At 46.0% G+C, this 288,358-nt stretch overlaps 1 long non-coding RNA gene across 1 annotated transcript; it reads left to right on the top strand.

Moving 5' to 3' along the window:
• Nucleotides 1-49,607: 49,607 nt before the first annotated feature.
• LOC138513404 (uncharacterized) lies at nucleotides 49,608-286,212 on the top strand. Its single transcript, XR_011281754.1, has 5 exons — nucleotides 49,608-49,794; nucleotides 109,419-109,514; nucleotides 110,324-110,487; nucleotides 195,862-196,006; nucleotides 285,888-286,212. It is a non-coding gene; the product is annotated as an uncharacterized lncRNA (long non-coding RNA).
• The last annotated feature ends 2,146 nt before the right edge of the window (nucleotides 286,213-288,358 follow it).

Below are 288,358 nucleotides of genomic sequence, written 5' to 3'. Positions count from 1 at the left end.
ACCAACCACCAGTGAGGGACGTGGTGTGGTGGTGGGTGAGAACCCACAAGTGCTGCAGGTCCTGCTCTCAAGGGGTGTCTCTGGCTGCACCTCCCCCGAGCTGTACTCAGGTGTTGATTCGGATGAGACCTACGTGCCGTCGCAGGTGAGTGTTCCTGGGAGGGATTCTGTTCTGTCTCACCCACCTGCACCAGGGTCAGAACCCTCAATGGGGATGTCAGTGTTGGCAGCTACGCCTTTGGTGGTTACGGATGCAGGGTCACACTCCGCGACATCTGATCCCGTTCCTGGGCCAGCAGATCAGAGGGGGAATGCAGTCCTGCAGCCTCAGGCAGTGCCGGCACAGCAAGGCGCAGTTCGCCTTGCCCCAGACAGGTGTGGTGCCCGCCGACGTGGTGGCCGTACACCACCTGGCAATACCGCATGGGAGCAATCCATTTACGGTATGGCAACCCAACAGGCAGCATCATCCGAGATGATGGCTCAGGCCATGGATAGGGTGGCCACTTCCATTGTCCCCCCTGAAAGGCTGATGGAGCGACTAGAGCAGGCAACCGACTCCATCTGCCAGTCACACAGGGAGGACATGTTGGGGTCCAACAGGGACAGGTGGGCGGCACTGGCGACTCTGCAGGAGGCCATCTCCATTGAGTCCCAGGGCCACAGGGAAGCCCTGAGGCAGGAGCTCCTTCACCTCAGGACGACTCTTGTTGAGCTTGAGGCTTCAACACACCAAAGGACAGAACAGCAGCTGGAGCGTCTCACCCGTACGCTCTCAGCTGAGATGCAGGCAACGAGGGCGGAGGTCGGGGCATCCCGTGAGTTGTTGCATGGGGACCTCCGCACACTCATCCTCCAGAACCAGACCTACCACACTCGCATGCTTGCAGCCATGGAGGAGCAGACTAGGGCCTTGCATGGGCTGCCTCCCATAGTGCAACCACCTCCGGATGCAGCTGCACAGAGTGATAATAGTGACAGCAGTGATACTCCCACAATAGGGTAGCCGTGTGGGCCATGAGCCCATGGAGGTGTTTTTTTTCCCAGGATCCACGCAGGTGGGTTCTGGTGTGCATCCTGTCCTCGGACCTCCTGGGTGGCCTCCCCAAACCCCCCGGGCCCTTCAATCGCCATTTTTGATTTCTTTTTATTTTCATTTTTATTTTTATTTATTTTATTCCCAATTTTTTTGGGACAATTTGTTGGCTTCCGTGGTTCCTGTGGGCATACGCTGCATTGTGGCTGGGCACATGCAGGCTTGTAATGTATTTGGTTCAGATGCTTGGGTTTGAGTCACACACACCCCTCCTGCTTCCCGTTTCCATGGGCTTGCAAAGGGTGTGCCCAAGTGACAGTGAATTACACAGTGACGTTGGACTCCCATGAGCTGTGTGGGCAGTCTGTAGTCAATACTGTGTATACATTCCTAGTGCATATTGCTGTTGTGTTGTACACTGCATGTTGCATTGATGTGTAACTCATCTTCTGTGTCTACCTCCCAATTTGCAGGTCCCTTCCTCATGTCTACACAAGGACCTCTAGTCTGGAGATGTGGCCCATGTTGGCAGCAGTGCACCTACAACTCTACATGGCGCCAACACTGCACAGTTGGTAGTGGTGGGAGTGCAGGCATTTCCAGGTGGTGAGACTACTAATATTTAACATTAGTGATGTCATGTTAATGGTAGTACGTGCTCAAGTTTGTTGTTGGTCCGGCATTACTGTGAGCATTTCAGGTGTTGCAAGTATCTCATAGGGACACTGTACATTGTGACACTAGTGTCATGTTGTGTGGATTACTTTGTTTACCTGCAAATAGCATGACATGGCACGGTGTGTGGTGCGGCGGTGCTGGGGTTGGGTTGGCTGACATGGCACTGTCCTCTTGTTGCATTTTGCAAGTGGGTATTCATTTTAGCTGCTTGAATGTGCAACTTCACAAAACTGCATTGGTGGTGTCTGTGTGGGTAGGGATGCACACATTGTGACACTTCCAGGTGAACAATCTCAGGCTGATATGGTTTTCACTGTTCTTTCTCCAGACATTCAGGCTCAGTATCAGGTTGAGTCATCATTGATTGCCAGATGGAATGTGGCAGGGCAGTGTGCACTCCACAGGGGTGTGATTTCTATGTGAAGTAATTAGCCACTAGCTGTGTACGGGCTGCCTCCCCCCGTGCCCTTTCCCCTCCCATGCGCAGCGGCTGTGCATGTGGTTGGGGATGGGGGGGCACCACCATGTCCACGGCCAGGCCCCGGCGTGTTGCAACGTTGTGCAGGACACATGCTGCCACTATGATCCTGCACACTACTGGGGGAGCGTACAACAGCTGCCCGCCAGAACGGTCAAGGGAGCAAAAGCGTGACTTCAGCACTCCGAATGTGCGCTCCACTATGCCCCGGGTTGTAATGTGGCCTGCGTTATATCTTACCTGGGGTGGCGTGGTGGGGTTCCGAATTGGCGTCATCATGTGGGGGCTGAGAGGGTAGGCACTGTCCCCTGTGGAGGTGGTGATTGGTATCATTGGTGGGGTTGTGACCTTGCTCAGTATCTGACATGCATGCATGTGCAGTGGCATTCATACTCACCAAGCAGCCATGTATCGCCATGCCGCCCAGCTTCTAGGTCCCGGCTTAGGGTGGACATTCGGTAAATGAAGCTGTCGTGGGTGGACCCGGGATAGTTGGCATATACTGAGGTGATGATTCCCTTGGCATTACATACTACCTGCACGTTGATGGAATGCCAGTGCTTGCGGTTCCTATAGATGTGCTCAGATGCCCTGGGGGGACGTAGAGCCACATGGGTGCAGTCGATGGCACCTAGCACTTTGGGGAATCGTGCCACAGCGTAGAAATCCAGGGCGGCAGCATGCCTTTCTGCAGGTGTTCTGGGCAGGTATATGTGCCTGCGGACTGATGGGCGTGCAGTGATGATGTTCAAGACCTGGTGTGGGCAGCGTGACTGGGTGGCCTGTGATACACCACCCACAATGGCACTTGTCCGCTGAAATGATCCAGTGGCTAAGAAGTGCAGTACATTGAGGACCTTCTCCAGGGGGCTGAGTGCTTGGGAGCACAGGGTGGGTGATGTGAGGTCATCCTCCCACTCACTCACCAGGTCCAGTATGATGTGTGGTGGAAACCTGTACCTCCCATGCACCTGGTCATCAGGCATCCCGAAAAGGCTGGTTCTGGGTGTGAATATTCTGGCCCTGACTATCCTCCTCCTCCTCCTCCTTTGGTAGGCCACGCCCACTGCTGCTAGGAACGGTATGTTCATCCTGGGTCTGAGCTTGTTATTTTTTTAGCGCGCAAATTAATGCGTCGCGCGTGTTGTAGGCGAGCGTGTGACCCGCGCACCCCTGAAATCCAGTACCCAGTCCAATAGCGTGTGGAAATTCCCGCGCACACCGGGATACAGGTGCGCTGACGTACTTGCGTGTGTAAGTGTCCGCGCACACCTGATATACACGTACATAGGACAATCGCGTGTACGCGCACTTTTGTCCAATTACACGCGATGACACCCTGACGTGCTGTCCAATTACACGCAATGAGACTCTGCCGTGCTGTCCAATTACACGCGATGACACTCTGACGTGGAGTCTTTCCACGTGTGCTCTGTCATCATGTGCTGTGTGGGAAACACCCGTGCGGGTCACGTCACAGACGCGCTTACGCGCTGAGGGCCTTTGGTCCAATAGATTCGCGTATGCGTGCTGACGCACTTACGCGCTGAGGGCCTTTCCTCGGTTTTCACGCTGACGTGCAGGATTTTCACGTGCCAAATCACTCCGTACCAAGATGGCCACGCGTAAGCACACGGAAGACCACGCTCCTGCCCAGAAGGTCGGACTACTGCCCCCCGCTCCCACCTGCCATCTGCTGCTGCCTGACTGCCTGCTGCCCACGTGCACTGCCATTTGCTGCCTGCACATCAGCCAGGGGTGCTGTTGCTGTGACCACCCCTGCTGGAACCGAAGACTCCCGACTGGAATTCCATCGCTCCACAGCCCAGCCCCAGGACCCAGTTGCCCACCCACTCCTGCCTCTGGGGTTGTCATGTCGGGGCAAACACCATCTGTGACCACTGACAACCCCCGGCCAGAGAGGCAGAGGGGCACCAGCTTCAGTGCCACCGAAGTTGGTGTCCTGGTGGAGCAAGTCCTGGGGCAGTATGATGCCCTCTTCGGAAGTTCCCGCGGCGACAAGGAAGGACGGACTCGGATCTGGATTAACATCGTGACTGCCATCAACACGGAGGGGGTGGCAGTCCGGGACTTACAACATGTCAGGAAGCGCTGGGTGGACTTCAGGTCCAGGACCCTGAACAAGGCCCGGCGCCTCTTGAAGGCAGCGGATGCCAAGGGGTGCCGGGGCTACTTGTCGGAAGAACAGATGGGGGTCCTGGTACGCATATCCCCAGCCCTCCACGTCCAGGTCCTAGAGAAGCAACCCGTCTGGAGTCAAGCGGTGAGTGTACATGCATCCTGATTGTGAGCAGTGCGTGTGGTGATTATTCGGCATTGTGCCGGTTGCACATCTGTTTGTATGGGGTCGAGTATGGGTGGGGGTGTACAGGGCCGTGACACATGCGAGGGCTGTAATGTGTGAGACATGGATGGTGCTTGTGTGTGTGGGCTTGCATGGCAAATGCAGTTGTCCATGCACACATGTTTGGATGAATGTGTATGTAAGTAGACATGTCCGTGATGTCAGGCATGTATGTTGTTTTCGGCTGCATGTATGAGCACTGTGTACATGGGCATGTGTGTGTATTTGTCAAGGGTGCAACAGTGATGCAACATGGATGCATGTGACAGCGGTATGTGGAAGCCTGATTGGCAGATGTGACATGGATGCCCGTCTGAACAGTGCAACACTTGGCAGAGGTGTAGACATGCATGCAAGTGCGGTGCTGTGTGTACATGTGTGGTGCACTTCCTGTGTTGCATGTGATGTCTGGCTCCCCTTTGGCTGTTGATGCTGTTGTATGTGTAGGGATGGTGGTGGCAGTTGCAATATGGCTGTGGTATGGCTCATGTGTGTGAGTTGCAATGACATGTGCGTTGGGGATTGTGATGACATGTCTGAGGTTTGCCAATGCCACTCATGTGCAACTGTCATGCGTGTATGTGTCCATTGTACAGTGCCCTGATGCCTGTGTTTTGTTTCTCATTGTCTGCAGCGTCAACTGATGAAGAGGGCGGAGAAGGTGCTGTGGAGCACAGCGCCGGGGATCCGACCGCCAGCCGGAGACGCAAGGCCCGGCTCCACTCCCGTGTTGTCATCTCGTCGGGGAGTGAGGAGTCCGGTGCCGCGTCCCAGGCCGCAGCTGCCGGGAGGAGGTCCAAGAGGCGGAGGTTGCAGTTGGACTCCTCGGCAGCAGAAGGGGCAGCTGGGACCCCATAGGGCCCAACAGGGGAAGATGGCACGGAGTCATCCAGGTTGGTGGGGGGCCTGGTGGAGGCTGCCCCTGGTGGCTGGGGGGTGGGGGTGGTGGGAGACATGGGTGGGGGCCTGGTGGAGGGTGCCCCTGCACTGCTGGGGGTGGGGGTGGTGGGAGACATATATGGGGGCCTGGTGGAGGGTGCCCCTGGCGGAGGGGGGGTGGGGGTGATAGGGGACATGAGTGGGGGCCTGGTGGAGGCTGCCCCTGTACTGCTGGGGGGTGGGGGTGGTGGTAGACATGAGTGGGGGCCTGGTGGAGGCTTCCCCTGGTGGCTTGGGGGTGGGGGTGGTGGGAGACATGGGTGGGGGCCTGGTGGAGGGTGCCCCTGGTGGCTGGGGGGTGGGGGTGGTGGGAGACATGAGTGGGGGCCTGGTGGAGGCTGCCCCTGGTGGCTGGGGGGTGGGGGTGGTGGGAGACATGGGTGGGGGCCTGGTGGAGGGTGCCCCTGCACTGCTGGGGGGTGGGGGTGGTGGGAGACATGGATGGGGGCCTGGTGGAGGGTGCCCCTGGTGGCGGGGGGGTGGGGGTGATAGGGGACATGAGTGGGGGCCTGGTGGAGGCTGCCCCTGCACTGCTGGGGGGTGGGGGTGGTGGGAGACATGGATGGGGGCCTGGTGGAGGCTGCCCCTGCACTGCTGGGGTGGGGTGGTGGTAGACATGAGTGGGGGCCTGGTGGAGGCTGCCCCTGGTGGCTGGGGGGTGGGGGTGGTGGGAGACATGGGTGGGGGCCTGGTGGAGGGTGCCCCTGGTGGCTGGGGGGTGGGGGTGGTGGGAGACATGAGTTGGGGCCTGGTGGAGGCTGCCCCTGGTGGCTGGGGGGTGGGAGTGGTGGGAGACATGAGTGGGGGCCTGGTGGAGGCTGCCCCTGGATGCTGGGGGGTGGGGGTGGTGGGAGACATGAATGGGGGCCTGGTGGAGGCTGCCCCTGCACTGCTGGGGGGTGGGGGTGGTGGGAGACATGGATGAGGTCCTGGTGGAGGGTGCCCCTGGTGGCTGGGGGGTGGGGGTGGTGGGAGACCTGAGTGGGGGCCTGGTGGAGGCTGTCCCTGGTGGCTGGGGGGTGGGGGTGGTGGGAGACATGAGTGGGGGCCTGGTGGAGGCTGCCCCTGGATGCTGGGGGGTGGGGGTGATGGGAGACATGAGTGGGGGCCTGGTGGAGGGTGCCCCTGGTGGCGGGGGGGTGGGGGTGATAGGGGACATGAGTGGGGCCTGGTGGAGGCTGCCCCTGCACTGCTGGGGGGTGGGGGTGGTGGTAGACATGAGTGGGGGCCTGGTGGAGGCTGCCCCTGCACTGCTGGGGGGTGGGGGTGGTGGGAGACATGGATGGGGGCCTGGTGGAGGGTGCCCCTGCACTGCTGGGGGGTGGGGGTGGTGGGAGACATGAATGGGGGCCTGGTGGAGGCTGCCCCTGCACTGCTGGGGGTGGGGGTGGTGGGAGACATGGATGGGGTCCTGGTGGAGGGTGGCCCTGGTGGCTGGGGGGTGGGGGTGGTGGGAGACATGAATGGGGGCCTGGTGGAGGCTGCCCCTGGTGGCTGGGGGGTGGGGGTGGTGGGAGACATGAGTGGGGCCTGGTGGAGGCTGCCCCTGGATGCTGGGGGGTGGGGGTGATGGGAGACATGAGTGGGGGCCTGATGGAGGGTGCCCCTGGCGGCGGGGGGGTGGGGGTGATAGGGGACATGAGTGGGGGCCTGGTGGAGGCTGCCCCTGCACTGCTGGGGGGTGGGGGTGGTGGTAGACATGAGTGGGGGCCTGGTGGAGGCTGCCCCTGCACTGCTGGGGGGTGGGGGTGGTGGGAGACATGGATGGGGGCCTGGTGGAGGGTGCCCCTGGTGGCGGGGGGGTGGGGGTGATAGGGGACATGAGTGGGGGCCTGGTGGAGGGTGCCCCTGCACTGCTGGGGGGTGGGGGTGGTGGTAGACATGAGTGGGGGCCTGGTGGAGGCTGCCCCTGGTGGCTGGGGGGTGGGGGTGGTGGGAGACATGGGTGGGGGCCTGGTGGAGGGTGCCCCTGGTGGCTGGGGGGTGGGGGTGGTGGGAGACATGAGTGGGGGCCTGGTGGATGCTGCCCCTGCACTGCTGGGGGGTGGGGGTGGTGGTAGACATGAGTGGGGCCTGGTGGAGGCTGCCCCTGGTGGCTGGGGGGTGGGGGTGGTGGGAGACATGGGTGGGGGCCTGGTGGAGGGTGCCCCTGGATGCTGGGGGGTGGGGGTGGTGGTAGACATGAGTGGGGGCCTGGTGGAGGCTGCCCCTGGTGGCTGGGGGGTGGGGGTGGTGGGAGACATGGGTGGGGGCCTGGTGGAGGGTGCCCCTGCACTGCTGGGCGGTGGGGGTGGTGGTAGACATGAGTGGGGGCCTGGTGGAGGCTGCCCCTGGTGGCTGGGGGGTGGGGTGATAGGGGACATGAGTGGGGGCCTGGTGGAGGCTGCCCCTGCACTGCTGGGGGGTGGGGGTGGTGGTAGACATGAGTGGGGGCCTGGTGGAGGCTGCCCCTGGTGGCTGGGGGGTGGGGGTGGTGGGAGACATGAGTGGGGGCCTGGTGGAGGCTGCCCCTGGTGGCTGGGGGGTGGGGGTGCAGGGGGACATGAGCAGGTGTGCAGGGTAGTCCCCTGTTTTGTGGGCTGCCTGCAGGGGCCGTCGAGGGTGTACAGGGTACACCTGTGAGGACCCACCCAGCCTAATACACCGCACACCGTGAGGACCGCACCCCTGAAATACACGCGCCCAGGCTATTCGCGTGTGGAACTTCCTGCGCACCCCTGAAATACACGCGCACAGGCTATTCGCGTGCAAAACTTCCCGCGCACCCCTGAAATACACGTACCCTGCTGAAATCGCGTGTAAAACTTCCCGCGCACCCCTGAAATACACGTACCCTGCTGAAATCGCGCGTAAAACTTCCCGCGCACCCCTGAAATACACGTACCCTGCTGAAATCGCGTGTAAAACTTCCCGCGCACCCCTGAAATACACGCGCCCAGGCTATTCGCGTGTGGAACTTCCCGCGCTCCCCTGAAATACACGCGCCCAGGCTATTCGCGTGTGGAACTTCCCGCGCACCCCTGAAATACACGCGCCCAGGCTATTCGCGTGTGGAACTTGCCGCGCACCCCTGAAATCCACGTACCCGGCCAAATCGCGTGTGAGACTTCCCGTGCACCCCGGTATACACGCACACGTATTTTTTGTCAGCGGGTGTCCGTGTTTGTGGGTACCCCTTTGCACGTCATTTGTCCTGGAGGGCCACAGTATAGGACATTCATCATGGCAGTATATAGGTGCTATTTGTTGGCGCACCTTTTGGCGCACATTTCTTACAGCCGCAGAGACGCTACCGCCTGCTTTCTTGTGGCGGTCGTGTTTGTGCCTGTGCGCTGGTTTGAGCGTGCGCTTTTTTGCCCTATTCTATTCCATGAATACGTGTTGTAGGCGAGCGTGTGGGCGTTCCGCGCACTTGTGCCCTGTACTTCCCCCGTGACGCCCATGTTTTTGCAAGTTGTTCCCCATTCCGAGTGTTACGCCCGTGTTCCGCCTACTTTTGTTGCGTGCGCCGCGCTATGTGCGAATTTCGCTGTGGCGTGTGCGATTTTCGCTGTGACCTGGCGCACGCTGTTAGATGGCCTGTGCGCCAACGTGCGCGGCGCACTTTTTTATCGCACATCCGCTGGTTTTCTCGCGCACGGACTTCCATGAATCGACGTGCGCTGCTTTTCGTGGGATTTTCGCACTTCCACTGCGATTTTCGCTATTCCACTGCGATTCGCACGTTTTTGCCCACTTGCGCCGCGCTAATTATTCCATGAATCGGCCTCACAGTCGTTAACCAAAGAAATAACAGCAAGATAATTCAGAGGTACCGCCAGTTTCATTGGTATCACACCTCTTTGTACAGTCAATCAACTGGAAGATGTTAAGTTGTACCTTGATCAAGTCATCACCCGAAGACAAGGCCTCCACCAGAAATACCCGGGGAACCTCAACTCGCTTCAGAGTTGGGACAATGTCTTCCCTTTTACCACTAAGAGCCAGTAGTAGGCGTACCCTATCAATTTAACGGATTTAAATGATTCAACTGTTTGTATAAGGTTTGGTGGGCATGCCATAAAACTAAATGTAAGCGTATACTTCGAAGCTTTGGATTAAAGCTTTAGAGTTGGGAGGCCCTTATTAAGACAAATCAGAACATATTCTAAAACAAGCTTTACTTGTTAAATCTATGGGTAATCTTCTTAGCAGCCTCCTGTGTTCATTTAATGCACGTGCAACATCGACCTTTGTAGACAGTAGGCCTCTATAACATAAATGTGCAATGGAAATCAGCAACAAAGACCTTGGACACATGCACAGCTCCCACATTCAGCCACACAGTGACCCGTTCACGCACAAACGTCGAAATAAAAAGCGCCATTCATACACAATCCAGGCAAAGCATGGCAGCACATCCCGTGCTCTGCACTGGTTGGCAGGAGGGTGGGGGAAGGGCCCACATGAAAGGCCTGGAGCGAATGGCACGCGCATCTACGGCCAACCGCAGAAAAGAATTATTACAGTATACAAAAATGTATTACATTGGGAGAGATGATCTAAAAAATAAATTTTAAAAATGTGACTGTGACGATGTGCTGCAGTTTCAAAGTGAAACTGTAAGCAGCGAGTCGCAAATACAAACATCAAGGCAAAGAGATAACATTCTAACATTTGGCCCCACAACGTTGGGATTTTCCTTAAAATACTTGATGGCGGGTAAGAGTTAGTGCCAGCATCAAATAAATCGGTTTTCAGCCAGTCAGGTATAGGTTTGATTCGCAGCAGATCCGACTCCTACTTACATGGTCAATACATTGTGCATAATCAAATGAGGCAATACCAATAATTATGGCACTTCGAGTACGGAAGAATTCATTCAACAAGAAGGGTTATATAATGTATTTTTTCACAACTTTGGATGGTAGCGGAAGCCGTGGTAATCAAAAGGATGTTAGACAGCATGCCAAGACAAGAAATAACAGGTCAGGCAAGTCGGATACAACATAAAAAAACAGTCTTTCAGGCGATTCATATATTGTGAACTAGTAATTAAGGCAGGAATCGAAACAAAGACTTGATTAGCAGGAGCTAAAAGCAGCTTCTGTGCATCGGGCCGCGCCCAGTGAAAGGTTGTTGGCAGGCAGAGGAGATGCATACATCAAAGCCTGTCACAGATTTAACGTCCACATCGGATGCAAACGCCACCTTTTAGTTCATTAATTATACACAGGACTCATTATGCATTAAATGTCTTAAAGATGTGTCCTAATGCTTCTTTATTAAACAAAAAAAGTCACCAACACACAGAGTTAATGTTGCATTGGTATATTCGTGGGGTCTCGGAAGGCAAACACAGCTCCTGGTAGCAGTTGATATCAAGCCACCTCCGGCGGCGTTCAATCCCCCAGCGCCCGACCAATCTTATCTGAGAGCCAGCCCTCCCACTGCCCAGTTGTTAGTTCCCCACTCCCCTGTAGCTCCACTTCCCTCACTCTGTCCTTCCCTCTATGATTTGTTAAGTTCTCTGTTCCTTCCCGAAGCCATGTCTGTGCTCAATAAATACCATGATATTAATGTTATCTATCAACAAACTCTATGCATCACTAGGTCTTTCAGAAAGGGTATTTCTCTAGTGCAAGCTGCTTTAGTGATGCTGGTTTAAAGGCAAATGCGACGTGTAATCCAGAGTCGTATTTGAGACGGGAGAGGGTGGGGGTGGTTGGGGTCTTTTTTTGGTCATGTCCGGTCTTCTAAATTAGAGAAACCCATTCTCTACACTATCTGGTCCATATATGCTGGGCCTGCGTAGGTTTTGTAGCCTACATGTCAGCTTTGAAATAATTATTTCCTCTTTCTTTTTTATTGTTTTTTATTTGTGTTTTAATCAAGTTAGATTTTTACAAAAAGCAAAAGTAACAGAAGACAAAAAAGGCTTTCAGTCTCATTAAATTGGATCTTAAAGTCGCAAGAAGAGGCTAGCCATTCAAACTTTTAGGCATAAGGTACTCTGTCTACAGGAATCAGACCTCGGTCATCAGTCGTTCTTTGGTTCTTTTGACGTAGTAAAGGAGTTTTGTATATGTTGTAAGATGTTATAAGTTGCCAATAACCAATATCTGTTGTATCCCATCATCATTTTTGACCAGCAAAGGTCTTCATCTCGTAAAACGAAGTCCGAGACTAAGTGCCTAAACTAATGTGCTCTTATCTTCGAAATGCCTTAACAGGAAAGGAGTAGATGCCGAACAGACTTCACCACTTCAGGTAGACCACAAAATCGACAGCCGTTAGTAATGGCCAACCCGCGAATGGTTAAAATGTCATTAGTATGAAGTAGGTTCAGTCTCACTCTTAGTAGCAGATTCCTTGCCTGTTTTGAGGGAAACTGTTTTATGAATGGTTGTAGGTCATTCAGTTTTCTGGGGATCAGAGGAAGGTGGCGCATCAATTTATTGGCAGCTGCTGTTTCGCCTGTCTTGATCCAATCCAGCTCTTTTATTTTGTTTAGAACTTTCACAGGGTTTGTTTTGAGTGTCTCTGCATCTAAGGCGACCTCGTGTAGAGTTTCCAGGTTCTGTTGAACCTTTGCAGCTTGAATCCAAACTTTCTTGAAAAATGAGGTTGCATAGTGAAGGTTGTTCTGCCAACTGACATTTACGAAAGAACATCAAGGAGTTGCATTTCACTGAGGCCACAAGAGTAAGTAGGCTTAGTTCTTTTCTGATACAAGCTATTGCAGTGCTGTTCGGTAATCCTAGTACTTTTCTCCAGAATCGGGCCTCTAGTATTGACCAAAGAGATGTTGGGATATTGGGCATGGCATCTGCGCCATAAATCAATGTCGGGACAACTTTCATTTTGTAAAAGTTTAATACAGGAATTAGAGAGAATCGACCAAATTTCCTGTCAATTGCACAGCCTTGGGCCGCAAGTTTTTTAGTTTTTTCTTTCAAAGATTTTTGCATGCCTGTTTCATTTTTGGAGTTATCTAGTGTCACTCCTAAGTATTTAAATTCAACAACGTTTTCTGTTCCTTTTTGTGCCTATAGACAAGTCATGAATTTGGTTTTATTTTCGTTGATCTCCAAGTTGTTTTCTTTCATGTATGACTGTAGGTTACTGAGTTGGCGTTGCAACCCTATCGGTGTGTAGTCTAGGAGTATCAGATTATCTGCATACATAAGTCTATTTATTGGGGTTTTGCCAATTTTTGGTGGAAACATACAAAGCTCAGTTTCAGAGTTTTTGATGTCACCTAGAAACGCAAGAAACAGTGCCGGCGCCAGTGGGCATCCCTGTTTTACTCCTCTTTGGGTCTGTATTTGTTCCGAGAGTGAGCCTTGTTGGTCTAATCGCACTCTCATGGTTGTGTCCGAGTAAAAAGCTTTGATGGGCGCCAGACATGAATTCGGGCAGTTCCAGCTCGATAGTTTCTCCCAAAGGAGTGACCTATCCACACGGTAAAAGGCTTGTGTGAGATCCACGAAGACAATAAATATCCGGGGACCCCCCCCCTAGGACCTTGTGCTTCAGGATGTTTACTGTCAGGATATTGGCTGTGGTTCCAAGGTTTTTCTTGAATCCTGTTTGTAAGAAGTCCTCGCATGGCGCTCTCTTTGCCAAGGCTTTGAATTCGTTTAGGAGCAGGGACCCGAACACCTTTCCGATACAATCCAACAAGGCGATTGGCCGATAGTTAGCTGGGTCGCTCTTTTTCCCTTTTTTGTAAATTGTCTCCACCGTTGCCGACTTCCACAATGGTAGGACTGATTTTAGTTCTGCACATCTACGAAATATTTAGCTCAAGAGAGCTGCCCATTCTTCTGGGTGTGCCTTTAGAATCATGTTCGTTATTCCATCGGGCCCAGGCGCTCTAGAGTTCTTGAGAGTCTTAATCAGCCGAGTTATCTCTTCACAGTCGTCCAAACAGATCCAATCTGCCTCATCCGAACTTTGATTGAAGATTTTGTTGGTTTTGGGCGGTAGAAACAAGGAGCTGAAGAAATTCACCCATGAGGTTTCACCAATGCTGTTTGATAGTGATGTTTCTTCTTTTGGGCTCGTTGAATTTAGAAGAGACCAAAATTCTCTACTTTTGTTTCCACGTATGGCTACTTGGATAACTTCTGTGTCTTGCTGGTAAAGCGCAATCCGGTGGTTTTTGAGCCATGATTTGTATCTCCGGGTAGACTCAATCACTGTTGGGTTTGTTTTTATAGGTCCTGAGAGTTTGGCTTTTCTCTTCACTTTTCTTAGATCTTTTCTATTTTCTACCAGGGTCGTGTCAAACGCGTGCCTTTTGGAGCCGGCGTTGTTTGGTTTGCCCCGTGTCGTTTTGTAGATCGCCAACAATGGAACATAGTCGATCTGTCTCACGGCTGCTTGGTGTTCTTGGGCTAAATATTTAGTCCTTAGATCAGTTATTGCTGCAGCTGACATTTTTAGCCCGGATTCTTGGTTGTTTGTCTCCAGGTGTGCGATAGATTTCGTAGTTGTAATTAATTTTGTTGGCCAAGTAATACACAATAGGTTATGATCACTTGCGGCAGTCCGGACCACCTCGAACAAGGTCATTGTTTGTGCAAGTTGGCTTGATGCATAGATGTAATCAATCGTTGCACTGGACGAGTCACGTTCCCATGTTGGCAAGGTGTTTTCAGTTTGTAGCACCTCGCCTATGTTGTACAACTCCCGTGATGTCATTAGTTTCACCCATGCTACTCCTCTTAGGTCTGCCGCCGATGTCTTGTTGACAGGGTAGTTGGCATCATTTTTCCAATTACAGGTTGCGTTAATGTCACTGCATATCAGGAGAGATGGAACCTGATGTACTGCAGTTGCTTCGTCAATTGCATTTTCAATCATCCCAAGGAAGTTGCCAGGGTCGCTTGTGGTTGGATTCCAGTATACGTTCATGATCATGATCGTTGACTTCGCTGTCTTTGTTATGTTGGTATCCAAGTTAGTCCAGTCTGCCTTGATCATTAACAATGATTGATTGCGTATTATTACTACTGCGGCTGATATTCCGCAGCCATAACGTATAGCTGTCAGGATTCCTGACGAGGGTCGTCCACCGGGGCCCTTTTTTGCTGGAGCTAGGAAGACTTCATAACCGTCAAGAGAAGGAGTCTGTCAACCAGGTCTCTTGTAGACAGATGACATCAAATTCCCATAAGTTTATATCACTTCGAGCTGTGAGATGGGCGTGACCCCTTGTGTTCCATCAGCATAGCTTCGTATCCCTTGTAGACTTCTTTAAAGTTGCAAGCCGTTCATTGCCATGCTCAGGAGTCAAGGGTTGCTATCTTTTATGATGTGTTGAGAGAACGTTCGCAACAAAGCCCACAGACTATGCATTGAAGAATTTTTAGATGGACTTTCTCTCATTACCTGTTTGCCTGGTCTTGTTGTGCTCTTGGGTCTATTAGCCACACACTGGGATGGAGGTGTCGCCCGTATGGGTCTTATTACTGTACTCCCTCCTCTTCTGTTTTCGACTGGAGAGGTCTGGCGGCTGCACCCAGTTGGGTTTCCCCTGTCTATGGCTAGGATCCACAATAAGTAAGTCATCTGATTTTATGCTACGCAGGTGGGGGAAGTAACTAAACAATGACAGTACCGAGCTCCGGTTGAGGATAACTTCATCTTCGTTGCTTTTTTTGTTGTCTCTATACGGTAGGGGGGGTTTGGGATGACTCTCCTGATGTTGCTCATTGCTGACCCCACTTCTTCTGCGGGGTTCAGACTCCTTTGGGTTCCCAGAAGATTCCTCACGTTTTCCATATGTAATGTAACCTTGCTGTCATGATCACTGTTTCCAAGGAGCCAGGACCAGCCCAACGTCCTTGGAAGCAGGCCCCTAACCCTAATTCTAGGCACCAGTCGGTCCCTACTGGGACCTTTTGGACCCTGTCCTGGCGCCGGTGGCACCAGGCTCATCAAAACCATCGGTCCCGGCACTGGAAGCGCCGGGCTCATAATTGGTGTGAAAGTGCTTGGGTGGACTTACCTGCGGCAGACCATGCTGCTTACTTACCAGCCACTTAGAAGCCCTCTGTGAACAGGAACTACTTTCTTACCTGGGTGGGGCAGCTCCACTCCCTGGATACAGCACTGGAACTCTTCTGGAAACTGGAACTCTTTTCTTACCTAGGCGGGGCCGTGGAAGAAGATGCCTCATCACTCCAAGGCTATTTAAACCACACCCGATAGATGAAACGTGCTTCGCGTTATTCTGCATCTGCAGCAGAACGCTCACCGAGTCTGTTCCAGCCTTTCCTCTTTCGATCCTGAACCTGCAAGAATTATACTTACCATTCCTGTATCCAGTCAACATCAGCACCTGCAAAAGACAAGAAACAACAGGTTAGCAAGACAAACTTTACACACAGTGCTTTCTCACTTGATCCATCAGCAGCGGCCGTGTCTTCACGCTGCACCTTCGCCTGCAAAGACAAAAGCATTGTTATACTTACCGGCACGCCGTGAATTCCGGATTTCTTCATTCTGCATCGCCGCCTGTGAAGACAAAGTTTAGTTAAAACTTACTAGCATTCCGCTGACTCCGGCGCTGCAAACCAACATCTGAAAGACAAAAGAAAAAGACATTAAGCAGGTATTTACTCACGCCCATCGCGCTCGTCGCAATAAAACGCCTGCAAATACTCCAGCGTCTCTTTAACACGAACTAAGCTGCAAGGAAACAGACAGTTAGAGCGCTTGCCATACTTACGAATTTCCAGGCGCTTCACTCCATCTTCCATCCCAAGAGTCCTGCAATACATAAGGGAAAAGCATTATACAGAGTCTTCAATATTAACGTGCCACGCATTTAAAGACTATAAAGACAAAAGGTGTCCAGAAACCCACCGCTCGTGCAGATAACGACGGTAACCATCCTCTGAATTCAAGAGGCCAATGTTTCACCAGTGAAGGAACTGGCAACGGCACCCTGCACCAGACGCAGATGGAGAGCCCAGCATTCACCTATCTAAGGTGAGCACGTTGACCTGGGGGGGGCTCTACAGAAAAGCTGGGAAGAGAGAGAGAGGGACATTCAACAACCCAGGCCATTAACCCCCATATTCTTTCACCTGCAGAAACCTCACTCTTCGAGTTCGACACACAGTGCGAAGAGGTTCGACCCCAGAAGCCAATCGAGTCCTGCACATCACTTTTCGAGTCACAGACACCCTCCTGCCAAGACCCGCGCCTCCGTGGGAATCAGGTGAGCGTTACAGAACGCGAAGCCCACCACAAAACTCGTACCAAGGCGCAATGGAAACCTCAGACACTGATCAACAAGCCCAGTTGCTCGGAGAATTAAGAGCAGAAGTACATGCAGCTCGTCAGGAAACGAACTCTCTAAGAAGAGAACTGATAATTTCCAAGGAGCGAACTGAGGACCTCGCTAGGCAGTTGCTACAAACGCAGGCAGGACAGACACCTTTGCCCGCTCCAGGAGGAAGTTATCCTTCTGCATCATTTTAAATCCTGTGCAAATCAATCTGCCCGGTAATGTGCCCTTGGCTCCGCCCGAACGCTTTTCTGGTGATCCAAAGAAATTTGCGGTGTTCATCAACCAGTGCCGCTTACACTTCTTATGTCGACCAGCTGCTTTCCCAACAGACCAGATCAAGGTGGCTTTCGTGCTTTCTTATCTCAGTGGCAGCGCCGCAGATTGGTCGATCCCTTTAGTCACCCAGGATGATCCGGTTTTACATGATTTCCAGGCCTTCCAGTCCAGCATGGAGAAACTGTTCGCAAGATATGCACAAGGGCAGGCCTTGGACAATGAACGTCTTTCATTACGACAGGGTAATCAAGACCTCTTGACTTATATAGCCTCATTCAACAGACTTATAGTGGAAACTCAATGGCCCGAGGATAAGAGAATAATGCTTTTCTACAGAGGCCTGCGTGGAGAGCTCAAGGATGTGTTAGCTCAAGTTGTGAATCTTCCACAAGAATGCTCAGACTATATTGACTTAGTTGTCCAATTGGACCACAGACTACAGAACAGGAAGGCAGATCGTTCCAAATTTGATACTCGAGTGTTTTCTAAACCACAAACCTCTACTAGGGGAGCTGACACGGTGGAACCCATGCAAATAGGGGGCATGAAAGGACCTTTAACCCAGAAAGAGCGGGAAAGAAGAAGGCAGCTGCAATTATGCCTCTATTGCGGAAACTCAGGACACTTTCTTCGGGACTGTCCAGTGAAACCTGCTAAGAAGGCTGTAGGAGCTGCGGATACCTGTACCACAAATTCTGAGCAGGGAAATGACCTAGCCCGACAAGAGTAGAGGTCCTCTTGCCGAGCGTTAAGATTTGTCCCGTGACCTTGCATTTCGTGGTACCCATGGTCCTCATTAGTCCTGAACGTCCGGATCGTTTGCATGCAATTGAAGCTTACATCGACAGTGGAGCAATCGGTAATTATGTGGACCGTGAAATGGTATCAAGGATGAATCTACCCCTTGTCCCTAAGGCTGTAAAAGACGTCATTACTACTGTGGATGGCACGGAGATAGCCTCCGGACCAGTAACGCATGCCACCCAAGAAGTGACGCTAGTGAGTCAAGATGGACACCGGGAGAGAATCGTGTTTGATGTGATCAAGGCTCCTCAGTTCCAGATCATTCTGGGAATCCCTTGGTTAGAGAAGCACAATCCTCAGATCGATTGGCGAGCAAAGACGGTTCAGTTTCCAGAATGTTTTACCACTTGTTATCCTAGGCCTGATGTTTCACTGGCGGCAATCTCTTCGGAGGAGGTTCCCAAATTACCTGCCGAATACCAGGAATTCCAAGACGTCTTCCGGAAGGATCAAGCTAACACCCTGCCTCCTCATAGGTCTTACAACTGTCAGATAGATTTGATACCCGGAACAACTCCTCCTTGCAGCAGGATTTATGCCCTCACCGAGCCTGAGAATCTTCACCTCAGACAATATTTGGACCAATACCTAGCTAACAGGTTTATCCGTCCTTTAAAATCTCCAGCTTCATCGGCTTTGTTCTTCGTTCCGAAAAAGGAAGGAGACCTTAGGACTTGCATAGATTATCGCGCCCTGAATCAAATCACCGTTAAAAACAGATACCCGTTACCTTTGATCCCTGAACTCCTGGACCAAGTCAAAGACGCATGTATATATACAAAATTGGATCTCAGAGGAGCCTACCACTTGGTACGGATAAAAGAGGGCGATGAATGGAAAACGGCCTTCCACACCAAGTACGGGCTATTCGAATATCAAGTGATGCCCTTTGGACTTTGTAACGCTCCTGCCGCTTTCCAATATTTTATGAACGATGTCCTTAGAGAACTCATAGACGTGTGTGTTGTTGTCTACATTGATGACATCCTTGTCTATTCATCATCCGAAGAGGAACACCAGAGACACGTTAAAAAGGTTCTCGAGAGATTGCGTCAACATAATCTTTTTGCTAAGCTTGAAAAATGCGTTTTCAACGTAACTGAAGTCGAGTTCCTGGGATTCATATTGTCACCTAACGGAGTCCATATGGATTCAAAGAAAGTCGATGCAATCATCAAGTGGCCATCACCAACCTCTGTAAAAGGAGTTCAAAGCATGTTAGGCTTCGCTAACTTTTACCGCAGATTTATTCCTGAATTTTCTCGGATAGTCCAGCCCATCACCGCTCTGTTAAAAAAGAACAAACGTTTTGAGTGGTCTTCTGAAGCAGAACAAGCTTTTCAGGACTTAAAAGCTAAATTCATTTCTGCACCTGTTCTAAAACATCCTCGCCCAGAACTCCCCTACAACATGGAAACGGATGCTTCTAGTCTTGCTCTGGGGGCAGTTTTATCACAAAGAGATCTGGTCACACACCATTTACACCCTGTAGACTTTTGGTCCCGCAAGTTTTCGGCTCCCGAGATCAACTATTCAATTACAGACGAGGAACTTTTAGCTATCAGATCGGCCTTTAAAGCATGGCGGCATTATCTTTTAGGAGCCAGACACACAGTCACCGTAATGACTGATCACCGTAATTTACAATATCTAAAGACGGCCAAAGCTCAGTCTTCCAGACAGCTTCGCTGGGCTCTGTTTCTGGCTGAATTTGACTTTATAATTACTTATCGACCAGGCAGTAAGAACGGAAAAGCGAATGCCCTCACCCGGATGGGAGTAGATGAACATTTGAAGACTCCAGAACCAATACCCATAATCACAGAACAAAGGATTTTGGGTTTGGTCAGCACTCAATCTTTTGAAGACATCAAGACCACGGTTAAATCACTCCTAACTCCGGCCGATTTGCAGGACTGGCAATTAAAGGGAAAAGAATTCTCAGTGGATCAAGACCTACCATATTTCCGAGGACGATTGCACTTGCCCTGTGAGAAAATACAAAAACAAGTAATCTCCTGTTATCACGACTCTCTAATGGAGGGTCACCCTGGCATTACCAAAACCATGGAAAAGATTAAAAGACATTTCTGGTGGCCATCATGGAAAAAGGATATTAGAGACTTTGTAATCTCCTGCGGTGTGTGTGCCCAGAATAAAAGTCAGAAGCAGAAACCAGCCAGCCTATTACAGCCACTAGACATCCCTCCCTGTCCATGGCATACCTTGTCCATGGATTTTATCACGGACTTACCTCCATGCTCGGGGTATACTACCATCTTAGTAGTCGTGGATCTATTCTCCAAGATGGCTCACTTCATTCCCCTGAAGGGTCTACCTTCAGCCTCAGTATTGGCCCGAGAATTCTTGGAAAACATTGTTCGCTTACACGGTTTTCCCTCGGTTTTAGTCTCCGATAGGGGAAGTCAATTCATCTCCCACTTCTGGCGCAGTTGCTGTCGTCTAGCCCAAATTGATGTAAGACTTTCGACCAGTCACCATCCCCAAACTGACAGACAAACCGAAAGGACAAATCAGACACTAGAACAATATCTACGCTGCATGCTCCAACAAACTGAAAACCCCTGAAAGGATATTCTTTGGATCGCTGAATACGCTTACAACAATTCGACTCATTCTGGAACCGGGAAGACTCCTTTTTTCCTATTATACGGACACCATCCTAGAACCTCCAACCTGGATCCTCCCCAACAATTTGAAGCACCTGCTGTGGATCACTTGCACTCGGAGATCACCCGTGCTTTTAAGGAAGCCACTGCCCATCTGCAAAGAGCTAAAGCTCAATTCATAAAAGGAGCAGATCGACACCGTAAAGAGGCCCCTCACTACGCTGTAGGAGATCAGGTCTGGTTATCCACTAAGCACCTGCCTCTAAAAGGACCCCGCACCTTCATCCCGAGATACCTTGGACCCTATCTCATATCTGCCATAATTAATCCAGTGGCTGTCAAATTGGAATTACCTACGCATATGAAAATACATCCAGTATTCCATGTCTCCTTATTAAAACCAGCACAACCAGAAACCCGATTGACCCAACTTCCAGAACCGGTTTTAGTAGCTGGAGAACTTGAATTCGAAGTGAAGAACATCCTAGACTCCAAAATCTCCAAATCTAAGTTATATTATCTGGTTGATTGGAAAGGATACGGCCCCCAGGAGAGGTCTTGGGAACCCTCAGAATATGTCCACGCACCTCGTCTGATCAAGAAATTCCATCTGAATCACCCCAACAAGCCAAAACCCCCGGAGAAGACACGTTTAGGAGGGGCCAGGGGGGGTGCTGTCATGATCACTGTTTCTAAGGAGCCAGGACCAGCCCAACGTCCTTGGAAGCAGGCCCCTAACCCTAATCCTAGGCACCAGCCGGTCCCTACTGGGACCTTTTGGACCCTGTCCTGGCCCCGGTGGCACCAGGCTCATCAAAACCATCGGTCCCGGCACTGGAAGCTCCGGGCTCATAATTGGTGGGAAAGTGCTTGGGTGGACTTACCTGCGGCAGACCATGCTGCTTACTTACCAGCCACTTAGAAGCCCTCTGTGAACAGGAACTACTTTCTTACCTGGGTGGGGCAGCTCCACTCCCTGGATACAGCACTGGAACTCTTCTGGAAACTGGAACTCTTTTCTTACCTAGGCGGGGCCGTGGAAGAAGACGCCTCATCACTCCAAGGCTATTTAAACCACACCCGATAGATGAAACGTGCTTCGCGTTATTCTGCATCTGCAGCAGAACGCTCACCGAGTCTGTTCCAGCCTTTCCTCTTTTGATCCTGAACCTGCAAGAATTATACTTACCATTCCTGTATCCAGTCAACATCAGCACCTGCAAAAGACAAGAAAAAACAGGTTAGCAAGACAAACTTTACACACAGTGCTTCCTCACCTGATCCATCAGCAGCGGCTGTGTCTTCACGCTGCACCTTCGCCTGCAAAGACAAAAGCATTGTTATACTTACCGGCACGCCATGAATTCCGGATTTCTTCATTCTGCATCGCCGCCTGTGAAGACAAAGTTTAGTTAAAACTTACTAGCATTCCGCTGACTCCGGCGCTGCAAACCAACATCTGAAAGACAAAAGAAAAAGACATTAAGCAGGTATTTACTCACGCCCATCGCGCTCGTCGCAATAAAACGCCTGCGAATACTCCGGCGTCTCTTTAACACGAACTAAGCTGCAAGGAAAGAGACAGTTAGAGCGCTTGCCATACTTACGAATTTCCAGGCGCTTCACTCCATCTTCCATCCCAAGAGTCCTACAATACATAAGGGAAAAGCATTATACAGAGTCTTCAATATTAACGTGCCACGCATTTAAAGACTATAAAGACAAAAGGTGTCCAGAAACCCACCGCTCGTGCAGATAACGATGGTAACCATCCTCTGAATTCAAGAGGCCAATGTTTCACCAGTGAAGGAACTGGCAGCGGCACCCTGCACCAGACGCAGATGGAGAGCCCAGCATTCACCTATCTAAGGTGAGCACGTTGACCTGGGGGGGTCTCTACAGAAAATCTGGGAAGAGAGAGAGAGAGAGAGAGAGAGAGGGACATTGAACAACCCAGGCCATTAACTCCCATATTCTTTCACCTGCAGAAACCTCACTCTTCGAGTTCGACACACAGTGCGAAGAGGTTCGACCCCAGAAGCCAATCGAGTCCTGCACATCACTTTTCGAGTCACAGACATCCTCCTGCCAAGACCCGCGCCTCCGTGGGAATCAGGTGAGCGTTACACTTGCCCCCTCTCTTCACGGCCGCTTGCTTTTTCGTATTGACCGGCCTTTTCCCTTTCTTCATCTCGTCTCTTTTTCTGTGTTGGGGAATTGGTCCGTCTTGGGTGGCTCTGAAAGTGCTCACTCTTCTTTTCATCCCTCTCTTCTGGGGACGGTTTGTCATCAAAGTGTAGACTTATGTTCATCAGGGCGTCGCACTCCAGAAATTCGTCTATTGTTTTTGGCGAGTTTTGTGCGATTATAGTAGGCGCCACCGTTGTTGTTTCTGGTGGCCCACCTGTCGTCTCACTTATATTTGCCTTTTTAGTCATTTTTCTTTTAACTTTGGGCGTCTCATTGCAGGGCCGATTTAAAGTGAACACTGGTTCTAGTACTTTGGCGCTTGGTGGTCTCTCGAGTTTTTTACATTTTTTTGTTTTCATTTCTCTTTGTTAGTTTTTCTCTGGAGTTCGTAGTTAGGACAATCATAGTAATTGTTTGCGATCCAGTCTCTTTTTTTGGTCATTTTTTTCAGTTGTTTGTACTGGTGTATCACCTGGCGATCTTAATGGTCCCACTTTGGATGATCTTTGATTTACCTGGCCATGATGTAGACTTCTAGAGAAGTCAGCTTGTCTAATAGCTTGGCCTGCATCGATGAATGATCCTTCAAGGTGTCACTAATCCCTGCGTATAACTTCATGAAGGGAGCTAGTGCTATCATGACTGTAGACATTATTGACATCATATCAAGTTTCTTTGTCGTAGAGGGTCCCATGTTTTGTTCTACATAAGGTTGGTGTCTTTCTTTCAAGGGTGAGAGGAACAGACACTGGCCGTGAGGAGCTGTGTGATCTTTGAGGCTCCAATGAGTTTCTTCGTCTTCCGGCCACGTTTAAGGGGTCCCAAAGGTCTTGTTCAGGGTGTGATATCTGGGGGTTTATTTTACCCCACTTCGAGCTCCCAGTTCTTTGGGGTCTAGTTTTTTGTGTCAACTCATTTACACATATTCCCGGTGTGCACTGGGTTTCCGGCAGCTCTAAATTGTCTTAATGTTCTATCAGAGGGTCCTCGAAGACAAGGGAACTGTCAAGATTGGCCGGCTTTTCTTGAGCCCGAGACAATTTCTTAACAGTTGTGGGCTGTGGAATGCTAGATATGATCTGATCTTTTGGCATATTGTTCATTGCTAAGTCCTTTGGCACTGTGTTCAGCCTCACTTGCGGCACAGGCAACCCTGTTTCCGGTATCAGGTGTTCTTTAGTTGCAGTAGTGCTCGAGGCCAGCCTGGGACTATTGGGCCGACTTGCTTCTGCGTCTCTCAGGTTTCTTTTGTAACAGTAATGCTCGGAGCCAGCTTGGCACATTCAGCATCCCTCAATTTGGTTGAGGTCACATTTGTTTTTTCAACAGCTTCACCGAGTGGCACTGAAGCCTGTGCAAGGTGCCCTTCCAGTCGTCTCTGTTTTGCTACCGGCATACAGTCATTCAAAGCTTCAAGAGCTTCCAAGTCAGTGAGTTCTTCTCTCCTAATACTTTTGGCCAGGGGTCTGAGGCTGAAGAAGTCTCTTAAGTTTGTATGTCCCTTGAGAGTATTGTTACTCTTTCTCAAAGGCTGTAAATTGTCTTTCGTATGTAATCCTTTGACAGGCTTGAACGTTTTTAATGTATTTATTTTTTTGGTTTGCCCCCAATCCTTTGGAGGTCTGAATTTCTTTGACGCTTTTTTTGAGTTCACTGTATCATTGTTATTGATGAAATCAGTAGGGCTTACTGGGATTAAATCATACACGGTAGCCGACTCGGGCTCTGTGTGCACCAGTGCCTGAACAGACATCGAGTTTCCTGGGGTTGGGGCCAGGCTTTCCCCCTGACGCACAGGCGAGGACGGGGCACGCTCCAACTGAACCTGATCCCCAACGCCGTGCTGCTTTAGCGCCACCGGCGGAGACGCTCCTTCAGCCCCTGCCCCCAACAGAGCTCTTCCAAAACTGTCCACGGGCTCAATCCCAGTCTCGCCGCCACGTCCGACACGGCCCCGCCCGCACCCCCCCTCTGGGGGGCGACGGAGGAGGACGTGCTGGCAACAAGCCAGGGTCGGGCGGGGCCACGCCGTCGCTGCGCCGGCAAGCCGCCGTCTCCTCCTCCTCAAGCGCCACATCCTTCGAGCTCTCCAGGCGCTAGACCCACGCCCAGCACACAGACGCACAGGTCAGTGGGGGTGTTTGTGGGCAATGAACTTGAACTTTGGTAGTAGTTCAGTGTTTATTATCATAGTTTTAGTTTTTCCTTTTGATGTTGGCGGCAAGTCGGGATCGAGCCCGGGAGCACGGTCACTTCGCCCGCACACCACCACTTTTCCCTCCCTCTGCGCCACGGCTCGCGGCTCACCCGGAGTTCAGTGTTTGTGTTTGTGCTCTTAGTTTTGCTCTTTGATGTCGGGAGGGGGGCACCATTAGTCAGACAAGATGTTTCTACTAACCGCTTTGTCTCGGTTGTTGTACATGGTCGAGCGCTGTGGAGACGGCGTCCTTCGTCTTCATCAGGAACAGGAGGGGTAGTGGGGAGGTGCATTGCAACCCTGCCTGCCCTGCCATCCAGGACTGCAGGACTGTCACTCTCCGTCACTCTGCGGCCGCTCTGCGGTTCTGGGCAGTCTTTGTACTGTGGGTCCACCCACCAGTACTGAGGTGGAAGAAAGACTCAGCAAGTCTCAGCAAAGTCAACAGGAAAGTAGAATAACAGAGTGCAGTCTCTCCTCGCAGGTGCAGGACTGTCACTCTCCGTCACTCCGCCAAGCACCAAGTCATCCAGGTTGGAAACAGGACAAGCGTTTAGGCCCTTGGCAAGTAATATCATCCCAAGATAGGGCTGTAGTGAGATGGAGGTGCCCTATCCAATTTTCTGTAACTTGGGCCCGGGCCGTTACTGTCCGCAAGGACCACAGAATGCAGTATTATTGCTTAAATAATGCCCTCTCAGCTCTGTTACATCGCAGGGTATTAAGTTGCAAACCAATCTCCACTAATGTACCTAGAGTTTTATGGGACTCCTCCACTTTATGCTGTTTTGACAGACTAGTGTAGTTCAGTGGTTCGTTTGTTGAATTTCAGGGGCTGTATTCTAGCCAACTCAAAGCCAAAAGCCAAGAATATAACGGTCATCACAAATTTAAATGCGTTCAAAATATTATTGTGCGACTTCACTGTGAGCCTTTTGATCTCGAACATTTCCTTGATCTGCTCACCAATATCTTTACATACCACAGAATCCCTAAGCCCATTCTCTAATGCCAAATTTTCGTGCCATTATTCTCAGCACCAGGAGGAATAGGAGATGATCTCACATGGAGATATCTCCAATGTTAAGACTTAATAGCTCGTTACATTCATCGCTATTTCACAAAAAAACATAAGCTAAATGTACAATCAGAGCTCCAGATAAGATTTTGAGGTGGGAATATTTTACTCGCTATTTTTAAACTTCAAGAGTAAACGTGGTTTCAATAGAGTAAAAATGGGTTTTCTCCTTTGCAAGAGAGTAAAAAGTATTTGACATCGAACCAAAGTCTGCAAAGAGTTAAAACTGTATGGAAATAATAATCATGTGGCAGCTTTCTGCATCGTTACAGAAAAGCAGGTTTTTCTCTCAATTCAAAGATAAAGCACATAGTGCAGTGGCAAGCCCCCTCTCACAAATGGAACAGAGGAGCACTAACACAGAGTTTCCCACTGTATATAAAAAGGGTACAACAGCATCATATGCTTTTTAACGCTTCGCTCACACACAGGTCAGCTTGAATAGGAACCGTGCAAGCTAGCTACCCCTACACAAACAGAAAAGGTGAATCAGGGCAACCAAAACGCAAGCTTTATTCATGCAGAACAGATGGAGACCAGTGCAAGGTGTAAAGCAGGGCTAAAAGATTCCTACACAGAGAACAGATCACATATGTGTCTCCCCAGTAGAAGGTCCTCTCATATAAAACAGGAGTAACATAGCCTTCAGTGGTGCACACTCGTCATAATATAGAAAAGGAACACCATGGACTCAGTAGATCATGCGAAAGCATAGTACAGGAAGGTTGCGAGTCTCAACAATGCAAGATGATCACACTTGGAACAGGTTCATTGCGGGTGACAACGGTAGACGTTCCACTTGCACAGAGAAGTTGCGGCAGGCAGAGCAACTGTCAACTTCAGGTATACAAGATGGCCCTTGTCTGTCTTTAACAGCAACTGCTTTCAATATAGTGTTAAATACCGTTTTCAGGGGGAGAACAGGGGCAGTAATAGCCCTCAAGCCTGACCAGGTAACAGGTAGGCCGAAGCTCAGCATTCCAGCACTGCATGCCCACAAAAGCAGTATTTAAAATTGCTTTTAGCGATTCGAGCTGCCATCTGGTGTGCCGATACATTTTTTTTTTTGCCTTTAAGGAAACAAGGCTTTGCGAAATTCATGCTTGCATAAAGAAATGACATGTATATCAGCAATTGGAAATAACTATTTCTAGGGCCTGAAGGTGGGGCCAGGAAGTGTGCAGGTTAGTGTTCCAGGGGGGCTGGACAGAGGACTCCAAGGGGTTGAGGGGACGGTTGAGGCGAGGCCTTACAGTGGAGACTCGTTCTGGGGTACCGCCTCCCAGGACAAGGTGAAGGCTGGACAGAGATGCAGCATGCCTGCATGAAATGCAGACAGCTACTTGTGGATTCTGCATATGTTCCCGGCCTCCCAATTGACCAGCTCATTCCACCAGGTGCTAATATATAATCCAAATATATTGGTAGAGCAAAGAGAGTCCTGGAGACTAACTAAAGTGTATGGTATTGCAGTAGGTCTGTATTGATCGCCACTTTTCATAAACATCCATTTAAAATTGTGCATTCATTATATAAGAGGAAAGAAAGTAAGAGACTAACAGTGGATGGTGTCAGCAGGCAACTGGGCATAATAGGTGAAATATTGTAGTTTGCAGACATCTCTTTTGGGGTAGAGTAAGATGGAACGTCAAGACGTTTGCCATCAGCTTGTGGAGTGAGCACAGGTAGCACAGTTTGCTTGCAACCAGCAAGTGTCAGAACTAGGTTCGTCATCAGAAGCATTTGGCTGTGTGATTATGTACAATATAAAAAAAGTGTTCACACGTCAATATGATGCAGCTTCCCCTACAAGAGAGTATAGTTGGCACTACGAGATTTAGATACACTTGCCTAAACGTTACTGAAAAACATTGAGAGTGTTTTATGGTAGAAATACTTTAATTATGCTTTATGTACCAGCTTCATTTTAAGGAATGGAATTGCAGGACCGTCTTGTAAAAAATAAAATTAGTATGTACTGGTCTTTGCCAAACGGAACATAGTTAGCTTAATAAAAGTATTCTCTTGAGTGCTTCTGGTTTGCAATGATTTCAAATAGAAATAACTTTTCTTAGCTAAGCACTCCCACGTAGGCCTTTGGCACTTTCAAGAGTGGAGGAGACGATTTCTGCTGCACTCTTTCTCCACTTGCAGAAAACAGGGAAAAGAGGGTGGGAAGAGCCCCGAATCCAAGAGAGGATTGCAAGGTGAGGTGTGTTTTTACTGAACAGGGCAATTTCAATTGCCAGCTGTGCTACAATGTGTAAATGTAATTAGCAAATCTATAGAATCCATAGCAAATTGGTATGCAGCCCTGCTTATTGTATGCCTTGCTTATAGAGGGGTTCAACCATCTTGGTTTCTGCTAGGTCTCTCTACAACTTCCTGTCCCTCCCCACCTTCTGCAAAGAACTCTGCGTAGGATGTCAGAAGGCAAAGGACTTTTGTTACAACAGCCTAAATTGGAACCCTTGACAGCGGGCTTGCTTTAGATCAATCCCCTGCACTATTTTGCCTTCATAAGGAGAGGAAATTCCCTCTTTGGCGGATTCATATTTGGCTCTTATAAGATTAAGGACTCAGCTGAACTCTGTTGGGAATACAGTCTACTCCGCCATCCTCTGCCATAGAGGTGAAGACGGAAGGCTCCAAGGCAGAGGTAAGCACTGCTCTTTAACCATTCACAGGGCACAATGACGGGTGACGCTGCTGTAGACCAAAGCCTCTTTGCTGCCTATGCATGGAGGTGAATGCCCCCCTATAGGTGCCAGACAACTTCCTGGACTGGAACTAAGTACTCACCTTGTACCCGGAGACCCTAAATTAGGCCTGCCAGCAACCAATAAGTCCAGAAGCAGCTGCAACCCTGTTTTACCACCTCAAGACATCTTCAAGGGGTCTTGTCTGTGCTCAACTCACTTCGAGCTGCTACCGGATCAGCAATGCTGTTTTTGGCACCATGTTCTTCGGACAGTTGACCAGCTCTTTTAGCCACCGAGATGCCAGCTCAACCCATTGCAGCAGACCCAATCAACTCAACCAGATTACTGACTTGACTCCATAGAAGCAACTGACCAACTCAGACTCCTGCTGGAAACCCCCAGACTCTCCCTCTTGGACGCTGACCCGACTCTTCAGAAGCAGGCTCCACCACCGAACTAAACCATTGGAAGCCATCAACTCGACCGCCTCAAACTCAGATTCGATCCAATAGGAGCTGTGTCTCAAACCGACTTAGCACAGACACACCATTGAGACTGCACCACTATCGTCTCGACACTGCCACAATTGCAACAAAGTGCTTAGAAGCCCGACTCGACACTGTTGAGCCACAAGACAAGATTCAAAAAGGTATTTGAAGAATTACTTTTCCTCTTAAAGGACCAAACTGACTTATGCGCCTTTCTTGCCTTTTGAAGAAACAACCTTAAATATGACCTTGGCTGCTGAAATGCTTTTGCCTCAACAGTCATGCTTATGAACCCAGAGTTCCCCTTCTTAGTAGTATGCATTCTCTGCGTTTATCTTACAGGGATGGGTCTTGTGTTTTTAATTAGTTGGTTACACCAACTGTGTTTTTTTAATTAAAAGTGCCTATTTCTTTGTAGAACCTTGGTTGGACATTATTTTGGTATTACTGTACTACTGTATCCAGTTGGCATCCCTCCTAAAGAGGATAGCCTACCCTCGACCCACATTACCAAAAGCACTGGAATGCCCTACCTCCCACCATCCGCAGTGAGCCCTCCCTCCTAGCCTTCCGCAAAGCACTGAAAACCACCCTCTTCTCATAAGGTCCCTCGCAGCAGCATAATACCAACCATAGGACCCACTGCTTAAGTTGTATTGACCAACCGCATAAGCTGTAATGATAACCTTGCTTGTTCCTATCTGTAATATGCCTCTTACTGATACCATGCCTGTTACTAAGCTCATGCAAGTAACAGCGCCTCAATGCCCCTGGGCTGCTTGCGCGCTATACAAATTTAAATAAATAAATGAATAAATAAGCAGTGAGGGGGGGGTATACCAGTTGGGCTGTGCCTACTTCACCTGATGATTGAGACCACATCTAGTTTAGTAGTAGTGTGAGGCTGAGTAGGTATTATAAACAATACTCATCCCAGAACTTCTGCAGAGCAGTAATCATTTCAGAAGAGTCAGGTCGATCGACATGTGCATAATTTGAACTATTAATGAACTATTAATGACAGCCCCCATAATGGGCAGCACCTCAAGAATAGATGTTATGTATTAATTGTAAGGCCATTCAAAAATGAGCTTTACTCTATACCAATTATTTACCACATAAAAGAAATAATTAACAGTACTAGGCAGCCTCCAGTTATTTTACTCCACTTGTTCTGGTTTCCCAAGGCCACTTAGTGGTTTGAGGGCGGGGGGTCAAAAACTAGCGCAACCTTTCAGTATTTGTTCTTATATCATTTAATGTTGACGTAAGACTATTACATGCTCGCTCCTCTTCCTCATCCACAAAGATCACTCTGCAAAGAAGACATCCCATTTTAAGGTTAAAGCCACACCCATCAGAAGACTAGAAGAGGGGGACCTGTCGGCGTCCAAGTGATCAGTTAGGTCAACTTTTTGAAGTCCTGCTGTAGACCACATTACTATTTTGGTTGGACTTATGAACAAGACCTCTTGCAGCCAATTGTACAGTGTCTTTCCATATTTCTACCCCGGTCACCAACACATTGAGGTTATTACAGGACATCCAAGTACAGGGTGTTTAATTTTAAATATTCCACGCACAACATCAAAATAATAGACTCAATACTTTCCCTCCATGCCAGCTTTGCCCTTAATCGTCCTACAGACAGCCCCTAGGTAGACTCATAATCATTCAGTTTATTACCAGCCACTGACTTCGTGAGCTCCATACATTTTATGGTCCCTGGAGTTTCAACCTGTACGTATGATTTTATAAGATTTCCCCCTTGATGGTGGACTGGAAAATTTGGAGAATTAATTCTCAAACATTTTGCAGCTTCAAAATTAAACCCACTCTGGTTTTCTCCCAGCGGTACAGGTAATGATTCAATATCACTAATCAAACAAAAAATGCCCTCGAGCAGGGGCGGTGGGGCATAAACATATAAGGGATCATAACCTGGGCTCGCTAGACATAATTGGCTTGTGGCAAGATTGGTGCACAGTGTGTATGTGTAAAATTGAGGTAGTAGGTGACATTATGGCTGGCTAGTAGCTTGCAACTTGAAATGTGTATCCCTGTCCATAGTAGACCTCTTTCCTGCTTGTACTATGGAAAGTTGTATATTTACCTTATGTTTAGCCATTTGCTTAGAAATAAGTCAGCTTAAAAAAAGCACAATATTCAAACCCTAATAAAATCTACTAAACATCAGTGTCGTCAACACAAGTACTAGAATGAACCACCATAAGCTATGATAAATTATTCAAACGAAAAAGAAAATTATTTTAAACAAACAAAACTAAACACAGTGGCGTTAAAATTATTTGAGTGGAACATGGCAGCTGACAGAAGCAAATGAAATAAGCCCTTTGCAGGGTTCAAAATTGAAATTCAATGAGCAGGTGCTAAAACCAGCTCCTGGGTGTCAGGCATCACCCTGTAGGACGGAGCTACAGCAAGGGAACCAGGAGCTACCAGAGATGCTCCTTTAATTTTGTGTCCATTTTATATGAACCATTGTTTAATTGTATATCACGTGTGTTCTAATTTTTCTTAACCTTCTCAAATACTCAAGGTTAATGTCACATTTACATGTTTCAAAGGCACCAGTTGGCCCCTGTAGCCAAAAGGAGCCCCTGCCAAAAGGAGCCCCTGGTAGCTGTTGGTTTCAAGCTAACCAGGCTCTACTATGCTATAAGGAGCTGCCAGCTCCCCTCAATTTCGAACCCTGCCTTCATCTCAAAACTATTTAGGTTGATCCCACTTACAGATGATCATACTGTACAGTCGGTCAAGCTCACAGGCCTTCTAATGTAATACAGCAAGGGTTTCAAGCCAATGAAATAGGTCGCCAGACACCCACTCCTTCATGGATCAAGTCTATGTAGATCCCATGCACAATAATATCACAGAGGCCATCACACTCTCAATCCTTCAGAAATGACCACGGTCAACCGCACCTTCCATAAATCAAAGTCTAGATAAGTCTGCTGGAAAGCAAACACATACAAAACTGGAGATTCTATAAAGCGTAGGCTTTTGACAAATGGTCCTTCAATGAATCATCCAACCACATTGGCCGACTCATTCATCCACCTACACATCCACAAAACAATATTCAGTGGTGTCACTAGAAATCAGCATTAGGAGTGTGGGGGGGCAGGGTGGGTGCACACATGGCTCCAGATAAGGTTTGTACCAGACTTTTTTTACGCATGACAATCTGCTAAATACGACCGCTTTATTATTTTCCTGTGTGCATTTACGCACAGGTTTAGAGCAGAGGGCAGTGCAAAGGTCAGGTTATTTGACAGAAACCAGAATGCTTCTTTTGATTTTTATCTAAATGGATGTAATTGCAAGCCATGGAGACAACCCTCTGAAACAGAATGTATTTCTCTGAAGCCTTTCTAAAAAAGAAACTGCACACTTTCAAAAACAGGAATGGTTTTTCTCATTCAGCTTCTGCTGTTGTGTGTAGATGTTCATGGAGCAAACAGAAGCACTGTGCATATTTATTTTCCTAGCATTTTAGGATTGGTTAATTAAGATGGAAAACTAAGTTGCAATTGAGAATTTATCTTTTGTAAAAAATTATGCTTTTTTTCCAGTGAAAACAAACCAGTATGGTACATTTGTATTTTTCAGAGTTCCTGCGCTGTGTGCATAATCTTGCAGAGGCAGATCATTTTTACACTAATAATTAAATTTACACTACAATCATAAACCAGTGTGTACAATTATGATTATGCATGGACTAGTTTACATCTATTCAACCTTGCAGTCAATGGGGTACATTACTATAAATGGTCAGTGGCAGCAGAGTCTTTGCTCAAGAGTGAGTGATTGCCGTTACACCAATCACAGGTGCTATAGACTCTCAAATCTTCGAGACTACAATTAAAACATCCAAAACTTGTATAAAAAACAAACAAATGAAAGTTACATTGGTAATTGAAATAGAAACTCAGCAAAACCTGTCTCTGATGATCCAGATAGGTGTTTAACTTCATGTAGCACTTTATACATGGCACGTCCAACATCTAGGCACTGTGATTATTAAACCTCAGTCGATACTCAGTTTACTGAACTCTGAAGGATGTTAGCCAATAAGATAACTCAGCAGGTTGAACGCTCGTTGCTGCGATCTGGTCATGATCTGTAGGTTGCAGGTTCGAATCCCGGCAAGTACAACTCAGCCTTTCATCCTTTCGAGGTTGATAAAGGAGTACCAACTTCGGTTTGGTGATAATTATGTTCTATGTAGATCTCTTTGCCAAAAGCGCTAATAACCATTTGTCCAGGAGATTAGGTATCGAATTCAGCATGGAGTCCTTGCCTCGCTGCACTGTTGTATAATAACATTGGCATACTATTACATAGCAATAGCTCAAGGAAAGAGGACTTTCATTAAACATCAAAAGACAATTCTATTGCACCTCAAAACACACAATACAATTCATATTTGCTTTACTATGTAATTGGCTAGGTTTTTGTGTTTTCAACATTTCAATATATACAGGAGAGATCAAATGGCCAGACCACAGAGAAATAATGAAAGGTGTATTCTGTCACAATGCGGAAAACTGCTGCATAGTAATGATTTCCATACAGTTTTTGCACACATTGGCTGGTTGTACATACATTTTACTCTCTTGCAAAGGAGAAAAGTCATTTTTACTCTCTTGAAATCCCATTCGCTCTCAAAGTTTAAAAATGGGGAGTAAAATATTCCCACATCAATATCTTATCTGGAGCACTGGGTGCACATCAAATAAGGGTCAACAGTCCAAACTGGTTTAAGTATACCAAGCAGTTAAAAAAAAAAAGAAAAAAAAATGCGTCATTAAGCATGTTCAGAGTAGGTTTAAGACAATAAATGTTCTGCATCAAGTTAATATCAAATTCTAAAACGTTAACTCATCTTCAACAGTTGCACAAAATGTTCTATGCACTCAGCACAAGACTTCATTCTGTTAGCTCAATTAGACATCACGCCCAACACAGCTTCAAATAATGTGTAGTTAGAGGTGGTATTTCACTCCAGCTCACCGTTAAATAATATCCAGTTGGTTTAACAGAAGAAATATAACTCATACTTCAGTATCACCTGCAGGCGCAGAGTTCAAGGGGAAAAGAGGCAACTGTTCCCTTGGTGGTTTAGCAATGTTTACAGGAATCTCACTTTGCCCCCATAGAATTGTTTACAGTTTTCAGTTTCTGGCTGCACACCCCAATGGCGACTGGTGATTTGTTTTTAATTGAGGGGCCTAAATATTTCCCCCAAATATGCCAGAGCGTTCCTCCCCCTCCCCCCGAGACATTTTTGAAAACAATTGCTTAAAAGGGTGAATTTTACAGCACAACTTTAAAAAAGAAAAATTGGGTAAAAAGCCAGTTTGCAATTGGTTTTGTAGGGTAACGCATGAAAAAAATCCAATAGATGCAAGTCACCAACAGTGCACAGCATTTCCCCAACACATTTTCATTATGTCTTTGCCCACAATATATGCCAGTATAAAAACACGTTCATGCCATCTGTGCCTATACATATCCATGCTGACTGCCCCAATATCTGTCAGTATTCCCAGAAGAACATAGTATCATTTGCTTTGTGCATAATGCCAGTAATTATACTATAAGAAAGCATGCCATCGCTTGTTCTAATATATGGCAGTATCCCCATTTAAGACCATACCCCAGTTGGTGTTAACATTAAAATGCCATGCCACAGTATGAAAACATGTCCAAACTGACTGCATCAAATGCCATTCCAGCCAGGTAACACCCATCATGCTTGCTTTATCAAAGATGCCCAATACAAAATGTCATGCCACAGTAAGAAGTGGCTAGACTAACTGCACCAAAATGGCAGTCTAGCCACGTAATAACACTAATCATGTTTCCTTTATCAAAAATGCCCAATACAAACTTTTACGCTGCAGTAAGAAATGGCTAGAGTGACTGCCCCAAAATGCCATTCTAGGTACATAATAACCCTCATCATGCTTGCTTTATCAAAGAAGCCAAATACAAAATGTCATGCCACAGTAAGAAAAGGCTAAACCAACTTCAACAAAAAGCTAGTCTAGCCACGCAATAACCATTTATCATGCTTACTGTATCAACAATGCCAAATACAAAATATCATGCCACAGTAAGAAATGGATAGATAGGACGTCTAGCTACAGCTACATAGTAACACCTATCATGCTGGCTTTATCAAAGACCGCCAATACAAAATATCATGTCACAATAAGAAATGGCTAGAGTGACTGCCCCAAAATGCCGGCATAGGCACATAATAACACTTACCTTGCTTACTTTATCAAAGATGCTCAATACAAAATGTCATGCCACAGTACAAATGGCTATACTGGCTTCATTAAAATACCAGTCTAGCTACAGCTACACACTAACACTTAGCATGCTTGCTTTAGCATAGATGCAAAAATAAAATAAAAATCATGCCTGCCAATTGAGCCCCCCCGCACCATGCAAGCACACAATGTGATCAAGTGTGCATGCGTGCAGCTGGAGGGCCCAAGGGACAGGCATGGTATTTTTGGACATCTCTCATAGATGCCCAATAAAGAAAATACCATGCCTGCCCCTCGCACAGGGGCCTGATCTTGGTCGGTGAGGAGGGGAGTTCTGCTACAAACCCCTCCTTCCAAAATCAGCTCTGCTGCCCATCACAAACATGTGTACACACATTCACACGTAACATGTACTCCCTCATTCACACGCACACCTATCATCATACACTCACTCATTACACAAAATGCAACCATACATGCACATATTTAAATGAACTTACCTTCTGCCCTGAAGTTTCCTCCGAGCACTCCAGCTCCCACATAACAAACAGGTACAAGGAAGCAAGGATCGCTTCCTGCAGATGCGTGCAAGAGCTGGCGCGCTGATGACAAAGCACCCTGTTCCGTTTGTATGTCCGGGGAGGTGCAGGGGCACAGACAAACATGCAGTTCCAAAGCCAGCATCCCCAATGAGCCATGCACGGTTGGGCAAGCAAAACGCCCCTAACTTGGCATGGCCCATTTGACAAATGCGGCTGGGGAACAGAGCCATTAAGCACAAGCTGCCACTAGCCCACCCTATGCACAGGGTCAGTAGGCTGGAAATGAAATACGTTTGACTTTGAAGTCATGTACATGAACTAAACTGTTGGTGATGCAGCTATTTTTAGTACATAAACAAATAGACACCAGGGTAGCTCAGCAAGTTGAGTGGCAGTTGCTGAGATGTTATGGTAATTGTTTATTCATTTATAGTGTGCGCCGGGCACGGAGGGATCTGGGCGCAGATCAGGTTACAATGTTGCATATGACAGTAAAAAGGCAATATACATATAATACAAGGATCATACAGGATGTTATATACAGTTGAGCAGGAATAAACAGGAATTTACAGGGTGGTATATATATTGAATAGTCTATGCAATGGGTGTAGTCTTATCAGCAGTCTAGTGAGTGCAGCCATTTCTTTACCTTGGATTTGAAGCACTGGAAGGGGGATATGGCTCTGAGTGGGTCAGGGATAGAATTCCACAGTTGTGCTGCTAAGACTGGGAAACTGGCGCCTCCAGTTTTTAAGAGTTTGAACTTGGGAATTCTGAGGCTGTTGGCTTGGCATATTTATATATTTAAAACTGGTTGTTAATCTTATGACATTTTGCAATTCCTTATTAAAAAAAATTGGAATAAAAGGTTTTCGCCCTCGGGATAGGTTGGGCTGGTCGCTTAGTTATATTCAGACAGGGGTGGGAGAAATTCTGACCCTGTAGTGAAAATCAAAAGTTGGCACCCATGAACTCTTGGATGCCCAAGGCATAGCATACATTAACTATGCCAACAACACCCAAATTCTCCTCCCCCTATCTGGATCCTACCCTGTGGACGCGGCATCGCTGAGCACTACCTATGCCAGGGTTCAAAATTGAGGGGAGCTGTTATCTATTTAACTCCTGCTTGTAGCCTCGAAGAGCCTGGTTACCTTGAAACCAACAGCTACCAGGAGCTACATTTGGTTCCCCATGCCAACTGAAACAGAACAAACACACCTATGTGAATTTAACATTGTCCCAAATGCACCATCTATAAATAAACATTAGGGCACATCTATACACAATTTAAAAGCATAAGGGATCATAAATAATGAACAAAATGATATTTTTGTATCTTACGGGGAAGTTAGATTTGTGGAACGCTCCTTGTCCTGCAGTGGTAACTCCTGGTCGCTTGTTAATGCTGAATACCCAGGAGCTGCTTTTAGCTCCTGGTTATCCAATCTCAATTTCCATCCCTGCTATGCCACCATCCAAGCCTTAGATGGAGACATGTGGCCTCTGCCTCAATGAAGAGAAGACTGAACTTCTACTCGTTGGGCCCCCCGCCATGATAAAAGAGCTGGACTCAGAATATTCTGCCTTCAACATTATTGATGGCACGCTGATCTCTGCGTCACCAGTGGTAAAAACTCTAGGAGTATACTTAGATACAACACTCTTGCTAACCTGACAAGTAAATGCCATATCCTCTTCAGCAGCCTACTCAACCAAACTCCTCAACGCTGCCAGACCTTATCTCTCTGACGATCGTTGCTTTAGGACCGTTCAGGCAATGGTTGGCGCGAGGCTAGACTATTGTGATGCACTTTTTGCAGGCACATCAGCCTGCAACATTCAAAAACAGCAGACTATCCAGAACAATGCCATGTGAGCCGCCTTGAACATACCAAAATCTGAACATAAATCTGCTGCCCGCAAAGCAGTACATTGGCTCCCTATCCAGGAAAAGATCTCACTCAAAGCTCTCACCATTACCCACAGATGCACCTCTAAATCCGCCCCACCTTACCGGGCCCAGAAAAGTGCCAAGATTCGGTCGAACAGACCCACTAGAACACCCTATACCCACAGACTTGTAAAACCGAAGTTCATATGCGCTAAAGCAGGAGGGTCAACCTTTCGAGTCATTGCAGCAAAGCAATGGAACTCTCTCCCCCTCGCGCTTAGGGCGGAGGAACCTTATTAGGCCTTCCGCAGAGCCCTCAAAACCTGGCACTTTGGAGGTAATCTGGTTTGCAAACCAAAAACGATTGCGCTCCCTGTACATGGTGCAAAGATAAATGGTGGGCGTAACTATCTGTAGCTAATTTATATACTCACTGCGTAACTATCTGTATCTAATGTATATGTATGTACTCACTGTATCTGTAATCCACCGCCTCTGGGCTACACGTAACTGGTTAACCACAGCGCCCTGATGCCCAAGGGTCTGTGTGCGCTATACAAATAAAATAAAAAAATCTTTATAAATGTATCCTGTGAAAACACAAAGGAAGGGGCACAAAAATCACAGGGTATTTTGGTGGTAGTTGACAAAAAAAACAATTTAAAGAAAACTAGTGGATGTAAGTTTAGGAAGCATGTTTCAGTTTGGTAATGCCTTGTTTCTTTTCTTTCTATGAAAGTGTTAAGTTGCACATTTGGAAAACAATGGTGTGCCAGTATGTAGGAAGCCTTCTTTTAACAGTGATGCCCTCAAACCATGGATATTCATGGCAAATTGATTCCCATTGCACCCCTCTCAGGCCAGAAGAAATAACAGAGGCTGAGCAAATAGTAGAACCTGCAAACGTCTGAATGACTGCTGGACAAAGAAGCACCTTTAAAACTAATGGAAATCGTTGTTTGCCAGAGGTGGGGCAGGCCCCTCGTTTGAGGGGGGGGGGCAATTGCTCCCCTCTAGGGACGCCTATGACCATATTCACTCACCCACCATTCAGCCATGCACTGGATATTCACCCACTCATCCATCTTCGTTCGCCCCAACAACCTTACTCATCCATCCGTCCATAGAACCATGTTCAACCCCACATCTGCTCCCTCACGACGATAGAAAAAGGCACATCTATTGGCTTTGCCACTGTTTGCTGTATGACTGTATAATCACACGTCTTTGTGTTGTGGAGCTAAAAGAAAGCCAAGGGTAAACATATAGAGAAAAGGCCGAACCCAAACAGAGACGGACTCACACCTATCGAGCCAGCATTGATACATTGTTACTATGCGTGCCCTGTAAACGTAGCATCATAGGAGAGATTAGGATTACAGGTATGAATACAATACGAGTTTTCTTTGCAATCTTAACACATATTTCGTGGGATAACTAAATATAGACATGTACGGACCTTACACGACGACCAGAAATGTTCTCTGAATCGAGGAAAATAATGGTGTGCAATAAATGCTCCCTAAGCAGTTGTGGCATACACATGTCACACAAATAAAACATCACTTTTGTTGCAAATGCACTGTCTGGCACAGGTCGATGTTTTGCGTAGCCAACATAGAAAACTCAAATAAAACGAAGGCAAAGCCTTTTCAGATCAATGCATGACTCTATGAGGGCAATGGCATTGCTGCAGTTCCAGGGCCACAGCTATCCGGCACTGGGTCTTCAAGAGCAGAATGCATTCTTCTGAGACATATATATAGTCGTGGGTACTTCAACTGGAGCAATTAGACTAAAAACCCAGATAACAATGTCTTTTAAAAAGAAATGGCATGTGCCTGCATTACATTATACTATAGTCGCAAGGCTAAATAAGGCACTCTATCAGTAAGCTTTACAGGGAAAAGTGCTCATCACTTCAGATAAAGCATCTACACTGCCTCCAAAAACACCCCCTGCGGTATGCCGAAACCAGAGCTACACAACACACATGTCTAGACTCGTCGATTACAGCTAAAGAAACGCACATGGAATTATAATATTTCAGTTGCTTCCTCTGAGCGGTCAACAACCGTTAAGTTCTTTGCAGATTTAATGAGCAACCGATGTGCGGCCGGGGTCTGTCCCGAAATGTACTGTCTGTCTACTTCTTCCCACCAGAGTAAAGGACCCTAGCATCTTCTTCTTCTTCTTAATTATCGGATGCATGGGCGGACCCACGCAGGCGCTTCCCCATCCTAAACGATGATGTGCACCAGACCCACCAATCAATACTTAGCTTACATAAACTCACAACTCCTCCCGCCGCCCCGTTTGCCTCACAAAATCCAACATCACACTATTCCTCCTCCTGCCTCTCTCCCCTTGACCTCCCAGCAAAGTCTTCCTACTCAGCTCAGCCACACCCAGCGCAGACAATCGAACCCTCATCAATTCTCTCTCTTCAACATGTCTCTCACACCTAAGCAGAAAATGTCCCACAGTCTCAGGCACACCACACACCATCTCTCGACTCACGTTTCCCCACTTGAAACAGACAATCATTCAGTCCCGCATGTCCTATCCTCAACCGATTCAGCATCACCTCCTCCCCCTCGTCCATTCCAGACCCCCCGCATCCACCTTCACCGACACTTTCCGACGAACACCAAACATCCACCTGCCCTTCACCCCACTCACCCACCTCTCCTGCCCCTCATCTATGACCCGTCTCACCACCACCGCCTTCACCTCATCCACACTCAAAGGTAATCTCACATCAACCTCTCCCCTTCTCATACCCTCACCCGCCGCCAGATCCACTAACTCATTACCCAAAATACCACTGTGACTGGGGACCCACGCCAACTCCAAATCCATTCCCCCGTGTACGCACCGATCAGTCTTCCTCCTGATGTCCATAATCACGTCCTTCCTATCACCATCCCCCGCCATAATCGCCTACAACCCACTCAATGAATCTGAAAATATCACCACCTTATCCAACCCCAACTCGCACACCCTATCGATCGCCAATGCAATCGCCACCAACTCAGCCGTACAAATTGACACATCATTCGTCAATCGTCCCACTTTATACTCCCCAGTGCTTTCCAGATAATACGCCATAACCACTCTCCCAGACACAGGATCCTTCGAACCAAACGTAAACACCTTGCATCCTTCCTTTCCTGCCACATACGCCTGGCCCAAAGCTTTGATCTCGCTCCGCAATCCTCTTTTCTTCGACACCACATTTGCTAACTCCAAACACACCTTTGGAGACCCCCTCATCCACCTCGGCCATCTCTCCAAATCCGTATCTGTTACAGTCATCAAATCGCCCACACCCCACTGCACTCCCTTTTCCCACATGTGAAACCCAAAAGTGCCTCCTTTCCTCCTCCACCGGCCTCTATAATAATCAAACCTCAAATTATACTTCAAACATTCACGCACCGGATGAGCCACACTCTTCGCACTGCACTTCACCCACCATCTCATATTCAACGCATCTCTCCTCAACCCCAACGGCATCTCCCCCACAAGCACCTGAACCACATTCGCTGGAGAGGACCTCATCACACCCGAACAAACCCTCAATGCCCTTGCCTGAACCCTGTCCAACCGCAACTTCTGACTTGCCGTGAAACCCACTGACACTTGACATCCGAAATCCATCACACTCAAAATTAACCCCTTCTACAACATTCGTAGACACTTCTGTTGAGCACCCCACTCTTTCCCAGTCACCGCCCGCAACAAATTCAACCTTCGTTTGCTCTTATCCACCATTCCATTCACCTGCAAATTCCAGTTTAACTTCCTATCCAAAATCACCCCCAAATACCGAAACTCTTCCACGCTTTTCACCCTCTCACCTTTCAAAACCAAGTCCAACTCTTGCTGCACTTTTCTCCCTGAGAAAACCATACTCACGCTTTTATCCACAGACATTGAAAAGCCCCATTTCTCACACCACTCCTCCATACGCACTATCGCAGCTTGCAACCGATTCTGCATCAACAAAAAACTTTGCCCTCTTACCCATACCACACCATCATCTGCAAAGAAATCCGCCTGACACCCAAAACCCTCCAAAGCTCGAATCAACCCGTCCACCATCACATTAAACAGCATCGCACTAATCACACTCCCCTGCGGTGTCCCATTCTCCATCTTCCAAACCTCAGACAACACCCCCCTCACTCTCACCTGAAAGGTCCTGTCAGCCAAAAACACCTTAATCCACCGAAACATCCTCCCCTTCACACCCATCTCCAACAGTCTCACCGGCAACCCATTCTTCCACACCATATCATACGCCTTCTCCAAATCCAAAAAGAACGCCCCCATCATCTCCCCATCACACAAAGCCTCCTCCACTCCAGTCACCAACCTCACTAACGGATCTGCCACTGACCGATTCTTCCTGAACCCACTCTGAAAATCGCTCAGACACCCATTCGACTCCAAATAGAACCCCAAGCGCTCAACTATCATCCGTTCCATAACCTTACACATCACGACAGTCAGCGCAATCAGCCTATATGACTTACACTCCGTCGGGAACTTGCCACTCTTCAAAATCGCTACCACAATCGCTTTCTTCCATAATCTCGGTAAAACTCCACTCTTCCAGATCTCATTGAACAATGCTAACACCTCCAACTTACATTCCACCGACAACTTCTCCAAAAATACATACATGACTCCATCCACCCCTGGACTTGACCACTTCCCCTTCTGAATCACCCTATCCAACTCTGCCATAGAAAACAGAGCCTCATGCTGCTCTTCCCAAGGCCCAACATTCGCCAACAACTCCCGTATCTCCTCCTCAACCACTCCCATACTTAGTCTCACTGCCTCCGGGAAGTTCTCTGAACTGTGCACTCCCGCAAAATGTTCCCCCAGCAAATTCGCCTTCTCCCCATCTTCACTGACCACCTCCACCCCTTTCAACAACACAGACATGCCACCCTGCGACTTCATTAACCCGGACATCCGCTTGAACTGCTTCCAAACCTCACCCACATCAGAATTACTCCCCAGAGACCCACAATAGCTCCTCCAATAACCGCACTTTCTTTCCCTAATCACCCTCTGCACCACCGCCTTCGCCTTCTTATATGCCAACAAATCCTCCAACATTCCCGTTCTCATCGCCCTGGCCCTCGCCATCTTATGCGCTGCCACAGCCCGTGAACATTCCACCGACCACCAAGGAACCTCAACCTTCCCCCCTTTCCCCTTGTCTACCTCCGGAACTGCCGCTACCGACGCCGCTCTCATTCCCTGCACCAAATGCTCATTCCATTCATCCACCCCCCATCCCTATCCCGAGAAACAATCAATTCCTGGCACAATTTCTTATACAACTCCCAATCAGCCTTCCTAAAATTCAACCGACTTCCAAGCATCCGGGACCTGACCCCTACCTCACCCCTCACAGTCACTAAAATACCAGAGTGATCACTCCCTATATCCCCATCCTCACGCACCATCCAGTCACATTCACCCGCAATCGCAGCAGACAGCCAGGTCAGATCCAAACACGACAACTTCCCAGTCCTCACATCCAATCGTGTGCCTGAACCGTCATTCAGCAAAAACAGACTTAATTCATCCGCCATACCCTCCAATCCGTCCGATCACTGCCCCACAACGTATTGGCACTGTTGAAATCACCACATAAAACACAAGGTCCCACATGTCCCCTTATCACTTCAGACAGCACATCCACCTCCACCACCTCACACGGATTATAATAATTCAACACTAAGACTTCTGATCCTCCTACCCGAATCCCCGCCCCGATAACCTCCACTGCTCCATCTACCACAATCTCCCTTGCAACCAACCCCTTCCGAACTGCCACAGCTACACCCCCCTCTCCCCTCCGTCCTATCCTTACGAAACAACTCAAAACCCAGAATCACAAACCTCAGATCACGCCTTAACCACGTTTCCTGAATACAAACCACATCAACATTCAATTCCCCACACAACACCGCTTTCAACTCCTGCCCATTCCTCAACAAGCTCCTCGCATTCCACTGCAAAATTCTCAGGCCGACGCCCCACTCTGTTTCCGCACTTTAGTAACCTTTTTGAACACATCTTCTTCCGACACATCTACAACATTCAAAAACCTCCTCCCTGCTTCCACCACTCCTTTCGTAAGATTCGACACACTGACTGACAAATTCCCCTGAACCAGCTCCAGCACATTTATTATAAAACACATAAACTCAGTTTTCGGGACAACCACCATTTCTACGCCTTTCACCTCTCTCACCACTCCCTTCCTTCCCGCAGCCTCATCCACCACCGGCTCTCTCCCACACATTTCACTCACTACTCGAACCGGTTTCACCTTAGCCACAGCCTCCGCATAAGATAAACCTTCCGCAGCCCTCACCTGCACCACCTCTCTCGCCACTCTTTGACTCTCACACCCCCTAAACGCAGTAGAGTGCCCCCCCACAATTCACACACTTCTCCGGAGTTTCCACCTTACATTCTTTAATATCATGATCTCCACCACACCTCCCACAGTTCCTCTCATTCCTGCATACTCTCGCCACATGTCCAAACTGCTGACACTTATAACATCTCAAAGGCAATGCTACATAAGCTTTCACACGAAACCTCGGATATCCCAAATTCACCACCTCCGGACACTCCGCTCTCACAAACCTCACTGCCACAGTTGTAGACACCACATTCCCATGTGTATCTCTCCTCCCCTGCCTCCACGCCTCCACTACCCCCACCTCTGCCAGCTGCTCCTCCACCTCAGACATTTTCACAGTCAACGGTACCCCATACAACACCCCCTTACACGACACACCACTCTGATCAAACACTTGCACCGCACGCCTACCCAGACAACCCACCTCCAGTATCTTAGCCTTACTATCAGCACCCATCCCCTCCACCAACAACCGACCACCAGACACCACTTGCACCCGAGTGACATTCCCCACAGCCTCTTTCAACCACCCAGCAATCACCATCGGATTCTCCCCCTGAAACGTTTTCCCACGACTATCTGGCTTCAACACCACCTTCCACACACTGTCATACTGCATCTGCTCCTCCCCAGGCACACCGCTTCCTGAGGCCCCCAGCCCCTCCAAAATACACTTTTCCTGGGTCCCCAACTCTGAGATATCCCTAACCGTCCCCCACCATCATTCTTTTGTGGAGACCTGCTGCGATGCTGCCCCTCATTTCCCCGCTTCCCCCCCTCCACAGATGTAGAATTCACAGTCAGTGTCCTCCCCCTTTTCTCCTCTTCCTCCACCCCCCCTTCATTTCAGCCTTCCCACCCCCCTTTCCCATTCTTACCACTTCCTCCGAGCACACTCCCCCCCTGCACCCTTCTAGAGAGTCCGCTCTATTTCCTTAATCCCAGCTCCCCCCACCCAGACAGCGCTCCGCCCTGCCTGGGTTCGCCCACTTCCAGAGTGGCAAAGCTTTTATCCCCTCACACGCCTTCCGTCGCGCCTCTTTCCCGCCCACCGCGACCGTTACTGGCGCTCCGCCATCTTTCCTGCTTTAGAGGAAATCGACCCTAGCATCTTTCCCCTTTTCGTCACATGAGTTACACGTTACGTACAGGCCATGTACGACGTTGGTCTATGCTAACATGTGAGCCGCAGGCTACGCCTTGAGCTCAATGTGATGATTGGTCGAGCGGGAAGACAGGAGCAGGGGAGAGCAATGTGGCTAAGAGCGGAAGAACACGCGTTCCTCCGCGATAGTGAACGAGGGCAAATAAGAATCGCGACGAGGCAGTTCCAGGCGAATTATTTTGTTCATATTTCAGAATAGTCATTTGAAGGGGGACGAAATACTTGTATTTTTGTTGTAGCGAAAGTGAGCACTTTGCCCTGTTGAGAGAGGGGATTTGGAGATTTGTCCTGTGCAGCAAATTGGGAAGGTAGGGGGTCGGTGTGTGCTGTATGGCAAACATTGGCATTTGTCATGTGTAGGAGTGCAGATTGGCAGAATACTCTTGGCCCTCTGTATATGAGCGGTTTGCCCTGTGGAGAGGGGCTAGTTTTGCATTTTTCATGTGCAGTAGAGGCAGGCGATGTATCCTTTGCAGAGGATATTTTTCCTGCACAGAGAATGCAGGACATTGGCTGGGGTGTTTGTTGTCTTATACAGTGAGGGCCAGCCCTGTTTCTTGGCCCAGGCGGAGCAGATCGACGCCCGGGGAGCAGAGCTAAACAGCTCAGGAGCATACCTGCCTAGTCTCCAGGTTTACCCCGGAGACTCCGGGTTTTTACGTTCTTCTCCGGGTCTCCGGGGAAGAGCGTGGACTCTCCGGGTTCCCCAGCGCATGCTAATGATGCAAAAAAAAACATCAATGTCGTTTTAAATCATTGCGTACAGTACACCGTTTTATCAGAAAATGAAGTCTGTTTATAACCGCTTGTATATCCGCTTATATTGATGTCGTCTTTTCCACTTTTTTTTGTGTAAAATGTGTGCTGGAGGGTGGATGAGTCTTGCTGAAAAGGGGGCGGGGCATCTGTGACGCCATTCCCCGGGTTTCTCGTTTAGAAATGTAGGCTGGTATGCTCAGGAGAGGGGCGCAGTAAGGGGCTCACCCAGAAATCAGACTCTGATCTGGCTGTACAAAAGATGAAGAAGCCTGCTGTGCCAGAGAGTGCTCCTCTGCAATATGCGGCTGGCTGCTCTCTGCCGACTTTTAGATGACTGGGATGAGTTGGAATATGCAAACAAAGGAATGCACATTCCAAACACAGCGTGCGAGATGCTCTGGAGTCACACACTCTGTGCCCCTCATGCTTTGTGTTGACAGCCTTTCAAGTGGGACAATTTATAAGTGATGGCTCATTTAACAAGCCATTGTTTTTACACAGTATGTGCTTAACATTTCAGTGTTAAGAACTGAACATGGGGCATTTATATTCACCAGGCCAGCACAAGTATCAGTCAGATGACCAAACCTACGCTTTCTTCAAAGAGAATTAAAATGCCACACAGAAAAAGTTGTAAACTGTTTTCTAATCAGAAAACAGTTTACAACTTTCAGGGGGAGAATCCGATGGTGATTGCTGGGTGGTTGAAAGAGGCTGTGGGGAATGTCACTCGGGTGCAAGTGGTGTCTGGGGGTCGGTTGTTGGTGGAGGGGATGGGTGCTGATAGTAAGGCTAAGATACTGGAGGTGGGTTGTCTGGGTAGGCGTGCGGTGCAAGTGGCCTGGTGAATATAAATGCCCCATGTTCAGTTCTTAACACTGTCTCTTTATTTGAAACACCAAAACGCTTTTTTTTGGTATATTACTTTTTAGTTACATGTGGCGCATCCCTGGGAAGGGTAACTGTCATTTTGTTGCTTAAGTATTCTATTGGCTGCTTTGGGACATGGACTAAATGCATGCACTTAGTATCAAAGGTCTTTTAATTTTCTAAACAAGCCAGCCACTGCCTAGCGTGCACACCAGAGGGCAACTCAATGTCACTTGGCCCCTTGATTAGGAAAGTAGAGTTAATTGTGTTTCACCATGCAGACAGTAGTCCATGGCAAATCAATGCAGTGATATGTGTGCAGCAATGTTTTGTGCGCTGCACAAGCCACCACCCTGTTGGTTAATGGCGTCTATGTGGCGTATGTAACAGCACATATGCCTGTTTTTGTTTGATGTGTCCAAAGTCTATACAATGGCTTACTGGAACGTTGTGTATGTGGCTCTGACGAACATGCCATACTGTGCCCACACTTAAATGCATGAAGCAATCAAAGAAGTTGCCTTAAACTGTACATCCACTAGGCCAAACGCCCTTTCTACACTGCTACATCATGATTTTCTCTAGCTGCAAGCCAGCACTAATAAGAGATGCTAATGCCAGCTCTGTTAGATAAAGCATGGGCCTGCTAGTTTTTGCAGACATAACTCCTGAGGTGTGCTTAAAAGTGTGAAAGTAGTGGCTGAGGAGCTGTGGACCCTTTACCATGCATTATAAGCCGGTTTTATTTAAAACGCTTCATCAGCTTAATACTGTCAAGGCTAAAGTTTGTAAGAGATATACTCCTTTCTCTGTAGCTTTTCTGTGCATTGTTTATTGGGTCTCACTTCTACAGTATCCTGTCCTGTCTATAGATATCATTCCCAAAAGATGTTTCTGTATTGGGGTTTGGGCATGCTCACACTGAGTCACAGCCCTTCCACATCTAAAGTTCTTCAGAAACAAGAAGCAAAAGAGCCCTTGTACCCCATTTGAGTGTCTGATGTTGCAGCCATTTTATACGCGGATCCAAAAACTTAAGCTGTCCAAATGAGTATGAATGGTTTATAGTTACAAACATTTTAATGTTGGGGTGAGTGTTGTGAACAGTGATATGAGCACCAAGCCATGCACCTGTTATGAAATTCACACAAACACTCCTTTTTATCACAGCCTTGTTTATCCAATATAGAGATCTCTGATCACTGTTATAGTTTTGAAAGGCTCTGTGATTTAATGCAAAGCATACTGGAACCCTCACTGGTGCTATTTGTCCCATCTCCCACTCTCATAGAGGTATTTTGAAAGAGTAGAATAAGAGTGTACCAGACTGTCCATTTGGAATGATAACGTTCCATCACAACATAATTCATATGGGTAGTCTAGTATTGCCCCATGCAAAATACAAGTGAGGTGGTACAAACAGAACTCCTGCAACACGTGGTCAGTGGGCCCTCAGACCCAGGTAGACTGGTCACACCGCAGTGTGCCAGTATGGACAGTTTGAAACTGCATTCAGGCAAGGCCTTCCCTAAGAGTAGGTGACAGAAAAAACATTTACAAAAACAGCTATGTTTTCACATTAGAATTCTTATGTAAAGTACTTGCATTACAATGTAATGAAACCAGCTTCATTTATATAGCAACTATTTATTCATATTGAGGAGGGGTTTTGTCGCACGACACATAGGTGTAGTTTGGAAATGATGTGTGCCAGTCGGGAGGAATGGTGGGGGCGCATTCTGGTGTTTCGCCCTGGGCACCAAGTTGGATAGAAACTGCCCTGGTGAGGGCGTTTTGGATATTTAACCTAGGATGGAGGGGGACAGTGGCAGATTTAAGGTAAGGGGCCTTGTTGTCAAGATTGGCAGAGGGCTTTTGGTAGGTACATGGAGCAGAGAGTAGGGTGGGGGGAGTTAATGGCTGGCACAAGTGCAACAAATGTTCCATATTTTTGGTGGTCTTTTCTACTATAGGAGTTGTGTGTTTGACTCTGTCTGGACACAGTCTGAACTTATCTGACCAGGTTTTGCTGATCCCGTCCAAAGTCACATGCTCTCCCATTCCCCTTCCAAAATATGATGTGCTCCTTTCTCTTCTGTATGCTCCTTTTTGTTTCCTTTAATTAGTCCCTCACTACTTTAACCTTCAACTCGCTACTCTCTTCAGCTTCCATCAATCTCCCGTCCTTCTCATCCTCCATCCACTCCCTCCTTCTCCATAAGGAAAACTATTGCGATAGCATGAAAAATAAAAACTGTATACTGCAACCCATTGTCAAGAATATGGTGAGGGCTTGTGCTGTCTTTTGTGGCTGGAGCCACCTGTTAAAGGCTAATAAGCCCTGGAGGTATGGCTCATTGGGGCCACAAACTGCATTACCCAGAAGGCTTTGGGGGCAACGTGCATCTCGTAGGAACGCGAGTGCTGGATGCTTCTTAAGCCCGCCTTCCACCCATGCCGGGTTGCTGATAATTGCAGATTACGACACGGGCAGGGTGCGGTGCAGTCACAGGATGCTGAGCAGGAAGGGTGCAGCATAGTCACAGGATGCTGAGCAGGAAGGAGTGGTGAGGCGTATGAACTAAGTACCGGCGGCTACGCCGGCGTATGTCGATTGCGGCGCAGGAGTCGAAGTACCAGGCAAAATATTGGTGAGCGCTGGGGAGTTCACTACAGCCTCTGCTGTTCGCTGGAGTTATACGTGCCGGGCTACCACGCGAGCCTCCCGGGCTTCAGTTAAGAGGGCTTCCTCTTTAAGGATTAAGCTCCTCCCGAAGTTTGCGATGCTTGTAATCAAAGTATCCCCATGTGTGGGGTAGTAGGTGCTCATAAGGCTGGGCGGTTCCCAAGTGGGCTGCACGTGCACTCATGTACTAGGTTTCATTTCATGCTTTGCCAAAGGCCATGAGTTTGTCTGATCACAAGGGGCCCTATTGTTTGTGTTCGTTGCGCTTGTATGTGTTTAATATGCTTAGGTGAAAAGCCTCCATGTTAGTTTCACTTAATGTTATGTGTTTCATGTTTTTAGGCTGATAAGCCTCTATGCTTGTTTATCAAATGCTGCCATGTATCTATGTACTTCAGGCTGCATATTAAGATACAGGTGCTTCAGGTGTTTAATAACTGTCATGGTGGAATCAGTGAATGTTCTAGTATGCAGGTTAGGTGCTAGGTAACTAGGATAGGTCAGGTCGCAAATGAGAGTACATTTCAGTGTACTATGCTTTTTTCCTAAACTCCCTTAAACCATCCAATCAAGTTACCCTAACCCTCTTTCTGGTCTTCCTAAATTCCCCATACCCATCCACAACCTCTCCCTAATCCCTCTCCCCCCAATGGCTGCCTCATGGTTACCTGTGGTTATCTTATCAGAAACCCGTGCCAACCAAGGTGGAATGGTCGTTCCCTTTCAACTTCTGTGGTTCAGGAGGGAGGGTTGATACTCGCCCCCTGTCCCATTTTTGGTTCTTCACACCCATGAGCAAGAGCCTTAGAGGTGAATCCCAATTATGCCCTAAGAACAAACGTTACGTACCTTTTTATTTTACTGAGCTATAAAATATATTACAAACCCAAAGCAAAAGAGAAGCAAGAAAAATTGTGTGGCAACATCGATCTAATGATCTGCTCTTCCCTTTCTATTGCATCTGCTTCCCTTCACCTATCACACCGATCCACCTTCCATCATCTCCCTTCTACCTCATTGCCATTTACGACCGCTCCCACCTACCCCCACCATGTCGTCTTGGCCTGGCTGGGGAGAATTGAAGGTGAGGTTTCCTCTCCTTTGCGAGGCCGATGAGACCCCAAGCCCTTATTCCATCTCGGTTTCAGTGCACTCCAACAATGCCTCCCTGAACACTGTGGCTACTTCCAGAAAGGTGCTGAGAAAGGGTTTGTTCCACCAAGTTGTTGTGAAATACAGACCCCCCCCTCTAGAACACTGAAGCAAGAAATGGCAAATGTTTTACTTACAAAATTACATTTTGAAGCACTTCTCTGTCTACGCCCCAATACTCTGGAACCTCCTCCCCGTCAACATCAGATTCGCCCCATCACTTCTACAGTTCAGGAAAGAGCTCGAGACCTTCCTCTTTAAGGATTAAGCTCCTCCCGAACACCTCGGTTCACAAACCATCCACTCCCCACACTGCCTGAGAATCAGTGATCTGCTCACTGTTTCCTCCCCTGGTTGCTTGTCGATTCCTTGCAGCCAATTGCCCGCCCTCCCCTATTGTTAGCTCCCGCACCTTTATCTCTGCTTCCCACACTGTTTTCTTCGCCCTATGGTTGTAAAGCGTTCCATTGCTTCCCGAAGCTAGGTCCCCGCTCAATAAATACCATAATAATAATTGTATTCTTTGTGGTATTTTTGCAGCATATTTTTAATTGATCTAAGGGTTTGAGGAAGTGCTAGCATGCAGTAATGAAAGCCAGGGGGCAACACCAAAAGCAATTGGAAAGGTAACCAATATCCTCAGGGCAACATACACATTTGGAAACAACATCTGCTACTTTGTTTGGTGAACATGAAGGGTGACTATTATATTTTGAGCAACACTTGTAAATTAACCCACGAATGAGGCTTTTTTAGAATAGCATAAACTACGAACCTAATCACTTCAAGGGGCATCTAATTTTGGCAGGTGCACATTGAGATTAAATGATTTGCCCAGGATCACACACTTTGATTAAGTGGTAAAGCAAGATTTTGAGCGTAGCATGACATTTAGGTACTTGATCATGTATCTTTCCAGCTCAAGTTGTTACAAATGTGTGAAAGTTTGGATTTGAATACCTAAAATCAATCATATACAGATTACTTTAAAAATGCACAAGTCACAGCATTAAGCAACCCGACAATGTAGCTATCATTGTAGAAATAAGTTGAAAAAAAGAGTAAGGGGGTCATTTTGTTTTGAATCCTGAATTGCATGGAGCGGACCACTGCTGTTTGCGCCTTTTTTCAAAAGGGCCGTCCATGTAGTTTTCATTGTTTCCATCAATAGTGGAAAAGTAAATAGTAAAACACAGGCAAAATTGCCTTTGCTCTTCACTCTTCCACTACGTGTCTGGAAAAGTGTAAATCCTTGGTGCAATTAATGATTGTGGGAACCATCTACAATGGGTTCCTTTGAAATCTGCCTGCCTTAACCATGTGTAAAAATCAGGCAGAATCCAAAGGAATCCATTGGTTTTCCACCAGAATAAGAATGCATGCTGGTGGAAAACCAAACAGATTTGACAGAAACACCTAGAAAAGTAGGTAAACATGTTAAACATGTTAACTGCACTGCTCTTCAACTTAACCTGGTAAATCATACAAAATCCTGTGGCACATAAAGTGTCGGTAAACACATCTACCTCCTCTTTTACCACTCCTCCGGACGTGGGAGATTGCCCCTATGATCGTGTCTTTAGGTTCATCTTTCGGAAAGCAAGCCTACAAGTTCCAGCATGCAAAGCAATGATAGCATTCAGTTCAAAAAATCTCCCACAGATACAAACTGAAAAGGAATGCATGACAAAGACATTGTTTGACATAACATGCAGCTGGTTCTGTAAGCCCATCATTTCTAATCACCCAACAATGACTGTAGCTTATTAAAACATTATATAATATTAAGAAAAAAACGTGCAACATCAATGGTCACTGCCTGTTACCTTTTCGTATCTCCAATCACTCCCTGTTTTAAATGGTCTGCTGTTGAGACACGTTAAAAAGAAAAGATCTCACTGGTTGGCTCTGTGTAGCCCTGACTGTCTTTGAGGGAAGAGAGGCAGAGCTGGTAAAGACCTGTGGGCACTTGTCCCATGTCCGCCTGTTAAGTCGACATCTGGGGTGAGGGGGTAGGAGATGTCCTTTGCAGAGAGGCAGAGTTGGGGATTTATCATGGGTAGGGTGCTAACGGGTGGGTCAGTCCCCCAAAAGAGCCCACACCTCTGCTGGGCCACTAGAACTACAGAGCTATTCGTATGAACCTTGTTTAAATTAGATTTTTATTTGTATTTCCAACAAAATCGAATGACACAGTGAAAAAGCACACTGAGCCAACAACATGGATCCCATAAAGAAACAATACAGTCATACAAGTCATTTTCAAACTTTCCCTGTGCAACAAAATGAAAATTAAATAGAACCTCCTGAAACATTAGTGCAATTTTGGAAGTTCAGTTGTGTTCTACAAACTAACCAAAAAAAACATACCCCACCCCACTCCGAAAACCTTAATGTCACAGAAATATGGTTTCTGCCCCAAAACAGGCCCTTTAGCAATTAACGTCTATCCTGACACTTCAGGGATCTTTCTGCTATTTCCTAGCAATAGTATCTCATTCGAGGCGGCAGTGGCGTAATGGAGAGCCTTGCAAGTGAGTTGATGTCCAGAGTTCACTCTGTCCTCATTGATTTAGACACTTATGACGGAACTCTCCCCGGTCCCTATAATATTCCATGAAGGGGAGCCATTCTGCATCAATATATATGTGTGTGTGTGTGTGTCTCCCTGAGGGTTGCCATGAGACTCTCCATTTCTTAAATGTCAAATGCTTTGTTCAGCCAGTCTAATTTGGACCGGAGAGTATTCCTTTTCCATTGTTGTGCTAAACATCCTCTGGCAGTTAAAAAGAGATTCCCGAGGCATATGGGGTAGCAAAAAATAAGCATTGTCTCTCCTTTCAACCACAAACAGAAGTAACTAAGGCGCATACTCTATCTTTTCAATTGTATGAACCAAGCCTAACACCTCTTTCCAGTAAGTTTGCAATTTTGGGCAACTCCGCCATTGGTGCCAGGGGAGGATAAGGGTTTTATACGCAACTCGTGGTCTTTGTCCCACCCAGAGAAAAGCGGGAAGTTCACTTATCTTTAACACAGCAACCTCGGGGATCACGACAGGTAGGGCTTGAAACAAAAACATCAATCTAGGGAGTACATTCATTTTGATCGATGTCAAATGTGCAGCCCAGGATAGGGTCATCTTTGACCATCTATTGAGGTCTCTGGTGATAGCAACCCACAGTGGCGGATAATTGACCTAATACAAATCACTAAGCTGCCCTGTGAGAGTTAAGCCTAGCTACCTGATACCAGTTGCACTGATTTGTAAACAGCGACGTTGCATGTTGTGTTGGGTATGGGTGTTATTTGACAGAAAGGGCAGCACCATAGTCCTATGAATACAGTTTCAAAACCCTGAGTACAGGCTATAATTATTAATTGTTTGCAACAAGGCCAGGACCAAAACATGGGGGGGTTGTGATGTACACTAGTACATCATCCGCAAACATGGTGAGTTTGTATTCACTACCACTTCTCCAAAAACCTCTTGCACTGGTGTTGTGGCGAATCTCCTGCGCTAACGGCTCGATCACAAGGACAAATAGCAATGGAGATAAGGGGCATCCCTGCAGTGTGCCCCTGCTAAGTTGGAAGCTCTCTGATGCCACACGATGTATTACTACATGGACTGATGTATTTCTGTATAATGCTAATGCTCCTGTAATCCATTGCTCCCCCAGGCACACTTTTTTAAGGACTACGCCAAAGAAGTGACCACTCCACTCTATCAAATGCCTTTTCGGCGTCAATTGAGATGAGGCATGGGTCTATTTCATCCTCACTCAAACCTGCTATAAGGTTTCAAGTTTTACGGATATTATCCAAGCTTTGCCTTCCCTGGACATATCCAGTCTGATCGTTATGTGTGAGCTTCGGCAGGATACTGCCTAGGTGGTACGGTAGGATACTTGCATGTATCTTCGTGTCCACACTGATTAAAGAAATTGGGCGATATGAGGCGCAGTCTGCTTTGTCTTTCCCTTCTTTTAGTATGACTATGATTCTGGCCTGGGTGAAGGACATTTGTGCCTCCCCAGTTGCCAATATATTATTGTATAACTTGACTATGAAAGGGACTAAGGATTGACCAAACTTTTTGTAAAAGGCTGGAGTATAGCCATTCTGGACGGGTGCTGACCCAGCTTTGAGTTTGGAGATTGCTTGCAGGACCTCCATTTTGTTAATTGGTGCATTCAAAGGCTTGCAGTGTTCAGGGGTGGTTGACTTAAGTGGAAATCTCGATAAATATTGGTGTGTGCTTGTGGCATCATCTTGACTTTTCGAAGTGTATAGTGTAGCATAGAATTGCGCAAAGCGCTGTGTAATTTCTAGAGGGGAGATTATGGGTGTTCCAACTGAGCTTTTGATCTCCAGCACCAATCTATCTGCTCTTTGCTCCTTCATTTTGGCAGCTAACATAGACTGAGCCTTACCTCCTTTCTCATAATGTATTTGCTTCCGATAGCGAAGCTGGGTCAATACTTTCCCCTTCCCTAATTCACCTAGCTCTTTCCTAAGCTGTTCTATTTCTCTAACCTTTTCTTTCGGGTGGATAATAATAATAATCGTTTGTGTAGCAAGGCTTCTTTACTCCTAATTTCCTGCTTCGGTGTTGTCTTGTAACGTGCGGATCCTCTTTTTCGCTGTCCCTTCTGCTATTATTACACCCCTCCAGGATGCTTTTGCTGCTTCCCAAACTGTGTTATGTGCTTTTTCCCCAGTGTTGTTGATCGCGAAAAACTCAGAGGTTCCTGTAGCTGTTCACAAAAAAGTGGGTCTCGGCAAAGAGTGTTGTTACCTACCCATCTATGGGACAATGGCGTGGTGGGTCCCAAATCTAGAGTAAGCACGCCCATATCATGGTCAGACCATCCCACAATCACCAGGTCTGTAGATATGATTTTGTATGCATGTATAGCTTCGATAAGAATATAATCTATGCAGGAATATGTCCTATGTGGTGGAGAGTAAAATGTGTACATTTTCACAGAAGGATGGAAGTATCACCATGTATCAATTAAATGGACCTCTTCTACAAATCCTTCAGGCCACCTTTGTGGGGGATGTGTGGCGGCTCAGCATCCGGGCTCTGTGACCACCAACCCACAGAGGGATCCGCTATCATGTTTAAATCTCCTCCATACATGAATCGTCCTTCCACCCCATTCCCGCAAGAAGTTTAAGACCGATCTGCAGAAGGGAAATTGGTGTTGATTTGGTGCGTATACTTAGACATGTGTGACTGATTGAACCTTTTTCCGCCACATATCCACCTTCCTCGTACCTAAAGATGTTAGGGATGGTGAGACCTGGGGAGGCTGTGTACAAAATGCCTACACCTCCTTTTTTAACCGAGTTGGGGGCCCGGACAACACCGTCCAGGTGTTTTCCTTTGAGCAGTAGTTCTTCCCCCTGTTTCCTGTACAAATAAGACATCCAACTTTTCAAGGTTAAACTCCCTTGTTAACATTGAACGTTACTGGGGGAGTTAAGCCCTTTAACATTTAGCGTGCTGTATTTTAGCAGGTTGTTAGCCGACATCTCTATTCCAATAAATTCTTTTGCGTACCAACAACCTTAAGGTCCAATAACTCAGTGTGTCTGCTGAGATAAAGCCACTGCCTGGTATAAGACAAGTTGCAGGCTCAGGACGCACAATCCAGAAAGTGGACCTTCTTATAAATCTGTTAATGCCATTTCTTGAACTGCTAGTAACCCTTCCCACCCCGTTTACCCACAAAAACGAGAAAAAAGTCAACTAAAATATCATTTTGAACAACATAAAATAATTTACAAAAAAACGGAGAGAGACGCCCTAAATAAAAAGTAGGGCCTCTTCTAAGTGGTTCCTGATCTCACCTGGTGCCAGAATGCTGTAATGTTGCTGTAATGTTGCTGCGACAGGTGCGACAAGTACTTTAAGCACACATCACGTGTGACTCGGAGGAGAAAAAAAGACACATGCGTCACCTTTGTTTAGGTTATCCTTGGCTGGAGTGGCACAAAATTGTGTATTAAATCTATGGTATTTCCTCGTTCCTCCTGTTTTTCCTCCTTTTTGGTAGGCGTTCAGAACGCAGATCTCTTTTTCTGGGCTTTTCATATTTTTGCCCAAAGTGGCGCTTCTGTCCTCTCCTTGTAGTCTCTGCAGAACCCCTGCTGCTTCTTCACTATTTGTTACTCTGCAATCTTCTCCCCTGTTTTCAGAATTCAACGAAAAGGGGAATCCCCAACGATATCTAAAACCTTGATTCCAGAGCTATGTTGTTAGTTGAGCACCGTCCCTCCTTTTTTGAAGGGTAATTAAAGACAAGTCTTGATAAATACGTATACTGGACCCCTCGAAGTTGATTTTATGTTAGCCTCTCGCTTTGTTGATAATGTCAGCTTTCTGCCTCCAGTGATGGCATTTTGCAATCACTGAGCTCGGGCCATTGGGAGGGCTGCCTCCTCTGTGTACCCTGTCAAACTCTATATCTGGTGTTGGAGGCATTTCACGGAGGGACTCAACAAGAGCTTTGACTCTCTTTTCCAGAGTCTGGGGAGTCTCTCCCTGAGATTCCTTCAGTCAGAGTATCCTTATGTTCGTGCGTCGCTCTCGGTTTTCTAGATCATCCACTTTTACAGCTAGGTCTGCTTCTCTCTGCTCCAGGTCCAGTAAGCAGCATTCAATTTTCATTTCTGCCACTGCCGCTGACTGTTGATAGTTTTCAACTGCTTCAACTCTGTCCTCCAACTTGGTTACTCTTGTCTGTACTGCCGCTATCGACGCTGCAATACTGGCCTTGATTGATCTAATCTCCTCAAGCAGCAATCGAACATCTGCTTTTGTGCAGGCCTCATGGTCTTCACACAGTATTGCAGTGTTGACCGCTCAGGGGGCTCTACCATTGGGCAAGGGTCATGGCGGAACATTTAGAGCGCGGTTTTTGTACTAGGATCCAGATCGGTCTGTGAGGTGACTCTGCAAGCTAAGAGCTCTTTCCTCCACCAATGCAATGCCAAGCAGGCTTGAGGCTGGCAACCTTTCTTTGACTTGTGTGTTTATGGTTAGCCTGCTACTTCGAAACACGATTGATTATGTGTGGAGTAGCCTTGTGTTCAGAGCAGTCTTCCTGATCTATATCTCTTCTCTGCAGTGCATTTAATGGGGATCATAGCGCTGGGGGCGTCACCCTTCTCCACTGTACTGGCCATTGATATGCTTTTGCTGGTCTATCAACCTCACTGGGGACAGTCTTTGCTTTGCTTTGTATGATGTACATCAAACAGCTTATCCGTGGGTTTTCCCTGCAGTTGGCTCTTGTGCGTTCCGTGTAACCTTGCTGCTCCCTTCCCTGCTCCAGTCAGTGAGCTCCCTGGCATGGCGAAAATTCACTTTGGGAGGGGGGCTGTTTACCATATCTGTGCTGATTGAGTGCATAGGCCATCTGCCCACTTCTATATTGCGGGGGTGCGCGGTGCTTCCCATGCTGAACTGGGCTGCTTTTGTGATTATACTGCGTTTGCGTTCCAAGAACAATTTTTCTTGTCAAGAGCATGCTTTTACATTCCATTGTTCAGGTAACGGAGGGGGGAGTGGGGGGTCACAGAAGTGATGATTACCTTGTTTGATGCACCTATGGCTGGCCGCTCCCAAGGCTGATACTCTGCTGTGCCGCTGGGGGTGACTACTTTTGTTCACGTTGTGTTCCTCATTGACCGGTGTTACTGCTGTGGGCTGCCCGACAGCACCACGCTCAGCGGTCGGGGCGAGCGAAGCGTGGTAGTTTGTCTACTCCGGCAGGCCTCCTCCTTCCAAGAACACTGAGTCAGCGGGCCGCTCCGGCATCACAACCAACCCTCGCTGAGCACAGCCCAGCGCACCCCTGATGTTCGTTTTCGGTCTGTGTGTGCCTGGGTTCATGTTGCACATACTGGTGCACCCAAACTAGCTCCTCAGTTGATATTGCTGCAACCTGCCGTCACTGTTTCCTGGGTGGCAAGGAAGGAGTATTTCAGGAAGCCATCTTGTCTGAACCACCTAAAGGTCTCTGCTTTTTGCTTTTTCTAAATGAAAACAACTCCACTGTTCGTCTTGCTCATAAATCCAACCTCCTAAAAAATAGTAAAAGTAAAACTCCTCCCAAACTTATAACCCTTAGTTGATTTCTGTAATTTAATGTATGTTTAGTTTTTGTGGGCATGGAGTATGTATTTCCATCATGTGTAATATGATGTATGACTATCAAGCAAAATAACAGCAGGTGATGTTAACACTTATGTATAACCCAGATTGGAAACATCTCCAGTTGGCCTATGTAGTGATAAGCTGAAATGCTACTGACTTTTATGTTCCTATCAAATTGCAATTTGGTACTTACTTTCATGTCTTTCTTCTTCTCTAACTATATCTATTTCTAACCCTGCTCGACACTCCTGTTTGTCCTTTTATTTATTTATTTATTTCTATAGCCCTGAAGCATGCAGGCATGGGCTCCACAGGTCTTCTGGTACATCCGCCGGCGTCCTAGCTTCCTCTCAGGCCCCACCACAGCTGCCTCTTCGCAATACAAGTCCCCTCCTGGTCTTTCCCACACAGGCCTCCCTGTTGCTCTTTGCTTTGGTCTCCCTTTATACACCTGCCACCACTTGATAGGTTTCAGGTGTGGACTTTCAATTGGGCTTGCCTGACCATAATTAAAGGAACATTCCTGATCTTCAAAGTACTCTGCATGATCTTCCTCGTCCCATTACTAGAGTGGTAAAATGAGGTTTTAGTGTTCATTACTCTCAATCGCCTCTTCCTCGTCGCAGTACTGTCAGAGGTAAAATGTGGGGAAATGGGGGTAGAGGATTAACAGTAGCCTATAAAGGTTGGGGAGGGTTAGGTTGGTCTTCAATGGGGAAAAGGAGTTACCATGTCTCACCTATCCAAAAGCAATGGCCTGACCGCCTGAGAAGAGGACCCAGGGGGAGGTAGATGTGAGGACACCCTCAGGATTCTCACACCCGGCAAAGAGTAGAAAATGTGCATAATTTAGCCTTTATCCTGGCAAATAGTACACATATTGCACTATTCACCATTCATCCTGGAAAATAGATATTTTGCATTATTTACCCTTTGCCATGGCAAATAGAACTTCTGCACTTTTTACCCTTCGTCACAGTGTCCTTGTAAATAGAACTTCTGCACTATTTACCCGTCATCCCATCCTCCTTGCAAATGGTAGACATTTTGCACTCTTTACCCTTTGCCCTTGCAAATAGTACACATTTTGCACTATTTACCTTTTGTCCTGGCAAATAGTCATATGTCTGCCCTATTTACCCTTCATCCCATCATCCTTGCAAGTAGTAGAAATTCTGCACTATTAACCCATTATCCCATCGTCCTTGCTAATAGTAGACATTTTTGCACTATTTACTGTTCGTCCTTGCTAATGGGCCTCAGCCCTTCGTTCTTGCTTATAATGTGAATTCTGCACTATTTACCCTTTGTCCTGGCAAATACTTCACATTTTGCACTATTTACCCTTTGTCCTGGCAAATAGGAGAATTTCTGCTCTATTTACCTTTCATCCCATCATCCTTGCAAGTAGACCTTACCTTTTTCCATACGTGTGACTCTTGTGTTTCGGAGAATACTGATGCTTAAGGGTACAAGGAGGGGGTTGGAGACAGCAGCATTTTTCTCCACCCGTCTTGTCACAATAAATCCTGTCTTGAGTAGAACCTGAAAACGGTGGACGAAGAGAGGGAACGACTCTGGAGACCTGGAGAGACACCTGTGCTCAAATTCACAATATTTGCCCCAATATTTTGCTGATTTGTCATGTACATTGAGTTCTGATCTGAAGTTACTTTGAAATGCCCCTTTTAAAATTAAAATGTGGGTAAATATATGTTTGCATATAATAACAAACATGGGCCTAATTCTGACCGTGCCAAATGTAGTTACCGTTTCCGGCACCCATTATTACTGGTGAGGGTGTAAATCCCCATTCATGTAATCCCATAGCACTCGATGAGGGGATTTGCCATCATTACCGTGCCAGTAATTTGGGCTTTTTTTGCCCGTCGGGGCGCCTGGCTTTCCTCCAGCTTTTAGCTGGAGGTAACCCAGGTGTCCCACCGGCAAACCCGTCGTCGGTCGGTCCGGTATAGAGCCAGTATTCACGAATACAGGCACTTTTTTACCAGAACGGCCAACATAGAATGAGGCCCATAATAGTTCATAAAAAACTTTCTCTTGTAAGGAAACATGGCTTTTCTTTTGGTTTATAGTCATTCCGTCTACAGCCAAAGCATCTAAAGCCATACCATCTAAAAAAAAAGCATCTAATGCAATTCTTTCATTTTTTTTTTATGGGGGGTCCCCCGAAGTCCCCTTTTTTTAACCTTAAAACCCAATTTTTATTAAACTGAATCCTTTACCATCTAAAAAAAACCATTAGATGATTTTTTTTTTTAGATGGTTTGGTTGTCAATGCAATGACCGGATACCTTTCTTTTTATTTGCTGTTACAAGAAACCAGATTCAGATTCCTCAATTCATGAGATCATAGAGACTTCCCACGTTTCCTGTTGGGCCTTGTGCCGAGCTAGTAGAAAAAAATAGTAGGAGGGACTTACCAAATGTTTTGCCCCGGCCTATGCCATACTAGGCAGTGTAAAGGAATAAATCACAGCAGTGATGCCAGGGACGTCATCTGTGGTCTCCCTTGCGACCTCTAAAAAACAAAATGTCTTTTTTTGTTATTTTACTTTTTGCAATGCAAGCTCCTGGCCTGTGGCCAGCACCATGTAGCTCTTTAATTCTGGAGTGGCTAGCTTTCTTGTTCAGGCCCCTTAAAAAAAGAAGAAAAATTAGAACATGAGGGCCACAAGTCTAACACTTTCAGCACTGAACCTAAATAAGAAAGAATAGGAATGCCAATAAATGTGTCTTTCTGGAATTCTATACAATAATTGCTATACTCATTAAAGTTTTATTTCAGGCACACTTCAGTCACTGATTTAGTCTGTTCTCAAATGCCTCAACTCAGCCTTTCATCCTTCTGAGGTCGATAAATGGGTACCAACATTGGTTGGGTGATATTGGGTGTATATTTGTTCTATGTAAAGCGCTTAAGCTTAAGTGCTATATAATAACACATGGACGTCTGCTTGCAATCACAGTAATTTGGTAATATGGGCCTACACACACTGATCTTAATGATCCATATGGCATCCATTCAGATATGAAATGTACATCACATTATAGTGATATCGTAACCATATATAGTGTACAATGCTATGTGATGCCACTTACTGTTTTGTCAACTGGTGAAAGGTCGTGTTCCATCGCATCCGGCAATATCACTTTGGGATGGGGCCAATGACATCAGTTCTGGTGATGTCATCATGGGGTCAAGGGTCGTGTGATGTCACTTCCGCTACCCCTGGCATTCTGGTGAAATTACGTCCCTGAGTGACGCATATGAATAACACATTTAAACGTATGTTTGGCCATACCAAAATACACTTTTTGTTTTGTTTTAATTAAGTGTGACCTTATGTAAAAAGAAAGCCATTATATATATATATATATATATATATATATATGTATATATATATATATATATATATATAGTGATTTCTGCACTGTGAAGTGTTATCTCTTCACTTCTTCACTTGCTTCTTGACAATAAAGCTCTCAGTCATACACCTTTAAGATTGGAAAGTGTGCTTCATTCAGGGGACCCTTTGTCCTCAACATTCCCTGTGTTGCAGTTGTTCAGCCGGTCACGTGCTGCACCCAGATCCATCCTTGCAATGGCAGTGCCCAGGTCCTTGCATCGAAAAAGCGTGTGGTGTTGCTCTCCCTGGGGGGCGGGGAGGGGGACGCAGCCTGGAGAGGAGAGTCTCCTGGGGGGGGGGGGGGGGGGGGGGTGAGGGTTTGAAATGAGACGTGTAAGGCGAGATGCACAAGAAGGCCCGGTAGACGAGAGATGCTCTCAGTGTAATGAAATAGGAGGTCGGGGGTTGGGTTACCGGCGGAGGGAGCTGTAGTACAATGGTTTTTCACCCAAGCACATCTCTGCAAATGGTATCAATGTGCGCACTTTAGCTGCCCTCAGAATGACCTCTTATTGGGAGAAACGTTGCCGCGTTGCCAACGGCTATTCGAGCTATCAGAAACACGTGTACTATCCACCCAGATACTCCAACCTAGAAAGATCGAAAGTAATAGAATACGGTTTGTAAAATGGACATCGGAAATGGCTCGAGTGAAACAACTATGAACCTGGAACAGTGGGTGCCGTCTGTGCATTGTGGGAGAATGCTGGTAGACAAAATACCACAATGAAGGCCACGAGTGTACAGTCACCAGTTTTCGACACACATGTATGTAGTGTGCAACGTGCATTAGTTTGAATGCACATGGGTTTTAGCTATATTCTGATGTACGCAGACTTGACCTAAGAGAAAGGATTATTGAGAATCAAAAATATTAAGGAGAATAATGATGACATGATCATGTAACCTTTGACCCGGTTTCATGACTTAACATTTTGATCAGAGACGAAGCTTCCGATCCTGGCAATGCCAGCAGATCCATTTCTGACCGTAAATAAACCAATCACCATGAGAAAATGACAACCTATTTCACCAATCGACCATGAAATGCACTTTCAAATATATCTTCTTACCCAATGATTTCAAATGGGAATCATTCATATATTTGTGTTCTGGAAACTCAATAGGTTTGTTGGCCGAGGGCCAGAATGGAACACAACTTAATGCACTAGACTGTGCAGATGTGCAGCAGCATTCTACTTGTGTCATGCCACAACACGCTTGCTAAGCTTTGCCTTTTTCGTCCACTGTAACCCCCCAACACCCCAACACAGATGTATGCACTGTGATTTCCTTTTCTTGAACCACGCCTTCCTTGTCATTCCGTGAACGAGGATAGCACAGGGGCATCGCGCTGGTCTTCGAACAAAGACCACGCAGAGCAACAGAGGTTCGAATCCCGGATCGGCGCTTACAAACTGAATCAGGTATGGTATTAGGTGCATTATAAAAATACAATTAAATAAATAAGTGCTAAGCTGTCTAGTGTTTCTTCATGCACAGTGTTTGCCCATCTGCCATATGCAAGGCTTTGAGTTGGCCTGGACTCTCAGGGCTCAGGGGCAGAAGGGTCCATAAATTGCTCCTAAGCTCTGTGGGGGCTTATATCCAAATGCAGCACCTACAATCTGAAAGAGCAACATTAGAGACACATTGTAAAAGAAGATTGGTGAGCCTCAAAAACCTTAAAAGGAACATATACGTTTAAAGGATTGTATTGTTGTTGTCATTTATATAGCGCCTTTTTCCCATTTGTATGGCCTCAATGCACTTTGTGGTAGGAACTCCCTCAGGGACTGAAGTCCAGGTATGGGAACACTTAAAGTGTGTGTAGGAATTAGGTGGGCTGGTTATGCTCCATTAAGCAGCCGAAGATGTCAGGCATGTGGATGGGTGCTGAGAGGGGTCCGTGCGAGAGAATTGATATGTGAGCAGCTAGATGGAAAATTGTCATTGGTTGTTGCTGTATTCTAGTGGCAGAGGTGCTGAGGCAAATCTGGTGTAAGGGTGAGGCGGTTATGTGGCCAGCTAGACAGGATGTGTCATAGTCGTAGCTGCATTCTAAAGTGTGTGGGTGGCTAGCCGTGCCTGTGGCAGATGTCACCGAAGTGGTGCTTTTATACATACCTTAAGCTCAGATAGAGCTTTTAAGGGTTGACCTTAGATCTCTGCACTCCAAAATAGTCCACCTCTTAAAAAGAAGTGAATGCACGTTGTCATTAAACCAAATTTATTTCACAACGGCCGGAGAGGCTAGACAAATCCTTGGTGTTGAGCTACTCTGAGTCACCTCAACCACAGAACAGCTACAGTTTCTATACATTTGCAGACACGTAACACCCGCCCACATTTCTCTCATGTTCCCTTACAAGTCATTACCCAAAATACAAATGGTTTGGCCCTATACAAGGAAATGGACTCCCCGCAATCCCAATGACTGCCTTTCACCGTGGCACCATCCCCTTGAATATACAATTTTCATGACATTGCAAATACAAGGCTAACCCTCTTCTTTAGTTTGTCCCTGCAAAATACCCAACCCTAACATGGCATATAATACATTTTTAGTACAGCTTTCTACTTGGTTACAGACCTGCAATGCTAAATCTGACATGGTGTTTTACGGAACTGTGAAGGAGCGCTTGGAAAGAGGAACGTTATTTTTTCTTGCCACTCACTACAGCAGCACTGCGAGCTGTGTGTGCTCTTGCTGCTCCCCGCATCGCTTCCTGGAGGAGGCGGGTACTGTTGCGGTCACGTGACATCACGTGACATTTATCTCCGGCATTTATTCCAGGCATAACCACCCGTGTGGTGTGTTTTACGGAACTGTGAAGGAGCGCTTGGAAAGAGGAACGTTATTTTTTCTTGCCACTCACTACAGCAGCACTGCGAGCTGTGTGTGCTCTTGCTGCTCCCCGCATCGCTTCCTGGAGGAGGCGGGTACTGTTGCGGTCACGTGACATCACGTGACATTTATCTCCGGCATTTATTCCAGGCATAACCGCCCGTGTGGTGTGTTTTACGGAACTGTGAAGGAGCGCTTGGAAAGAGGAACGTTATTTTTTCTTGCCACTCACTACAGCAGCACTGCGAGCTGTGTGTGCTCTTGCTGCTCCCCGCATCGCTTCCTGGAGGAGGCGGGTACTGTTGCGGTCACGTGACATCACGTGACATTTATCTTCGGCATTTATTCCAGGCATAACCGCCCGTGTGGTGTGTTTTACGGAACTGTGAAGGAGCGCTTGGAAAAATCTGACATGCATGGTTTATGTATGGACGCTTTATGAGGCTAGAGAATTAACAAAAGGCTCTTTTAATGGAGCACTAACTCATTTCTCCATGCACTCTGACACTCTAAATATCTATTCTTGGCGTTCTCTCGCCTTTCCGTTGCGCGCTGCAACCAGTTCAATTCATGTGACCTCTGTTCCCATTATAATCTTTTTTTCCAGCGAATCCATTTAACTTTGTCATAGGCCTGCAGTCATTCTCTGCTTCCAGTCACCCTGTTACACATTTAGCTACCACCCCTAGATTCACATTGCCAGGAGGAAGATGCTTTTTTGGTGACCCGCTTAACAATTTCCAAGCTGAAAAAACCTGGGCCATTCTAAAATAGCCTTTTTTCATGTGGTTGCAGCTGTCTTCTGTGAGACACCTGAAGGTGTCTCACCCACTAATCCTTGGGGATCTATCCTCCAGGTGGCCAGGGCACGGCTATCACTTTTGGATCCAGTTCCTGGGGGTGGACCATTGTCGGAGGATCACCTGGGTGAGGGGTCTTTGGGGAATGGAAGTGGGACACCGGATGGCGAGATGCAGTATCCCCTTCCCTGTAACGCATTTACCCATCCTACCAGGTAGGATACTTAGGAACTCAACCCTGCCAACCCCTTTTCCAAAACAAACAGTTTCTCGCGGACAGCTCACTGAGAGAGAAAACGGGCCAACGCCTGAGCCGTATACCTTATATGTCCCAATATAATGGTCAGGCAGGGTCAGGCAATTACTGATCATTACACACACCTGACTTCCATCACACTTCCCCACATGGATAAAAGGCGGAGCACGAAAACACACTCTGAGCAAGGCAAAGCACACAAGGAAGCAGCAGTTCCAAGATGGCAGTTTAATACAAGGCGAAAGACGGCAAGACCGAAGAGGATTGCAAGGAGGGAAGTTCCCTTGACCTTTTCAACGAAAGACAGTTACTTTTATAAACCTTCGAGAATAGGGAACATAAGCCCAGGAACCAAGGCTTAAGAATCCTGCATTGTGTGTCGAAGGTACCCGGGGCTCTCGCGCGGCGATAGTCAAGGCGAGGAGAATCGTTTGCCGCCATGGTACTGTCCTTGACTCCTACAACAAAGCAACGCCAGTGAAGTTAGCACAGCCGGTGAGTTTGGGAGACTGATACCAGACCGGTCTATGTTGAAGCCAAGGTTGCAAGCGGAAACATTGTATAGCAAAAACTGAAGAGTATAGTATATGAAGCATATGTGGGAAGCGACGCGCACATAATTAAACAGCCATTAAAAACCCAAGATACGATACCGTAGACAGAGTGGTCCGATACCACATGGGTGCCCATTCAAAAGTCTCTGTTAGGTATCCAGCTGAAAGGTGGCAAACATGAAAAGTGATACAAGAATTGTGAAATCGAAGTGGTCCTGCAATGGGTCAAGCAAAACCCTGTGCACATTCGAAAGTCTTCAATAATTGAGTATATGAAGTTGATCTGAGCCCAACTGAGGGGGATCCGAGATCTGAGGCTGGCTGAGGGAGATCCGGGGTGAACCGTGAGTCACCTGAGAAAGTATATCCTATTCTGCAAACAAGGTGTAAAGCGGATCTGAGCCCGGATGAGGGGGGTCCAAGGTGAAGAACATTGTGTTTAAAGGATCTGAGCCCGGCTGAGGGGGGTCCGGGGTGAATAGTGAATCGTCTAAGAAATTGAGTACTTGTGGAAACCTGAAAGAGGAAAATAACTTGTTTGTTTGTTGCATCAAGCCCTCTGTATCAAGAGACTTTGAAAGGCAAAGGGACTTGGACACGGAAGGCCCTGATGCTAATGTTTGAACTGCACCCTCATACTAGAGAAGTCAGAGACTGTGCTAAACTCGAGTGTTCCGCCTTGTCCTGTGCTGAAAACACGGGGAAGGGAGGCCAACGGCCTGAATATCCTGACATATCTTTTTGTGAACACTTATTTCTTTTTCGTAACATTGTTTCTGACACTATTTGTATTTAGAGGTAAGGATTGGCAATAGGTTTATTAGTGTAGGCCCTGTTATTTTAACAAGACACCACTAGGAATTCATTGTTATTATTTGATGGTTGTAGCTTGCTCCCATCTGCAGATTTAGGATTAGATAGGCGTTTTTCAAACCCTTTTTAAGTACAATAAACACCCTTGAACAGTGGTCAATTGTATCTGTCCTACTTTTGATACCATACCTTCCTTACACTTCCTGCTAACCGATACCGCCTCCCTGTCCAGCAAGCTCAAACCAAAATGCGTGCATGTTTATTTTCATGTATGTGTGTTAAAACCTACCGCATATGAACTTGCTACATGTATACAAATCCAAAAGGAGTGCACCAACGAGTGCTGTCAGCTGTCCTACTGTCTACAAGTCCTGCCGGTAACCACTATTTGAATCAACTATAGCGTGTTTAAATTTCCCCACATTGTTACGCCTGAACACAGAAACTAGGAAAACCAGTGCAGTGCTGGCTGGGAAGGATCTTCATTAATTCTATTGGCCGATACCCTTAAGTCCCGCCCCCAAACAGGAAGGGGATATGACGAGCGGGCCGTGTGCACTCGGTGCGTACACACTCAAGGAGTGCACCAACGAGGGCTGTCGGCTGTCTGCGCATCAGCGTGAGGCGAGACATCAAGTGACTGCTACTGTGAAAAGTCCCAGATAAAGAAGTGGTTTTGAGGGTAATTCATAGAATTCAGCGCACAAGTGGCCCACGCGGCTGGCGCACAGTGTGCGTGTGTGAATTTCTGCGTCAGCCGTGTGCGCTAAAATCCATTTCCGTGCACAGCATATTCATGGATTTTAGTTTCCAAAACCAGCCGTGGCGCAGAGTGGCGCAGCGACCCTGCTGCAGCGCCAGTTACGCCCCCAAACCCTCCCCGTGCGCCATGCACAGCGCACAAATCCCGTACATGGCGCACAGGCCCCCAACCACAAACGTCTATAAAACTCCCCGCGCACCCCCCGAATACACGTACCCCGCTGCACAGGGAGTGTCACACGCGATTGGAGCGGGTACGTGTATAACAGGGGTTCGTGTGAAGTTTCACATGCGAAATGCCCTGTGCGAGTGGGGTACGTGTATTCCTGGGGTGCGCTGGAAGTTTCACACGCGATAGGCCCTGTGCGAGTGGGCTACGTGCATTCCTGGGGTGCGCAGGAAGTTTCACACGCGATAGGCCCTGTGCGAGTGGGGTACGTGTATTCCTGGGGTGCGCGGGAAGTTTCACATGCGATAGGCCCTGTGCGAGTGGGGTACGTGTATTCCTGGGGTGAGCGGGAAGTTTCACATGCGATTGGAGAGGGGAACGTGTATTTCGCGGGTGCGCAGGAAATTTCACACGCGATAGGCCCTGTGCGAGTGGGGTACGTGTATTCCTGGGGTGCGTGGGAAGTTTCACACGCGATAGGCCCTGTGCGAGTGGGGTACGTGTATTCCTGGAGTGCGCGGGAAGTTTCACACACGATAGGCCCTGTGGGTGTGGGGTACGTGTATTCCTGGGGTGCGTGGGAAGTTTCACACGCGAAATGCCCTGTGCGAGTGGGGTACGTGCATTCCTGGGGTGCGCGGGAAGTTTCACACATAATTGGATAGGGGAACGTGTATTTCGGGGGTGCGCGGGAAGTTTCACACGTGATTTTGCTGTCAGAGCAGGGTATGGGATTTTCGGGTGTGCGTGGGGAGTCCTACACGTGAATTGGCAGTGTGGGTCCTCCCAGGTGTTCCCTCTACACCCTCCACAGCCCCTGCGGGCAGCCCACATCACAGGGGACTACCCTGCACCCCTGGTCATGTCCCGCAGGCAGCCCATCCACCATGGGCAGGCCCCCCAGCCAAGCCACATGTCACCTTGCACTACTGATCACCAACTCATGTCCCCCAGCACCCCCACCCCCCAGCAGTCAGGGGCACCTGCCAGTAGGCCCCCACCCATGTCCCACACATGTCCCCCAGCACCCTCACCCCCCAGCAGTCAGGGGCACCTGCCAGCAGGCCCCCACTCATGTCCCCCAGCACCCCCACCCTCCAGCAGTCAGGGGCACCTGCCAGCAGGCCCCCACTCATGTCCCCCAGCACCCCCACCCCTCCCACCCCCCGGCAGTCAGGGGCACCTACCAGCAGGCCCCCACTCATGTCCCCCAGCACCGCCACCCCCCAGCAGTCGGGCACCTGCCAGCAGGCCCCCACTCATGTCCGCCAGAACCCCCACCCCTCAGCAGTCAGGGGCACCTGCCAGCAGGCTCCCACACATGTCTGTCAGGCTGAGATCCTGGTGTCTGCGGAAGCTGCTGAACCCCCGACAATCCACCCAAAATGTGGCACTCTGAGCTGATAATATATATAACCGCTCAGTATGCCTCACTTCCAGCGGAAAGGGGGAAGGGACAAATAAACAAACACCAGGCTGGAAGCTATCAACTCGCTGGTTCTTCACCTGTAATTAAAAACATAAACATGTAATACACCTCATTACTCAATGGGTTACTATACTAACCTTAAAACTCTTTATCCTTTACCAAAATAGTCAAAAAACCATACCTGGTACTTCTCTTCAGTATGCCCAGAGAAGTGATAAGCAGACAATACTTCCTTACTTGTTGACCAGAATCTTAAAGATCATTCAGCCTTCTCAGCAGGTCCATGAATGTAATATTTAACTTTGTAGTTCGTCTTCTTAACCTCAAGATTCTCGAACAAAGTCTAAAGTTCTTTAAACAAGTTTAAGGAAGTTCTTTTAAGTTCTTGTATTTATTTTTATATTTTCTTTTTAGAGTGTCTTTTACTCTGGTACGAATTTAAAACTTGCGATGAAATCTTCACGTGGAAAAATCCAGCATACGCGCTGAAAATCCAAACCGCGGGATAAAACACATGCGCTTTAATCCAAGTCGCGGAAATACGCACACGCGCTGAAAATCCAAACTGCGGGAAAAAACACACGCGCTTTACTCCAAGTCACGGGAAATACGCACACGCGCTGAAAATCCAAATCGCGGGTAAAAACACACGCGCTTTACTCCAAGTCGCGGTAAATACGCACACGCGCTGAAAATCCAAATCGCGGGTGAAACGCATATGCGCTGAAGTCCAAGACGCGAGTTAAACACACTCGCGCTAAAGTCCAACCCACGAAAAAATACGCACACGCGCAAAAACCAAATCGCGAGAAAAAAGCACACGCGCTTTTATTTTATCACGTGACACTTCAGAGAGCTCGCGCGGAAGCTCCACATATATTTGTTCTTGCGCACGCGCAGATTCGAAACGCGTAATAAAATACACACGCGAACTCATGTAGCAAAACCCTCGCGCATATGAACAGTACACGCGAGTCCAAAGTTCACGCTCGCGCTTCCCTCTCATGCGCAGAGTCACACTCGCAGGCTCAAGGTAACGGAAAAAAAAATCACGCGCTAGTTTGAAATGATACGTAGGAAAGAAAACAAACGTACGCACTTCAGTTTTTAGATACAGGTTTGCGATTTCAATCCTTTTAAATTAATATAACCTTTTTACAAAGTTCATCAAAACATGGAAAGTCACTTATCTTGTGATTGAGTCTTGAAAACTTCTTCTCTCAGAAAATTGGAAATTTCTCACTCCTGTCCTGTGTCTCCATCAAACTCCATACACGACTCCTGTTATATTTTCAAAAATGCCGCTTGACTGCTTGAAACTTGACACCCTTGAACAAGTTAAGCAGGAGCAGCATAGCCCACGACCTCTCAGCTGGGCAAAGACGATGAAAGGCAGTTTAGAATGTTCACTGTCCTCCCTATAAACAATCTCCAGCCAATTAGAATTTAGACTGAGAACCTCCATCTTGGCTTGGGGCATTTTCCATAGACTGCAATGAAGGTTAAGGGCAAAATTGGCTGTTTAAAAATATAACCCATAATAACTTCCCAAAAACTTTCTATACTAAATATGTGTCTCCCCTGACCCAATGTAAATGAGTATATGATACTGTATGTAAAAGAATATGTCGCTCCAACCTGACAGTACCTGACAGTACCCCCCTCCTAATGCCCAGTCCCTGGGCCACTTTTCAATGGAAATTTTTTATGGAATCTTTCAACCAAACGAGGAGCATGCACATCACTTGCTTTCTCCCAAGTGCGCTCTTCAGGACCAAAACCCTCCCAATCAATGAGATACTGTAGCTTTCTTCTTACTCTTCTAGAGTCCAGAATTCTCTTAACCAGAAATTCTTCGGAAGCATCTTCCTCAATCACCACTGCTGAAGGAGTAGTTGTCAATCTAGTTCCTTTAACCACAGGTTTTAATAAACTAACATGAAAAGTTGGATGAGTTTTCATATGTCTGGGTAATCTAAGACGAACAGCCACGGGATTAATCACCTTTTCGACAACAAACGGTCCTACGAAACGAGGACAAAACTTATTTCTCCCTTTAATTCTCAAAAACTTGGTTGATAACCACACCAAATCTCCCTCACTATATTGAGGACTAATCTTTCTTTTAAGGTCAGCAAACCCTTTGTATTTTTGTTTACTCTCCACCAACACCCCTTTTGCCTTTTCCAAGTTTCTTTTCATGACTTCTAGTCTCCTTTCTACTTCTGGGTTTCCTGAATCATTATTGATCTCAATGCTAAGAAAACGAGGATGAAAACCTCGTCCCAAATAAAACGGAGACATAGAGGTGGCATCCTTACTACAGTTGCTATATGCAAATTCTGCAACCCACAACAAATCTACCCACTCTTCACCTGTCTGCAGATAACACCTCAAATATTTTTCCAACTCCTGATTTATCCTTTCTACCTGCCCATTGGTTTCGGGATGGTAACCTGATGATAGACATACCTCAACTCCCAATCTCTTACAAAAAGCTCTCCAAAACTTAGAAATAAATTGAGACCCTCTATCTGAGATGACCTGACTGGGAATTCCATGTAATCTTACCACTTCTTGCAAGAAACTGTGAGCTAGACTATCAGCAGTAACCTCTCCCTTCATTGGAATGAAATGTGCTTCTTTAGTGAGTAAATCAACTACAACCAATACCGATGTACACCCTTTATCTTGTGGAAGATCCGTGATGAAATCTAAGGACATTGAGTACCAAGGCCGCGGTGGAACTGGTAACGGCTCCAATAATCCAGAAGGCTTTCCGATGAGATTCTTAGATCCAGCACAAACTTCACAGGTCTTAACAAAATTAAGGGTATCTTGTCGAATTCTTTCCCACCAAAAATGTCTTCTGACCAACTCAAGAGTCTTCCGATACCCTGGATGTCCTGCCAAAACTGATTCGTGACACTCCTTCAACATTTTTTCTCTAAGTTCAATTGATGGTAAATAGAGTCTGTCATCTAGATAAGGTAAACCATCTTTAATTTTGCAAGCTGGATCCAAACAAACCCAATCTTCAAGTTGTGTCTCAGAAATGGATTCCCGTACTTTCTTGAAGATTTCGTTCTCCTTTTCAATCCCAGCAAGAACAAAACTTTCTTGAGCGATCAATGGAAGTGGCTCACAGACCGACTTAACCTCACTTTCTGGAAACTGCCGTGACAGAGCATCTGCTTTTTTATTTTGATTACCTGGCTTAAAAGTAACTATAAAGTCATAATCCGCAAAAAATAAGGACCACCTAAGTTGTCGAGGTGTCAGAGTTTTTGCTGTCTTCAAAAAAAGTAAATTTCGGTGGTCAGTTAATACTGTCACAGTGTGACGTGCTCCTTTTAAAAAATGTCGCCATTCTTCAAATGCTGCTTTGATAGCAAGTAGCTCTCGGTCTGAAATGGTGTAATTTTCTTCCGCAGGTGAAAATCTCTTAGAAAAGTAGGCCACTGGATGCAATTGTCCTGTAACATTATGCCTCTGAGACAACACTGCTCCCATTGCCACATTGGAAGCATCAGCCGCTACAAAAAATGGTTTGGAAGTATCAGGATGAATCAAGATAGGAGAGGTAATGAATTTCTCCTTCAAAATTTGAAAAGCCTCATCAGCCTTAGCTTCCCAAACAAATCGAACTCCTTTTTTTAAAAGTCGAGTAATTGGAGCTACTAAACTGGAGAAGCCTTCAATGAATCTTCGGTAAAAATTGGCAAATCCTAAAAAGCTCTGGATCTCCTTCACCTTAGTTGGAGTAGGCCAATCACGAACCGCTTCCACCTTTTTTGGATTCATTTCCAGGCCACAAGGAGTGATCACAAATCCTAAAAATTCTACCGAATCCGTATGGAACTGACTCTTCTCCAATTTAGCGTAAAGATTATTCTCTCTCAATTTTCTTAAGACCTGTCGAACATGAATTTTGTGTTTCTCCCAATTCTGGGAAAAAATCAAAATGTCATCAATATAAGCGATAACAAAAACATCAAGAAATTCCCGAAGAACCTCATCGATAAAAAATTGAAAAGCCGCTGGGGCATTGCAAAGACCAAAAGGCATCACTTGGTACTCGTACAGGCCAAATCTGGTCTTAAATGCCGTCTTCCATTCATCCCCCTCTTGGACCCTTACAAGATGATAAGCTCCACGTAAATCCAACTTAGAAAATATGGTAGCACCTTGGATTTGATTTAACATTTCTGAAATGAGAGGGAAAGGATACCGATTTTTCACTGTCATTTTATTTACCGCCCTGTAATCTATACAAGTTCTGAGAGAACCATCAGCTTTAGGCACAAAGAACAATGGTGAGGCTGCCGGCGATTGAGAGTGCCAAATAAATCCCTTACCCAAATTTTCCTTTAAATATTCTTTCAAATAATCATTCTCTTTTTCTGTCAAGGCATAAACCCTACTGCTAGGTAAAATAGCTCCAGGCTCCAACTCTATCTTGCAGTCAAAAGGTCTATGAGGAGGCAACTCTCCAGCTTCCTTTTCATCAAATACATCCCAAAAATCCTGATAACAAGTAGGAAGTTCACCCACAACTGCTCCAATGTCAAAACCTATTGCCCCTCTTTCTGCAAGCGAAAATGAAACGGAATTCACAACTTTTCCTTTCTCTTCAAAAGATATTCCTGAAAAACAATGTTCCAGACAATAGGTTGATTCTAAGGATACAATTCTTGCACTCCAATCAATTCTTGGATTATGAAGAGTAAGCCAGGGCATACCCAAAATAATTTTCAAGATTGGCACATCAATTAACTCAAAAGAGATATTTTCTTTATGACCTCCAGTCATCTCCATCTCAAGTAACTCTGTATTATGAGTGATTGGACCTGAAGAAAGTGATGTCCCATCAGCTGCCCTGACCTGCTCCACTTCTTTCTTTGCAACTAAAGGAACACCTAGAGTTTTTGCCAATCCCCTATCCATGAAATTACCCGTAGCTCCTGAATCAATAATTATTGGCCCAGAACCTAAAATTACTTTTTCAAACATCAAGGATACGTTCACAGTTATGTGAGGAACCGCTGTCTGTATTGTGTTAGCCACTTGTTGTACTCTGCCTGAAGATTTGGAGATCTTCTTGGGGGTAAAAGGACAGTTTTCAAGAAAATGGCCACTCCTACCACAGTATAAACACAAATTATTCTCCCTTCTTCTTGCCTTCTCTTCCTTGGACAACGGACCTCTAACCCGACTCTGCTGGTCAATTATCTTTGACTTCACTTCTCTGTTCACCACCTCAACTTTAGGCCTCTCCATTCTTCCTGGAAACCTAACCTCTCCCTGAGAACGTCTACGCTCTAAACGTCTTTCTGCTAAACGAAAATCCAAGTGAACTACCAAATCAATTAAGGCATCTAAAGTATTTGGTCGCTCCAAAACTCCAGCCAGAGCATCTTTTAACTCATCCTTTAAGCCCCTATAAAATAAGGAAGCCCTCTTCTCCTCCTGCCATCTACTTTCCAAAATTAAAGTTCTAAATTGAGTGATATAAGAAATCAACTCCTTTCCTCCCTGGCACAGTTCCAGTAATTCTCCATCAACCTCTAAAGATAACTGTCTCTTATCAAACATTTTCTTAAATTCGGTCTGGAAAAGGGAACAATTATTCAAAGCCAAACTATTTTGACTCACCAAAAGACTTCCCCACGCAGAAGCTTCTCCAGATAAATATGATAAGGTGGAAGTTACCTTTGAAGCATCTGTGGAAAACAACTCTGGACGACTTAAAAAATGCAATTCACACTGAGTCTGAAAAATTTGAAACTTTCTTGAATCTCCTAAAAAAACGTTCGGGAGCGGCCAAAGGAACAGGCATAACTAAAGTTCCTAAACCTCCCACTGCCCCTCTGGGAAGTCTAGGTTCTTGTTCTTCTCCTACTCTCACCAACTCAGGTGGGTTTCCTGCACCTTCCGAAACTTCAACTTCTCTTTCTTGTATTTGAGTTACCTTTAAATTTAACTCATCCATTCTTTGACAAAGACTTGAATATTCCTGATGAGCCACCCGTAACTCTTCTCTCATTTCCCTAACCATTACTCCCAATGCCTCCATGGCTGTCTCGTCGGGGTTCATAACAGCTTGGGCAGACACTTTTTTTTACAGGCCTTTCATTCTGTCAGGCTGAGATCGTGGTGTCTGCGGAAGTTGCTGAACCCCCGACAATCCACCCAAAATGTGGCACTCTGAGCTGATAATATATATAACCGCTCAGTATGCCTCACTTCCAGGGGAAAGGGGGAAGGGACAAATAAACAAACACCAGGCTGGAAGCTATCAACTCGCTGGTTCTTCACCTGTAGTTAAAAACATAAACATGTAATACACCTCATTACTCAATGGGTTACTATACTAACCTTAAAACTCTTTATCCTTTACCAAAATAGTCAATAAACCATACCTGGTACTTCTCTTCAGTATGCCCAGAGAAGTCATAAGCAGACAAGACTTCCTTACTTGTTGACCAGAATCTTAAAGATCATTCAGCCTTCTCAGCAGGTCCATGAATGTAATATTTAACTTTGTAGTTCGTCTTCTCAACCTCAAGATTCTTGAACAAAGTCTAAAGTTCTTTAAATAAGTTTAAGGAAATTCTTTTAAATTCTTGTATTTATTTTTATATTTTCTTTTTAGAGTGTCTTTTACTCTGGAACGAATTTAAAACTTGCGATGAAATCTTCACGTGGAAAAATCCAGCATACGTGCTGAAAATCCAAACCGCGGGATAAAACACACGTGCTTTAATCCAAGTCGCGGAAATACGCACACGCGCTGAAAATCCAAACCGCGGGTAAAACGCATAAGCGCTAAAAATCCAAACCGCGGGATAAAACACACGCGCTTTAATCCAAGTCGCGGAAATACGCACACGCGCTGAAAATCCAAACCGCGGGAAAAAACACACGCGCTTTACTCCAAGTCGCGGGAAATACGCACACGCGCTGAAAATCCAAATCGCGGGTAAAAACTCACGCGCTTTACTCCAAGTCGCGGGAAATACGCACACGCGCTTAAAATCCAAATCGTGGGTAAAACGCATACGCGCTGAAGTCCAAGACGCGAGTTAAACACACTCGCGCTAAAGTCCAACCCACGAAAAAATACGCACACGCGCAAAAACCAAATCGCGGGAAAAAAGCACACGCGCTTTTATTTTATCACGTGACTCTTCAGAGAGCTCACGCGGAAGCTCCACATAGATTTGTTCTTGCGCACGCACAGATTCGAAACGCGTAATAAAATACACACGCAAACTCACGTAGCAAAACCCTTGCGTATATGAACAGTACACGCGAGTCCAAAGTTCACGCTCGCGCTTCACTCTCACGCGCAGAGTCACACACGCAGGCTCAAGGTAACGGAAAAAAAAATCACGCGCTAGTTTGAAATGATACGTAGGAAAGAAAACAAACGTACGCGCTTCAGTTTTTAGATACAGGTTTGCGATTTCAATCCTTTTAAATTAATATAACCTTTTTACAAAGTTCATCAAAACATGGAAAGTCACTTATCTTGTGATTGAGTCTTGAAAACTTCTTTTCTCAGAAAATTGGAAATTTCTCACTCCTGTCCTGTGTCTCCATCAAACTCCATACACGACTCCTGTTATATTTTCAAAGATGCCGCTCGACTGCTTGAAACTTGACACCCTTGAACAAGTTAAGCAGGAGCAGCATAGCCCACAACCTCTCAGCTGGGCAAAGACAATGAAAGGCAGTTTAGAATGTTCACTGTCCTCCCTATAAACAATCTCCAGCCAATTATAATTTAGACTGAGAACCTCCATCTTGGCTTGGGGCATTTTCCATAGACTGCAATGAAGGTTAAGGGCAAAATTGGCTGTTTAAAAATATAACCCATAATAACTTCCCAAAACCTTTCTATACTAAATATGTGTCACCCCTGACCCACTGTAAATGAGTATATATTACTGTATGTAAAAGAATATGTCGCTCCAACCTGACAGTACCTGACAGTGTCCCCCTGCCCCCACGTCATGACGATCCTCAATCATGGGCCTAATGGCCAGCCACATCACACCCCACGCCACCCCAGCCCAAAGACCCAACCAAGTATTGCATCCACCCACATAGAAATGCCCATTAAATGATACAACCCGAATGGCAAGTATGTAAATGAACACATTTCCGTCACACACACACAATGGGTGCAAGTGAATGTGAAAACCCACTTCATGATATGCATGAAATCAATGAGAGAATACCACACATCGAAGTATGAAACAAAAATGTATTGAACCCAAAATTAATGTAATGAAAAGAAAACACACAATAATGTGAAGAAGAAATAAAACGCAGCATGTCCAGAAAATAATCAAAATGAACAAAAAATAATAATCCACTGTCCAACTATATACAAATCAACAATCCAGGATCCATGCGCCCAACAAATGAAATGAAACCTACAAAAAAGACTACCTAATAAAGAACTATATCCAAAAAGTGGTGCATTGTCCGAACGCCCCAAAATAAACAAAAACAGAAAGGAAACCTAACACTATCTAACTATATACAATGGCGGCGGACTAGTCCTGCGGCTCACTCTGTGCTGTCCCGGGCCAGGGCATCATGGAACTCCATGTCGAAGTCCCGCAGGCAGGCCTCTGCCCTGGCCCCGAGGTCTCACAGGGAGGCACTCATGGCCTGTTCCAACTCCCTGCGAGTTGCCTCGAGGCACTCTCCCCGCCTCAACGCCCGACGCATGGAGAACTCCATCCTGACCATGGTGAACTGCGCCTCTTCCGTCCACCGCCGCTCTGCATCTATCCGCTGGCCCAACAGCTGCCACACGGAAGACACTCCCATTCCTGGGTCCTCCTGCCCTCTGGCCGATGCCTGCCCCTCCGATGTTGATGGCCCCGTGTAACGCTCACCTGATTCCCACGGAGGCGCCGACCTATTCTGGACTGCTATGACCTCTTCTAAGGTGATGCGCAGGACTCCGAAGACGGACTGGACCGGACCCCCAAACCTCGCCTGTCTGGCCCGTAGAAGAATCCTTCTGTAGATGGAAAAGGGGATTAATTGTCTGCTGGATAATGTGTCGGATTCCCCCCCTTGCCCCTCTCACACTCCTCGAACCCCCTCCGCGATTCCCCATAGAGTCTCACCTTTGAGTCTGAAAGGACGAGCTCTCCATCCTGCTTCCGATCCAGGGGCGCGTTGATTTCCAGTTACTTCACTGGATCTCGGGTTTGGTGAGTATTCAACTCCGCTTGACTTTTCCGATATGAGGCCGTAAGTATTCAGTTGCAAAAGTTCAAGCCTTAATTGTCCGTTGTCCTTTTCTCTATTTCAGATGCAGGAGGAAGAATCCCCGTTGAGGAATGGATTCGCCAAAGGTAAACTCTGGTGAGTCTTTTTGATGGATGGTTCCCTTAGTGATTTTGCTTTCACCCACTAATGCGTGTGTCTTTTTCCCCTTAGGGGCCAGGGTACGGAAGTGCCACAGAAGCGGCGCCGACCCGAGGTGAGGAAAGATTGTCCCAACAATAATCAGGTAAGTCTTAAGGTGGAAGAATCAGGCCTTCCGCAATCTGTTCCTTCGCTCACCTTTGTTTTGTCCCTTTTTCTCCTTAGGCGCTGAAAGGCGACGGATGGTGCCAATGGTCGCTGAAGAGCCCGAGGGCGCCTCGTGAAGGTGAGTGGAATGTGGCGCTGCAACGACCATTGCAAGCCCCTGTGGAGGCTCACCCGCCCCTTCCGCCACAGCCGTAGTGGCAGACGCGGCACCAACCCCTTGCTCCCGGATGATGGCAAGTCCTGGGAGGGTGGCTGGGCCTTGCGTCGCTGCCCGGTGGAGGCATCCCTGCTGCTTGGCTCCACAGGGCCGTCTCTGCCCTCTACTTCACTTGACGCTGCGTAGAGGGAGACATAGAACACAAGCATCAGGGTACAGTACAACATTCCCCTAGACAGGAAGCAATAACACATGAGTTGCAGTGTCTAACGTCACTTCCATCCTGTCCCTCCACAACACATGGGTGAATGCACGTAACACACATGCACGAACAGGCACGGCGCCTGCAATCAACACCAGCATCCATGTACAAGGGCCTCTATTAACCAAAATCTTGCCTTCAAACTCACATGCATCATGGCTCACACTGATCCCATGCACACACATCACCGGAGGGTCATGCATCATGCCTTGCACACCACAGACACAGTGGATAGGCACAGTGCATACAACGGTGACCGCACTGCATGAGTGAATGTACACATCATCACAGACCTGTGTCATGAACACATGGCGTACCTAAGTCATGCAGGGGTAGCTGCAGCTCTATTCACCCGAGCTCTGAGTCTCCGAGCCGGGACAGTGTGGGTCCTAGTCCATCAAACTGACGTTGCCCCTGCAAACATCACACTTCAGCCAATGCCTGAACCAAGACCTATGGTCATTGTGCCTTCGCACACTCCCAGTACACCTGCGCTTCTGCCTCTACTGACCAGAGCGGCGCAAGCCACTCAGGCTCAGCTCCACCTTTGAAGAAGAGGAAGAAGGGTGCTCTGGCACGACAGGCTGAGACCCCAGACACGGCTAGACAGTCCGGCACGTCAAGAAAGCCTAGCTTTAATGACCCCGAAGTTGATGCACGTGTGAGCTATGTGTCGGCACATAGCCGCGAAATGTTGGTGACTGCAGGGTGCAAGACCACACCTGGTCAACGTAGGGCACACTGGCAGACCATCACGGACCGCATAAGTGCCCTTGGATTTGTGAGGCGCACAGCTGATAATTGCTGCAAGCGGTGGAATGACCTGAAACGCAGAGCAAAGAACAAGCTGGCCTCAAATCATGCCGCTACTTTGGTGACTGGCGGTGGGTCTCCACAAGAGGACAACGAACTCACTGAACATGAGTCTGTTGCTGGGACCTTCGTCACAGAGGAACAGATCCAAGGTATGGGAGAACTACCTGATTACGACGCATTGTCCGGTGAGTGCCCATGCGTGTGTGTGTAGTCCATGTGTATGTTGTTTGTGTGACAGGTTCTGATTGAGTGCCAGGTGAGGGTGTGTAATCATGAGTGTTATGGGTCACCCATTTGCTTCCTCCCATACATTCACGTGCCTTGGATTTGGGTATGACTGCATCCCTTCTGCCCACAGTTGCCAATTAGGCCCACATTAGTGCACTTTACCTTGAACTGTCATCTTGCAACTATATTGTTCAGATTTTGTAAGTGTTCATTCAGGCTGATTGTTTCCACTCTCCCATTTTTGCTATGCATTATTCTGCCCTATTGCAACATATGTGATATGCTTCGGTCATTGTTTACAGCCCACACTGGGCCACTATTTTTACCTGGTTATGTTAATGATTACACCATTCAGGCCGATGGAGTATTGGGTTGCAGACATTTTTTATTAGGGCCTGTTTGCATGTGGAAGATGACAGATGTTTCCTGTAATGTTAAAGTGACCAACCATTGATCAGCCCACAATGACTGTGTTGTTGGACACTTGATGTGTTTCAGTGTGTGGCACATGCATATTTTGCAACACTATTCAGCATCAATCTTCGCATCATGTCGATGTGACATGGATGTGTGACAGTACTCATTCACTGACATATTGCTGTAGTTTGGTAATTTACCGTGGCTATGCTACAGGACATCTGTTTGGTGGCATGTGTCATGTATGTGTATTGGACATGCCACTCACAGCCTGATGTGTGATGCCAGTGCTACCCAACATGCTGCAAATGTGTTGCATTTCCATCTTGCTCTCCCCAGTGTCTGCCGTTTTTACTCCACTTCCAACTCTTTGACAGTGCATGCATGGCAGGGTTATAGTCATGTGAGACATGTGTAAATCATGTACTGGATCTCTGGCTTGTCACGGCCTATGTGTGTGCTATGGTGCTCATGCCTGTTTCCGTTTGTTGTCTTTCATGTTTTTGCAGGTGATGACGCACTTGGTGCTGTTGAGGTTGAGGAGATGGTGCAGACCCAGGAGGAATCTCAGGCACGACCGGGCACCAGTGGGGGATGTGGTGTGGTGGTGGGTGAAAACCCAATGTTACTGCAGACCATACTGTCCAGGGGTATCTCTGGGTGAACCTCCCCAGACCTCTATTCAGGTGCTGAATCGGATGATGAGACTTATGAGCAGTCACAGGTAAGTGTTTCTGGCAGGGATTCTGTTCTGTCCAACCCACCTGCACCAGGGGTAGAACCCTCTATGGGTAAGTATTAGTTACATGTCAGTGTTGGTAGGTCCGTCTTTGGTGGCTACGGATGCAGGGTCACACTCCACAGCATCTGATCCTGTTCCTGGGCCAGTAGATCAGAGGGGGAATGCAGTCCTGCAGCCTCAGGCAGTGCCAGCACAGCAAGGTGCAGATCGCCTTGCCCCAAACAGGTGTGGTGCCCATCGACGCGGTGGCCGTGCGCCACTAGGCAATACTGTATGGGAAAACTCCATGTACGGTATGGCAACCCAACAGGCAGCATCAGTAGAAATGATGGCTCAGGCAATGGAGAGCGTGGCCATTTCCATTATCCCCCCTGAAAGGCACATGGAGCAACAACAGCAGGTAAAAGACTATATTTGCCAATCACACAGGGAAGACATGTTGGCGACCAACAGGGACAGACGGGCGGCACTGGAGACTTTGCGCGAACCCATATCAATAGAGTCCCAGGGCCACAAGGAAGCCCTGAGGGTAGAACTACATAACCTCAGGCAGACTCTGGTTGCACTTGAGGCTTCCAGTAATTTAAGGGCCCAACAGCAGCTGAAGCAGCTCACACGTTAGCTCTCAGCTGAGCCTCATGTAACACGTGAGGAGATCCGGGCATCACGCGAGGCCATGCGTGCAGAAATGCAGGCAACCCGTGATGTGCTGCATGGGGATCTCCACACTTTAATCCTACAGAATCAGACCTTCCAGACCCGCATGCTTGCTGCCATGGAGGACCATACCAAGGCTTTGCGTGGGCTGCCTCCCATAGTGCCACCACCTCCTGATGCAGCAGCAGAGGATGTGCAGAGCGACAGCAGTTCTCCCACAATGGCATAGCCGTGCAGGCCATTAGCCCAAGGAGTTATTTTTTTTTTCGCAACGTCCACGCAGGTGGGTGTTGGTGTGCACCCTGTCCTCGAACCTCCTGGGTGGCCTCCCCCACCACCCCTGACCCCCACATGGCCATTTTCTTGATTTTTATTTTACAGTGTGTTGTCTTGTGTGGCTCCCGTGGGCATCCACTGTATTCCGGCTGGACACATGCAGGCTTGTCCTGAGTTTGGGTTAGATGCTTGGGTTCGTGAGACACACACCCCTCCTGCTTCCCGTTTCCATGGGCTTGCAAAGGGGGTGACCAAGTGACAGTGAATTACACAGTGACGTTGGGCTCCCATGAGCTGTGTGGGCAGTCTGTAGTCAATACTGTGTAGACATCCCTAGTGGATATTGTTGTTGTATTGTACACTGCATGGTGTATTGATATGTGCTTGTGCATCCATGTCTTCCTCCTAATCTGCAGGTTCCTTCCTCATGTCTTCACAAGGCTGTCTACTTGGCAGATGCAGTTCATGTTGTATGCAGTACACTGAGACATTTGCGTGGCAGCAACACTCTACAGTTGTAATGGGTTGATGTGCTGGCATATTCAGGTTGTTAGACTACCACTACTTGAACTTAGTACTGTCATGTTTTTGCATTTTTCCATGGTGTGTTGCAGCATTGTGTTGGTGGTAAGTATTTGGTAATGTGTGCTGTTATACATTACTGGGAGCATATTGTGTGTGGGCAGTTTCCATTAGGGACAGTGTACTTTGTGACACTCGTGTCAGGTCATGTGAATTGCTTTTTTTTGCTTTAACATTGCATAACATTCCATGGTGTATTTGGTGGTGGAGCTGGGGAGGGGTTGGGTGACATGGCGCTGTTCTCATGTTGTATTTAGCAAGGTGGTAATGAATTTAGCAGCATAGATGTATGTCTTTTGATGACACAGCATTGGTGGTGTTTGGGTAGGTAGGGATGCACACAATGTAACACTTCCAGGTGACCAATCTCAGGATGGTATAGTTGTGACAGTTGAGTGTCCCCTATGTCATCATCATTGATTGTCAGCTGGTATGGGCCAGGGCTGTGTGCACTCCACAGGGGTGTGATTTTATGTGAAGCAATTAGCCACCAGCTGCGTACGGGCTGCCTCAACACGTGCCCTTTTCCCTCCCATGCGCAGCGGGCGTGCATGTGGTTGGGGATGTAGGGGCACCACCATGTCCACCGGCAGGCCCCGGCGTGTTGCAACATTGTGCAGGACACATGCTGCAACTATGATCCTGCACAGTACTGGGGGATCATATAACAGCTGGCCACCAGAGCGGTCAAGGGAGCGAAAGCGTGACTTGAGCACTCCAAATGTGCGCTCCACTATGCACCGGGTTGCAATGTGGACTGTGTTGTATCTTACCTCGGGTGGCGTGGTGGGGTTCCGAATTGGCGTTATCATGTGGGTGCTCAGAGGGTAGGCACTGTCCCCTGGGGAGGTGGTGATGGGCATCATTAGTGGGGTCTCAGTATCTGACATGCATGTATGTGCAGTGGCATTTATACTCACCAAGCAGCCATGTATCGCCATGCCGCCCAGCTTCTAGGTCCCGGTTTAGGGTTGACATTCTGTAAATGAAACTGTCATGGGTGGACCCTGGATAGTTGGCATATAGTGAGGTGATGATTCCCTTGGCATCACATACTACCTGCACGTTGATGAAATGTCAGGGCTTGCGGTTTCGATAGATGTACCTGGGGGGACATAGAGCCACATGGGTGCAATCAATGGCACCTAGCACTTTGGGGAATTGTGCCACCCCATAGAAATCCTGGACGGCAGCCTGCCTTTCTGGAGGTGTTCAGGGCAGGTATATGTACCTGCGGACTGATGGGCGTGCAGTCATGATGGCCAACACCTGGTGTAGGCAGCGTCACTGTGTGGCCTGTGACACCCCTCCCACTATAGCACTTGTCCGCTGAAATGATCCAGTGGCCAAGAAGTGCAGTACATTGAGGACCTTCTCCAGGGGACTGAGTGCTTGGGAGCACAGGGTGGGTGATGTGAGGTCATCCTCCCACTCACTCACCAGGTCGAGTATTATGTGAGGTGGAAACATGTACCTCCCATACACCTGGTCATCAGGCATCCCAAAAAGGCTGCTTCTGGGTGTAAAAATTCTGGGCCTGTCTATCCTGCAGTATCCCCCGACCACTGCTGCTAGGAACAGTATATTCATCTTGGCGTCTGAGCTTGTTTGTTGTTTGCGCGCACTTTTATGCTGCGCGGGTCCATGTACGCCAGCTTTCTGCTGGCGTACGTGTTTCCGGATTAGCGCGTCTTTTTTGGCGCACGCATTAGCCCCGTTCGATTCCATGAATACGTGTTGTAGACACGCGTGTGGGCGTTCAGCGCATTTGCCTCCTGTACTTCCCCCGTGATGCCCACATTTTCACGCGTTGTTCCCCATTCCGCGTGTTACACCCCCTGTTCCGCCTACTTTTATTGTGTGCGCTGCGCTATTTGCACTTTCGCTGTCCGCTTAGCGCACGCTGTTTGGAGAAATGTGTGCCAGCGTGCACCACGCAGAATTTTAGCGCACATCCAGGGATTTACACGTGCACGGACTTCCATGAATCGCTGTGCGCGGGTTTCACTGCGATTCGCACACTTTTGCATGCTTGCGCCGAAAATTTCAGCGCACATTAATTCCATGAATCGGCCTCTAAGTGTCCTTGACCGCGTTTACACCAAGTTCGCTAACCAGGGCCGGTGGATCATAAAGCAGACATTGAACCGATGTCCTTTTACCATTAAACACTTTGCCTCCCGATACTGTGTGTCGAATCTCTATCCCTTCTTGCCCGTGGCGCCGTACGATGCCTTCAAGAAATACCTTTGCCAGAGTGGAAGCATTTGGGAGCCCCTTTAGAGGAATGAAATGTGCCATTTTTGAAAATAGGTCCATGACCACAAGAATAGTGTTAAAACCTTGACTGGGTGGTAAGTCAGTAAAAAAATCGAGGGACAACGTGTGCCAGGGTGCTGGTGGGATTTCCAATGGTAGTAATAGCCCAGCCAGTTTCTGCTTGGATTACTTATTTTGAGCACACACTCCACAAGATAGGATGAATTGGATAATGTCTTTACGCCACGTGGGCCACCAATAATTTCATTTTACCTTGGCTAGGGTTTTAGCGATTCCAGGGTGGCCCTCGATCAAGGAATCATTTTAACCGGACATGACTTGTTCTCGTAGTTCTTGGTTTAGTAAGAATAAACGATTCCTGAAGTAGGGCAACTGATCTTTTATCATGTAATGTTCTCCTTGTGCACTCCACGCAGTTATGGTTGCTGTGATTCCTAGGAGCTTGTCACTCGGGATGATTGCTATTGGGTCAGGGGTCTGATACCCTTGCTCTTCCACCCCCATACGGGAAAGGGCATCGGCCTTCCCGTTTTTCACCCCTGGTCGAAATGTAATCACGTAGTCATATTCAGCAAAAAAAAGAGCCCAACGTAGTTGTCGTGAGGATTGGGCCTTTGCCGTTTTTAGGCACTGGAGGTTCCGGTGGTCAGTTATTACGGTGATTGTGTGTCTGGTGCCCAAGAGATAGTGCCGCCATGCCTTAAAGGCTGACTTAATGGCCAGGAGTTCTTTGTCTGTGATAGCGTAATTGAGTTCAAGGGGTGTGAATTTACGCGACCAGAAGGCAACAGGGTGTAACTGGCCCGTTTCGGGGTACTTTTGTGAGAGGACGGCTCCCATAGCCATGCTTGAGGCGTCCGTTTCCACCAGATCAGGGCGAGGGTGGTGTAAAATTGGGGCAGATGTGAATCTTGCTTTAAGTTCCTGGAAAGCTTCCTCGGCTTCTGTTGTCCACTTGGACTTTTTGTTGCTTTTCCTTAGCAAGGACGTGATGGGATGCACGATTTGCGAAAATCCTGGGATGAACCGGCGGTAGAAGTTTGCAAAACCCAGCATACTTTGAACCCCCTTGAATGAATTTGGGGATGGCCAGTTTAGGATAGCATCTACCTTGTGTAAATCCATTCGGATTCCATTCAGGCTGAGAGTAAAGCCCAGGAATTCCACCTCAATGACGTGGAATGAGCTCTTTTTTTCGAGCTTGGCGTAGAGCTGGTGTTGACAGAGTTTCTCCAATACGGATCGGACGTGTTTAACGTGGTCCTGCTTTGATGCGGAATATACTAGAATATCGTGGATGTACACTAGAGCACAGACATCAATAAATTCCCGTAGGACATCGTTCATGAAGTATTGAAATGCTGCAGGCGCATTACAAAGGCCAAAGGGCATTACTTGATATTCGTACAAGCCGTATTTGGTGCGAAAAGCAGTTTTCCATTTGTCCCTCTGTTTTACGTGAACAAGGTGATATGCCCCCCTTAGGTCTAGTTTTCTGTAGATTTAGGCATCTTTGACTTGATCAAGCAATTCAGGGATCAGTGGCAGGGGGTAGTGGTTTTTTACAGTAATCTGGTTCAGTGCGCGATAGTCGATGCACGTTCTCAAGTCCCCCTCCTTTTTCGGTACGAAGAATAGAAGACTGGCTGCTGGAGACTTCGAGGGACGGATGAACCCGTTGGCCAGGTATTGGTCAAGATAGGCCTTCAGGTGCTGGTTTTCTGGTTCCGTGAGTGTGTAAATTCACCCACAAAGGATTTGTGAGCCGGGTATCAGGTCGATTTGGCAATCGTATGGTCTATGCGGTGGCAGGGTATTAGCCTGTTCTTTCTGAAAGACATCTTGAAAGTCCTGGTATTCACTTGGTAGGGTGCCGATTGCCACAGTCGTAAGCGTGGAGGTTCTGGTGTCTATTGGTTGTTTCTCTTGGGGATAACATGTGTGGGCGCAAGTCTCGGGAAAGGCCAATTCTTCTGCTCGCCAATCGATTCGAGGTTTGTGAGCTACCAACCATGGCATTCCCAAAATCAACCGGAACTGTGGTGCCTTAATGAGGTCGAAAACGATAGATTCTTGGTGTCCATCCTGGCACAGAAGGGTTAAAGCTGCAGTGCATTGGGATACTGGACCAGAAGCTATTTCCGTGCCGTCGACAGTGGTAACAGTGTCGGTGGTTGATTTAGGGCGTAACGGAAGCCCCATCTTTGCTGCAAGATCCTGGTCAATGTAATTCCCAACGTCTCCACTGTCAATGTACGCTCTTACTGCGTGCATCCAAGATGGTTGTTGTTGATTGATCAAGACCACAGATAGTGCAAAATGGGAGGTCTGTAGTTCACTTTCTTCGCTCAACAAGTGGACCCCTACACTTGCCGGGCTGGGGAGTTTACCGATTCCTTGATGGTATCTTCCTTGTCCGTGACCCCTACCGTCCTCCTCGGTGGCTTCCCAGGGCACTCTTTAAGGAAATGACCTGACCTTCCACAGTACAGACATAACTGCTGCTGTCTCCTTTTATCCCTTTCCCCTTTAGTCAAGGGGGATCTGACCCCCCCGATTTGCACTGGTTCTTCTGAACCTTCCGTTGTGCATGCAATATTGTCCTTTGAACGCACATACATAGGGCGAGGGTCCGGTCTGGTTCGATCTGCTCTTCGGTCCGACAACCTATGATCCAGTTGAACAACAAGGTCAATGAATTCTGAAAGTCTTTCGGGGGGTTCACTACTTGTGCGAGAACATCCTTGAGCTCCCCCCGCAACCCCTGATGAAATAACATGGTTCTCTTCTCCACTGGCCATTCTGCTTCAACTACGAGTCTATTGAACGTGGCTATGTATTGGAATAGGTCTTGATTTCCTTGGCGTAGGGACAGAAGTTCGTTGTCTAATGCCTGCCCATGAGTACGACGGGCGAACAGCTTTTCCAACTCCTGCTGAAAGCCCCTGAAGTCATGCAGCAAAGGATCGTCTTGGGTCACAAAGGGTACAGACCAGTCCGCGGCGCTACCACTCAGGTAGGATAGCACAAAAGCGACCCGTGATTGGCAATTCGGAAAGGCCCCTGGTCTACAAAGGAAGTGCAGGTGGCACTGGTTCATGAACGTTGCAAACCTCTTGGGATGCCCTGTAAATCGTTCGGGCGGGGCTAAGGGAACTGCCCCAGGAAGGGTTATCTGAACGGGATTGGCTGATGGTGCTGGCATCGAGGGCACACTTCCCGGCAATGGTGCATGCCCTGCTTGTGGCTGGAGAAGTTGCCGGCTTAAATCATCAGTGCGTTCTTTGGCTACTATCAGCTCTCTCCTCAGGGTGTTGGTCTCCTGCTTGGCTGCATGTACTTCGGAACGTAGCTACCCCAACATGTGGGCTAACTGGTCGGTTTCTGATGTTTCCATGACGCCCAGGTGGATTTTGACGTGAGGCTTTGTGTTGTGTAACGCTCACCTGGTATCCACAGGGACGTCACTCAGCCTGTTCTGACCTCTTACGACCTCAAACCCTTCCCTGGAGTTTACTCGACTGGAGACTGGGCCTGAAACACAGGATTGGTAGAGTTTAACTCCCTATTGTCTCTGTGTGCTTGAACCCCTTCTTCCCTGGGTTCCAACCTTTCCCTTTGATCCACAGCTCACCTTGTTTTCTTGGAAAGTGTGCTCTCCCTTCTGCTTTCAGTGCAGGGGCGTGTTGATTGATGCGGGCTCGTTGCTGCCTAGTTACTTCACTGGCAACAGTCCGACAGGTAAGTATAATGAGTCTTTTGAACAGTTCTCTAACTTCGTTCCTCTCCTTCCTTAGATGATGGCCGGCGTCCGGGGATGGCGACGTGCTGCTGAGATGAGTAGCACTGAAGGTGAGTGAGAGCGCGATGCGCGATGCGACCCTTTCATATTTGTATTGACCTGAGTTCTTTTTCTGTGTCTTTTAGGTGTGGTAACGTTTTGAGCGTGTATGCCGGTTATGAAGAAGAAATGCGGTGAGTAAGCGCGGTATGCGGCGCCTCTAGATGTTTCCACTCTAACCTGGAGTGTCTTTTCCCTCTTGCAGATGGATGAGAAGTTCCAGAGACAGAGTTTCCCCCGAGCGGCTGGGATTCAGGTAAGCGTTGAAGCTCGTACAGTCTTTAAAAATAAGCAAAGATTTGCTGAATGCTTACTAATGACTTTTTTCTGTTCTTTTCCCTTTTCCTTGGGAAGCATCGTGGCAGGATGGGAATGACACCGCCGAAGATGCCCGCAGAACAGAAGGAGCGATGAATGATGGGCAGAAGCGCCTCAAGGTAAGGCTGTTCCTAACTGTGTTCTGGTTCTTGCAGGAGCTGAGTGCAGAACAAAGATGCAGGCTTACTGGAGACCGATCCGAACACGGTGAGTGTCACGCTGCAGGTGCAGAAAACACAAAGCATGTTTCTCAGCCTCGACGTGGCTTAAATAGTCTCTGGGTATCCCAGGTGTCTCTGGGCTGAACCACACCCAAAAGACTAGACTGCACATGCAGTTCTGGGAACCGAAATATGTGAGGGCATCCATGTTGACCCCATCAATGCACCACAAATCCAATCCCCAATGTTATCCTATGGGAGTGAGTGAGTCTGGTGCCACAAGCGCCAAGTCTGACTCCAAGTGGGTCTTTGGAGGGATGGAGAGGCCCTTGAGGACCATGTAGGTGATCGTGGCCTGGCTCCAGCCTGACCTCTTGGAGGGCTAGGGACATGAGGGGCAGGAATCATGAGAGCTACCAATAGGGATTTAGACCCAGGAATAAAGTTTTTTGTTTTAATGAATTAACTACTGTCTGTTTTGTGTTACATACACTGGGGCATAGACAGGTAGTAGAAGCCCATTGACTTCGACTGTCAGTATCTGAACTAATAGTAAACCATTTAAATGCTCTCAGAACCAGTCTCGAAAAGTACTTTTCAGAGGACAATTGTAACCTGAATGACTGGGTGGTTGAGCCTTTCCTAGCAGATGTAGGAGCTCATCTCCCAATACAATACCATGAGGAACTAATGGAGATCCAAAGTGACCGCCTACTAGAGCGCCAATTCAGAAAATTGTCTTTGGGTGGATTTTGGCAACATGTGTCTGCAGAGTTTCCAACTTTATATGTACTGTTACCTTTGAGCACCTCATACCTATACGAGATTGGTTTCTCAGCACTTGCAGCCCTAAAGACTAAATATCGGTCAAAGCTGGAGGTGGAAGAAAACCTGTGGTTGGCTATTGCAAAAATAGAACCCAATATTGACATGCTTGCTGATGAAAGGCAGGCCCACCCTTCACACTAGTTCTCCAGTATGCCACTGTCCAACTTGCAAGTGACAGCATGTTTGATAGTAAGCTGTTGTGCTTGAGAAACAAATTGTTACAGCACTTGCATGGCAAATGTTATTGCAGGACAACAATATTGGCTGTTTTCGTTTGTGTGAAATAAATATACAACACTATTTTTAGACAAGTCCTCTGTATTCTAGCAAAATAATATGAATGCTTTGTTCACAAATATTTGTCCTCTAATCTGATTCAAATTATTGCAAGCAATGATTTTGAAACAATTTAATGTTTGGCACCCACTCCTGCATTAGGGGCACCATTCCACTCCAGCCCGCGATAACTGTTCGAAACCGAGTACAATTTTGGAGTCCATGTGAGTAGGGGACGCCTGGGCCGGAGACATTTTTTCTTTGGGGGTTGCTCGGGGTCAAACAGTTTGAAGACCACTGAGTTAAGGACTTGCGAGTGTACAAGAGATATTGGCTCAACCCTTGTATGACCACCTTAACTTTGTATGCTGGCCTTTTCCTACGGCCAGCATACATATTAATATAACGTTCACAAGAAAGGGGGACCAGCCAGAGTCCTTCGAATGGACGCCCACGTGGTGCCGGACCACTCTGCAGCCAGTCTTTCCCTGGGCTTTACAAGTTCACTAGTACACAAGTCCTTTGTTCATAACAAGTTGTCGTTTGCAACCTTCGCTCAACACCGCCTGGTTTACTATCAGTTCTCCCTCCGACTCACTGGCTGTGCTGACCTCCATGTCGTTTCTTGTCTCTGGAGCCAAGGACGATGCCACGGTTGCAAGCGCGCCTCCCTGCCTCGGGTATCAGTGCGGGAGGGTCCTGTGCACTGTTGGCATCTCTTACACCACACGTCAGCTGTAGCTCCCAGTCTTATAATTCCTTTCATGGAGGCTTCACGGGTTTGGGTCGAAAAGGGCAAGGGCACTTCCTTCCTTGTTATCCTTTCCGGTCTCACCGCCTTTCTTCTCCGTTTGAACTGCCGTCCTGAAATAGCTGCTTCCTCATGCATTTGTCCTTGCACAAAGTGTGTTCTTGTGCTCTGCCTTATATTCCTGTGGGGAAGGGAAATGGCCACCAGGTGTGTGTAGTTATTGTCAATTGCCAGACTCTGCCTGACCCTTGTGTTGGTAAAAGTCAGGTAAAGGGCTCTGGTGTTAGTGCCTTGTCTTCCACGATGTAAGAAAGTGTTTGTGTCGGACAATGGGGTGGGGAGAGCTTCTAAGTATCCTATGGGGTAGGATGGGGAAAATGTATTATAAAGAAGGGGGTACCGCGTCCCACCTGTCGGTGTCCCACTTCCACTCCCCGAAGACCCCCCATCCAGGTGATCCTCCCACACTGGTTCACCCCCCAGGAACTGGATCCAATAATGATGGGCATGTCCTGGCCACCTGGATGACAGATCTCCGGGGACTAGCGGGTGAGACACCTTCAGGTTTCTCACATACCCTTCCCATATGCAAGGTGGGTACGCATGTTCTTTGTCCAGGTTCCACATTGTGAAGACCTGGAAGAGAACAGGGGTGAGATATGTCCAAGAACTCTTGCTTATTCCATTGGTTTGTCGTAGTCAGTGTTGGTAGAGGTGTATTGATTTTACTGGTCTCTCTACAGTAGCCTATGAAGTGGTTTTCGAGGGTTGGTTCAGGTCTCCTAGGCTCAGAGTTTTCCCGGTCCCATATTGGAGAGTTTTGGGAGTAGTAGTCTGCTTGCCAAAGACTCTGGAGTAGAAAATCTCCAAATGGAGGTGAGGTTTCTTGTAAGAGAGTAGAGAAGGTAGGGAAATCCCGCCCCAGAATGACTTCTTCAGGAAGTCCAGGAATTATAGCTGACGATATTTCACAGGTTTCACCCCAAATATTAATGTGTACAGGTATTTTTAGGGTACACTTCATTGTCTCTGTGTACACATCACCCTCACTAGAGCTGTATTTTCTTGGTCTTTGGTTGTATCTAAATCGGCCTGTATAGCAGTTTGCTTACTACCTGAATCAATCAAGGCCCTTACTTGCCTCCCATTTACCCAGGCCTTTTCGTATGTAAAGTCATTCAAAGACTGGCATACACAGATACTAAAGGTCTCTAACTCTTCTTCGGGCTTTTTCCATTCTTTGCCCCCCCTTAAACATCCTATTTCAATAGGTTCATCCCTTAGATTCTTAGGACGGTGTCTAGCTACATGTTCAGCTTCTCTACATGAAAACGGACAGGTGAAGTAGTCTGCTTCATTTTATGTCTTCACTTTTTTCCTTCATCTTTGGTTTTAGCATCTGTTTCCCTGACTTCTACTTTATCTCAGGGTATCCCTTATTTACTTCTATATAGTCTCTCTTGTTTATCTATTCCCTGAGCTTGAGGTCGGTGGATAGGCTTGTGATCCTTCCGATCCTCCCACCGATAAGCTTAGTGGAATTGTTTAGCTGCATCTGAGTGGTTTTGTGCAATCTCAATGGCCGTGGTTAAGGTAGGTCAATTTAACTGCAGCACGGCTTTCTGCAAAAAAGAGGGTAAGGAATTAGTGAATTGTCTAGGGTTAACATCTCCGTCAGTTCTTCTAAGGATTTGTTATTGATTCACAGGGCCAACATGTTCTTGACCCGTTTGCTCATTTCTAAAGGAGTTTCTCATGGGTTTAATCTAATAGCTCTCAGCTTCTGTCGATAAAAATTTCAGGTTTGTCCCACTCTTTTTAACAGACCCTCTTTGATGGATAAAAAGGTGGCGCCCTTTGCAAGATTAAGTAGTTGATAGGAGGTTTGGAAATCACCTTTCAACAAGGGACCCAAATAACACGTCTTGAGGTTCTCTTCCCAACCTAGTTGGTCCGCCAGGCGTTCGAAGTTCAAAATACAAATTCCTAAATCTTCACCTTCAAGATAGGGTTGAAGTACCCCTTGTGGTAGTACGGGTCTCGCTTGTAATACAACTAGTCTGGTCAAGTTTTCTTGGAGTTTAGCCTCAGCCTGCATCTGATAGGCTGTCAGATGGGCGAAAGGTCAGCCATTTCTTCCTGGAGTGTAAGGGTTTCCTCAGTAGAGGGTTCCGAATTGGAAAAGGAGCAACTCTCAACTCCCTCAGATAAGGTCTCAAAGTCTTCTGATTCCTCTGATTCTGCCAAAAAAAGGGGTTCTGGTGAATTAATCTCTACCCTGTAGGCCACACGATGGACGACAATTGGGTGCCAAAAAAAAGGGTTTGAAGGGGGTGGGGGGTTCAGAGCACTAGGTCTAGTGAATGTAAAGATGGGTCGAACTTTCAGTAGTATGCAATCCCACTGTTGTATTTTATAATGGGAAAGAGGAAGGGTGTCTAATAATACCTAAGTCTTAAAGAACAGATTATGTTGACCAGTCGGGATCTAAAGTTGGGAGAACAACGCCTCTTTTAGTGTGGATACGCGGTTAGAGTCCCAGAGTTCAACTATTCTATTTTCCCCTTCTGGTGGTATGACAATTATCAGCATGGGTTTCAATTCTTTTCATATGTAAGAAACTCATGGTGGCAACAGTAAAGACAGACACAAGTGATCACAGTTCAAGGGTGTATATTAAAATGTATAAATGGGTGAGATAAACACCTAATAAAAACCTAAATGGGAGCAAGCTACGACCATCAAATAATAATAAGGCAGTCCTAGTGGCGGCTTGGTAAAAAAAAAGGGCCTATACTAAACGAAAAAATCTATTGCCATTCCTTACCATTAAGTTACAAAATAGTGTGGGATAGTGTTCATCAGAAAAGAAAGAAGTGTTCACAAAATGATAAATCAGGATGGTATCACTGGGTTCTCCCTTTCCCATGATTTTTAGCACGGGGCAAGGTGGGACTTTCGAGCACAGAACATTCCTGGGCTTCTTCAGCACAAGTTTACAGTTTGTTTCCAAATTATCAGGGCCTTCTGTGGCCAAGTCTCTTGCCTCAGAGGGCCTGATGTACTGTTAACAACAAACAAAAAGTTCCTTTCAGTAATCTTCCCGTCGGGTGATTTCCTTTCATCCGTGGATCCCCCTCAACCGAGCTCCGATCTTTTTTGTAACCTTGCCTTCCCTCCGTCGGGTTCACATTTGCCAGATCACACAGTTCATTTATTCATAATACCTTGTGGGATTCACTTCCCTTAGCTTTTTCTAGACCCCAGTCAGGCTTTCTCTCTGTGTGCTGGCCTTTTCCTAAGGCCTATTATTACTATAATATTCACAAGAAAAGGGGACCAGCCAGAGTCTTTCGAATGGACGCCACATAGCGCCGGACCACTCTGCAGCCAGTCTTTCCCTGGGCTTTACAAGTTCACTAGTACACAAGTACTTTGTTCATAACAAGTTGTCGTTTGTAACCTACGCTCATCACCATCCGGTTTACCATCGGTTCTCCCTCCGACTCATTGGCTGTGCTGTTCTCCTGTCATTTCTTGTCTCTGGAGTCAAGGCCCTGCAGGTTTTGGTCGAAAAGGGCAAGGGCACTTCCTTCCTTGTTATCCTTTCTGGTCTTGCAGCTTTTCTTCTCCGTTTGAACTGCCGTCCTGGAATATCTGCTTCCTCGTGCGTTTGTCCTTCCTCAAAGTGTGCTCTCGTGCCCTACCCTTTATCCCTGTGGGGAAGGGAAAGGGCTGTCAGGTGTGTGTAGTTATTGTGAATGGCCTGACTCTGCCTGACCCTTGTGTTGGTACAAGTCAGGTAAATGGCTCTGGTGTTAGTCTGTTGTCTTCATGTTGGAAAAGGGGAGAGGGTAGAGCTTCTAAGTATCCTACGGGGTAGGATGGGGAAAATGTATTATAAGGAAGGGGGTACCGCGTCTCACCTGTCGGTGTCCCACTTCCACTCTTCGAGGACCCCAATCCAGGTGATCCTCCCCCACTGGTTCACCCACAGGAACTGGATCCAACAGCGATGGCCATGTCCTGGCCACCTGGATGACAGATCTCCGGGGACTAGCGGATGAGACGCCTTCAGGTTTCTCACAGTCCCCATAGCCCACAAGTGGCCCACATGTGATTTTATTGTGTATATTTTGTATTACTGATATATTGTATGTATTTAACAGTAATTTAAAATGTTCTTTTGTAAAGGATCTTTTAGAATCAAACACAAATAAACAAATAATAAATGAAAACACATCCAAAATGTATTACACTTGACATAAAATAACACCAAAAGTAGCCTTTAACTAACCTCTATTAACTATTCTAAATACATGCAAAACTGCAACATTGTCTCTTTTCTATAGGGATAAAATCGATCTACCTCAACATTCCCCACTTTAGTTAATTCATTAACTTCTACATTCCCTAGACCCAAATCTGAACCCCCAAGTATTTCCCAATGTACACTTTAAGTACCCACATGACATGCAATGGTGGGTCCATAGCCTGGGATGGGTTGGTAGATACCATACGAGCAGTTTCTGGAATGTTAAATGAAGGAACAAGTCTAGAAAAAACTTGACAAAGGCAAAAAATACACAATACAAACATTATGATTGGCATCAGGATCTTCATTTCAAGGCTCATCCATAATGGAATCCACCCGAACCAAGATTCAATCCATGCATCTAATTTTATGCCAGCTTCACTTTTCATGGCCTGTTTCAGTTTATGCAATGCGCTAATAGTCTGTGCAAGTGTCTCAATCTCTACATCGTATGTGGGTGCGAAGGTGCAACACGAGCTACCAATTTTGCTACAAACCCCACCCTCCATAGCAGTAAGGAGGTTGAGTACGTAGTGATTCTGTAATGTCATAAGCCTCAAAGCATGCATTTCTTCCTTGAAGGCACTGAAGAGTTTACCAGTAAAAGCAGTTTGAATCAAATATTTTGGAGCCATTCTGAATTTGCTATATTCTTGAACACCAGGAGCCAGGAATGAGGCAAACACCATCTCAATCTTGCCAAAAGTCTGTATGGCTCAGGAATCCTGTCTGCTTCTGTAGATGCCGCTGAAACATAATTTAAACATTTGATTCTACTAAGAAGTTCCTGTTATGCATCGACGGCGGACTTGGTTGGTTTGGCACCGTTGGCGTCACATCTCGTCAACATATCGCTTTAAACCCAAGTTGACGTATAGTTCTTCCAAAATGGCGCATCGAACTGAAAGTAACAGTCTAGTCCTGCAGAATGGCGGACAAGAGGCTCCTCCCCCTTTCCTGGAGACGGTACATCTGAAGCAGAAGCCAGGAGGAGGGTGCGTTGCTACTGCTTACTGTAGCTACGTTACGTGAGTAATCGAATAGTTCCGAACTTTCCTCCTGCTTCCCTACCTTTCCGCAACTCCTCTGCTTCTTACCTTTCAACTCCTTTATATTTCCAGGTTTTCTTTTCCTCCGCGCCCACCGAGCGCAGAGAGTACTCCCACGGCCCCGAGCTTATCGCAGGAACCCTTTCAAGCAGCGTTCCCCGTTGTTAAGGAAGATTCTTTTCAAGTATGTCGCGTACCTCGTCAGATACTTGACTCCCATCAGGCTACTTTTTGCTGTTAGTAATTCTCGACCCTTTCAGGTTGTGTTCCTTTCTGCTAACGAGGATTCGTGGTATCAGACTACATTTCCCATAACCCCTTCTCCACAAGTCACGAACCTTGTCCTCGTCAACTTAGGTAAACTAAACTCCTCAATAGGTGTTCTGAGTAAGACTTCCTACTCCCTTCTTGCAAACCTCTCTTTTCCCTTACTCTTTTACCCAAAGGAGTCAAGCGTGTTTCAAACAGCAGGACTTCCCATCCGTCGATTCTCCCGTTCTAACAGAAATACAGTCCGGAAAGGTATCCTCATTTCCTATATCCTTTGATATACCTTTCCATCAAAAACATCTTAGGAATTCTCTCCTTATATTATAGTTACCTCCACGTGAAGTAGAATACACCTGCTAGACATTGGGGATCAAACTACGCTCTCTAGCCACGCACCCCAATTTCTATTGACCAGCGCTCTCAAGCAGCCCAGGGTTTTTTCCCTTTCGAGGGTTTCCCTGCTGTGGTCTCCAAGAGCTTTAATTACAAGCGCGAGGAGAGTGCGGCAGGTGAACTTTCATCACTTCCTGCAGCTCCGAAGACAAGGTAGGCTGTACTTTGATTGTGTTACCCATCGGCCAACATCAAGAGTGAGAAATAGATCATTTGATTGGTATCCTATAACTTATTAACAGTTCCATCTTCATAGGCTCAGATAAGTTTGATGTACTGTTCTGATCTGGAAACTCAAAGGATGCAATAGGCACAGGGGGAAAGGTAGGCACAGATAGAGTTTTTGATACTGCACCTCCAAACTTCAAGAGTTTTTCTGGAACCATCAGATGGGCATGTGCAGTGTAGTAAAACTGCACACACCCCACCAGTCTGAAGGCAATTGTCAATAGGAATTTGTACCTTAAGTCCATGCAGTGCCTAGTTTCCTCCAGCGGAGTCAGCAAGACATATTATGTAACTGCAGTTTCCATTAGTGCACATAGTCACTGTGCCATTGCCATTCTCAACAGATTTCTCAAAGCTCCTTGAGCCATGTAAAAACATCTTATATGACGGTTCCAGATATTTTCCGATGTTCATTGATTTCTGCTACCATTACATCAGTATAGCCTTTCATTCCACAAGCTTTACAACTCTTCACCCCTTGCTTCCATTGGTTATCTATGGCAATAGAGCCTTCGAGATTCAGTTGTACTCTTTGGTACAATATACATTATTTTCCTGTTCCATAACATCTTTTATAGGAATTACTGGAGATGGCACAGGCTAACCTTGAAACTGCCCTCCAACTCGACACTAGGTTAGGTGCACTAAACACAGTGCAACTTCTAGATTTTCTTTCACCTGTAATAAATATCCTATGTTTCCAGAAGCATGGGGAATGAGTGAGCAGATTTAACAATATCCTGCAGATTTCTCTTTCCCCACTTCCTTCATATGCCCATGCCAGATGTTTTCTGCCACAAAACCATGAATGTTTACAATCTTATTAAAATTTGGTTCATCATACAATTCTGTTTCCAGGTCTCTTGATGATCGTAACAATACTTCATTAAACATTTTACTCCTAGAAAACTCATAAATATTTACATTTGTTCTTCCTGATCTGTTAGAACAGAAAATTAAAGATAGAAGAAAACCTACACAACAAAATATCCTAGTATTCATTTTACTTTTTGATCTCTGTCTAATATACTTTAAATTGTTCATCCGCCTTGCAGTGGTCGACTGGATTGAAAGGAAATTTCCTAGGCGGTACTTAACTTAAATCTTATCCTTTTCCTGTGTCGCTGAAGGGATTCAGGTGTCGGAATGGCAAATATCGCTTTACAAGGGCCGTGGAATCTCTTCTCACTACACTGCCACACAAAGTCTGAAATGAAAAATGTGATCCCCAGGGAGAATGGACTGATGCTTCAACTCTTCAGATCAATTGTCGCTGTTTTTTGATGCAGTTGACTGTTGATGAATGGAATCAACCTTTGAAGATATCATTCTGACAACTTTGGTTAAGGCTCTAAGGTGCTCCCTAAATTTCCTAAACTCCTTGCCCAGAATCTCTATAGATTTTTGGCATCTGCTACAGTATGTACAGGGGTAAGTGGTGTTCTGATCCTACTCCCTGTGATTATCAATGCACAGAACTGTGCAACATTCTTCACCTTCCTCACCTAAGCCTGAGAGAACTACCCTGTCTCTTTTGATAAGCACTGCCTCTAATATTATAGGAGCAATGGTACCTCATTTTACCTTCTTTTACAAAAATGAATAATATGCATCTGTATCTCTGGCCACCCCTTTGCGTCTATCCCTACAACGTTGTCCAAATCAGGCTGAACCTCTTAAAAAAATAATTTTTTCAACATATGATAAAAAAAATGCTATGTTCTTATCCCAAGCTTGTCCTATTTCTACTCTCCACATTTCCTGAATTGTCTGAATATGTGTAGTAGGATGATCTTCCAATTTCATTGTTCTAGCTAAAATTGAATTAATATCTGGTGTATCGGGGTACATTACCTGTAGTGCCTTCCACACATCTGCCATATAATTATTAAAAGGTAATTTATCATATTCATTTTATTCTAATCTAACGTTGAGATACTCTGATATACTCTACAGATCTCCTGACTGTTCCCCAATTAAAGCTGAAATTAATGTTTTCATGTTCCCAATAGCTAACATGACCCCAGAAATATGTTTTTCTAAAGCATATATCAATTTCCATGCTACTGCGGTGAGCAAGGGAAGTGTCTTCATTAAATTATTCTGGCCCATGTGCGACCACAAAACATAATAAGCTTTTCCTTGTCTTTTCTGAAGCAAGGGAAATTGAGTTGCTCTTATTTTTTTCGTTCTTCCGCTTTTACCTTCAACCTCCAAGCACCATGGTGTAGATTTAGTGACTGCTGCTACGGGGAATGCTTGGGGAGCTGCGCCCTGAGCTCCCTCTACAGTCACATCTTCCCAATCCTCATCTTCCTTCTCTAGTGCTGGATCCATCACTCTCCCTAATTGTTCAAATCCTAGACCTAAAGCAGTGCTATTCTCATCAAGGTCTACCTGAACATCTTTGTTGGAAGATTTATTAAATCTTAAAAATACTTGTCTGTACCTCCATTTCTCCAATCCAGCCTCTCTTTCCTCTCTATTCGCTTCTTCCCTGCCTTGCTGTTATAGTCCCAGTACCTCTTCCTCTCTTTGTGACTCTGTTTCATCCCAATCTCTTTGCCACTGGCTTTCAAGTTCCCTTCTCAACCTATGTTCTATTCTGGCTGTTGAAGGCCCTTCCTGCCCTCTTCGATTAGTCCTACCTTTTAAAAACACTGACCCTCTCTCATCTTTCGCTCTTACTCTTTCAACTAAACTTTTGGTAGGCGGCATATCCTCTTGACATTCTCTCCAGTTAGGCTTATCCAGAAAATGTCCACTTTGGGGCACAACCCTCTACTTTTCTTCTAGTTGCAACCTCTCCGCTCACCAAGCTGATGAAGGCGTTATTTCTACTGTACCCCCATTATCAATCTCCCATAGCCCCTCTTTGAAGGCGTTGGTTCTTGCCTTTGTCTATCGATAGCAAATGGAGTAGTTGCTGGGGGCTCATACTCTGGATTGGACTATCCTTTGGCAGGTGCCAAGCCATAGCACCCATATGGTGGTGGCACAGAGGAGCCTTCTGCGGCTATCATATTTAACCCCCTTTCCATATCTGTGTGGGTCCCCTTTTTCTCATCATATATATTCTATAACTTAAAAATATTACATGGCTTTTCTAATTTAGAATGTGTATACTGTTTAACTAAAAAGGTATGCATATTTTCTAACATCCTTTTATCAAATGTCCCTTCCTTTGGCCATGATTTAAACACTTTCCTCTTAGTTACTTGTACTCATTCCTTGTAGTACTTTAGAATTTTTATTTCATGCCCTGGAAGCACCTAGCAAAAGTGATCACTCTTAATAATTTCCAAGCTGAAAAACCCTTGGCCATTCTAAAATAGTTGTTCTCATGTGGTTGCAGCTGCTTTCCTGCTAACTGTTACCTCCTCCCTGGCCAGTCTGAGGGGTTGGAAATGTAAGGCGGACAACTTTGCAAAGAGTTTTCAACTGTTGCCATTTTAATAAACCAAACAGGTTGAATACATGCCTCACTAGCCATGCCCTAACCAGGCTTTCCCTGCCTAAAATAAACTAAAGGGAACACTCTAACCAAGGGATATCGAAACCTCATACTTATGTGAGGGAGGATCAACTGGGTGGAGGGTCCTCGGGGAGTGGAGGAAGGATGCCTTTAGGTGAGGCACGGAAACCCCCTTTCTCTTGTCAAAATACATCTTACCCTCCCCTAACCTTCATAGGTTATTGCCACTCTTCCCCACTGTCACACATTCCACATATATACCATGCAGGTCCCTTTAAGACTGGGACTAGGAAGAGGGGACTAGGAGGAATGCACACTTCCACCTATGCACACCACTTTGGTACTGGGACGAGGAAGAGGACTGTAGTACACCATTCTGAAAGTCAGACTTGTCCCAGTAATAGAGTTAATGATAGTCAGGCAAAGAACTTGCACATGCAACCCATTAAGAGGCTACTGCTGCATATAAAAGGGAGTGACCCACATGAGAGGAGGGATCCACCTGGGAAACCAGGATGCAGTGGAGCAGGCTGGAGAGGAGAAGCCGGTGAAAAGAAAGCTGATGGCTGCAGGAAAGCGGGAAGATGCCGAGGTTGGAGAGAGCCGCGAGTGAGTCCAGAGCCACGCAGAGCTCCAAGCTATTTTTTTCCAGCTGGAACTGGGGGACACAGAATCTGCCACTTCGCTGCAGGAAGCTCGCCGGTGCTGCGGATGTAAAAGAGGGGAGCGAGTGAAAGCAGATGAGGACAACGCAAACACCCAGTGGAGCGGCCGCATACTTGTGAGTGACAGGGAGAAAGCACTCAAACCAGGGCGCTCCGGGGGCTTGATCTGGGCCAAAGAAGGGCCAAGTAAATACATTCATATAATGAAGGGGTCCGGAGACCCGAGCAACGTTATTAAGTTGTTGAGAGAATTACAGAGTACTTAACCAACATTGAATACCAAACTAAAGAAATGTTATGCACAAGTGAAATGAAAATATGCACGAATGGAGAGAAAGTGATGTGTGTTTACGAAGAGTGAAATTAAGGAAAACACATTTATGAACAATGTGAAAGTGAAAAGCCAAGTGAAAACCAGTAATGAGAATTGATAAAGCACGTGAAAGGCAAATAAGAACCATTATTGGTTAGTATGGAAGCAAGGTGATAACAAAGAGTAAATGCAGCAAAGTGAAGTGTGTGAAAGGCACGCGTTGGCAGAGTCAATTAGCTGCCAAGAAGAAACAAGAGTGAAAATGGACTAATATCACAATTGCAGAAAGGAAACATATGGTGGCAAAGTAGTCCAATGAGAATCATTGATCATTATAAAGTGCCACGGGTTATCGGTTGTGTGACCTGTGATGGGTGGACTATGTGGTCTGACAAAAGCACCTAGGCAGAGTAACCCATAGTTGGAATGAGCCAAGGAAAACCAGGAGATTTAAGTTTGGTTTTGTTTCATCAGTCTGGAAGTGACTAAAAGAGAAAGAAGAGCCAGGAAAATGGTAAGGAAGCCTAAAAGAATACCATTCTTACTGGAAGCGAACAAAGTTAAATTAACAGTGAACAGTGTTGAACTTGGGGAAGGGAACCCCCAGGCTGTTTGGAACTTGTTGAACTTGGGGAAGGGAGCTCCAAGACCTTTTTATGGAACTGTTTTGAGTCTAAGGAAGAAGAAGCTAAAAATATACCAGGAGTTGGAAGAAGCTCAGAACATTTCTTTGAATGTTGTTTCTTTGTTTGCTGACATCCCTACACATTGTATAGATTTGGCTGTGAGGGCCAGCATAGGTTCTGGACATAGACAGACTTTTAAGTTGAACTTTACGACACAGAGTATCCTTAGTTTCTTTAGGTAGGGAAATCCCACCTTAGCATAGGGCAAGATAGGCCTTACTCCTTCCTGACATTTGAGAAATAAAAAGCTCTATTTGAGAAAAGTGCATCTGTTGTTTGTGTCTTATTTCATGATGCCTTCACAGATGTTGTCAGAGTGGGATCGGCTTAACCGATAGAATTTGGGGGACCCTTATGTATGAAAAACCATGTACCAGAGCAACATAACCCTCAGTAGGCACTAAGGGCTCTATTTGGTTTGATATTTGTAGCAGTAGGGATTATATTACTTGCCCAGGTGAGGGAAGACTGATAGCCAGTGATTCTATCCTAATTCAAGCCCCTGAAACATATATCCGACTAGCTCCCAACTCAGGATTAACCTGGGGGTTTGGAATTGACGTACTGGCTGGGGTTATCGACCAAGACATTCGCGGTGATGTTAAGGTATTGTTACAAAACCATGGGAAAGATCCCTTTCATATCCACTAAGGGGATAACATTGTTCAAGGGGGGCATGAGAGGGCAATGTTCCCTAGGATCAAGGAAGAGGTTGGGAAGGAAAAAACAGACAGATGTACTTGAGGTTTCCGTGAGGCGAATGATACACCTGATACCCCTACAGAGCGGCTACTTAAAAGGGTCAGAGAAGAAGAAACAGAAACCCTTCCCAACATAGCCTTTGCCCAAATGAATGACCCTTTGTTGGCTGAAGCCCTTTTACAGGTTACACCGGAACAAGAGGGCATTGAGAAGGGGGGACCGTTTACTTTCTGAAGCATGGTCTTATGTATTGGGGAACCCACTGCTCAGGGCTTAGTGAAAACTCAGTTAGTGGTTCCCAAGAGTTGTAAGCGAGTGGTCCTGGAGATAGACCATTCACATCTGACCAGGGGCCATTTAGGACAAGCAAAGACACATGCCCAAATTATTAATAAATTCTATTGGTCGGGAATACAGGCTGACATTAAGAACGTTATCCAAGCCTGCAAAATTTGCCAAAAGAATAGTATTCATATGCCAACACCAGTTCCACTAAAACCATTTCCTATTATTGAAATCCATTTCTCAAGTATTGGTATGGATATTGTAGGACCCCTAGAAACATCGAAATTAGGCAAAAAGTGCATTTTGGTAATCATGCACTATGCAACCCGATATCCCAAAGCTTCTCCCCTGAGAGCTAATACCACCCAACAAATCCTGTCAGACTTCGGAGCCCCTGCAACCCATTGTGCCTCTCTCACTGTGCTGTGCCATTACGGTTTGGTTCCTTGCAACATGGGCAGTCTAGTCTTTTTCAAGATGGCTGCCGGCATGTCAACTTTCGGAAAGGATAAACACTTCCTGAACCTCCGAGCTACGCTCAACAAAGGTAATCCTGCCTATCGACGCTTCCTTCTGCTGTTGTTTTCCCAAAATCCTGTTATTCCTTCCTTGCTCTTTCACCCTCCTTGCCTTCCTGCTCACGCTTCTCACTTCCTCATTCCTTGTTGCTGTACCCTGCTGTAGTCCACCCCTCTACCTCATTGTGGATATTGTTCCATCTAGAGTGTGTGCCAAGCCGTCTTGTTATCATTTGAAGGACTTCTACCATCACTCCCAGAGAAGTTGCCACAGGTTCTTTTCAGGGTTCACCCCCTTTTTCCCTCATTTGAGCACGGTGGTCAGGTCCTTCACTGATCTCCTGTTTTATCGGGACGATCAGGCGAAGGAAACAGTCCGCTTGGTTCCCTTCTTCTATCCGGCTGATCTGTCTGAAATCACAGATGCCTCAATCACAAGAACTGATGAATGCAGTCCAATCCTTATCACACGAGGTCCAGTCTCTGAAGGCTGAAAATACCACGATGAGTAAATACAGTGAAATGAAGTGTGTCAAGAAACTGCTGTGAAAAACCAGAGAGTTTTTCACAACCTAGTCACCGGGAATCCTGTACTCAGGTGGCCAGGGAAAGGACATCGCTTTTGGATCCCGACCCTGGGGATGGACAAGCGAGGGAGGGTGACCTGGGTAGGGGGTCCTCAGGGAGTGGAGGTGGAGCACCCAATGGTGAGACATGCTATCCCCCTTTTTCCACAACCCATCTAAACCCTATTCCTGTTTATTTTATGGGAAACTACAACTCACATAATTCCTCCCCACCTTGTCTTGACAAATGTACTGCACCAAGGAAGATGAGGAATGAGGACAGAAGGATTACCTCCCCTGACTTGCATTAGCCCAGTCCCTGTAATGAGGCCAGGCAAAGTCAGGCATGTAGCTCTAATAATCTACACCTGCCACTTATTAAGTCTCCCTAAAATAAAAGGCGGCGCACACACAGACACACACTTTGAGCAAGGCTAGGCACGAGAAGGAACAGCTCCTCCGAGGCTGTAGTGAACCAGGCTGTGGGAGTTGGGAGGCCAACAGGCTGATCAGCAACGGAGAGGATCGAGAGAAAGCCAGGCAAGATTTCCAAGCTTTCGGGAAGCCGTGAGTGTTTGAAAGGCAGAGGCGAGCGAGCGGAGGAACGTAGCCTTCAAGGTGTCTGGAAACAGACGGCAACCCTCCCGGTTGAATGGCGGAGTTGGGGAGGAGCAGAGGAGGCGCTGGTAATGGCCTTGAGCTACCAAAGAAAGATGAAAGACATTCTTTTAAGAAAACCTGTGAGTTATCGAGCACAACAAAACTCTGGTTGATGTTAAAGGGAAAGTGACTGTGATTTGAAAGGTAAACGTTGCATGTGTGCTGCTAAAACATGAATGAAGAGAGTAATTGTTAAAAGAATAGGATACAGAGTAGCAGAGTGGTCTTGTGAGAGTAACTTGCACATTCGAAAGTCTCTTTGAAATGTTGTGAACTTATATATATATATATATATATATATATATATATATATATATATATATGATATTACAAGCGAAGATCAAAGGAAAGAAAGTTAAATATGAGGAAAATGAAATATGTTAAATGTGAAACACGCCAAGATGGCAGATGTAAAATATCGGAACTTTGGAAAAGGCCAAGAAGGCAAGTGAAAGAGTATAAGAACCAGAAGTACCAAGAGGCATTGGGGCTGCAAGAGAAGATGTGAATTGTGAAATATGCCAAGAGGGCAAAGGGTAAAAATATAAGAACTACAAGTTCCAAGAAGCATTGGTGGGAAAGAAATAACAAGAGGTATTGGTGTTGAATATGAACTTTGGAAAAGACAAAAGAGAGTAAGAACTACAAGTGCCAAGAGGCATTGGGGGAAAGGAATGCCAAGAGGTATTGGTGTTACACATGAACTTTTGAACAGGCCAAGAGGACACACTAAAGGGAGCGAGAATTATGAGTACCAAGAAGTATTGGTGTCACAAGATGCGTATGGATTGTGAATTACAGAAATATTGAAAGAGAGGTCGAAGTGGTCATGCATAGGTCTATGTAAATTCCTTGCAGTTCAAAAGACTTTGACAGAGAACGATCTTGGATAAAACATGGGGAAGGGAACCCGAATGAAGAACAAGACATGCTTCAACCCGGCAGAGGGAAGCCTGTGCAGAACTGTATGAAAATTTGTGATAAAGTGAAACCAGACAGGCTCAAGCCTGGCAGACGGAAGCCTGTGCAGAACTGTATGAAAATTTGTGATAAAGTGAAACCAGACAGGCTCAAGCCCGGCAGACGGAAGCCTGTGCAGGACTGTAAGAAATTGTGTGATAAAGTGAAACCAGACAGGCTCGAGCCCGGCAGAGGGAAGCCTGTGCAGAACTATTAGAAATTAAGAGCATATGACCTGAGTATTGATGACAAGGCGCGTGAAGCCTAAGGTAGTGATTGAGCTACTAGAAATTGGAAGCCTAAGATTGAACTCTACCAGTAAGCCAAAGTGTTCAAGACTGATAGAACTGTGCCATTCACCCATCCTTTGTTTAGTAAGAGGCTCTCTAAACCTTATGGGGTTGAACCTGGGGAAGGGAGTTGGTGATGAAGCCATTCTGACATTTCTTTTTTACACGCTATTTTCCTTTTTGTAGTCACTTAACACATTTGTTATCTAGAGAAGGAGGGCAAGGTTAGGTGTTCTTAGTATAGACCTTTTTATATGGACCAGACTGACTTGGACGTATTTGTTATTGTTTAATGGTTAAGATTACTGCCATTTTAGAGTTAGGGCCAGTTAGGAATTCTACCATCCCAAGCAAATTCATAAATGAAGGTTTTTGAAACTTGTATCCATTGTGTCTGTGTCTACTGCTCGATACCATGCCTTCCTCACACTGCCAAGAAGCAACAAGAGTGCAAATGGACTAATGTCACAAGTGCAGAAAGGAAACATATGGTGGCAAAGTAGTCCAATGAGAATCAATGAACATTATAAAGTGCCACAGGTTATCGGTTGTGTGACCTGTGATGGGTGGACTATGTGGTCCGACAAAAGCGCCTAGACAGAGTAACCCATAGTTGGAATGAGCCAAGGAAAACCAGGAGATTGAAGTTTTGTTTTGTTTCATCAGTCTGGAAGTGTCTAAAAGAGAAAGAAGAGCCAAGCAAATGGTAAGGAAGCCTAAAAGAATACCATCCATACTGGAAGCGAACAAAGTTGAATTAACAGTGAACTGTGTTGAACTTGGGGAAGGGAACCCCCAGGCTGTTTGGAACTTGTTGAACTTGAGGAAGGGAGCTCCAAGACCTTTTTATGGAACTGTTTTGAGGCAAAGGAAGAAAAAGCTAAAAATATACCAGGAGTTGGAAGAAGCTCAGAACATTTCTTTGAATGCTGTTTCTTTGTTTGCCGACATCCCTACACATGGTATAGATTTAGTTGTGAGGGCCAGCATAGGTTTTGGACATAGACAGACTTTTAAGTGGAACTTTGTGACACAAACTATCCTTAGTTTCTTTAGGTAGGGAATTCCAACCTTAGCATAGGGCAAGTTAGGTCTTAATCCATCCTGACATTTGAGAAATAAAAAGCTCGATTTTAGAAAAGTGAATCTGTTGTCAGTGTCTTAATTTATGATGCCTCCACACAAAGCAAACAGGAATGATATGGCAACTTAATTCAACAAATGTATATAACATATGACCTGTTTAACAAGGTGGTCGATGTTTTTGCCGTGGTCTGGGTGAACTTCCCTTCCCCAGATCTAAACAAATGTTTCTCCACAGTGCAATGGAAAAACTAAGCAATCCAGTATAACAGAAAGTTCCAAGATAGTTCTCAAGGTCTGGTACTTAAAGTCACAAAGTTCCGTTGCTTCAATAAAGTACCTTGAAAAAGTCATATGCTCTCAACCCTCCTGGAATAAGAACCCCTTCACAGATTTGGCAACAACAGTTTGTTTAGGATGGTTCAGAACGATTTTAACTGCAGAAAGAATTGCAACTTTTTTCAACCAGCTTTCATAAACCAGCTGTCACAATTCTTCTTCAAATGTCATAATTATACATGTTGTCTTCTATTGGTACCACTCTTCAGCACATGCACCTTCTACTAGCTGTTTTTTTCCCTTCTACAGGTTTCTTTGGGGCAATAACCTCTTGCCCTACGGGTATACTCCCCTGCCTACTTCTTCAACACCACAAAAGAAACGTGCTTCACTGGTAACTTTCAGGTGAGAATAAGAACAGTTCAATAGTCCTCTTTGGTATCACAATGTTAGCAGCTTTCAGGGAATAGAACACTCACATTGATCCATACTAGGACCTTTCCACAAACGATGCTCATCTACCTCTGGATAACTTCTTGCAGAAGGGCATCCTGTTTGCCACCTTTCTTTCCCCTCTGTATCAATACCGAAAGAATAGTTAGGATAACGTCCTCTCCTACTTCTGCCTTGACTGTAGCAATGTGAGTTTGTATCAATCACAATCATCAATGTCCCAGAACCTGAGTCACTACCTTGAAAACCCTGGGGCTTTTTAACATACCATTCTTGTATTTGGCAACTTCTGTTAGACTGATATTGCCTGTTCTTGAATGTCTCTTTGCTTGGGTATTGGTGGTATGCCTGGGATTCTAATAAGGCATCCCCACCGGATTGTAGGTGTTTGCTCATGCTAATGTATTCAGTTCTAGGGTTCTTTTGATTTAACATCAGCCACTTTGGTGAATTTTTAATAGTTCTGTATTCATAATGCTTATTAGCTTGCTTTTCTAAGTTTTCACCAGTTCGGTATTCATAATGCTTATTAGCCTGCTTTTGTATGTTTTCACCAGTTCAGTATTTGTAATGCTAATTAGCCTGCTTTTGTAAGTTTTCACCAGTTCAGTATTCATAATGCTTAGTAGCTTGCAGGACGCGCAGCCTGCACCTGAGTGCCCCAGAGTCACTTGTTCCTCTCAGACTCACTGGATAAGTAATTTCCAGGTGCTCTGCTTCACGTTAGCAGGACTGCTGAACCTGTTTCTTCTCCCGACTAGGCACACCCTCTCTCTTTGGTCGCTGCTGCTTCTGTCATGCTGGTTTGGAGCTGCTCTGATTCGCAAGAGTCTCTGGTGCAAACCTGACACCTGAGACCTCTCGACTGCTCGCACCATGACTGCTTCCTGCTGTGCAACCTCTGCACAATGTAGTTTTTGTCAGGGTAAGCATTTGTATTTGTATTTTGTTTATTTGTATAGTGTGCCAAGCCAACGGGCATCTGGGCGCATTGCTTAAGGTTCCATTTACATTTCTTGGGTTACAGTTACATATATTTTCACATTATTACATAGGCGATAGTAGACAAACGAAAACTATTTACATAGTTATTTGTAGTGGTAAATATGAGTAAAAGATATATACAAGGCTGAATATATAGTATCCAGAGTACGGTACATTGTTTACAAATAGGTTAGGCATGAGCGTACTATCTAATGGTCTTGCGTTGTGAGCCAGATTTTGGTAGCCAATGTAAACTACGTCTGGTGTCAGAGATGTGGTAATTTCTGGGGACATTCAACGCTGCTCTAATGGCATTATTTTGGATTATCAGTTAGCCGTGGTTACGAAAGGTCGACAAGCGGTGATGAGTTTGCATGTGTACGCTACTGAGGAAGTTATAGCATTAGTTTGTGTTTTTAGTGATAGAGTAGAGTCTAGGTATATGCCAAGGGTTTTAACATCATTGGACACCTTGATGGTATTACCATCGACGGTGAACGAGTTAAAGTCAGGATCTAACTTGTTAAGTCTGGGTTGTGAGACAAGGAAGAGTAGCTTTGTCTTATCGTTGTTAAAACAGAGCCCATGTTGAACATTCAGGCCTCGATGACGAGATAAATGTCATTGAGTGCTTTGGAGTCTACATTGTGGTCTCCAGTGATGGGCATGAGTATTTGGGTGTCATCTGCATAATTAGTGTAGGTGCCCAAATGGTCGAGGATATCGATGAGGGGCTACGTAAAAACATTGTACAGTGTTGGGGATACGCATGATCCCTGGGGGACTCTAAACAAGACTGGTGCCGGTTTGGCGGAAGCCGAGGGAGAGAAAACCCTAATTGATCTGTTCTCGAGGAATGTTTTAATCAAGTGGTAGCTTTATCTGAGAAATGGGCTGTGAAAATAAGATGGTTGCATAGTATTTGGTGATTGACCAAATCAAATTCAGCCGTCAAGTAAAAGGAGGAGGGCCAGCTTGCCATTATCTTTTAAGTCTTTAATTTGGGTTTTCAGATCGATCAAGGCCGTCTCAGTTCCATGCCTGGGTCTGAAACCTCATTATCTAAGGCCAAGAAGATTATTAGATACTAGCTGATCCTGGATCTGCAGATAAGCTGCTCTGTCCAGGATTTTCAGCAGAAAGCGGACAGTGGTGATGGGCCTGTAGTTGGTGGGGGTACCCAGGTCTAGTGATGGTTTCTTGAGTAATGGGAGAACCCAGGCATCTTTGAGGTTATTGGGTACGATGCCATTGTCAATGATGCATTTATTAGGGTAGTGATAAATGGTGCTAGTACTCTCGTTGCCTCCTTAATGAGGGGGGCTGGGCAGGTGTCTCCCTGACAATTGGATGGTTTGAGTTTGAGGAATATGTTTCCTACGTCTTTAGTGGTGAGTGGTGATAAATTGAATAGCTTGTGGGCATGCTGAGGGGGGATAGGTGAGCTGACTGATGGATTTTGTTGTGATCCAAATGATAGGATGCTTTTTTTTTAGAATCTATTTTATTTTGGAGCATAGAGATTTTATCTAGAAATGCTTTTTGAATGTTAGAGCACCATGTGATATCTTTAACACAAGTGTCAGGGGGAGCTACTGGTCATTCCAATTCTTTGAGTATCTTAAAGAGTTCTTTCGTACTCGATTTGGCTTGGATAATCCGGTTGTTTTAGGTGTCTTTTTTGGCTTGGAAGATTGCCTCTTTGTAGTTGAGGGAGGCTAGTGAGAAGTTGATCTTGTTAGATGCAGTAGGTAGGCTCTTCCAGGGGGCCTCAGCATTTCTTTTATCTTTACGCAGTGCTCTAAGAGTCTGGGTAAACCAGGAGTTGAAGTGTGCTTGAGGTTTGGATTTCCGTAATTTAAACAGAGCAATGGTGTTGATGGCCTTAAGGATAGTTTGGTTGTAGATATCAACTAATGCCGCTGGATCAGTGAGTGACTCAGCGGCAATGTTAAGGATAGGTAGTATCAGTGGAAGCAGCTTCTCGTAGGTTATGTCCTTCTTATTTCTGGTGCAGATGGGTGGTGCAATGTTCTGCTTGGGATACTGGTTGTTAGATTTGATGTTGAATGTAATCAGATGCTGATCTGACCAAGCACAGGGAGTATTGGATAGGATATTTATAGTGCAGTTGAGGTCTGTGAGCCAATCAAGGGTTCTGCCTTTGATATGGGTGGGTTCATGGATGCAGTGGGTGAAACCTAGTTCTGTTATAGCATTGGCGATGTCTAGTGCTTTGGGGGTACTTAGCATCTTGGAAGCTGAGAGTAAGGTCTCCTAATAGCATAATTTGATAGCTAGGCTTGGTGTTGGTCGAGAGGAGGGTGGCAATGTCTTCTTCGAAAGTAGACACTGGCCATGGTGGCCTGTATATCAGATGCATGGTGAGTGTTTGGGTAGTTGAAATAGGTAGCTTGACGGATAATAGCTCAGCAGACAGCAACTGCTAACTTGGTATGAGTCTAAGGCCTAGTGCGGTTTTTGAGGTGAAGTCGACACCTCAGCCTTTAGATTGGTTGGAGTTTCTATTGCACTGGTAATGTAATAGTCAATAGGGATGACGAATGAGAGAAATGGTCCTGATGCAGTAAGTAGCCAGGTCTCAGTAATTGCTAAGAAATTGAGGTCTTGGGTGGTGATGTAGTCTGTAATGTCTAAGGCGTGTGCTGGGAGTGACCTTGCGTTGATTAGTGCGCCCTTGATGGTGGCTTTTTTGGGGGTGGCTTTGTTGGAATTGTGTTTGATCTCAACCATGGTGGAGATTTCCTTAGGCAAAGTGCATGTGATGGTTCTGATCTTAGGGATGTCAACTGTTTTACTTGATGTTTTGTAGGTTTTAGTAGTGGTGATGGGATTACGTACTGAAGGGACGGGCGGGAATCTAGTGCCTAGTCTGGAATTCCTGTGTTTCAGAGCGCATGGTGGATTCGGTGTGGGTTTGGTGGCGAATTGTACGAGCCATAAGGCAGGTGCATTCAAGTAGGGGTTGTGCAGTGTTGTGATGGGGGTGGGGGTGATTTGTGTAATGCATTGTAGGCAAGAGGGCAGGAAGGCTGATGGTGCAATACTGTCCATTGGAGGGAGCCTGTTACTCATGGTTAAGGATGTGCATGTAATTTTGTGTGTGTTGGTAAATATCAAATTAGGCTGGATGGGAGAGAATATAGTGTGTTTCTTCTCTACGCATCCCGCTGCACGACCTCTGCAGTTTGGAGTTTTAGAGGTACAGACCCTCTCAGGACCCGATCAGGTTGCGGCGTCTTCTTGCTCCTCTACTTCTTCCGTCCACCGCATGCACAGCCCTCACTGTCTGCTACAATACTGATTCCTCAGCTTTCCCATTACCTGAACCTGACTCTCAGTCGCTCTCAGGTGTAGGTCATTTTTAATAATTGGCTGACCACTCCGGCATCTTTTTTCCTCCTCTGCATCCCTCTTCCTCGTCTCAGTACTGAGGGAATTATGAGACTTGAAGTCCCGAAGGATAACGTTTGTTTTCTTAACCTCTTCCTTATTACAAAGATGATTTCTACTTTCTAAGACATTTAACAAAGGAATGTCACAAGACTCAGTCATAATGCAGGTTTGAGAACAGGAATATGGATCTTTGGTTTTAAGACTTCCATAAATATATAACTTCCTCTTATCATGCTTTTGGGAACTGGGGGACTTTGTAACCGCAGGCATTTCATGAGTTATAACAGAATGGTCATTACGTTTGTGGCTGAATTTGTTTACATTCAAATGATCCACTTGTGGAACTATGGAATCATGATGGCAACAAGCCATTACATATTATGGTACCAAATTGTCTGTCGACCAAATATTTTCGACCATTTGACTGGTAACCTTATGGTATATGTAGGATGTTTTCTTTACAAGAGGTTAAATACTGTGTCTCATTCCACAAGTATCCCTCACTCCCCTGACTCTTTTCTCCTCCCAGGTGATCCTCCTGCAGTACACCACCCTCAAGGTTAGGATCAGGAAGCTTCAGCCTTTCCCTGGCCACCCAGGAATACACTTTAGGCGGGGTTTCAGTGAGGGATCCATAGGATTCATCACACCAGCCAGTTCGAACAAAAATGTGTGTATGCTTATTTTCATGTACGTGTGCACATATGAAATTGCTACATGTGTACAAATCTAAAATGTATCACACTTGACAGAAAATAACACTAAAAGTAACCTTTAACAAACCTCTATTAACTATTCTAAATACACACAAAACTGCAACATTGTCTCTTTTCTGTTGGGATAAAAATCGATCTACCCCAACAAGCTTATCTTTGATGTCTCTGTGTCATCCAATCATCTGTGGGAAAGAAAACCAGCTACCCTTGTGGACTCTTCTAGGCACTATGGACAGGCTACCCTCAAGTCTACTAAGCGTCCTGGAACATCTTCTAGGCACGAGAGCTAGGCAATCATAGGATCTTGGATAGGATTCTCTAAACGCAATAGACTGGTTAATTTTATAGTCTTACGAAATATCTTCCAAATTCCATAAACGATACCAACACAGATCTACTAAATGTGATATCAAGGATACCTGCATATAACCACTTTGAATTACAACGGCTATCTTAAAGATCTATAAGGCAATGGAGTATTACCAACATATATCTTTGAGCGTAAAGTGAAGCACAAGATGTCCACTGCCAGGTTCATCTAATGCCACACATTGCCCACCCTCGCATCCATCCAGCGAATACAGTTCATCTGAGTGCAGTTGCCAGGATTCAAAGTTCTTCAAGTGCAATAGGTGTGCTAAATGTATAGAATGTCTTCTAGATGCAGTGCATGTGCTGACCTTTACAATTTTTTAAAAGTAGTACAATTGTTGGCTTTCACTGTTCTTCGTGTGTAATGTGTGTGTCAACATACCCAATTCCTTCTAAGTGCAGTACATGTGCCAGCCCACACAATTACATCTAGGTGAAACCCAATCAAGTGCTAGTCATACCCTAATTCTTCTAAGTGCAATGCATGTGCCAAACCCCATAACTGCCTTCCAGTACAAAACTAGTGCTCACCTTTGCAGCTTTCCTGATGACAACACACACAGATTCAATGTACACTTTATCATCAGATTGAAGGAAAATACATTTTAGGTTGGTGATTTTTCCCAGCACATAGGCTGAGACAGTGATGGAGCCCTGAATATATAGAACAGCAATAGTTCACCTTTTTTTGCCAATAGGTCAACCTGATACTTAAAGCGTGGAGGCGAGAATCCACTAACTCAGGAAATGGTAGACCATTCCCATCCATAAGGTACACATGATGATCATCATAGAATGCATAGTCAAAATAATGAACCATAGTTGTTTACTACAGAGGTAAAGATTGCACCAGCCCTTCACATTAGTATAGTTGCCTGAAGAAAGCACCATATCAAAAGGAGAGCTGAAACATGTAGGGGGCACAGGAGAATTGCATCTGAATGAAAAGGAAACAATAAGACTGATTTACGCCTTTGTAGATACTGGAACCATGAAATGTCTCTTAATCTATATAGTGACAAGCAAAGAGTTTAGTCTCTTTCCTTTAGATAAGCAAGCCAGGTATAGGTCTGGGGATAACTCTTTGGAAGCCTTATGTTGCTCCAACCAGACAATTCTTCTCCCTTAATTGAGATTTACATGAGACCTAGGTGCTCCCTGCACCACAGTCTACTTAAGCTTGAGTATTGCTCCATCAACACCCCTGTTCCTCTGTTTAGGCCCACTGTATGGCGGCTGCAGCTGCTTTGCCCTGATTACCCCTTCTTGGATTGATGGTGGCTCCCTGGGGCCGGCCTGCCTGCCAATTCATGTTGTGATTATCTGGGGCTACTTAGAGATCCTCCTCCAGGTTGTGTTTGTGTGATTCCTCCTAGTCGGATAGGTGTTGAAAGACATCTGGGCTATAGCTCTCACCTTGGATCTACCCTCCTTTCTTCCCTTGGCCCAAAAAATAGCCTTCCAACCAGGAGAAAACATTTCAAGTTGCAGGCTACTAGCCAGCCATACCAAGTCACTTGTCACCTCAATTCTATACATACACACAACACACCATTTCTTACTCGCCAAGAGTTAATTAGTTAATGGCTAGTGGCGAGTGCAGTCCTGGCCACCCCATTCTAGGAAGAATGAAGGCAATAGTAGCCTGACTAGGGCAAATAATTTCAAGCAGCCTGCTCACAGATGTGGTAAGTAAGAAAGGAACCAGCATCTGTGCACGCTAGAAAGGGACAGTGAGGATCCAAGAGTCAGCTACAGTAGCCTCCTCTACCATTTACTGTTTTCAAACATTAATAAAGGCTGCACATCCGTAATTCCAATACTGCATGCACACTCTGTCGTTTCTGCAAACTATCAATGCATGACTGCCATGCGGGTGGGTGGTAAGAGGCTAGGTCAAGTGTAGAAAACAATGCAATTTAAGATGTTATTTCATTTGGCAATTATGGCATGCAGTAGTACTACATGTATGCAGCTCTGAAAACATGGAGGTGTTAAAAGCAAAGTACTCCAGTTGCCTGTAGCCCAGCAGAATGTTGTGATGTGCTTTCTTATGAAAAGATGGGGGCAACATCCAAAGCCCTCAAGTCTCCTGTGTCCATGCGCAAGAAGTTCATCCAGACCTGTTTTTTCCCTCTGAATTCTGGGACCTATAGTTTTTCTTTTCTTTTTGAAATTTAGGAAAAGTACAAGTCCAGAATTTCATGCAAAAGCAGGACTGGGTGGTCTTCCCACATATGGCCATGGAAACCTAAGAGCTCTGAACATTGAAACTTCAGATCTGGGTGCCAGGAGCTAACAGTTTTAGCAGAGGAGGTGATCTGACAGGAGGTAATGCTATTGTGCTGGCTCAGAGCAAAAACAGCACCAAAAAAGAACAAAGGTATTGTTACAGTCTCCCACTGTCTGCTCTGTCTTTAGATATGATAGTAAATCCATAACACCACAAAATACATCCCATCTGTTTAATTATTTCCCTTGTACTGAAGACAGATGGCCCGATTCTTAAGTGGGTGTTAATTACCGAAAATCTCGTAAAAAGTGGTAACAACATTTTCTGTAATTAACACCTATTCTGAAGATGGCCCATTCTTCCGAAGTCAGACTGAATGCGCCACTTTTGGAATATGGGTGCCGGTTGCTAGGAAGGGCTGAAAACCGACCTAGCAACCGCCACTTTCGTGATATGTCCTTTTGCATGGGTATTCTTCTGGCACTCCTCCAATTAAGTAAGTGCGTGAAATTGGAGTCGATGTACGGTACCAAATTGGTGTCGTACAGGAGGAGTGCCACAAGAAGAAACTGCTCATGGTGACGGGTTAGTACTTTTACGTACTGTTCTTTTTTTGTTTTTCTGTTTTTTACAGCGAACTAGAATGGTGGGATGGTGGTAGGTAGCCCCAGGGTATGCGCGGAGTGTGGACACCACAGGGGATCTTGCCACTCATTGATGCAATAAATTAGTGATGACAGTTATAAGTTGTGTGAGGCAGCTTTATCTTCTTAGGACAATAAAGCCATCAAAAGCAGGCAATGTTTCTCATTTGTTGATGTGCAATTGTTATGCTATCGGCAACAGTTTCGTTAACAAACAGAGCCCTCGTTATTTAACGAAAGTGCTGCTGAGATTCTGCAATCCACCTGTTTTCGCTAGAAACAGGTGGATTACAGCAAAAACACTGGCGTGCTTTACGAAGACGCCCAGGCCCACTTCAGAATATGCCTGGACCTCAAGATATGGCACAGTGAGACGTGCTAATGAACACGCTCACTGCACCATCATAAGAATCGGGCCCAGAATGTCCAATTTATTTCCCTGGGCCCACTTCTATTCTCTTGTTTCTCTTCTTCCAAAAACGGCTTAGAAAATAGTTTCGGCACATGTGCTTAATATGGCTGCTTCCACTCTGTGCGAGCCCCACTGAGCATAGCCGGCTCATGCTCCGAGCCTCCCAGCAAGCTCTTGGCATGCAGCTCATTAATCAATCGCTGCTGCCTGCGGCCAGAACTCGGAAACTCTGTCTGAAAACTGGATGTACTCTTCAGAAGGACTCTATCACGTTATTTCGAACAGATAATCTCACTTAAACTCTACTTCACAAAGTACACGTTATCATTCTGCCCAGATCCTTATCCAAAGCTTTGCTGCCATTCTTTCACCAATTAAATTAACCATGACTGTATAAATATAAGAACGTTGATACACAAAAGGGACACCTATCTGGACTGGAGAGCAGCAAGAGCAGGGAGGAAAATGCCGTATTGGTTTAGTGCTTTACATGTTTGGAATGTTTCATTTGCTTTTATGTGTTAACATTCTTTCACTTTCTCTTCCTGGTGGAGAGCAGTCATTAAAGAGGGTAATGCATAATATGAGCATGAAATACATGACAGAGTATATGTGGTCTCTACCCACTCCAGGAGCATGGGTGAGCTAAAAAATAACATTTGCTTATAATCAGCCCAGAGAGCCTGCCTTACGTGTTTTGCACCCACAATTCTGGAATTTGCTGTTATGGAGTCGGTATTGACTGTCGATTCTAGTATGTCTGGATGAGAACTTAAGATGGATCGGGGGTAGTGGGTGCGGGGCTACAATCAGATATCCTAGGAGCCACTTGCCCTTGTGGAGGCGGGCCTGCATGATTTCGGGCATGTGGGACACCCTGGTGCTAAGCCTTTCCCGTGATAGGTGTACTTCCACTGTGCATAGTCCCTTCTTAGGTCTTATTTATTTGTTTCTAACGTGCCATAGCCGTCAGGCATCAGGGCGCAAATTGACTCGGGGACAATTCAGGCAGACAAGACAAAACATTTCGGGTGGCTCAGGATCAGCTTCCTCTTCGAATAGTAGCATCTTCAGCCTTTTCCTGAAACTCAGTAACCTTTTTTCCTGCGCAACTCCGCAGACAGAGTGTTCCAAGCCTGGGCTACCAGCACAGGGAAGGATCGGCCATTGCCTATTGTTCCTTTCACTCTGGGGACCACTAGGCGTTGAGTGGCGCTGGAGCGAAGGGGTCTACTCGGTTCAAGTTCAAAGTTCTGTTTTAGGTATAGATGTGCTTCTCCATAGAGGCACTTATGGGTCAGTGTGACCATCTTGAATTGAACTTACGCTGCGACGGGCAAGAAGGAAGGAAGACTCCTAGGAGGCTTGGCTAATACTTTAATAATCACATTCTCTCACCACGACTTTGTTTATTGTGATATTGCTTTAACACGAGGGGTACACTCGCATTTATCGTGGAACTTGAACCTGTCAAATCTTAGGGATCCAACGGTGGCTAGGAAGAATGGAAATGGCAGTGCTAGGTTCCTTCTATTCAGTACGCTGTCTGATATGGATCAGTGTCTTAGGTGGGATGCCCTTAAAGCCTATGTGGGAGGTGTGCATTATAGGAATGAGATGGCTAGATTGGAAAGGGACATTAAGTCACTAGAGGCGGAAATTTAGTCTACAGCATCAAGAAAGGGGTTTGACATTTTCAAGCAGACCGAAACCAAATAAATTCCTTGCAGAAAAACAGAGCATAATTTGCTCTTCTGAAAGCGAAGCAGATCCTTTATGAGCATGGCAACAAAACCGACGGCCTTTTATCAATCAAGATAAGGGCGAAGGGAACATGTTCAAATAAAGTTTATATCAGAGATCATTCTAATACAATTGTGTATTGGGAGACCAAGAAAGCAAATCTGTTCTGGGATTTCTACATAAAGAGAAGATGAAGGTGAGGCTTGCCAACATTTCTTATAGAATCCCCTCTTCACTACTCTAGCTCAACAAAGCAGGGATGTATTGGTTTTGCCCAATTTCAAAGGAGGTTCTGAAGCCGCAGTACTGGAAGGCTTCCTTTTTTTTTCTGAAAACAATTCTAGGGGGCTGTCTTGAGTGTTGCTTAATTATATTATGAAGGCAGATAAGGTCTCAAAAACAATAAGTGAGAATTGGGATTGGAAAGTATATGCCTCCTGTTGGCCAAACTCCCTTTTAAAGGCCAAATTGTATGTGAAAACCCTTGTTTCTAAATTGCAGTCTCTTCTGACATTGCGATCTGAAGGTCCAGTCAGGTTTTTTGTCAAATAGACTGGCAAAAGACAACATTCACTGCACGATCAACTTGGTTGATGTTGCACAGAGTACGAAGACTATGACAGCACTGTCATCATTCGCCATGGAGAAAGCTCTTGATCATGTCGAGTGACCAATGGCAGAAATTTAAGTGGCTGAGTACTTCATCAAGGCCGCCATGGCCATATATGGCGGTATGTTTGCATCCACAAAAGTCAATGGTTTTCTATCGGCCTCCTTCCCACTTATTAGAGGTACCAGACAAGGCTTACCACAGGCTCCCTTTCAATTTGCATTAGCGGTTGAGCAAATGGCCTGCCGGATAATGTGGCCTGGTGCACAAATTGCCTCTGTTTTCTGACGATGTTCTGGTAATTTGAATGTACCTCATACATTTGATTCCATATCTTTTTGGGGTTTGACATGATTTTTACACAACCAATGGGTTACAAATTAGTCATTGTTCATGGGGGATGTGGTCCTGTAGACTGCTCTCAGGTAGTGATTGCTGGGAGTTGCATGGGGGATTGGTTACAACGATCCACATGTTTTGGGATTGCAAAAAGATGAGATCCCTCTGAGATGAAGTCCTTCAGAGAGTTGGTCTGATTCAGGGCTTATCATTTCCTAGATCTCCAGCTGTCTGTGCTTTTGGTCTGCAGCCCTGCACCACCTGCAGATTCCTGTGGTTAAAGTAAAATGGTCATGTAAAGCACTCATAATGTCCAAGAAACAAATATTGAAGCATTGGAATTGTACTAGGATACCCATGTGTGAAGACTGGCTACAGGACATGGCTCTTCTTTCAGCAAGGGAAATAATATCTTACTAAAGGAAAGAGAAGACTGATGATTATGAGGTCATGTGGGGTATCTTTAATGACCTCTATGTGTGACTTATTCGGTTTGGAGAGTTATTTGATCTCTTTCTTTCTCTCCTTTTTCTCCCCCTGCTTCCTTTTCCTCATGTTTCCTGCCCTCTCCCTGTCCCTCTGATACATTTCTCAGGAGCGTGTTCGATTGAACTGTTATTGGATCAGCTGCGGGGTGGGTGGGTTGTTAATGTTTTGAGAAATGTCCTACTGACCCTGGGCTGAACGTTATGCTTTTGTGAATGGTTCCTTCCATGTTCTGTTTTTTTTTTGTACAAAAAAACCAATAAAATGTGTATTTAAAAAATATTTTAAAAAGTCAAGATGTAACTGTGGCCCTAAATCTTACTTTACCACAAGGGACTGTGGCTACCCTACACAATAACGGCCTGTACAATGCGACTTTTCATGTAGTGTTGCAGTGCATGCAAAAGGATCTTAGCTCTTGGAGGGCACTAGTGGCTTTGTGGTTGAGCCGAATAGTTTTGATGAAGATAACTATCCTTTGTTTATTTTATTTGTTCCAGGCACTAGCTGTGCAGGTCCCTGACAGGCTCCTTGAAGCTGTTCAACATGACATCATGGAGTTTATTTGGCAGGAGAAACCTCCCAAGTAGGCTAAAATGGCAATTTAACACTCAACGGCAGAAGTGGGTATGGCATGTCCCAATGTTACTAAATATTTTCAGGCCTCCTGATTACAAGCACTGCGTGACTGGTTAAAACCTGGATCTGCAAAACCGTGGAGAGTCTTAGAGGAGGAAATAGCGAGGCATGACCTAAGGTACATGTTATGGATTCCAAAGAGAGTCAGGCCTATAGCTATTTACGAACCTCCCTCCCTTAAGTTCACCATGGCTGTCTGGGTAAAGTGGGGATCACTATGGATTTGACATTCTTTCCCGTACCGTGCACTCCAATACATGGCAATTTCAGGTGCTCCCCAGCATTTAGGGGTTCAGCATTTGACAGGTGTTAAGTATGTGCCCATTGGAGCAACTGAATCGTTCTTACACTGCAATCACCAAGTTAGAGTGTCGGAGAGAGCTAGAATGCAGCACTTACAAGTAAGACACTGGGTTTCCAAGAAACTAGTGCGAGAAGGCGCCACCTGTAAACTCTTCACTTTGAATCTTTGTGTTTTTTCTAATCAATGCACTTGAGGCTTCATACACAAAACACCTCAGCTGCTTTTGCCTGTCCTGCAGAGAACCCCATGCTTCTTGTCCTCATGACACAGACCTGCTGAGGACCCTAGATGACAAAAATGTGGGCTGCATATGGCAAAGGCCACTTATTCATCAAAATGTTCTCTACATAAGGAATAGGCCTTATAAGATGGTCTGCAAATGGTCCCAGCAACAATCAGACATTTCACCAAAGAAATATTTGGTCTCTGCTGGAGGGTATGAGTTGGGGCAGTCACGTTTTGGCATATCTGGTGGTATTGTCCCAAACTGGAGCTGTTTTGGCTGTGTTTGCTGGGTCCTTTGGGGTCTTGATTGGTTCTGCTTCCTTGACCTCCATTATTGAGTTCTGCTAGGGTTTCTCCTCCGATCTCTATGAATATATAGGACTGTGATTTGACTCTTGTTGGACTTACACCTCCACTTAAGTTCTCCATTCACAGTGTTTAGTTTTTTTATTCAAATACAGTGAAGGGGGTGGTGGGATGGGTGTGGAGTTTGTGCAGGCATGGGATGATATTCGTTTTGGTTTTCCTACCATGATATGTAAGATGCTCTTCTTGTTGACAATTTTCAATAAAAACATATTGATAAAAAAGTTAGATTAGCCTGGAAGGGTGGGAGGAGGAGCATGATGGCATGGTTATGGCCATCTGAATAGCAGTGTGCCACCTTTCATTCTGGCACCATTGGAGGAGAAGACAGCCATGCTCCTTAACATGGGTGTACTGGAGGGATTATGCAGCCTTGGCATGGGGTATGCCCACTCACTTCTGCAGGTGACCACATGTACATCACATGAACTGAGGGAATATATAGCAAACATTTATTGCCTTTGATGTGCACAGAACCACATACCATGTCGAGAGCACCGTACCTGCCATGGCCACCCCTACTCAATGATGTCACACGATTGGCAGGGTAAAAGCCTACACTGAGACATTGGCCCTCATTACGACCCTGGCGGAAATCGAAAAACGATGGCGGAAATGTAATACCGCCATCGAATACCGCTCGTTGCGATCATGACCCGTCACCGTAAAGTACGATGCCATTAGCGACACCGTAGTGAACGCCAACGCTAACTGCACCAAGTACGCGCACGCGCGCCTTGCGAAACCGTAATTTCCGCCATGGCGCAACGGTACGCGAATTCTGACCCTAGCGGACATGTACTCAACGCCATCAAGCATGGCGGAAAGTACCATTCTGCCATGGCGAGAATTACGGCATCGCGAACCAACCGTAAATGGCCCTACTGAGTGCCTGTACTCCACTCCCTGCCCACATTGCACAACTCCCCGTAGGCGCAATGTAGTCGCACTATGCAACCAGTGAAATGTACAAGTCACCCATGCATGCCAACGATCAAATGCATGCAGGGGCTCCAAGTGGCCTGTGAGTGGCCATCCATATTTGGCATGTCACCATTGCCGTACTGATGCAGCACAGGCATGTGAAGGTACAAGTACACCAAAATGAACTGAAATATTCCATGAGACAAAACAACAATAGTCCCCCATCGCTTGCCACCAGTTAAAATCAACATCCAAAGCAGTATCCTGAGGGAGACTGCACCAGCCCTGTACTCTTGCCAGTAGACAAACCAACCATCAGCATAAGCATGTACCACACAAGTTGGCAGAGTGACTGAGCAGCCAGGCACATCTCAAGAGGGGCCAATGGGAGCTGTAGGGCACAGAAGGCACGAATACAGCAGCAATTCCAATGGACCTGACCTCAGTCTCCCTCCAAGAAACGCACGCAAACACAGGCACCTGTGACCAACCATTTTCTGATAATCCCATCATTCCACCAATTCACCTGGCTGACCGGCATCTGTTGCACAAAAGCTAATCCCCCGCCCCTGAGCATGACATCATAAAAACAGTCATAATGGCAGCCCCTATCCCTGACCTAACTGGGCTTCGTAGGCAAACGCGGCCAGTACAGTACCACACAACTCCACTCAGAAGCCGGAACCCAATGCATATCATCTCACAATACATCGCGGCACCAATGGGAATATGCTACATTACTAGCAAAGAATAACGCTACACGGTAAATAACTGAATATAAATTTAATGCACATCAAAATCACCAAGCCCATACAGCTATTTACTCATAAACTCCCAAATAATTTACATATTTTCATTACTGTGGGCTGCATCCGCAATAAATGACCAGCTACTTCTTGTGTGACGCCCTGTTCCTTCATGGTACACAGGGGCTACATTTACGTCCAAAAAGGCAACATGGAAGCGCCTAGAACCGCAGGGCCGTCCCATGAAGTAGGCACTAGTCCAGCTGAAAGTATGAGATGTTGCCCCTAGCCACTAGTACTGCGTAAGGGCATGTGGCCCATTGGCGATCGTCCCATAAGATCGTAATGGTGCTCCACTGATTAACTCGAAGCTGCAGGTGTCGACTGTAGAAGCCATCTGCAGGAGTGGCGTACAGATGGCAGCGGCAAAAGGGGAGGAGATACCTGTCACCCAAATGAATAAAAATAAAAATAGTATGGGAATCCGAACTTCATAAGTATTACTCACTTCATTCAACACACTACATCTACAACCATATGCATGCTAGCCCACTCAAAAGGATTGATTTCACCCAAAAATAACTTGGGAATCATAACGATATAAATCGAGGTGAATACACTATCACAAACGAGTGTTTGTGTGCATGCGTCTGTTAAAACATAATCCATTTGATGGGATTGGTAACGTGCATAGACACAAGTGTTTGAAGGCGCGTCGAGACAGGGAGGGTTCAACAAGGGCAGATAGACGATGGTCCCACTATGGCAGCATTGCATCACATAGCGCAGGGGAAGGGGATAGATTCCAAAAAGCCATGTACATGGCAAACCCTCAATTAAATCATCTGTCCATGCATCCATTCATCATTCCCTCATCCCGGTATTAAAACGCCTGAATATTTACTCACATAACATTTGAAATTTCCATTGAGTCTGTGCGTAATGCAGTCTGCAAAATCCACTGTGCTCCTGGCCGGATTTCTAGTGTAGTGAAATAACATGTAATTGGGAACGTCCTGCCTTATCGTCCACTACGCTATTGCGCATCCCATTCAATTCATATCAATCATTGCATTCTCGTCATGGGCCCTGTCCCAAGGACATTCAACAATAGAACGTTATATTCCCTGTCAGACCTGTGGGCGTCGCCTCGCCGCTAGTTGAAAACCAAAAGCGCTGTCCTTCGAATTCCTCATTTGCAACATCACGTCGAAAAGGCATCTGTGAACGCTAGAATTCACAAATACATCTATGTAGTGCGGCTGTGTGTGAAAATGGTAACTGGCTCCAATCACTAATGGGACTCCCCGCCCGTCGGTGAACGTCGGTACAGTGCTGCATGAGGGTCCACCGTTCATCGAGTACTACATTCCACTGACCCTTCACAAGTTTGTTCGCGACTGCAAATATAGTATGTTAAAAAATGGAACAATAGCAAAATTAACATATAAACCAATATTTCACTGCCATCGGGATTAAATACATGATTGTGATTGCAAGATGCCATGCGTCAAATTGCAGCGTTGTGTGCGGGACGTGCTCGCCCAATAGTTACTGCAGCTGGCACAGGTGGAATGAATCACCACAGGTGGAGGCTATACAGCCTGAAAACACATAAATTGCACACCCAAACCCCTCCCACAACCACACCCACTCCAAAATGCTACAGACAGGACTAGCGATGTTGGGCCTGGGGGACCTGATAGCACTGCAAGTACTCCAACTTCAAGAAGAAGACGAACACCAACTACTACAACAACCGGCCGCACAGAGGAGACGAAGGAGGAGGAGGAGGAGGGCAAGGCACGGGCAGCAAGGCCCACCAGCACAGCCACTACCACCACGCAGGCAGCCCGCAATCCCACGCCTCCGAGCTAATCCGTTCAACCTCACTGCTGAGCAGATCCACACCCTCTACCGTTTGGACCGGGAAACCATAACCGCCATTGTCAACATGACACACGCTGACCTTGTCAGCATGATAGATAGCCCCACCGCCATCCCACCCCTACAGAAGGTGGTGTCTGTACTCCACTTCCTGGCCACAGGCACCTACCAGCACACAGTCGGACAGTTGCATGGCATTTCACAGCCACTATTGTCACGGACACTATTCCAAGTGCTTGATGCCCTCCTGAAGCACACAGACGACTACATCTCATTACCACGCTCGGAGCAGGAGCTTACAAACACAAAAGTGGGATTCCATGCACTTGGCGGCATACCGGGTTGCATTGGTGCCATCGACTGCACCCATGTGGAATTGGTTGTCCCACATGCCATGGAGGTCCAGTACCGCAACAGGAAACAATATCATTCTATCAATGTACAAATGGTGTGTGACTCCAACAGGATCTTTACACATTGTTGTGCCCGATTTCCAGGATCAACCCATGATTCTATGGTCTTGAGGAACTCTACAATACCACGCTACATGGAGCGACACGCAGGGCACCGATCCTGGCTACTCGGTGAGTCTCATTTAATGCATGTGAATGTGGGGTAGGTGATGCGTCAATGACGTGGCAGGAAGGGGGGGGATGCGTGCGTAGCAATGTTATTCCACAAACATCCTTCTTTGTCCACATACAGGTGATGCTGGGTATCCACTGAAGAGATGGCTCCTTACACCAATCCGGAACCCACAGAACCAGCATGAGGAGGACTACAACCATGCCCACTCACGTACCCGTGTAGTCATAGAACAGGCATTCGGCCTACTGAAGGCTCGTTTCCGCTGCCTCAGCAGGTCTGGCGGGGCACTCCTGTACCGCCATGAGAAGGTGGCAAAGATGGTCATGGCATGTGTCATGCTACACAACATGTGCGTACGTAGAAATGTGGCCATGCCCCCTGACGCAGAACTGCAAGCACCTGAAGATGGTGATGATGAGGGTGGGGATGTGGCAGCACCTCAAGGAGTCCGCGAGGCACAGGAGGCCCGTGAAATTCGTCAGAATCTCATAGATGCATGCTTCTACCACTCACGCCTGGTGGCTGTTACATGGACACGGGACTTGTGGCACTGTGTGTGTCTGGAACATGCACAATGTGGACTGTACGCCAAGAAAGGCCTCGTACACAAAGATCAATGTCCACACATCTCATTGGATGAATATGAAGAAATGTATAGCAAATGTGAAATGATGTTACACACCCAATCGACCCGCCACCCAAAGAAGCACAACACACCCCCTCCACCCTCCTACCTCCCCCCTGAACACCAGTGTCCAAAGATGCTCAGTGTCAGTGGGCAGTCGCTATTGCAAGCCCCCTCTCCGGGTATCAGGGGCACCCCTGCCTGTGGAGCGCAGGTTCCTCCCAGATCTACGTTGGGGGCTGCCCTGGACGGAACTTGCAACGGATGATGTCTCTGCCTGCTCACGTCCATGCATGTCCCTAAGGGTTTGTGAGAGCTCAGTGAGCACACGGCGCACAGCGGCAAGTTCACCACATACGTCTTTGGACGTCGCATGCAGTTCCCCCCTCAGGCTCTCGGTGCTTCTCTCCATTTGTGCCCTTAGTGTCTCTGTACTTCACTCCATTTCTGCCCTAAGTGTCTCAGTAGATGTTTCAATGGCTGCCTTAGAACCCCCACATTCAGCAGCATGCTCCTTGAGGAGCGTGGCCAGTTGCTGCTGTTGCACAATCATCTGCTCGAGGGACTGTTGCCTCTGCTGGGCCATGCCCATTTGCGGTGGTGTCACAGAGGGGCTGATCACCTCATGTTGCCTTGCCACAGGCCTTGTGGGGGTTGGCCAGTCGTTGTCTTGTGGGTGCCCCTGCATGGTTTCCTCATGGTGTACGGGATGAAACAAACAGGGGGATTGAGACAGGTCATGGATGGATCCTACATCTACAGCACCGTTTTCTGTGTCGGAGCATGCTGGCATGAAAGCAGTGTCACATATGGTGCTGCTGCCACCAGGAGCAGTGCCTTCTGTGGCATCCATTGGGGGGACCTGTGGTGCTGCTGTTGTGGACATGCTGGCTGCTGGGGTGCCTGTTGAAGTCCCCTCCAGTGTGCTGCCACTTGATTTGTGCTGCTGCCGTGTCTTGTTCTGTGCAGCTGAGGTGGAGGGTCTTTGGCCGTTGGTCTTGGCCCTCTTTGCAGGTGTGCTGGTAGGGGTGTCCTGTAGCTCGTCGTTTGATTCGGACCCTGTGGTGGAGTAAAGGAGGGCGAGCGTTATTTATGGGTCTGTGGAAATTGGAATGGCAATGTATCACATGCATTGGGGTGGTACCTGAGGGTGATTTGGGTCAGGGCCTTGGAGGTGGTCTCATTTTTGTGTGGATTGAGGATGCAGTTATTTTGCAGCCTGCAGTTAGGGTGTGCATGCTGCACATGTAGAGGGTGTTTTTAGGATTTTTACTTATTTATGTATTTGATCTGACTTTTAAAGGGCGCTATCATGGTAATGTATGTGGACGTTCTCCTGGACATGTGTTTCTATTGCACTATGGGGACACATGGTACTTCACATGATTGGACATTGTGGATTTAGCATTGTTTTATTTGGGCCACCTACCTGATTCTTCGGATGTCTGCACTCCTTTCTCCATCCCTCCGACTCCCTCTATGCTCTCCATTCCAATGGTGGAGGCACAGATTTCTTCCCAGGGGGTCAACTTGATGGGTGAATCCGATCCTCCCCCGGTGGCTGTGGCAATGTTTCGGTTGGCCGAAAGTATGCTCCGGACGGGTATCCGCAAGTCGTCCCATCGCTTTCTGCATTGCTGTGGGTTGCGGGGTGTAGTCCCCACCGCACTTACCCGCTGTGCCACCAGGGCCCATATGGCCTTCTTGTTTGCAAGTGCCGTCCTGGTCATTTGCGTCGAGAAGACGACGGCAGCATTCTCCTGGAGGGTCTCTGTGAGCACGGTGAGTTCCTCATGGGAGAAGTGGACCTGCCGCTTGTGATCGCACGCTTTTTTAGCAACTTTTCCCATATTTATTTTTTTAACTGGGGTGGCTAACGGGTTGGGATGTGTCTCAGGGTCGGATTTTTGATGGTTGTGTTGGGATTCTGATTTTATAGGTGTACGGCGTGCTGTTTCCCGTTCCGGCACCATGTTTTTACTTCCGTTTCCGTATATTTACAGTGACCGTAATTTGCGCTGCCCGCTCATTACGGTGACCGCTAAGATGGGTGGCGGAGTTGCACCTAGGGCGGCGTACGACGGCGGTAAGGGGCGTTTTGGGGCCATTTCCGCCATCGCGGACTTTGCACTTCCGCCATGGCGTTATGCTCGTGCCCGATGGGTCGGAATTAGCCGCACTTTGCTCCATCGTGCTATGGCGGAAACGCTATTTACGCTGTGGCGGTCATGTCAGTTACTTTCCGCCAGGGTCGTAATGAGGGCCATTGTCTTTAATGGAGACCATAATGACTGATCACACCACAGAATGGCTTAATGTATCAAGCAAGAATATTTCATATCACACTACATCAAAAGCCCGAGAACCTGAATGTACGGTATTTGAAGAAATGTGCAAAACTGAGTTGATGGCTGGACGACTTTGAATTTCTCATAAACTGTGGCATTGCTGTGGGCAACCCTCCAGACCCATTTTTTAGCATGCAATGCCATTACAGAAGGGGAAAGACCATATGCAAATCAAGGTTGATCCCACCTCATAAGGCACAGTCCATTCCGAACTGCTAGGTCACGTTCCTTCTGCAGGAGACCACAAACAATCCCAGAAATAATTCTGCCTCATTGGACACCATGCGTGAGGTGAAGCATGAGTCTCTAGACACTGAAGTATCAGAAACCATATCTAATTAGACCTGTATCACTCAGGGTGACATTTGCAAAACTGAAGGTTGGTTGTTGGAAGGTTTTGAATTATTTATAACCTCTAGTATTGCTCTAGACAACACTCCAGACCATCGTTTTTCAGCCTAACATGTCATTACAGAAAGTAAAAGACCATGTGCAAATCAGTGGTGACCCCGTCCCAAAAGGTGCAGTTACGCCTGAACTATAGGTCACCTACTGCAGGAGACCAAAATCAACTCCAGACCTTTTTCAGACTCATGGGAAAAGGCCAGGACTTAGTGAGTATTTTCCTAATGGCGTGCAGATTATTACACACCCTGTGCATCTCTGTACAGCAAAGATGGAAGAGCAGCAGCAGAGGAGGTAGCACCATTGAGGAGGACAGTGAGGAAGGCGAAGTTGGGAAGGGCCAGGACAGTGTAGTTCCTTGCGCTCGCTCTTAGGAAATTCCTTCATCCCATTGTGCCTTCCAGGTTGTCAGCGTCCGCGGCCCTCCCTCCTGGATTGCTTTGCGGTTGCCCTAGGACCGCCTTTGACTCAACGTGTTCCGTGGCTTTCCATCCAGGACTGCCTTTACGGTTGCCCTAGGACTGCCTTCGACTCACCGTGTGCTGCGGCTCTCCATCCAGGACTGCTTCGCGGTTGCCCTCGGACCGCCTAGGACTCACTGCGTCCCGCGGCTCTCCATCCAGGACTGCTCTCGCGGTTGCCCTCCACCGCCTTACCTCTATCAGGAATTCCCGGAGCTTCCAGTCCTCCACTGCGGCTGCTACTCACCGCCATCCGCGGCTCTCCATCCAGGACTTCTGCAGTTGCCTTCGGACCGCCATAATTAAACGCCGAACCCTTGGTTACCTGCCATAGAAAGTGTGGCGTCTGAAGAAGCCCGTCCTTACCTCCACGAGACCCGCACCTCCAGGAAACACGGGCAGCCAGATCCAACAAGAGAGAAGCCTACCAAGTCTATACAGGTGAGCCCTCAAACCAGTCGTGACAGTTTGACACGCCACCCATTTAACAAGGTAGCAGAGATGGATCCTACCATGCAGGATATCTTGCGAGGCATGCACGAACTCTCCAAGGAGGTACAAATTCTTAAGGCAGAGAATGCCGCCCTGAAGCAACTGGTCCTATCCCGAGATTCAGCCTATCAAGATAGCGCTTCCACAAGTGGAATATTGGACAAATATGATGGTTCCCCTAAAGTGCTCCGTTCATTCTTGGATTCCTGTCTAGTGCACTTCAAATTTAAGCCATACTACTTTTCCACCCCTAGAACTAAGGTGGGGTTTGTCATAGCCCATCTTACTGGCAATGCCCTGGCTTGGGCCACTCCACTGGTTTCCGCAGGAGATCCCTTGTTAGATAATTACGACGGCTTTATCAAGGCCTTTAAGGAGATGTTTGATCGTCCTGACCAGGTGTATACTGCACAGGAAAAGCTACTGGAGTTCTGCCAAGGCTCTCAGGATATGCTGTCCTATATTACTAGGTTTAAACAACTTGCCAAGGAAGCCGAGTGGTCTAACGAGGCGTGCTTTACCCTGTTTCGTCATGGCCTCAATGATGAGGTAAAGGACTAGCTGGCCAATATTGCCCGTCCAAGTTCCTTCAAGGCCCTTATGGATTTATCCCTACAAATTGACTTCAGAATTCAAGAAAGAAAGGCAGAAAGAAAGAGAACGCAAAATTCCCCTCCCAAGATCTCTCCCTTTGCTCCTACAACAAAGGAACACCCTCCTGCTGATCCCGAACCCATGCAATTGGGAGCAATGAGAGGCCCAATCTCAAGCCAGGAAAGAAGCCGCAGATTTGACAGTGGTTTGTGCATGTACTGTGCCTCAGACAAACATCTGGTTAGGAATTGTCCCATAGCACCACCCAGGCGTTCGGGATACGCCAACTCCCGATCCTGAATGGAGCCAAGCTTTGGGAGACCAAGGACCGCTCCATCCCTCCGATCCTGGATCCTTCATCAAGATGCAACCTGGTAGTCCTTGAAGTCACTCTACTCCCTTCCAACGGAACACTACAGACTGTTCTGGCCTTGGTTGACTGTGGCGCTATGGGTATATTTATGGACGACCAATGGGCTTCCAGGCATGATATTCCCAGAGAACAAATGGATATCATTCAGACAGTAGAGGGAATTGACGGCTCCCCTCTGTCCTCTGGACCTACCACCCAACAAACCAAGAAGATCATGCTTTCAATCCACAATCACCAAGAAAACATACAATTCGACATAATCAGAGCAGCACACTATCCGGTGGTCCTAGGAATGCCCTGGTTAAAGAAGCATAACCCGTACATCAACTGGTCTGCTGGCTCTTTATTTTTGGGCTCTGAGTACTGCCTATCACACTGTTTGTCTTCAGTTACCTATCCAGATGCTCCCAAGGTTGACCAAAGGAACAATTCTTCTCTCTCCATCTCAAATGTCAATCATGCCTCTGAGATCTATCAGCAATTCTCTGACGTCTTTTCCTCTGCCATTGTTCAAACCCTGCCTCCACATCGGCCAGAAGACTGCGCCATTGATACCAAGGAAAATGCAGTAATTCCTTTTGGTAGGATGTTTATTCTATCTGAACCTGAGAAGATGTCCCTCAGAGAATATTTGGACACCAATCTTGCTAACGGCACCATCCGTCCTTCCAAGTGTCCCGCAGGGGCATCCTTATTTTTTGTACCCAAGTAAGACACAAAGGAGCTACGACCCTGTCTCGATTATAGGGGTATAAACCGATGTACCCGCAAAGACAGATACCCTTTACCACTGATATCTGACATCTTGGAAGCACTCGGGGGCGCTGTAATTTTTACCAAGTTAGACTTGAGAGGAGCCTACCATCTGGTACGAATAAGGGAAGGCGATGAATGGAAGACCGCCTTTCGAACACAATTCGGACATTTTGAGTATCTGGTCATGCCTTTTGGACTTGCCAATGCCCCGGCCGTCTTCCAACGATTTAAAGATCGGGTTTTTACAGATATTCTTTTCTTCTCTGTTATTGTGTACTTGGATGACATTTTGGTGTATTCCAAGAACCCCACACAACATCAAGAACATGTTTCTGCCATGCTGCAACGACTCAGAGAACATCATTTACTAGCCAAACCAGAGAAATGCACCTTTCATGTTCCTACGGTGCATTATCTTGGATTTGTTTTGAATGCCCAAGGGGTGGCTATGGATCCTGCCAAAATCGAAGCCATCACATCCTGGCCAGCCCCTGCTCCGTAAAACAAGTCCAATCCTTCCTGGGCCTTGCAAACTTTTACAGGAAGTTCATACCTTCCTTTTCAGCCATCGTTCAACCAATCGTGAGTCTACTTAAGAAGAAAACCCCCTTTCTATGGACCTCTTCTCAAGAAGCCACCTTTGTTAAATTGAAGGAAATGTTCACCCATGAACCCATCTTGATACAGCCAGACGTTACAAGACCCTTTCTAGTGGAGACAGACGCCTCTGAATTTGCAATTGGCGCAGTCTTGAAACAACAAGCCCAAGATGGGTTGGAACATCCTGTGGCTTACCTATCTCGTACCTTACTTCCATTCGAAACCCAGTATTCAGTTCTAGAAAAAGAACTGCTTGCCATTCGCCAAGCCTTTAAAGACTGGCGTCATCTCCTCCTGGGCGTGACCCATCCTGTACAAGTGCAAACAGATCACAGGAACCTACAAGTCCTTCAATCCATGGAGTGCCGGAGCAGCCGACAAGCACGATGAGCCTTTTTCTTTGCTCAATACCAATTCCAGATATCTCACATCCCAGGGAGCTTGAATATCATTGCGGATTCCTTGTCCAGACGTCCTGACTACCCTATTCAGGAAAGGCCCACCCTGCCTAAAATGTTTCCCAGCACTGTGTTCATCGCTCAAGCAACCGACATCTTGGAGTCCATAAAAAACGAGACCACAACCTCAGACCTTTTGAAGGACTTCCAAGGACACAACCCCTGGGGTCTTAAGTTCAAGAATGGATTCCTTTTTCAGAAAACCCAACTAGTTATACCTACCCAATCGCTACAAAGGCGCATTTTGCACTGATGCCATGACACCTATTACTCTGGACATCGTGGGGTCAGCGGTACCCTTCTTTCCATTCAACGACACTTCTGGTGGCCCAAGAAGCTGAAAGACGTTCAGATGTATGTCCAGGCATGTGCTGTCTGCAATCAGAACAAGACCGAGAACAAAAAACCTGCAGGACTACTTCTCCAGCCAGTTCCTCCTTCCCGACCCTGGGAAACCATAGCTACAGATTTCATCATAGACCTTCCCCCCTCCAGGGGACATACAGTTATAATGGTAACCATTGATCTCTTTTCTCACATGGCTCATTTTACCGCATTATCAAAATTGCCTTCGGCTCCAAAAATGGCCGTACTCTTTGTAAAACACATTTTTCATCTTCATGGGCTACCATCCAAAATCATCTCTGATCGTGGACCACAGTACATCTCAAACATTTTTGGCAAAACCTCTGCAAGGTGTTAGGAATTCAACGAGCACTTTCATCCAGATACTATCCCCAGACAAATGGCATTAAGAGTAAACCAGACCCTTGAACAGTACCTACGCTGTTTTTCCACCAAGGTTCAGGACGACTGGTCAGTGCTTATACCAGTCGCAGAATTTGCTTACAATAACTCTGAACACTCTTCGATAAAGACCAGTCCATTCTTTTGCAATCTAGGTTTTCATCCTTCCGTGCTTCCTTCAGTACTGCCTTCTCCTAGGCCGGTTACTTCTGTTGATTCCTGGACCGCTCAATTGGTTTCAGTCCATCAAGAAGTATTGAACCATCTATCCCAGGCTGGGGAAAACATAAGAAGATGTGCAGACTCCAAGAGACGCCCTGCTCCAGAATATAATGTTGGGGACAAGGTCTGGTTATCTTCCCAGTATTTTCCCAGGCACTTAAGACCAAACAAGCTGGCACCCCGTTACTATGGCCCATTCGTTGTGTCTAAGAAAATCAATCCAGTGGCCTACCAATTACGATTGCCTACAACTTGGAACAGAATCCATCCTGGTTTCCATACTTCCCTGCTAAAGCCTTATCTCCACTCTACCAGGAATGCTCCCCGTCCTCCTCCCCTACTAGTCCAGGGACAGATTGAGTATGAAGTCTCCCGAATTTGCGATTCCAGGTACAGAAGGGGAAGATTACAATACTTGGTGGAATGGAAGGGTTATCCACCCAGTGATCATACCTGGGAACCAGTCTCCAACCTCAATGCCCCCAGACTGGTGCAACGATTCCATCGATTACATCCTGGCAAACCAGGGGGTAGGAGGCTTCGGAGGGGGCATACTGTCATGAATTAGCACTACCGCCCCCTTTGGACCTCCTGGTCCCTTTGACAACATGCCTGTATGTTCCCAACACCCTCTCAACATGGCGGGTGCAGCTCCTTGATGAGCGGTATAGTTTCAAGCGCACCTAGATAAGCGCCACGCCCCTGTGGTTCTGCGCGTGTCAATGCACTCACAATTCCTTGCTCGAGTGTAGTTCCTCACACTCGCTCTTAGGAAATTCCTTCATCCCATTGTGCCTTCCAGGTTGTCAGCGTCCGCGGCCCTCCATCCACGATTGCTTCGCGGTTGTCCTAGGACCGCCTTCGACTCACCGCGTTCCGCGGCCCTCCATCCGTAGTGCCTTCACGGTTGCCCTAGGACCGCCTTCGACTCACTGCGTGCCACGGCTCTCCATCCAGGACTGCTTCGCGATTGCCCTTGGACCGCCTTCGACTCACCGCGTTCCTGCGCTCTCCATCCAGGACTGCTTCGCGGTTGCCCTCGGACCGCCTATGACTCACCGCGTCCCGCAGCTCTCCACCCAGGACTGCTCTCGCGGTTGCCCTCGCACCGTCTTACCTCTATCAGGAATTCCCGGAGCTTCCGGTCCTCCACTGCAGCTGCTACTCACCGCCATCCGCGGCTCTCCATCCAGGACTTCTGCAATTGCCTTCGGACCGCTTAGTTAAACGCTGAACTCTTGGTTACCTGCCATAGACAGTGTGGCGTCTGAAGAAGCCCGTCCTTACCTCCACGAGACCCGCACCTCCAGGAAACGCAGGCAGCCAGATCCAACAAGAAAGAAGCCTACCAAGCCTATACAGGTGAGCCCTCAAACCAGTCGTGACATGGAGATTCCATGCTGCCATTTTTGTTACAAAATCCACAAAGCCTTTCGTTTAATCCTCGTTCCCAGTTTTGTGTTTGAATCTGTTAGTTGGGTAAACACGAAGTCTTATTTCTATTAACCTCTCTCGAAGATGTTTTGAGGGGAATTTCGTTAGATACTTTGGTGTACAGTATCCCTTTTTCGATGTTCGTTTGCTGGGTTGCTTTGTGACTTGAAAGAAAATGTTGCTTCCTTTGTGTATATCCAGTTGTGTCTCTTTAGTTTTTCCTTCACTCTATCTGGATTTGTTATTAGTTCCTCTAAGGTTGAATCGAGCTCAAGTAGCTGTTTGATCCACTTATCTTTCCAGATGTTAAGCAGGGCTGCACTCTTCCCACGTTCATGCGGTGCACAAATTTTGTAACCGACCATCGGTTTTTCCAGCGAGAGCTTCCTTAGGAGGGCTAATGATTTCCATTTCGTTATTGAATAGAGGGATTGAAGCCCTAATTCTGCTCTTACCGCGTCAATTGGAGTGCATCTGGGAAGTTTCAAAATTGGTTTCCAAAAGTAACTTTTGACTTTTGCCCAAATTCTCCACGAGAGATTCAGCTCTGCCTCCCCACCATAGGTTAAGATGGGGATCACTTTTTTGCAGGTAAAATAACTGTACTGGCATCAGGGAGAATTTAACAAATCTTCTGTTTAAAATGGTTTCTTGGGGGCATAGCATTCTCACTTTTGAAATGAGCTCGACTTCCCAATTTATTTCAACAATTGTTTGGTTGAATCTTACTCCCAAGTATCTTATCACGTTTACTTTCTCTAGTCTCTCCCCACTGATTTTCCAGTTAAATCTTTTATCACTGAATTTTTTGGTTCCTCCTATAGATATCATTTTAGATTTATTGATGTTTATCTCAAGGTTATTTATCTTCATGTAGATTTGCAGTTTGTTTAGCAATCATTGAAGGCCAATTTGGGTTTCGTCTATGAGAACAATATCGTCTGCGTAACAGATCGTCGAGATCTCACAGTTGTTAATTTTCAGGGGAAAGTGCCTTGTGTCTCTTAGAGCCTCAGGAAGATCGGCAATGTACAACGTAGTGGCGAGCGTGGAGGTGTTTTGATGGAGGGCTTTATTGGTTGTAGTAGTTCTTCGGGACACTTCCCTTTCTTTAACTTCAGCCATAATTTGTGTCTATTCACTCCATCAAAAGCTTGACTTAAGTCTATAAGGGGTAAGTGTAACCTCCCTTTGGCTTTCATGGCATTTAATTTGAGTATTGACAGGATAAATAAGTTTAATTCCATACCAGTCTCCTTAGTAAATTCTGTCTGTCGGGGATCTATGATGTTATTGCTATGCACCCAATCTGATAAACTTCACTGCAGGTCTGATGCAAACAGTTTCCCTAAGATGTCAAGCAGGGAAATGGGCCAATAGTTTGTTGGCTCATCACTCTTCCCTTTCTTAAAGATTGGGGCCATGATACTTTTGGTCCATGATTACAGAATTTGTTTTTGATTTTCAATGCTCTTACATATCGTAGTTACCATCTCCGCCCATTTTGGTGTGTCTTTTTTGAGATGTAAATTTGTTAATCCGCCTGGGCCTGCCTCAGATGATTCTTTCTTTTTTTTATTGCTTGCTCGATTTGTTCTTCATCCATCATTGTTTACCAAGCGTTTTGGTTGTGATTGGTTCGTCTTCTTAAATTGTGTCTAAAGTCCGAATACTTTTGCGTAGTACTTCATCCACTGAGATTCTGAGACTCCACTTATAAGACGACTCTGATGAGTTAGGGTTTGATTGTTAATTATGTCCCACGTATCTCTTGTGGTAGCTTGAGCCAATGCATGTAGCATTCTTTCCCCTTGATCTCTCAATTGTCTGAACCCAATTAGCCAGTTCTTGTAATATTGTTGCTTCCTCTTGATTTGTCTAAGCTGTGTTTCTACTTTACTTGCCGAATTTCTCATCTTAGTTGTTTCCTTTTGGCTACCACTTTCATACTATATCAGTGCTTTGGATTCAATAAAGGCAATTAAAATCCATAGTTTTTTGTTTTGTAGATTTTTAAAAGGGAATTGTAAGAGATGTCAGAGTTGTCAAAATTGTTTGGTTTTTGTAGTTGTTTAATAGGTCTGCAATGTCACTTTTCCTTAAATTCAGGTGATTGCCTCCAGGATTTAACTCAACAGTACAAGTTATATCTATCGCCTTCATCTTTGATTCGCTTGACCAAGTGAGTTTCAAGATGTTATGGTCACTGGCTTCTTGTGATAGCATCACAAAACTGTCAACCTTATGCAAATGGTTCTTTAGGATCCATATATAGTGAACTGTAGATCTCAATGCTCCATTTGTCAGTTGGTCAAGGTTTGGGAGTCCCGGTTGGTTGAGACATTTGATGTTCAAGTCTCAACATATAACCACCTTCAAGCTGTTTTGAATTTTATTATATCTGAAATACTGCTTAGCATCTCTTGGAGGTCTTGATTCTCAATGGATTCCAGTAGATGTTTATCATCAGTGTTATTAGGTATGTTTCTGGGTCCTGTGCTTTACTTTTGATTGTAGCCCATTGCATACATCGATTTGGGTTGCCTTTTTTTAAGATTGAGGTACCCTGTTTTTTTTACCAGCATCAAGTGGCCTGCAAATGGTCTTCCTTTTTTGCCTTTTTGTGCTGGGTCAATGTGAATCTCGAAATTTTCACAAGTTGACAACTCCTGGATCCAGGTTTCTTGTAAGCAAATAATTGATGCTTTCTTTAGATATGCATTCCTTTTGTTCAACAAATGTTGTATCCCCTCGTGTTCCAGGAGATTCCAAAGTCTTTTTTGGATGTGTCAACCTTTTTTTGCTAAGCTTTTTTTTGGATGGTTAGCGATTTGGCTATCCAAGACCAGTCTTCGCTACAACTTGGTCTTGCCGTGAGAGTTGACTTTTTCTGCACATCATTGGCTAGACAACAAGGAGAGGCCCACGGTAACTACCACGTTTCACCTACTGTCACTTCGACTACTACCCAAAATCCTGTAAATGTGCCAAACAACATTCTACAGCATCTGCAGCCAGGAAGATGGGCCAAGGACCTAGAGAGTATGCCATGCTCCCAGATAGCCTACGCAAATGATTATATCAATACAAAGGAAAATCGGGCTCTCTGAAGGACACTGCTGTGCCGGACGGCATGCATGGGGATGACAGCAGAGGTCAGGGAGCAGATGGATTTTGTGTGACTAACGCTGATGCATAGACACACGTTATAAGGAGGAAAGCCAACTGGTTCAGCATGACCTTGACAAGAACCAGGTGCAAGCTGTGATGAATGTTGGGTAATCCATTAGGAATTTTGTTGCCTACATGCAGAAGGTTGCATCCTTCATGGACAGGGGGTGCGGCCATTGGGAAGTTGGAAACAATTACGAAAATTAACAGCCAAGCCTGGTGCTGCTTGGAGAAACATATGGCTACATCAGACATGCTGCAGAGCAGCCAGATGGCTGAGGCAGATATGGAGTTAAATAGGTCCATTGTGTTGAGGAACAATATGCCTCAGTGCGAAGGGCAACCCACCTGGATACAGGTGATTGGCTAGAGCAGTGGGCCTCTCCCTGGCCCTTCCGTGAGGCAAACATGGGATTGTCACTGGGGCTGTTGGATAGGTGTAGGTGTAGGAGAGATGTCTGTCTGAGTTTTTAAGAATGTCTTAGGTTATGGTGTAGGATGTGGGCAGAATAGATGGGTGACTCAGTGTTTTTTGGGGTGAGGGTGGTTAGGGTGAGGGTAGAAAAGTTTGTCTGTTCATTTTTTGTATGTCTACTTTAAAATAAATCATTTGTTGTGATCTGTCTTTTCAGTTTTGTGCTTTGGGCAGTGATTATCCCAATCTTTTGAGTAGAGGTAAAAGTATGAGGTATTACCAAAGGTATGAGGCCTTTACATCATATTTCAACTCAGTATCATGTAGTATTTGCTGCATGCCATATTGCCCTCATACACTATTTACCACAGGCTACATTGTCACCATGCATTGTTAAAAGCATGCAGCGCCTACTCGTTAAGGGGGTGGATGGAAATAAACAAGCTATACAAAATGACTGCAGAGGTCTGAGGGTTTTTTCTTCTGAGCATGTGTGAGCGTACGTGGTGCGTGCGTGTTTGTGTATGACTTGGGCTTTTGATTTCAAATGTTGACATGTACTTTTCCTGATGGCTGTAGTCTCCATCAGTGGTAGGATGACCCATGTTGATTAGTTGATAGTTGTCAATCTGGTCTAATTTCATATTTGCTGATTACGGTGCATTTGGCTTCTCGCTGCCGTGTTGCTAGATGTTTTATTTGAATTACTTTGAAATTTGTTGCATCTTTCTTTGTAAATACTATTTGGTGATATGTTGAGGATTTGCCTTTGGGTGTACCAAATTAAATTGTGCTTGTCTCTTTTTAACCCATTTAATGCACTCTTATTAAGAAAGGTTTTATACCTACATTGACTGGTAAGGAGGCGTTATCATACTTAAATTGATTGATGTGTGGGAGTGATATACCCAAACCTTTCAGGGGGATGTGTCTTACCCATGCCTCTTAGTGGGGGGAGGTGTTGTACCCACTCTGCTTTATGCGAGGTGGTTCCTTGATAATACATAGTGGGGGAGATGCCCTGACTGTAGTGGTTCAGTAGAGGGGTGTCACACCTATATTGTCTTCTGAGGGACATCCCATATCTATATTGCCTGAAGGGAGTTCAAATCTATGGGGAGATGGGGAGCAGGTGCAAGTGGATCTAGGTCACCTGGCCTAAGCACCACCCACCTCCTTAGCCCTGCCTCTTCCTTCCTGCTCTTAACTCTTAGATCAAGAGCATCTCTCGCCCGGGCGTCTGCAGTGAAGGGCAGACAAAGAAAAGGGCAATTCCTGTTTGGACCTGTTCGGACCAGGAGGACCCAGGGCCCGACGCCCTGCTCAGACAGCAGGTAAGCATGCACCAACATGTTACCCCCTCTGTCCCCACAGGCCATACCTACCCCCTCTGGTCCCCCTGTGATGTTCCCTTGTGCCCCCCCCCTTCTCGCACACAGGTGTTGACTGTTTTGCTTGATTCTTCTACCCTGCTCCTCCTCAACCTCCTCCAGCCTACTTCTGCAGGAGTCTGTCCTGATACATTCTGGTTTCACCATCACCGTCTTGTGGCCAATGCTGGATTTGACTTTTATGGACTTCATTCATTCATGGTGCGTCACTCTTTCTCAACTCTCATGCTGGACTTCCTTTGCATCTTGTACTCATGGTGGCCCTGAATCATGCTGTTCCCATCTTCATCTTGTATCCTAACTTGCAACATTATGTGTTACTACTAACTTCTGCAATTGTATTCGCTCTCCACTCTTGCTTCTCCACTCTTTTTGACTGCTTACTCTCTGTTCTCTCCTTCTTTCCCTCCTCCCTTTTCCTATCTCCTCCCCTTACTTTCGTCTATGCACTTACTCTATCAGAATTGTGCCTGGACCTAATATGATAGCAATCTCGTCTGTTTCCTCCACCCTCCCATTACTATTTTTTTCTCCCCCCCCAAGCACTATATGAAATGTCGTCAGGCCTAGTATGATAGTCACTTGTTTTGTTACTCCCCTCCCTTTCTGCACCCTTCTCCCTCACCTTTTGTTTTTCTCCGGCACTACCAGAAATGTCGTCAGGCCTAGTACGGTAGTCGCCTGTCTGTTTCCATTTCCTTCCCACTCTCCCCCTCCCTTCCTTATCTATGTCTTAGCTCTTGCACTATCTGAAATGTCGTCAGGCTGAGTATGATAGTTAATTTCACATCCTTACTGTTCATGGCTTGTAAGAATGTAATTGTTTTTTCCCTTGTTCCCCCCCTTGCCTTTAAGCGCTTTGAGACATTGTGTGTATAGGCGCTATATATAAATAAACTATCATATCATACAGACTGATAAGGCATGGTGTCAGATCTATACTGCTTTAGAAAGGCAGATGTCATGCCTATACAGACTAATAAGGAAAGACATCATGCCTGCATTGTCTTATGAAAGGAGGTGCCAAACACATAGTGCCTGAGGGAGGTCACAGCTAAACTGTCTTTTTTGGAACAAAGGCATATTTTCTGTTGACGTCATTCGGGTGTCACTTTTGAGATTATTCCTACATTGCCCGATATGGGACATTCCTATGTTTCCTGAAGGATCATTCATTTATATGTTTTCCAAAGATTAAACAGAGTTTCACCGGGAAAATTACAGAATTATTGTATGTATGTTCATATTGTTTGGCAACTTCATATTGTTTATTTGCAATATTAGTCGTATGAAGAGTGAAACTGAGGTCTGCAGCAACCTTCCAATAAGGCCAGAAGGGTCCAAGAGCCCATTTCACCCTTACCATTCAGCAGGGATGATGGAAATATATTCTGCCCTTGTGTGATTGCTAATTCCAGTCTGGTGTATATACCAGGTGAATATATTTATCTAATTAAGCAATACGCCCCGAGCAGGGGGCAAGGGCCTTAACACAGGGGAATTGCATTAATTTTTAATAATGGCCTTTTTGCAATTTCGTAGAATTTCCTTTGCGCAGGGGCCAAAATCACCCTGTTCCCATTTAATTTCCACTCACAATGCCAAATCAAAATCAATTTTTACTCAATCTTAATTTTTCACATTTACACCTCCCTGAAACTCGGGGTTCAAGGGAGGTGGCTTACCCTTTATCTTAACGTAATTACATCAAAATGAATAGTCTGTCACAATGCACTTGCCATGAGTGAAAAATAGCCAGTTAAATCCCTGCCACGATCCCCCAATTTGTAACAGTTTATTCAGAGGCGACACTCAATACAGGGGGCCTCATTCTGAAGCCAGCGGTAACACACCGGTGCCACTGGGGGGGGTGGCCACTGACCTGGAAACACCAAATCCGCTGCCTAATTTCCCGGTGCCACCATGACATTACATGTCCCAGCGGAGCGGGCAGTCAGGCGGCAGATTCGGTAACTCTCCATTCCTGTGGAGTCCCATAGGAATCCATGGGAGTGGGGAGACGGAAGCACTGGCACCGTTGCTAACAGTGCCTGTGCTTCCATGACGACTCTGCCTACCGGGGCTGAAGTGCTCGGCAGGGTCAGATGTGCTCGGCAGGCAGACTTGTAGTGTGGCGGTCTGGAAACAAGGGTGCCGGTGAGCTTACCGGCACCCTTGTTTCCGGACCACCACACTCGGAATGAGGCCCACGGAGTTCCTTCCCTCCCCGATCTAGGTGCCACACAATAAACGGTTTAATGTCAGTTCTTTATTCAGCCCTATTTCTGATGCATATCATACCCCTTGGATCCCTCACCCCAGACCCGGCTCTAGGAATTTGCATCTAGGTGGTCCAGGTTTGTGATCAGGGGCGCTCAAGCTCCATTGGGTGTAAGTGTAGGAGTAGCCTAAACAAAGTGCTGACATTAATCCAGATTTCACAGATCCATGATTCTGATTCAGTAAAAAATGTCTTCCCAGATCCGGAAAAATGCATTTGCACAGCTCTTTAAAATACAGTACAAAGCAAAAGAGAATCAAGGACAATAGTGTTGCAACATCAATCTCCCTTGTCATCTGTTCTCCCCTTTCTAGTATATCCACTTCTCCTTCATCTTTCACCTCCAGTCACCTTCCGTCATCTCCCCCTGACCACCAATCCCATTTATCTCCACTCCCAACTACCCCCAAAAACCCTCACCATGTCTTTCTTGGCCTGGCTGCGGAAAATCAAGGGTGATGCTTCCTCTTCTGCTAGGACTGAGTAACAAGACACCAGTGTTTGTTCCATCTCAGATGGTGTGCTCTCAACAATGCCTCCCTGAACACTGTGGCTGCTCCCAGTAGACCTTGGAAGAGGTGCCTGTGGTTCTGCCACCTTGTTGTGAAAGACAACCCCCCAACCCCCTCCAGTATACTGAAGCAAGGAATAGGACATTTTGTTTCTTACAAAATTAAATTTTGAAGCACAATTTCTTTTTTTGTTGTATTTTTTCAAAACATTTTAATTCAGTTGAGTGCACAAGAGAGTGCTAGCATGCAGAGACGAGAGCCAGGGTGGGAGACGTGGGGTCAAGAGGCCGATGGTGCAGGTTTAGGGTTTTCTGTCTTTCTGGTATCGCGCCCAGTGGGGCTTGGCAGGGAGTAGGGGCCCTTGCTCCCCTGCCACTTTCCTATACATCATTGTCGGCTACATACTGTTTACGTACTAGTTATTATATGCAATTGTCCATTAGGGATTTTTGTTTGATGTGTTTACTTTGATGTGCTATTGAATTTTACAATTTTGTTCAAAAAATGTGGCCTGATATGTTCAAAGAAAGATGTGTGTTCTTGGCAGGTCCTGACACATGCACTGCCCATCTCTTAAACCATGAGTGAGACATTTCTTAAGTACTGTGAACTGAATCACTTCTAGGGTCACCTAATGTTGGCAGGTAAGTCACAGTGTGATTAAATGATTTGGTCAGGATCACACACTTTGGTTAAGTGGTAAAGCCAGAATTTGAGCGTATCCTGAAATTTTGATACTTGTCCACGCATCTTCCAAGCTCAAGTTGGTACAAATATGTGTTGAGGTTTGGTTTTGAATACCTAAAATAATACATGATTTTATACAGATTACTTTAAAAAGTCACATGATAAACCAACCTGACAATGTATGCATCATTGTGGAAATGTGTTGATGAAAAACAGTAAAGGAGTCATTTTGTTTTGAACCTTAAATAGCACAGACGGGACCACTTGTGTTTGAAGTTTTTTGCAAAAGGGCCCCTGCATCCAATTTTAAGTGTTTCCACCAAGTACTGGAAAAGTAAAGAATAAAACACTGGCAAACTTCGACTTTGATCTTCACTTTTCTACTACGTGTCTGGAAAAGTGTAAATCTCTCTCACAATTAGTGATTATGTGAGCCATCCACAGTGGTTTCTTTTGGAATCTGCCTGCTTTTACCAGGTGTAAAAGTCAGTCTGATTCCATAGGAATCAATTGGTTTTCCGCCAACATAAAATTACATCCTGGTGAAAAACCAATCAGAATGGGCAGGGGGACCTGTAAGAGCAGGCAAACTTTTTAAGTCCGTTCTGCTATCTAACTTCGACTGCCAAATCATACAAAATCCCCCAGCGCATAAAAAGTATCAATAAATGCTTTTAGCACAACTTTTCCACTCTGCTTGACTTGGAAAATGACACCCTATGATTGTAGCTTTATTTTACTCATCCTCAATGGAAGCCTACAAGCTTCAGCATAGAAATTAATGAGAATTTACAAAAAATCTCATACAAGGTCATTGTTTCACACAGCTTGTTCTGTATCACCTTAATTTCTAATCACACCTTATGGGCCTCATCACGACTTCGGCGGTAACCCTTAAATCCGGCGGTAGCGCTATTAGCGCCGGTTTTAAGGGTCTGCCGAATCAGGGCTTTGGCGGATTTCGCCCCTGCTCTGAGCTGGGGGGAAATCCACTGAAAATTCGTGCTATTACCGCCGGCGGGAAATCCGCCGGCGGTATTAGCGTGAAGATTCCCCTTTGAGCCCAATGGGGAATGGGGCATTCCCGAATGGGCTCAGTGGGCAATGGGGACTTACATTACCGCCAAACTAGTGATTTGGCGCTATTAGCGCCGGGGAGTTCGGCGGTAGGGCTAATACCGCCCGCGCTAATAGCGTTACCGTTACCGCCCAAGTTGTGATGAAAAGGTGCCATGGTCACTGCCAGTTACCTTTTTCCATCCCTAATCACTTCCCGTTGTAAATAATCTGCCTCTGAGACACATTAAAAAGAAAAGACTGCACTGGGAGGACCTTTGCAGCACTGGCTGTGTTTGAGGGGAGAGAGGCAGAGCAGGGAGAAGGGGCATGGCCAGTTGTCCCTTGTCCAAATGTGAAATCCACCTCTGATTGCACTCTTTAGGAAATATTTAAATACTGTATTTTTGTTTTAAAAGATGTTAATATTTTATATTTTGCCAGCAACATTATAGGAAACGCCCTCGCTCTTGTGTTATTTTCCAAGTGTTCATGATTAATTTTCAGAGAAGCAAAGGTTTACTGGGTGATGGGAGCAATCCACCCAACCCCCTCCCCACAATCACTGATGGAGTCCCACAGCAAATAATTTATATTTCGTACATTGTCTAAACACCCAGCACGCAGGATTTTCATTATACTTTCCAAATAAGACCCACAATACACATGATGTATTTTGTTTGTATACAAACACTGTTAAGTTACTCAAATAGTAGCCACGGCACCAAAAAAGCAGCGAGGAGTGGAGGGGGCTCAACAATGTGCTGGAGAGGACTTTCTTCCTTGCACCTTGAAACTTGACTACTTTTCCCGTTTTTCCCTATAACTAGGCGCTGCCCATTGACTTTGTCAAGTTGGTTCCTTTGGACACAATTTTAAACAAATCTTAACTGTCCAAAAAAATGGAAAAGAACACCTGCATATTTGAACACTACCATCACCATAAAACTGCAGACGAAGGAGGGGCTATTGTTATTCAGAACATCAGTAATTACATCAAGATGATAGAAGACCGCCGCAGCGACCATACGAGCTACCACGTCCTTCCCAATTATCCCACACCGTTCCTACAGGCACTGATCACTGCTATCATTGAAGAAGCAGAGGCAGAAGGCTACTTAAGCTCCAGGGAAGCATCGTTCCTGACCCCTTTGCATCCAAGAACTCCGGCCCTGTATGCATGGGCAAAAATACACAAGGGATTTCTTTGCTACACCTGGCCGACTGATTGTCTCAGGGATTCAGTCCATTCTGGAATCCCTATCACAATACAGAGACTTTGTCATCAAGAATGAAATTCACAAGATGAAACCCAATATAAAAGACTCTACGACCATGCTAATTCTATTTGACTCTCTGGCATTTGATCCAGAACTAGACTGTTGGTGACCATTGATATAGAATCTCTTTACACCAAGATTCCGCAGCAAGAGACCTTGACGATGCTCAGCCAACTGTTGGATTCAGGCATTGATCTGTACAAGGTTTATATCTTCCTTGGCAGAGATTGCATTAACTAAAAACTACTTTTTGTTTAATGACCAATTCTACCAGCAAAATTCCGGCACAGCCATGGGCGCGACTTTTGCACCGAGCCTGCCAATTTATACATGAACTCCTTTCAGCAGAAATACATATACCCACATATCAATCCGTTTCTTGAGAAATTGCTAATCTGGCGCCGCTATATTGATATCTTTGTCATCTTCAGAGGGTCCAGGGACGAACTGACAGCCTTTCATGCATGGCTCAATACACAGAACATCCATCTACAATTCACCATGGACATCGATAAGAAACACACTCACCCTCCACGTACTCTAAGATCAAACTCAGCCGTGCTCCTAGTCATACCCAAAACAAACTCAGTCAGGCTAGGTGGATCATCATTCTCAGCCTTGGCCCCCACGCTGTGGAACGCACTGCCACCCCACATCCGCCTCACTGAAGATCTAATGTCTTTCCACAAACTACTGAAAACTTGTCTCTTCCCCTAAAACCAACCCGTACGCAAACTAACCCAAACTGAATAACAGCATCTCAATGACACCAACCCAACAAACTACTAAATCTTGAATAACAATAAAACAAATAACAATACAACATCAAGATCCATGCGATAAATTGACAACTAATAACAGCCAATGTAAATTAAAAGGATAAATAGAATAGAACGAGTAAACTAGATCAAAGCAGTGAAGTGGATAAAAAGAATAATTTGTACAAAACAGTAAGGAGGTTTAAATTAATGAAATGGATGTAATAAGTGCAATGGACAAAATGAACAAAATGGGCAAAATGAATAAAAAGAGGAGGATGGAAAGATGAATTCAAGAGACTGATGAGTACACAGACTGATGACACCGACTGTATGAGTGCATGGCATAAATGGAAAGTACAGAATAGACGATTCAAGTACATGAGACGGGGTAGTGCATGAAACAGATAGAGAGCACGGAACGAATCCAGTGCATACGAAAGGTAACATGGCCTGAATCGATAATGCATGATGAATGAACAAAGTGAATGGAGCGGATGAAATCGTTGGAATGGATGAAGCGCATTGAACTGATGAGTGCGCTGAGCGGATGAATGCGCTGACCGGATGAATGCGCTGAGCAGATGAGTGTGCAGATCGGATGAGTGTGTAGAACGGACGAGTGTGCAGAGCGGATGAGTGCGTAAGTGCGGAGGAGTGTGTAGAGCGCAGGAGTGCATAGAGCAGATGAGTGTAAAGAGCGGACGAGTGTATAGAGCGGACGAGTGCATATGAGCGAATGACTTTGTAGAGCAGATGAGTACATATAGCAGATGAGTGCGTGAAAAGAACATGTGCATAGAGAGGATGAGTGCTCAGAGCAGATGGGTGCGCCGAGTGGAGGAGTGCGCCGAATGGAGGAGTGCGCCGAGTGGAGGAGGTGCGGGTGAAATACGTGGATTGAGTGCATAAAACAACTTAGAAATACAGGGAACGGATCGGAGTACATGGAACACATTCAAACGCATGGAGCGAACTGGAGTGCGTGGAGCGGACTGAAGTGCATAGAATTACGCAACTTACATGGAATGGTTTGGAGTGCATGGAACGTTTGAAAGAGCATGTAACCCATCATATCACATCACCACGCTTACTCTCTTCTTTACACCGCCATTCAGCTACAACACAGAGATACTATGACACCATTCGGTATAGCTGTTCTCATATCAACATCTGCCTCATACTCCCCATCACTCTAATCACTGCTGGTTACACCCCCCCCAGCCAGGCGTTTTCCTCAGGCCTAACGCAGCCACAGTCGGTCTGGATAAATCCTGCCAGAACGAACACATACTCTTGACGCCTCAACCACCACACCTACTGCTAAGAAGCAGCTATTACACAAATGCCATACCAGCTGCACACATATCTGGTGCTCACACGCACCTTTGACTCTCTCTACTCTCTCTACTGACTTGAACTTCGGTTCCCAAGGGCGGCCAACCTACCAGCGCCTTCAGACCATACCAATGGTACATAAGGCGCTATATAAATGCAAAATAACATAACATAACAAACAGTATGTGGCATTAATGTGAGCAGCCTTGCCTAAACTGCTAGACTGCTAGACCACAAGGCCAAAAACCGTCTGTGGTTGCTCGTGTTCCAGTGCAAAGGGTACATGGCCTAACAACTGAGACTAATCTGCACCTTTTGGTGATACGACCAAGAGTCATTTGCTAATGGCTTGTCCCTTCTGTAATGGCAGAACATGCTAAAAAATGATAGCAGAAATGTTGTGCAAAGAAAGGATAGTGGTAATGTTTAATTCAAAGCCTTGCATCCATCACGTTTTCACTATACTGCTCTCTCCTCCAGAATTACATTTTTGTTACTACCAAACTTATTTTTTCACGTATACTCAAGGAGTTAATGCAGCAGAATATATTTGTAAGGGTCCCCAGTCAGTTGATGCACCTTCTGCAGACATCTGTGTGCAATGAACATTACCTGCCATTTATTGTTTGACATAGTTAATCATTTTATTAAGCATGATGTGGAAAAATTCTATTTTCCCATAAAAAATAAACAAACTTTAAATTACAGAAACCAACTTTGCGACTTTAGGCATGAGGAAATAGTTGTATGCAGCCTTCTCGAGTAAGTGCTACCTCACTTAGAGGTGTGAATGGCCCTTCATCTCACTGGTCATTTGTGCTTTCATGGCTAAAGGGCACAGATCATTGTCCAGGACAAGCAAATAAATCCTGGCCAGGCCTCCTTCAGTGCAGCACATTAGAATGCTATCTCTCTCCATTGCCGCATGTTTAGAGTGAAATGCCGTCCCTCTGTCCCTCCAAAAAATCCCAATGCCTCCACTCCCTCAGGTCCCACTTGCAATGCCTCCTTTCTAGGGGGGGCCAGGGGATGACCTTGGGGGGGCCTAGCCCCCCCGGACCCTCCAGCTGGAGCTGGGCCTGCCTCCCCTTGAGCTACCAATAAGCCAAGAACCAGGCCGGTGTACAGGAAATATATTTGGAATTATTTGGATGATAGGTAATAGAAAATTGCACTAAAATGTCACACACCACTTTATCCATGGCACAACACAATGAACCTCTCTCTACATAAATAACACACAATTTGGTTGGGAAAACTTAAATCACAATATTTTACTTAAAACAAATTTCAAAATAAATGATCATCAACACTGGTCCCTGAATAACATCACTTTAAGGGTCTCATCACGAGTTTGGCGGTAACTCTTAAATGCGGCGGGAGCGCTATCACTGCCGCATTTAAGGGTCCGCCAGAACATGACTTTGGCGGATTTCCCCCCAGCTCTAAGCTGGCTGGAAATCCGTGGCAAATTTGCAGATTTTCAACGCATTTACCGCCGGCGGGAAATCCGCCGGCGGTAATAGGGCAAATTTTCCCCATTGGGCCCAATGGGGAATGAGGAATTCCCGAATAGGCTCAATGGGGAATGGGCAATAACCGTTCCTCCAAACATGTGATCCGGCGCTAATAGCGCTCCGGGGTTTGGCGGTAGGGCTATTAGCGCCAGCGCTAATAGCGCTGGCGTTACCGCCCAACTTGTGATGATGCCCTCAGTGTGCAATGCTGTACAATTTCACACAAAAAGTCAATTCATCAAAAAGAAAGAATCCCAATGATGAGTAATCCCATGGGAATATGTAAATCCTCTAAACAAACAGGCCCAAAATTAAAGGCGTCTCGTGTAGGTGAAGGATATGTGTGGTAATATCATACCACGGCGACCCTTTGATTGAGTGGCAAATGTAAGCCACAGCGTGGAGAATGTCAAAATTATCTCGGCGACAGAGAATAATCACAAGGTCAATCAGTCAGCTGTACACCACCAAAATAAAACAGCGACGGCACGCTGACACAAAACACAGACACAGAACTACTAATAAACAGCGAAGGACATATGCATCGAAATCTGTGCACAATCCTGTCCAATGATACCACCAACCTAGGGCCAAACTCACAGTACATGTGGCGGTAATGAATTACCAACTCACTCAATCTGGGCGCAGCGACATGTCCCCTGTTTTTGTAAACACCAGCAATATTGTGTTGTCCCAGTGAAAGGAAAAAATAATACAGCGGTGGAGAGGGAAAGAAAACCCCCCACATAAGACCATATAATCAGTTGCACCATGCACACTAATCTCACAGCAATGGCACACTGAAATTTAAACTCTAAATAGACAACAAGGCGCAAATGCATCAGAATCTACAATCCATCCCGGGGGCCATGTAACAACACAACTTGCCCCCCCTTAGTCACAAACCGTGTCTCTGTGGCGGCACACATTAATCACGGGCTCAGTAACTCTGAACTCATTCAACCTACAGACAACATCATGTCTCCATAGTTTTTAAAACCAAAAATAGACTGTGACATCACACGGTTTGCCCTATGCTTTAATCACCAGAAAACTCAATGAGTATCCACACATCGTCTTCACACAGTGTGAGCAGCAAAACAAACTACTACATAAACAGTTAAACCTAACATGACAAACTAAAATATAAATCACACTTCACCGGCAACCATGTGAAGCAAAACTACTCACAGCAATACACTCAAACCAGTTTTCACAGGAACACGACAAGCAGTCAGTACTTACAAGTACACACTAGACCCTGTTGTTTGCAAGAAAGGCCCTTTTAAAATAGAACTACTCACAGACGGAATGCTGTAGTTCTGAGCTTGTCTTTATCATTGTTTTATGTTTGGCGAGAATATTTGCTTCTGTATGAGCTGTGGCAGCCCGCTAGCGCTGCTCTGCACCTGCAGCGAACTGCTCTGAAAAGTGGGGCTGCTAGTGCCTTCGACTTCAGGAACCTGCTCTGCTACAATACTGGTACTTGAAAATTTGCCTCTAGGCGCTACGTAGAGCTAAAATGTGGGAATTTACTTTCAAAATGTTGTGCCTGGCAAAGATACTATGTCCTATGTCGGCTGTCTATAAATTCACCCTCTTTCTATTCAGGGGGAATTTATAGAATTCAGCGCACAAGTAGCGCACGCGGCTGGCGCACAGTGTGCGTGTGCGACAGTCTGCGCCAGCCGCGTGTGCCAAAATCCATTTCCACGCACAGCATATTCATGGATTTTAACATCCATTACCAGCCATGGCGCAGCGTGGCGCAGCGACCCTGCAGTAGCACCAGTTACGCCCCCAATCCTTCCCCGTGCGCCATGTACAGCGCACAAATCCCGTACATGGCGCACAGGCCAGTGGACCAGCATACAGGCCCCCAACCACAAAAACGCCTGTAAAACTCCCCGTGCACCCCTCCGAATACACGTACCCTGCTGCGCGGGGAGAATCACACGCGATTGGCCCTGTGTGAGCGGGCTACGTGTATTACTGGGGTTTGCGGGGAGTTCCACACGCGATTGGCCCTGTGTGAGCGGGGTACGTGTATTTTGGGGGTGCGCGGGAAGTTTCACACGCGATTCGGCCTGTGCGAGCAGGGTACGTGTATTACTGGGGTTCACAGGAAGTTTCACACGCGATTGGCCCTATGCGAGCGGGGTACGTGTATTTCGGGGGTGCGCGGGAAGTTTCACACGCGATTGGCCCTGTGCGAACGGGGTACATGTATTTCGGGGGTGCGCGGGAAGTTTCACACGTGATTGGCCCTGTGCGAGCGGGGTACGTGTATTTCGGGAGTGTGCGGGAAGTTTCACACGCGATTGGCCCTGTGAGAGTGGGGTATGTGTATTACTGGGGTTTGCGTGGAGTTTCACACGCGATTGGCCCTGTGTGAGCGGGGTACGTGTATTTCGCGGGTGCGCACAAAGTTCCACACGCGATTGGCCCTGTGCGAGCGGGGTATATGTATTTCGGGGGTGCGCGGGAAGTTTAATACGCGATTGGCCCTGTGCGTGTGGGGTACGTGTATTTCGGGGGTGCGCGGGAAGTTTCACACGCGATTGGCCCTGTGCGAGTGGGGTACATGTATTACTTTGGTTCGCATGGAGTTTCACACGCGATTGGCCCTGTGCGAGCGGGGTATGTGTATTTCGGGGGTGCGTGGGAAGTTTCACACGCGATTGGCCTTGTGCGAGCGGAGTACGTGTATTACTGGAGTTCGTGGGGAGTTTCGCATGCGATTGCCCCTGTACGAGTGGGGTACGTGTATTTTGGGGGTTCGCAGGCAGTTTCACACGCGATTTCGCTGTCAGAGAGTGGTACGTGTATCCAGTGGGGTGCGCGAGGAGTCCCACGTGTGAATTGGCAGTGTGGGTCCTCCCAGGTGTGCCCTGTACCCCCTCCACGGCCCCTGCAGGCAGCCCACACCACAGGGGACTACCCAGCACCCATGGTCATGTCCCGCACGCAGCCCATCCACCATGGGCATGCCCCTCCAGCCAGCCCACATGTCACCTTGCACTAATGATCACCAACTCATGTCCCCCAGCAGTGAGGGGCACCTGCCAGCAGGCCCCGACTCATGTCCCCCAGCACCCCCACCCACCCATCAGTGAGCCTCAGGCCCTGACTCATGTCCCCCAGCACCCCATCCACCTAGCAGTGAGGGGCACCTGCCAGCAGGCCCCGACTCATGTCTCCCAGCACCCCCTCCCCCCAGCAGTGAGGGGCATCTGCCAGCAGGCCCCCGACTCATGTCCCACAGCACCTCCACCCACCCAGCAGTGAGCCTCAGGCCCTGACTCATGTCCCCCAGCACCCCCACCCACCCAGCATTAACGGGCACCTGCCAGCAGGCCCCGACCCATGTCCCCCAGCAACCCCACCCCCCAGCAGTGAGGGGCACCTGCCAGCAGGCCCCGACTCATGCCCCTCAGCACCCCCACCCACCCAGCATTGACGGGCCCCTGCCAGCAGGCCCCGACTCATGGCCCCCAGCACCCCCACCCACCCAGCATTGACGGGCACCTGCCAGCAGGCCCCGAATCATGTCGCCCCCCTACATGACATAAAGATGCACAATCATGGCCCACATCACCACCAAAATACCACAGCACGCCACCCCAGTCTCGAAGACACAAACCAAAAGTCAACTATGTACATCAACACATGTCCGTCACACACACACACTGGTTGGCATTGATTGTGTAAACCCACATTTTCACATGCATGAACTCAAAGAGCGAATTACACACATGGAAGTAAAATATCACAATGTATTCTGGACAAAAATAAAGCAATGAAATGAATGCATAAAAAAATTGCAAACATGAAATGAAAAGCATGTCCAAAAGATGAGTACATGAAAAGTATAACCAATCCAAAGAAATCCAAAAGAAAAATAGTACAAACTCTCCCTCCACAAAAGCAAATCCAAAGGAAACATAAAAAGTAAAATCCATTAATCCATGGTGAAATCCAAAGGAAAAGTTCCAATAAATCCATTGTCCAACTATGTACAGTCAATTGTAAAGGGTCCATGAGCCCAATGAAAGAACAGAAACCTATGAAAAAAACTATCTAATAAAAAACTATATACAAATGTGTGGGGCAAAATCCAAACACCCTAAAATAAAGGAAAACGAAAATGAAACCTAACACTAAAAACTATATACAATGGCGGCGGGCTAGTCCGACGGCTCACTTTCCGATTTCCCAGGCCAGGGCATCATCGAACTCCTGCTCAATGTCCTGGAGGCGGTCCTCTTCCATGGCCCCGAGGGTTTGCAGGGAAGATGCCATGTTGGACCCCAACTCCCTGCGAATAGCCTCGAGGCACTCGGCCCCCCTCAGTGCCCTCCGCATGGAGTTCTCTGCCCTGACCATTGTGAGCCGTGCCTCTTCTGCCCGCCGCCGCTCCACATCTATACACCGGCCCAACCGCAGCCACATGGAAGACACACCCATTTCAGGGTCCTCCTGCCCTCTGGCCGATGCCTGCCCCTCTGATGTCGATGGCCCCGAGCCATCATTGCTCCCACCTAGAGCCTGCTGCTGCTGTCCATGTGCCCTGTCTGATGATGCCTGCACATCCTACATCAGCTGGTCTCCAGTTGTTGTGGTGTCCACCCCTGCTGGACCGCCGACTCCCGACTGTGGCAGGGATGGGATCTCCACCAAGCTGGCTGTGTTGGTCAGGCCAGGGCCCCCTGTGGACCTGGGCCGGAAGACGGCACGGAGAATGACTGGGGCATAGTCTCCACAGAGGAGGAGAGGTCCGCCAGAGTGTGCGACACATGTAGGAACCCACCGACCAGGGCCGCTCCCAACAGTGCCACGTCACAACGCTGCTCTTCATGATGGCGTGCATGCTCCACCCCGGAAGCACACACGTCAAATGTCACGCGTGCGCAACGCGACACCAATAAGGACGGAGCCCAAACGTTCATGGGACCCCTCGTCCACAGGTAGTGGAGAGGCAGATGACGTGGCACTCCCCCCTACCTGCGGACGGGCCTGGGACGGGGCATCCCTGCTGGTGCATGGTGGTGCAGTCACAGGGTCAAGGACAGCGACATGCACAGGCCCCTCCGCGGTGACCTGTGCTGCCTCCTGGCCCTAGACTGCATCACTTGCACCAGTGGTACCACCCCCACCAGGCCCCATGTGCGGCTCAGTAGCGGGCTCCTCCTCCTCTGTGGAGACCACCAACCTGGATGTCTCCACACCGTCTTCCGCCATTGCAAGCCCTTGTGGGGGCTCACCCGGCCCTTCCGCTACAGCCGAAGTGGCAGACGCGGCACCAGCCCCTCACTCCCGGATGTTGGCAATTCCTGGGAGGGTGGCTGGGCCTTGCGTCACCGCCCGGTGGAGGCATCCCCGCCGCTTGGCTCCACAGCGCCGTCTCCGCCCTCTTCTTCACTTGACGCTGCGTAGAGGGAGACATAGAACACAAGCATCAGGGTACAGTACAACATTCCCCTAGACAGGAAACAATAACACATGAGTGGCACTGTCAAATGTCACTTCCATCCTGTCCCTCCACAACACATGGGTGAATGCACGCAACACACATGCAGAAACAGGCACGGCGCCTGCAATCAACATCAGCATCCATGTACAAGGGCCTCTTTTAACCAAAATGTTGCCTTCAAACTCACATGCATCATGGCTCACACTGATCCCATGCACACACATCACCGGAGGGTCATGCATCATGGCTTGTACACCACAGACACAGTGGATAGACACAGTGGATACAACGGTGACCGCACTGCATGAGTGAATCTACAAATCATCACGGACATGTGTCATGCATCCATGGCGTTTCAAAGTCACACACACAGTTCTCAGACACACACATGTGCACCATACATGTACATGAGAGCAGCACCCATCCCTCACCCCCCCTCCATGTCCAAGAACAGAGACTGGCATGCATTCATGTGCGCATTCCGCATACAGCTCCCCATGTTGCATTGGAACACATGCACCATCCATGTGGTTCACACATTACTGGTCTCACACGCGTGACCATGATGTCCCTGCACACAGACATCCATACATGGCCTATGTCACACATACAGGCAAGTATCAGACTATCAGCACACTGCAACATGCCCTGTCTCACACAGCAATGCTTGGCCACTTACCGCTCAATTCCAGACGGGTCTGCCTCCGAAGGATCTGGGCGTGGAGCGCTGGGCCTATGCTTTCCAGGACCCTCATCTGGATGTTGCTCATGCTGACCCGGCACCCCTCTGCATCCTCTGCCTTCGCTAGGCCCCGGGCCTTGTAGAGGATCCTGGACCTCAAGTCCTCCCAGTGTCATGACCCACAGAACGCGCCCCTTCTGGTCCTTGTCACGGCGGGGTTTGCATTCATTGTTTCTCCCAACATGGCCATATCACGTGACACGCCTCGCACCAGCCTTCACGGCGCACGTAGTACGTTCCATAAATATGCCATGCCCTCGCGGGCCCACGCATCTCAATGCTATAGCGAAGTAGCGACCAGACGAGTGCTCCGTAGCTCGCAGTATTATTCCCTTGCTTCTTCCACCCTAACCCAATTCTAGTCCCTTCCTCCCTTTCTTGATTCCTGGACTCGTTTGCTAGTTGTGCCCCCTGTTATTTCCTGGATTCCTGGACCCTTGCTTCCCGGTACTTGAATGCACGCTGGAGTCGGAAGAGACTTGTGCAGCCTTATTCAAGACTCGAGCAGTACGCAAGAAGGCATCGATCAAGAAATCCAGCAAAGATCGAACTCAGGTGAGAAGGGGGGAAGTCCTTGACACCCAGTGCTTCCGGACGTGCTTGATTACGCGGGTTGCCACCCCCTCCGCGTTGATGGCAACCACTGCGTCCTCCCAGATACTCTCCCGTCCTTCCTTGTTGGCATCTGATGTTCCGAAGAGGGCATCATAATTCCCCAGGACATGCTCCACCAGGACACCAACTTCCTTCTCAATGAAGCTGGTGGCCCTCTGCCTCTCTAGTGTTTGCCCCAGCATGGCGACCCCCGAGGCAGGCGTGGGTGGGCAACTGGGTCCTGGGGCTGATATCCCAGTCGGGAGTCTTCTGCTCCAGCAGGGGTGGACACAGCAACTGGACCCCTGCAGATGGCTGACGTGCAGGCACCAAATAGCAGGGCACGTGGGCAGGAGGCAGGCAGCAGCAGATGGCTGGTGGGAGCGGGCTCGGGGCTCTTGGGGGCAGGAAAATGGCCTTTTGGGCAGGAGCGTGGTCTTCCGTGTGTTTTCGCGTGGCCAGCTTGATACGGAGTGATTTGGCATGTGAAAAAAGTGCACGACAGCGTGAAATCTGAGGAAAGGCCCTTAGCGCGTAAGTGCGTAAGTGACGTTTCGCACGCGGGCGTTCCCCACAACACGGGTGCATTGTGAATCAGCACGTGAGAAAACTGCACGTCACTGTGCTATTGGAGGAAATGGCCTTAGTGCGTAAGTGACGTTGCACGTGTGGGCTGGCTTAAAAGGTTCGAGTATCACGCTATTTTCTTGCACATGCTTTTTGTGGAGAGCGAGCGATTCTTGTACTTTTTGTCAGTTCACACGCGATTACTTCACAACGTTTCCAGTTCGTACTCCCTGTTTCCTCAGACTGCATTCTTTTCTTCTTTTGGCGGGGGTGTTGCCAACGTGAACACATGAGTCTTTTTCACGTTCTTTTTCAAGGCAGACGGTGAATCGCGCACGTATTTTCCAACTGTGGTTGCCCCCGTGTGTCTCGTACCCCTTCAGAGGTCATTGTAGGCTGCGTGTAACACGCGTACGCTTATTTATGTGTTTCTGGGTGCCACAGCGTAGTGGGGGTTCATTTTTCCACGCACGTGGTCTACCAGGGGTTGCGTGCACATGTACTTTTGTTTTGGGGTGCCTGTGCATTGCGTGACCCGTCATCTTCCCCCAGGGGTCACATACAGCCTTGCTAGAGCACTAGGGTACGAATTCCATCTAGTACCCTACCCCTTTCACCCCAATTGGCCAGGACAATTGTTTACTGCAACTCCCATACGCACAACATCAGTGCCATGGTTGGGAGGCGACCAAGCAGTAAGGGAGGCAAAGGTGGCCGACCTCCAAAAGGTGGGCGTGGTGGGCACGGTAGGGGACGTGGGCAGGATTTGCAGGGTGCCCCTAGAGCCCTGTGTGTGGAGGACCAATCAGGGCCACCTATGCCCCCCCCAATGGTTGTGGGAAACGTAGCTGACACCATCCCAGCTCAGCCCTTGTTGGACCGGCCCATTTTGTCACCTGAACCAGCACAGGATGACTCCCAGGCTGACTTCCAGGTCAGCAAGTCTAATCCACGTGTGGCCGTGAAAGTTGCTGTCATCAGGCCACGTGCATCTGGGGCAGCAATGTCATCTGTTGCCCCAAGTAGGCAGGGTGGGGAGGCTGCAGGGGCAGCTGCAGCTCAATCCACCCCAGCTCCGAGTCTCCCAGCCGGGACAGTGTCGGTCCAGGTCCATCACATGACGTTTGCCCTGCCGACATCACCCTACAGCCAATGCCTGCACCAAGACCTATGGTCATTGTGCCTTTACAGGCTTCTAGTACCCAGTCCACCTGCGCTTCTGCCCCTACTGACCAGAGCGGCGTAAGCCACTCAGGATCCGCACCACCTTACAAGAAGAAGAAGAATAAGGGTGCTCTTGCACTACAGGCTGAGACCCTAGACATGGCTACACACTCCGGCACGTCAAGGAAGCCTAGCTTCAATGACGCCAAACTTGATGCACTTGTGGCCTATGTGTCGGCACATAGCCGCGAAATGTTGGTGACTTCAGGCTGTAAGACTACGACTGCTCAACGTAGGGCCCACTGGCAGACCATCGCGGACCACACTAGTGCCCTTGGATTTGTGAGGCGCACAGCTGATGATTGCTACAAGCGGTGGAATGACCTTAAACGCAGAGCAAAGAACAAGCTGGCTTCCAATCATGCCTCTACTCTGGTGACTGGCAGTGGGTCTCCACCAGAGGACGACCAACTCACTGAACATGAGTCTGTTGCTGGAATCTTCGTCACCGAGGAACAGATCCAAGGCGTGGGAGACCTACCAGATTATGAGGCATTGTCTGGTGAGTGCCCATGCAAGTGTATGTAATCCATGTGTATGTTTCTTGGTTGATGTGTAATGATTGAGTGCCAGGTGAGGGTGTGTACTCCTGAGTGGTATGGGTCACCCATGTGCTTCCTCCAAACCATTCACCGGCCTTGGGTTTGGGTATGATAGTATCCCTTCTGACCACAGTAGCCAATTAGCGCCACATTACTGCAGTTGCCCTTGAACTGTCATCTTGCAACAACATTGTTCTGATTTTTCAGTGTTCATTCAGCCTGATTGTTTCAATCCTCCCATTTTTGCAACACATTTTTCTGCCCTAATGCCACATTTGTGACATGCTTCCGTCATAGATTACAACCCACATTGGCCCACATTTATTACCTTGTTATGGGAATGATTTGACCATTCAGGCTGATTGAGTAAGGGCCTGCTCACATTAATATTTGGGGCCTGTTTGAATGTGGAACATGATTGTTGTTTCCTGTCATGTTGAAGTGACCAACCATTGATGTATCCATCTGCCTGCCATCACTGTATTATTGCACACTGGATGTGTTGCACTGTGGGGCACATGCGTATTTTGTCACACTATTTTGCATTTTTCATCTCATCATGTCCATCTCACATGGATGTGTGACAGTACTCATTCACTGACATATGGCTGTACTTGTCAAATGTACCATGGCTATGCTACGTGCCATCTGTGTGCTGGCATGTGTCATATATGTGGATTGCCCATGCCACTCACAGGCTAATCTGTGATGCCAGTGCTAGCACATGTGTTGATTTTCCATCTTGGAGTCCTCAGTGTCTGCTTTTTGCCTCGCCTTCCAACTCATTGACAGTGCATGCAGGCCAGGGTTATAGTCGTGTGGGACATGTGTTGTTCTTGTGCTGGATCTCTGCCTTGTCAGGCCTATGTGTGTGCTATGGTGCTCATGCCTGTTTCCATTTGTTGTCTTTCATGTTTTTGCAGGTGATGACGCACTTGATGCTGTTGAGGTGGAGGAGATGGTGCAGACCCAGGAGGAATCTCAGCCACGACCAGGCAACAGTGGAGGACGTGGTGTGGTGGTGGGTGAAAACCCTATCCTCCTGCAGACCAAACTGCCCAAGGGTTTCTCTGGGTGCACCTCCCCAGACCTCCATGATTCAGGTGCTGAATCGGACGTTGGGATTTATGTGCTGTCGCAGGTGAGTGTTTCTGGCAGGGATGCTGTTCTGTCCAACCCACCTGCAGCAGGGGTAGGCCCCTCTATGGGGATGTCAGTGTTCGTAACTCCACCTTTGGCGGTTACGGATGCAGGGTCACACTCGACTACATCTGATCCATAGGCCAACAGATCAGAGGGGGAATGCAGTCCTGCAGCCTCAGGCAGTGCCAGCACAGCAAGGTGCAGATCGCCTTGCCCCAAACAGGTGTGGTGCCCGCCGACGTGGTGGCCATACGCCACCAGGCAATACTGTATGGGAAAACTCCATTTACAGTATAGCAGCACAACAGGGAGCATCGGTTGAAATGATGGCTCAGGCAATGGAGAGGGTGGCCACTTCCATTCTCCCCCCTGAAAGGCAGATGGAGCAACAACAGCAGGCAACAGAGTCCATTTGCCAATCACACAGGGAAGACATGTTGGCGTCCAACAGGGACCGACGGGCAGCACTGGAGACTCTGCGCGAAGCCAGATCTGTAGAGTCACAGGGACACAGGGAAGCCCTGAGGTTAGTACTCCATTTCCTCAGGGAGACTCTGGGTGAACTTGAGGCTTTCTGAAATTTTAGGTCAGAACAGCAGCTGGAGCAGCTCACACGTTCGCTCTCAGCTGAGCTGCAGGCAACTCGTGAGGAGATCCGGGCATCACGCGAGGCCATGCGTGCAGAAATGCAGGCAACCAGTGAGGTGCTGCATGGGGATCTCCGTACTATCATCCTCCAGAAAAAGACCTTCCACACCTGCATGCTTGCTGCCATGGAGGACCATACCAGGGCTTTGCGTGGGTTGCCTCCCATAGCACCGCCACCTCCTGATGTAGCAGCAGAGGGTGAAGAGAGCGACAGCAGTTCTCCCACATTGGCGTAGCCGTGCAGGCCATCAGCCCATGGAGGTATTTATTTTTCTCGCAACATCCACGCAGGTGGGTGTTGGGGTGCACCCTGTCCTCAAACCTCCTGGGTGCCCCCCCCCCAGGTCCACACATGGCCATTTTTGATTTTTGTATTTTTTTTTTTTTTACAGTGTGTTGCCTTGTGTGGCTCCCATGGGCATCCACTGTGTATTCCAGCTGGGCACATGCAGGCTTGTTCTGTCTTTGGGTAAGATGCTTGGGTTCATGACACACACACCCCTCCTGCTTCCTCTTTCCATGGGCTTGCAAAGGGTGTGACCAAGTGACAGTGATTTACACAGTGACATTGGGCTCCCATGAGCTGTTTGGGCAGTCTGTAGTCAAAACTGTGTGGACATCCCTAGTGGGGAATGTTGTTGTATTGAACACTGCATGGTGTATTAATATGTGCTTGTGCATCCATGTCTTCCTCCTTATTCACAGGTACCTTCTTCATGTCTTCACAAGGCCGTCTCCTTTGCAGATGCAGTTCATGTTGTATGCAGTACACTGACACATTTGCCTGACAGCAACACTCTGCAGTTGGAAGGGGTCGATGTGCTGGCTTATTCAGATTGTAAGACTTGCACTACTTTGATTTTGTACTGTCATATTTTGCCACTGTTTCATCCTGTGTTGCTGTATTGTGTTGCTGGTAAGTATTTGTTCATGTGTGCTGTTTGTTAATAATTACTGGGAGCATATTGTCTGTGGCCTGTTTCCATTTGGGACAGTGCACTTTGTGACACTTGTGTCATGTGTTGTGCATTCATTTGGTTGGTTTCACATTGCATGGCATGCCATGCTGTTGTTGGGTAGCTGAGATGTGGAGGGGTTTGGTGACATGGCACTATTTTCATGTTGTATTTTGCAAGGGTGTAGTCATTCATGCAGCATAAATGTGTGTCTTTTTGTGACACAGCATTGGTTGTCTTTCAGTAGGTAGGGATGCACACAATGTAACACATCCAGGTGACCAATCTCAGGCTGGTATGGTTGTGACAGTTGACTGTCCCTTATGTCATCATCATTGATTGTCATCTGGTATGTGCCAGGGCTGTGTGCACTCCACAGGGGTATGATTTTAGGTGAAGTAATTAGCCACCAGATGCGTACGGGCTGCCTCACCACATGCCCTTTCCCCTCCCATGCGCAGTGGGCGTGCATGTGGTTGGGGATGTGGGGCACCACCATGTCCACCAGCAGGCCCCGGCGGGTTGAAACGTTGTGTAGGACACATGCTGCCACTATGATCCTGCACACTACTGGGGGCGTGTATAGCAGCTGCCCACCAGAGCAGTCAAGGGAGCGAAAGCGTGACTTGAGCACTCCAAATGTGCGCTCCACTATGCCCCGGGTTGCAATATGGGCTGTGTTGTATCTTACCTCGGGTGGTGTGGTGGGGTTCCGAATTGGCGTCATCATGTGGGTGCTCAGAGGGTAGGCACTGTCCCCTGGGGAGGTGATGATGGGTATCATTAGTGGGGTTGTGACATTACTCAGTATCTGACATGCATGCATGTGCAGAGGTATTTATACTCACCAAGCAGCCATGTATCGCCATGACGCCCAGCTTCTAGGTACCGGTTTCTGGGTGACATTCTGAAAATGAAACTGTCATGGGTGGACCCAGCATAATTGGCATATAGTGAGGTGATGATTGCCTTGGCATCACATACTGCCTGCACGTTGATGCAGTGCAAGTGCTTACGGTTTCTATAGATGTGCTCAGTTGCCCTGGGAGGACGTAGAGCCACATGGGTGCAATCAATGGCACCTAGCACTTTGGTGAAGTGTGCTACCCCATAAAAGTCCTGGACGGCAGCCTGCCTTTCTGCAGGTGTTCTGGGCATGTGTATGTGCCTGCGGACTGAAGAGCGTGCAGTCATGATGGCCAACACCTGGTGTAGGCAGCGTGACTGCGTGGCCTGCGACACCCCCCCCCCCACTATGGCACTTGTCCGCTGAAATGAATCAGTGGCCAAGAAGTGCAGTACATTGAGCACCTTTTCCAAGGGGCTCAGTGCTTGGGAGCCCAGGGTGGGTGATGTGAGGTCATCCTCCCGCTCACTCACCAGGTTGAGTGTTATGTGTGGTGGGAACCTGTACCTCCCATACACCTGGTCATCAGGCATCCCAAAAAAGCTGGTCCTGGGTGTAAAAATTCTGGGCCTGGCTATCCTCCTCCTCCTCCTGCGGTGTCCCACGACCACTGCTGTGAGGAATGGTATATTCATCGTAGCGTCTGAGCTTGTTTGTTGTTTGCGTGCACTTTTATGCTGCGCGGGGCGGTGTACGCCTGCTTCCTGCTGGCGTACGCATTTCCGGATTAGCGCGTCTTTCTTGGCGCACGCGTTTCCCCTGTTCGATTCCATGAATACGTGTTGTAGGCGCGCGTGTGGGCGTTCCGCGCATTTACCTTCTGTACTTCCCCCGTAACGCCCACATTTTCACACGTTGTTCCCCATTCCGCATGTTATGCCCCGTGTTCCGCCCACTTTTTTTGTTTGTGCCGCGCTATGTGCGCTTTCGCTGTGCGCGTAGCGCACGCCATTTGATGACGTGTGCGCGCGCGTGTGCCGCGCACGATTTTAGCGCACATCCCAGGATTTAAACGCGCACAGACTTCCATGACTCGATGTGCGCGGCTTTCGCACGCTTGCGCTGTGATTTCCGGCGCAAATTAATTCCATGAATCGGCCTGTCAGTGTTTACTCTGCATCCTATTGAATCGACACTTATAATGACCCACGCTCAGGATAAGCCTGATGCACTAATTCATTAGTGGGTACTCATTTTGATAATGTATCTTTACACTGGAGAAAAAACATTTGACACTAACTACACGAAGCATAACAGACACAATGCATGCATAGCACTATCTACTTAGCAACAGATGCATGAAAAACATACCAGGAGATGCAGTGAAAGAGACAGCCAATACATGACATTGCAGATCATCATTTAGTCAAAATCTAGTGCAATGTTGAGGGACAGAAACAAAGGAGAGAGAGGAGAAAAAAATAATAAGCGCAAGATTGTATGTACCAGACGGCCCGAGGGGAATTTGTTCACAGTCGTGTGCTGTGGTAGATATTCTATGCAGACCTCTCGAACCCTGTCACAGATTTGGCATCTTTGTGGTCAACAGGTGTGCCACGCTTATACAACGTCCTCTGATGGTGAGGACCTTATTTTATTTAACCATGCGATAGTGGTTTGAGGGCAGTCCACAGCAAAACTCCCCCGCAGTCTGGCCAGAGATCACGGCATCATTCTGTGGTGGCAAAGATCGGGCACCTTCCCGAGTCCCCTTGGTGGGCCTCAGCTAGCAGCAAATAAGGAGAGGAGACATAGGCGGATGGTAAACCCAGCTTTTTGTATTAGATAATAAATACACACTATACAGAGTGGCCTGCTGACAAGCAAGAAAATACAGCAGAACACGTATTTAGTCAGGTAGCACAGAGAGCTCTGAGGTGCCCTCCCTCAGAGCACAGGTTATCTAGCATATCCTAAGTAATCACTAATATAGTGTAGCAGTTTTACAATGAGAGTGTTACTTACTTGGCATGTCATTTGCAGACATTTGGCAATAGCTGTCAGCATCATACTTGTGACGCAGTTGTATGGGTACTTTGTGTTTGGAACATGGATAAACAGTATTTGCAGAAATATTATTATCATCTGCCATACATGGTGCTGAGGTTACATTTGCAGAGAGCAAACGGAAGAGAAGGTCTGACTTTTCCCTTTGCCTTTCTACGGGGTGTCTAATCTGCACCAGGCAGGGCTTCGGTATGTCAGAGGAGCTGCATGAAGAGTGAGGCAGAGTGATGCAGCGGGGGAGGGGCTCAGGCAAAGGCAACAAGGAGCACCTGAGGCATACATGTACAGAAGCATATTGTAGCTTATCATTGCATAGCCAAGCCTAACATGGCATAGCATCACATCCTGCCACATCACTTTGCACCGCACTACACAAGATTAACAAATGCTTGAGCGTCTCGGGTTCAGTTTCCAATTTACAAAATCAACATGAAATAGACTCTGGCGAACACAGACCGTATTTTAATAAAAGAACCCTGGTAGAAAGTTGACTCCGTCTAAAACAGATAAAACATTGCATAGTTCCCATGTTAGAAAATATTGCAATGTATGGGGCTAATACGCCCACGTTTGTATGTTCCCCACACAGATGGTTTAGTGATTTATAGGAGTGCATACTGGAAATAGTTTTGGTCCAATCATGTCTAATATCTGCTTTACACTCAATCGGAAAGAGATCAGGTCAGCTCTTGTTAGACAGATTTCCACTAACTAATTACTGCAAAATATGCAGAATTCATTCATAAATCTGTCGTCCTTCTTTGCCACTATCCTGTTAAAATCCTGGAATAGAGAATTATTATAGGACATAACATTTTGTAGAATAATGATAAAAATGTCCAACTAGCCCTACTCTTCAATGATTGCACGCCCAATTCATATTGAATCATTGCAAGTGGAACACAGATTGGTAGTTTTAGGGCCTTTCTCCAGATTTTAGGTTCTAAAACAGGTAAAAAGTCGAGGATCCAAAATGGTAATATTTCAATTCCATATGAGAGTTTTGGGATTATCTTGCTTTGATTGAATCTCATAATAGGGAGCAAGGAATATTCGACACATTTTGAATTGACTCTTAACATCTGGTTTAAAAGTGCTTTTGTGCGTTCTACAAACCGGTTCTTAATAAGAACTTTAGACTCCTTGACAAAATTGGGAAAACCAAGATAAATTAAGTTTTCAACATGTTCAAGTGTGGTAAATCCTCCCTTCAACTTACAGTTAGGGGCACTTCTCCGAGCTATGCATCTCATAATCTTTATCCTTTGAGCATTCAACTTGAGTGACTGGATTCCCACGAAACCAAGGAAGGCGTTAATCAAACGTTGAAGTCCAACTTGAGAACAATCAAAAATTAAAAAATCATTGGCGTAGACTAACCACATAACTCTCAAATTACTGATTTTTGGAGATGCAAATACAACAGGTAATACAAATTTATCAATGTCAGACATATTTTTTTTTTTTTTCATTTTATACGGTTTATACAAACCTTTAAAATGTTTTACAAACACATTAACAAGACAACATGTAACATGCGTAATTTTATAGCATTTACATATTCCTCCCTTCCTCTTCCTTCCTCCATCGTCCAGTTTGCCCAATACTCCTTATTAGCCGTTTCTTATTTCTTATGCGACATGAACCAGAATTAGACGCTCTTCAATTGTTCTTAAAAAGAGTGTCAGAGGAATTAACAGTTTGAAGTCGGTTCCATTGAACATGTAACCCCACCAATCATCCGCATACAAGGAGGGATGATTGTCGCTCCAAGGGCCCAGGTGTAAAGTTCTTTCATTACAGAGTTTGGTGCAAAAAAGAACCAGATGCTTCAGTGTTTCCGGTTTACTTATGCAAAATCTACTCATAATGTTAATGTTATTGTTACCTTTCCACTTCTGTAGTCGCTCTTTAGTTTTGAAAAAATTAATGCGAAATAACATGAAACGTCTACGTGCCTCAGGATCTGGAAAAAGTGATATATCGTTGTGCCTGGTTAAATGAACGAGCCTCAGCTGGAACGTCTATCATCAATTTCGCTGCAGCTCTTTGTGCACATGTTCGCTCCCAATCTATACGCCATATTTTTGTTTTTAAAGCGTTAGGATTTTCATGTAGAGTGAGGATCTTAATGTCAAATTCAGTTAATAAGCTTTTGCATCTCTGCATCCACATGGCCACTAGATTCTGACCATTTTCCGATGCACTATGGAGAATTTCAAACTGCAGAATATTTTCTTGTACTCTGGTCTTGCGAAATAAGGATAACAGATTCCAAATAATTCTGACCTGGAGTGAAATAAGGGAAAGTTCGTATCTGATGCAATGTCAGACATATAAAGATTAGAAAGGCAGGGTGTCAAAACGCAACCCTGCCTGACTCCTATAAAAGTAGGTATTTTCCATGAAAGGGCAACAGTATGGTCAAACCTGACCTGGATGTTTGACTCTGAATAAAGACCAATGATTAAACAGAACAGCCCCTCTGGGATCACCCAATACCTAGGTTTGGCCCACAAAAGTCTCCTGTCTACTGCGTCAAAGGCAGCTGATAAGTCTATTGTTGCTAGGTATATGGAATCATACTTTTTATACCCAACTTGGCTTATGACAACTATTAAGGGAGGTTCCAAGACTCTTTCAAAATCCAGTTTGGCATTTATGTATCCTACCCACACTATTCTTACAGCCCTCTAGATGTTTCAATAGCAGGGCGGCGAACACCGTACAATCTGCGTCCAGAATTGCTATTGGGCGATAGTAAGATGGGTCTGCTCGTGACCCTTTGTTTTATAAATGGGCAGGATATGCGCAGTTGACCAAGATTTAGGGAAACTGAACGAAGAGACAATATCATCAAAAATAGGATTGATGCCCATGCCTCTGGATTCCCCTTAAATAATACGTTTGACAAGTTATTGGGTCCAGTGGCCCGAGAGGGACTGATTTTGGTGATCATATCAATAATCAGTTCACAATGAATCAGAGGCCTCCATCCATCGTCAATTACAAAACATTCAGGGGAGGTCAAGACTTGGCTTCCAGGAAAGGCAAAGAGCAAACAATAAGGAACCCCCACTCCAAATCCTCTGCTATAGGGTTAATTACAATGGCACTCTCTGGTTTTTCAAGATTGTTTATACGTTTCCAGAATCCCTGTGAGTTCTGGGTACACAGGGAGTTTATTATACAACATGCCTTGTGTTGACTCCGGAGTGCATGGGTTCCCTTTGTCCAGTTACGAAAGGCTTGCTTCACTTTCTTAATTTGAACACTTTTGCAATAATAGACAGAGTGGTGGATTTAGTGATTTGTTTAACTAATGCTCCCCGCTCTTTTTTCCTTCTGGCGACCTCTGAGTTACAGCGATGTACATGCTTGGTTTGTTGGTGCCCAGAACTTTTCTTACTAGTATTAAAATTATGATCTATTATGTCATTGATGAAAATACCGTATTTGTCAATAGAGAATACATCATACTGCCGTTGAGAGGATGTCGAACTTAGGTAAGTATCTACTGATCTATTTACACATTATACTGTAAAGGGATTCCATCTAACTCTATTGCCCACTATATTTATAGTGAGAGCAGAACAGACCTTTCCAGGGGACACATGTCTCACATTTCTTCTATGTTCACTAAATTCTGTGCTAACTACATTAAATACTAGCAGAGATATAACCAATTGTGGAGTGGGCTGCTCCATTAGACAGGTCGGTTTACTGGGACTGTCACAGCTTACTGAGCCATTTACCATATGCACCCCCAGCCCAGGCAAATATTTCAACCACCCAAAGCCCTGATGTTCTTTTCTCATCGATCTAGGAGGGATTACCTGTGCTAAATCGAGATTTATATAAGAAGAATTAAGTTCGCCCAAGAGAAGTATGTGACCCCCAACACACTTATCAGACCAAATATTTATACATTTTAGGATGTGATCAATAAACATGTTAATATTGCAAATGCCAATATGCCAGTACACATTTACGATCAAAACATAGTGGATTTGGGTCAACATAAGTCGAATATGCGTGGCTAGGATACCAAAATGGCTCAAACCCTGCAAATATATGTAAACATTCTCAAGACCAAACCATTGTAGTAAGACCCCCAGAGGGGTTCCCTTGAGGACCTTTCTTTGTTTATCTAAAATTTGAGACATAAACATCAAGCACAGGAGCAGCGTTTCCCGGAGAGAAATTGTTAGGTTTGATCTTAAAACTTGGCCTACTGCCGGATTAGACAAGTGAAAATGTCCACTGGTGTTCCATGAGAGGACAAATAATGAGAGAACAGTGTTATGCTAAGTTATGCATGTTGTCATCATTCCTTCCACATAGTGTGCCAGTAAGCAAAGACCAATCCCTTACCCGATTGAGAGTATTTGGATGACTCATTGAGTATTGCACCACCTTGTCTGAGCCAATACTCTGGTTAGCCAGGACCTGAATTTCATTCGGGAGGGATGAATTTACCACGTCCGCCACCACATTAGAATATCCCCTATCCATATAAGGTGTCCTTTCTAAACTGTAGGTGCGAATGTTGGTAAATTCACTCATCACGACATCCCTTATTAGCTAGACTGAAATTGGATGTCTACCTGATCCGTTCTGATTCGATTCTGTCAATATCTCTAGACAAAGTGGCCCAGAGATTAGGGATTGCGTTAAAAAGGCCCAGTATGTTGGTGCGATTTAGAACAATGTGTTTATTATCCGACAGGGTGCTTTCAAGCAATACTCTAAGAGCCATATCAGAGGGTTTACCTTTGGTCCTGTTATTGGGGGACAAGGATGTCTTACTACATGTATGGCCAGGACCTAATGGAGCACAACTACACTGCTTCTTATTGTGGTATATGACACCCTTAGAGCCTTTCAGAATGCTATAGACCTGATTCAATATTTCCTGAGGGAAATTGCCTTCCTTTTGCCTGAGGTTTCCAAAGATAGAACTAGTAGTTCCCTGAGTATTATAGCCCTGAGGAATAGGAAACAAATTTAAGAAATCGGGTGCGGGCCCATACTAAAATTAACTGGTAAAGGGAGATTTCTTTGAGCTCTACTTTTTTCGCAGACTATGTTACAAAAATCAACAGGAAACAAAGATTTTTTCTGGACAATACTTGGATCCGAAACTGGATTATGAAGAGGAATCGTATTCATATAAGTAATGCGCTGGTGACTTGGTATAGATTGAACATATGTTCAGGCCAGGTTTTACTGTATGTAATGTCATCAATATAGGCCCCACAGAAAGATGACAAAGGTCTTAAGACATGATCTATCAACTGCTGAAAAGTGGCAGGAGCCCCATGTTAACCAAAAGGCAATACCGTAAACTGGAATAATGCAAAAGGTGTGAAAAAGCAGTCTTGGGTCTATCAGCGGGATTAACCGGTACTTGCCAATACCCTTTTGTGAGATCGAAAGTAGAAACGAATTTGGCATCACCTAGTTTATCAATCACATCATCTATTCTAGGCATTGAATATCTATCAAACTGATAAACCTTATTCACTTTTTGAAAATCTATGCAGAGCCTCCAAGAGTTATCTGGTTTTGCTACTAAGACAATTGGGGAAGGCCATGCGCTTTGTGAGGGTTCAATTACATCAGCCTTTAACATAGCCTGTACCTCTTCTTGAAAGGTTTGTTTTCTACTTTCTTGAATTCAATAAGGTTTTTGATTACAACCTGTCCTGGAGGAGTGTGTATGTAGTGGTGTACTCCTTTCGCTCTCCCCGGTTTTGGTCTAAACACATCTTGCTGCTATACTCCTCCAACACTGTACCATGTATGCTATATGTAGTGGAAGTGTGGGGCGAAGGGTATCAAGTGGCCATTGGAAAACTTGAAAGCAAAATATTGCACCTATTGTTCTGTACGCCCAAGTCACTCCCTATAGAATACATATGGTTGGAGTTTGGACTCACTAGTATGATTGTGGAGTCCTATGAGAAATAAACCATGTGCTATGCAAAACTGTTGTGATTAGACAATGGGACAATAATGGTTCAGTATTTCTTGGCTGTCAGGATTTGGACAACTATGTACGAACTGGGATATGGGGAAAGCTACCAGATAAATCTACCACATGGACGTTGGGATTTGAAGCTACGTCGAAATGGCAGCATATTGTTAATAAAGAAGAAACAGGTTAGAGAGAAAACATGTGAATACAGTTAAGAAGTAGACATGGATCCTGACAGTGTAGTTTTCACCACATCCTTGTGACTGTTAGCTCCCTGCTTGCCTTGCCATCGTGTGCCTACTCCGCACAGTGCCCTATCTATCTAGTCACCTGCTCCTGGAGCTCACACCAAGTTTTTCACCTGAGCGTACTTCCTCTGCGGTCCCTTCCTTCTGTGGCTCCTTGACCTGTGCTCTGCTACCTGGATGTCTCCTCTGCGTTGGAGCAGCTCATCCCATTCTAGCTTCAACTAGTACCAGTGACTGACTGCACCCTGCTCGCCCCTTACACCTTATACCTACTCCGCTTATTGCCTACTCCGATCTTGGCCTTAGCTCACCCATCAATTCTCTCTGACCTCTGCTTTGTTCTCCTGCTCCTTTACCTCACCTCCACCTGCTCCTTTCGCTCCTTCAGGCATGCAAGATCCCTACTTCCTCTCCCTCAACTCTCCCACCCTCCGCCTTCTCGACCACACTCCCCTTGCCTCTTCTAGACCTCTCCTCTTATTCCTCTACCTCATCATCATGGCTATCTCTATCATCAACCCCCCACCCTGCCTACCTCCACTTTACCCGACACACTTCTTCCCCAACTCTCCGCCCTAACCTCATCTATCCCCCTGTTGTCAAACCCTCCAACATCATCAACACTGCCCTCTTGAATGCACAATCTCTCTGTAATAAGACCGCAGCTGTAATGGACCTGTTTCTTCGGCTAAATCTTCATTTCCTATGTATCATGGAAACCTGGAAGTGCCGCTTCAACTCTACTGTACCTGCTTCTCTCACTTCCTCCTCCTCTTTTACTCATGTCCCTCGTTCTTCTGGCCGTGGAGACGGCCTTGGTCTTCGTTATCACCCCAAATGTCTGTCTTACCCCTATCCCACTCCTCTCCCTGTCTTCCCATTTTGAATACTTATACAAAACCTTCACTGACCCCCACACCATTTCCTTGCTAATTATCTACCGCCCTCCTAGCCCCCTCTCCTCCTTCTACAATGATTTCGACCACCTCCTCTCTCTCATCTCCCCCACCCCTACTCCCCTCACTGTTCTTGGTGACTTAACCTCCATCTTTCCTCCTCCCACCAATCCTCCCCTCTTTTATCTACACTTGACTCCTTTCTTCTTACCCCTCTCCCTAGCTCACCTACTCACTCTTCTAGCTCCACTCTCGACCTCATCTTCATCTCCTCCTTCACCCCTTCCTCGATCTCTACCCTTCCCACCTATCTGTCCGACCACGTTCTACTCTCCTTCTCACTCACTCCCCCTGTCTCTCCCATCCTCCCCATCCTCCATCTCTTTCTCCAGATGAGACCTCCCCAATTTTAACCCCTCTCACTTCCACGAAACCTGCTCCTCCACCGCCCCCCCTCACTTTTCCTCTCTCTCTGCTAATGATTTTCTTTCTACTTTATCCTCTTCTCTATCCCCCAGTCTCAACCAACTTTACCCTCTTTCCCCCTTCCACCCCTCCCATAAGCCTGTCCAACCCTGGCTTTCCTCTCACCTTCTGTCAATGCGACGTCTCCTCAGACGCCTTGAAAAACGCTGGCTTAAACATTGCTCACCTGTCAACCAAGCCACCTACTTCTCTTATCACTTCCTCTATGACTCCTGTCTTAAATCGGCAAAACGTTCCTATTTCTCTAACCTTCTCCACTGTAAGTGATTTAAATCCGGCACACACCCAAGTCAACGCCTAGCATGTAGTGCACAACTGAAATCCCTATTTATTTGTGTCGAAATGTTCATCATTCTGAACGATATACCACTCATATCACGCCCTTCTCCTGGAACCCCCTTTCCCCCGGTCCCACTGAACCAGGAATCGGGCTGGTTTGCAAAGGTAAATATTTATTTATGTATTTAAAATGTACTCACAATATGTTTTAAAAGGTACACAACAATCACCAATAGGGTGATGTAACACTGAATAATCTCTTTAATACACAAGGAGTAAGTAGTGAGAAAAACAATTCAGCACAGAAAATAATACTTTTGTGTGGGTTCAGATCAGATAGGACTGTGGTTAGAGGTTCCCCCTGCGCACCCCTCAACCCACTATAGGCAATGTAAAGAGATAGGATAAGAGAGCAGGTATTCAGGAATGGCAGAATTCAAACAGCATATCAATCCCACTTTCCCCCTTTCAAACACAAGAGAAAACGGAATTGACTGTCAAGCTGTCAGAATGGCTTTTCAAGTTATCTTTAGAATGGACTGGGCAAAAATTGCTGAAATTGTTATAAATTCTTATGGGAGCCCTTTTGCACGGCTGCACACAAACACAAGCAATGATTTAATTCAAAGAAAACAGTTGAAATCTTAAAATTCAAGTTGGAAGCAATTAAAAGGTGTTTTTCACGTGTAAAAATGTCCCAATATGATAATTCGCTGCAAACATTTCACTGCGCGATATTCGCGATAACAGGAGAATCGCATTGTTTTAGGTGCTATGTATAGATATTGATGTTAGCTAGAAGGAGGAGTTGAAATTTTGTTTCTATCACAAAAACTGAGGGAGTTACGCGTTTTAGTAAAGGTTGTTTATTTTCAAGTTAGGCGGAAGAATGGAAAACAGGAATGCATTTTTAAAATTAACCAATGTGTTTCTTACACTAGAGGATGACTATGAACAAAACGAATACCACACAGGAACACAGTCACTTAATCAGGGTGACTGCCTGCTAAGGAAAATCGCCTTCTTCAGATGAGAAAAAGATCAGCGCAGAGATAGTTTTAACAATACTAGTTCTGGAGGTAGGATAGGATGGTTTGGAGAGAGGTTTCAGACAATGCAAAGATACTCCTAACAATACAGGTTCTGAATACAAGATAGGATGGGTTTAAGATAGGGATAAGACTATGCAAAGTACATATGCTAGTGACACAATTCTTCCTATTATACTCACTGGATCAGTTTTTAAATGGGACCATTAGGTTTCTGGTCAGGGGATTGGATCTGGTTTAGGAAAGACAGCTTGGCACATCGGACTGGGCAGGGTCAGCATGGTCACAGCATGGAACAGGACTGGACAGGGTCAGCAAGGCACTCTGGTCAGAGCACAGCACAGGACTGGATCGGATCTGTCCTTCTTGGTTCTGAGGATTTTTCAAATTAGCAGGCAAGCAGTAACAGCGCAGCCCGGCTGTATTATGATGCTTCCCCTTAGGTTTGTGGGGTTCTGTTCTAGAATTTGAGGCCTAGCTGAGAATGGTTCAGCAATGCAATAGGCCTTTTGCTTTGCCAAGTTTCTGGAGTCTGGAGCAAGGAAGATGTATAGTTCAGCAGCAGGGTGCTCTGCCAGCATCAGGATAGTGAGTGAATCTGTCTCCCTTCTGGGTTGTGAGCTGTCTCTATTTATGCTATGATAAAGGGGGGTGTGCCAGTTTATCCTAAGCTTGTCCCTTTGAAAGGTGATGGGGTCTGAGTCTACTCTCTGCTTTGATAGGAGGAGCGAAACAGAGTGGCATCTTTATGGTTTCATTTTATGAGGCTGAGAATCCACCCCTTGCCCCATGAACACAAAATCAACTTTTTTGGAAAAACACATATTTAAACATGTGCAACCTCTCTAAAAATCACATACACAGATTACATATCTTACATAGCAGCTGTTCCTCAAAACCCCGTAGCTGTGGGATCTTGTCTCTGTTTTTCACAGAATTTTGCCCTTTTCACTATGAACACAATGTCCAATTATTAAGCAAATTTCTACAAGTGTGCGCATTTAACATGGGAATGAGTGTATAAAGTTTCACAATTCTAGCGGAAATACATTTTGCGTAAAATCAAATTTCTTGCAATTTCTGTCCAGAATACGTCACACATTTCTGGCGCCTCTTCACCTGTAAAACCAGAAATTACATTAACAACTCTGTTAATTTTATATTTTTCACAATTTTGATTAGTAAGTTATCAGTCTTTTTAGAATGTGTTCTTTGTCCTTCTTAAGCAACAAATGGTTGCTTGGCTCCACCCCTTGGTCTCTCCCTGGAAGCCAGGAGCCACCCCCATGTCTGTTCCTTGCAGAGGCCATTTACGACCGTCTTCACACTTCGAATTTCCTAAGCTGCAGCTTGCTATTGTTCCTTTTTCCCACTGTAGACCAGGTTCTTTCCTACCCTGTAATTAACACTTCTCTGTGATGTCCTGCTGGGGGGAAAGACCTTCCCTCTGTGAGAAAACCTGTTATTCAAGTTCTGCAGCTTCAGCCAGTTTTAAATTAATTATTAAATTCTTCTTAGCACAAAACAAACTGGTTGTATCAAATAACAAATAGAATTATCATTCAAGATTTTAAACCTGTGGGATCAAAACAATTGCAATATGGGTTGCTATCAGTAACAGGCCTCTTAGTTTGCAAACATTTTGATTTTCAGTTTATACATGTTAAAGTTTCATCAGGCAGGCCCCTGGCAGCTGTCATCACAGCAGCCCTCTGCTGCACAGAGATTCTTTTGACAGATCCACAGACAGGCCACTTTTGCTGTGGAAATCTCTTTATGCTCTTAGCCCTTCAGGACATTGTAAGTTCACAGTGATTCCTTAAACTAAGTGAATTTTAGCACCCAGAGAGAATTTTGAATATTTAAAAGGTGTTCTGTACCGGCATTCCGAAGTTTCAGCTACAAAGAAAAAGTGATTTAAAGCAATATTTGGAGTTTCATTTAGCAAAGCACTGCTTTTTCCTTCTGCACTCCACTTTCAATTGTTGTGGGGTCCATTGGTACATTTCAGTAGTGAGAGCTCTGTTCCACCACTGACCACATGCGTGGCAGATTGGGCAGCCATCTTTTTGTGCGTTGAAAAGCCTGATTTTCAGAGGTTTTGGCACACACAAGGGTTTTGCGGCCATTTTGCTTTTTCTAGCACCATCATAACAGAGTGTTGCAGCATATCAGAGCAGAAATGGGTCAATACATCCCACAGATCCCCCCTCCTGTCTTCAGTTTGACTGCCCGTCAAGGGGAAGTCGGGAGATTGGGATGTTCTTTTTTTTCTTTGGTCCAGGTAGAAAAATTCAGCTACTTCTCCCATCAGTGTTGGATAGACACGCTCTCCTCGCCAGTTCTGGTTGGGAGTATGGAACGGCACTCCGGGCTCCTTGGTTGTTTCCTCCCAGTCGCCGAGTGGTCCTCCTTGGTAATTAGAATTTCTCAGTTCCAATGGTAGGAGACAGAACAGAGCATGGTTATGGACATTTCCCCACTACTACCCCCCGAGGGTGTAGTGGGGCAGATGCATGCATTGAATACCATTTATAATATTCCCTGTCTATATTTACTAATGGTTTTAACAGGTGGATTCTTCTAGGTTGCCGGAATTTCCCCCTCTGGGTTTCCGGTTGGCTCCTCTATTTGCCACAAAGTATGCCTGGGATGGCAACTCTTCAGCTGGTTTATGTGGACCCACTTATCTTCCCCTTCTGCCAAACTGCCCTTGGGGATGCGGATTCTGTAGGTGGGTCCTGTGATGGTCACCTCTCCTCCATTTTTGCAATTCCATTAATCACTAGGGTCCAAATTAATATCAAGTTGGTTGAGGAGGTCCCGGCTCAAATAAAAGGCGGAAGGAACACCTCGCACAACCCAACAAGTCTCTATTATGCTTTTGTTATTCCTAGAAATCTTTATCATACAACTGCTAAGCAGAGGATGTTTGGAGTGGGGCGGTTACAGATTGCGTACCCATTGCTGCACTGACTCTATGGCAGGTAGGGTCTGGTCTTTTTGGAGTTTGTTGAATTGTGCTTCGCTAATGAAGCTTTCTTTGCTATTCAAGTCAACTCGGGCGAGGACAGACTCCTTCCTGTCATTTAACTGAATCAGGAGGAAGCGCTGTTCACCCTTTTTCAGAATGCCAGCTAAGTTCTGTGCTGGTTTGATGCCAATTTTGGCTATGAACTTGGGAATTTCAGATGGTACATTAGTGTACAATTTCAATGTACCTCCCTCCAGGGTGGAATGCCACTTGAGACTAGAAGGGAGGCTGATTTGCAGAAATGGAGAAGAGTTCACCTCACCGTTGGGTGGTCCCATAGCCATGACGGTGACGTGAGGTGTATCATTGTTAAGTAGAACCTAACTAGGTCCGGTTTTTGCTCAACCATGTGGCATGTGCCATTTAGACTCACATGGTTGACGCTTTGCTTTAATTTAATTGGCCTGTGGGTCTGGGTCCAGAGGACCTTGTTAACACAATCTATGAGGGGCGGCAGCCTGTGGAGGATGTCATTCCCTCATAGACAGGGGGTTCCCTCAGGCACCACAACCAAGACCGGGTACTTCCTTTTGTTTCGCCCAATGTTAATTTCCAGCTCTGCAGAATCTTCAACAGGAATTTCCTTCCCCTCAAAGTTCTGGAGCTGTCCAGGGAGAGGGTTGAGAGGAATTTTGTATTTTTCCCCCCTTCCCGAATTTAGCTGCTCAAAGACCCTTTTGGACAGCAAGGTGGCTTGGGATCCAGTGACCACCAGTGCTGGAATTGCACATTGCCCTTGCACCTGGATGGAGGCGTAGAATCTACCTTCCTTCTCCTTCGAGGGGCAAAGGTAATGGGTGCCATGGGTAAGCTTGAAGGTCAATTTGCTTATTTCTGACTCTGACACTGGGGTAGTTGGGCCACGAAATGGTGTCGGAGTTGCAGAATCTGGCACAGAATTTTGACACACCGCTATTTGGGAAGTCTCGGGCTCCCCTTGTTCTGTTTCTGGGCTGCCCCCCCTTTCTGGAGGCAGTCAACAGAAGTGGTTGGAGAGGTTTGGGGTTCCTCTTGGGCTGGTTCTGGGTTGCTCCCCCCTTCTAGGAGGCGGTCCCCAGAATGGAGTTGGATGGTTTGGGTATCTGAGCACACAGTTTCATGCTCAGTGATTTGAGGAGTCTCGGGCTCCTTCCTTTCTGATCCAGGGCTGTCCCCCCTTGTTGGAGACAGTCCTGAGAAGGGCTTTGGGGAGCTAGGGACTCTTCTTCCACTGGTTCTGGCCCACCCCCCTTTTTTGGAGGCAGTCCCCAGAATAGGTTTGGGCATGATCCTGTGTGGGATCTTGGGGATCTACAAAAAAAAACAGGATGGTTGATTCTGGGCTGCCCCCCCCCTTTTTGGAGGCAGTCACCAGAATTGGTTTGAACAAGGGGATTTTCATGCTGGTCATTCTGGGGTTTGATGATGGCCGGTTTTAACTTGGTCCCCACATCTAACCAGTCTTGATTGGGATCTATTGGGACCCATTTTTCTTTGGGAGGAGTTCCCCCATCCCTGAAGGAGAAGATCATTTTCCCAGACTCCTCTGAGGACCCCTCTCCTTCAAACTGGAAGATTTGCACCTTCTCCACAAAAAGGGCCTTTTTAGGCTCTTCTCCTGCCCCCCTCTGTTCCTTGGGCTGCAGACTTTTGGGGGCAGGAGATTTTGGTTCCGGTTCCTGGGTTTCCAGGGGCTTTACACAAGTGGGGAAGGGAGCTTCCTCTAAGGCTTCACACCCCCCTTTCCCCTGTGCCTCCTCCCTGGGAACTGGTGGGTTATCAGGGTTCTTCCCCGTCATTGTTCTGGAGCACCAGACGCTGGATCTGAGGAGTTCTGAGCCGCCATGCTCATCTGAGGGTTCTGTTGAGCCCTCAGCATGCGACCCAGATCCTGTGCCATGTTCTGGACCTGTCGCTCCAGTTGGGACACCCGCTCTGGCTGGTACGGGGTCCTCTGGTCTACACTTAGTTGATCCCGGGAAGGGTAACTATCCCTTCTTGCATAATACCCCTGGTTAGGCTAGTTTGGGTACCCCTCCACACTTGGCCTCCCCTCTCCCGGATTGGGCTGTCTGGGCTCAGGAAAGTGGGGAAGGAAGGATGGTTTGTCTTGGGGGTTGAAGTTTGGCAGGTACTGGGGAAAGAAACTGGGACCAGCATTTGGGGATGACTGCCCTCCTGGGGAAAGTGAGGAGGGAAGTTTCCTGGGTTTCCAGCTGTCTGGTTGGATCCCCCCCTTGGGCTGGGGGAGACCACACATAGCCCAGGATTGGCCTGTTGCCCTTGTAGCGTCGGCTGATGTAGTCAGGGGCATTAGGGGTCCCATTTGTGGGGTTACCTCCCTGACTCCCTGTTTGGGTTTGGCCCGAGGGCCTTCTGGGTCTGGGGTTGGTGGGATTCTGTGCGGGAATTTTTTTAGGCTCCCCCATCTCCAGATCTAAAATGGCGGCAATCTTCACCACCGCCACCTTACGGGCAGCGGGGGTGTTGGTTGGTTTTGGGCTTTTGCTAATATTTTTGCTTTCTAGTGGCTTCTGCACCTCATAGATGCGAGTTGCTTGTTCAATGGCCCAATCTAGTGACCTTTTCTCATGAAAGTCCCTCACTAGCTGGGTCATAATGTATTTAGGGAGAGCATGAAAGAAGGTGTTCACAAATTCCCTACTGTCCGTGCGCACCCTTCTGGTGGTTTGCGCAAAGGCACGTTTCGATTCCTGGACACATTCTTGTGGGCCTGGTCTTCCCCCACATTGTAGGTTGTAGGCTGCCTTGCGGGCCTCTTGAGGGTTTCTATGAATAGAAAAATGTTTCAGGATGGCCGCCCTATAGGTGGACCATCTGGAATGGTTCTGATCCTCCAGCCCTACAAAGAAGCTGGAGTACTCAGGTGAAAATGTCCACTTTACATACTGAATCCAGCTTTGGCTGTCCTTCAGGTGGAAAGTCTCCAATATCTGCTCAAACAATTCAAGGTGCTCCCAAACTGAATATTTGGCATTTTTGTGGTAGTGCATGATGAGGCTCCTAATAGCTTTTATTTGCTTCAGGGGATCCTTGAGTAAAGCTCTCTTAACTTTGTTAGCCTTTTTAGTACTAGTCACCCTGGTCCACTCATCCTCTGACTCCGAGGCACTGCTACCAGAGCTGGCTGTCTGATCTTTTTGACTCTCCTGGATTCTGCGAGCTTGGGAATGGCTGGCAGAATGTAGGGGCCTAGTCTCTTGGGACCTGTGGCACTCAGAAGAGTCTTCTGACTCTTCCTTGCTCCCAGGATTGGTTGAGTACCCCTCTCCCCCTGTCCTAGCTGGGAAAAGGTTTTTAGTATGCTCTTAGTGGGTCTAGTCTCATGGAATTCCCCACCAAATTTCACTGCCTGATCTCTTGGTAGGTTATATTTCTGAGGATCCAGTTCTCTGATTCTCCCCTCACTGGAGTCTCCCTGATCAGAGAAGATGGCCCTAGCACTTGGGAACCTGTACATAGATGCCTGCCCATCCATTTCTGGGAGGCGCTGACCTATTAGCCCTATAGTTCCCATTGTGTTGAAGTCTACCTTCCCCGTGGCCCTTGGTTCAAATGAGCCAGTGGACATGGGGTTGGCAGAGTCCATGGAATTGAAGGGATTAAAGTCCTTGATGCCAGGGTTTCTGAGGTTATGCTCAGGGGTTTCCCTCTCCCATCTGACCTCATCTCTTTCAGCCCCTACTCCCTGATAACCTGCCAAAATCTGACCCTTTTATTCCTCCATTAAGGCCTTACTGGTCTCTATGAGTTGTTCCTGTATGGCTATCTGTCTATGGAGCCTGACATTATTTTCACAGAGAGCCCCATTGTCTCTCTGTGCTTCCTGTCTGAATAGGGAGTTTTGGGCCAATTTTTTCTGCAGGAGACTTACCTCCTGATTTTGGTCCTTACTGGCCTGATTATTCTTTGCCAGAGCATCTTCCACCCTCCTGGTATGCTCTAACAGCTTTTCATAGTCAATTTTGAGTTCACCCAGTCCCTGAAGGGCCAGGTGATTTCCTTCTAACTTGGTTTTTAAATATCTGACTTCCTGGCCTAAGGCGTCCCTTTCTTGAGTTAGAGTGCCCCTCTGTGCAGCCAGGTCGTCCCTCTGTTTTTTGAATGCACCAGCTTTCTGGCGCTCTTCATCAAACTGTGTTTTTGATTCTAGGTCTTTGATAATCAATTTATTGTTTTCCTCTTTTAAGGATTCTAGGCGGTTTTGCAGGGGGACTATCTGCTCTGCACAGACTCTATTATAGTTCAATTGCTGCTCCAGCTTTCTTGAAACTCTTATTGCAGTGTCTGTATCTGGGCATCTTGCTGTGCATTCTTTTGCAGTAAGAGCGTCAGTTCTTCTTGCAGTTTGGTGGCATACTGCCTAGCCTCTGTTTCAGCTTCTTGGCTACTCTGGAGCCTTTGCTCTGCAGAGTCCAGATTAGTCTGGATGTTCTGCATTGTTTCCCCTTGCCTCTTTGTGAAGTTTACATAGTCTGCATGTTTTTCCTGTATAACTCCTATGTGGAGGTACAGGTAGGCCGCTATTTTGGCAATTTTGCATTGCTCTTCTACTTGCCACTTTTACTTTTGGGGCCATATACAGTTCACTAAGTGCCTGGTGTAATGGACCCTGGCCCTGCCATGTATCTAATTCTGTGGCAGTGACTTGTTATTTGATTGCCTGCAGCCATACTTTCTCATCCTGCTCTGCACATTCACCCCTAACAAACAATTTGTGCAGTAGGTGTTCCCTTGCAATATTGATTCCCACTGGGGTCGCCATTCAGGAAATATTAATTTCCTTCGGACTTATCTCAGGGTTATTTTTACTTTTGTAAACAGGCCCAACTCCTTTGAGTATTTCTATTGAAGGGTGTTTTTACAGTGTAGCACAGTATGATAGCCCAACACGGTGTATGTACCTCGTCATTTAGCACGCTGTGTTAGACTGTCACAAGTGGTATGTCTAATTCAGGATCTCGCGACGAGCCCCCAAGCTGTAAGTGATTTCAATCCGGCACACACCCAAGTCAACGCCTAGCATGTAGTGCACAACTGAAATCCATATTTATTTGTGTCTAAAAGTTCATTATTCTGAACGATATACCACTCATATCACGCCCTTCTCCTGGAACCGCCACCACATGGTCACACTGAACCAGGAATCAGGCTGGTTTGCAAAGGCAAATATTTATTTATGTATTTAAAATTTAATCACAATATGTTTTAATAGGTACACAACAATCACCAATAGGGTGATGTAACATTGAATAATCTCTTTAACACATGAGGAGTATACACGGAATTGACTGTCAAGCTGTCAGAATGGCTTTTCAAGTTATCTTTAGAATTGACTGGGCAAAAACACCAAATACGGTCAAAATTGCTGAAATTGTTATGAATTCTTATGGGAGCCGCTTTGCACAGATGCACACAAACACAAGCAATGATTTAATCCAAAGAAAACAGTTGAAAGTTTAAAATTCAAGTCGGAAGCAATTAAACGCTGCAAACTTTTTACTGCGTGATAGTCGCGATAACAGGAGAATCGCCTTGATTTGGAATGCGGTTTTAGGTGCTATGCATAGATATGGATGTTAGCTACAAGTAGGAGTTGAAACACAAAAACTGAGGGAGTTACACAAGCGTTTTAGTAAAGGTCGTTTTTTTCAATATAGGCACAAGAATGGAAAACAGGAATGCACTTTCAAAAATTACAAATGGGGTTCTTACACTAGAGGATGACTTTGAACAAAACAAATGCCACACAGGAACACAGTCACTTGATCCGGGTGACTGCCTGCTAAGGAAACTCGCCTTCTTCAGATGAGAAAAAGATCAGCGGAGGGATAGTTTTAACAATACTAGTTCTGGAGGAAGGATATGATGGTTTGGAGAGAGGTTTCAGACAATGCAAAGATACTCCTAGCAATACGCGTTCTGAATTCAAGATAGGATGGGTTTAAGATAGGGATAAGACTATGCAAAGTACATATGCTAGTGAAGTGACACAATTCTTCCTATAATACTCACTGGATACGTTTTTAAATGGGACCGTCAGGATGCTGGTCAGGGGATTGGATCTGGTTTAGGAAAGACAGCTTGGCACATCGGACTGGGCAGAATCAGCAAGGTGCTCTGGTCACAGCACGGCACAGGACTGGACAGGGTCAGCAAGGCGCTCTGGTCACAGCACAGGACTGGATCGGATCTGCCCTTCTTGGTTCTGAGGATTTTTCAAATTAGCAGGCAAGCAGTAACAGCACAGCCCGGCTGTATTATGATGCTTCCCCTGAGGTTTGTGGGGTTCTGTTCTAGAATTTGAGGCCTAGCTGAGAATGGTTCAGCAATGCAATAGGCCTTTTGATTTGCCAAGGTTCTGTAGTCTCGAGCAAGAAGATGTAGAGTTCAGCAGCAAGGTGCTCCGCCAGTATCAGGATAGTGAGTGAATCTGTCGTGAGCTGTCTCTATTTATGCTATGATAAAGTGGGGGTGTGCCGGTTTATCCTAAGCTTGCCCCTTTGAAAGGTGATAGGGTCAGAATCTACTCTCTGCCTTGATAGGAGGAGAGAAACAGAGTGTCATCTTTATGGTGTCATTTTATGAGGCTGAGAATCCACTCCTAGTCCCTGGAACACAAAATCTACTTTTGGCAAAATACATATTTACACATGTGCAACCTCTCTAAAAATCACATATACAGATTACATATTTTACATAGCAGCTGTTCCTCAAAACCCCGGTGCTGTGGGATCTTGTCTCTGTTTTTCACAGAATTTTGCCCTTTTCACTATGAACACAATGTCCAATTTTTAAGCAAATTTCTACAAGTGTGCATGTTTAACATGGGAATGAGTGTATAAAGTTCCACAATTCTAGCGGAAATACATTTTGCGTAAAATCACATTTCTTGCCATTTCTATCCAGAACATGTCACACATTTCTGGCACCTCTTCACCCGTGCAACCAGAAATTACATTAACAACTGTTATTTTTTTTTTTTTTTTTTTTATTGAAACACCAGTCTGACATGCCTCAATGCAAGCATTGTGACATCAGACTTTTATTACAATGTAACCATATGTATAAAAAAGTTCTCTAAAACAAGGTTCTGTGAAACTATAACCGTCGCTTCAAGCCACCTTAAAAACAACCTGGATGAAACGTTTGTTTCAATTGAAGTTTATGTCGAGTCGTAGACAGTCCATGTAATCAACTACGGCACAGCTTAATTTTGTACAGTGTCCGGCTGCCGCATATGACCGCCAGTCTCGACTATTGCAGTCCGCTGGAATATAGCCTACCAGATGCATCATCCGTTTAACTGTGGTTTCTTTGCATCTAGTGAGATGTTCAGAAGTTTCAATTTCACAGTGACAGAAGCAGCATATGTTATCCCTCACTTCTTTAAGGTGACGGCTCCACATCATTTCTTTTGTTTTTACGGCATTTAAACGAAACCTTAAAAACTGCTCACTGTGATGTCGAGACGGGCAGTTTTTGAAGTAGTTGCTTGTAACATTTAGCTTGTGTGCCCCAATTCCAGCATCTAAGGTGGTCGGCTTCAAAAGACGTAGATCATTGTTCAAAATCCAGCACCATTGTTCTAACTTTTTTTTTGCTAGTTGTGGTCTCATCAGCAAATCATTCAGGTTGAGATCAGGAGCGGCTAGAATTGACAGCATGATTTGTTTCCACTCATCTAGAAGTTTCGAATTCCCTGTTTTACTTGTTACAGAGAAAATTTGGAATGCAGGGGCTGTAGGAGACAAATTCATCTTTCGCATTACTGTTAAAGATTTCCACATTACATGGGAGTGTAGAGAATTTAGTGAAAGTTCGTATCTGATTTGGGTCATTGATATATAGGTAGGAAGCTTCAAAACACGCTGCCAGAAGATTCCTTCCAACTTTTGCCAAAACAAAACGTTTATGTTCCAGCCGGATTCTGATCCAAAAGTGATTGCAGGAACTACCTTTTGGGTGTAGAAAATCAAGACCGGAGCTAGAGTGAACTTGCCAAAACCTCTGCCAAACAGCTGTCCCTGAATGCCAAATTGAGTCATTCGATTGACCATGTCAACCTTCCAGTGATGTTCATGGACTGAGTTGTTAAAGATGATTCCCAACTATCTAATTGAATTGACTGTATCAAGACAGTTGTCATCAATTTTCCACTTGAAGGTTTTTTGTCTTTTTGAACGACTTTGGCCAATGATAATGATCTTAGTTTTTCCAATGTTTAGCTCCAGGTCGTTTTTATGCAGATAGTCGTGAAGGTTTGTTAGTTGGCGTTGTAAGCCTATCTGGGTCCTGTCCAATAGAACCACATCGTCAGCGTATATTATGCATCCTATTTTGATGTTATTCAGTTTTTTGTGGAAAACATTGCACGTATTTGCGATGAGCTGGGATGTCGGAGATAAACAATTAAAAAAGTTCGATAGCTAATGGGCATCCCTGTTTCACACCTATGCTTGTTCGTATCTGGTTTGATAGGGTGCCTTGATTGTTTAATCTTATGCTGACAGTGGTTTGCGTATGTAGTGCTCTGATTGGCTCAACGAGGTTTCTTGGGCAATTCCAATTTGTCAGTTTTTGCCACAGTTTGCTACGATTAACAATGTCAAAAGCTCCCCTCAGATCTATGAAAGTGAGGAATAATCTCGTCTTTGCCTTTTGGCTTTCTAGTTTAAGAATATTTAGGAGCACCAGGTTCACCTCCACCCCCACGTCTTTTGTACAGCCTGTTTGCCGGATGTCGAAGATTTGCTCTGACATAGACCACGCAGCTAGCCTTTGACGTAAAAAAGAGGCAAAGATTTTTCCTATATTGTCCAACAGGGCAATCGGGTGATAGTTGGTCGGATCCGCCCGATTGCCCTTTTTATAGATTAGCACAATGATCGCGTCACGCCAGGAGTCAGGTATCGTTGCTGATGTAAGCACACGGGCGAACAGTAGTTCGATGAAAATAGCCCATTGCTCTTCGTTCTTTTTCAACATCATGTTTGATATTAGATCTGGGCCTGCTGCGTGAGAATTTTTCAAAGATCGTATGGCGAGTCTTATATCTTCCCCTGTAATTTGAAATTTCCAAGATGTCATCTTTTGTGCAGGTTTACTAGCTTCCTCATTAGATGCTTTGCCAAAGATGTTGCCATAATGCTGTTCCCAAGAGTCAGCATCAATCTCGTTAGATGGTAATGACTGGTGCTTTGAATTTCCTGCATTCAAGATTACCCAGATTTCTCTGGAATTCTTTTGGACTAGATGCCTCATCAGGTACTTCGCTTTATCTTTCTCGATTATCGGTTTTTGAAATTTCAACCAATTACGGTATTTTTGGCGACGTGTGCATATTGCGTTTTTGATTGCAGTTGCGTCGCTGGCCGATTTGCGAGACTTCTTTAGGGTTCTTATGCCTCGTCTCATCACCTGTTTTGCTTGTGTTAGGATTGAAGATGAAAGGTATTTCTGTTTAGAGCCCATTATGCGATCAAGAGCTTTTACTGTGATGAAATCAAAAAGTAAGGGTGCATAATTTACAGATAGTTCTGTGTTCTGCCGTAATTTCTGGCTTATTTTCTCTATCGTTGGTCTGTCAAACTTCAACCGGTTTCCGCCGCTGTTTACGGAGATTGCGAGATCGTATTTTCTTTGCTTACTTGTCCATTCCACCGTACAGGCCAACCGTAGAAGGTTGTGGTCACTACTTGACATAGGGCTTATTGATAATCTCAGGTCACTTTCAAAGAGACTTTGTGATACCCAAAAGTAGTCAATTATTGATTGTGCATTTGAGGATGACCAAGTTTTTTGGGGTGGTTGGTCGCCCGGAACTTGCCCTTTTACCATGTTGTAATTTCGATTCCATTTAGACCCCCGACTTTTTACTTCATCGTAAGTTAATAATTTAAACTGCTTGGTTGCATGATCGTATTTGAACCAAGAACAGTTTAAGTCACCTGCACAGATTATTGATAGATTCTTGTATTTTAACAATGTCTGATCAATGCAAGTTGTTATTGAGTCTATGAATTTTTTAGTGCTTTTATTAGCCGGGTTCCAGTAGCTGTTTAGAATAAGCAGGTGTTTCCTTATTTCCTGGTCTTCACCGGTAGTTTGGAGCAGTGCACTTTGCACAAATGGATTGGGACTGAAAGAATCAACAAGGCGCCACCTGGTATTTATTTTGATCATGATTACCAAGCCAGAAGAAGGTCGCCCCTTTGCGTTTTTTATTGCAGGATTTAATAGAGTCAGAAATCCATCCCTCGATGGTGGCTCGCACAACCATGTCTCCTGAAGACAAATGACAAAGACCTTTTCCAGGTCAGCCTCAAATTTATTGAATAAGTTGGTGAATCCTCTGGTGTTCCATGAGATGAATTCACAAATACACTTATTGCCTTTGACTGATGGCTAACGTCGACCAGAGATGTCAGTGTGACTGCAATTTTTCACTGGATGATTGAGGTTTGTGCATGAAGATTCTGTGATTGCCATTTCTCTACGAAGCTCAGCACATCGTTGTTCTTGCGTCCCTTGAAAGGTGTCCTTTGAGTTGGACACCTGCATGTCGGACCTGAAGCTCGTCGGTTCCACCGATATGTCGAACCCAAACATTAACAATTCCTCTGATGCATTCAGAATTGTGTTTCAAACTGATACTGAGGAGATATGTAGCAGAACCTGGTCGCAACACTTTTCAGTCGCGTACTCTACTATTCGTATATCCTCAGACAAAATTGTTCTGAGAGATGAAATGCAAGAAAATAATTTCAATACGTTTTTACGGTTCAGGTTCAGATTATGATCTTCCCGATGTAAATTTTGTAATTTCAATTTGCAGTTTAGAGAACTTGCTCCAGGTCTCAGAGATGAGGGGGCATTTGAAGAGTATTGAACCTGCTTTTTTTCATGATGTCGGGCTTTTTTGCGTTTAGCTGTGTAGGCAAATTTGAACAGTCCTCAGGCTTTGTCGACCTGTTCTCATGATTTGTCTCCTGCCCCGCTCTTTGAATTAACCTGTATGGGGATTCACACTGGATGTCGTCGGAGGCTGCATTGGAGGGGATGATAGAATGATCAGCTATGACTTCGTCAGAGAAAGTAGAAAAATTGCATATGTCAATTACTGATCCCGATGACTTACTCATGAGACTTTCGCGGTCTGAGTCGACTCTTTGTCTCTTTCTTACTGGAGCGACAAGACGGCCTGCTCCACTGAGATTATTAACTTCTTGAACAATTTTTTGGCCATCAGATGTTGACTGTTCTGTTCTTCCGAATAAGCCAGCTCTAATGTCGGGAGTCACGTTTCTGATGAATTTCTGTGACTTCGATTGCTGAACACGTTTTTTAGGGTCTGGCAGTTTTTTCCCAGGCACTGACTGCCTACCTTTTGGTTGCTGGGTTGTTTGAACTTGCCTCGTGGGGACCTTTATCGATTTTGCCGGTCCTTCAAAGATTCCAAATGAGGCTGCAGATATTTCAGAAGTCAGTTTTGGATTAAAACAATTTGCTTGTTCGTTCGGAAGTGACACAAGAACGGACTCTGGAGGTTGCATGACCTGATCTCTAGCTACTGCTTGGGCGGTCGTAGCTGAAGATTCACTAGCTGCATCAATATGATTCGAAATTGAAACATTGGCATTTGTATTCTGGGTTTGAGCTTGCAGTTTGTGAGAGTCTTTGGTCGATCGTGAAGGCGTTTGAAGATTTGTAGGTTCGAAGCTTGGATTCATCGTGACTGAAAAGTGTCTCATCCATTTTACGGCTTCAAGCAAACCGTCGGATAAGGAGTCGTTCTGACAGTGATGACGCGCTGCGAGGTCACTTAGACGTTCTTCCCATCTTATTGTTTGTTCAGCTTCTTGTGTCAACTGTAGTTGCAAGAAGTGTGTCACAGAGTCGAATTTGTCCATCTTTTCTTTTAGAGTTATTATGAGTGATGTCTGGTCTTTGTAAGCCTCGTGGAGTGGCTCGTACATCTTCAAAAACGGAAGAAGAGCCGCAGATGAGGCTGCCAAAACGTTGTTGTGAATCTGCATTGCAGCTGCTGAGGACAAACTTGGTTTTGACTCAGTGCTAGTTTTGTCTGACAAACCTGAATGCGAGCTGTTTGAGTTCTCCAAATGTGGGTCGCTTGCCAGCGACGAAATCACGGCCGTGGTAACAGGGATTTCCTGTGAGAGTTGTGATGTTGTAAACTTTGAGTTCCCATTTCTCGATTTACTGGAGGGGTCCATATTAGATGTTTGTCCTCCAGTCTTGGCGTGTGGTGTGCTCGAGGTACTATCCTGTACCACCGCAATTTCGTTTGTCACGTGATGACAAACAGATTTTATTGCTTTTTCCCGTCTGAACGCGTCCCATGTTATTGCACGATCTGTGAAGATATTCGGCATGGTCGTCATAATTGCGACTATGTTGGTGGAGTGTATGTTGCTGTCTGCTATTTGAATTCGTATAGCCATAGGGAGACTGAATGGTGTTTGACATTGTGCGTTCCTTGGTTTGTTGGAGCCGAGGAACTCTCAGTGACATGTCAACATTTGTGGAGGTGTTTCTTGCAGTCACATGATCTGTGCCTGAAGACAGTGTAGATAATATTATTTCATCAGATTCGAGTAAACATTCATTTCCCTCATCGTCTTGTGAAGCTTCCATTATTGCTGCATCCGTAAGTTCAAATGGGGAAAAAAATTTGTCGACTGTTTCCGAAGTGATCTGGTTCGAACTTGAGATGTATTGTTAAAGGAAAATGTTTGTGACAAATTTAGGCCAATCGGAAGTAAGTTATCAAGAGTTAGTAGTGGCCTTTGTGAAAGTGCATTTGTATGTGAAGCGGCCTTGTCTAGCGAGGCACCTGCTTCGGGTGAAGCATTCGCTTCAGCCTCCCCAGGCACAAACTCCGGGACAGATCCCTCGAACCCCACAACCCCCACTGTCCCCTCAGAGATGGAGTCAGACGTAATGTGTCCACCTCCATCCGCTATCTGATTTACAGCAGTTTGAAATGGTAATGCGAGCAACGCAGGAGGTAGCGCAGAAGCAGTAGGGTTAGTATGGGCAAGAATTGGTAAGGTGAGAGGATTTCCGAAATTTCCTGGTGCTAAACAACAGTCATTTGTTGTTCGTTCCACCACCTCTTTGTTTCCTGATGAGCACAACATGTTCGTAGGTAGAGCATCAAACGATTTGTCGTGTTGGAGAGGAATCATTGAGGGCTCAGAAGGGGACACAGGAAATAACACTAATTGCTTTTTTCCTGTTAGATCGACAGTTTCAGGTGGCACTTTAGACGCACGTTTCTATGAAACAGTGCTTACCTTTAAAGTGTCCGGAGCCGCGTCTGCCTTCAAGGCTGTCCACGGATTCTGCATCTGTCGTTGTTGAATCGTTTTTCTCCTTGTTTGTGGGCCCGCCTGGCCTGATTGAGCAGTCATTGCACAGAGTACAGCAATGCTAGCCGTGAGCAGACACGGACTGGGTCTGTGTGCGGCTCCACCTAAAAATACACTAAATAACCTGTGCGCACTACACAGGGTAAGTAGGTGCTCAGAAGGGATCAAAGAGGTAATTCCTCTGCAGTCTCCCCAATTAACGCGCCACCAGCGCTAAACAGCCGCTCAACAGCTTCCAGGCCTTTTCCCCCTGTCGGGCTTAACGCCGCAAGGGTGGTAGCCTCTGTCTTTTGAATGAGTCCAGAATCACGTGATCAGGTCACGTGTCGGATGTGGCCCCGCCTCCTCCAGGAAGCGAGGCAATTCCGGGTAAGTTATATCAGCTTTCAGTTCAAAGTAAAGAATTCTTTTGAAGTAAGCAGCGCACAGGGCGGGCGGCAGCCTCTGTCTTTTCAATGAGTCCAGAATCACGTGATCAGGTCACATGTCAGATGTGGCCCCGCCTCCTCCAGGAAGAGCGGTAATGCTGGCAAGAGCCTTGGCACTGCTCGCAATGCCGGGTAAGTTATATCAGCTTTCAGTTCAAAGTAAAGAATTCTTTTGAAGTAAGCAGCGCACAATTCTGACTAGTAAGTTATCAGTCTTTTTAAAATGTGTTTTTGTCCTTCTTAAGCAACAAATGGTCACTTGACTCCACCCCTTGGTCTCTCCCTGGAAGCCCAGGAGCCATCCCCCATGTTTGTTCCTTGCAGAGGCCATTTACGACCGTCTTCACACTTCGAATTTCCTAAGATGCAGCTTGCTATTGTTCCTTTTCCCACTGTAGAAAAGGTTCTTTCCTACCCTGTAATTAACACATCTCCGTGATTTCCTGCTGGGGGGGAAGATCTTCCCTCTGTGAGAAAACCTGTTATTCAAGTTCTGCAGCTTCAGCCAGGTTTAAATTAATTGTTAAATTCTTCTTAGCACAAACAAACTGGTTGTATCAAATAACAAATCGTATTCTCATTCAAGATTTTAAACCTGTGGGATCAAAACAATTGCAATATGGGTTACTATCAGTAACAGGCCTCTTAGTTTGCAAACATTTTGACTTTCAGTTTATACATGTTAAAGTTTAATCAGGCAGGCCCCTGACAGCTGTCATCACAGCAGCCCTCTGCTGCACAGATTTTGTTTTGACAGATCCACAGACAGGCCACTTTTGCTGTGGAAATCTCTTTATGCTCTTAGCCTTTCAGGACATTGTAAGTTCACAGTGATTCCTTAAACTAAGTGAATTGTAGCACCCAGAGAGAATTTTGAATATTTAAAAGGTGTTCTGTACCTGCATTCTGAAGTTTCAGCCACAAAGAAAAAGTGATTTAAAGCAATATTTGGAGTTTCATTTAGCAAAGCACTGCTTTTTCCTTCTGCACTCCACTTTCAATTGTTGTGGAGTCCAGTGATACATTTCAGTAGTGAGAGCTCTGTTCCACCACTGACAACATGCGTGGCAGATTGGGCACCCATCTTTTTGGCACGCACAAGGGTTTTGCAGCCATTTTGCTTTTTCTAGCACCATCATAACAGAGTGGTGCAGCATATCAGAGCAGAAGTGGGTCAAGACATCCCACACCCCTCTCAATCTTCTCATCCTAGACAAATCTTCCAAACCATAACTCGTCTTCTCTCTCTCCTCCCACCTCTGACCACTCTTCTGCCTCTCCTATCTCTCCCTCCAACTTTGCAAACATCTTCTCCTCTAAAATACTCACATTACGCCAAAACATTGTACTCTCCCCGCTTACTCTCCCCTTGCCCCTTCTCACTCGACCCCTTCTTCCTACTTGTCTAATTTCACCCCTGTCTCTAACACTGATATGTCCCTCCTCTTATCCAAAACTCACCCCACTGCTGCCCCATCTGATCCTCTCCCTACTCCGCTAATTCCCAAAATCTACCCTCTTCTCATACCTTACCTTACCTTTCTTCAACATTTGCCTCACCACCGCTACCTTTCCTTCAGTCTTCAAGCACGCTACTATCATTCCCATACTGAAAAATCCCTCAGCTAACCCTCTCCTGGCCTCCACCTTTTGCCCCATCTCTCTCTTACCATTCCTCTCTAAACTCCTTGAACGACTAGTCTTCTCCCAACTCTCGGCTTTTGTCTCCAACCTCCTCCCCTCCACTCAAGCTGGCTTTTGCCCCAAGCATTCCACCGAAACTGCTCTCACCTCTGTTCTTAACTCCCTCCTCACTGCTCGCTACTCCAAACACTCTTCTATTCTCATTCTCCTTGACCTCTCTGCCGCCTTTGACACTGTCGATCACCCTTTACTCCTTGACACTCTTTTCTCATTCGGTCTCAAAGGCTCTGTTCTCAATTGGTTTTCCTCCTACCTTTCCAACTGCTCCTTTGCCATGTCTTGGGGTGGCCGCTCCTCACCTACTCACTCCCTCATCTTTGGTGTTCCACAAGGATCCGTGCTTGACCCCTTCCTCTTCTTACTCTACACCTCTCTTCTTACACCTGTCATCTCATCCTTTGGTATCTCTCACCATTTCTACGCTGATGTCACCCAGCTCTTCCTTTTCTTCTCTTCCTTGACTCCCGATATTCACTTCAAACTCTCCTCCTGTCTCACTGCTGTCAAAACTTGGATGTCCTCCCAGTTTCTCACCCTAAACATAGACAAAACTGAAGTTTTATTCCTTTTTGCCAACACTCTTCATCCCCCCTCCCTCCATCCTCTTCCCCCCCACTCATCTCCCCATCTCTGCCTCTGCCCGTAATCTCAGCCTTCACTTTGAGTCTAACCTTTCCTTTACCTATCATATCTGTCTAACCTCCCGTGCCTGTTGCTTCCATCTCTTTAATGTTCACAAAATCTGCTCCTCCCTCACCTTCCACGCCACCAAACTCTTAATCTCCTCCCTTGTCTTCTCCCGTCTCTTCTACTGTTCAGCCCTCCTCTTTGGCCTCCCTGCCTCTCATCTCGCCCCCTTCAAATCCCTCTACCACTCTGCAGTACACACTCTCTGTTCCTCTCTCCCTATGACTCCATTTACTCTTTGCTTTCCTCACTCGGCTGGCTTTCCTTCCACTCTCATCTTAAATTCAACTTCCTCTGTCTTGTCCTTAAATCTCTTTATAATCTTGGCCCTCCCTACCTTTCCTCCCTTCTTTCTTTCTACTCTCCCACTCGCCCCTTCCGTTCCGCTGACCTTTTCCTCCTCTCTGTGCCTCCCTCTCCTTGCGCCCCATCTCATTTTCGTTCCTTTCAGCTCCCCGCCCCGCTTCACTGGAACTCTTTACCTCTCTCTCTATCCGTTCCATCTCCTCCTTCTCTTCCTTCCGATCCTCCTTAAAATCCCACCTTCTTCAACCCTCCCTCCTGACAACCCTTCTGTCCTCCCTTCCCCGCTACTCCCCTTCCTCTGATTTCACCCATTGATATCGGCAAATTGTTCTGCATACTGTACTTGTTTATTTGACTCATGAACTGTCATTTACTGCTTCCAATTTATTCTTGTTGTTCTATGTAAAGCACTTTGGTGTAAAGCGCTATATAAAAGTTAATAAATACAAATACATGGTCCGCTGGGCATTTAATGTGAATAGTGGACCCTTTATTCGGTATTGCATAGGGCGAGCGCAGGAGCCGCAGTACATTAAAGCCTATGCAAGCAGAAATACAGTCAGATAATATTTGCTATTTAAGTTCAATGTGACAAGCGCGCTGGAGATCGAAGGCCCTAAACTAGGTTTAGCACAAGCGGATCGTCTATGTGGAGAAATGGAAATAGAAATATCTAAGCACATTATGCTAAACTGTGCTAGCCTGAATGCCTTGAGACAAACACATGAAATCTTATAACATGTTGAACGATGAGGATGCGCATCTACTATGGAAAATATTAATGGATGGTGATGATGTTAATTGCTTAACTCATATGATGAATTTTTATCAGAGGTGTATTGTGATTTAAATGAGTTGTCAATGAATATTTATTAATAATGTGATGATAAAATATGTGTATTGTGTTTTTTAATGTATCTAATTTTCCATATATATACAATGTCAATTTGGATGGGAGTATATTAATAAAATTGAAATAGTAATAACTATCAGGAAATTGTATTAATAAGTCCAGTAAATCTTGATTTTGAGGAAACTCTGGGATTTAATTGACTCTCTTGATTTTCTTCTGATAATAAGCTAGTAAGCCTGATGCTTCCATAGGTTCTTTGCATTCGTTTAGAATATTGATATGGTATATATATGTGTTTTGATTTTCCAATCAGGCTGTGATATTTTGTAATTATAAGGTCCCATCTTTTCAATGACTTCATAAGGTCCATGCCACCAGGATAACATTTTATTATCAGATGAGGGAAGAAGGACTTGTACTTTTTACCCAATGCAAAATGATCTCATTAGTGATTTCTGATTATAACATTCCTTTTGCTATTCTTGTGCCTTTACCATATTGCAGTGAACTATTTTTCTAATGGTGGCCATCTGTTCTTTCAATTTATGAGCCGTCTGGGATGAAGTAATATAGTGTCTCTCTCCCTCTCTTCCCAGGTCTCTTTTAACATGTCTAGTACATCTCGGGTTCTGTGAAGACATCATGAAGCAAGACACAGACAACAGATTCAAAGTTCAAACCAAAATGTTTTATTAACTCAAATGTCAGGATGGTTGAAATCCTAACTTATCATATCCTAAGGTGAGATTTCTCTACCTAAAGAAACTAAGGAAAGTCTGAGTCAGAAAGTTCATCTTAAACGTCTCTCTGTGTCCGTGGACACTGTCAGTCACCTTTCTTCTGTGTACGCAGCTCTGGCATCGGACTGCCGATAAAGAAAACAAAGGAGGCTTCCCCACCGATGGCCTTCTTGCGGCCAGCCTGGCCTTTGGCTCCCCGACTTCCTGGGGTTGTCTGCTGGCATCCTGGCTCTCCTTCAAGACCCAGCACGGCTGCTTCCTTGCACACAGGATTCCCTACTGCTCTCTTTGCTGCTGGTATCCTACCCTTTTATACACCTGCAACCACTTGACAGGTTGCAGGTGTGAGTTCCAAATTACAATTGCCTGGTTGAATTTAGGAGAGGAGTTGAGACATGTCTGACCTTTACAATACTCCGCAGGCCTCTTCCTCGTCTCAGTGCTAGGGTGGTGAAATGGCTTACTAGTGTTCACTACTCCTAGTCCCCTCTTCCTTGTCCCAGTACCATGGTGGGTTGAAAGAGGCAAAATGATTGAAAATGATTTACAGTAGCCCATGAAGGCTGAGGCAGGGTGAGGTTGATCTTCAGAAGGCAAAGAGGGATTCCATGGCCATATTACGAGGACAGTGGTAACCCGATGGTGCTACCACCGGGTTGCCGCCATCCTCGTAAACAATGAATCCACCGCCTGACTTCCCGGTACCACCTGGACATTACAAGTCCAAGGCGGAGCGGGAAGTCTGGCAGCGGATTTGGTAAATCCACATTCCTGTGGAGTCCCATAGGACTACATGGGAATGGGTTCATGGAAGCACTGGCACTGTTGTTAATGGTGCCAGTGATTCCGTCACAACTGTGCATGCAGGTGCCATTGCATCCGGCAGGTCAGACCTGCTGGGTGTAAAGGCCCCCGCCCGCAGATTCAGAGTGTGGCAGTCTGGAAAGGGTGCCGGTACGTTGCTACTGGCACCCTAATTTCCAGTCCACCACACTCATAATGAGGCCCCATGTGTCAACTGTGGATATCCTCACCCCAATCCCCAAGGACCCTCCACCCAGGTGATCCTCCCTCATTTCTCCACTCCCAGGCTCAGGATCCAAAAAAGAGATGGCCTTTCCGTGGCGACATAAGAAGAGGATCCAAGGGGTGTAGGTGTGAGGATACCCTCATGTTTCTCACATACCCTTCCCCTCTGCGTGTTGGACCGGGGTGCTTCACAGGGAAACCGGGAGAGGAAATCCACATGACCTTGCTCTTGGCCCTTCTGTGTTCCACTGTGAAGTAAGAAGGTTGTAGGTACAGGAACCACTGCATAACCCGATGATGAGACTCCTTTCTCTGACTAATCCATACCAAAGGGGAGTGAACTGTTATCAATTGAAATCTGCAACCCAAGAGGTAGTACTTAAGATGTATCACTGTCCACTTAATTGCCAGTGCCTCTAACTTGATGACTGAGTAATTTGTCGCCCTGGGGAATAGCCTTTGACTGATGTACAAAATTGGGTGTTCAAGGCTGTCGTGGTTTTGCGATAATACGGCTCCTAACTCCATTAAAGAAGCATCAGTCTGGAGGATGAATTCTTTAGAAAAAAATCAGCTACTTTCAAAATGGGGCTCTGGCATAGGGTTTGTTACAAAGTCATATAACAGATCTTGTTTTCCTCCTCTCATTTGATCTTTTGGGGCTCAGTGTTCTTCAATTTGACAGTTAATCTTGATGTTTTACTGGAGAAATTTGGAATAAACATGCAGTAGTTGCCAATTAGCCCTGAAAAGGCCCTCAAATCTTTCTTGGTTTTTGGAGTGGGGGTATCGAGAAGAGCTCTCACCTTCTCTTGCTCGGGTTGGACAGTACCATTACTCACAAAAAAATTAATACTTAACCGCAGATTGGGCAAGCTTGCATTTTCTGGGGTTAGCGGCTAGCCCGGCTTTTCTTAACACTCTCATGACCGTGCAAAGGTGGTACAGGTGATCTTCCCATGTCTTGCTATCTATCACAATGTCGTCTATATAGGCTCTGCAAAAATCTGAGTATGGCTGTAAGATTTTGTCTATCAACCTCGGAAATGTTGCTGGAGCACCATGTAGACTAATAGGCAGGACTTTACAATGAAATATTACTATTAGAGTAGCAAAGGCAGTTTTCTCTATATCAGGTCCCAACAACAGGTCTTGCCAATATCCTTTTGTTAGATCTATTGTTGAAAGGTAGACAACATTACCCAGCCTGTCAATCAGATCATCAATACGGGGCTTGGGTAAGCGTCAAAGGCAGAGATGGCATTCAACTTTCTAAAGTCTATATAGAACCTCCAAGTTCCATTGGGTTTTGCAACCAACACGATAGGGGAGGACAAGGGACTATTAGAAGGTTCAATGACATTAGCCTCAAGCATGTTCTTAACTTCCTGAATGATGATATCTTTTCGAGATTCGGGTAATCGGTAAGGTTTTAAATGTACCACTTTGCCTACGGGAGTGCGGATTTGATGATAAATATCCTTCACTCATCCGGCCTCCTTTCTAAACACATCAGTAAACTGTCTTATCAGGTCATACAGGTCTTGTTTTTGGTTGTTACTAAGGTCAGGGGAAATTAAGGCATTGTTATCTGCATTTTCTGGTAATAGACAGGATAATATTGCAGCCTGGGATTCAGAAGGATTTTCTCTCCACTCCTTTAACAAATTGGTAGACTTGGGTTTTCAGACAGCAGTCCGGTTGTGAGATCTTATAATTACACTGACCCATTTGTTCTAGAACCTCATATGGTCCATTCCACTTAGGTATAAGTTTATTTTCAGAAGTCGCCAACAGTACGAGCACCTTTTGACCTAAGGAAAAGGACCTTAAAGAAACCTTTTTATCATAGGAGATCTTTTTTGTACATGTGCTTGAACCATGTGAGTATGTACTAAGGATCTAACAGCTGTCATATGTTCCTTAAGCCTAGTTGCAGTGTGAGAGAGTAGAATCGGGGCTTCTTCTCTCTCCTTCCATGTTTCCCTCAACATATCTAGGACATCCCAGGTTCCCGTCCATACAGAAGTTCAAATGGGGGAGATGCCTGAAGGGTCTTCCTGACTGCGAACAAAGTCCATGGTACCATTTGATGCCAGTTCCTACCATGCTGTTCCCCTAACTTCCATAGTATTGTTTTTAGGGTTTTATTAAATCTTTACACAAGGCCATCTGTCTGGGGATGATACACTGATGTTCGTAGAGTGTGATATGCAACATTTGTTTAACTTGTCCCATAAGCTTGCTCATGAAAGTAGAGCCCTGGTCAGTTAATATTTCCTTTGGAAACCCTACTCGGGAAAAGAAAGGAACAGGAGTTTCAGGATTTGTTGTGTTGTGTTGGCTCTCAGGGGGAAGGCCTCCAGATATCGGGTAGCGTAGTCTACAATGACCAGAATGTATTTATTTACTAGTTTGGAAGTTTCAAGGGATCCCACATTGTCCATACCTATCCTGAAGAATGGAACCTCAATTATTTGTAGAGGATTTAAGGGAACTGGTGGGGGTATATGAGTGCTAGTCTTCTGGCAGATTTCACAAGCTTGAATGAAATGTTTAATGTCAGCATGGATTCCGGGCCAGTAAAACATATTCATTATTTGAAACTGAGTTTTGGACTGTCCCAAATGGCCCCCGTCAGATGTGAATGGGCTATCTCTAGAACCATATGCTTGTGACTTTTAGGGACAAAGAACTGTGTTTTTATCAAGCCCTCCGAAATGGTATCTCCTCTCTATATAGAAGTTCTGTTTCAGAGAGAAAAAAGGTCCTCCTTTCTCATGACCCTCTGGCTCAGATAGGACTTGTAAAAATGCTTCAGCTGATAAGGGGTTGTTCCTTTGGGCAAAGGCTAAGTCTGGAAGTGTCTTGTGTTCTTCCTCTTTAGCTTTTCTGGGTTCAGGGTAAGGAGGGCAATCAGATGCTTCATCAGCCTCTCCAAAGCCTTGAGCTCCTCTATCTTTTCTCTCCTTCCTAGATTCTTCCTTAACCCTAAGGAACATGACTCTCTCAAGCACCGCTTGAGCAATTGTATCCCCTTGATGAATGTGGAATGGGTCCTTCCCATGATTTTGTAACAACACTTTACAACATCTCTAAAGTCTGGATCTATAACTCCAGCTAATCCATCCATTTCAAACCTCCATGCCAGCTTGGATTTGGGTGCCAATCTGATGTAGGCATTAGGGGGTCGAATTAAGATCACATTAGTGGGTATCAGTCTTCTTTCACCAGCAGGAATAGTCTTATCCCTACTACCTACTACCTACAAATATGAAACCCAATAGAGCCCGTTGTGGCTACTGAGGGGTCTAATGCTCTGGCACTTAACTTTTCAAATTTTAGGGTCCCCCATCTTGTATCGGTTGAGCCGCATTCCACTTCTGACACCATTTGTGAAGGCATCATGAAGCAAGACACAGAACAGATTCAAAGTTCAAACCAAAATGTTTTATTAACTCAAATGTCAGGATGGTTGAATGCCTAACTTGCCCTATCCTAAGGTGGGACTTCCCTACCTAAATAAACTAAGGAAGTCTGGGCCAGAAAGTTCAACTTAACATTTTTCTGTGGCCAAAACCTATACTTGCCCTCACAACTAAAGCTAACCAAAGTGTAGAGATATCAGCAATAAAAAGAAACAGTGTTCCAAAGAAAGTTCTGAGGTTCTTCCTGGCTTACTCATCAGCTCCCTTTTCCCAAGTTCAAAGTAGTTCCACAAAAGTCTTGGGATTCCCTTTCCCAGGTTCAAGGCACTTCCACAGAACCTTGGGGTTCCCTTCCCTGAGTTCAAAACAGTTCCACAAAACCTTGGGGTTCCTTTACCCAAGCTCAACACAGTTCCATAAAACCTTGGGGTTCCCTTCCCTAAGCTCAATACAGTTCCACTTGTACCTGTTCACACTCTTCCAATATTCAAAAACAGCTCCATGCCTCCTTTATACTCCTTCCAGTTTCTTAACGGTGCAATACAATAGCTTTCTCCTGTTTCACTTCAGCAACCTCTTTGGCTTTCACAGTTGCAGTTGTCAAACCATACAGTCCACCCATTACAGGTCACGCAACCAGGAACCCTAGGCTCTCTAGCCCACAAAGGTTCTTCTGTATTTGTACCTGTGTGATGGTTAACACTCACTTGGCTTCCCTTTGATAGTCTTTTGGGCTTTTCACAATGTATTTTCATATATAGTTCACTTTATGGTGGTTTTGTTCCTTCACCACCTTTCTTTCATGCTCTCTCTTAATTTTCAATACTTGCTTTCTTTTATGCTTCATGCAATTCGTATTTTGCTTCCAATAGGAAATATTTGAATTTCACACACACTTGTCATCAAGGCACATTTTTGCTGAAAGCCCTCTTTTAGCTTGGTGTTCAATTTTTGTGACTTTTTCAATCTGCCGCATGCATATTATACTGGCCCTATATTTCCCGCTCAACCTGTTACTTTGGGTTAACTTCAGCGGGTATAAGATTTCTCATTCATTCTGCATCAAATTTGGCTTTCTGACACAGCCACAGGGGCGCCCCTGCTCGAGTGCTCTTCCCAATACACTGACCGCTCCCTGGCGTTTCCTCCGGGCAGCTGTGTTTCCAATTTTCTTCTTGGATTTCACCGGCAGCTCTGCTCCCGTTCCACGGATGCTGTCGGTCACCTTTGTTCTTTCTTCTGTGTCCACAGCTCTGGCTGCAGTCCTCCGACAAAGGAGGCTTCCCCACCAACGGCCTTTCTCACGGCCCACCTGAGCCTTGGCTCCACAGCTTCCGCGAGTCGTCTGCCGGCATCCTGGCTCTCCTGCAGGACCCAGCACAGCTGCCTCCTCGCACAAAGGATTCCTTGCTGGTCTCTTTGCTGCTGGTCTCCACCCCTTTTGTACACCTGCAAACATTTGACATGTTGCATGTGTGAGTTCCAAATTACAATTGCCTGGTTGCAATTAGTGGCGTAGTTGAGACATGCATGACCTTTACAACACTCTGCAGACCTCTTCCTTATCTCAGTACTAGGCTGGTGAAATGGCTTACTAGTGTTCACTATTCCTAGTCGCCCATTTCTTGTCCCAGTACCATAGTGGGTGTAATGAGGGTAAATGATGGAAAATTATTTACAATAGCCCATTAAGGCTGAGGTCGATTTTCAGAAGGGAAAGGGGGATACCATGTCTCAACTGTGAATATCCTCTCCCTAATCACCTAGGACCCTCCGCCCAGGTTATCCTGCCTCGCAAACCCCCAAGTTCAATATCCAAAAGTGATGGCCTTTTTATGGCCACCTGAGAAGGGAATTCAAAGGGGGTAGGTGTGAGGATATCCTGAGGTTTCTCACAGTTCCCTACCATACAATAATTCAAAGGGGGAGACTCCTGTAGATGACTCAGGAGTTTTCTGGATGGCAAACAAGGCCCAGGGTACCATAACATCCCAGTTTTTTTCATCTACTTCAAACAACTTTCTCAGAATATGTTTTAGAGTTTGATTGAACCTATTAACTAACCCATCTGTCTGGGGATGGTAGATTGAGGTTCTAATGGTTTTAATCTGAAGAATGTCATTTACTTCAGACATAGGTTTACTCATGAAAGTGGAATCCTGATTGGTTAGAATCTCTTTTGGAAAACCTATTAGAGAAAAGAAGGGTAACAAATGCTTCAAGATTTTTTGAGATATATTATTCCTCAAAAGGGAAAGCCTCAGGATATTTAGTGGCATAGTCCAAAATCACTAGAATATATGTATTACCTAGTTTTGAAGTTTCCAAAGGTCCTACTATATCCATTCCGATTCATGAAAATGGAACATCAATAATAGGTAAAGCTTGTAAGAGAAAAGGAGGCGGCATTTTCATACTGGTCTTTTGAAAAAGCTCACAGGTGTTTATAAACCTTTTAATGTCAGCATAGATACTGGGCCAGTAAAACCGATTCACAATTTGTGCTTGTGTATTGTGAATCCCTAAACGTCCCTCAGTCAGATGGGCATGACCCATCTCCAGTACAATGTCTTTATGACTTTGTGGTACTACAATCTGGGTTCAGGGTGTACCAGATAGATCCACATCTCCTCTAAATTGCAAATGATAGCATGTACCACACTTAGATGGAATCGTGAACATTAGCCTGAGTCGCATCTAGATAGGATTATGACTGTCAGCAAGTGCCACACTTAGATGAAATTGCAAATGATAACATGTGCCACACTTAGATGAAATCATGGACATTAGCCTGAGTCGCATTCAGATAGAAATGTAAATGTTAGCATCCGCCACACTTAGATGAAATTATGAATGATAGCATGGGCCTCACGTAGATGCAATTGTGAATGATCGCATGTGCCTCACTTAGATGGAATCAGGAAAATTAGCCTGAGTCGTATCTAGATAGAAATGTGAATGTTAGCATGCGCCACAAAATTGTGAATGACAGCATATGCCATACTTAGATGGAATCGTGAACATTATCCTGAGTAGCATCTAGATAGGATTATGAATGTCAGCAAGTGCCACACTTAGAGGGAATTGTGAATGATAGCAAGTGCCACACTTAGATGGAATCGTCAACACTAGCCTGCCTCACATCTAGATAGGATTACAAAGGTTAGCAAGTGCCACATTTAGTTAGAATAAGGAAGGCCAGCAAGTACCACATTTAGATAGAATTGTGAACATTAGCTTCCGCCGGACCCAGACACAATTGTGAAGGATAGAAAGTACCACACCTAGATAGAATTGCAAATGTTAGCATGTGCTACTTAGATAAGATTGTGAGCTATAGCCTGCATCCCAACTAGATAGAATTGTGAACCTTGCTTCACATATAGACACGATTTTCGAAAGGCGGTCCAGTACCACATTCGGATACATTGTTGAATTTTTGGTGGGTGTCATCTAGAGAAAGGATTGTGAATATTAGCCAGTACCAGATCTAGATCTAGATAGAAATACAGAGATATTCACCCACCACATTTAGAAAGAACAGGAAACTTTAGCACATCACTTCTAGACAGTGATGCCAATAACCAACCCACTAACAATTTCACCCCTCTGCATACACCTCTCAAACTCTAACCAAACACAACCACAACCCTATAACACAACAAACCGCACAAACTTCACTACACCGCAACAACAGAACAAACCACACATAGACTCGCACAACAGCACACAATGGCTACTGACCGGAAAGCAGCCCAAGCCCAGCCAACGGTGTTAACTGGGCTGAGGCTGCCAACGGCACATCACTGCTCTCTTGCACTTTATCCCACTAACTCAACCCCCTTTCTGTTTCAAAGCCGCCAGAGCGCCAGGGGACCACTCCGGTGGTGATAGTGCACGGTAAAAATATCCTTTAACATTAACATATAGTAACCCATTCTGCTAGGAAAAAGGGCCCCCTTTTGCTCTGCCCTCCATTTCATTGGCAATTTGTTTAAAGGCCGCAGGTAGTAGAGGATCATTATGCTGAGTGAAAGCTAAGTCAGGCATCATTTTTTCTTCTTCAAGGGAAGTTTAGGTTTTGATCTGCTTCTCCTTATGAAGTTGTTCCGGAATTCTTAATTTCTTTAAGCTCTCCAAAGCTTAAAGCGCACTCCAGAATACCTTGTGGTATTCTTTCCCCAGCCTTAACTTGACATGCCTTTTTCCCGTTATTTTGTTTTAGGACTTTTATGTCACCTATATAGTCTGGGTCAATCACCCCTGTGAATACGTCTAGCCTGTACCGCCAGGCTAGACCAGACTTAGCGGCAAGGTGGATAAAAGTACCCTTAGGCGGTGTGGGAATTAAATCTGTGGGGATCACAGCTCTTTCCCCAGGTTGTATTAATTCTCATTAGATATTTTATTAAAAGTAAAAAGTGCAAATTAAACCTCTTCTAAAGTCTAAGGGATTAACTCTTCGCATCAACAAAAATGGCCTCTCAATGGGAGGGACCCCCTACTATGGATGAGGACAACCATCTGGGTGATGGGTGGCACAACACCTAAAGCCAAACCTGCCTGAAACCTATATTATTACTCTTTCACAACCCCCCTCTGACTGATACATCCATGTGCTGTTGTAACATCATGTCAGTTTCACTGAGACGAAGATGATCATCCAAGACATAAAGATGAACCCCAATGCAAGTACTGAGAAGAGTTGACCCCAGGAGCTATGAAGAGTGGCCTATGGAATGGGAGGAAACGTTCTAGTGATCTGCGGGGGGAGTGTTCAACTAAGCAACACAGAAATAGGCAAAGTACTCAGTGAAAGAGAACAGTCCTGGGCGCAGGTCAGCCGAGAATGAGGACAGCATGGGAGACAGCCCAGCCCTGAAAAACCAAAGGAGATGTGGAAAACGTTCCAGAGAAGCCATCAGCTGTCATCTGCTTGAGATGGGAAGCAGGCAGCGAGAATCCTTTGTCCGGTGGTGGGCAGCTGGCCAGGAACGTGTCTGGATGCTGCGAATCAGTGGCACAACCTTTGGAAGGTGGAGCGTGCGGTTCTGCAACAGTGCCTACTTCGCTAACCCAGAGAACAGGAACGAGACACGTGGAGCAAGAGCCGTAGAGACATATAAAGGCCACCCAATGCTCCCAGTCGAAGCAAGACCGCAGGAAGAACCGTCAGTGTGTCCCAAAGTCAGTGAAGGTAACAGGTACAACACAGGAACCGGTAGGGGTGTAAAGTTGGAGAATGAATGCAAGTTAATTGAAAGTAACGATATGAGTAATCTCCATTGTGGCAGTAGTTGGCGGGAGAGTGGGCCTAGCATAAGAGGGAGAAAGGCAAAGGGTTGTAGCCTGAGCCAGATAAGGGCCTGGGACCCCAACCAGCATGAAACAATTACCAGAGGCAGTCGCCCTCTAGACAGTCTTGCACCCTCTCTATAACCGTAGTGGGGGAGAGAAGCCCACTGACCTTCCTCACTATAGGGGCGGAAATGAGAGAACTAGTCATAAGAGAAGGATTGTGGATCCTAACAAGGTTAAAGAAAGTCACAAAGGCAAAATGTGTATCAACCTGAAAGCACTTAGGAAAGATTGTATCAAATAATCTTTTTTAAAAGTTATACCAAGAGATGGGAGTAATTTTCTTGGTAACAAAGCAGAAGTTGAGTTGGAGACGGTAGGGGAAGGGAGTCATTCCCCCTGTCCTTATGTTAAAATCCCCTAAAACACACCAGGAGAAGGGAGTCATTCTCTTGTTTCTAAATCAGGATTTGATGTGAAACAGCTATGGGAAGGGAGTCATTCCCCCTGGCCTTGGTGTTCATTATATCAAGACATACCAGGGGATGTCTTAGCCTCAAATCCTGCCAAATCTACTATTTGCTCATGTAGATGGATAATCCTTAAGTCTTCCAAATGCGGACAGAATAGAATCAGGTGTCTAAGTGTTTCACTTTCTGCTTTACAGAATCAACACTTAATTCAATTTTGATGTTTCCCATATCTTCAAAGGGTGTTTTTATTATGTAGCACGTATAATCTGAGTCTTAACAGTAGATCTCGTTGTCTGTGATGAGGACATTTTCTCAGGTACAGTGGTGTTTCATTCATCATTCCCCAATCAGTTCTCAAAAGAGAATGAGTCAAGGACTTAGATCTTGCTTCTTCTGGTTTTCTCCAATCGTCAGCCCAGATAATCCTCTTTACCAGCGTTGGATTATTTAGTAAGGTGTTTGTAGTTGTGCCGAGATTGGATGAAATTAAATCACACTCTCCTCTCCAATCGTCAAGGACATACTCTTTTTTTCCGGGTTTATTCAATCCCAACATTTCAAATTGAGGGCAGACACTTAGTGAAGCTTTTCTATATAGCAATAGTTTATTCCATGTGACTTGCGCACTGAGCGATATTCAACCAAGTTCTTGCCGGATTATAGACATTGGAATCGATAAAGGTAGACGTAAAATATGTTTCCAAAAGCAGCCTTCTAGAAAGTGCCAGAAATCTTGTCCTATTCCTGAGTTGGTCTCTCCTCCATACACAAGTGAAGGGGACACTTTCCGCTTATAGAAAACAAGGATCAGTTCTAAGGAGAATTTTCAATAGCTTCTGTCTAACACCTTTCCTTGTGCAGTTAGTCTCTTAACTTTTAATCTCAGGGCGTCCTTCCAGGCGTTTCCACTTTTTGAAGAACTTAACTGGACCCCTAGGTACTTCAAATCCTTTGTCGATTCTAGCTGGTTTCCAGCCAATTGACAGGTTCTTTTTGATTTTTCCTCCCTCTTTTGTCTCCTAGGACCATGATTTCTGATTTTGCAGCATTTATCTTCAGATCTTTATTTAGCATGTATTTCACGTGCCGAGTGAGCGACCTCTGTAAACCGATCTTAGTCTGATCTAGAAGGATAAAACCATCGGCATACAAGAGTCTGCCTACTTCTGTGCCATTTATTTTGGGTGGAAATGAATGCTTGGTGTCCGGTATCCTTTTTCAGGTCTACTATATAGAAATTAAACAGGGTAGCCGCTAATGGGCATCCCTGTTTTAGACCTTTTTTGGTCTCGATTTTGCTTGATGAATTACTGCGACAGTCCATTTTGACTTGCATGGAGGTGCCCGAATAAAGATCTTTTATCGCTTTTAACAGGTTAGTCAGACATCCCCTGGATCTTAACTTTTCCCACAGCAGATTTCGATCTATAGTGTCAAAGGCCTTCTGCAGGTCAGTGCTAGCCATATAAATCTTCAGATTATCATGTATAGCTCATTTATTTTAGTAGGCTCACTATCAGTAGGTTAAGGCTGCAGCCTACTTGTTCGACAAATCCTGACTGTCTAATATCAAAGGACTTAGTCTCCTTAATCCACTTCTTCAGATGATTTAAGAGCAGCGTAGCAAACATTTTCCCAACGCAATCAAGCAGCGCTATTGGGCGGTAATATGTCAGTTTCATCCAATCCCCTTTTTTTAAAAATGGGGACCACAATAGCGTTTTTCCATGATTCTGGTACTCTTCCAACCTTCATTATTCTTTTGAATAATGTCTCACAGAGTACTGACCATTTGGTTGGATTTGGTTTCAATACTGCGTTAGAGAGCCTGTCCGGTCAAGATGCCCGTGAAGAGCTAGCTTTGTTGACAAGGCTCTCAATCTCTTCACGGCTCATTTCTATGTTCCATGCCTCTGCTGCTTCTTGATCAGCATCATTTTGTTTCTGCTTGCTCTTGTTATCATTGAATAATGTCTCAAAATATGATATCCAGCAACTTTCTGCAATTGGATTTAGAAGGCATGGATCTTTTTCGCCCTTTTTTCCATCAAGTAGTTACCATAGATTTCTATTGCTGGAATTTCCCAGGGCTCTTAACATACATTCCGCATCTCTCTGGAAAAGTATTATTTTGTGAGACTTTTGCCTATTTTTATAGCGCTGTTTTCTTTCGCGTATTAGTTCCTTTTTATTCAGGTTCTCTGATTTCTTTATGAGCCACGGGTCTCTCCTCAGCTGCTTTTTTTGTTTGGCAATTTCTAAGTCATACACATGAACTGTTGTGAAGGTTGGCTTCGAGGACCAGACTTTGGTTTCTTTAAATCCCATCAATATCTGGATGTACTCTGCTGAGTTTTTCTCTTTGAGGTGCCACTCTTTCAATTCCTTTGTCAGAACTGGGATATCACTAAGTTGTATTCTCAGCCGATTTCAACCGGCTTCTAATTCTATCCTATCTGTCCAAGTTAATTGTCCATCTTTTTCTCTTCCTAATATCATAATGACAATAGGATCATGATCGCTATGGCAAATAGTTATCACTTTTAGATGCTGGATATTTGGTAGAATGTTTAATGATACTAAAATGTAGTCCAACGTAGTTTTCTTTATCCCATTTGACAAAGTCAGAGCCGGTGGCATGTCTCCTATGGTATTACCGTTTAATCTATGTAAACCCCGTTGCTCTATTTCTTCCATCCAAACTGGGTTTGAAACCTGCAAACCAGAGGACGGAGTCATTCCCCCTAGTAATTTTGTTTTGAAGGAACATTTAATTTTGTTATATGCCATTCAAGATAAAGGAGAAAGGAGCCACTATGCTTGAAACAGGAACTTTATGTTAGTTAACTTGTTAGTTGTAGTGTGAGGGATAGAAGTAGGTTATGACACAGGACAGTGAAATGTACTTTGACATACATTCTGACACACCCTTTTAGTAATAGTTTTGAAGCAGGGAAACCCCTTTCAGAAGTTAAGGATAGTGAGCACCTCTTTTCCATTTCCAAAATAAAAGTCTATAACCACAATCATGCCAACTTTGTGTCAGTCTTCATCTTTGACACCCTTCCATAGCACACAAGACGGTGTCCATGATGAAAGGATGACAAGTGGCAGGCATGGCCTGCACACACTGACCTGCCCGAGACACCCATGGAAACCGACATCTGGTCATGCCAACACATAGCAAACCTGCACGCCTCCACATATGCAGCTCTGTACTGCATGAAAAAGCAATGGACACATACATACAACCATTCTGCCACGCCAGTATTGCACATCCCCAAAATCCCATAAGGGAAGGACATGGAGTAAGCAGGATTCTACAACAACTCCATTGCACACAGCCTTACTCAAACCACCATGTACCTCTCAGCACTAACTGATCCAGAATGAGTATCCATAAGTACACCCAAACCACCACACATGCAGCATACATGACCAATCGTCTGCATGCCATACCTACAACAATTACCAATTTCACACGACACATCGTGACATGACTACAGTATAGTCCAACAGAGTCCAAACACTCCCCAGCACTGTAACTAATACCTCACACTGGAGGACCAACAGAACCACATTGGCTGACTCGACATGCCGTGTGTAAAGCAGAGAATACGCCATCCACTGGCAGAACATCGGCAACACAGCCATTGTCCAGAAGGAGGCAATGGCAAGCAACCACTATACAATACTGTGACAAATCAAGGGATATTCGTTGCTTCTCCCCAGGGGGGAGCTGTCCTCTTTGAGGCTAGGGAGGTGAGCCTGCTCGGCAAGACCATCTCAAGGGGTCTGGGCAAATGGAACCTCAATGGGAGTGACTCGCCCTTAGGGCACAAGGACTTCCATTCTAAGGAGGAATTCCCTAGACCAAATACCCTATCCGCATATATGGGACTACCTGCTATGAAGACTAATCTGTCATCATTAGGTTTGGCTTCAGGCAATGTGGGAACAAAACAGTCAGACCAAGGAAAAGGAGATGTCTCTTTAAAAAGAGAGCTGTATATGACTGGGACAAGTAGCTCTTGTGAGGAGAGAAATAAAGGTATGCAGGGGAAACCCCCTGACGTGATTCATCCTTGGAGAGGTGGAGTAGAATGAAGTAATGGATCCCACAACTTTTGGAAAGGGTTTTCGATGCCAGAGAGCCGACAAATCCTGTAACAGGAGAACAGTTGCCTGAACAGGGAAGTAAGACCCATGCAAGGTGGTGGCGTGACCAATGGCTGCTTCGTGGTGGGCGAGACACCCAATGAACAACGCTGAAACCATCAGAGTAAGGAGGACTATCAGCTACCTGCAGCCCGCATCCGTAGACAGCATCCTAAATCAGAGAATCCGAGAATGCTATGCCAGCGAAGACAGGCATTGAGAAGATAAACTGGGAAGCTGAATACCCGAGTGAGCGCCATGCCCCTCGAGGTTCCCCCATGTCGGAAAAGGTACCAGGGAGAATGAGAGAGACTGGTGGCCACTGGGGCAACGTATTAGTAGGAGAGAAATCTGTCAAAGTCACAAGTATCAAAGTCGAACATTAAGTGAGCAGAATTGGAGATATCTGAAATCAAATCAGAGCGTGACGAACACCACTGTTTGGGAAATACATAGAAAGTGGAAGCGAATACGCTGGGAGGAAGGGAGAAGCCCCCAGGCACTGAGGCTGAAAAAGAGGAGGGAGCCCACCACAAAGGAGTGTAACACCTATTTTGAAATCATACTGTCAAAGGAACAGAATCATAAAAGAGAAAATCCAATACCAAGAACCCAAGAGAGGGGGACTCATCGTTTGGATACGGTCATACAAAACCTGGGGTTTGTAAACCCTCAAGAATATAAGAGACACACAAGTAAAGACCAGAGTGTGTGACACAGTTTCAAGGAAAAGTGTTGTAAAGCAGGCATTACATAGAATTCAAAGTCCACAAGTATATGGCAAGAGCTACTTGAGCTGATGAAGGAAACGCCAAGAGACTATCAGGGAAGATAATCACGAGGGACATACACCTCCTATTGCAAATCACAATTCGCTAGTTCCCATCTACTCCCACAAAATTCTAAAAAGAACAATAGAACATGTAAGGGTGAGACATGGTATCCCCCTTCCCTACCACTCACTTACTCTCCCTCCACTCAGCCTTCGTGGGCTACTTCCACTCATGCCCTATTTCTCCCTTTAAGAGCCCACCAAGTACCGAAAAGAGGAAGAAGCAACTAGGAGTAGTGCACATTTCCTATTCCAAACACCACTCTAGTACTGGGAAGAAGAAGAGGGGTATGAGGTCAGGCATGTCCCTTTCATTGGGTTCATTGTAGTCAGGCAAGACAAGCCAACGACTAACACCTGAGGCCCATTAATACAGCTCAGGTTTATAAAGGAGGGAAAACCAAGCAAGTGAGAGAAGGAGAATCGCCGGGTTGGAACGACACTGAGGAGTCCGAACACCGGCATAGATCCCGGAGGACCTACAGCTGGTGGGTGTAGGAAAAGGAGCTTTCAAAATGGAAAGAAGGCAGCTGGAGCTGTCAAACTGTGGAAAGGTAAAAGAGACACCATCCGTGCTGCAATGCAGAGACAGCTGGAGCTGCAGAAACAGCTGGGAGCAGAGAAGACGCACTGCGTGCCTAATTTGAAGCAAGAAGCCGAAAGGATATTGGGACGTGCCCGACAAACTTGGCAGTCCACTACCCAACTACGGAGAAGGTGAGCAGGAGCAGTGGGAACCGCTGTTGGGCAGATGCAAAGAGCCGGTGAGTGTCAGAGGACACGGGAAAGACCGGAGGGCTCCCAGTGGACCGCAGGAAAGTAACGGTCTATGAGCATAAGTGTATGCAAACTATGTTGAATACTGAACTGAATGGAAATTGCTATTTGAATGAGACATTATATTGAATATCAAACTAACATTTGAGGTTAAACTGATATATTGAAGGTCAGATTGCATATAAACTGCACTGTAAGCAAAACTAAAGCATATGGAAAATTGAACAATCACTTAAATATTCTAATTGCCAATGTGAGAAAGAATCATACATCTGTGGCATAAGTGTATGCAAACTATGTTGAATACTGAACTGAATGGAAATTGCTATTTGAATGAGACATTATATTGAATATCAAACTAACATTTGAGGTTAAACTGATATATTGAAGGTCAGACTGCATATAAACTGCACTGTAAGCAAAACTAAAGCATATGGAAAATTGAACAATCACTTAAATATTCTAATTGCCAATGTGAGAAAGAATCATACATCTGTGGCAAATCAAAGCATGATGCAGAAGAGTTTTACACCAGTAAAAAGGAATACAAGTGTGAAGAATCAGAAGCCCAAACAGATCAAGGGGGGATTTATGGGTGCGCAACCTGTAATGGGCGGACCGTGTAGTCTGACAAATGTACCTAGACCAAGGAGTTCCCTATTGTGAAGATCACAGATATCCTGAATCAATCCAAGAAGAAGCCTAGGGTTCCCGGTTGCGTGACCTGTGACCAAGTGGTCTGACAACTGTGCCTAGACAGGGAGCCCTACATGATGACAAGCAAAGGAAATTGTGAGTAAGCCATGGAGAACTTTAAAATAGTTGGTAAAGCAAGACAGAAGGTGGGTAAAGTGGACCTATTGGTTTCTTGTATTGAACATTTGACATCGCATAAGTGCTACATTGAAACCTTGGGGCAGGGAACCCTGAGAGTCGAAGGAACTGAGAAACACTGTCTTGGGAAAGGGAACCTGAAGACCTCCTTTTTGTGTGAACCGTGCTATATTGAACTTGGGGAAGGGACCTCGTTTTTGTGTGACTATACTAAACATGGGGAAGGGAACCTTAAATCCTGGCAGAACATTGTTGAAGTAGACAACTAATGGAATTGTGTTAAACCTGGGATAGGGAGCCCAAGAAGAACTTAAACTGAGAGTAGCTGACACTTTACTTTTGAACACTATTTGCTTGGTTAAGAAGAACCCCACACCAGGTTTAATTTCTGGATGTGAGGGCAAGCATAGGTTTTGACACAGACAAACTTTTGATTTTGACTTACAGACACGTACTTCCCTTAGTTTTCTTTAGGCAGGAGGAATCCCTACCTTAGTTATAAGGCAAGTTGGGACTTTCACCATACTGACATTTAAAAAAGTATTCTTTGAAACTTAAGTTCTGTTGTCTGTGTCATCTCTCTTAATGCCATGCCTGTCTCACATATGGTATCAGAGTGGGGTGCATCACAACCGATACATATTGAGGAACCCTTATGTTACTTGTAGTATTGACACCATTTGGGGAGACGATCATAGTTAACGTTGAGAACCAGGATAGAATATTGGTTCTCAAACAAGCCATTTCCGTTGAAGCCCACATTCCAGTTAGAGATCAGGATTTATTCTGTAAACCCCAATTACTCCTTGATACTCTTCCCCTTTCTACATGTATATTAAAACAGTGGGACAGAATCTCTCTAATGATCCAAAAGTCTTGAGCATTTATAAGACCTAGTGCCTTAGGAGCCTGTCTAAATGGGCAAGGACGTTTGTTAGTTGACACACAATCATCTTCAAACCAACCACCGGAGGGCAACTCTGATCAGGAAAACAAAGGGGATTCTGATTTATTTTTCTGGATCTGAATCAGAGAGTGGATCGTCTTCCTGAATTTTGAGAGGTTAGCCACACAATTTCAATCGGGAGATGAATTAAAACTTTGTTATTTATGGCCTCTATTAAAAGGAGAACTTCAAACTTCCTACCAGCTACTGAATCTCCCTGGAACAGCTACTTTCGCCAAGATCAAAGAAGGTCTCTTGCAGAGGGTAGTGCAAACTAACAACTTTTACAGACAAAAGCTTAGAAACATTAAATTGAATCCAGGAGAAACAACTATGGAATTAGGGGAATGAATAAAGAACACCATGTCCCTCTGGATAGCTAAAGAAATACTAACTGAGGTGATTGAGATGTTAACAATCGAACAATTTATTAATTCCTTACCTCCTTTCTAACAAAGGTTTTTTTTTACAGCTAAACAAACCTCCACGTACATTAGCTGTGGAAACGGCCCAATATTGTTCAGACGCTAATCGTCATTTGCATTCCTTTCATCGGAATGAGGAAAAGAAAGAAAGTTGAGGGCCCCCTCACCCTGTACACTCCCAACAAGAACAAACCAACATTCCCTATGTCATGGTGACAATCTACCTCATCTCCCCTCTAAGTTTATGGGTTATTATCAACCCGGTGCCATCATCCCTCCGGCCGGTTTACAAAATGTTAGGACCAGAATAGAACAGCGGGCAGCAATACCTACTCCCTCTCCCGGAAACCATTCTGGAAATGGGAGAAAAGGGAGCAATCACGAGGGACATACACCTTCTATTGTAAGTCACAATTCACTAGTTCCAATCTACTCCCACAAAATTCTAAAAAGAGGAAAAGAGCATCTAAGGCTGAGACATGATATCCCCCCTACCCTACCATTGACTTACCCTCCTTTGTTTCAGCCTTTATGGGCTACTTTCACTCATGTTCTATTTCTCCCTATAAGGGCCCACCAAGTACCGAGAAGAGGAAGACGCAACTGGTAGTGCACACTTCCTATTCCAAACACCACTCTAGTACTTGGATGAAGAAGGGGGGTATGAAGGCATCCAGTACTGAAAGGCAGGCCTTTCCCATTGATTGTGCTCATCGTAGTCAGGCAAGACAAGCCAATGACTCACACCTGAGGCCCCTTAATAGGGCTCAGGTGTATAAAGGAGGGAAACCCGAGCAGGTGAGAGGAGGATAATCGCTGTGTTGGAACGACTCGGGGTGGGCTGAAAGCCAGCATCAATCCCGGAGGAGCTACAGCTGGTGGGTGCAGGACTGGCAGCCTTCAAATGGGCAGGCGGGCAGCTGGTGCTGCCAAACCATGGAAAGTTGTAAGAGATGCTGTCTGTGCTGCAATCTGGATGCAGGTCGAGCTGGGGAAACAGCCGGGAGCAAAGGAGATGCGGTCCGTGTTTATTGTGAAGCAAGAGGCCGAAAGATATCGGGACATGTCTGACGAACTTGACGGTCTGCTTTCTGACTACCGAGAAGGTGAGCGGGGACCGCCGTTGGGGAGATGCAAAGAGCTGGTGAGTGTCAGAAGACACGGGAAAGACCGGGGCGCTCCCAGGGGACCGCACGCAGTAACAGTCCATGAGCATAAGTGAATGCAAGCTATATTGAATACCGAACTGAATGGAAATTGCTATTTTATTGAGACACATTATATTGAATACCGAAATGGGTGAAAACCGCTATTTGATTAAGACCACGTTATATTGAATACAGAAAAAACATTTGAAGTTAAACTGATATAATGAAGGTCAGACTGCATATAAACAACACTGTAAGCAGAACTAATGCATATGGAAAATTGAACAATCACCTGTGTATTCTATTTGCCAATGACGGAAAGAATCATAAATCTGTGGCAAAGCAAAGACTATGCAGAAGAGTCTTACACCAGTAAAAAGGAATACAAGTGTGAAGAATCAGAAGCCTGAACGAGAGTCTGTGAAAGGCCCAAATAGATCTAACAGGGACTTATGGTTGCACAACCTGTAATTAGTGGACCGTGTGCATGGGCGTAATTTTAGGGGGGGAAGGGGTGTTTGTCCCCCCAACTTTCATGGCACACCATTTTGTCCCCATTCATTTGGCTGGGGCACCTTTTCTTCAGATGTCATGTCCCCCCCAACATTTTCAGCAGTGACTCCACTGCCCGTGTGGTCTGACAACTGCGCCTAAACCAAGGAGTTCCCAATTGTGAAGATCACAGATATCCTGAATCAAGCTAAGAAGAAACCTATGGTTCCCAGTTGCGCAGCCTATGATGGGTGGAACGTGTGGTCTGACAACTGTGCCTAGACCAGGAAGCCCTGCATGATGACAAGCAAAATACATTGTGAGTAAGCCACTGAGAACTTAAAAATAGCTGGTAAATCAAGCCAGAAGGTGGGTCAAGTGGACCTATTGTTTTCTTGTATTGAACATTTGAAATCTGTATAAGTACTACAGTGAAATCTTGGGGAAGGGAACCCTGCGAGTTGAAGGAACTGAGAAATGCTGTCTTGGGGAAGGGAACCTCAAGACATTTTTTTATGAACTGTGCTATATTGAACTTGGGGAAGGGAACCTCAAGACCTCTTTTTTGTGTGACTATACAAAACTTGGGGAAGGGAACCTCAGGGCCTGGCAGAACATTGTTGAAGCAGACAACTACTGGAATTGTGTCATCTCTCTTGATACCCTACCTGTCTCACACTGTGCATAATCAACAAAGAGCCGTAAACAACCGGTGAATGGCAGTCACTTCTTGGAAAAATCATTTTTCCGGGACAAACATATTGCAACGGTGACAGACAGCAACAATGTATCTAGGGACATGGAGAGGGAAGGCACAGACAGAAGCCAAAATGGGACATGATAATGTATTTCTCCCCACAGCTTGCAGCAAGACACATGCATGGAGCCATGCTAGTAAGGAAGTGTGTTTACATCAGATGTAGAGGTCCCGAAGGAGAGACTCATGATGACATCCCTGACCTGTACACAGGTTCCGACACTGGCCCTCTAACACATACAGGCATACATGTTCATGCAAGGGATCACAATGCACATAGTCGTTCGTCGGGAGACCCACGAGTGCACGCATATTTGCAATGAACCCACTTGTACTCCGAATGTATCCTGCAGCGGGACAGCCTGATGTCCACGGTACACTCCTTCCAGACCCTCTCTGTGCAAAATACTAGCATGGAGGAACAGAGCCCCCATATTCATAGTCATCCGGCGAAGGACTCATGACCCCCACACAAATTCTAACGAGCCATCCAATGTACGTCTCCCTCTCCACTAATCAGTTGAGGTAGGCTGCAATATACACTGTGTCCTTCACTGTTACAGAAGAGCTTTTCAACCCACAAGGTTTCTGTAAACAAGGGTCCATTCACCTTATCTACATAACTGGCAAGACCAAGGTCTGTGTGTTCCACTAGGCAGGCCATGGCAGATGTGCACAGGAATGCATGGCACCTAACAACCTCATGCCCACATACCACTCACCCACCCTAATGGAATACCATGCACATAACTCATCCACATGGGAACCTGCTGTTGCTGCATGTACTGACTCACCCATGCGTGGATGATGTTAACCCGATGTATAGACCCATTCATGGGCAGACCACCTCCATGGCTGCAAATTCCACTCCCAGCAGCTGCATGACATGATGTACACATCATCGATGGAGTGGACAAACTGCCTCCATCGCAGGACTACTCACCTGACATACCTGCAGATGCACATGCGCATTATGACATCTTCATACAGACACTACCATTCCACATAACACACCTGGTTTGACTATGGGCAGGATCATGCTTCACATCCTTCCATCCACCACAGCCCGCAGAGTACAGAAACATGACAAAATGTACAAGAGCTGTGGATGGCACACGAAAAAAAATATATTCAAAAGTGCATCACAGTGTGGAAATCAGTGGGTCAATGGTGCACACGAACATGGCCAGGGAATAAATGTATGTAAGGGTGATTGCAGGTAAATGAAACATGCACAGTGAAGATGAAGTCCACAGAGGGAGTCAGTGGTACAAGTGGGCACCAGAAACATGAAGAAAAATAAACAATATAAAAGGCCCACTTTGCAGGGAGAGTTAAATGGGATGGGCACAATAGGTAAAACAAATTCATTCACAGGTCTCCCTCTGACCCCTCTGAATCACTGTTCCCCACGACTACCACCTCCACCTCCTCCCCCTTCTTCTAGCCATGCAGGGGCCACTGGCTTGGTGAGATGAAGGAAAATGAGAAGTTGGGGCACATTGTGTGTCCCCGCTGGCCACCCCTGGGCATAGGAGTAGTCAGAGTAGCGATAGCTCAGGGGGCCTGTGAGGTGAAGGAGCTGTCTGTGTCAGTGATAGATGTTGTTGGATGATACAGACAGCATCCTTGATCACCCTCAATTCCCCTCTGTCTGCCCACAATTCGGCCACCAGCCCTGTGACCTCCTCCCTCAAAGCCCTCTGTTTGTGCAACTGTCTCTCCCCTGATTCCCTCACCTCCCTTGCCACCTCATGCAGGGCCCCTAGCAACTGGTGGTATAAATCGGCACTGGCACCTCCAGGCATGGGGACCTGAGCCATGGTAACATGCAGCTGATCCCCTGAAAGTGCAGTGGTCGCTGGGGCAGGGACAGTGTCCTTCATAGCTGGCTGAGCTACAGTCAGAACTGATGGTCCGGGTGGCACAATTGGCAGTGTGGGCCCTCTCCTGCAGGTGACACAGGACATGGACGCACCCCATGCAGGGCAGCAGGAGGGGAACATTTCCTGCGCACTTGTGCTGGCTCAATCTCCAGAAGGTGGGCAGGTCTCACAGGGGAACAAGGGCGTGAGACAGTCCAGGAAGAGGAGCTGTCCTCATGCAGCTGGGTGGGGGACACAAGGATGAGGAATGGCAGTCAGGTGGAGCAGGAGGAGGCACATGAGCCACAGCAGATGGAGCTATCGTAGTCCCTAGGGGCTACATGGCCCTGCATACCCTTTCTGCTGCTGCTCCGGTGCCTCATAATGCCACACCTGGGCCTCCACCTCTCCACCAGTCAAGCCTAGCCAGCCACCTAAGTCCTAGAACAGCTATGATGCACACATGCATCTCCTAATCTAAAACCCTTAGAACCTCCAGCACATTGACTACGGTCACCGAGGGCGTTCCAACCACAGAGCGCATTGAAGCCATACAAATGGGAAAAGAGCCCAATATAAATAACCAAATACAATCCAATACAATACATCTCCACCTCTGCCATCCTCATCCTTGTATGCACCCTGCAGGTGGGTTGCAGCACTAACACATGGGCGTCATCCTGGGCTATTGGGTCATTGGCAACGGAGGCTGCAAGAGTGTAGAAAGGGACACATGAGACAATGCACACACCAAGGAACGCACAGCACACACATGTGGTGCACACATTAGGTCTAAATGAGCAACAGACACAATGGCAGATGCAGATTACGGGACAATGCTATCTTGTGTTGGGTGTTGTGAGAGCATGATTGTGGTCCACCGACACACAGGGAACAATGGGCATGTCACAATAATCATCGACAGGCCATAGTGACAGATAATGCAGAGAACACCTACCGGGCACATGCAGGGGCCTGTCGATGCACAAGGCCCTCTGGTATTGCCCTGGGTAAATCTGGCATAGGACCCAGAGTTCCAGGGGGCTGATGCAGGCCCGCAGCATGGGCTAGGATGGATCGTCTTGCCCCACCTCCAGCAGCTTCCATGCCTTGATGCCAGTGACCCACCTCACTGATGGCCTGCCTGCCTGCCCCTGCTCCTCGTGACCATCCAGCACAGACCGGAGGGTCCCTCCTCAGGGGTCTGTGGCAGCCCTGCCTCTGCAGCATTTCCTCCTCCTTTCCATGTCAGCCGTAGACAACTGTACTGGCACGGTCACCCTTTATGAGATGAGGGAGACCTACAGTAGCTAGGCACGTTCACGGCACGTTCACGGCTGCCATGGCGCCAGACTAAGCTGGAAGTTACACCATGTGTTGGCGGGAAATCCATGTCTGACTTGGTTCTTTCGCGGCTTACACATGTTTACCGGGAGTTGTGCATACAGGGAGCTTTGACTTTCCCACGCAAGGACGGGGCATAGACACATGCACACATGTAGATGCCCAAGGGCACACGACCACCCATTGGCATGTCTGTGTCCCAGCTGTACACCCCGCATCTACTGGGAGGCAGCAGTTGATGATGCACACATTAATCAGACAGGACGGTGCCATTTACTTGGCAAGCTGTGCACAGGCTGGGGACAGCGTGACCGTGTCAGTCAGGAATGCGATGCAGTGTACATACATGGGCACCTGTGTGATACTTTGTAACTCGCATGTTCCTGTATGTGCCATGGGTACCTGTGAGTGGTGACATCAGGCATCACATGTCCCTCATGAGTGTCGTGCACCAGCCATGGTCCACTGGTGTGTATGCCTGCTGTGATTGGCATCACATCCATCTAGGGGTCTGACTCTTAGTATTGGCTGAGTGTGTTGGCTTTGACTGCGATTGTCATGTGCATGATATCTATGTGACACAGACAGGCTCCATTGAGTGTCATCTGGTGTTGGGGTGTTAGCTGTGACCTGGACTGCTGAATGCTTGCGTGTCTGGTGTGCACACCATGTGGCTCTGTCTTTGTTTGCATCACACACGTTTGTGTGACTTCCTCACTACATGTATTAGATGTGTGTATATCAAATATGGCATGACCTGCATCTCCATGTCTGCCCACACATTATGGTCCTGTAACTGGAATGTGACTGTTGACTGTATGTTGTGCTGGTTTGCATGTGGAAATGTCACTTGAGATGAACGGGGAGACTGTTGGGTCATTCCTGCATGTGACATTGCGCTTAAGGCATGTGTGTGTATGTGGGTGATCAGTATACTGATTTTGATACACATGGGGATGGGACTGCAATACTGCTCAGCATTCAATGTCACGGGACGGATGCGTGTATGTGTTCAATGGCTGCATGTCAACTGCTAGAACATCTGTGAGGAGGGGAGGAATGAGGTGAGTCCGAGGTAGGAGTTGGGAGCCGCTTCCTGGGTGTCCCACTTCGACTTTTGGCCTTTGGGTCAGCCTGGGTTGCTGGGGAGGTCACACTGTCCTCACCCCCAATGGCTTGGCTGCGTCCAGGCTGAGTGGCACTCTGGCGAGTGGTTGGCCTGTGCGTAGGTTGTGGCACACAAGGCGGGGTGCCAGTGGCCCACACAGCCTTATCTGCCATCTCAGGACTCCTCATGTGTGCTCCGTGCATTGTCAGCAGTTGCTCGAATCTCCCTAACAATTCCTAGTGTGCCTCAGTCACGGTGTCCAAGGACGTGCCCAGCCTGAAAAGGTTCCTGTTAATGTCTTTGCCTGCTCTGTTGATGGAATCCAGGCGGCTGGACACACCTGCAAGCTTCTGTGTTGTATTGCGCCCGACCAAGGCCACAGTTTCAACCATGAGCCTCTACTGCTGCTGGAACTCATGTAGCCACTTGGGTTATTCCACCCCTGAAGGTCCCGCAGGCTGCGGTGGTGCAGCCATAGGGTGGGCTCCCAGGGAAGCAGCGGCTCGGACCTAGACACTTGGATATAGCACAGGTGAGGCACCGTGTTGGGAGTGATGTGGGGGAGGTGATATGCGTGAAGTCTCTGCTGCTGGTGTCCTCGTATTAAACCTCCGCCTGCAAGAGAGGTATGCTGACCTTTGGCGTCACCTACTCTACAGGCAGACTGATTTGGAGCCACACGCACATGTCTGCTGCTGGCAATTCTGCATGATGCCCCTGATGATTGGGGAAGATGGGCCTCCTGGATGGGTTTGCTCTAGACCGCAAACTCCTCACTGCTGTCAAAACGTTCTGCAGGTGCCACTTCCTTCATCGTCACAGCTGCGAAGTTGAAAGAAAAGAGACATGTCAGTCCCCGGCATAGAATGGATGTGTGCACATGAGTGACATTACTGTGGCCACATGTTGCTATATATTGGAATGCATGTGGCCCTCCTGCATCTTCCCATTGCACCATTGACCCACTGTTGTCGCCCATGTATGTATGACCCCCGTACACTTATTCTTGCTGCCATTGGTGATGAGTGGTGCATGTTTGGGCAAGGTGACGATGTATCGGGTGTTTGTGTGTGCCAGTATGGTGGCAGCTCCATGATTGTTTGCATGGCTAAGGAATAAGTAAGGGGGGTTCTGGGAGTTTCTCTCTACCGGCCTATATCCCAGGTTTGAGTCTCAACCAGAGTCTTTAGCTCACCTTCCTTTCACAAAAGAGAAATGTCTAATACTTATCAGTCTTTGTCCTGCCCAAGGGCAGTCCAGCACCGGAATCCCAGGCAATTCTCTTCTGAACAAGAGTACCAATAGCAACCCCAGACACGTGTTTCAGCCTGGTTGGGCCTTGTCAGTGAGGTGGAGCTGTGCCTCTCTAAGAACAGTGAGCAAGGGGTCCACGCCTGGAATACCCTAGTAACTTGGGGTGAAAACCTAAAGCTACTTAATATGCATAAGTAAGGGGGATTCTGGGAGTTTATCTCTACCGGCCTATATCGCGGGTTTGAGTCTGAACCGGAGTCTTTAGCTCACCATACTTTCACAGAGAGAAATGTCCACTGCATATCAATCTTTGTCCTACCCAAGGGCAGTCCAGCACCGAAATGCCAGGCAAGATAGTGAGCTAAAGAATCTGGGTAAGGCTCTCGTAACCATGACTAATGTCTGGCAGAGGGACTCCCAGGACCCCCTTGTTAATTTGCAAATGTAAGTGACTTTGGGTCTCACCCTAAGTTACTGGGGGAATCCAGACGTGGATCCCTTGCTCACTATTCTTAGAGAAGCACAGCTCCACCCTACTGATGAGGTCCAACCAGACCAAAACACGTTGTCAGTGTCTGCAGGTTCCTCCCCTTGAATCTCCTCACCTGGATCTTCTGTAGAGCTGTCCTATATATTTGCCTTCTGCCGTCTTCTGCCTTTCTTGATGGTCTCTTTGTCGTCTTCTTTCTTCTTGGCCTTCTTCTCCTTCTTCTGCTCATGGAGGTAGGGGCGAGCTCCACCCGAGGCCATCTTGACCGTGGTAGGGACAGTAGTCAGGTGAACCCAGAGGAGCCTACCCCCTAAAACAGGGAAAAAGCCTATGTAGGCAGAAAAAACCCTCTGTTGGTGGAAGGTGTGCTTGGAGACCTGAAGAGGAGGCCCATAAGGCTGGATAGGCTGGATTGGACTCTGATGACTTCAGAGATTCACAAAAAAGCGAGAGCAGAATCTACAGCAATCTCAGAGACTGGAGAAGTCTGTGTAGGTGAGGGTGACTCGAAAGACCAAGGAAGGCAGTGTTAGCAGTGTAGACTGTCCACCTAACAGAGTCACTGGAAACTGGATTAGCCAGATGGGAATAGTACACTGCTCCGGCTCTGTGAAAAGAAGAGAGAGGGAGCTTAACTGCACTGGCTCAGAGAGCAATAGGAAAAGGTAAGTGGAAGGTAAGAGAGAGATTGCGAGAGATAGCGAGAGAGAGAGAGAATGGGCCAGCTCCGCAATTCAAAAGATGAAATATGCAGATGCCGGCGTCTGAGGTGTGAGTGACTCACAGGGGAGAGGCTGATAGCGCCGGTTCGCGAAGCTGGTGAGAGGGACATGGAATTTGGTGTGATAGATAAAGAAATCCACAGAAGGGAAGATCAAAGAAAGATGGCTCCAGTACGAACGGAGAGGAGGGGCTGGAGTCGACGAGGCGGACATCGAGAAAGTAGAAAAGAGAAAACTTGAAAAAAAACAAGGGAGAGAAGTATGGGGAAAACACAAAGAAAGCAGAGATAAGGGCCAGCGTACAAGAGTACCTGCCCAGGAGGAAAAATAAACAAGGAAAGGCACTGCAACAAGGTAGTAAGTCCAAAGCAGTCTCACGGAAGCGAGTTGCAATGCAACAAGCATGGGGCATGGCCTTGCTATAAGCATTCAGCTTGAGTAAAGACTAGACAGTCTACACTGGTGAAGTGAGGCAGCCTCAGTGGAGCTTCCATCTTTGCTACACCTTCCATGGCCGCAGTGTTACACACGTGTCTAGGGTTGCTGTTGGTACTCTTGTTCAGAGGAGAATTGCCTAGCATTTCAGTGCTGGACTGCCCCAGGGCAGGACGAAGACTAATATGTTTAGGATATTTCTCCTCTGTGAAAGATAGTGAGCTAAAGAATCTGGTTAAGGCTCTCGTAACCAGGACTAATGTCTGGCAAAGGGACTCCCAGGACCCCCTTTGTTAATTTGCATATTTAAGTAATTTTGGGTCTCACCCTAAGGTACTAGGGGAATCCAGACGTGGACCCCTTGCTCACTATTCTTAGAGAGGCACACCTAAACCCTACTGATGAGGTCCAACCAGACCGAAACACGTGTCTGGGGTTGCTGTTGGTACTCTTGTTCAGAGGTGAATTGCCTTGCATTTCGGTGCTGGACTGCCCCAGGGCAGGACAAAAACTGATATGTTTAGGATATGTTTCCTCTGTGAAAGATAGTGAGCTAAAGAATCTGGCTGAGGCTCTTGTAACCAGGACTAATGTCTGGCAGAGGGACTCCCAGAACCCCCCTTGTTAATTTGGGTATTGCAAGGAAGGCATGGTATCAACAGTAAGACATAAACAAGTGACCACAGTTCAAGGGTGTTTATTGAAACTCAATTGGGTTTGAAAAACACAAATCTAATCCTAAATCTAAAGATGGAAGCAGCGCTACGACCATCAAATAATAATAACGCAGTCCTAGTGGTGTCTTGTCAAAATGAAAGGGCCTATACTAATAAACCTACTGCCAATCCATACCTCTGAATACAAATAGTGTGGGAAACAGTGTTATGCAAAAGAAAAGTGTTCAAGAAATGATATGTCTGGATATTCAAACTATTTGCTTCCCTTCCCCACATGTTCAGCATGGGATAAGGCAGCACACTCGAGCTTAGCACAGTCTCTGGCTCTCTAGCACAAGGGTGCAGTTCGAAATTCCAACATCATGGCCTTCTGTGCCAAAGTCTCTTTGCAGTTCAGGCGCCCTGATGCAAAAAACAAATAATAAAGTTCCTTTCCTTTCAGGATTCTCCTACACACACTTTTCTCAGGTGATTTACTGTTCACCTCAGATCTCCCTCCGCTGGGCTCAGATCCACTTTAACACAAAGTTTGTATTTGACATATACACACTTTTCTTAGGATTTCCACGTATCCAATTTCTTGGATGACTCATGGTTCACCCCGGATCCCCCTCTGCCGGGCTAAGATCTGTTATAACACAAAATCTTCAATCAGTCTCCCTCTGCCAGGCTCGGACCAATTTATCTATTGTAACACAAACTTGCTTTAACACAAAGCTTTCAATTGATCTCCCTCTGCCGGGGTTGGACCTATTTATCTATTATAACACAAACTTGCTTTAACACAAAACTTTCAATTGATCTCCCTCTGCCAGGCTAGGTCCAGCTTTATCTACTTTGCCATCAACTTTATTCACTGTATCAACATCGAAGACTTTCGATTGTGCACAGGATTTTGCTTGACCTGTTGCAGGACCACTTTGATTCACAATCCTTTGCCACTCTTTCACTTTTGTCAACTCTCAGCTGGACACCTTACAGAGACCTTTGATTGAGCACACACACAGTGCCGGACCACTCTGTCAAAGGTATCATATATCTTGGTTTCAAAGTTCAATTATTCATCTGCAGTTCAACTTTACTCCTGTTGGTTATCACAGATGTTTCATACAATGTTCGTTCCAGCGCTCGCCATTGCTGCTTGCAACCTTGACTTCAACACAGGCCAGTTTCTTTTTGGAGCCAAGGACAGTACCACGGCAGCTGGCGATTCTCCCCACCTTGATTATCGACGCAGAAGGGCCCCGGTAGCTGCGACACACAATACAGGATTCCTCAGCTTGGTTTCCTGGTCTTACGCTTTCTATTCTCAAGGTTTTGTGAAAGTAACAGTTCCTTGTCAAAAAGGCCAAGGGAACTTACCTCCTTGTGATCCCCTTCGGTTTCACCATCTTCCTCCTTGTGTTAAACTGCCATCTTGGAAGTCAGGTGTGTGTGATGGTCAGTAATTGCCTGACCCTGACTGACCATTGTTTTGGGACACATCAGGTATAGGGCTCGGGTTTTAGTCCGTTTTCTCTCATAGCGGGCTGTCCGTGAGAAAGTGTTCGTGTAGTGAAAGGGGGGGGTGAGTTCCTAAGTATCTTACATGGTAGGATGGGGTAAAGGTGTTGCAGGGGAGGGGATACGCGTCTCACTATCTGGTGTCCCACTCCCATTCCCTGAAGACACCTCACACAGGTGATCCTCCCACACTGGTCCAGCCCCAGGAACTAGATCCAAAAGTAATAGCCATGTCCTGGCCCCCTGGATGACAGATCCCCAGGGACTAGGGGGTGACTAGGGGGTGAGGGACCTTCTGGTTTCTCACATGCCCTGCCCCCATGCCATGTAGCCACATCTGTTTCACAGGAAAACCGGTAAAGGAAATCAACATTCCCCTGGCCTTTACCTTTTTGATGCTCCACAATGAAACAGTAGGGTTGCAGGTCTTGGAACCAGCGCATGACTCGAGGGTTAGAGTTCTTTCGTTCGCTTATCTATAATAATGGAGAGTGATCTGTGACAAGAGTGACCTTCCTTCCTAGGAGGTACTATCTTAGATGGATGATAGCATATTTGATGGCATTGGCCTCTAATTCTAACACAGACTAATTTTTTTCACGTGGGAAGAGTTTTCAATTAGTGAATAGGATGGGGTGTTCCAATCCATCATAAAGATGTGACAAACCTGCTCCTAATCCTGTAAGAGAGGCGTCCGTTTGTAATACAAACTCTTTGAAAAATCAACTACGTTTACGATCATCAGGTTCTGGCCCAGGGTTTGTTTTAAGCTGTTGTAAAACACCTAGTCCTCGTCAGTCCAGTGAATCTTCTGGGGTTTGGCGTTATTTAATTTATCTGTCAACCTAGCTGTTCTCTCTAAGAAATTAGGGATAAACCTACGGTAATAATCGATTAACACTAAGAACGTCCTGAGGTCTCTCTTTGTTTTAGGCGTGGAGGTATCAAGGATGGCTTTTACATTTTCTGATTGAGGCTGGACACTGCTTTTGAACTGGAATAATCCCAGGGGCATTGAGAAAGCTGTCCTTTCCTTATCAGGTCCATGTGTACTGGGACCTGCCAGTACCCCTTGGTTAAGTCTAGGGTTGATAGGAAGGTAGCATTTACGGATTTATCAATCAATTAGTCGATGGCGACATGGGATAGGTACCGAAGTCGGAGATGGCATTGATCTGTCGCAAGTTTATGCAAAACCTCCAGGAATGGTCAGGTTTTGTGACCAATATTATAGGGGAGGACCATGGGCTTGAAGAAGGTTTGATAATATTCGCCCTTAGCATTTTGTTCACTTCCTCAACCACTATCTGTCTACGGGCTTCCAGGACTCTATATGGTTTCAAATGGACCACTTTTCCTTTTGGAGTTCTGATATAATGATAAGTGCCTTGCACTATCCACAATGTTTTCTGTGAGAAACCAGGGAATGTTCTAACTAAGGGCCTCATTACGAGTAGCGTGGTAAAACCCTGGTCATTACTGGCATGGCGGAACGAGCAGGTCCGTGCTCGTATGACGCTGTGAATAGCGGGTGATTATGAGTGTTCGAGCACGCGCGAAACCCCATGCCGGTAATGCCCATACCGGCATGCCGCTAAAGGCCCTCAACCCCCAGATAGCGGCATCACGTGACCTGCCGATACCGCCACCGCCTAGGAGGAACCCCTAAATACCAACCCGGTAATACCAACATGCTAATTCCGGGCTCGTAAAACCAGACCCGGAAATAACGTCATCGCGTCGGAACGGGAAATTGGCCGGCAGCCATCTTTAAAAACACAATCTATTGCAGTCCTCCCAAACCACCAGTCGAATCCTGTTGTGCTCTGTGGAAATACCCTGAGGATGTCCAAGGCTACCCGGAAGACCACGCCCCGGCAGCGGAAACAGCATTTCTCCGACGCAGAGCTGAATATGTTGGCGGTCACTCTCGCTGCACATGCAGACATCATTAAAGCAAATGATATGAAGCGTGAGGCCCAGCTCAAGAAAAAGGAAATCTGGCAGGAGGTTGCCCGGAAGGTGTCTGCCGTGGGGACCACCCCACGTACTGTCCGTGACTGCCGTAAGAGGTGGGACGACCTCCGCTTTTGGGTCAGAAACATCATGTCAAGCAACAGGAGGGCGGCCAATGGCGACAGGCGGGGGTCCCCACTCACCTGCAAAGATGATGCCCTGGGAGGAGACTGCTAGCAGCTTCATCGATCCTGAGTCGATTGAGGGATTCGGGGAGATGGAGATGGGTGCAGCATCATCCCCAGAAGGAGGTGAGTGACCCTGCACATCCCAGTAGGGGAAACCATGACGTAGCACAAGTGATGTGGAAGAGAGACTAGGCAAGGCAATGCATGTCCCTACACCCACATCAACATATCCAAGTCCAGATTGCGGGCCAATCCCTTCCACACAGAAATGCATGCTCAGTGACAATCCCATAACCAACACACGGCCAACACACCTGGATCATGCCCATGTAACACATCACACAAACCCCAAATCAACAGCATGCCACCTGCCATGCATTGAATGCCAATATGCCCCCTCAGAACACCAAGTGTGACACACCTGTAAGACATGGATGCAGGTATGTATGAATATTGAACAGTACAATTGTATGCCTCTGGTATGTGAAACCATCACTGATGACCTGCATCTCTTCTACCCCCCAGGCACCGATGAGGAAGATGCCAGGCAGGAGAAGACCGCAAGGGCATCCACATCACACCATAAGAAAAGGGCCACCACCACCCCCCTGGCAGACAAGCAGGCCACACCCACAGGCAGTGTGCCTGACCGGGTGGAAACACAGCCACCAACACCTGCTGCCAATGTGCAGGACACACACCAGGCCCAGCAGCCCACACCAACACCAGTAGGAGGGGGGTCCCTTCCTGCGCCACCCACCACCAAGGACGTTTTGGATGGCAATGTGGATCTTGAGGGAGTCAAAGTAGTGACTTCTCCACCCACCCCAAGCCCCCTGCCCACCCCCGCCCCATATGGAGCCCTCAACCACCTAGAGCAGTGATGATCCCTGCCTCAATGACTCTGACCTGAGGGACTCTGACCTGAGGGATTAGGACCTGTGCCCCTTCGAGGAGGACAGCACCCAGGATGTAGGCCCTGTGCATGCACCATCCACCATTCCAGCTCCCACCGCTCCAGCTCCCACCACTCCAGCTCCCACCAACACCCTGGAGTCACGCCTGTCGATGGTGGAGGCCCGACAGGAGGCCATGTTGGATCTCCTGCAGCAGTATATTGCTGATGGTGAGGACATAAGGAGGGGTATTGCAACTGCCATTGCGGGGACCACAGCAGCCATCACAGCGAACACAGCCGCCGTGAATGCGTCGGCTGTGCTCATGAGGGACTGTCTGGGGGCAGTAACCCAAGTACTCACTTCCATCCTGCTCCATATGCAGCGGCCACGCCTTGGAGCAGGTCTGAAACCTGCCTCGGCCTCATCCACAGCCACCACACCTGCATCCTCAGTCCCCGCAAGCCCTGTGCGCCCGACCCGGAGGAGTGCACGGCACTCCGAGATGCCACCCCCAGACAGCAAAAATTCCCGGAAGTAGTGTGGCCAGACAATGGGAGTGGGACACATGGTTGTGGGTGAAGGGGACCATTTCATGGAGTACATTTGTGGACTTTTGGGGTTTGTTGGGTGGGTTTGGGAGTTCACTGGGGTTTTTTGGGGTTTGTTGGGTGGGTTTGGGAGTTCACTGGGGGGAGTGGTTACATTTTTCTCTGTTTGAACAAATACACCCGTTGTGTGCAAAATAATTCAATGGCTGGACATTGTTCATTTTGTGTATATCCATTTAATGTGTGACAGTGGTCAGTGGCCAACTCCCAACAATACTAGTGTGCATGTCCACATGGACCCAGTGTGTCAGTGACACATGTCTATCATAGTCCCTGTGGTTCAGAAGTATTCGTGAATCAGTGCTTGGCGTACTGCATGGCCATCCCGTTTGTTACATTGATGCATACTATACTGTTATGAGGTGTGGTAGTCTGGATGGCGTTCATTAGATGATGCAGGGTGTAATAATGCATGCTGAGGCGGATGCACTGCGGTTGTACGACAATGTTTAGCCTCCCGTTCATGCTGTGTATTCTACACTGTGCATGGTCACACTAGCCACATTGGCACAGTTGCAATCCTTTTCAGTCATGCATTGCTCGTCATACCCATGGTGGCCTGGTCGTGCCTCTTACTTGTTGTCTTCGATATGCATAAATGGTAAAATGTGTGCCAGTGATGTGTAATGTTCTGTTTGGGAGGTTCAGGTCAGGAGTGTTTAGCTCTGCATGCATTCTACAATCACCGACATATGCCACCCAGGTGGAGTATGCATCCCCCCCTTTCCCACCCAGGTGGAGTATGCATCCCTGACCCCCTTTCCCACCCAGGTGGAGTATGCACCCCCCCCCTTTCCCACCCAGGTGGAGTATGCATCCCTACACATCAGTGCCCCAAAGCACTGCCATGGGCCAGTTGGGCAACTCACCAAGCAGCCAGGCACGTGGTCCAGCATGTCGCTCCATGTGACGGGGTAGCGTGGAGTTGCGCAGCACCATGGCATCATGTGTTGATCTGGGAAATCGGGCGCAGTAATGTGTGATGATCTTGCTGGAGTCACATACCATTTGCACATTGATGGAGTGGTATTGCTTGCGATTGCGGTACACCGCCTCTATGGCATGGGGCACTACCAATTCCACATGGGTGCAGTCCAGGGCACCAACACAGTTGGGCATGCCTGCCAGTGCATGGAAGCCTACTTTGGTGTCGGCTATCTCCTGGGCAGTCCGTGGTAGGGATATGTGGGTGCTTGCGTGCTTCAGGAGGGCATTCAGCACTTGGTTCAACATGCGTGAAAATAGTGGTTGTGAAATGCCATGCAGTTGCCCCACTGTGTGTTGATAGGTGCATGTGGCCACGAAGTGGAGCACAGACACCACCTTTAGTAACAGGGGGATGGCAGTGAGTATTTCTATGAGGCTGGCAATGGCGTTGTGTATCATGTCCACTATGGTGGTGATGGTGTCCCGGTCTTACCGGTACAGGGTGTGGATCTGCTCAGGGGTTAGGTTGAATGGCCTGGGTCTGATGCGAGGGATTGGTGGCTGCCTATGAGGCACTGCTGGCTGCGCTGGTGGTAATTGCTGGGCCTGTCTCACCCTCCTTCTCCTCCTGCGTCTCCTCTGTGCTGCCTGTTGTTGCTGCTGTAGTTGTTATTGTAGTTGGTGTTGTTGATGTAGTTGTAGCAGTATAGGCATGTCCTCCAGTGCCATGGTTGCAACAGCTAGTGGTAGCATTTTGGTGTTGGAAGGGGTGTGGTGTGTGGGTGTGCTAATTTTATACTGGCCCAGCCTCCATTGACTCCATCTGTGGTGATTGTGTGCACCTGTGGCAGTTGGCTTGATTGCTGTTTGCGGGTGGTCCGCGATGCCTGTATGGCCGGCATTGTGCAGCCCGTGATTACTGGCTTCTGGATGCTCGATATTTGCTCCTCGAAGGGGCGCGTGTACGTGCCCATGCCGCTATTAGAGGCACCGTTATTTAGGGTGCCGCTAATAGCGAGTTGCCGGGTCAAAATATACCAGAGCGGTAAGCAATGCCGGTAATCCTTTACCAGCATCGTTTTTCCATTACCACCAACCTCGCAATGAGGCCCCAAATCTTTTAAGTCTTCTTGTTGTTGACTAGCTAGCTCTTGGGGAATTAACTCAAAGTTATTTATTTCTTCTGGTACCAAAAAAGATAGTATTGTGGCATTGACGGCAGAAGGATTTTCCTTCCACTCGTTTAAGAGATTTACGTGGTAGAGGTGGGTCTTTTGTTTCCTGTCAGGTTGGGCTACCTTATAGGTACAGGTCCCTGTTCATTCTAATATTTCATACGGGCCATGCCACTTCGAGACAAGTTTTTTTTCAGAGGTAGGTAAGAGGACGTACACCTTTTGTCCTTTTGAAAACTATCTTAACTTTACCTTTTTGTTGTAGGTGGACTTTTGTTGTGCTTGGGCTTTTTGAGTATAGACTAGATTTCGAACAAGTATCATATGCTCTCGCAATCCGGTAGCTGTTTGCAAAAGGGGAATGTGTGCCTCTTCTCTTTCTTCCCAGGTCTCCCTGAGCATGTCCAGGACATCTCTAGGTTCTCTACCATAAAGTAGTTCGAAAGGAGAGAATCCAGTGGACGTCTGAGGGCTTTTTTATTAATGCAAATAGGGCTCAGGGGATCATGCAGCCCCAGTCCTCCCCGTCCTTATCTACCAACTTTCTTAGGATCATTTTGGCTGTTTTATTGAATCTTTCTACCATCCGGTTGTTTGAGGGTGGTAATCTGAGGTTCTTAAGGTGAAGATATGGAGCAGTTCCTTGACTTCACCTATGAGTTTGTTCATAAAATTGGATTCCTGATCCGTTAGAATTTCCTTAGGAAAACCAACCCTGGAAAAATATGGCAATAGATGTTTTAAAATCTGTTGGATTGTGTTGTTCGGCATAAGGAATGCCTCAGAGCATCTGGTAGCATAATCGACAATTAGGTGGACATATTTGTCACCCAGTATAAAGGTTTCCAACGGTCCAATGATATCCATCCCAATCCTTGAGAAAGGGACTTTTATTATTGGTAAACGATTCAGAGGGGCAGGCAAGGGAATATGAGTACTGGTTTTCTGACATATTTCACCTGTCTGAATGAAGTTCTTTATATCAGCATGTATACCTGGCCCGTAAAACTTCCCACTAATGTGCGCCTGGGCCTTAGGTTGTCCTAAGTGTAGCCCTGTCAAATGAGAATGTGCAATCTCTATTACGATCTTCCGATGGGTTTTGTGGATTACTAACTGAGATTTACTTAGGCCTTCTGTGGATGTTTCCTTTCTGTACAGTAATCCTCACCTTAGGAAGAAAAAGGGACTTCCCGTCTCTAATCCTTCCCCTTTAGGAATCACCTGCAAGAAAGCCACTGCGAGTGCTGGCTCATTTTGCTGGGCGAAGGCTAGGTAAGGAAGGATGGTAGGTTCCTCTTCCCTTTTTGCTTAATTGATAGATGGTTCATCAGCTTCTCCAGAGCCTAAGGTACCTCTCTAAGTATCTTCTGGTTCACTCTCTTTAAAATGAGGAAATAGATCCCTTTCAAGAATTCCCTGTGCAATTTTACCCTCATGATGTTCTTCAAATAGAATTTCGCCATGGTTTTGGAGGAGAACCTTGATGTCTCCCCGGAAGTCAGGATCTATGACGCCTGCTAGGATATCTGAAACAAACTTCCTGGCCACACCAGATTTTGGAGCCAATATTATATAACACCCAGGAAGGGGTATCAAAACTAAGTCTGTGGGAATCATTCCCCTTTTCCCTGGAGGGAAAGTAGCTTCTCTGCTGCTACAGATATCAAAACCTATGGATTCTTTCATGGTGATAGAGGGATCTGGGGCTATATTACTAAGCTTCTGGAATTTTTAGGGTTCCCAAATTTGTCTCAATTGATTCACATCCGACTCCTGACACCACATGTAAGGAAGGCATGTTATCAACAGTAATACAGACACAAGTGTCCATAGTTCAAGGGTGTTTATTGAACCTCAATTGGGTTTGAAAAATGCCTATCTAATCCTAAATCTAAAGATGGGAGGAAGCTATGGCCATCAAATAATAATAATGCAGTCCTAGTGGTGTCTTGTAAAAATAAAAGGGCCTATACTAATAAACCTATTGCCAATCCTTACCTCTAAATACAAATAGTGTGGGAAAAATGGGGTGTGGCTAGCTGACATGGAGTAGGTCGGCTTCCCCCCATAGCTCCTGCCTGATCTGCGATTGATCCGTCCTGGAAGGACTTTATACACCTCGGATAATTGCTCTGAACCGTAGGATAGCTCTGTGAACACTCAATGGATGTGCCGTGGATAACCACTGGCACCGAGATTATAAGCTCTGGCAGCTGAGAGCCCCGAAGCCGGGGATGCCGAAAAGGACCAGGAACCAAGATGGCACCCACCGGAGTGTAGTAAGATGGCACTCGCAAACCCAGATTGCAGATTCAGATCTGAGAAACGCCGTCAAGTTTAAATTTCCCTGTGCAGTCCTTGGAGAGGTGACCTCGATAAGGCACAGACCGCCCGCAGCGCTGAATTAATCCAGGAAGAAACATGGTGAGAGTGCGGCATCTCCCGCCCCCCTTCTCCTTCTCTCGCCCAGTGGTCAAAGCGCAGCCCCAGCAAGATACAGCGCAACAGTGCCCAGCTAGAGGTGTGTAAAGGGGACTCCCCGTGGGCTGGTGGCACACGGCAGTGAACCCAAACGAGGCACCTAAAGTGCAGGAACTCAGTGCCTAGCAACGAGAGACTTCCATTCACACGTGACAGCATGTGAATGACAAATACAGAGAGGCATGGCAGGCACAAAACACACAGTGCCAGCCACTTGTAAAAGTGAGAGTGTCTCTCGGCACCCACTCTATGCACGCAAAGCTGCCCCCACCTCTATAGCCACAATACTTGCGTGCACTGAGACAGATCTGGGGACAAGACCTCCCACCACAGTTGTTCTCCGGGTCGGTAGCCCAGCAAACACCCAAGGAACGGATAATGCCCTACTTGGGCTTGTAAGTATAACTGCTCCTGTTGCAGGATATCGTTGCCACTGTTTGCACCCTGGCGGGCACCCCCAGATGACAGTGCACTCACACAGGACAGTGAACCACTTGCTGCAGCTACAGGTCCCATCCAGCAGCAGGGTATACAAAGGCAAGTGTGCGGGAATTACTAAAAATCACTAGTACTGAAGGAAGGCTGCCCCATGGCGACTTGCATCCAGCCCTTACCTTTTTTGACTGGGTTCTTTTTTATGAACCCAACCGCTGCGCACCCATCTCCCAGGCCCGTGACTGGGAGCAGGAGAGAGAGGTGGACACGCCTGAGCATGAAATTTGTTGCTGGGTGACTGTTACAAGTTCGGGAAGTTGGGAGGGTGTTAAGGGACCAATGTTTCCCTATGTCAGACTTAATATGTGCATGCAACCACACCAGGAAGATCAGGGCTTCCCGGGTCAGAATCAAGGACGGCAGACTCCACGTAGTGGGAAGAACCCTACTGAAAACTGTCTGTGCCTTCACATGCAAGCACCATAAGCCCCACCCTATAGACAGATATCATTACCCATGGCAGATAAACTCAAATTACTGACCTGGAATGCTCGAGGCCTTAATACCTTTGTTAAGAGGAACAGAGTGCACACATACCTATGTACGAACAAAATAGATATCGCTCTACTGTAGGAAACACACCTCACAGCAACCAAACAGCATCTGATTACCCAAAAATGGGGGGCAATTAATTAGCTCTACTTATTCAGCTTATGCGAGAGGGCTTTTGACCTGGATAGCACCCTTAGTGCCTCTCAGAATAACCCAAACCAAAAAGGATGAGAAAGGTAGGATAGTACTCATATATGGGTTCTTTGAAAACGTGGAGGTTTGCATAATCAACACTTACAACCCTAATCATAACACAGCATAATTTTCCAAGCCCTTTACCCCAGACAAAGCCCTTTCAGAAATGGCACTTTGATTTGGGGAGGCGATTTGAATTGCACACTAAACCTGTCACTAGATAGACCAGGTAGTAAATTTACGAGACCAGCTCCCTCGGTGAGGGCACTACAAACACTTCTGGATTTGTTCGATCTGGTGGATGTTTGGAGATCTCTCCACCCAGATACTAGGCACTATTCACACTTTGCGGCCCCCGAAGCTGTCCAAACTAAATTGGATAACTTTTTTGTCGGGAAAGAGATGAATAATGAATGCACAGAGGCAGGATACAAGGGTAGAGTCCTTCCGGACCATGACCCGCTCCTTTTAACTTGGCAACGTACACTCCCCAGGCCTCCAGTCCCTACATGGAAACTGAGGGGCAAAACACTGCAAGATGTTAGATTTAAGGATCATATCAAAGAAAATATCATTGCATATTTCACACAGAACACAGGGGGTGTACCTGGGGCAGGGACTTTGTGGGAAGCGTTCAAGGTGGTTATTAGGGTTGAGGCGATAGCCAAACCAGGGGGCATCCAAGCAGCAATGAGTAAGGAACTTGCGGCTGCAGAGAAAGAATTGGAAAACATAGAACAAAATTCCACGAACCATCAAGACATTATATCAAATGGGACTGCGCTAAAGCAAAAATGCTTGGACTGCTGGGACAGCTTAGGGCACATAATTACTCCAGATATGTGGAGAAACAGCACACAGAAGGGGATAAACCTGGCAGGCTCCTAGCCTGGCTATACAAGTGGGATGTCAAGCGGGAACCAATATGCACCATTCACAATGCTTTGGGTGCAGTGTGCAATACCCAGGTGGGGATTAATGCGGCCTTCTGCGAATTGTATAGCTCCTTGTACCAGGACAACAACCACACCCAACTAGCAGACATTGAGGAAGCAATAGATGCCACGGCATCCAATAGCCTTGATGCCCCCATTACTTTGGAGGAATTACAACAGACAGTATGGCAGTTGCCTACTGGCAAAACCCCTGGCTCAGATGGCTTGCTGAGTGAGTTTTACAAGGAGTTTCTGGCAGATGTTGCCCCACCACTTCTCGATATGTAAAGAGTCATTCGAAACAGGAATATTACCCCCTAGCCTAAGAGAATCAATAATTATACACCTCCTGAAACAGAACAAACCACCACAGGACTGCAGATCTTACAGACCATTATCTATGTTGAATCAAGATAGTAAAATTCTTACAGCCCTATTAGAGAACAGGCTCAAAAAAGTAATTAACACACTAATACACCCCGATCAGAAAGACTATGTCCCACGTAGAAATATTGCCTGGAAACTACAAAGTTTACGTCATGTTATAGACAGTACCAGAACCTCGGACACGCACTGTGTGGTAGCTGCCCTAGACTCCATAAAAGCATTCGACTCCATAAGGTGGGAATGGCTTTACGCTACGCTAAAGAGATATGGCATCGGACAAATATACATGAAATGGGTCAAATTAATATACACAGAGCCAGTCGCCAGAGTAATAACCGGCAGACACTTCTCAGAACCAATGCAACTAAAGGCACCAGACAAGGCTGCCCGCTATCACTGGTGCTTTACATTTTGGCCGTAGAACCGATCGCTGTGTATTTGAGGCACGAATACATTGATGCAGGTATAAACATAAGAGGGACACATCACCTAATATTTATGTATGCGGACAACACATTACTGTATGTACGAAACACCAAGGACAACCTCCAAACCATATTAGATGTCCTATCGCAGTTTACAACACTATCGGGATTCGAAGTCACCGTTGAGAAATCATGCCTGTTCCCGCTAGCAAATCTAGCTAAAACACAGCAAATAGACTGTGGGTACTGGCGCTACTGTGGAAACTAAATATGTTCAAGTACCTAGGGATTAAGACATACCACGATCCCAGGGCAGCATACAAAGCCAACACTCTTAAAGCTTTGGAAAATATACAAAACTCTATGAAATTCTGGACAAAACTACCTCTCTCAATGATGGGGAGAGCGGCACTATTAAAAATGGTAGTCCTCCCAAGGTTGCTATATTACTTTATAAATATCCCGTATGATATACCAAAAGCTTTATTCAAATAGCTAGACGCCCTGTGTAGAGGCTTCCTATGGCAGCACAAAGGGTGTAGAATGGCACTGACGTCCCTTCAGAGACAACACGCAGACGGCTTTATTAGAATGCTGCACTACGAATTAAATTACCTAGCGGGGCAACTACAATTTGTGGCAGGCTGATTAACGGGCGAGCCCGCTTTTAGATACCTCACTGCTCCAACCAATGATATTGCATTATTACCTGAAAGAAATATTGTGGATCAACTTGCCCCGAGCTAGCCCTTACCCACACTTGCCAACATTGGGCATACTGCTCTAAAACAGAGCATGCAAGTTAGTCAAAATCACAAATACATTCACTACCCAAATACCCCTGGTGATGGTAGCCCCAGACAGGCCCCAGACCAGACTGAGCATACGCAAACATTGAGAAACATGCAGTGTTGCTACGATAGGTGACTTGATTCAACACAACAACTCCTTCATACCCTTCCGGGAGCTTAGAGACAATACAGACTTACACCAAGGTCAGTACATAACATACCACATGATCACGCGAGCCATAGCATGTAAATGGCCAACTTATAACGAAGTAAATGACACAAGCTCAACAACAGACCTAAGGTATGAAGTGGCAGAGAATGGACAGGTACTGTCTAGAATATAAACATTACTCCTGACTGCAGGGTTTTCTTTTGGGCTGGCTATTAGAGACAAATGGGAGAAGGAACTGGGTACCCCCTTCACCGATTCTGGATGGTCCAAAGTACTCGGTTATCACAAGATGGTGTCCAGGAATGCTAAGCTACAACTCATTCAACTATTCATAACACACAGAGCATATATGACGCCCCTAAGAACCTCTGGATTTCTTGGAGCTTCCGTGCAAGGCTGCCCTGGATGCAGCGACAGAGAGGCAGGTATGTTGCACATGTTTTGGTCATGCCAGAGCATAAGGAGCTACTGGGAAACAATCACAACCAAAGTGAATAGAGGCAGGTTGTCGCTAGATATTACATCCCCTGCTGCAGGATCATTGGGACATTTTACACAGCAAAAAAATGCACGCTATATGCACAAGACGAAAGACCTAGCATATATTTTAGCCAAATGCAGAATAGCCATGTCTTGGAAATCACTGACTAGCCCTAGAGTAGACGATTGGTGGCGGGATCTACACAAATGAGCCCTAGCCGAATCGGTACACATTTAGAACAGGGCGAGACCAACAAGGTTTTACTGTCCTGCAACACATTGACATAAAACGTATTTGCTTCCGAGACCTCAGACTCTGCACCGGCAAGCCCCGAGACGTTGGCACCTTCATAAACCTTATTTCTCTAGCACCCCATGATTAACATACATGACTTCATATACTAGGAAGCATAGGTAAACACAGTTGGGGTTGGGAGGGAGGGCAGAAGGGTTTGCGAGGGGGGAACGTTTAGGTGTTTAGGTTAAATGGTTTAACTATAATTGTTAGGCTTGGTCTTTTCCTTGATTTGCTTCCCTAAAACGCCTGTTATCACAAGCACTGGCACAGCCAGCCACTTGGTTTGTAATGTGAAGCATGTCAAAAACCAATAAAGATGTTTTAAAAAAAGAATAGTGTGGGAAACAGTGTTATGCAAAAGAAAAGTGTTCAAGAAATTATATGTCAGGATATTGAAACCATTGGCTTCCCCTGCCCACGTTTTCAGCATGGGTTAAGGCAGCACACTCGAGCTTAACACAGTCTCTGGCTTCTCTAGCACGAGGGTGCAGTTCAAAACCCCAACATCATGGACTTCTGTGCCAAAGTCTCTTTGTCATTCAAAGACTCTTCTTTCAGAGGGCCTGATGCAACAAACAAATAATAAGGTTCCTTTCCTTTCAGGATTCTCCTACGCACACTTTTCTCAGGTGATTTACTGTTCACTTCGGATCCCCGTCCGCTGGGCTCAGATCCAATTTAACACAAAGTTTGTATTTCACATACACAACATTTTTGGGGGATTTCGATGTATCCAATTTCTCGGGTGACTGACGGTTCACCCCGGACCCCCTCTGCCGGGTTCAGATCTGTTCTAACACAAAATCTTCAATCTGTCTCCCTCTGCTGGGCTCGGATCAATTTATCTATTGTAACACAAACTTGCTTTAACACAAAGCTTTCAATTGATCTCCCTCTGCTAGGCTTGGATCAATTTATCTATTGTAACACAACCTTGCTTTAACATAAAGCTTTCAGTTGATCACCCTCTGCTGGGCTTGGAGCAACTTTATCTACTTTGCCATCAACTTTCTTTAATGTATCAACATCGAAGACTTTTGATTGTGCACAGGATTCTGCTTGACACGTTGCAGGACCACTTTGATTCACAATCCTTTGCAACTCTTTCACTTTTGTCAACTCTCAGCTGAGACCTTCGATTAAAGGATAGTTCCGGGACTTTTTTTTTATTGTCCCTACGGGTCGGCCATGTGTTTGTAAGCATAAATCGGTAGATCGTAGGAAACTTTCCTATGGACCTTACCCGACTTTTCGCCCATTATCGCACTCGAAATCAGCCTCCATTTTGTGATAATCCTATCATTCCGCCGCATCGACCTGGCTCACCTGCCTTTGCGGCACTAAATCAAATCCCCCGCCCCTGAAACAGACTTTATCAAAACATTCATATTCCCCGCCTCTATCCGTGACGTGACTGAGCTGCGTAGGCAAACGCGCCCAGGCGTCTTCTACGCGACTCCACACAGACCCCGGAAATCAACACAGATCAGCTCACAATACAGCGCGCCACAATTCGGAATATGAAACTGTACTTTGAAATCAAACCGCAAGATTGTAAATGTGGTAAAGTACATTTATTTGACATCAAATGTTTAGAGAATATTCAGCGATTTGCATTTTTATTTGCTCATGTTCCAAAAAGTTCGTATTGAGGAACGCGATGGTCCTTTGCTGTACACAGGGTCTTAGAGCATCTCACAATACAGCGCCACAATTCGGAATGTGAAACCGTGGTTTAAAAGCAAACGGCAAGATTGTACATTTGGCAAAGTACGTTTATTGGACATCAAATGTTTAGAGAATATTCAGCGATTTGCATTTTTCTTTGCTCTCGATCCAAATTAGTTCGTCTTGAGGGAAGCGATGTTCGTGTGCAGTACACAGGGTGTTGGTTTACGATAAAAATAAGCTCTTCGGTCGCACTGATAATCGCATGGCTGTTCCAACAACGAGGCACTAGGCCACCACAACGGTAGGTATGTTGCATCTAACCGTTAGTACCGCGTAAGGGCATACTTGTACTTGGCGATCGTCCCATAAAATGGTCAGGGTGGTAACGTTGTTCACGCGGAGAAGCAACTGGCGGCTGTAGAAGCCGTCCGCCGGTGTCTGGTACTCGTGACACAGACAGTAGTGAATGATGTACCTAAAAACATAAAAAATGAAATTAGTCTCACCATCAGATCCTTATTAAAATTATTCATTTCATAGCGAGGACAGCGCTACTGGGTGTACACAAGTGTTTAAAGGCGTGGCGAGGCATGGAGGGGGGGGGGAGTGGAGTACAAGGTAAGTAGCATAAAATAATAAATAAATAGGGCCAGCTGGTGGCAAGTGCAAGGTAAGTGCAGAACAAGTGCTGGGAAGGGGGGGCTGTAGGATACTGAGACAGTCCCCCAGTGCAGGGGTTGACAGGGAGGCAGTGCAGGTGGAGAGTGGAAGGGCCCAGGACTGAGGTCGCAGACAGTGGACCAGTTGTAGCAGGGGAGAGGGAGAGAGAAAGCAGAAGCAAAGAGGAAGGTTTTGAGGTGCTTCAGTAAAAGCAGATGTTTCTCCTCAAGATAGTGCGCGGTAGAAAACAATATGCCACATAGAACGAACAAGTACAACTGAACCCGTCTTTAAAGCCACTGTATAGTAATGAAATTGCGGTATAAACTCATCAAAAGTTACTTACATTATATTTGCATTTTCCATTGTGTCTCTGTGTAGGGCAGACCCGAAACACCACTCCTTCTTTGCCGACGTTACTTCTTCTAATGAACGTGGCTCATCGTTTCGTTTCTGAAATTTTATTCATTATCTTTTCTTAGTCTTTCAGGATGGTCCCGGCCTGTCAAGGTCAAATCACAATAGAACCTTATATTGGGTCGTGGGCCGTTCCGCCACCCGAGCAAAACATCAAAGCAGCTGACCTTCACTTTGAGCGAGCACACATTTCTAGTTAGCTGCAGTTAGTTTTAGGGACATCTTGTCTGCGTGCCTTTTTTTTTATTGTCCCTATGGGTCGGCCATGTGTTTGTAATACGGAAACATTCTATAATTTTTGTAAAAATGATTTATATTACTGTTTGGTTTAATTGCAATGGGCCTGCAACATGAGGAGATTCGAGAGAACAGACAATCAAATTACAATCATTTAAACCGTGATGTATATTTCTCAATGAGCTCTGCTTTAGGTGGACATGGAACAGAGGCAATGTTGGGTGGCAATGCAGTTGTCCCCTGCATAGGTTCGTTCACCACTCCATGTATGTGCCTATCGAGGACATCTACGATAAGTCTCTCAATAAACTCATATTGCATATCCTCAAACACTGGTTTGATCACCCATTGTTTACTTCTTTTAGTGAAGGCCTTATTGTAGCGAAGCGTCCCTAAAGTTCCGGTCGTCCTACTTTGTTGACGGCCAACATTATGGTTATGTGCCAAGACCGCTAAAAGAGTCCGATTTATCATGCCTTCCATGCCAAAATGCAATCTTTTGGGCCTGTACTTGAGGCACATATTGTGGAACACCTCCAAATCTCCTGTGTGGCAGAATTCCGTGAGTCCCCTCAAAGCTTTTGTTATAGTTTTATCAAATACAATCTTTTCAATGGCCTTGTGAGTGGGTGATGAAGGAATCAACCACTTCTTCTTCCGTGCCTCCTCTGTGGACAAATGGCCATGTTCACATTTGTGGAAATGTTCATTTGTCGACCATCGATGTACGTTGCTACAGTGCAACATTACTGACCGCCATTTTTCCAGTAGAATTTCCAACGACCCTTCACATGTTTTTGAGCTCCACCAAAGATGGTTGCTGATTGACTTGGACCACTGTGAAATACCTTGCAATTCTTTTTTTTTACCTGCAGCCGACAATTTTTTATTGATTGATTTTGCAAGATGCCAAACGTCAAATTGGTGATTTATATTTTTGTACTCTTCTCTCATTGTCTTGGCAATTGAAACGTGTCTGTCCGTGGCTATCAGGTCGATCACCATTCCCCGCGATTGTAGTTCTTGCAATGATGCTACAAAGCCAACTTTCTCCATGGCCACTGAGGATGTACTTTGTGACACCTGCACGACCACCGAACTCACAATTTTCTTACTTTCCATGTCCTGAAAGTGGTAGGTGCAGTACTTGGCTGAAAATCCTGGGCTGTCGCACTGTCCATCACCGGCTAGCCTGAAGCGTTTGCCCGCGAATGTACTTTCCATTGACATTTTTTCCATTCTCCAAGCTTCGCTGATGGCTGGAAATAGATAATCGGTTTGGTATTTGTAGAACTGACTTTTCGCAATGAAATGGATTCCCACAAACTGAAAGAAATACTGTAACTTTTTAAAACTTGAACCACTAAAAAGTGCGGCCGCTGCACAAAGTAGATTGCCTGCTGGCAGTTGCCCCAGCATGGGTTGTGCAGACCATGCGAACGGATGATATTGTGTACAGGTGGCATGTATTTTAAGGTTAGTGCCTCGAATTGCACGAGTCACATTAATCAATGGCTCCCCACATACTTCCCCACCAACCCAATGCCCACATTTCATCATCGTAATAATATCCATCAAACAGCTATCGAATACAATGAATTTGGCCTCTTTCCTTATACTGTCACTCTGCATCCCAGCTGGTTCGGCCTGTAACGTTGAGGACATGTCACTCGCATGAAAGGTACAATCTCTGATATCGTCTTCCGCTATGCTGAGTGATATTGATGGTGTTTCATTGTCGTCCACTTCATTCTCTTCCATTGCAACATCTGTTCCTTGTCCGGAGATGGGAGAAAAAAACAATGTCTTCAACTTTTGCGCGCTCTTATTTTTTGCGGGTGTGGATTCTGTGAATTGATCTCCGACTGCATCCAAACTACCAGGAGGACATTCACTATCAATGGCTGGTGGTGGTCTAGCTCCGTTGTCAATCACTTCATATTCTTCCCATTGGCACGATGCATCTCCAGTCTCAAGTCCCTGCCAAAAGGTTTGACAAGCAACATCTCTCGTTCGCTTCACTGTCTGTGTAGATCTAGTTCTTACACCCACTCGCAACTAGAGGACAGATTAGAAAAGGGATGTTCAGTTTAAACACAACTTACAGTATTGAACTATTGACAGTGAAAGACAACATAATATAGTGAACAGGACACTAACCTTCTTTTGCTTTCTTTTCTTTGAAACTTTCTTGCCTCGAACTTCAACATCTGGACGCTGTTGCTCCGACTCGTGTGTGCATGTCTCCACTTCCTCTCGCGCTGCAACGACTATATTTTCATGATAAGCACATCCATCACTCACTGAGGCTCCATCGACTCCCTGAAACATAGAACTTTCATTAGTATGTATAATAATATTGAAAACACAAAATGTACTTGGGGACCAATACCCATACGTACATCTCAATAGCAAAACACGAATGAACGCATTGTGTAGAACATTCAAACGACAATAGTTCACGCATTGTTGATCTAGTTAGATTGAACTGTCAAGATCCATACCTCGGGCTCCGCATAGACTTCCATTGATGATATTATTGAAGATGATGCTTCAGTAACTCCCTGAAACACAGTAATTGCATTAGTATGGTTTTCTATTTTGTTTAAAAGAACATAAACTTTCTGCAGGCGTCAACGGCTCATCTAAATAGACCTGCACAAATGATCAGTTGTCTAAAATAAATAATGGATATCTAAATATGATTCGATTTGCTCCATCGTTGGAAGTGTCACCACCCAGAGATCTGCATCAACTACTAGGGGTGATGTTCTTGTTGAAGAAGCTCCGTCAGCTCCCTGAAACATAGTACTTGCGTTAATAAAGAAGGAAGTATAGCGGATGTAATCACATCATTTGATCTCGCATGATTGATCTGTCAGTATCCATACCTCGAAATGCATAAGAACATCAAGGGACGCTGTAACTGCGGTGCACACTTCTGCAAGCTGTTGCGCCGACCCGTAACTGCATGCTCCCCCTTCTTCTTGGACTAATGCTCCATCGACTCCCTGAAACATAGGACTTTCATTAGTAATGAACACAATATTGAAAAAAGAAGACACATAGGAGGGCGACGACAGAAGGACATACCAATGGCTAAAAACGAAAGAAACATTGTGTGTAACAATCACGCTACAAGAATGCAAGATCTGATGATCTCCATCGATGGAACTGTCCGGAAACGTACCTCGAGCATCTGAGTGACATCTACGGTTGTCGTCAATGCGTTGGACTCCTCAGCATCTCCCTGAAAGACAGTACTTGCATTATTTTGGATAACAATAATTATAACTGAAAACAAAGACTAGAGGACGAGTACTGTGGTGTACCATTAGGTAAAATAATTACACGATCAATTAAAACTATTGATTTACATGCCTAAAACAAGTCAGTGTCAGAATAGCTAAGTAAGATTACCCGATAGGCGCTTGAAGTGGCTGATGACTGCAATAACGACACGGATGGAGAATCTTCCGCCTTCATATTGAGTGGATACATAAATGGGGAAATTATTGTTAGCTAATGCTACACACTACCGCAAGGCCGAGAGACAAATACGTAAACTTGACTCACCAGTGGAGGGATGTGGACGAATAGAGTGGGAATAGCGGTTGAGAGCAATTTTCGCCTCGCTCGCGGTGTTTTCTTCTTTATTAGCAATGATGTGGAGTACATGTCTGGGCTAAAGTGCCTGCTGCAGATGCGGTATCGATCACCCCTCTTGTCCGCAAAGACTTCTAGGACTCTACTTTCTAGCTCAGAGGCTGGATATCCGCAATATCGGACCCATTCTCTTATCTGATCTATTGTCTTAGGGAAAACATGCATTATAGTATCTTCAGATTTGTTATGGGTCTTCGAAGGGCAACCGCCAATGGAACAGGCAGGCATTATGGAAAGTTCTGAAAAGTAAAGATCAACAATTCTCTATGAATACCAATGTGTTAAAACATTAAATGACACATAAAAGGTTAAATGCAAGGTCCGTTTTGGTTCTTGGAACTATACACGTTATTCACATGCGGATAAGTATTTCAATAACTTTCAAAAAATAGAAAAAGTAATTTGACTAAACTCAGAACATGTGACTAGTTCCTTGCATGTACTGTCGTGAACGAAAAGAAAACATGGATGCAATTTGATGACTACTAGCAAATAGATATAAATTAAAAAATTGGACGCAAAATGATTATGGTACATGGACTTACCTTGACGAACAAACAGTTAGATGCAGGGATCAGAGTAGTTTCTTGTCGTAGAACAGGGAGCAGTTCACAGGTTGCAAACTGACGAGTTTGCTCAAAGTGGTCACGGAAGTTCACAGAGACGAAGAGCAGATAACCAGCACCTTCACGGGTTGACTAGCAAAGCTCAAAGAAGTTCTCATTAGAAATATGAAGTGGGTTATAAAGAATTCGAAACAGGGGTGTGTTTGTGAATGAATGACGTGTATATGTCGTGGCATTATGCGGATTGCAGGGGGGCGTCCATCGTGAGGGGGATGCTTGGCAGGAGACACGGGGTCTGGAGGTAGACATGGGAACAACAACCCATGCTCTATAGACCACTTTGAAGTGTACATGGTCTTTGGCACCTCTTGGCCTTTATCGCTCCCTGACAGCTCCACTTGCCAGCAGCGCAAGTACCCTGGTGCGAACTGCCTTTGATAGGGCGGGGGGTGGATCGGGGCGGTGGTCGTGCAGACAAGACACAGGAAGACTTGTGAATGGAGACACACTTATGTGGATTGCAGGGGGGCGTCCATCGTGAGGGGGATGCTTGGCAGGAGACACGGGGTCTGGAGGTAGACATGGGAACAACAACCCATGCTCTATAGACCACTTTGAAGTGTACATGGTCTTTGGCACCTCTTGGCCTTTATCGCTCCCTGACAGCTCCACTTGCCAGCAGCGCAAGTACCCCGGTGCGAACTGCCTTTGATAGGGCGGGGGGTGGATTGGGGCGGTGGTCGTGCAGACAAGACCCGTTTGCCGCAGGGCCTCACCAAGGAGAGGCCATCTAACTGAATGTAAGAGGATGGCTGCAGGATCTACTACATGGAAGGCAGGGGGGTGAGTTTATAAATACCTCACCCTCCCAGGAGAATATATGGCGGTCATCTCTGTACCCGGTGCCCAAAAAGAGGATTTATTATGATCAACCATATTTATTATTTACCTATAACCATGTTTTGTATCAATAAAATCCAACAGCTTTTTATTGCCAACGCTTGATGCCAACCCACAAAATAATATATGTATGACTGCTGCATATATGGGTTCAACGGTTATGTGGATTGAAGGTGTGCGGCCAGCGTGAGGGAGGATGCTGGCCGGAGACATGTGGTGTGACAAGACAAGGCACTGGAAGGCTATTCAACGGAGACACACTAGATTCATTTAAAAAATCAAAACAACCATTGTTAAAATATATGTTGGGCTTTATTTTAGATTTTAATTAAACATAAATAATAAACATTACACATTGTAAAGTTGAGGTTGCAGCACATCGAGGGAAAATCCGCGGTATTGTCCACTGTCACTGGGGAAATGTTGTCTAATGGCAAGTACCGCACAGGCAGGTATTACTCTCCGAACGCGGTGTCCGAGCCTCCCGTGAAGCCACCAAGTGAAGCAACGATAGGCCACCAGCCTGTACCACCTGTGAAAAAAAAAGATGCAAACTGTATTAAACTGACCAAACTTTCTTATCAATGTCGATTCAGGTAACACATGTCATTTTTCTTAGAAAAAAATTATATCTAGAAAATGCACTATATGGAACCAATTTACATGCGTTCGAATGATATGTAAATGTAATTTTATATGTGGGAGACGACCATGAAATAGTGGTGGCATCACTGACATCACAAACAGAGTATACTTACTCGTTACTCGGATTACGCGGACGAACAGTGCCACGAAGTTCGTGCATAAGCACCATCATCATCCTCAACACTGTCCGTGAGAGGCAGGCTTCCCTGAACTCTGGCAGCTCGGTGATGCATTGCGGACTTTGCTCGCCTTCCTGCAGACTTTGCTCGCTTTCCGAAATGTAGGCCAAGCACCCGGAATTTTCACGGCAGCAGCAGTTCTCCTCCTCAGTTGGCATTAGCTCGCACCGATTGCACGTGCACCAGGTGGAGACGCCGTCCATGCGACATGGTCCAGGCTCTTCATCCGTTGACTGGTCCTCCCAACTGCCGTCCGAATCCCCATCGTTTTCGCATGCTTGCCTTTCCAGTAGTTCCTCCTCGGTGTACTCGGGCTCGTACATATACGGCATTATTGTTGCCATTGTGCGGTAAAGATAGTAAAATAATTTACAGAGATGGTACAGGTGTTCACACGGGCTACAAGCGGCGAAGGTAGCTGACCAGAGCACTGAAACGAGTCACAGAATACTCAAAGTAACACAGAGAGAGGAATGGAATCGAAAATCTGCTGCTGTATGTTGTGAAACGGTCTGTTTATACTTATTGGGGAAAGAGGCGTCCTGCCATTTCCATGGCAACACGTCAATAGCTGAGGCGCAGCGATTGTTGACACGAGACGTGCTTGAAATGGGCAGTACGCGTCTGCTGATGTCAGGCTCAGGGGCGGGGGATTTGATTTAGTGCCGCAAAGGCAGGTGAGCCAGGTCGATGCGGCGGAATGATAGGATTATCACAAAATGGAGGCTGATTTCGAGTGCGATAATGGGCGAAAAGTCGGGTAAGGTCCATAGGAAAGTTTCCTACGATCTACCGATTTATGCTTACAAACACATGGCCGACCCGTAGGGACAATAAAAAAAAAGTCCCGGAACTATCCTTTAAGCATGCACGCAGTGCTGGACCCCTCTGTCAAAGGTATTGTATATCTTGGTTTCAAAGTTCAATCACTTATCTTCAGTTCAACTTTACTCGCATTGGTTATCACATGCGTTTCATACAATGTTCCCTCCAGTGCTCGCCATACAATTCTCTGACTTGCAACCTTGGCTTCAACACAGACCGGTCTTGTATCGGTCTCCCCAACTCACCGGCTGTGTTGATTTCACTGACACTGCTTTCTTGTTGGAGCCAAGGACAGTACCACGGCAGCTGGTGATTCTCCCCGCCTTGATCATCGATGCTGAAGGGCCCTGGGTACCTCCGACACACAATGCAGGATTCCTCAGCCTGGTTTCCTGGTCTTACGCTTTCTATTCTCGAGGTTTTGTGAAAGCAACGGTTACTTGTCGAAAAGGTCAAGGGCACTTCCCTCCTTGTGCTCCCCTTTGGTTTCGCCGTCTTCCTCCTCATGTTAAACTGCCATCTTGGAACTGCTGTTTCGTCATGTGCTTTGCCTCGCTCAGAGTGTGCTCTCGTGCTCTGCCTTTTATCCGTGTGGGGAAGTGTAGTGGAAGTCAGGTGTACGTGACGGTCAGTGATTGGCCTGACCCTGCCTGACCATTGTATTGGGACACATCAGGTATACGGCTCGGGTGTTAGTCCGTTTTCTCTCATAGCAGGCTGTCTGTGAGAAAGTGTTCATGTTATGAAAGGGGGGGTTGGGTTCCTAAGTATCCTACATGGAAGGATGGGGTAAATGTGTTACAGGGAACGGGATACAGCGTCTCACCATCCAGTGTCCCACGCCCACTCCCCGAAGACCCCTCACCCAGGTGATTCTCCCGCTCTGGTCCACCCCCAGGAACTGGATCCAAAAGCGATGGCCATGTCCTGGCCATCTAGATGACAGATCCCCGGGGACTAGCGGGAGAGACACGTTCTGGTTTCTCACAATATTTAGGGAGGGAAAGGTGGATATAAAGAGGTCCCAGGCCCCCGACGGCCTTGTGGATGATGCAGAGGGTCTTGAATTTGATCCGTGTGGTTATCGGGAGCCAGTGGAGAGATTTGAGGGCAGGAGAGATGCGGTCCCTGGACATGGCACGGTTCTGTATGTGATGCTTGAAGTTACATGACATGTACTGTTGGATTTGTTTTTGATTGATTGTTGTAAAAGTTAATAAAAATCCTTTACATTTTTTTTAAAGTCTTGTAGTCCTATTCTGGATTAATTGGAGGGGTAAAAAGTGGAAAGAGGCAGATTGAGGAAGAAGTCTCACTACCAGCTGCACCTCCTCAGAGGTGTTCTACCTTTGCTCACCTTCCTCCAGAGGCTCACTGTCTCCAGAGCCCTGGTTCTCTCCAGACTGGACTACTACAATAGTCTTTTTCTCAATCTTCCTACCTCTACTCTCTGACCTCTGCAACTTATCCAGAACAGAACCGCAAGACTTATCCTTGGCCTCAAGCCCAGGGACTGCATCTCTCTGGCACTAAAATCACTCCACTGGCTCCCCGTGGCTGCAAGGATCAAGTTCAAGTCTCTCTGCATAGTACACAAGGTTTTCTGGTGCCTGGGTCATTACTATCTACAGTGCTCTCTTCCTAAATAGTCTCCTTCTAGAGCCCTCCCTCTGCCTCCTCCAACTCTCTGTGGGTGAGCCATTTCTCCAAAGAAAGATTTGGGGGTAGATCCTTATCCTCTGCAGATGCCTCCCTCTGGAACAGCCTACCTCCCTCCCTCCATCTTGAGCCTGACCTCCTTAAATTCTGAAAACCCCTCAAGACCTACCTCTTCTCCTCCTCCTTCCCCTGCTAACCTCCTTTCTCCTCGCTTCCTTCCCTCCCTCCTTTTCTTCCCCAACCTGCTCAGTTACCTGACTAGTTGCCTGGTGCACCTCCAGGGCCTAATAGGTCCCAGGCTCCTCTGCCAATGCTGCACTTGCCTCTGGACCTCTGCACTTAGCCAGGCACTACTGCAATATGCTCCATGAGAGGGGCACCCACTCTGCACTTAACCTGGGCCCCTGCAAGACGGGGTGCACTTGTCCCCCTTCCCCTCCCTCTCACTTCCTGTTTGCGCTCTTGCACGTTCCTTGACCTTGAATATTCTAGGCTGTGCAAATCTGTCTGTCCGGTCCTCCCTCTGTCTCCCCTCCCTAGCTGGGCCTTGTTTGAATTACTCAAACATAGGCGCATTGATGACCAACTACCAAGCAATCCCGAAATGTTGGCCAAGTCGGCACTGTTCTATTACCTGTAAGCTCCTCCCCAGCCCCACCCCCTTGCTCCCGCGCTCTGTGTCAAGCACTTCACTAGTATATATGCCCATGGCCTAGCATTCTAGCTAATGTTATAAATCATTTGGAATCTTCAAGGTCTAAGAATGACGACTGTAGTCCCATGTTCCCTTCCCGCCTTGAAGCACTTTGAAGCACTCTACTTGTGTATAGGCGCTCTACAAATAAACAATTACAATATGCATCACCTTGTTGGTCATCATATCATAGGGTGTTCCTCTAAATAATACATTGACAGTCTATGCTATTTCTGGAGAAAGAACATAGACTTTCAATTTATTATTTTCTCTAGAATGAATGAGAGGACACAACCAACCCTCTGCTTTTGCAGTTGAACTGTTTTTTATTTTAATTTGTTCATTTGTTTTATTTCTGTAAACATTTAAAAAAATATATCTGTTCATTTCTATTTTATATATGTGACAACATGACAGGATTTCTTAAATTATATTTTTGAGGCTTACCCCTTTTTAAATTTGCTTAGCAGATGGTGCAAATTACATCAGTAATGTTTCACACATCATCCGTCTGAGGAGTTTGAAAGTACTCCCAAACCTAAGATCTTAAATTGCCAAATGCAATTATTCTGGAGGCTATTATAATGTTGTTTATGTTGTGCTCTGGTCATGCTAATAATAATAATTTTAAATGCTTATATTACTGTCACTACTGGGGACATTTTGCTTTGGTGTTTTGTCTGTAGGTGAACTTTGTAATGTATTGTAATGTACAAATCGAAGATGTACCAGTAATAGGTAAATCATCTGTGTTTGCTTGTTTGGACCACAGCACTTTTAATCCTCAAAATACCACTACGTGAAGTAGGAGGAGTTTACAGTTGTTTTTTGTTATGGTAACAGGAGTAAGCTCTGTTGCAATATAACTAGATTTAATAGGCCAATTACTTGTTTCAGTTGTATTTATATTAGAAGTTTTAACATTTTAAGTACAAGTAGTAACAATGCTAAGATGTATTTTTTGTGTTTATTTGGCAGTATATAAGAACTTTGCACCATTGAAATGATAGTAGTAGTAGTAGTAGTAGTAGTAGTAGTAGTAAAGACATATTTTTAGGAGCCTCCATAATAGATGTTTGCACTTTTAAAATAGTACTAGTAACAGTGTTAGGGAATGTATTTATGTTATTTTGTTTTCAAATATTTTGACTTTGGAGCATTGGTCTAGTACTAGCTACAGTATTAGGTGATTTATCGTTTCATTTTGTTGTGTAACAGGACTGTCGATTATTGAAACAGTAATAGAACTGGCACTAGGCACTGTAGGATATTTTTCACTTTCAATAGAGGTTTATACTGGTACAAGAAAGGTGTTTGGCATGGGGAATTAAATGGATGAGGTGTGATACATGCAGCCTCAGTAGTAGCACTAGGAGTAATAAGAAGTATACTACTAATTTCAGTTGTTGTTTTAACTCATGGAGACTGAAGGAAAGATTTAATCAGAAGAGTGTTTGAAAAAGAAAAACATAGAATTAATGTAGAAATAGTTATGGTAAATAATTACTGACTAGTTTTATTATTTACTAAGTCGATTTTAAAGTTAAAATAGTTACGTAATTGTTTGCATGCATTTAATGTTTGCTTTTATTGTTATGAACTAACATGTTTCAAATGTTAGGTGCTAACCCATTTTACCTTTTTTTATTGTACTATGTTAACATACACTTTCCATTCTTTTTCAAGAGGAAACAGCCTGTGATTGATCAAGTTGGACTGTAATAATGTCTTTCATAAGTTTCATGTTCTCTTCCTGTTGACTTGATATTCATGAACGATATCTACTTCCAGTTCTCCGTTAACATTAGCAATAGTTGGTAGAGTTGCATTAGTATCTGTGTATTCGCTAATCAAGTCTTTGCTCGGCTTTTACGTTTTGTTTTTCTTTTCCTTTTTGGAGGAATGGTTGTGGTGTTTTTCCTTATCATATTTTTTCTTTTACATCTTTTTTTCCATGCTTGTGTTTTCCAGCTGAAATTAAATGACAAAGAACAATTTTGTTTAGCAAAGGACAATGCTTATCTACCTTTATTGGATGTTTTAAAATGTGTTAAAAAAGACAAATGTGTTTTTTGGGGAAAAAGATTATTTAGTTTTAGTTTTGTTGCAATGGCACGTTCCTAAATAACAAATGACAATTTGGTTTTTATAAAGGACAGTGCTTTTTTACTTTGCTGAATTATGACATTTGTTTTACATAAGACAGTTGTATTCACTTTTTTTGGCCAAAAAGACAATTTGGTTTAACGTTTTTGTTGTAAATGTTTACAGTACTGGGGGTCATTATGAGTTTGGCAATCTGGGAAAAAAGTGGAGGTAATTCCATTTACCTCCATTTTTCCTGCACTGCTAAACTACAAGTTTGCCAGTATTACTTCCAGTGGCATGTTTATACCACCGATTTTTGGAGGCAAAGTGACCAAGTGTTGGTATCAGTAATTCCGTTTGCCGGTATTCCAGCGGAATACTGCCAAACTCGTAATGGTTTGGTCCTCTGTGAGAATACTGAACCCACCCCGCAGCTGGCTACTTTAGCAAGTCCCAGCCTTGTAGCTAGCCCACTATGAATAGACTAGCCACAACCCCTCTCCAGATACAGTTTAATAGCATTTAATCAGTACTAGGAAATATGGGTACAATTATGGTGTGCAATGTACGTACCACCATATCTTTATGTGCAATCACTGTCACCCTTTCCTATGTTTTTCATTAAATGGTCTAATATGATGTAATATTTATCACACAAACAGTATTAACACACCATTGGGTCTGTGATTAAGTACTGTTATGCTATCTACATTCTGTTCATTTGTTGAATCATGAGTATGATAGATGTCAGCCCAGCTATAGGGCATGTTCTGCTAAATAAAGCAGCCTCTTTGAGTAGAAAATTGTTGTCTCAAGATATGTGCATAAACTAAAATCGATACTAAACTTTTTTACTATGGGATACTTAGCTTACTCATGAAGATTGTAGACATAATGACACTGATACAGCACAGTAGACACCCAAATTGAATGCTAGTGTCAACCAATTTGATATGTGGGTGCAGCCCCCCCTTTTGTTCTTAAACTCGTAATGGGCCCCATTTGTACTTACAAGATTTATGATGATGTTTTTTTTTTTTCTTTTCCTCAATGTTTGGCTCAATTGGAATCTCATCCTGTATTAATGTTGATGTTTTACCTATAAGAAAGAAACATCTTGTAACAATAGTATTTTAATAGCAATGTAATTATTATATCATTGGTACATGTATTTGTTATTGTTAACAATATAACATGAAATGCATGCCCCCTTTAATGTGCTGCCTAATTGATTGCCTCCTGCCTTAACTCAAAATTGTATGCTTTTTAACCCTAAACCCAGCGGTTCGCACCAGTGATTTTGTATATATTTGCCGCCTGATCACATGATGAAATGTATGCCATCTGATAACATGCTGACGTGTATGACCACCACAAATGTGCTGCCTAATTGTATACCGCCCTTGCAGTTTCCTAATTGCATGCTTCCTCACCTACAGCACAGATCTATAAAACTACACTGCGCACAATTCATCACCACGCCCCCTCCCATGCCCTTTCTACCCCCTTTAATCTGAAGACCTTGACTGTTCTTGCAGTCTGATGGGCTCCTCATACCTAGACATGATCTAGTAATTAGCAAACTTTCTGCCTCCCAACCACCTACGGCAGAAGAGTCAGGACTGCCCAGACTCATCTTCTTCTTGAAATACACCCATCCCAACCGCAATCCCCTTTTTCAACCCTTACCTGCTGCAGGGCAAAGTTCCCAAATCACATCTGGGATTGCACAGACACCGAAACTTTCTCCGCTCCATCACCAGGTGCTCATGTGCCCTCTTCCAGCCAGACCAAGAACCTTCTCGCACCTAGGGCAAATTCCTCCAAAACCAATGCTCACCAGCTCAGAGCTTTCTACCATATATAAGGCCAAGCGCTCATACACTGCCATCACCTCTACTCCCTGCATAGGCCTACCCAGATTACTGCGTCTTCGCGCCTGCACCACTGCCTTGGACTACAAGCCATGCATTGGCACTCAGAGAAACGAAAGACTACGCTCCCTCAGCGCCTTACCCACTACACCACAGACACACTGTCACTCAATGACATCACCACCCAGCCAGGGACGACTAACTCACATCCCTCCTCTCCCACCCATACTGCAACCTAACAACCTTACATCTGCCCTCATCAATGCATGCTCCTTGTGTGCACACGCTATGGATATACATGATCTTATACTGGAAAAGGACCTTGACTTACTAGTCATCACTGAAACTTGGCTGCATGATGCAGCTGACCCAGTACTATCTCTCGCTATCCCCCATGGATACTCCATTCTCAAATCAGACAGACCGCCAAACAAGGCGGCGGGGTCGCAATTATCTCCAAATACCCTCTACCTGTCAGAACCTCCCCATTACCCATGCTGCAAGGTTACGAATTCCTACTTACCAAAATCAAGCCACGCCACCAAACTACCATCATTCTCCTACTCCTCTACCGCCAGCCAAATCGCCTCAACTACCCGGATACTGATATGCCTCTTTTTCTCACACGCTTATCATACCTAACACCAAAGGTATACTTCTCAGTGATTTTAATCTTGGTTTCAATGACACCACTGACACCCAGGACACTGCCCTCAGTGATCGCTACAAGAAATGAACCTTGCTCAAATCATTGCCACCTCCACCCACACTAAAGGCCAGATACTTAACACACCCATTATGGTCTCCATCATTGACCCCTTACACTGGACTAACCATTCCCTCATCCTGCTCTCCCTAACACTGCAATACACTACAACTCACAAAGCCACAAACCACCTCCCCATAACTTTGAGGCACACCCATAAACTCACCAAGGAGCTGCTGGAACCAACAATATGCACCTCCCTCGCATTACTGCCAGACAGCAATGACCCTGATACTATCCTCCCCTCCGGTAATGCCACACTCCTGCACATACTTAATCACCATGCACCTCTTAAAACCCCTCTACATAAAAAGCCCACTAATCATAAATGGTTCACAGATACACTACTCACCCTTCACAGAAACAAACGGGCCCAGGAACTCCTCTGGAGGTAAAAACCCCACCATAGCACACAAAAAGGCATTTCTCTCATCTGCTACGGCCTATAAAGCGGCCATCATTGAAACCAAATCCAACATCTATAATGCAAGAATTAGGGAAGCCAGCTCTAACACCAGGGAACTCTTCAAAATCTTTAAGTAACTTGAAACCCTTGCACCTCCCATCACTAGTTTTCGTAAAGACAAAGCCTCAGGCACTCTCGTGAAATCAGCCTTGACCAACAAAACCCGCAATCTTAGAGACAAAAACTATCCTAAAAAAATCTATGCTCTCTACCAAGGATGCATCTCTGCCTCACCAAGCAGAGTCCACCAAGATCACCTCGCCCCTTTCCGCTTCTCCCTGTCAAACCTTCCGACATTCTAACCATCATCCAGCGACTCAAGTCATCGAACTAAAAAGGAGACATTTGCCCCTCCCACATCATCAAAATGTGCGCTGACCCCCTCGCACCAATTATAGCTCAATTCATTAATGCATCGTTTCCCTCCTGCTCTGTCCCAAAATCTATCAAATAAGCTTGGGTTACACCCTTATTGAAAAAGCCCTCTCTAGACCCCACCCTTCTCACAAACTACTGCCCCATCACTACAGTGCCATACCTTCTTAAAATACTTGATTGTACCGCCTACACCCAACTCCAAACCCACCTGGAGAACCACAACCTTCTTGGCTCGTGCCAATCTGGCATCAGACATAGGCACAGCACTGAAGCCGCCCTCCTTGACCTCAAGATCCAGCTCGATAGCATAGGCAATGCAGTCGAACTCGCCATCCTTCTCAAACTTGACCTCTCTGCAGCCTTTGATCATGTTGACCATGACATCCTCTGCCAGCACCTTAACTCTAAATTCAACTTCTCCAGAGAAGCTGCTATTTGGGTCAGCTCCTTTCTCAGTGAGCGATCCTCTAGGATTTTTGCTGGCTCTGAAGCAGCTGACCCCATCCCTGCATCATATGGGGGTCCCACAAGGTTTGTGTCTATCCCCCACGCTCTACAATTTGTATCCTAAGCACCTTTTTGACCACCGACACAAACTTTGCTAATGACACCCAAATCTTACTGAAACTCACTGGAAACCACACCCTAGACTCCACCAATATTAATCGAGCCTATAGTCTCACCCAACCATGGATGGCAGACCATCATCTTTTCCTGAATGATGATAAAAACAGAGCTCCTCATTGTAGGCTGCCCGCACTGACTCAAACTCTTGGACCCGGCCTTCGCGTCCTTCTCCATTGATGGCAACATCACCATTGTCTCCAGCCATGTGAAAACATTGGGTGTCTACCTACTTGCTGAACTATCTATGAAAAAATATGTTAATGCCCTTGCCTCATCAGCAGCTTACTCCACCACACTCATTAACTTCAGCAGAACATTTCAGTCCCCTAATACCTTCCTCACGCTAGCCAGAGCCATCATTGCTAGCAAACTGGATTAGTGTAATGCCATCTTCTCTGGCACCTTGACAAAAAACATTACCAAACTTCAGCTGATCCAAAACAATGCCCTGCGGGTGGCCTGTGGTATACAGCGAATGGATCACATCTCTCAAGCGAGGCTTGCGGCTCTCTGGCTGACTATCAAAGCCCACATAAAGTTAAAAATATTATCGATCACTCATCAGTGTATCCAAAACACTGCACCCACCTACCTCAACCAGCGCAACTCAAAAAAGCCAAACCACGCTGCATATGCTCCTCCACCACCATGGCTCTTGCCACACCATGATTCACCCGAAAAAGACCTGGCAGAGCTAGTTTTACTGTCACAGCTCCCACTTTCTGGAACGCCCTACCTCCTTGCATCAAGAAGAACCTTCTTACTCAACCGTTAGAAAAAACTGAAAACTGTATTGTTTAACAAATATGTATAAGGCTCCCCCACACCCTCCCATTGTATTCTGCTTACCCTCTCATGACTGTGTTTTTTTGGATCTAATTATGTACTATCTGAGTCTGGGCGCTAAAAACAAATGAAATAAATAAATAAATATGTGTAATATGTTACTGTAAAGAAATGCACTGGAGGTGGGTGTCTGTACTCCTGGTCTCTATATAGTAGAGGAGAGGCACAGAGGACCCCAGCCAAGATTCTCTATTGTGGTAGCAATGGACGAGCAATCAAGGCCTAACTTCTCAGGAAGTGATGCAGGCTGGTTCTTAAGTACAATGTAGTCCCCAAGCACCCACAAATGAATGTCCACACCCTGTATTAGTTAAAACACAGTCTTTATATAAATAAGGTTCAATGTTATATACACTATCACAATAATACACTTTGTGCTCCGACAATTCTAAAATGGTAAATATATACAGTTCTAGGTCGTACCACGATTACTTTGTTTCCATTAAAATGCTTCAACTGTACTCAGTTCAAATAGCATACGAAAAAACACAGCAAAATGATATCAACCATAGACTTAGGAGGAAGACAGGTTGGTTAGACAATTGCCAGAATACTGGCCCTGTTACCTAGACACAGTTCTGTGTGAGGATCCCTCCACCTGGGCAACCTGTAAATGAAGATGCACTACAAGCCCAGTTGATATATTGTCTATTAGAGTCTTATCTTCTTCTATAGTTCTGCAACCCAAATGTACCTTGGGGTGTAGAGTTCTTTGTCGGGGAATCAACGGGTCCTTCTTGAGTGCGCTTCCTTTCAGGCAGGAGCCACGGGTCGTCGAACTTCCGAGATGAAGAAAGGGTGAATGTTGTAGTGGAGGCAGCAGCTTCGGTCCTTGCGGTGCTCGTAGACGAGTGATAAACATCCTGCAACAGGGGAGGCGTGCGGTGCACCTCGACAACGATGGTTCGTTGCCGCAAAGAGTTAGTGAAAAACTTTGGCCCAGCAAGGGCGTCGAGTCATCAGCGTCTGGCGTCGGCGAATGGGACGTGACCACGGCTGGCTTCAGTAGCTCCGTCGGCATCTCTGAGGTCTTCGGGTGGTGGAAAACCCACCGGCGGATTCTCCTCGGTCGTCAGCGGCCTTGACTTTCTCCGGCAGGACAAAAGCGGTCGACGATGATGAACAAGGGAGTCCTTGGATCAAATGTCCTTAGGCAACGGAAGCACAGCGGCTCTGGTTGGCGACGGCAGATGGATGTCCGGTGTTTTCTTTGTTCTCCTCGGCGGTCCCCTTTTCCGGTCGGCAGCCTTTCATAGGTCTGTCTACCAGGGAGCTTTGGTAAAGATCAGCAGGTGCACGATGGTCCCTCGTAGCTCGGGGAGAGGTCTCCTTACCAGGTCCTCTCTTGGATCAGTTCTTGAAGGCACAGCAGCTTTCAGATTACATGGAAGGCAACACCGGTTCACAGGGACGTTATTTAGGGGCCACCAGAGGTCGCAACTGCGACTTCTGAGGTCTCCCATGCTACCTCTAAAAACATTTTTTTTTTTTTTAAAGATGTCTTTTTTTTTTTAATGCAAACTCCTGGGCCATGGCCAGCACCATGTGGCTCTTTACGTCTGGAGTGGCAGGCTCTCTTGTTCAGGACTCTTAAAAAAAAGAAGAAAAAAAAGAACAGGGGTGCCATAAATCTAACACTTTTAGCAGTGACCCTAAATAAGAAAGAATAGGAATACCAAATAATGGGTCTTTCTGGAATTCTATACAATTATTGCTGGACTCATTAAAGGATTATTTCAGGAACACTTCAGGGGGTGAGTCACTGATTTAGTCTGTTCTTGAACACCTCAACTCAGCCTTTCATCCTTCTGAGGTCGATAAATGAGTACCAACACAGGTTGGGTGATATTGTATGTATATTTGTTCTACATAAAGCGCTTAAGCGTAAGTGCTATATAATAGCACATCATTATCATTTGGGCATGGACGTCTGCTTGCATTCACAGTAATTTGGTAATATGGGTCCATACACACTGATCCTAACGATACATATGGCGATCCATTCTTGTATGAAATGTACATCACATTATAGTGGTATCGTAGCCATATTTTTCGTAGTGTACTTAGGAACAATGCTATTTGACGCCACGTCCTGTTTTGTGAAGGGGTAAAAGGTCGAGTTCCATCGCTTCCCGCGATATCACTTCGGGGTGGGGTCAAATGAAATCACTTCCTGTGATGTCATCAGAAGTCAAGGGTTGTCTGATGTCACTTCCACTACCCCTGGCATTTTGGTGAAATGACGTCCCTGGCGGTTCACCTTCTTCCGGCTTGGCTTCGAGAGTAAGCATCAAATATCAACTTCAGCTTCTGAATGATTTCTAGCAGTGAGAGGCCCCCAGATATACTGTTGATCTCCCATTCATTCTGCTGCGTCACACTCAGGCAACCAATCACTCAGAAGGGTATTCAGGCATACCGTGCATTCAGGCCATTCTTCTCCATCCAGACACTCACAACACAGAATGTGGATTCGGATAAGCACTCTGCCATTCAGCACTACACACTGCATTCATACCAGGTTCGGGTAGGGCTGTCTCAGTCATTGAGCCTCATTACACGGACGTAGGTGGACCAAGGTGCTGTTAGCACCTTGGTCCATGCCGATAAAATACCGGCACCGCCTTGGTGGAAAGGGGAATTACCGCCATATTCCAAGGTTGGTGGGGCGGTAATTCCCCCTTCCCCATTCCCATTTTTGCCCCATAGGGCATAATGGGATTGGGGAAGGTGCTAATTACGGCACTGCAAATTGCGGTACCGTAATTAGCTCCCTGGTCCGTTGGCGGGGTGGTTTTTAACGCCTGCAAAAAGCAGGCGTTAAATTCTCCAACCCGCAAAGGGACCTCGTAGTAAGGCGGTAAGGGTTTACCGGTACTGGTAAAATACCGGTACCGGTAAACCCTTACCGCCTACTGTGTAATGAGGCCCATTGTGTCAAACACCAAATACTAGACACCCATAACACAGAATGCGTATTTGTCACACACTCCATTCACCCAGGTCCCACCACACGGGTGTACCCACAACATACGGTCGTTGGGAAGGCTCCAGCCAGTCTGCTCCGCACTTCCCCACTCTACCATATGGAACTTCCACCCAACAGCCAGTCAGGGAGAAGGGACAGAGTCAGGGTTTCCCGGGACTTCGGGAAAAGTAAGGTAACAGGCGATAGAAAGCAAGAGGCTGCAGGGGCCATCTTGTCTCCATCAGGAATCCACTGATTCCAATGACAGGGCCTGGACATACCAAAATGTAGGATGCGCAGGGCACCAGTCAATTCAGCACGGAGCTGCCACCAGCCCATACCCTGCGGGCTATACACAGGTGACCAAGAACATACACTAGGAGTACAGGGTCGTACTCCCACCCATGGGTGTCATAAGGGTATCCCAAGGGTCTGTTCACCAAACCAAATACAGGAAGAGCCGCACCGCCAGGAGTCCCACATGAACTCCTTCGCAGAAAACAAGTTAGAAAATACATGATAAAGCAATAAAGGACAAGGATTCAGAGTCCCTGTCCCTCTGATGCATTTCCAGCATCAGAGTTACATCTGTCAAATTATTTTAAAAGATATATATATATATATATAAATATATGTGGCGGATTTACTAAGCTAAAAAAATAGTGTATGTTACACTTACACCAGAAAGTGGCTTAAATTTACTTACACTATTTATTTTGAGCTTAGTACATTTTGTTTTACGTAGACTGTTTTTAGCTTAGTGAATCAGCCCAAAACAAATATATATGTGGAGCTGATTTACCAAGCTAAAGAAGAAGTGTAAGTTACACTTGCGTCAAAAAAGTCTGAGCTTAGAAAATGTAGTCTTACTTAAGCTACTTATTTAGCTTAGTAAATCAGCCCCATATACATTTTAGTTAACATTTTCTTTTAACAAAAGCTTTTGTTAAACCTTAAATAGGTATATTTTTTTGGACATTTTGTAACTATACAAACAGTTGTTTGTGGCCATAGGGAAAGATATTAAGAAGTATTAGAACTTGGTACGTGTATTACTTTCATAACATAAAAATCTATTAACGCAAAGTTTAGTGTGATCATTTAAATGTTTTATCAAGACTACATAAAGTACGCAATAATACGCATTTAATAAAATGTGTTTGTGCTCTGCTATGCAATCCAACCTATGCTCTATCCTAATTCTCCTTGCCCTGTCTGCTGCCTTTGACACTGTTGATCACCCTGATCTCCTTAACACTCTCTTTCTTCATGGGATTCATGAACAAGCCCTTGCCTGGATTGAATCCTACCATACACCGCGCCAATTCTCTGTCTCCTTGACACCTCTTAACTCACTCCTCTAACTGTTGGTGCTCCACAAGGCTCTGTCTTGGATCAGCTCCTCTTTACACTCTACACCTCTGCTCTTGGGGCACTAGTCTCCTACTTTGGGTTCTCGTACCAACCTTTGCGTATGACACCCAAATCTTGTTCTCTTTTCCTGAACTCGCCTCTGATCTCTCTATCAAAATTTCCAACTGTCTCTCTGCCATTAAACATTGGATGGCTTTGCACTCTCTGATGTTAAACTCTACCAAAACAGGGGTGCTCTTCTTCCCTGCCAAAAAATGTTATCTCATCTCTTCCACTGCCTGTCCAGTTCCCACCTGACACTCTCCTATACTCTTATTCAGCTAGAAACCTCATTGTCATCTATGACGCTTCTCACACCTTCTCTACTTTCATCTCCAAAACTGGAACAGCAGCTCGCCTCAACCTCTGAAATATTAGGAAAATCAGGTACCACCTTCCTCTCAACACCACCAAACATCTCTTAACCACTCTTGTCTTCTCTAAACTGGAGTACTGAGCCAGCATCCTCGTGGGTCTCCCCATCTATGTTTTCTGTCCTGTCAACAAGATAATTAACTTTGCAAACTGGAATCTCTTTGAACTCCATCACTTCACATCTGCGTTCTTGTACCGTCACCAGGCTGGATGGCTAATGATGCAAAACAGGGCCAGATTTAAATTTCTTCTCCTGATTCACAAACCTATCCACGGTAAGGCACCACTGTATCTATCCAACTCTACAAGCCTTCTTGTAATCTCTGTTCTGCCACCTCGACTACCCTTGTGGCTCCTCGCCCTCCCTGTGCTTCCTCTCACTTCCACTCTTCCTCTCTTCTTGCATGGAATGGTCTGCCCCCAGACATCCGAGAAACAGTCCAAACGGTTTGTTCAAAACCAAACTAAAAGCCTAACTCCTTGCCTCTGCGTTACCCTCTTAACATACCTCTCATCTGCCTGCTAGCGAACATTTTTCCTTCGCCTTTAACCTGCTTCTCTCCCTCACTTCCTATGCCTCCACTTTAGCACGTCACCCATCATGGTAATATCCTGAGCACAGCTGGCCATACCGCCTACCTGCACTTAAAAATTGCCAATGTTGGTTGTCCTTAATCTACATATGTCCACTTATGCATTGTTCCTGGTGATTTTTCCATGTACTCCCCTCCACAAACTGGTCAGAATGTTCCACAAACACATCGCATTGTAAGAAGCTCACTGTTTCACGTCAAATCTGATTTCTTATCTATTGTATGTTATTTTTTGATCAAAAGAGCATTGTTCCTCCTGTCTATAAATAAATGAAAATAAATAAAAAATAAAATATAAAATATGTGCACACATAAAATGTTTCTTATAAACAATGATACAACGCATTCAATGTAAAGTGTACACACTTTTAAAAAGTATATGCTTACATTTTTGTATCTATGGAATATACACATTAGTACATATTTAATAAGTGAAATTAGATAATGTATGCAGTACAATGAAGATTAAATTAAGTGTACATAAGTCTATCAAATGTATATTATCATAAACATGGGACACACTTTCAAAAAGCTAAAATGCCTAATAAGGATCCATTTCCAATGTACCTAATGTAAGCATTGATACGCTTATAATGTGAAGCATTTAGCTTTGTAAACTGTACATTAAGTTTAATATATGGTGAGCATTATGCATACATATTTAAATAAATAAGGAAGTGTGCATTATGATTCAACAAAATCGTACAAAGATACAATTGTAGTTAGTATGCAAATTATGAAATGTTTCATAAATTGTACACTACTCATTTTTTATTTGTAGAGCACACTGCAGGCCACAGGCATTGAGGCACTTTTACATTTGTATTTATTAAGTTTATATAGCGCTTTACGCCAAAGTGCTTTACATTTCAACAACAAGAATACATAGGATAATAGCAGCATAAAATTACAAGACATGAAACAAACCATCAAAAACAGCATACAGAACAATTTGTTGTGGATAATGTAAGAGATATAGGTCAGGGGAAGGAAAGAGGGATGAACTAAGGGAGGTCAGGGTAGTGGAGCAAGATGCGATTACAGGTGGAGGGGAAGTAGGAATGGAGAAGAAGGGAAGTTGTAGGGAGGAAGGATGGAAAGAGGGATAAAAGGGGATAGGAGAAATTAAAGAGGGATGTCAGGACGGGGGTGAAGAAGAAAAGATTTCAAGGAGGCACAGAAGGAGGAGTACGAGGAAATGGAGTGGATAGAGAGAGAGAGGAAGAGAGTGCCAGTGAAAGTGTACATGAAAGTGTACGTAGGCAAGATTATGGTTACATAAGTGGTGGGAAAAAACATTTGTTTTCTTGGTTACAGAATGAGAGGTGCTTAGTTACAGAACAGTTGGAGGCACTGGAAGGTTACAACCGTGGCAAAAACTTTGAAGGCTAAATTAGGTACCTGGTGAGAATCTTTTAACAGTGTACAGAGTAGACACTTTGGAGGTCGTGCAAGTCAGACAAATAGCCTAGTTTTAATGGCTTTGCAGAAGGCTAGGTGAGAGTCAATCCCCCTAAGGTGCGTAGGTAAGGCATTCCAGTGTGAAGCTGTGATGTCTGGGAAGCTGGAGCCTATGTTACACATACTGTTGTGGTAGGTAAATGTACATTATTATAATGAACAGAAACAGCGTACATTGAAATCGTACTGAAGTACTGTTATTAGTGTGTAGACGTGTATGTTACTAATGTTATACAATCAGTAGGTGTGAACAAACGTATTTTATATTTACGTGGACACTGGTTAAATAAAAAGTGTACCTAATGGATGGTTATTGAGGGTGCACAACTGTTGAAGAATATGAAGCATACAGACTCATTGAACCTATAAATAGTGTGCTACTACATACATGTGTGTTTGCACTTCATATTTACTGAAGTAGTTTTATCATTATTATGCTGGTAACTTTTGAAAATTGTATGTTACTAATGTTAAAGGTACGGTAGGGATGAAAAAATGTATGTTAAAATTACCAGGACACTTATGTCATTAAGTGTACCTAATCAATGGTTATTGAGAATACACCCGTTGAAGCTATAAAGCGTCCAAACTTCTTGAACCTATAAATAGTACGCTGATGGATACATTCGTATTTGCAGTTAATAATTAGTGCAATATACCATTCTAAAATTACTTACTGGAAGTGTATGTTTTTAATGTTTAATGGTGTTAACATATAAGAAATTGTTCCAGACACTAGCAAATGTAAATTTTACAATGGGCCTCATTACACGGACGGCGGTAAGGGTTAACGGTCACCGTTAATGGTACCGGTGACGGTTAACCCTTACCGCCTTACTAAGAGGTCCCTTTGCGTGTTGGAGACTTTAACGCTTGCTTTTTGCAGACGTTAAAAACCAACCCGCAAAGGGACCAGGGAGCTAATTACGGTACCACAATTTGCGGTGCCGTAATTAGCACCATCCCCATTCCCGTAATTAGCACCATCCCCATTCCCATTATGCCCTATGGGGCAAAAATGGGAATGGGGAAGGGCAATGGGGGAAGGGGGAATTACCGCCCCACCAACCTTGGAATAGGGCGGTAATTTCCCTTTCCTCCAAGGCGGTGCCGGTATTTTACCGGCATGGACCATGGTGCTAATAGCACCTTGGTCCACCGCCGTCCGTGTAATGAGGCCCAATGACTTTTTAACTAATCTGGCTCCGTAGAAGCATCCAAAGAAGGGTTTGACATTTTTTAATTTTCTCAAATAAAATAAGCATTCTGTTATGTGTTCAAATACCAAGTATTAATTATAGAAGTGCAAAATTATTAATACTACTACTAGGGATTTTTGTTTCATTTTTTTAAAAGTTTATAAAGGGTACTTACTCTGCATCCACACTGGTGACTGCCTTCAATCCAATCGTTTAATAAGGTTAATAAGTATGGTTGGATAGGTGCCATGTTTGGGTGTGGTTAAAAGCATAAACAGCAGGTGCGTTTGTTGTGAAAGAAGTTCAGCGGAGTGTTTCTGTATGTTCATTGGTGATTACTATAGCAACATAGCTGTAGTTTATATCGTGCATGTGCTGTTAGTAATTGTTGGTGTGTGCGTGTGTGAACTAAAAAATGCTATGTAGTAATTCAGCATTTTTTATTTAATTGAAACTGCTAGGGGTAATTTACAAGTAAATGCGATGTGTATGTATGATTTGTAGCTGAGTATTTTCATTTTCATTTTTTTTATATTTTAAATTTTTTTGGAGTATTAATGCATCCGCAAAATCGGCGTATTTTGCATAATGCTAACGCTTATTGTTTCCACTTGCCTATACAGTACAACATAATGAATGAGAACATGCGCATAATATTTCTCTAACAATATGTTTGTACTTTACATTACGCATGCGCACCTAATTAATGCTTGCACGTGTGTATGGAGATTGCGGTAGTGCTCAAGTTAAAGATGTTTACGTTGCAGGTTATGTAAAATGGAACACCAAATAAATGTACAAGCTAATGTGTATTGTATGTATTATTTGTCTTTGCATACTTTTAACATTTTTATTTTGTACAATGTTATATATGTAATTTACATGAAATTGCTGTAGTTTATACAGTGAACATGCACTTCCTGTCTGTATAGTGTTATATATGTAAATTACATTAGGCATTCACTTTTAATTATCAATGTCACATGCTTATGAGGATTTGTGCAGCGTGATTACAGTATGCATGCGCACAATGTTTGTACAGCTAATTATGCATAGTATATATTTCGCATGTGCGTACATATAGTGTTATGTACCTAATTTACATTGTGAATGCACTTTAAATGATAGTTTTGCCTGTGCTTATGGGGATTAATAAGTGCTCAAGTTAAAGAAGTTGATGTTGCAGTTAATGTAAAATAGAACAACAGGTAAGTGTTATAAAAAAAAGGTTGTATGTGTACATTTATGTACTTGTGTGTGAAATACGTTAAAGGTATTGTATATTTTTGTTTAAATTTAGGGAGAGAATGTATTGCTTTTTGCTGATTCCAGGATTTTTTGGCTTCAACATTATTTAACATGAGTGCTGGATGCACTACCATTAGAAAATGTAAATGTTCAATGGAATGGATATCGCAGTGACAAATGCGAAGAAATCGTGGAAAAACGTATTCACTATCACGACAGTGGCGAAATAACAGATGTAATTTGTTACACGCTTGGGAAATAATTTAGGATAAAGGAGAGGAACAGAATTATGTCAACAAATAAAAAATGACTTATTACACCTAGTATAAACTAAAGGTGTGTTTACATGCTTGGTTACATGAACACTTAGATGCATGGAACTGCTAATCATTAAACAATTAATCATGCTAGAATAAGTGTAAATTGATGCATAGTAAGAACAATTACAGTGACACAGTGCCAAAAGTTTCAAGGTTGTATGCTTGATCGCATGCAATTTATTGTGAAAAAGAGTCCGCCTGACACGTGTTTTGAGCAAAAGCGCTCTTCATCTGAGGCTGATTGGTCGTAAACGATATTTGTCATGCAAATCAATTAATTGTACAAAGATCATGAATAATATAACCCAGGAACAGATCAAAGCAGTACAAATGGGTGGTTATACATGTGTCTATAGGCCATTAATACATGTCAATATATATGCAATGCATTCAATCATAGATATCAAATAAAAAAGCATGTGTAAATTAGTCATCAATGTGTTCAAACATAAATTAACCAAAGCATTGTGGATGCGCATATAATCCAAACATATAATTCAAACATAACAATGGGGAGAGAGAAAAAAAAGAAAATCAAATTTGGTTAATGAACATCCAATAAAATAAATGCGCCATGGATGGGCACCAAAGTAGCAGACTAGCCATAGTTAGATCACTGAAAATGATATAAAATACCTTGTGTTTTCTGATGTCATTGAATTTCTCCATAAAGGAAATCGTATACACAATAATTCAACATTTGTTGGCATTCATGACTTAATATAGCTCCACAACTGGACTCTTTGAAAGAAAAAAGGGAAAAAAGGGAGGCTTGAACTTACCAGACAGGTGCTTAGCCTGCTGGAAACCCTTCTGGGTGCTCACTTACTAAATAAAAGGAAAAAGACATGCCTATGCCTATGTCATTCAATTAACTCAAATTCATTCATTATCTAAAAATTGCATAAATAAACTGAAAGCGTACCTCTAACGCTTTGCAGTTGGGGAAGAACCTGTCAGATTATAATCCAATAATGTTTAATTGTTGAATAGGCGCCGTTTGTATAATATCCAGCACGATTCAATTATCTATATAATGACTATAGCCATTTCTGCCTGCTCAGATACAACCTGCTAGTTTCCGACCTAATGAACATATGCATTACCGCCAGGCACAGCAGCAACTTCCTGTCAACATTAATTTAGGCCGCACAGGCTTTCGAGGTAAGACTTTTCACACACAGTCCCTTGGACCTCTGCACGGCCACGGCGCTTAATGTCCGATTTGTAATACAGATAGCGCTTCCTTATTATGCCTCAACTATTTTGTCTTCCAACTAACGCTGGGACTTTGCGGATAATTGAATCGTGCTGGATATTATACAAACAGCGCCTGTTCAACAATTAAACACGATTTGACTATAATCAGACAGGTTCTTCCGCAACTGCGAAGTGATAGAGGTACGCTTTCAGTTTATTTATGCAATTTTTAGATCTATGGAGTTTCAGATATTGAATGAATTTGAGTTACTTGACAGACATAGGCATGTGTTTTCCTTTATTTTAGTAATTAAGCATCCGAAAGGGTTTCCAGCAGGCTATGCACCTGTCTGGTAAATTCAAGCTTCCCTTTTTTCTTTCAAAGAGTCCACTGGTGGAGCTATATTAAGTCTTGAGTGCCAACAAATGTTGAATTATTGTGTATATGATTTCCTTTATAGAGACATTCAATGACCTCAGAAGACACAATGGGCCTCATAACGACCCTGCCGGTCCGGAAAAAACGGTGGCGGCAAAACCGCTGCCACCATTGTTTCCAGACCGGCTGATTAAGAGTCCTGCAGGCAGGAGGTGTCACTCCCGCCAGGTCTGACCTGGCGGGATTTACACCACCCGCCTGCAGGCAGACATGGAAACACCGGCTCTGTCATAGACGGAACCAGTGTTTCCATGGTCCCCATCCCCATGGAGTCCATGGGAATGGGGACTTACGGAATTCCGCCTCCGGAATTCCCGGGTCACCGGGGTCGTAATGTCCCGGTGATTCCGGGAATCACAGAGGCGGAATGGTAAAATGGGTCAGGTGGTAGCCTGCCGGTTTTTCCGGCACGGTTACCGCCGGACTCGTAATGAGGCCCTATGTATTTTATATAATTTTCAGTGACCTGACTATGGATCGTCTGCTACTTTGGCGCCCATCCATGGCGTGTTTTATTTTATTGGATGTTCATTAACCAAATTTGTTTTTTCTTTTTTTTCTCTCTCCTCATTGTTATGTTTGAATTATATGTTTGGATTATATGCGCATCCGCGATGATTTGGTTAATTTATGTTTGAACACATTGATGACTAATTTACACATGCTTTTTAATTTGATATCTATGATTGAATGCATTGCATATATATTGACGTGTATTAATAACCTATGGACATATGTATAACCGCCTGTTTGTACTACTTTGATCTGTTCCTGGGTGTACAATTAATTGATTTGCATGACAAATATCGTTTACGACCAATCAGCCTCAGACGAAGAGCGCTTTTGCTCGAAACACGTGTCAGGCAATTTTCACAATAAATTGCATGCAATCAAGCATACAACCTTGGAACTTTTGGCACAGTGTCACTGTAATTGTTCATACTTTGCCCTTGGACTGTTGAGCATACAGGCAATTGTTCTGCTTGATTTATGCTTGGTTCAAAATGGCGCGGGCGCGCAATGCATTCTGGGAGCGCTCTGAGCCATGTTGGATATTTACTTCACTCCGCAGTGAAAGGCTGCACACATTTTGCTGAAGTGTTAGATTCACAGTGCTGCGACAAACATGCTTTTTCAAACTTGGTATGTTGTCAAGGCCATTTCTGCTGGGAAAAGCTCATGTTGTTATGACTTGCTACTGTTCACTGTGGCACATGTTTTTAGAGCAGGGAGGCCCTGCGTTCCTTGGGGGGAGCTCTCGATTGACCCAGCTGGCAACCGACGGCTGTTCCTCAACTGCGCAGGTGCAATTCCAGAAGGTTTGATAATTAACTCCCCTTTGTGGAGTTCCTATATATGCGGAAACCCGGAGGGGATCAGGTGAGACTTCAGCCAGAGAAGGACGCTCCGTCTGGCCTTCCTGTGAGCTGTGGCACTCTCGGCCTGGCTGCCCCGGAGTCTTCCAGTCGCTTCTGGACGAGATGAGGACTTTGATTACGCACACGGTTATGTATTTCTTTTGATTTCTTTACTTCTTCTGTGATCTATGTCCATATTAGTTTTATGAGTTATATCTATGTACATGTAATCTTTGAATAAATAGCCGTAAAGAGCTGATTATCTTCTAAAGAGTGCATGGCTGTGAGTTATTGTGTCTGTCTGTTTATGGGTTGAAGTATTTGCTCTATAATTGCATTGGTGATTTATGGTTGTTCCGTGCACTTTTCAGGGTAGAGCAATACAGCAACATACCCACACTCTTCAGTAACCTGCAGCCTCTCCTTCTTAAGGAATACCTGTGCAAGGGCTGTGGACTCTTCTGACTCAGTTGCCACTAGGATTGTTGTAAATTGATGCATATCTACATTTTTTGTTCAACATGGGAGACATTGTATATTTCACTGCAACATAAGGCCCACCCCTTTAACGACCTAAGAATGAAAACCTCAAGCAAACCCACCATGACCCAGGGATGGGAGGAGGCCCTCACCACCCCACGACCAACGGACCACCAGACAGTCACAGGGGCATGCCACCGCCATGCACAGAACCCAGCGAATGACCTGCCATGGAATGCCGAAGTACAAAGCACAGGCAGAGACACTTAACACTGAAGTCCGAAGCAACAAGGCAAGAAAAGCCCATTAACCACACCCGGTACAAACCTCAATTCTCTGTATACAACCCTAAAACACTAAACACACACAACCACATCCCTGCACAGCATTCCGCACGCACTTCACTACATCACAATAACAAAGCAAACCACACATAGTTATGCACAACAGCACATGGGAGTCTACCGATCCGAAACGCACACTCATGCTCAGCGAACGCTGTTAACCGAACTGAAGCTGTCAACAGGACATCACAACTCTCGCTCTACCTTTTCCCACTGTACCCTACTAACACATTCCACTCTCCTACCTTTCAGATCCACCAGAGCGCCAGGGGACCACTCCAGTGGTGATAGTGTGCAGGATTAAATGTCCTTTAACATGAACATGAAAAGTAACAGTTCAGCTATTTTGACAAAATGAGGGGTATAGTTTATTTTTAGGAAATATTATTTAAGCCCTAAGTAATGTATTGCAATGATGGGCTGCTTTACTTTTGTGTGTTGTAATGTACACAGTACTTTTACCAATGGTTATTGTGTTTCTAATGAAGTTTGCTGTATTATGTTGCTTTAGTGTATGTTGTGATGTGTACGCAGTGGAGGTGTGTGCATACGGTGCATGTGTTTTTAATAAGGTTGCATTCTGTTTTTAATAAGGGTTGCTGTGTTTTGTGATGGGCTGTTTTACTTTTGTGTGTTGTATTGTAAACAGCACCTTTGACAATAGTTATTGTGTTTTTAATTAAGTTTTCTGTATTTTGTTGCTTTAGTGTATGTTATGATGTATATGCAGTGTTTTACTGTGTTGTACTGTGCATGCATTTTGGGGGGTGCATATGGTTTGCATGAGGTTTGTTATATAGCGTGTAGTTTATGTTGTGATGTGCACGCTGTGGTGGGTGTTTGGCTGGCATGTGTTTGTTATATGGCGTGTGTTGTTCTTGTACTGTGTATGCAGTTAGTGTGTATGCATATGGTTTGTATGGCTGGCGTGTGTTTTTCCTATTTTAATTACAAATATGTTATTGTTAGTGTGCATATTTCATATATAGATTAATCTTAAATTGTTGCATCTCAGAATTGGTTGGTGTTTTTATGGTTGGTGTGTGGTTTACTATATTCCATGTGGTGTTGTTCTTAACAGTTTGTATGTTGTTCATATTATTTAATGAGGAAAACGTTATTGTTATTGCGCATGCGTCATATTTGTATTTGGCCCAATCAGCTGGGCTTATACATCGGTTACAGCTCTTGCAGAATATGACTGCCCGGGTAGCCACCTTTACTCCATATGGCTCTCATTTCAGCCATGTGCTTCGAGCTCTTCGCTGGCTCCCCGTGGCCCAAAAAATCATGTTTAAATCCTTGTGTTTGGTCCACCGAGCGTACTATTGCCAGGGGGCTGATTACCTGCAGGATACATTTCCGCATTATACCGCTGGGCGGACTCTACATTCTGGTAATGCTTGTTTAGTGGTTATCCTGACATTTCGCCTATCAAGGTTAGGCGGAAGCACATTTCACGTCTCTGCAGGCAAACTGTGGAATGATCTGCCTGTCGCTCTTAGATGTATTAAGAACCATCTTCAGTTCAGTTTCTAGATTATAGCTCGCCGTGCCTGCTGTGTGCATCCTCATGCCAAGATGCCCTTGGGTGAAAGTGTGCTGTATAAGTTCTATAACATAACACAACACATATATAGACATATCTCAAATCGTTAATATCTCAAAATTAGCAAAGTCAATTTTAATTTGTTTTCAATGCACCAATTCCAGATGAAATCTAGGTGCATCCCAAAAATTGGAAAAAGTGGCCAATTTTGAGATATGTGGCTCAAAAATATATATTGTTTTCCTATAGGAAAACCCCATGTTAATGTGTTAATATCTGCGCAAAAATATTGCGATACAAAAATATAGCCATATTTTTGCGGCAATATTGACCCATGGACCCTGCGGGGGACACCCTTGCAACCCCCACATTATTTTGAAATGTGCGGGGGACACCCCCGCAACCCCCACTCCCACAAACTATCTCCCCAAAAAATATCGCCTATGGCGAGACAAACGGCCATATGCACGGCGATATTTTTGGTGGGGATGTTTTGTAGGGATACCGTTAAAAGCTGCTCAAAACGCGATCAAAGCAAACTTTTCTTTACCTATGGAGCCATAATGAAAACGTTTGAAATTGTGCATGCACGTGCGGCTAAATCGAAATATCACTGTGGAATTTGTTAAGATGTTTTCATTCAAGGGTAATTAAGAAAAAGTTATTTTCTCCATGGAGACTTCCTCTTAACCTTAACTATGCCATGTGCTTGCGCAATGACATAATCATTACAAGGCGCCCAGCTAATTATCCAAGTTCATTCCTGTGTGAGGCGGGTGAGCTCAAGCTCAGTTATACTTTGGTTGCAGGTGCCCTTGTGTGTGGCTAGGAAGCCATTAGTGTGTGAAGATATTTCTAAATACTCTATGCCCTTGTGCCCTCCTGCTATGACATAGAGCAGAGGAATACCATGTTATCTCTGCCTCACCTGGTTAGTCTGGCGACCGATCGATGCTGCCAAGAGAGGGAAGATGGCCGGATCCCAGGTAGTTTATTTTTGAACCCAGTGGTCTCTATTCCGCTCTCCCCCCATGCCCGCCCGCCCCAACCGCAGAATGCATTCCAGTTGATAATAGTTGCTAATCTACAATGCTGTAGCTCTTCCCATCCATGACATCTCACTCCTTGCAGGAGATCTTCGCGCGCGTGCGCCAGGTGTATTTATAATCATAGTCTGAAAAGAACCGACTCAGCAGCTGCCCGGTGTTTGTGTTCCCTGCGGAGCCAGTGATGTCAGTGACAGAGTGCAGCTTGGCACAAACAGGTTCCCGGAAATGGAAAGTCTTGCTCGTCTCTGCGCAAGTCAGTGCAACCCCAGGGACCCCGCTCTGTGAATAGTACAACCTTCGCAGGTTCCCTCGAGTCTAGAGGCAGAAGGACGTTAGCCTTGCTCACCTTGTGCTTGCTACACGTGCAGCACGCGACTTTCATTAAGTCACGAAGTTGAAAGAGTGAGATGGCATTGGAAAACAAATACACTGCTACATATGAAAACTAGTTTATTCCTGCATATGTCTATACATATATTGCATGGCAAAATCATCCTTTGAAAGGACGTTACAGTTAAGACGCTAATCTTAAACATCTCAAATGTACCAGTTAAGAAAGAACAATAATCTTGACTCCCCCAAAGCACTGCTCATGACCTCACACATGACAACACGGACAACGTAACTCATTTCTGAAGTGGGAGAATGTAGTGTTCTCTAAGAAGACAGGACACTGGTAGTGCGGTAAGCGGTGTTTATTTGCATACCACATAAACTGTTAACCAGGGGCACGTAATGTCTATTAGGGGGAAGGGCTGTACTCACATTGGTTGTTGTCTATGTGCCCTACAGTTTACTCACTGTGGGCTGAGTGTACACAATGTCAGCTCACGGGCAGACTCCCAGAGCACCCAGGTGGCTTCCTTCAGCCTTGGCATTACGCTCTGGGAGTTGTATCCACTCTGGTTGGGCTCTGGGTCACTTGAGCTCCCTGGATCAGGAGGAGCGCTGGGGCGGTGCGTTCACTACGCTGCCCTGCCCGCCGGAATCTCCCGGCAGCGCGTTGCTTCGCGCTTCTCGTTTCCCGAGATCTCGCGAGATCCCCTTCCCGTGATCTCAAGATGGATATTCCTCAACAAAAAAGCTGCTGAACTGAGGTATGCACTCCACACCACCACCACAGTCTCTCCCCTTGTCACTCTCTCCTTGTAAACACATGGCTGAGCTGTACTCCCTGTACACTTCTGACAGGAATCCCTGTAGACGTGTGTAGAGATATCGCGGGAGTCCACCAACTCTCGCGAGATCTCGCTTTGGTGGCGAGGACCGCCCCCGCGCGCTTCGCGTGCATTACGGGAGCACCAGAGGACGCGGCAAGACGCGTCCTGCCGGCTCCTCCGAGATTTGGGCCTGGGGGCTCGTACCACGAGACATTTCAGTCCTACAGCCCTGCAGCAGTTATCAGGCACGTTTGCCTAGCCTTCAGGCCTTGTATTACTTACATGTTCCTGGCAGATGTTCCCTGTGCAATAAAAGCCATCCAGCCAGTCATCACGCCTCCTGTCATCTGTGCAAGAGTTTACTACATAAATTGGCGACGAGGATCACCACTGCAACCCACGTGGGAACATGCAAGGAGCAACACCGCCACCCCCCTTCCTGCAAACTCCAGGTAAACCCGCCATCCCGTGGCCGCAATGGCAACCCCTTTTCACGACGTATGTAGAGGCGCTAGGAGGGGCAGGATTTTCAGCGGCACGGCGTAGGGCTATGTTACTTAATGCCCTAGGAGTGGAAGGACAGCGGGTGTTTGAGAGTCTTACCCCGATCCCGGTGGCAGGCGACAACGATGACGTCTTTAAGGAGGCGGTTAGGAGAATAGTGAAGAGATTTGCCAGTAAAGAGAACACGGTGTTGCATAGAATACGCTTTTACACCCGCAGACAAGAAATATCCGAACCTGTCGACGATTACGTCACCAAGCTGCGAGAACTGGCGGCGCTGTGCAGTTTCGGCAACAATGCTGAGAGTCTCATCTGCGACATGTTGACAGTCCACACCAACAGCAGAAAAGTTCAAGATAAATTCATTATGGAGAAAGAATTACAACTAGAGAAGGCGATCGAAATTGCCAGAGCGGTTGAAGAAACAGCGGGAAGACGAAAAGAACTCACGGGAACCCAGAGTTCTGCTGAAATCCAAGCAGTCACATTTCACTCAAAGAAAGAACGACATACACCGGACACAAGAGAGGGGAGAGGAGGTAAGAAAGAACCCCTGAAATGCCACAGGTGCACCAGCACGAAACACCTGGCATTCGATAGGGAGTGCCCAGCTAGAGACAAGGAGTGCTCCATCTGCAAACGCATTGGCCATTTCTCGTTGGTGTGTCGGTGGAGGAACAAGAAAGTCACCAGTGTAAACACGGATCACAACAGGGAGCGAGAATCGTCCTCAGAAGATGAGGGGAGACCCACAGTCATTATGGTAAACAGCACAAGGGCAAGAAGAGAAAAGCCCCATTGCACAATCAAAATTGACGGTCGCGAAACAAGAGTTATGGCGGACTCTGGTTCGGACCTCACCATAATACCCCTACGGACATACAAGGAAATGGTGGGAAAAGAAAAGGTCCAAGTTCTCACCACACGACACAAACCCACAGTATTTGGAGGGGCGTCAGTTGAACTACTGGGATATATCAAAGGGAAGGTGGAGTTTAAAGGAAGATAAACCACCACCAGAGTTTATTTCAGCCACGAAGGCCCAGCAGTACTGGGATGGGACGACCAAGACGAGCTCAAAATCAAACTGGACCCCAGCACAGAAGACCAGGTACTGTCTGTCTGCGCGAGGAATGGGCCCATTGTCAAGAGTGACTACCCAAAACTTTTCTCGGAGGAGCGGGTCACATAAAGGTCTTTGTCCATAAAATAATGCTCAAAAAGAATGCCGTCCCAGTCAAACATCGAGTGAGGCCTGTGCCAGCAACCGCAAGCGACACTCTCAGGGATCAATTGGACAAAATGAGAGAAGAGGGTGTCATTGAAGAAGTTGAAGCATCAGAATGGCTGAGCCCAGTAGTGCTGATAAAGAAACCGAACTCGCAAGAGCTAAGGGTGTGTATAGACCTTCGCAGTTTAAACTTAGAGGTCATCACCGACAACTACCCACTACCGAGCATAAATGAACTCATTTTGTTGATGAAGGAAGCCAAGATTTTCTCAAAACTGGATATGAGAAACGCATACCACCAAATACAATTGCATGAAGAGTCAAAACCCCTCACAGCATTCACCACACCATTTGGCACCTATCAGTTCACCAAGATGCCATTCGGGTTATCGTCGGCAGCATCAGCGTTTCAATGCATGATGGATGCCTTGTTACGAAAGGTCAAAAACGTCGCATATTTCCAGGACGACATCCTTGTGTACGTAGGGGATGAACAAACGCATGACGCCACATTGAAAACTGTCCTGACCAAGTTGCAAGAAGCAGGGGTGAGACTACGCCATGAAAAATGCGCATTCAAAGTGAAAGAGGTCGAATACTTGGGGTACAAAATCTCAGAAAAAGGGATCAGTCCCAAACAAAATCTGATGCGTCCAATCATAAAAGCACCGGAACCTACCAGCAAAGACGAAGTAAGATCATTTCTTGGACTGGCAGAGTATTACGCAAAATGTATCCCCTTGTTCTCTGAAACCTCAGCACGTACGTAGGGGATGAACAAACGCATGACGCCACATTGAAAACTGTCCTGACCAAGTTGCAAGAAGCAGGGGTGAGACTACGCCATGAAAAATGCGCATTCAAAGTGAAAGAGGTCGAATACTTGGGGTACAAAATCTCAGAAAAAGGGATCAGTCCCAAACAAAATCTGATGCGTCCAATCATAAAAGCACCGGAACCTACCAGCAAAGACGAAGTAAGATCATTTCTTGGACTGGCAGAGTATTACGCAAAATGTATCCCCTTGTTCTCTGAAACCTCAGCACCACTCCGTGACCTACTCAAAAAAGGTTCGGTATTCTCGTGGCAAGAACCCCAGAAGAAGACGGTTGAAAGTATAAAACGGCACATCATGGAAGCGCCGTGTTTACAGCCATTTAACCCAGAGTGGGATACAGTCCTCACCACGGATGCCAGTGCATACGGACTAGGAGCAGTTCTTACGCAGAAGAAGGGGGACACGGAGCATGTGGTAGCCTTTGCCTCGAAGGCCTTGTCCTCGGCGGAACAGAACTACTCTACCATAGAAAAGGAAATGTTGGCGTGCGCATGGGCGGTAGAACATTTTAGAACATATGTGTGGGGCACGAAATTCAAATTGGTGACAGACCACAAACCCCTCATCCACATGCTCAGCCCGGGAGGTACCAAAGTGTCCACACCCAGATTGGCACGCATTGCAGCAAAACTGCAGGAGTACACGTTTGAAGTGCAGCACATATCAGGGTGGAAGAATTCGCAGGCCGACTGCATGTCTAGATTGCCAGAAGGTAAAGACAAGGCCACCACGTTTCTACAAGGAGAATGCATAGTGGCATCGATCACCGACATAAAAGCACCTGATTATATGGAACTCAGCGAGAAACATTGGCTGGAAGAGGACAGAAAAGACCCGGCCATGGCGAAAATCTGTCAGTGGATCAAGGAAGGGTGGCCAGGTGAAAAAATGGTGCCAGAAGGTATGAGACCCTATTGGAAGGTGGCCGAAGAGATATCTGAAACGGACGTAATAATAATGAAGACGGACCAGATAATCCCACCTGTAGGCATGAGGAGCACCATTCTATGCAGAGCCCACGCTGGTCACCTGGGAAACACGATGACCCGGCGCAGAGTCCGGGAGGCCTACTGGTGGCCGTCCATGGACCAAGAGATTCGCACCATGATAGAGCGCTGTCATGAGTGCCTCAATAGCGACAAAAGACTGAAACTCAGACAGGCACCCCTAATTCCCACAGAAGTACCAGAAGCGGTGTGGTCAAAAGTGGGCATAGACTTTATAGGACCTCTGGAAGCGATGGCACCAGAACATCGGTACGGCATAGTGCTGGTTGATTACCTATCCAAGTGGGTCGAGGCTGAGTTCGTCCCAAACATTACCACAGCGACGGTAATTGAAGTCCTCACTGAAATTTTTCAAAGAGAAGGCCTCCCCAAGGAAGTAGTAACAGACAATGGGGTACAACTGATCTCACGGGACATGGAACAATTCCTAAGAAAGCACAATATAGGCCAAAAGAAGGCGGCCTTGTATCATCCCCAAGCCAATGGGCTTGTTAAAAGGGCCAACAGGTTCATTAAGGGAGCAATCCAACTAGCCACGGCTTCTGGGATGGACCCCCTAAAAACTACCAAGGAGGCCATAGCAACCCACAGACTCACTCCTAACAGAATAACGCAAATATCTCCGTTTCGAATGTTGAGAGGGAGGAGTGCAGCCTCCACGCTCATACCACCATGGTTATCCAAAGTGAGAGAAGATGAAGCAGTGGACATGTCAGAAGTGGTGTGGAGAATTGAAAACAGCAAGGCACGCATGAAAACATGGAGTGACCAAAGAAGAAGAACCAAGCAAGCGTCAGACATTGGAAGGGGAGATTGGGTCAAAATAAGACTACCAAAAAAGGACCAAATCACGGGCTCTCGGTTCAGCAGACCCACCAAAGTGGTCCACAGGGGAACGAACCATGTCCGCACAGAGGACGGGCGCGCATGGAATCTGGAAAGAGTAGCCCTATATCAGAAGAGACAAGAAAGAGCAAGAACCCCGGAGAGACCACCTGCCGAAGAAGGAGTAGACAATGAGCGAAGGGAACAACGGGAGCCCGAGAGAAACGACAAAGAAAGGGAAGAAACAGAGATGGAACCGGGATCGCCCATGCCAGAATCCGAACAGGAGCAACAGGAAGATCGCACTGGAAAGGGTGACCGGCCGAGAAGAGAGCACAGAAGACCGGTGAGATACAGTGACTATGTTATGCAATGAACTTCCTCTTTCCTTACCAAAGGGAGGTGTGTAGAGATATCGCGGGAGTCCACCAACTCTCGCGAGATCTCGCTTTGGTGGCGAGGATCGCCCCCGCGCGCTTCGCGCGCATTACGGGAGCACCAGAGGACGTGGCAAGACGCGTCCTGCCGGCTCCTCCGAGATTTGGGCCTGGGGGCTCGTACCACGAGACATTTCAGTCCCACAGCCCTGCAGCAGTTATCAGGCACGTTTGCCTAGCCTTCAGGCCTTGTATTACTTACATGTTCCTGGCAGATGTTCCCTGTGCAATAAAAGCCATCCAGCCAGTCATCACACCTCCTGTCATCTGTGCAAGAGTTTACTACAACGTGGTCTGGCTAAAAATGTTTTGGATGCCTATTATCTTTGATAATGATGTGTTATTTCTTAACGCCTAAGCGCTTTACAGAGAACATATATGCATACAATATCGCCCAACCGAAGTTGGTATTCACTTATTGACCTCAGAAGGCTGAGTTGGCCTTGCCGGAATTCGAATCCTGCGACCTGCAGAACACATAAATATTGCATCAGTGAGCGCTCAACCCGCTGGGCTATCTTACTAACTATAAGGTCTATCCTCGTACACCTTTGTAACATGAATGCCCTTTGCAGTCATGTTCTCGGAACTAATTTGTTTCTGTGCTGCATGTACAACCTTCCCTATCCATGTTTCTTCCGAGACCCTATTCTTTCAAGTAGCTGCTACACACAGAACTCTGGCGTATGCGTTAGAGACAATGGGCCTCATTACGAGTTTGGCAGTAGCCGTGTCTGTATGGCAGGCACGGCTACCACCATGCTCGCTACCTGCCCTGCCACCCGCGATAGGGCAATAACTGACCCATTACGAGTTGAATGAGCCGGTAGTTGCCCATTCGTGGGTTGCGGTAATACCGGCCTCCCGATCGGCATTCTGACCTTTAGGGCAGAATGGGGGTGGGGAGCATGATTGCACCGGTCAGGAACCCGCGAGCAGAACTCGTAATGCGGCAGGATGGTATGAACGGTGCCGGTGCCTTACCGGCACCGTTCATACCGTCAGCGCCAGGGTCCTAATGAGACCCAATGATCCTAATTACAAGGTTGCCGGTAGGCCACCAGTAGTGCCTGCTGCCTAGCAGCAACCTCGGCTTACAGTTTTCACCACCCAATAACCCGGTAATGCTACTTGTGTGTCCCTTTCAGACATAACCGCAGGTCATTTTTTGGTGTACATTCCTGTTACTAATGTGCTCACTACTGGGATGTCAGATATCAAAGTGCCCTCACCCTAAATCCTGTTAGACCCTTTTCTTCTTTATTGTAGATACGGAAACCAAGAATGTCAAATGCAGACCTCTTTTTATTCCTTCTCTCACAATCCTCTCCTCTCGAATACTGCCTTCCTTTTTCGCTCCTCCCCTTCCTCCCCAAATGTTCCCTCTTCATAGGTGGGTCAGCCTTAAAGGTGCCGTGTCTATTCACTCACAACAAATCCTTACTTTCTCATGTGTGTCTCTACACGTTTGTCTCAGGAGGATAGCTCAGGGGCAACATGCTCATAGAAGCAAGACGGCGTGCGGTCCGCGCTTAGAAACCTCTAGGTATCAAGCGCGTTATAAATAACCCATTACAATTACAGGTACGACCACGGCTCATTAGTACCTGTTTCCCCTCCACACAAACTTCTAGAACGGAGCATACACGGGTCTGCAACCCCATACAGAAACGCTGCAGAAAATTGCGGTAAATTTCCCCTTACAGTTAGATGTCATGAATCCTAAAAATAGCCACAGATCTATAAGAGGTTAAGTCCTGACTGAGGCTGGGCAAAAACAGTTGGTCGAATTCCAAAATCCCAGAGAATTCACTCTATTTGGGATTTGCGTTTTCTTAATGATTCAGTCCACAGATTTTAGGTCAAACTCAGTGTAATTTCATGCTGATTAAATGTTGCTGTAAACAGTGGGTTGAAGACGTCAGACCTTTTCCTGCTAGCACATGTTCAAAGCAAACTAAAGACTTAATGGAAAAGGCCACAACGTTTCCTGCTAGGGATGACCACAGAAAAATAAAGTGTTTCATTCACCAATGTCTTGCCCTAGTTGTTTCTTAAACATGGAAAACCGAATTAACTCTTTGTTTTCAGCTGACAAAAATACTCTTTTGAGAAAACCCTTACTGTAGAGATATGCTGTCAGTTTCCCCGAGTACAGAGCTCATATCACTGCAAAGCTACCAACTGAATGCTATTCATGTAAGCATCTCATTGGGCATGAAAGTCTGCATCGTGAATCCTAGTCTTGTTCCTCAGCCCTACCGGCCATTCTGTGTTTACTGGCTTACAGCCATTGACTTTCCTCATTATAACATATTTAACCTCTGTCCCACTCATGAAAATGAATTCAGCAGAAGGAAACATCACGACTGACTCTTGCCCAGCCCTATAGGCTTTCTAAAGGTCCATGTCTGTTTCGAATTTGCTATCCTATATAGGGAGACCCGAGGACCCTGACGCAGTCATTGAAGTCCCATTCATTTTATCCTCACATCCAAATCCTGAGGCTTTGCGAATTTAATGTTACGTGAGTGTTGTAAAAAAAAAATGAAATGAGCACCAATCTAGTTTGTATTTTGTTCTTAGTGATTTAAGATTGCAACCCATTTATCACAGAGCTATTTGTCAAATATTGTCACCTTACCCTTTGTATTTTTGAAAGCGTGGTATAGGGGTATACTAGACTGTCCATCTTGGAATATCATCATGTCATGTATGTCAGAAGTGCGAATTGCACAGTATTGGAACTCCCTGAAAAATGTGCAAAATATGTGACTTTCCTGTTTGCACTTTCTAAATGGGGGTTACTCCTGCCACATTCTTTTACTTCTCTTTTTGTACACCGTTTTCCCCTTTTTCACACGTTTACTTACTTTTCCATACCAACCGTATGTAAGGTTGGTATGAAAAGTCATCAGTCATCAAAAGGCGTGAATGTCTTGTCACAGCCCTACAAATGTTCTACCATTCCACCCCCTGGGCTTTGCCCAGAAAGCTGAAGTTCCACTCATAGAACGTCCTGCAACCCCTTTAGGCCAGACCACTTGTAAGCTAGCTTAATCACATCCCTTATCCAGCAACTGATAGTAGGGACAGTAGCCTTTATACTCGGATTTGCACCCCCAAAGGAGACAAACAGACTATCCAATCTGCACATGGACGCAGGTTTGTCCAGATACATATTAATGGCCTGTCTTACATCCAGAGTATGCCATCTTACTTCCTCTAGTGATCCTGGGTCCAGGAAGGAAGAACAAAAGAGCCCACATCTCCCAGCAGAGGTGATAGCCACTAGGAACACTGCCTTAGGCACCAAAAACCTCAAGTCAATCTCCTGCAGAGACTCAACGGGGGCATCTTGCAACGGTTTCAAAACCAATGACAAATCCCATTAAGGTAGAGCTGACACATGGCAAGGTCCGGAATAGGCGAACCTCTTCAACAACCTGTTTAACAGATTCTCATTCTTGATTTCTCTCTCTCCCAAGGATCGCGCACTGCCTTGATGGCGTCCATCGGTCCCGTAATGTAGACACAGCCAGGCCATATGAAACTCCTCACGCAGAAACTGCAGAATGGTCAGTGTAGAACACTGTGGGGCAAGCAACCCCATTCTAGAGCACCACTTTGAGAAATTCCCACCAGTGCCTATCATACACCTTTATGGTGGCCAGTTTCCTTACACACTGCACCCTTTGTGCCAACAACGAGGTCCGACCCAACCTCTGTAAGCCTTCCCTTTCAGTTTCCATGCCCCCCAGTGTGAAACATTGGACACTAGTTTTCTCGATCTCAGAATCAACTAAATCAATGGAAGAGGAGGGGACCCATGTAACAGTACCCCCGGCCAAGGGATATTCCTTGCATCTTTGCCGCAAGCCCCCTGACAATGGAACCTTGAACAAAACCTCTCCAGCTTCACATTGATATGGGAGGCAAACAAATCCAGAACCGGGGTCCCAAACTGCAGAGGAATAAATGGAAACATATCCTGTTTTTGGCCGCACGAACTCGGGTGCCTGCCGCCCACTGCCGCTTATGTGAAGTCCCAGACCAAGTGGAAACGATCCACCACCTTCTCATGTCATGTCCAGCTTTAGCAGTAGAAAGGCAAGCATACTTGGCACCACTTACTTCAGACGCAACTGCACTCGACGACGAAACTTGCTGGTTTCGGCTGATCGCAGGAGACTCTCCCAGATGGGCCAGGATGACAGCCAAATTCTTGGATGTAGCACTCAAAAGAGCCAACTCTCCTGACGGCAGCGGGCCTCCGGCAAACACGAAGTAGGGCTGTCTGGAAGCTCGACACGGACTCTCCTTGCACAACAAAAGTGGTGTCCCAAGTCTGAAGCTTCTTTTTGTAAAAACCAAAGGGGTTAAAAAAATAAAAATGGAAACATATCCTGTTTCAGTTCCTATGATGCTGATTGGAAAAACCCTGCCTAACTGGTCCACCTTCAAATTCTCCCCCCCTCTTGATATGAACAGCCTTCAATGATAAAAGGTGCACATCTGCCCATTCCACCAGGGAATTTGCCATTCCTTCCAAACCTCTCGACTTAGCTCCAACTTACCACATTTGTATACACCATGACCAAAGTATTGTCTGTTCTGAGCCCTACAGTTGCTCCTGGAGAACTGATCAATACACCTGCAGAGCCATGCTTGCTGCTGCCGGTTCCCTCCAGTTGGGGGAGTTGGCTACTGTACCTCTCACAATTCTTGATGCGTGAGGTATCCCAGTGTGGCCTCCCACTACAGTTTGCTGGCATTGGTGGTAACCAGGTTCTGACAAGGCTGACATAGTGGAAACCCCTTCAGGAGATTTATGGGTTGTAACCACCAATGTAGCTGAGACTTCAGGTCCTCCGGGACGGGGATAAACTTCTCAGAATTCTGTGATTCCACAATCCACTGCCTGTGTAGGTGCGAGAGCAGGGGTCTCATGTGCAACCTGGTCCAAGGGACCAATAACACACAGAGGGCCATATGATCGATAAGTGTGCAAAATAAATCTTGCAGAGGCCTGCTGCCGCCTCATCAAATATACAATCAGGTTCTGAGTCCTGTCCGCTCTTCCCTCCAACAACAGCACCATGCCCTTGGCTGTCTAAAATCTGGCCTCTATAAACTTGAGGTCTTGTGTTAGATGTAGGTTAGACGTTTCTCTGTTCAACGTGAACCCTATCTTCTCCAGTGTACTGCAGGTAATGGCCACCTGTTGAATCAGCTTAGACTCAGATGAGGCCCCGATAAACCAGATAGCGAAACGTCTGAATTCCCTTTGATGGCGAGTCACCACCACCGGACTCAGCATCTTCGTGAAGATTCTTGGAGCAACCATGAGCCTGAAAGGGAGAGCCTGGAATTGATAGCGTCGGTTGCCGACCGCAAACCTCAGGAATCTCTGGTGGGTCTTCCAAATGGTGTAATGATAGTATGCATCATGTATATCCAGAGATGCTAGGAAGCACCCTTTCCTTATCATGGGGATTACCTTTTGCAGACTCTCCATCTTGAATGTTTGATTGGCCACATGCAGATTCATTCTTTGTAGGTCCAGGTTTAAGTCTGCCTTTCCCTGATGGTTTAAGCAGCAGAAACAATATTGAATAAAATCGTGAACTTCCCTTATTAACTTTCTTGATCAGTAATTCCTGCATGTTGTTTGTTATGGCATCTCTCTTGACCTTTGGATTAGGTATATGATATATTGTATACTTGATACCCTAGTGTTGATTAGGGACTGGCTATGGTGATTAATTAAACCTATAATGCCCGTATTAGTGATACGTTCTTGTCTTTTTACCCTTAGATATAGAAATCTGGTGTACGAATAGGAGGAATCTACCTGAAGCACAGGACTACTTCTGCCCCTGATGAATGTCCAGTTACTTATAACACAGAGGACAGAAACTTATATAAGTTGGGCCTGTTCACACAATGGGAAATAAGAATAATTGAGTTGCCATTGTTGTGTTTTTTTGCTGATCAAATATTTGGCATTTTTTCTGATACTGTGAGGTGGAATGATTTTAACATGTATATGACTATGTGATGTGTATATGTTTTTTAAACAATTGTCTGTATTACTTGTGCTGAAAAGAGATTAATATATTAAAAATGATATTTGCTGGTAACATTGTTTTTTGATGATCATTTAGAACACAGAATGCAGCCCATATTTGCTAAGTGGCTGTTTTGAGAAACTGCTATCTGAGGGTATATTTACTGTTTGTTATTGATTGTTGTGTGTTCCTTCCTTTTGCTGAAATACATATTACATATCCTCACTTAGTAGGAGGGAATATCACCAGAGTGTGGGGCTACCCCTGTAGAATATTATCTCTCTTGCCCTCCCCATTGGCAATGGGGTGACAATCGATCCTGTCCTGGTAGGTAGAGATAGAAAGCCTATCTTTTAACACCTCCTTCCCACCCAGGTCCCCCACGCATCTGTGGATAGAGCCTCCCAGGCTTTTGAGAAGAATTGGAGCCTGGGCCCCATTGGCCTGACGTTAGGACTTCTGCATACGCACTGGTGATGGTGCTTTCCCCAATGCCTTTGGGGTCTGTTGCTTTCCATTTCCCCAGCATTTCCAAAACCCCTTGTGGGTTGCTGGGTCCTGCCACACTTCTTTGCTTCTCCTAGAGGTGTATATCTAGGCTCCTTTCTTCAGCATAGCTTCCAAGCATGTTTATCGGTCCCAAAGACCTTATGGGCCTTGTCTTCCAACTCATCTCCAAACAAAATGTTCCCTTCAAATGGCATTTTTGTTGCTGTGGCCTGCTGATGAGACTCCATGTGCCAATCTCTAACGTGCACATGCCGTCAGCCTGCAATGGCTGCTACCATGCAAATGGCTGCCGCTTTCACCTCATCATAGGCCAGATCGGACAGTAGCTCAATTTGCACCTTCAGGTCCTGCAAAACTAGTGCATAATCTGTGCCCTCCTCCAAGGTGTGTGTCTGGGTTCTCACTGGCCCAACATCGTCTTCACTGTGTATGAGGGATAGGTTGCAGCATGCAAGGCAAGATGGGAGCCTGTATAGACCTTCTCATGACCGGAGTTGTTAGGAAGGATTTCTCTTTTTGCAACTTTCCCTCGATAGTTGCTATGGACCCCTTTCTTTTTGCTCTGTTTCTGAACCTGGTCTGCCTTTTTGAAGGGAAGTAAATGCTTCCGCTTCACTTCCCATGCCTTTTGCTGATTATTATGGGGAGATTGATCTGTCCTTCAGACTATCAGTACTGGGAAATTATGTTTCCCTTTTGAATTATTTTACTTCGTATCCTTGCACCCAGCACTTTACATTGCAGTGCCATGGGGATAGATTTGCATCACCCTAGCTTTTTACATTTGGGTTTTTCTGTTACGTTTATATGTGCCTATAGACAAGCTGGTGGCAGCAGATACATATTTACCATTTTTGCATTATTTGTCATGTGCACATTCACCTTTACCGCACAATGGTTACTAAACATGGCTAGTGCCCAAAGATTTTCACTTGCTTCTTCGGCCATATTCTTGTTTGGCCTTCTTCCTGTCTTGCCAGGTCAGGAAATCCCTTATACTTTCATGCACTTGCCTGGTAAAGCTGCTGCTTTCGTGGGCTAGTGGGTGTGTTGCCTAGGAAAGGGCTGCAGCTGTCTAGTTCCACTCCACATCCAATGTACCAGAAAGTTTAGATATGGGGAACATGTGAAACCAGTAGTTGTCCCTTATTGGACAACTACTGGCTGTTTGAATGGTGCAGATGTTATGTTATGTTAAGGAAATTTCTACAGGGCATGGTCACCCAGAGGTATCTTGGCGCTAGAGGGCAAGGCACAAACCATAACCAAAAACCGCTCCGCTAAAACAAGTAGGTCTTTACGGCCTTCCTAAAGACCAGATGGTTGGGTATTTTTTTTATAGCTAACGGCAGCTCATTCCATAACAGAGCTGCTGCTGTGGAAAAAGTAACGCCTCCAATCCGCACACGCCGGAAGGAAAGCACACAGGGCCAATCAGCAGAGGCAGAGCGCAGACAGCACGCAGCACAATAGCGGGTAAACTTTACTCAGAGAAATTCTGCACCCTGGTCATGCAGCGATGATGGACGATGCATAACACTTTAAACCTGATGTGTTGGGCAACCGGGAGCCAATGAAGGGAACAGAGCACCGGTGAAATATGGGCCCCATAGGGTGTGCCTGTTGCCACGCGAGCTGCTAGGTTTTGTAAATGCTGCAGCCGCAGATCAATCCCTTAGTCTGTGCCAAGTAAAGAAAATTACAATAT

Source organism: Ambystoma mexicanum, chromosome 12 (assembly GCF_040938575.1).
Source record: "Ambystoma mexicanum isolate Mex_15411 chromosome 12, UKY_AmexF1_1, whole genome shotgun sequence".
Taxonomy (NCBI): domain Eukaryota; kingdom Metazoa; phylum Chordata; class Amphibia; order Caudata; family Ambystomatidae; genus Ambystoma; species Ambystoma mexicanum.
Note: the sequence above shows the minus strand (reverse complement) of the source record. Positions and strands in the feature narration are given on the sequence as shown.